We start from the raw sequence: 279,991 nt of genomic DNA, 5'->3' as shown, positions 1-279,991 counted from the left end.
GCCTTCAGAATATATTCAATTGACTTTAAGTGGCTGATTTTGCTCTTCATTTTGCTGAGTAGATTCTAGTCCCTTTGCTTTGCAGGTTGAATGATTATGTTCTTTTCGAGGTTTTGTAAGCTAGGAGTTCATGCTATCAGGAACTTGGAAAAATGTACGTATATATGACCTGACCTTCGTTTATGTGTTTTTCTCATTGAACTGAAAATATACCCTCTTAGGAAAGTTTCGTACTAATCCTGTACAACCAGTTGCACAGTTTCTAAAAATGTGCTTATTTCCCTTATAAGGAGACATTATCTTGCGTTTCCTTTTTTGAACCACATCTGATATCACTGAAGTTGTCTGCATATAGTTGTGATTGTGAATGTTCTATACACATGAAGATCTTATAGTTTGTCTATTGAGATGTATAACTCAAAATTGATGTTGCTTGTGAATTTGAACTTGAACCTCATTTGCTTTGACAAGGATCTGTCATTCCGTTGATTATTTTTGTTGCTTTGCAGCTCCTACTCTAACAGCAAGGACTTTATACTTCCCCAAGGCTCATAATCAGTATTTAGGATCCCTGGTTGGTACATTTTACATTTTACCTTTGCCATGAGCTTGTCTGCTTGAACTCCTCTTTTTGCCACTTACTGGAAATGTTTTAGTTAAGTCAGGTGGCTGGACAATTAGTGATACGAACAAGGACTGCCATAGTTTTATATTTAGTGTATCTTAGATCAGAGCATAAAACAGTAGTACTTAAAAGATAGAAACTCACTGTTCAACTCTAGAATATCTAGGACTGAATTAGAGAACAAAATTCGTCAAGATTTTTTTAAAGAGTTAAATGCAACAGAATTATGTTGTTGCCTTCAACTGAGAAAACTTGTCATGCTTCCTTAATTCCTTTCTTCAGCTGTATGGATTTCACTGTTTGACCTGTCCTCTTTCTATCTATGTATTCAGATAAACAAATTATTTTTCAGTACAGCAGCTCAAGCAAACTCAGAGCACAGAAATGAAGAAAAGGAAAAGTGAGTCTTTGGCACCTAATATCATTCCCCAATTTTTTCATTCCGACCAGTTGTTCCCTGAAGTCCTTGTCTTATTTTCCTTACATTAATTGGTACATTATTAGTTGAGCAGCCATTTGATGTTTGAAGGCTGTCTTAAATTTAATGCATTGCCTCCCATGCTCTTTCTTTCGAGTTTACAGAATAAATGTGATATTTTGCAACAAAGATGGAGAAGAGGTGCATATACAGGTCCCAGTTGGAATGTCAATGCTAGAAGCTGCACACGAGAACGGCATAGAGCTTGAAGGTAAAACTTGTTTTAAAGCTAAATCTCATTTTCATAAAGACACTAGTGAAGATTCCTCAAGATTTCAATTTATGATTTGTTCTAGCGATCCCATGAGCAAAATTGAGTGAACTAACTAATTCATGCGAATTCAATTCATTACAGGAGCATGTGAAGGGTCTCTTGCTTGTTCCACCTGTCATGTGATCATGATGGTGAGTAAATTATGAACCGATATTCGTCTTTCTTTATGACAGCAAACCCTCTTCATCACCTATGTTTCTTGGTGAAATACGTCATGCCGCTCACTCTCCCGGTCTATTTTTTCACTGGGAAGCAGACGTGGAACATTCAAATTAATCCAACTCTATTATTGTCATGTGTTTGGCAGGACGTGGACCAATATAACAAATTATCTGAGCCAACCGATGAGGAGAATGACATGTTAGATCTGGCATTTGGCCTATCCGAAACGTAAGTCTCTAGTCTTGCCTGATACTGTGACATTTTGTCTGTGTACCTATGTTATATCCAATTATATTTCCCACAGATCTCGTCTAGGTTGTCAAATTATCGCCAAACCCGAACTTGATGGACTTCGTTTAGCCATACCTGCAGCTACACGGAACTTTGCGGTCGATGGATTTAAGCCAAAACCTCAATAAATACATATTCTTGCGGATAGAAGATGAGAATAAGTCGCTTCCGTAGACTGGCAATGGCTGATGATCATCAAACTGTTTCAACATTCAATGTTTTGTCGCCTTTCTGTATGTTATATCGACGGAGAAGGCTGTGCTTCTGAGTAACTACGGGTGTAATCAGTGTTATGGTGAAGTTAACGGGATTTCTCATTTTTGTAGGAAAGTGCATAGTTTCTTACGATCTTTAGTTAAATGTAATATTCAAATTTATTTGTTTATTGCAATTTCAACAATGATTTACTAATCAGACAGCATAGAACGGAAAAAAGCTGCTAAATCTGTCTGCAACAAATGTATATGTTATTGAAGAATCAAGAGCTTAAAATAAATCCGAGTACAAAACATTGTTCAAACTGCTATACAAAGTTATAAACAGGTGCCACTAATACGATACAAAGAGAAGCACAAACTGAAATCCCATGAGCAAATCAGGTTTAGTAAACTACTGTACAACAAATGTGTGTGTGTGTGTGTGTAATAAGCCTATAAACAGGTGCTGCTAATATGACAATGTACAGAGAGTGGCTTCAGGATTGGTGCAGCCACTCTTGTATTGCAGAACGGAGAGTGTGGTTAGGCACCAGATCGGAGTTTGGAAGCTTTAGGTTAGTCATGGGAGATGTATCATGCCCACTCTCCAGCCATCCCTTTAACGCTTCAGATTCATACGTAAACCCATCGGCTGCAACCACAGGATCTTGCATGATTTCCTGCACTTAGCAATAGTGAAGTTAGGGCGAGAAATGCTAAGGTTTACACTCAGTTGTGGAGTTATGGTAGCGAAAGATCGGGTTGGTTTCAAGATTCTTGGAAAAATCTATGAGCAATGCTGTCTAAAAGCATATGTATATATATAAGCAATATATACAGACCTGAAAGATAGGACAGATGAAGTATGCAGGAATCTGGCTCTGCTCTTCAGAGTCAAGGATGGACGAAACCCCGCAGAATCTTTTCATTGGTTCGAGCACCCTCCACACCTCAGAATCAAGTTCTGGTCGAGAGCCACGGTTCTTGTCAGCACAGCTGAGGGCAAGGTGAGCTAACTGTTTTGCTTGCACGAATGGCCAGTCGCCAGCTGTTGGGTCGAGTAGATCTTTCAAGTTACCGTTATCTAATGCATATTGAACTTCCTTGGCGATCCCCAGTGCAGGTCTTCCTGTTAACAACCGCAATAATATAATTCCAAAGGAATACACGTCAGACTTTGAAGTGAGCTCTCCTGTTGCGAGGAATTCCGGATCCATGTACAGAAGTGTCCCCTTTGGTTCTGTCATCCAACATAGCGTCGTGTTTTCTGATAACTCTTCATGAGGGAGCTTGCGGCATATTCCGAAATCACTAAGCTTGGAAACAAAGTTGCCATCAAGCAGTACATTGGCAGGCTTCAGATCACCATGGACAATTCCCTCAGGGCGGCAAGAATGCAAAAAGATGAGAGAAGAGCATAGCTCTGCTGCTATACGGATTCTAGTTTTCCATGGCAATGGCGGTGTATTGTTTCTGCAAGTGAGGCGATCTTCAAGACTTCCATTGGATAGGTACTCATAAACGAGGGCCCAAGCTTCTGGGCAAGCTCCTACCAAGGTGATTATGTTTGGATGCCTCAGCTTACTCAGGATATTTACCTGAAACAAGAGGTGTCATGAGTCAATTTAAAATTGAAATTGTGTTCACCAAATATTAACTGCATTTGGGAGGTCGATGGTGTGCGATCAGGGCAGTGGCGTACGCATAACTAAGAACCAACCAACAAGACCTACAAATTAAGTGCAACAACTTATCGTATGAATGAGCAGAGATCTAACAACTTACCTCCTGCTGAAATTCGAAAGGTCCTTGCGAGCTATTTGGATGCAACATTTTTATAGCTACTTGAGTATGTCGAAGGTCCCCTCGATATATACTCCCATAACCGCCTTCACCGATCTTCAAGGTTTGGCTAAAGTGTGCTGTTGACTCTTCAATTTCGAAGAAAGAGAACTCAGAAAAGAACTGAGATACAGATGAACTTGATGCTTCCTCGGCTCGTCTTTTCCTCAGATCCTCCGCTGCCTTGAGGACACTATCTCTCTCAACCTGTAATTCATCTCTTTCCTTTTTGTACCTCTGCAAAAGTTCAACAGCAGCAAACATTTTTTGTTCCAGCTGCTCCACCATCTTATCGGAATCCACAATTTGATGCTCTAGGGAAAGCTTCTGTTCCTCAGCAACTCTGAGTGCTTCCGTGACCTCACGGAGTTGCCATATCATATTATCAGCTTCTTCTCTAGCTCTTGATAGTGCTTCTTCGATTTCTCTTCTGTGTCTTTGCTCCTCGGCATGCATCGCGTTAGATTCTTTGGCCTACAATATAAACTCAACATGTATTAGCTTCTCTCAAGTCATTACAGATGAAGGCTTTGCTTAAGATCAGCAATCCTGAAAATAGTTGGGAGGATATCATAGCGGCAAAACTAAAACTGCAATTTTTTTTTCTCAATTTTAACAGCTCAAGCAAACTAATAAAAAAGTATCTGCATATAAACACACGACAATCATAATAATATCTCCCATAAAAATTGGCTGGGGTGGAGAAACAGTGCAATTAAAATGTGAATAAGCAACATTACTTGTCTGTGTATGAAATTGATCCTTTTTTTTCTGAACAAGAATCCAGATGATAGGAAGTGGTGCTTAAGACTTACTCGGCGAAAAGCATCAATGGCATCTTTTTCAGCTTTCTTACGCTTGAGTGATTCCTCATAAGCTTCTTTCTGGGAACTTTGTGCTTCCTCCACAAATTGCTCAAGCCTAGTATAGAGTTCATCATCCATATTGCCATCCTGATCAAGTTCATAAACTAATCAGAAAAACATCCAAATAGCTTCTGCTGAGAAGTATTTGCAAGTTCACCACACTTTGGTGACCAGACAACCACAATTACCTTATTGCATACTATAATTGAGGATTATTATATATATTCATGAAAGAGCAATGAGAACTGTGTTTGATGTGTTATTGGGCATGTAGAGTTGCCAATGTTGCTTATATACGACAATTCTATTAAACTTCAGTGAAATACTTACTATAGCACTGGATGTCACTGAAGATGAACGATACTCCCCATGGTTGTGAATGCTTGACAGGTGGTTTACAATAGAATCGTTAATTATTTCACTAGACAAACAAGTAGAAAAGCGTGAACCTACTGAAGGAGTTCTCCTTGATTGGTTGTCCCAGTCAGAGTTACGTTCTTGATTCAAATTGCTATGAGGAGAACCTCTTCCAGGGCTGCTAAAGTGCATACCATTATTTTCAGACATGAACCTACGGTGATTAGGTGCTGAACTTTGAAGCTCCATTTGACCCCTTTCCCCTTCAGCAAGTGAGCGTGATCTCCAGGTCTGCACAGCTTCAGAATTCGAACTTGCTTGAACTGGTGGAGAGTCTACCTCTATGTTAATTCCATCTAATTTACTTTCCCTAGATAGAAATGAATCATAGAACTAGTCAGCAGATCGAAGAAAACTGACTGAGACTTGTCATGCTGCGAAGGAATCTTGAGTACAAAATCAGATAAAGAACTTGATTGTCAACCACAAAGGATCGGGTTGACACTCTCTATTTAGTTCAAAAGTCAACACATGGTTTCTATACTAGGAAACAGGAATTGCAGGAGCCTCAAATAATACAACATTATTTAAATACCTTGTATAAATGTGGTTTCCTTTGCATATGAACCAAATTTGGCAGAATGTAGGTGCTTCCAAGCGCACATGGATTGCTTTCTTAGACTTGGGCTCATTCATTTTTCTGAAAAGTATACATAATAAAGTTATACAATCACGACAAAAAATGAAAAACAAAGTCATGACAGAAGGTCAAGAAATTATGAAGCCAATGGAAGATGCATCACAAGCTGCCATCACCTTGCAAATGATGAGGCAGACTAGTAAATGGCAAATATTCACTAGCCATATGATTAGGAATTGATTAAGTAAGCTAGAAAATAATTAGGAAGATACATCAAAAGCTGCCATCTCCCCAGTATACTGTGTAGCATTGTAAAACTGATTCCGATTTTCTCGGCACCAAGTCCATTTGGCCAGTATAAACTATGCAGATACATCTCCAAGATTGTGAATTATTAGCCTTAATGACTAATGTGTACATGATCTACACTGTTCAATAAAATTCCTGATTTTTGTATTGTATAGAACAAACATGTCGCATTATACCTCGAATAAGATTTATCAGCTGCTGCTCCCATGGCAAGCCATTTTATCTCATGTTCGTATATGAGCTGGACTATGCCTTTCTCAATAGAGTCCATTTCTTTGCACAATTTCTCAGCTCTCACCTAAATAAGCAAAAGAAATCAGAACTAAGAAGAAGTGTGCGGATGGCATTATCTCCAGATGCATGTCAAATAAAAGACCAAATTTCAGTAAATAATACTCCATATCGATATAGTAAGAGCAAAAGGCAGCTATGTCTATCCTAGGTAATACTATGATACTGCATTCATAATCACATGCTAAATTCCACGCCAGTTGTTGTTTTAGTTATATTTTCAAGTTGCAAGGACAAAACTGGATTGCTAGAATGAAAGTTTCAGGAGAGAAAAACTTTAAGAAAGCAAAAGGACCAGTTCATACCCCTGATCGTTCACATACTCGGATATACTTGTCAATAATCTTAACCATATCTTGTCTTTCATTTTCATGATACGCGTTCACTTGATTTTCTTGCAACCTACTAATTGCAACCTTAGTACCCACTGCAAACCAATAAGCAATAAACATAAGTCAGCAATTCATACTTGTGACCTTTCTAAAACAAACAAAACCATATGCAAACATTCAAACTAAATTGTTGAGACGAGCCAAATGATTAGACCTCAACTGGCGTTTTTTCATCCAAATACAAACTACGATCATAAGTTCATAACAATGACATGAAGGCAGTATAATAATTAATAAGGTGATAAAATCTAACCACAATTAGATCTGTTTGATCATTAAGGAATTATAACGATGACATGATGATATTCAATGGAGTAAAAGTAGGCATAAAAAGCAGGAAAAAAAATCCAACAAAGAGATGGACATCGGTTTACTAGAAAAAAAAAATCAAGAACAACCCCAAACACCGAACCTATGTGAATTTCACCAACTACATACATAATAGATAATCATCATCCAATCAAAAATACCAAAACAACTATGAAAAGACCAATCTCTAAATCAAGAAAACGAGTACAGAATGCATCAAGAAAAAGAATTATCCCCTCAAAAAAAGGAATTTTGCAAGAAATGAGTACTAACACACTGGTATTTTCTGAGCAGGTTGATGAATATGAAGAACACAAATCTTCATCCCTCTAGAATTATGCAACGCCCACATCAGCGTCTTCTCACTCTCCTTCACATCTTTCCCCAAAGCCACATACATCATCTCCTCCCTAAGAGCAGGAGACGGTGTCGTTCTAGGCTCCAATTCTTGCACAATTTCCGGCTCACCCCTCATACTTCCTCTCAAACTCAAACGAGCCAAATCGATCTCCCGGTACCGAATTATGTTAACGGCCCCCGGAATTTCCATCACAGCCATCACAAAATCTCAAATGTTTCCATTGAAAAATAAACTATGCATTTAACATGGATGATGAAATGCCTGAATGGAAAGGGACTTTTAGCTTGCAGAAATGGCGGTTGTTGAAAGGGGTTACTTGTCCGGAATCATTGGCTGTATACTATAAAAACAGTTGAATAACTTGATGATGGCCGAATTTTAATAGTATGAGGTTTTATCTATAAACAAGTTGATGAAATTGTTTGGAAATTACGAAGGTTTTTGTCTTGGTGAAGACAGCAAGTCAAGCTGAATCCACCTTATTAATCTGTCTTCATAATTAATCAAAAATATTAATTGATTAAAGTTCGCGATCGTTTTATAATTTACATTAATTTATAATTTAATATTAATTCATAACTCTCTTTACAGAATAGACTTCAAAATAGTTATGAAAGTTTTAGTATTGAAATGACAGTATTTGTCATAATACGTGACGTATTAATGGTTTTCGATTTGTAATTTATGACATTCATAATTCATTGTGTAAACGATCACGCAAATTTAAATAAAAATTTATACTAATACATCATTAAGTATTTTGTAAGAATACTGTTTCGTATGTAGCATTTTGAAGTGGAAATATAAAATAGAAAAAAACTCATTTAATTCAATTGAAGTGGAGTACAATTTTTTTTAATATGCGATGTAAATGGACAGCAATACAATAATTAACACAATCGAATGATACTACATATACAAGAGAAGAAGGTTGCTTCTTACAATTCCTAAAACGGTTCGGCTATTCCATTTTCTTATAAATTTAACTCCACATATATCGGACTAAGCATAGATTCTAATTGGGAAACACATGTTTTACTCTTCTAACTCTTGATTAGCTAACCTATCGTAAGAGTTAATTCTTATCAATTCTAAAGTATTAATTACTAATGCTTTTTTTAATTAAGAATAAAGTGTTTAAAGTCAACAAAGAGCAGTAAGCAAGAAAGTTTATCAAAATAATAAAAAACCGACAATCAACGCACTGGAACTAAGAGAGCCACAGTAAGGTCACACGTATACCACACCTCAACACACAACCAATAACTCAACAAACAAGACGCTAGAAACCCAAGAATGACTAGCAAATAAGAGCACACACAACTGAAGACTTGACTAAAGATTATTAATGATGGGATGGGATCTCCTGCTATGGCAAAATGCACAGCGGGATGCTGTGCAGATCACACCTTCCATTAATTTAACATACTTGTACTATTATTTTTTTCCACTTTAGAGATGAAAGGTTTGGCCAATCCCTGTTGTGGGAGTGAAATTTAAGCACCATCTTTCACCCAAGACGCCATAAAAATAGTATTAATGATGCATAGAAACATGAAATCAATTACGGTTGACATTGGAGATGTTGGCTCATCACTTGAGGAATTGCAATTGCTATGAATCATTCTTTCGTGGGATGTGAAAAACTGCTCAAAAAATTGAGTTAAAACTTAAAATTGGGCTCAACTAATATAAGGAAACGTAAGAAAAGTTGGTGAAAAAAAATAGTGAATTTTGAGTCCTACATTTATATATTAGTTTTATAATAATATATGAATGAAAAAAAGTTAGTGAAATGTGAGATCTATTAGTATTTATTACATCTGAAAGTCATCAAGTGGGACAGAGCGAGTACATCACTTCAACGAATAGAATATAGGGCATTTGCCCCTCTTGCCAATATGCTAGATCTACCCATGAATAGGTTATAGGATGGTGTAACAAAGTAATCTGGTTGGATAGAAGTTTCTAGACAATTTTATACTCCCTTCATTCTATTGAAAAGTTGGTTGAAAAAGTTAGTGGAATGTCATTTCCATTTTTTATATTGATTTTATAATAAAATGTGAGTGAAGTGAGTTAGTGGAATGCGATACATACTTATCATTTATGGTAAAAATGAAGTGTGACAATTATTGTGGGACGAACCGAAATAAAAAAGAATGACAATTATTATGGGACGGAGGGAGTATGATTCAATCGGTCGTGTCGAGTGGAATACGGTGACAATTTTATTTTGCCCGTTTGGATCTCACCTGACTATGTGGAACTGTGGATTATTATGAAAATTTCACCTTGTTGTATGGATTTTTGTGATAATTTCACTCGATTGTCACTTCTCATCAAAAATTCTTTCTCTCTTTTTTTTTGCTTTATATTTCTCCTAGCTCTGTTTACACCTTAATTCTCAATACAAAACGAGAAAATATACTTTTAAGAGTTTAAAAATATAATAAAAATACTTGAAACTTATAGGAAAATGATAGAATATTTAATTCATACTACTAGTATTTTGTGTATATAAATGAGAGAGAGAAATACTTAATATTAATGAGATGCGTAGTATGCCAAGTTAGCTAGTACTACTTAATAGTTGGTATGCAAAGTGCCGCTAAACGATGCGATACTTATTTGTAATAAAAAAGATTTAGAGTGCGAACTTAATACTCATCTCACCGAATAATTGGAAAACAGAAATAAATAATTATTTATCTTATACATATGATTTATATTATGCTACAGTTCACTCATACTATTTCAGAAAAATATTTTAAAGTCAAATTATGTTTCTTCCTTTTCAAAGCAAACCCGCATTCTTGCGAGCGATTTTAATTTGAGACCTACAATAATTTTAGTAAGAAATCCAATAATCTCATTCCTTTTACAATCGATGAAGGATTTTATTTGCTCAATAATTGTGAAATTAGTAATTACGACTGTATTATAGTCCACGTATACGTATCCCGGAAACATACTACTACTACTACTTCGCATCTGTTAAAGCCTATATATTTACTTTTCCGGGTACCTTTCGATAAGAATTGCATACTACTACTACTACTTTTTATCTCATTTCTTTTTCTCTTTTTCAATATAAATAAAAATACTTTTAAAAATATAAATTAAAAACCAATTGCATGTTTGAATCAATATATTTCATTATAAGCCTCAGTCTAATGGATACATTTGCTATTGGTCACGATAGCTCATGTAAATTAAATGAGGAGAAAGATAAAATAGAAATTAGAATAAAATGGATATAGCAATGCTTCGTTTTAGGAGATCAGGAGATGGATCAAATATAGTGAACATCTAAAAAAAATGTACTACTAGCAAATAGAGTGGTACGAAAAGAAGAATATTCCATATATAGCTTTTTTTTAAAAAAAACTTAATGGACCTAAACTGCTTTGTTATTATTAGGATTCTGAAATAGTTATGTTTAATTATAGTAATAATTATTAGTTTTAGAAGAACAAAAAGAAAAAAAAATCAAATGCGATAATTTAGATCGATATATTTATTGGTAAAAAGATGGTGGCTACGGAATATTAAGTGTAAAGTCGGCAAAAAGAGCTATCTTTAATTTTTCGACAGAATAATAGCATGATCATTTTAAATTTTAAACTAAGAGGCTCGACGATTGGCAATCGTGGAAATGTAGTTACAAAAAATGAACTTTGAGCCAATTTTGATGTGTTTCAAATCTTTTAAAATATAAATAAGGAGTAAATTATAAATTCTGATTTTTCTCCTCCTTTTAACTGATGGCGGAAGTGATGAAAAAAGTTACTAAGTAACTAATTTACACGTACTAGTGAGGTGGTCGTGTTAAAGTTATTCTATGGTCAAATTTATAATACTCACTCCGTCTCCGATTAAGAGTCACACTTTAATCAGGCACGAGTTTTAAGAAATGTAAAGAAAAGTTGATTGAAAAAGTTAGTAGAATGTAGGACCCAAATTTTTATATTAGTTTTATAATAAAGTGGGTAATCGTACGTTTCCATTAACTAAATCATGTACTATTACTGGAACTTTTTGATGACGTCAAGAATCAAGAGAAATTTTTATCGATCGAATCGATTCGTTTTTTTTAATCTTTACGCGTTTCTGGAGATAGGATAAAATATTTAATTTGGTTTTCAATAGACAATTATGCAATAAAATAGGAAGTCACCTTCGCGTAGTATTATTTACTCCATTGGCTTAAAACTTACAAATGATAAGTGAGTTTTTGTGCAATTATGTAGTGGCAAATAAATGAAATAACATCTTTACAAAGTTGAATTAAGTTTCTTATGAAAACTGAAAACCATAATACTTAATTCATTAAGACCTGATAAATAGTACTCCATATTTCCATTTTGAATAAAATCCACATGTGTCGATGTAAGATGTCGTATTCTAACAAAAAGAGTTCGAACGTATGAGTCTATGAGTAATATTCTTGCTATTTAATGGTCGATAGCTCCCGTAATAAATTGATAAATTCAACCCAAATTTATATTAAAAAAAACATATGCACACTAGTAGTAGTACTCCATTATTTAATTGGTTAAAAGGTCAAAACCATCGGTGAATGTGTAAACAAATGAGTCGGTCCACTCAAAATAGAGGAATATTCCATTGTCCATAAAAGGTTCTCCTCTACTACATCGTCGTCTACAGCCTGCTTTAATTATTGAGAAAAACGCGTTTCTAGGCGACTTTGCCTTTAAAATAACGCAAATGTACACATTTTGTTATCAATTCTATTTATGGGAAAAACGCCGATGAAGTTGGCGTGTTTATAAGTAAAAACGCCAGTGATATTGGCGTGTCTATACGCAAACACGCCAACATAGTTGGCGTTTTACAATGGCACCGTATCTTGCTCGTATTTTTAACCAAAATACTTAAATTTGAACACGCCAATCTTGATGGCGTCTTTACGATATAAAACGCCAAGGTCATTGGCGTGTTTAACGTAAAAAACGCCAACCTGATCGGCGTTTTTTGGTTGAACCATATTTCTCAGATCTCCCCCAAAATCGCAGACCCTAATCACATTTCCTCCCTCCCCAAAACGCGAAAAACCTTCCCAAAGCTGAAAAACGCGAAAACGCTTGCTTTGGTCGGGTCAACCCGGTGGTGGATTGAAGCGTGTAGATTTCTATTTTGGATCATTTCTTCCAAATATTAGTACTCGCAATCGGTTAGTATAACTAATTTTTAACTCATTCTTCCAAACATTAGTCTACCAATATCAATATTTGATGGATTATTATGATAGTATATATTGTAGTGTAATTTATATAATTATTTGATGGATTGTTATAGTATTATAAATTGTATTGTAATTAATAGAAATATTTTGACCAATTGTTATGGTATTATATGTTGTAGTATATCTAATTTTTTACCCATATTTGATAGGATGTTATGATAGTATATATTGTAGTGTACTGTAAAGAAATATTTTTGACCAATATTTGTGTTTGACATTAATGCAGATAGTATGACGTGGTGTGTCCATTTATATTGGGGTGGAAATATAATTCCCGGAACAGTTATTTCATATGATCCTCCTTTTGCAAAAGGATTGATTATGTTGGATGAAAGTATTTCCTACGAAAAGCTTGTGGAAACAATTTGTGAAAGAATGGGGATAAACATATTTGAAAACAAACTTCAAATAGTATGGAAACGTCATATATTCTATGGATCTTCAATCACGTATATAGGTATTTTACTAGAAGAAGTATACATGCCACTAATGTTTAGTGAGAGTATGACTACAGGAGGTCAAATTGAATTGTATGTTGAGTATTCGTCAATTACTCAACAACATAGTCATCATCTCATGAGTAATGATGTTGGTACGTCTACGAGAGGCCGAGAACCATATGTCGCTGCAACACAAGATTTTGATGTTGGTACGTCAACGAGAGGCCAAGAACCATGCTTCGATACAACACAAGATTTTGATATTGGAGGCGTGCATTTAGGGGACAGTGACAACTGTAATGTGGTTGAGGACATAATTGGTCCTGATAAAGCCGACTTTCTTGTCTGCTTCTAGTTCATTTCTTTTAGATCAACTGCATCTGGAATAAAGCCAAGAAAATCCAAACAAACATCCTTCCAATAGTTGACATCCTTAGTGGGGATGTAACCCGTCAGAGGCTCACCGTCAGTTTTGAGGCCCCATAAGACCTCCACGTCTTCTAAGCTCACAGTCGCTTCACCGACTGGAAAGTGAAACGTGTGAGTCTCTGGCCTCCAACGTTCAATCAAAGCGGTGATAAGATGGTGGTCAATGTCTTTCGGTTGACCACACCTCAACATCCCGCCGAACCCCATCTCATCTATAACCGCCAAAACACGAGGATTTATGGGAACATCCCATATGATTCCTTCGTATCTTCTACACCGTACGTCTTCCGATGGCACTCCTGCCCATATGTTATTAGAGACGTGTTGTCTCTGCAGATATAATACGGAGGGGTCCTCAGGACCACATAAGAGCCGACGACGAGAAGTTGAAGAAGATGCCATAAATTACCTACACAACATTCATATTCCAAATTAAACAACAAACAAACCTAAACAAATTCAATAATTACAAACAATTTAATACAATATCACAAAATGGAACACCTATATCAAATAATTCACAATACACAACTTCAACATCATAACACAATTCACCTACACAAAAGTAACAGTTCAAATAAACAATATACATCAATTTTCCACCAATTCAACTTACCCAATTTTAGTTTAACCAACCTAACAATTTCAATTTCAATTTCAACCTAACAATATACACAAAATTAACATTTCAAACTAAAAAAAGACATTAACCAAAACCCACATAAACCAAATCAATTTGCCCAATTTTTAAGCTATAAAACCCTACGATTTTGGTTTATAATCAAATTTATACACAAATTCACTTAACCCAAACAATCCAACATAATAATCAACACTAACGTCATACAAATAATCCATATGCACAATATTTCAACTCAAATCGCAACACATTACAAACCCTAGCTAAGTATCCAACAATTACTCTAATAATGTAAAAGATAAGCATACTAACCGAATAAATTGGACGAATTTGGGGAAAATTAGCACCGATTGATGAATGGAGGGCGAAATCACAAAGACACGGAGGAATTTGCGAAGGATTTGGCCGCTGCTAGAGAAAATCGCGAAGTGGGTCTGTGGTGTTAATTTTTCGCGACAGGCTGCTGGTATATGCTTCTGAACAAAGACGCCAATGGTGTTGGCGTCTTTTAGTTAAAGACGCAAATGATGTTGGCGTCTTTTAGCACAGACACGCCACACGGATTGACGTCTTTTATTATATACACGCCATCTTGATTGGCGTGTTTAAATGTACTGTAATTGGAGTAAATACGGGTAAAATACTTGAACATTGTAAAACGCCATTCTAGTTGGCGTTTTTACTTAATAAAAACGCTTTCCTATTGGCGTTTTTCCTATATATGGAATAGATAACAAAATGGGTACATTTACGTGATTTTAAAGGCAAACTGCCCTATAAACCCGATTTCCTCTTAATTATTTGCTGGCTTTTCTTTGTGTAAATATTTTTGGTCAATCACCCGCTAACTTTGTTAGGAATTCTTATATTCATCTAATTAGCGCAGCGAAAATTGCATACAAGAATAACAGATTTAGATTCATAATCATATTGCAAGTTGAGGATGTAAAACATAACGGAACTAAATCTTACTTATTGTTTTCTTCTACGATTGTATCCTGCAAGTTGAATCCACTACTATCGAGGTCCACGTGCAATCCAATCCGATGCAGGAACTATCCCGGTACAATTGCTCCGTAGAAGAATGCTAGGAATTCTCTCTACAAAGCTTTACGTATTTTCTCTCTACTGTTACGCTATTATTCATACCCCACAATGAAGAATAAATAACAATTATATAGATGAAGAGTCACTAGGGTTCCATGATTGTTGGGCTTATGAACTAATATAATTGTAGCCCAACTATAATTACTTAATCCATATTAATCTAATTCTAGCTCATTTCCTTTCAATCTCTCACTTGTACTAGCATTATATATAATACGCAGTTCCAACTTTGTACCCTTGAGCGGATCAAAATACACAAATAGTGTGACCCTTTAGTGCCTCATTATAGACGACAATCTAATCGAATTCTGCACAACACTCCTCGACTGCGTTGGCAGTGTAGCTCGATATATGAAGGACGTTTACGTGAATTCGGTAAACAAACCTTTACACAAAGTTTATAGTAATATCCTTTCATTCCCGAACCACCCGATTGAGCCTAAGATTTGTCATGTGTCATCCAAATAGTTCAATCAATTTATCTCATCTTTATTAAATGACACATTCGATCATATTCAATTACTTTAATTGAATATATCTTTGCATTGGTCAATGACTTAATGGTCAAGTAATATAGAGAATTTGAGTGTTCTCTCGAAATTCTAATCGATGAATGAATCTTATTCTTGGCTCAACTGCCATTTCCATTTATCTTATGATATACCCAACACAAGTCCGTGTCTCAATCCTCCTTTGGGAGGCAAAGCGTTGGACAAGATCAAAGCACACCACTCAACAAACAATATGTGTAATGACCTCAGATCCAAGGACTATTACATACTTCATATACTAATAAACTGTAGACACTTAACAAAACAGTTTAATAGTAGGGTATACCAATACTCTCCAAAGTATACCATGTGTCCATCACGAGTATCTGATATCTCATATTTGTGAGAACAACTACATTCTCGAAGAATGTGATGCAAACCACATGCTAACCTATAACATATCATCAATATCTCATTCTTGATTATCATTGGTTAGGGCTATTTTAGAATTATACTATAACATTAATGTCTCACACCATTAACGACAGTCATAATTCATGGAAACAAATATTTAGAATAAAATCAAACATTTAAAACAATTATTCCAATAAGTGCACAAATCCCATAGAAAGCAAAATTTTCATATAATGTGATCAAGTAATATTGTCTCAACACAAAATGTTTCTAAGACATATAAAACTGTAACTCCCACTTATTCAAAGCCATCTACTAACATGCTTAACACCTAAGCTCTCAAAGTGCTTGTTGTGTTTTGCTATACATAACGGTTTGGTGAAAAGATCAGTCAAATTATCATCAGTGGGTACTCTTTCTAATTTTATGTCGTCTCTTTCAATTATTTCTCTAATCAGATGATATATTCTGGGAACATGCTTGTTCCTGTTCGTAGCTCTGGGTTCTTTTGCTTGTGCAACAACACCGGTGTTGTCACAGTACAAAGGTATTGCACTATTGGCACTCGGAATGACACCCAGTTCTTTAACAAACTCTAACAAAGCAACAACTTCTTTGGCAGCTTCAGATGCAGCAATATACTCGGCTTCGGTGGTGGAATCGGCAGTTGTACCTTGTTTGGAACTATTCCAACTCACTGCTCCACCATTGAGGACAAAAACATATCCAGACTGAGACTTATAGTCGTCATGGTCTGTTTGGAAACTAGCATCAGTGTACCCAGTAACTGATAACTCTGGTTGTCCACCATAGACTAAGAAATATTCTTTAGTTCTTCTAAGGTACTTAAGAAAAGTCTTAACAGTTTTCCAATGTTCTTCACCGGGATTTTGCTGAAATCTGCCTGTCATGCTAAGCGCATAGGCCACATCTGGCCTAGTAGAGATCATGGCATACATAATAGATCCTATAGCCGAAGCATACGTGATCCTTTTCATGTTGTCTCTTTCTTTGTCATTAGAAGGACAATCCTTCTTTGATAATACAATGTCATGTCCCATAGGAAGAAAACCTTTCTTAGAATTCTCCATTGAGAAGCGCCTTAACAACTTGTCTATGTAAGTGGATTGTGATAATCCTAACATCATATTTGGTCTATCTTGATAGATCTTAATTCCAAGGATATAGGAAGCATCACCTAGATCCTTCATCATAAAAGAACTAGACAACCACTCTTTCACGGATTGCACCATGGAACAATCGCTTCTCATAATCAGGATGTCATCGACATATATGATAAGGAAGACAACGTTACCATTCTCACGTTTACTATAAACACATGGGTCCTCTTTGCTTCTGAAAAGTCAACAAGTTCCCAGACTAAGTTGAAGTACATCGAGTCCATTTCAGATATCAAGGCTTCAAGCCACTTCTCTCGCTCGGTGTCTGACACCGCCTCGGTATAGGTCTTAGGCTCATCATCATCTAAATCAACTTCATCATCTTGGTTCTCAACCATTAGATTCAGTCTCTCAAGTGTACGACGAATCCTTCTAGGCCTATCGAGTTGGTTTTGCTCTGGTTCAGGCTGTTCATTCCGTATGTGAGAAGATTCAGGAATATCACTATGATTTTCTTGAGGTGGAGGTGATCCAGCTATTGCATTATCTTGTCTTTGATGCATCTCATTGTCTTGAGGTGGTCCTTCGAGAGTCTCTCTAAGGTCCTCTCTAAGAGTAATTTCCCCTCCCAATAGATCATCAAAAACTCCCACTGAGTTATTGTCCAATCCAGTGGATAATACCTCATCCTCATTGTTAACTTGTGGTTCTTGAATTTCTTCAAGATCTACTGTATTTTGACCTTGTTCCTTGCAGACATAACTGTCTTCAAGGAACGTCACATTCCTTGATGTTATCACCTTGTGATTTTCAGGGCAGTAGAAATCATATCCTTTAGTTTCTTTAGGATATCCTACAAAATAACATTTCTCACTTTTAGTTTCCAATTTATCAGTCATCATTTTCTTAACAAAAGCTGGACAACCCCAGGTCCGGATATGGTTAAGACTTGCTTTCTTGCCACACCATAACTCATATGGTGTTTTCTCGACTGATTTAGAAGGAACCCTATTTAGAATGTAAGTAGCCGTTAGTAAGGCATGACCCCATAAGAATAAAGGGAGACTGGCGAAGCTCATCATGGATCGAACCATATCTAATAATGTACGATTTCTTCTTTCAGATACTCCGTTCATTTGAGGTGTACTAGGAGGTGTCCAGTCTGACTAGATTCCATGTGATTTCAAGTAATCAAGAAATTCTCGGCTCAAGTATTCCCCTCCTCGATCTGATCGAAGAGTCTTGATACTTTTCCCAAGTTATTTCTCAACTTCACACTTAAACTCTTTAAATTTCTCGAATGCCTCAGATTTATGTTTCATAAGATACACATATCCATACCTTGATAAATCATCAGTAAAAGTTATGAAGTACGAATAACCACCTCTTGCTTGAGTTGAAAACGGTCCACACACATCTGTGTGAATCAACTCTAGCAAATCCTTGGCACGTACCCCTTTCCCAGAAAATAGTTTACTTGTCATTTTTCCTTTGAGACAGAAGTCACAAGCTCCATATGATTCTAAATCAAATGAAGTGAGATGGTCTAACTTTCTCAATCTTGCTATTCTTTTCTCATTAATATGACCAAGTCTACAATGCCAAAGATAAGTTGCATTATTCGTATTACATAGCTTAGGTCTTTTGTTTTGCACATTGAGAATATTTCTTTTGTAGTCAAGCATATATAATCCGTTTTCAAGAGTGGCAATTCCATAAAACAATCCATTAAAAGAAAACGAGCATCTGCTGTTTGCAAAATGGAAAGAAAAACTTTCAATGTCTAACATCGGAATGGAAATAATATTCTTTGAAATAACTGGAACAAAATAACAATTATGTAAATCTAGTCTATGTCCTGAGGGAAGATCAAATCTATAAGTTCCCACGCGTTCGGCAGCAACTCTTGCTCCATTTCCAACACGCAAATCAACTTCCCCATGTCTCACTTTCCTGCAGTCACTTAGACCATGCACATTATTACAAATGTGTGAGCCACAAGATGTATCTAATACCCAAGATTGTGAATTATTTATAGACATATTTATCTCAATGACAAACATACCTGAGCTCCCACTTTCTGCACCTTGTGCCTTGAATTTTGGGCAGTCTCTCTTCAAGTGTCCCTTCTCATAACAGAAAAGACACTCATCCTTTGATAATTTCGATTTCTTCTTGGCCCCTCCACTCTTAGGCTTTAGAACAACATCCTTAGATGCTTTCTTCTTTTGTTGCTGCTTATTCTTCCATTTCGAAGACTTCGCAGAAGAGCTCACCATGAGCACAGATTTTACCTTAGCAGTGGAAGACTCATAAGTCTTAAGCATATTGTGCAGCTCTGGCAGCCCAACCTTCGTGTTGTTCATGTTGAAATTCACAATGAAATTCTCAAAACTACTAGGAAGAGACTGCAAATTTAGATTTGTTGAGACATTTGCGGGGAGCACCGTTCCAATAGTTGCTAACCTCTCAATCAAACCAATCATTTTCAGCACATGCTAAGAAACCTTGCCTCCATCATGAAGCTTGCACTTGAAGAGATCGCGAAGTATCTCATACTCCATAGTTTGAGCTTGTGAAGCATACAAACTCTCCAAGTGCTTAAGCATTTCATATAGAAACATGTGTTCATGTTGTCTTTGCAGTTCTAAATTCATAGATGATAACATGACACACTGAGTATCAGATGCATTATCAATGTGTTTCTGATGAACTTCAACGTCAAACGTAGCAAACTCAAGAGATTCCTTATTGGGAATGACACTGATTGGTTTGTCCAGGACATACTCAACCTTGTCATGCCTTAGCACCAAGCGCAAACAACGGAGCCAATCCGTGAAATTTGACCCTGTCAACTTGTTTATTTCCATCAAACATATGTAAGCCAAGTTTGACATTTTATCTGAACAGAAAATAAATGAAAGCAAATCAGAAAAGCATATAAAGATCACATTTGTATCACTAATCAAACAATATTATTTCGAAAATAAAAGATACACAATATTATTATTTCTAAAATAATAACGATGAATCACAATCTATTAATCTAATTAATATATTAACTCTCTGATCTATATTAATTCCAAATTAATATAATATGTACAATTACCGTCAGTTCCAAACTAACAAGATGCATATTCATTCAAAATTAAATAAAATTTCACAGACAAATTAAATGAATCAAATAAGAGTAGTGCAGCTACTGCACAGTCATAGCACCAGCACATACATCCTCACGGTGGGCTTAAACCCGGGCCCGAATCGGGTATAACCGATCCAGTCCTGAGACCCGTTAGGGTTTGAGGCAGTAGCTTTTGCGCTGACTTCCTTTTCTCCTTCTCGTCAGTCACATCGTCTCCAGAAGCGGCTCTTCCAGGTCCGTTTTCCTGGCAATCGATCGTCATCTCCGAGATGTTGAGCAAAGTATAGCACGGTTGTGTGGAGATTAATGTTTTGGCTGGATTTACGCCGCAACGACGCTGAACTACTAGCATCCCCTCCAGTGCCAAGCACCGATCACCTCCGTTGTTCACAACTTGTTCAATAAGATTCATTCAACATGACGGTGATTTGTTCCCCGAACCAATCTTATCCTCAAAATTAATTTCAAAATTGATTGAAATCCAATTTCAATTTTCGAAATTCAATTGCAAATATGGTTGAAAAATATATTATTATCTTTTAGTTGAAATTCAATTTCAATTTTCCAAAACCTTCAAAACTTAATTACAGTTTACAACTCATATTCGATATTTTATTAAATTCCAAAATTAAGTTCAAGTATCGCGCAAGAGGTCATGGTTTTGGTTTGCAAAACATTCTTAGTACAGTTGTTGTGTTGGAATCCAAGTTCCAATTATCACACTAATTTTTGAAAGAATTTTGAAATCCAATTTTAGAATTTTGATTTCTAAAATCATCCACAAATTAATTAGTAAACGAAATCTATTATTGGGCTTATGGACTAATATAATTATAGTCTAACTATAATTACTTAATTCATATTAATCTAATTCTTCATATTAATCTAATTCTAGTCCATTTCCTATGAATGGTCGATAGCTCCCGTAATAAATTGATAGCTCCCGTAATAAATTGATAAATTCATCCCAAATTTATTAAAAAAAACATATGCACTATAGTAGTAGTACTCCATTATTTATTTGGTATTATTTATTTGGTTAAAAGGTCAAAACCATCGGTGAATGTGTAAACAAATGAGTCGGTCCACTCAAAATAGAGGAATATTCCATTGTCCATAAAAGGTTCTCCTCTACTAAATCGTCGTCGTCTACAGCCTGCTTTAATTATTTGCTGGCTTTTCTTTGTGTAAATATTTTTGGTCAGTCACCCGCTAACTCAAATAAATAATTCATCTGAAACCGAAAAATAAATAATTCATCACATTTTACTACTACTATACTTTAGAGACACGAACTTCTGTTGATCAGTATACACGAAATATAATCTCTTCCATTCATCTCAACAAAAATAATCTCTTTTTTGAATGATCTAAAATTTTACTCCCTTCATTCTATAGTAGTAGAAGCATTTTTTTTCATGTAATTTAAAGATAATTGTATTAAATGAGTTAAGTAAAGAAAGAATATAAGTAGGAAATGAAAAAAAAAATAAAGAAATCATCCTTTAAGAAAATAGTGTTTAGTCCTATATTTTCATTTTGATTTATCTATAAAATTGGTCCCCTTCTACTTTTCATAACATTAAAAATTATTATTTCTTCTCTCTCTATTATTTTTCTCTCTCCTAATTATTTCAATTCACTTACCATGATATATAATTTTCTACAATTTATAAAGGTTGCTTCAAGAAATTGGGATCTAAGATTGGTTCAAAAGTAATCACTACAATAATTATCTGAATTCATTGATTCTGATATGTACCAATAGACATACACGCCGATTTCGTTGTTTTTGGTACGCACTCCATTATGTTTTGTTTATTTTTTAAAAATTAATGTTGGAGTAACTGCGGCCTACATATACAAAGTTTTGTACACTCTATATACGAGTATGACACGACCTTGAAATTTAAATTCATTTACCAATAAAAAGTTAAAAATATGGACACACTAACACAAATGATTAACATTAATGATCTAGTACGTACTATTTCCAAACAAAACATTAGGCATTGATTGATTATTAGCAACAACAAAAAAATTTGTGAAAAAAGAAATTAGTACAAAAAAGTTAAAAAGTACTCCCACCGTCCTAATAAATATGCAACATTTGGTTTTCGGCACGAGATTTTTTGCAGTGTTGTTTTGTGAGCTAATGAAGAGAGAAGAAAAAGTAGAGATAGTGTTATTTCTATTTAAGGAAATGTTTCATTTTTTTAGGATAACTCAAAAAAAGAAAACGTTTAATTTCTAATTGGACAAATGGAGTACTGTCCTCAAATATTCATTGTAAATACACTATTAATTGCAAGAAGTAACCCAACTAAAAGCCCATATCAAAAACAATATATTGTGGGTCCAACTGCTTGGCCCATTTCACGCCCACTTCTCAATATATAAAATCCCAATATAACTTCTTTTCCCTCAATTACCCACTTCACTCCAACCCCTGCATTAGATACAACTATGTATCACACCTGTGCTAAGCACAAATTAATAGTATATTTTTAAAATATTAATTTTTAATTTTAAATTAATTAAACAAAATTAGAATCAATATTGACAATGAACAATATGAGTAACAATTTTAGTTATAAACAAATAACATAATATAATGTTTAAACATTAAATCATGGAGTAGGAAGATAAAAATCTATCACAACAAAGAATTAAACACAATGGATAATTACTCATCATTTTTAAAATTTCTTAATACACTACATTAATTTTAAAATTAAAATCAACCTCATCAATATAAACTAAAACCTTCAATTCTTCACAATTCGTCACTCTTCAACATAACTCATGGGTAAAATAACTCGTTTGTCATTTTTAAAGCCGTCCGCCTCACCTAAAACTACAATAAAATAAGGAGCAAAATCAATAATCAATATGTATAGTTACTTTCGCCTAACAATTTGTATAGTTTTCAATAAAATTTAAAACAAATTAAATTATACATTAAATTTACCAACATAATAATCCTTTCATATGACTCAACATAAATTAGCCAATTATAATTTCAACATAAATTTTTTAACATGGATCAACTATAAAGTAACACACATGGATCAATTATAATTAGCCAATATGGAAAGCTCTTTTTTTCAAAAGCCAAGTTTGTGAGAGACGCATAAGACTCATGCATGAGCATGATGCGCCTTTCATACAGACCCATGAGGCTCATGCGTCTTTCACTTGAATAGAATCGGGAGTCAGAAGCAATAGAAGAACAAGCAGATGAAAGACGCAAGCATGAGGCTCATGCATCTCTCATAAACTTGGATTTTTTAAAAAAGAGCTTCCCAGATCAGGAAGCCCAATGGTAGAATGCTCCCAAAGTAGTATTTCGCCTATAATTTGGCTGTCTGAAGCATTCTTTAGTAGTAGTTTAAAACATTTTATGATTTTTATCAAGTTTTCCTAGAGTAACAAGGCAGAATAACTCAATTAATATCTGAACTACTGTAATTTTGAATTTTAGGTAGATCTTTTCTAGGAAACAAAGTTAAAGCAATTGTTAGTTAGATAAGTAATGATGTATGTAACGGATAGAAAAATTCATCCTCGTCTGGTTAGAAAGGGTTTCTGAACTTCTTATAAAGTTATAAACAGGTCATTTAACGAAGAGCTCTAACACAGAGTTGGAACGATAGAAAATTCATTGAGCAGGGTTCAGGTTCAGGGTGACATCATGCAAGTAAACAAGGCACAAAAGAAGTAGCAGTAGAGAGTAAGTATACCAGATATCCTCTAGTTGATGTAGAAACAAAATTGCATATTCAATGTTTTATTCAGAGAAAAATCGATAAGTGCCTACTCCTCTAATGTCTAGAGCCTCCAACTCCAACTGATTGTCTAAGAGCTACCTTATCGTTAGTTAAGTAAATTGTCATAGCTTCAGTTTTTGGAATTCGATAAAGGATAAATAATGGGATTTACAAAGCCAGGTACCTTATTAACCATGAGGCAGAAATGATGAAACTCACTGGCGCGCGCTGATAATGGGATGTTTCAGAAGGCTCTCATACAAATCTGTGTTGCATGCTATTGACTTTTGAACATGTTAAATTGTGATTAAACACACAAGAAGCCATCAAAAGTGGCTTGGACATGGGCTTGTAATCTCTGTCTGATTTACCTATATATTTACGATATATGTAAAGCTTAGTTGGCATGAAGTTGCTAGTATTATCAGCCTGTCAAAGGAATACTTGATGGTCTATAATAAAGGAATACTGAAATGGTAAGAGGAAAACAAGAATGTTAGATGAGGAAATTGATGCTGGTTTTTCCTGCTTGTTGGAGGAAAAAGGAACAGGTAATTGTATTTCAGTGAATTCATCCAACTCTGGCTTTACTTTGCTGTTTTTAAGAGATTCTGTTTGCAGCATAATCTTGTCTATTCAGTACATTTATAAAATATTTGTATCAAGTCTAGAGAATGACAACTTTTCGATTGATTCCAAGTGTGGCTTCTTGTTTTTGTTAGAAACAGATTAATATTCAATAGAGGAAGTAAAAAGTGATACTGCACGAATCCTCAGCAAAGCCAGGAGGAGAAACAGAAAATATTGCAACACCATTATCATGAATTGAAGGTATTCCGTTGCTATTAGACAGTTTTCATTTTGAGCTCCTAAAATTATCCATTGCAAAAAGAAACTCTAATACTACTAACTCAATTACTAAAGTGATTTCCTCAACATGTCATTTTGTGGAGCCATTAACTGAAATTTGCGCCTCATTTTGTGCTAGTGTGGTTGTTTAGTGTTGAAGGAGCACAGATAATATCGTTAGAGTCCAAGATATTTCTGACATGTCATTTTGAGTTGGTTTGTATCAGGTTGACCTAATAATGACATGAACTCTGACAACCACACGAAATGATCCAAATCTGTTGATGAGGACATAAAACATAATCCAAATTCTAATTAATAAATTAAATTTTTTTTTAAAAGGAATAAATTTTTTTTATTAACAGGTTATATGTACCCAACCTAGGTCTATCGAGTCTTATTCGGTCGGCCCAACAAGGATTTTGTTGGAATAAGGAAATTAATTAATTGGAGAACAAGAAGGCAAGGGATGAAGATATGACAAGAATAAAGAAGGAAATCAATGAAGATTATGGAAAATCAAATAAAAAGTATATTAGTATAATTAGAATATATTTTCCATGTTTAGCTAGAATTAGAGTCTATATATAGTTGTGTAACCATGGAGAGGATAGAATTCAAGTCATTCACAATGTAGTCTTTAAAGTTCTCCCCGTCTTTTACTTTCCGCAATAATATTTTATTTTCCGCATTTTATTTTTCAACATGGTATCAGAGCAGGTTCGATCATAGGGATCGATCACTGTCTCTATAAAAAAAAATCCAAAAAACCCTAAACAAACCTTCATCATCGTCACTTTCCAAAAACCAGCCAAAACAAGCCAAAACCCTAGCCTTCTCCGATTCAACTCTCCCTTGCACTTACCCCAACCACTGTAAATGGTGGCACCAGCACCGTCTCAATCCGTCAAAGATGCTGTCAACTTATTTGGTGAAGGTGTTTTTTTCAGGCCAAGCCAAAGGTACAATCTGCAGAACGAGTTTTTGTAAAAGAGACGCAGCTTCACCTGGCCCAAAAGGAGTTAAATAAGCTGAAGGAACAGTTGAAAAATGCCGAGACTACTAAAGTTGATGCTCTTTCAGAGCTTGAAAAAGCCAAACAGACTGTTGAGGATTTGAGCCAGAAGTTAAGAGTCATTAATGAATCAAAAGATTCAGCAATTAAATCTACAGAAGCTGCTAAGCATCAGGCAAACCAACTTGCAGAAGCCAACAACAATGTTTTGGAAGGAGTAAATGGACATTCAAACGGTGATGTTGAAACTGACAAAGTGCAGTATTTGAATGCTGTTGCTGAACTTAATGCTGCTAAACAGGAAGTAAGGAAAATTCGTCTGGAATATGATGCGTCTTTAGAAGAAAAGGAGAAAGCGGCAAAGCAAGCTGTTGTAGCTGATACTGCTGCCAAAGCAAACATGGAGAGAGTTGGTAAACTGTCTGCGGAAAGCGCTAGTGTGCATGAGTCGATTCAGCAAGTAAAGTTGGCACACATGCAAGCAAAGGAAGATGAAACGAAGATCTGTGCCGACAAGGAGAAACAGAAGCAATTATATAAAGATAGAATTGAAGGTTCAGTGAAGAGACTGGTTGCTTTGAAAAAAGATGTAGACCCTGAAGTCGCAAGAAATTTGGAGTCCGAGTTGAATGGAACCTTGTCTGAAATCGAATCTTTACGAAAGGAGATGGAGAATACAAGGGTCTCTGATCTTGGTTCTGTCAAGGCTATCACTGTAGAGTTGATTGGTGCGAAGGAATCATTAGACAAAGCAGCCGAAGAATTATCCGGCCGAGGGGGAGAGGTTAGCCCCAACCGCATAATTATTCGAGATGATTGGAGTAGCGCCTATGCCAGAGAAGAGAAGATAGCTTCAGGCAGATATGGTTCGGAGAAGAAGAAGCAACCGAGAAAGGAGAAAATTGTCGAGGAGGTGGCAGCCGTGAGAGGCTGCGAACTCATGTTATGATGGATGAAGCGTTTGGCCGAGGGGGAGATATCAGCCACTGCCAAACGATTCAATCTCCGAATTAAGGAGAAAATTGTTGAGGACGAAGGCAGAGCAGCCAACGTCTGGGTGCCGAGGGGGAGAGAGATACTGTCGCCATACAGCCGCTGTGAAGAGTTGATGGGAATGGGATGGCGTCGAGAGGACGTTGAGAACCTGTTGCCAAAAGACGATGTTAAAGGAACTGCCACGGGAAAAGCCAAAGCCAACGGGAGAAGATCTAGAGATGGGGGATGCACAATGGCCGCGAAGCGTCGAAGAATCAGAAACCGGATTGAAGGAGTGACGGGAGAATTCTCACCGTCGGGAGAGAACAGACTTTGGATGGACGACCAAAGTATTGTCTGAGAAGAATTCTCACCACGGAGTTCGTCAATAACTCGGTGGAGGTGGCATGGTTTGAGAGTATGTCACCGGGGAAAAAACCCATGAAGAAACATAAAGGAGACTGATGGTTTCACGTCTTATTTTTTAGAGAAGTAAATTTGGGCCATGTGGTTATTAGGCTCAAGAAAGAAAAGAAATGAAAATAATGGACTCATAGTTTGAGTTTGGAATGGACCGAGAATGGTCTGAATTGGCTCCTAGACAAGAGCAAAAACTGTCTAGATTAGCTCCTCGACAAGAGTCAAAACTGTCTGATTTAGCTCCTCGACATGAGTCAAAACTGTCAGAACTAGCTCCTCGACAAGAGTCAAAACTGTCAGAATTAGCTCCTCGACAAGAGTCAAAACTGTTAGAATTAGCTCCTGGATACGAGCTAAAACTGTCTGATGGCTCCTTGATATGAGTTAAAACTGTCTAAGATGGCTCTTAGATACGAGATAAAACTATCTAAGTTGACTCCTTGATATGAGTTAAAACTATCTAAGATGGCTCCTAGATACGAGCAAAAACTATCTAAGATAGCTCCTAAATATGAGTAAAAACTGTTTAGACAAGCTCCTTGACACGAGTTAAAACTGCCAACAGAAAATTGAAGAGCTCCTTGACACGAGTTAAAATCGTCAACAGAAAATTGAAGAACTCATTGAAACGAGTCTAAACTTTCAATGATGAATTGAAGAAGCTCTATGATACGAGCATAAACTGTCAATGGAAATTAAAGAACTCTTAAATACGAGTATAAACTATATATCAAACTAAAGATCGTGCAAGTTAAGTGCCGAAAAAGTCGACACTCAACTTGAGGGGGAGTGTTGGAATAAGGAAATTAATTAATTGGAGAACAAGAAGGCAAGGGATGAAGATATGGCAAGAATAAAGAAGGAAATCAATGAAGATTATGGAAAATCAAATAAAAAGGATATTAGTATAATTAGAATATATTTTCCATGTTTAGCTAGAATTAGAGTCCATATATAGTTGTGTAACCATGGAGAGAATAGAATTCAAGTCATTCACAATGTAGTCTTTAAAGTTCTCCCCGTCTTTTACTTTCCGCAATAATATTTTATTTTCTGCATTTTATTTTTCAACAGATTTGAATATGAATACTTGACATTGACCCTAGTTTGATCTTTTCTTCAATGATAACAAATGCCCCCGGTGAACTCAAATCATTAATCGCGTACAAAAAGTTATTTGTCAAATCTTAGAGTAATGGCATAGTTTTCAATTCATCAAAGAATTGATTCTTTCAACTCTGATTTAATGATATCCCTTGCTAAGATAATAGAGCAAATGTGCCCTGAGAATTGAGAAACATTCTGTCACACACACACACACACACGTTGTGATTTTATTTTCTGGAAAAGCACAATTCTTTCCTATCTACGATACTAGTATTTGAATATAGGCAAGTCAAATGAATGTTGCAAATGCCACGTCCATGTTATAATTAGGCTAGATCGTGACCTTGGCCTCTTTTTTTGCAGCTTCTGCAATGTGCAGTAAATATGGGAACACATCTGACTTTGATACAAAGTCATTGTTACCTGGGATGTGGTAAATTAATAGTAGTAATTTATAGAGTATCATATTCATGGGTCTTATTGACACTGATAATTCTAGAACGCACTTGGTTTTCTCCCACTCCAATCGATCACAGCATGCATTTGTCCGACTTTATATTGAAGACTTATATATATATGTATACACACATTAATTTAGGTCTTTGAGTTCAATGATTAAGCTTAACCTATTCTGTAATACTATATTCCATCTCGGACTATACTAAATTATTATTCATTACAATCCCATTTTTGTATCATTCTAAAAGGAAGGAAAATCTTGTCTTAGAATTTTGATCAAATGATTCGTTTGCAAATACGCTCGGGGACCACATGTTTGTCATATCTATATATGCTTATTTCTTTCTTGTTACCAAATATTGTTCAAATAAAAGAATACAGGTTGACCCATTTATTATCATCAATTATTATTATTATTATTATTATTATTATTATTATTATTATTATTATTATTATTATTATTATTATTATTATATCATCATATAAGGTTGCAGACTAGTTTTTTAGGAACACCCTACCACATTGAAGTTATATAAGTATATGATAGGCCGCCCGATGCCTCGGGCGCGCCATCATCCGCCCACTGTGGGTGTGCGGACGATGCCCGATGCATCGTCCGCACCCTATAGATCGTCCGCAGACGATACGCCGATGATAGGGCATCGTCCGTCCCATCGTCCGCCCATTGTGGGCGACGCGGATGATGGCGCGGGCGATGCAACGCGTTGTCATTTTTTTTTCTTCGATTTTTTGTCTATTTAAACCTCGTTTATCATTCTATTTTTCATACGAACATTTCTCTCATCTCGTATTGTAATGAATTAATTTTAAATGAAATGAAGGTTTTTTTTCAATTTTTATAGTTATTTAAATATTCAAATAAAGAAAATGTTTAGGGCGGCTTATAGGGCGCTCCACTGCAGGTGGAAGAGTAGGAGGATAAAATGCTGTCGTAGCGGTGCATAGGACGGGCTTTAGGGCGTCCCTTAGGGCGCCCCATTGCTAATGCTCTTAAGCAAGCTTCTAGACTAATAGTGTCGGCCGAAGTAGGTTGATTTCCATTATTGCACCCGTATTTTTTATAGGATTAAATTACTATATTATGACGAGTCGTTTCTAATCTTCCAACTCATTATAGAATCCATTTGTTTGCTACCAAAAATATCGCTTTACACAGTCGATGTGGTTATGATCCTCCCTATGATTATCGGTTTTGATGCAACTACAATATTACTATATCTATTAATTATTTATTACATTTTCAAGGCAGAGAGTGTCCAATTATCCTCTTAACTTTCGCTTTCATATATTAGCCCCCACCAACTTAGTTTAGTCTTCCTTTTAATAATTACTTCTTCTCTTTTCTGGGCTTTGAATATAACGTTTAGTTAGAAAAAACAAGGTTGGTTTGGTCATAAGTGACAATTGTGGATAATTAACATTCATTTAAACCTCTACTTTTCTCTTTACAATTTAACTTTTGACATTTTTTCATGTTCTTTGTCGGTATGAAAAGACAATTGTCAATTCTTCCGCACAGCCGAAATCACTTTTCTAATTATTTTATATCTCAGGTTATGTATTTGTAACATGCTTAAAAAAACAAAATAACTAGTAGATTTCATGTGGTTCAATTCGTGAGTACCTAAATTCGCATTTTCTAGTGGTTTAAGGGTCTCGAGTCGTGAGGAATTATCTATAGATGTGTGTGACCTAATTTGATGATTCAAATTACATGTGACTAGTTTACTCTATAGTTTATAGTGATATGAATGTTTGATTCCATGTTATGCAAAAAATATTTGGCACTCTCAATTAATCATTTGATGTGCTTGAATTGACGTAACTGCCAACTCATCTAGTGTAGATATCTTGATTAAGTTGATAAAATATTAAAATTCATTGAGAGTTGGTAATTTCAATTCCCTAGCTAGTATGTATAAATGATTTTTTATTTTTTAGTTCTATAAGATTAAATTTGAAGGGCTAAAAACAATTTTTTTATGAAAATTGACTTTGAACTTTTCCAATCTATAGGTGCTGAAGATCCATGTATTCAACCTTTTGTTCCTTTCTTTCTGTTAGTTGATGATGGACCAACCTACCTATATCTACTATGAAATAGATAGGGGGTGTTTGGTTTATTTTATAAGCCTTAGGCATAAGACTAATTATCCAAAATGTATGATCTTTATAAGATGTGGCTCAAACTCTACAGTAATAAAATATATTTTTGGAGCAAGACACTAAACTCACAGAGAATCTATAACATATTGGTAGAACAAGATCGTGTTTTTAATATATCACCTCTGAATGACTCATTACCTGATTTTTTAAGAACTCGATATAAATTTGTGGGGAAGAGTTAAAAAGAAATCAATAGGGCCAAACACCTCCTATGCACAATCGATTCCTCCAAACTCAAGCTACAATAAATTATAATCAACGAATTGTCTGAAGGTTAGCTTATTGAATAAGTTGTTCGACCAATTAGACTTGTCAAAAGTAGTAAACATGTTGGACATGAAACATAGTAGTAACTCTTATTTTCCTCATTTTATTATCTTTTTTTTTATTATTATTTTGGGGTTGCTAGTAACTCGAAATAATATGTCAAACCAATATTGGATTGCATGTGTGTGGGGATAAATAAGTTGGTGGCGGTTATGATTAAATTTCAGACATTATGAGTGCAATTGCTTTGTTGTGGACTTGTGGGCATATAGTGAATTTCTATCTCTCCTTCTCCTTCCTATGGTTGTTATCCCTTCCAACTTTTATAATCTATCTTTTCCACTCTTCATTTACACTCAACAAAAAAAGGAAAAGGGGTAGATAGATTTTGGTTTCAATGAAGGCATTCCATCATCTCTTAGCTTTTTCCCTTTTTCTTTTACCCCCATATTTATTTTGGGTATTCATATTTTCATTTCCCCTTTTCTATTTAGGTATATGGCATATTCACATAAACAATTATAATTGTATACTACTAATATACTATTAGATGACGAAATTTTTATCTTAAAGTCTTCCGTAGTAAGGTCTCTAAATTTAAATTCATTTATCCATCCAAAAAAAATGACATGACTAAGTTACACATCAGTGCACATTAAAAATGATATTTTATGTTTAATTACCTTAGTTAATGTAATGTACACCACAATTAATGCCATATCATTGCTATAAATTTGCATATTGGGTTTGCACGTTTTTGTTAATGCGAAGAGAGGATCTCATGTGTGATGTTGCTCGCATAGATATCAATGCATACAAGTTTTAGTTAATGCAAAAAGAGGGTAGCCTTCTATGCGCGTTATCTCATGGTGTGCGCACAAATACAAATATTTATTATTAAAAATATTTAATAGTAGTATTTAATTACATTAAGTGTACTAGTCAACACCAACACTACAATACATAGCAAATTTTAGTATTACCACCACTACAACTAGCACCCATCGTAGTAGTATTAAATATTGCACCATAAATATTATTGCAACGCTGCAGTCTGTGACTAACTAAATGTCCACGTAATAGGACAACAATATTTTTTTAAAAAAAATATATACTTACAAAATTATAAAACTCGTGGAGTTGAATAGGAGAATTTACAGATGTATCCGTACAGAAAGAAAGACGTGGAATACAAATCATATTTCACGCGTTATAATCAAAGAAGCTGCATTTAATACTAATACTAGTATATGATAAGGTATTGTTATATGTTGAAAATTATACTATCCTCGTGGGAGAGGAGAGAATCCTTAAGATAGTGAAACAATCTTCAACAAACATTGTCCCCATCCCAACACAGCTTCATTTATTTCATCAAAGTGTCATAGTTTGTAGGGGTAGATGTCTCATTACTTCAATAAATTTCCATAATTTCTGGTTTGGTGGTTTGCAATACCAACCATATCACCCAACTTGCAAGACTAGTGTTTGTGTTGCAGTCATAAGATAAGATGTTAGAATTGACATTTATCAATCAAAAGGGCATGACCTTAATGCTTATCTACCATGTTATGTCCTTCAACACATTTTCATCATATAAATGAGCTAGATTAACTTATAGCATTATGGGAATTCTTGTATTCATCTGACTAGAGCAACGGAAATTGCATACAAGAATAACAGATCTAGATTCATAATCATATTGCAAGTTGAGGATGTAAAACACAACGGAACTAAATCTTACTTGTTTTGTTGTTTTCTTCTACGATTGAATCCTACAAGTTGAATCCACTACTATCGAGGTCCATGTGCAATCCAATCCGATGCAGGAACTATCCCGGTACAATTGCTCCGTAGAAGAATGCTAGGAATTCTCTCTACAAAACGTTAAGTATTTTCTCTCTAATGTTACTCTATTTGTCATGCCCCACAATAGAGAATAAATAACCATTAAATAGATGAAGAGTCACTAGGATTCCATGATTATTGGGCTTATAGGCTAATATAATTAGATAATCCATATTAATCTAATTTTAGACCATTTCATTTCATAACATTCATATCCAATTAATTTCACACCTACTAATTACTCAATACCAATATTTTCCACCAATTGTTTTTATGTGTGATCATTGCACAAAAAACTTTTACACCAGTATTAATAAACTTTGCAAGACATAGGTGCTTACTGCTAAATCAAACTAAATATCCACGTTTTATTGTCCATTACTTTGAACTACACATTCGACAAACATCTTACCAACCTAATGCATTATTAGTACTATAGATATCCCATACATTTATGCATGTGAGTGACAAATCGACATATTGTGTATTTGATTGTTTTATGTTGATTTTGTTATATTATTAATTTATACTATAAAACCAACGCTAGTGGGTTCAACTCTCCATATTAATTCTTCCTTCCAAATATTTATAATATATGTATAATAAACATAAAAATGCCAAAATTTAGAATTGATGGGCGTTGGAACATGTTTCTAAATCTATACTGCAAACTTATTTGTCCTTATTGTAAGTATTAATACTATCGAACTCCCACCAAAAAGAGTACGCATATCTTTGAATACTCCCCTCTGCCCTCACACCAAAAGAAAATACTACTTGTATTTCTTTGTATCTGACAAATAATTTTGTTTTTCTATTTATGCTCGTCTACTAAAATTAGTCTATATATATATTTATGAATTATGGTAAATTTCTTTCTAATAGGTTGAGTCATTTTATACTATAGTAATAAAATTTCAACTGTATTTTTATTTATTTCTCTTTCAATTATTAAAATCAATGTTGTTACAGTTTTTTTTGGATGACTATATCAAACATATATTCAGATATCATTATTTGTTTATTACCATAATTATGCAAACGATTATCCAAATAGGCAAGAAAAATTAGTATTAAAGGAAATAAATAACTATTGTTAATTATTTGACCAATTTGACTATTTTCTTCGTGCGAGTGATCCTTAATTCATCCTTGTATAGTATTAATAAATTTAATCAACAAGTAGCAATAATAATTAATTATGATCGATAAAGTATTTTAAAAGATCATATCGTAAATGTAATAAAATGTTTTATTAAATAACTGATTGCATGGCATTCAGTTATATACTGACCCGCTCCAAACATCATTGGTAACTCCAAAAAACTAGTAGAAAATTGTGCTATATTTCAGAGCAGTTTTATTGTTTTTATTTCGTGATTCGTTTTTCACGAGCTTACTGCAGAAATTCACTTGCTCTCTGGCCCTTCCTTTATTTTTTCTTGATGATTACATGCTGGAATTGTTCTGAGAGCATCTCCAGTGAGCGGACATCCCACTAGGACATCCCAAAAACACCTCTTGCCACGTCACTAGGACTTCCCATCCACTGCCACGTCACTAGGAATCCCCTGCACAATCCACCCTTCCCATCGCCCTTCCCACTAGGACATCCCGCAATAAAAAAAAATCATACATTTACAAATAAAACAATTTACATTTACGGAAATAAAATTTGACCGAGAATACGAACAGGAAAAATTAACAACTTCATCGGAAAAAACATACATGATTCGAAAAAAAAAATTACATACTAATAAAAAAAAACTTCATACATTATCACGTCAACCCCTCCGAGTCCAAACCTCTTCGATGATATCCTGCTGAAGTCGAACATGGGCATCTGTTTGCCGCATGTCGGCAAATGCACGCAGCCGCGCGACCTCTCCATGAGGTACCCCCATATTCACATTCGCGGTGGCCACGCCGTGACTTGGACCTGCACCCGTATCATCTTCGTTGGTCCACTGAGTCAGTTCCGCAGCTTTATTTTCGACAATCATGTTGTGCATTATGATACATGCGTACATGATATCGCCGATGTTGGGAATATACCACTGCCGTGCAGGACCCTTCACAACCGCCCACCGACTTTGGAGCACACCAAATGCCCGCTCCACATCCTTGCGCGCTGCTTCCTGACGGCTCGCAAAGTATGTCTTCTTTTGTCCGAGCGGATGCTTGATTGACTTCACAAAGACGGGCCAGTTTGGGTATATCCCATCCGCCAAATAGTACCCCATATTATGCTGGTTGCCGTTGGCGACGAAACTGATGGCGGGACCAACGCCATTGCACTGAGCGTTGAACAGGGGCGACGACTGGAGAACGTTGATGTCGTTGTTGGACCCGGCGACTCCAAAATAAGCATGCCGTATCCACAGCCGGTAGTCAGCTACAGCTTCAAGGATCATCGTGGGATGCTTGGCTTTGAAGCCGGTAGTGTACATCCCCTTCCAGGCGGCGGGGCAGTTCTTCCACTCCCAATGCATACAATCTATGCTGCCCAACATCCCAGGGAACCCGTGCACCGACCCATGCATATCTATCAGCATCTGGCAGTCTTCGGGGCTCGGACTCCGAAGATACCGCTCCCCGAATATCGCTCTCACGCCCGCGCAAAAATTCTGCAGACACTCGACGGCTGTCGACTCGCCAATGTGGAGGTACTCGTCAAACATGTCGGCCGCGCCTCCATACGCCAGTTGTCTGATTGCGACAGTGCACTTCTGCAAGGGCGTGAGTCCGGGTTTGCCAGCTGCATCCTCTCTGATCCTAAAATACAGGTATCTTCTCTCTAAAGCACCCACGATGTGCAGAAACAGCGGACGATGCATCCTAAAGCGTCGCCGGAATAAGGCTTCCCCAAAACGCGGTTGCGGAGCGAAGTAGTCCGCATACAACCGAATATGTGCAGCAATGTGGTCACGGGGTACTTGAGTTCGACGATGGATCGGTCGAGGTACCGCCGCCTGCTGCCGCCGCTGCGACCTCTGTTGTAGCAGCCTCTCTATCGCACCTTCAACAGAGACCTTCAACTCATTCTCGCTATCACTTTCACTAGACATTCTAGATATACTTGAAATTAGAGATGTAGAGAGAGAAACTTGTTAACACAAGTGGTGCGAATGAAATAAAATTCAACGAGCCGTATATATAGAGTTTAAAATAAAAAAAATTAAAAACGGGACGTCCGACCGGACATCCGACTGGACGCCACAATGGCGGACGTCCGCCCGCCCGTCGCGCCGACGTCCGAGGACACCCGACGTCCACACGGGACGTCCGTATCCGACCCAAACGCCACAATGGCGGACGTCCTGGTCGCCCGTCGCGACGTCCGCCATTGGAGATGCTCTGAGAATGTCTGAATATATTCGGTTGTTCTAAAATTAATACAAGTTTCAACAAGAGATATAATGTTATATTATATTTTTTGCATGTTCTAAATCTAATAAAAAAATAAAGAAACCATAAAAAATGTAGGTAAATGTTTTAGCGTAAGTAAGTTTATTCCTATAAAAATTATCACTGACCTTTATTTCTCTTCCTTTATTTGTCGAACAAATAATGAAATGTATTGATGATACCGTAACTTAATGATTATTACTACTAATTAATTCGCTATAAAAATAATAATATGAAGTAATTTCATTAAATTACTAAAATAATCAATTTATGTCTATAAATAAAACAACAGCTAAACAATTTATACCAAACAACATGCATTATGATGGAGGAGGGCCGACGACTTAATTATTAGTCATTTAGTTTTAATATTTTTTGTGATGGAGCTAAACAAATTTAATACTCTCAACATAAAAAATAAATGACTTAGTAACAATACTCTTTTTTAACATATTCACTAGTGGAAACAGATAAGTATTTCAGACTTCCGAAACTAACCCTGTGAATTTTTTAAGCTAACTTTCAAAATCCCAAGTTATTAATTATTTATATGTAAATGCTGCACCCTGCATCAATAGATCGATATATTTAAAAATACAGTAGGTGGGAAGTGTTATATTGCTAATCCAGTATTTAATTATTAATTATAATTAAATAATAGCTCTTAGATATTCAAATATAAGGTCTAGATCATCAGCACGGGAATATCAATACAATCAAAAAATGTTAATAAGGATATTAAGGTTAATTTATAACATATTAGTTATAACTAAATTTTAAAAAATATCCCATAACTTTAAAACGCATATAACTTTCTCAATTTAAATTAATTTTTCGCACAACATATATCAAATTAAAGATAATCTCATAAGGATTCTAACGAGATCTCACTTGCATATATTCCGATGTCAAAATTTGAAATTTTTTTCAAAAATTTGCAATTTTTTCGTACAGCAACAAATGTCAACATAGTATATAAACTATGTCAATATAATGCATGTAGAATGTCAATCTTAAGAGAACCCGCATCGCGTCTCGATGCGGGCTCTATCTCGTCTCGGAGAGACGAGACAGCGATGCGGACTCCCGTCTCGCCCCCAGCTCGTCCCTTGTCTCACCGCAGAGAGGCAGCGCGCGAGACAGCTCGCCACGCGCGTTGGCCACGTGGCGAACTCCGGTTTGTCCGTGACGCCCACCCGCCGACCCGCGAGTGGGCATCGTTTATTTCCGTTGAAAATGTTTTTTTTTTAATTCAGGAAAAATTCGAAAAATAAAAAAATCCCAAAAATATACTAGCCGTTTATAGCCGTTTTTTTACAAATTTTTTATTTTTTTTGTATTTTTTTAAGCCCCCAATCACTTCTATAAATATCAAATCATTCCCACAAATTAATCCACCATAAAAAAAACTCTCTATTCTCACTCAAACACTGTACATTCTTCATCTCAAAACATTATTCTTCTTCCAAATTTAATTCATTCACGGATCCATTTGAGCAAATGCGTCGAATAATGGAAGAATCGCTAGAAGAATATCGACGTAGGGAGGAAGAGGAAGTCGCGGCGCCTCAAAGGCGATCCCGGATTTACATCCATCGTAACCTGGCAAATCATTCCCACAAATTAATCCACCATAAAAAAAACTCTCTATTCTCACTCAAACACTGTACATTCTTCATCTCAAAACATTATTCTTCTTCCAAATTTAATTCATTCACGGATCCATTTGAGCAAATGCGTCGAATAATGGAAGAATCGCTAGAAGAATATCGACGTAGGGATGAGGAGGAAGTCGCGGCGCCTCAAAGGCGATCCCGGATTTACATCCATCGTAACCGGGAGGAGGAAGCCGCCGCAAGGTTGGTACGCGATTACTTCTGTGAGAACCCGGTATGGGGAGAGACCTACTTCCGTCGCTGTTTCCGCATGCGGAAACAACTATTTATGTATATCGCAAATACATTGGCAGCCCGGGAAGAGTACTTCCAAGAAGGGTTTGACACCGTTGGTCGTCCCAGTCACACGACGCTCCAGAAATGTACTGCACCAATCCGTCAGCTTGTTACTGGACAAACGAAGGATTTGTTCGACGAATACCTGCACATTGGGGAAAGCACTGGGAGACTGTATTTGATGAACTTCTGCAAAGGCGTCCGGGCAGCCTTCATTGACGAATTTCTCCAGAAGCCAAGCACCGCAGATTGTCAGTTTCTGCTCCGACTTCACGAACAAGTGCAAGGATTCCCCGGGATGCTTGGCAGCGTCGATTGCATGCATTGGCAATGGAAGAATTGTCCTGTGGCGTGGAGGGGGTCATACACGAGCGGCCACAAAGACACCCACCCCACCGTTATACTCGAGGCCTTTGCCAACTACCGGCTATGGATTTGGCATGCATATTTCGGGGTCCCGGGATCGAATAACGACGTCAACGTGCTCAACCAATCCGACATCTTCAGCGAAGTTTTGAATGGTAAAGCGCCGACCATCAACTTCATCGCTAACAACCGCTAGTATAAAATGGGGTACTATCTTGCCGACGGCATCTATCCGAAGTGGTCAACCTTCGTGAAGACGTTCAACAGGCCGATGAACGAAAAACAGGCTCTTTTTGCGCAGAAGCAAGAGGGTGCTCGCAAGGATGTGGAGAGAGCGTTCGAGGTTCTCCAAGCTCGATTCAACATTATCAAAGCCCCGGCTCGTACGTGGTTTATGGAGAATATGGTCGACATCATGTATACGTGCATAATCTTGTACAACATGATTGTCGCCGACGAAGGACCTGAGGCGGGAAATTGGTTCGACCCTGAAACCCCGGCAAGCTCTACCGCAAGTAGTCCGCCTCGCAGTGGAGTGTATCCGTCTTTGCAAGAGCGGATGTGTGTTCGGGCAAGGACACGTGATTCTACTGCCCACGCCCAACTCCAGGAGGATCTAATGGAGCACATTTGGGCAAATTTTGGCAACCGGTAGACGCACATGATCGTCATTAGACAACTTTTTCTTCTACTTCTTTGAGTTTTGAGATTTTGAATTTAGAGAGAGTGAGCGGAAGATTTTAAATTATGTATTTTTATTTTTTTTAGGATTTTAATTATGAGCTTTTTTATTTTTATAGAATTTTAAGTTGTAATTTTATTTTATTTAATGAAGTGTGTTTTTATTAATTGAATTTGTTGGAAATAAAAATAAAAAATGAAATTGAATGAATAGTTAAGGGATGAGATAGTTAAGAGATGGAGGGATGCAGGTGCTGTCTCTTAGTTAAAAGAGGGAAAAACGCATTTCTAGGCCAGTTGGCCTCAGAAATAACGGAAATGTACCCGTTTTGTTATCTGTTCCATATATGGGAAAAACGCCAACCGCATTGGCGTTTTTACAAGTAAAAACGCCAACAACAATGGCGGGTTTTAATTTAAAACGCCAACTACGTTGGCGTCTTTTAATTGCAACGTATTTTAGTCATATTTTTTATAAATACAGTATTGAGTATAAAACGCCATTCGCATTGGCATGTATAATATAAAACGCCTTTTTCGTTGGCGTGTTTATTCAAGTAAAAACGCCGGGTAGAATGTCGTTTTTGATAAAATACGCCAACGTGGTCGGCGTGTTTCAAAGAAAACGCCACTGTCATTGGCGGCTTTATACAGATCTGATATATCCCCTTCTCCTCCCCCAAATCGCGAAAAACACAGCCCACACACTCCCAAATCGCGAAAAACGCAGGCCACACACTCTTATCCAAGGTAGACTGCTCCACGCGAATTCGCCCTCCATCCATCTATCGGTGCTATTTTCCCCCAAATTTGTATATTATTTTCGGTTAGTATGCTTATCTTTTACATTATTTGAGTAATTGTTGGATAGTTAGCTAGGGTTTGTAATTGGTTGTGAATTGAGTTGAAATATTGTGCAGAATTATTATTGTGCAGAATTATTATTGTGTAGAATTATTATTGTGTAGAATTATTATTTAGCATATTTGGCTCACTCTACATAATGATGAATGTAAAAATAATACATATTTATTTGTGTTTTACAATATTGCAGATAGTATGACGTGGTGTGTCAATTTATATTGGGGTGGAAAGATAATTCTCGGAGCAGTTATTTCGTATGATCCTCCTTTTGCTAAATGATTCATTATGTTGGATGAAACAATTTCGTACGATGAGCTTGTGAAAAAAAATTGTGAAAGGATGGGGATAATCATATATGAAAACAACATTCAAATAATATGGAAACGTACAATATGCTTTGGAGCCGGAGTCACGTTTGTAGGTGTTCTACTAGACGAAGTATGCATGCAACTAATGTTTAGTGAGAGTATGGTTATTGGAGGTCTAATTGAATTATATGTTGAGTATTCGGCAATTACTCAACATCATAGTCATCTTGTCATAAGTTATGATGTTGGTATGTCTACGAGAGCCCAAGAACCATATTTTGCTGCAACACAAGATTTTGATGTTGGTACGTCTACGAGAGCCCAAGAACCATATTTTGCTGCAACATAAGATTTTGAAGCTGGAGGCATGCATTTAGGGGAAAGTGACAATTGTGATGCGGTTGAGGACGTAATAGGTCCTGATAAAGCCGACTTTCTTGATCCACAATCACCTTATTATTCTGAAGATTCCGACCCGGTTAGTACAGACTCAGATGATGATCCGTCGGATGATGAACAATTTGTTGCTTCAAGACCATCCATTCCACTTGGAGAAACAATAGTTGGAGAAACATCAGTTGGTGGAAGGGCAGAAGGAGGAAGAGTAGTTCCACAGTTCCCACAACGTGGAATCAACTATTTTCGCACCTTACCAGGTCCATATGATAGTTTTGATCACAAAAACTTTGAACGTGATGATCCCAGTGTGCATTATTGGAGTGAAAAAGATCCTAGCAATGTCGGTTTGCATACTAAATTTAGAACGAAGTTGGAATTGAAGGCAGCTGTGACTCATTGGCATTTGGAAAAAATTCGACAATATACAGTTGCTGAAAGTAAAGGAAAGAGATGGCATGCAGTTTGTAAGTGGCCACAAGGAAATCCGAAGGATACCTCATTACCGAAATGTTTGTGGGAGTGCCGAGCAACACTGAGAAAGCATGATGAACACTGGCAAATTAGAGTGTTTAGCACTGCTCATACTTGCATGGGGGATCGTAACTATAATGGGCACGCTAATTTTTCGTCGGGTATGATAGCGTTGAGTGTTCGACATCAGATAGAAAATGATCCTTGCTACAAGGTAAAAGCAATTGTGGCGGATATTGAAAATAGATTTCATGTCAAAGTTAGTTACAAGAAAGCATGGTATGCTCGGAGGACAGCGATTGAGCTTGTATACGGTGGATGGGAGTGGTCGTTCAAAGTGTTACCAGCTTATTTGAATGAATTGCAAAGACAAAATCCTAGCACAATTGTGGAATGGTTGCACGATGACATATTAAGCAATGGTATGAACAAGGTATTCAAGTACGTATTCTGGGCTTTTGGACCAGCTGTGAAGGCTTTTCAACTATGCAAACCAGTTTTAACGGTTGATGGAACTCATCTACGTGGACGATGTTGAGGTAAAATTCTTATTGCCGTTGGATTTGATGCTAATAAGAAATGTTTGCCTGTTGCATATGCCATTGTTGATGAGGAAACCAAAGAAAGTTGGAATTGGTTTATGGAACGCATTAGACTTCATGTAGCAAAACATGAAATATGTGTCATATCTGATAGGCATGTGGGAATCATAGATGCAATGAATTCTCCCATATGGAAAGAAGAACCCAATGTGGGTCATCACAGATTTTGCTTGGTACATGTTAGAAAGAATGTTTTGCAAAATCACAAAGGTATCATGGTCAAAAGACTAGTTTGGAAAATTGGTATTGCTACCAAGAAGCGCAAGTTTAAGATCAGACGTCGTTTACTTCGAAACGTCAACACCGAGGCTTTGCAGTACCTTGATGATGTGGAGTTAGAAAAATAGAATCTGGCGTATGACAAACACAAAAGATGGGGTGAGGTGACCACTAATATGGTGGAATCTTACAACAATGTGTTGAGAGGCGCAAGACAACTCCCAATTAAAGCTTGCATTGATATGATATTCTGGAGGACAATAGAATGGTTCAATGACCGGTCAATTGCATCAACACAGTGTGCCACACCACTTACCCCGTGGGCGCATGAAAAGGTGTGCAAAAATGATGCAAAAGGTCAATTACATAATGTGAGAGCACCCAACACAATTGCAGACCATTATGTGGTTCGAACAACGCGTCGAATTGGTGGAAATGGCGCTAATAAGTGGAAGGTAAAGTACTTGGAGTCGCACTGTAAATGTCAAAAGTGGCAGATGTGGAGACTTCCATGTTCACATGCAGCGGCAGTTGCGCGGTTTAGAAACGACAACATGCTGTCGCTTGTTGATCCCGTATACCGCACAAGTGTTTGGGTACACCAATATTCTATGATGTTCAATCCACCCAGACACCAAGATTATTGGGCCGTGCCTGAATGGACTTTGCAATGTTCACGAGCTCAGTTAATGCCTAAAAGTCGCGGTCGATACCGTACTACTAGGATTCCTAATCAGATGGATGTCCGTGAAGCTGACCAGCCACGAGCCTGACGCCGATGTAAACATTGTCGTCAACCAGGTCACGACAGGCACAACTGCCCGAATGCTCTTTCAAGGATGGATACTCAGTTGGTAAATGATGCCGCTGACGATTTTATGCCTCCACCTCCACCAAGATATGTAGTTCGAGGTCGTCATTCTGTCAGTCACACTGATGACGCCGATCACGATTTTATGCCTCCACCTCCACCAAGATCTGCAGTTCGAGGTCGTCATTCTGTCAGCCACACTGGTGGTACAAGCGAAGACATCGGTCTCAGTGATGTCCCAAATTCTCCACCTCGGACTTCTGTGCGAGACGATTTTTTCGGGGTTGATTTAGAGAATGTAGTTGTGCAAGACTTAAGCCAATGACATTTGCGTCGTGAAAAAACTGGCCAAAATTTCTTCTAACTTAGACACGCCAATGACATTTGCGTTTTTAACAAAACACGCCATCTGCATTGGCGTGTTACCTAATTCATAAAACACGCCAACGGGACTGGCGTTTTTGTTCAGAATGCGTCGTGAAAAAACTGGCCAAAATTTCTTCCAACTTAGACACGTCAATTACATTGGCGCTTTTCACAAAACACGCCATCTGCATTGGCGTTTTACCTAAGACGCCAATGGAAATGGCGTGTTTGTTCAGAATGTCGCTATTTCCTCTATCTCTTTATTTGCCAATTTTCATTTCAACTACTACGAAATAATAATTCATACATCCAAAGACTTGAGCATAAAGACTTAAAATCAATGAGTTCAAAGCAAATGAAAAAACACCAATATCAAATTACTAATATAAAGAGTTAAAATCAATGAGTTAAAACACTAATATCAAGAGAATGTATCCAATTACTAATGTAAAGAGTTCAAATTAGTTCACTCGTCACGACTTTTCCGCATAAACAAGCGCCGTATCCCCTTCCCAATCTTGGATGTAGATCTAGGGATCCTTGAGGGAAGAGTATCTTGAACAACAGCGTTCTCAAGATCCACCCCAAAAATATCATCCTGCACAGACGACCGCGGTGGAGAAGCGGGGACATCACTGAGGCCAATATCTTCTCCGGTCCCACCGGTGTGGCTGACAGAATGACGGCCTCGAAGTGCAGAGCTCGGTGGAGGTGGTTCCACAAAATCGTAATCGGAGTTGTGTACGAACTGAGATGACGACTCTCCGCATGCGGTTTTCTTCTTGGTTCGTCGTTTTGCCTTTTGCCTTACGGGTACGTCCACGTCTATTGCGGAGCACTGCGAAGGACGGTAGTCCATCAGCTGAGCCTCCCCGGATATCTGCAGTCCTTCTTCATCCATCCTCGAAATGGTTTCCATATCCGGACAGAAATGTCCTGTCGCAGCTCGGCCACTTAGAAAGTGGCGTATATTGTGAAGCGTCTCCACCTACAATTTTTCAAAGTTAAGTACATATCATAATGTGAATTTAAATAAGTAATCAGGGTTTAGTTAAGTATAAATAATGTACCGTAAAGTTATGAGACGATGTCGTTTCGTGGAATCCCTCTTCAGCATGCACGCCGGGTTTGGTTAAATACACCACAGTGATCTGGCGAAACCAATTCATATATTCTTCCGTTGCAACAGGCTCAGTACTGTCCTCCAGATCAGTCCATATCGTAAAGTGCATGTTGTCCCACTCCTGTATATAATTGTCGTGCCATTGAACCCAATTCCGACCAGATTTTCCACGGCGATCTTGTTTCAAAAAATTAGAACCGTGGAACCGGGGGAGATCCGGGATATACGGTTGGACAATCCCGAATTGGCGCAACACTCGGTGTGGCAGGTGTGGCTCAGCCAGATTCCAACAAATAAGCGTTGTTATCGACATCCATATAGGACGACCGGCAACTTTCGGTGGAGATAAGGCCTCCAAATAAACTACATGTGATACAAAATTTTCAAAATAATTTCAATAAAAACAAAAAACAAAAAACAATTTATAAGTATATGAAGTACCTGATTAGGATGCATCATGGAGAACTGATCTCGGAAATTTTCAATACAATGTCCGGGTGCTTTTACATATGATGCCGGACCATTCCATCTAAAAAATTTAAATTATGAGCGAAGAACACGAAGATTGATGAACATTAAGCTTAAAAAATAAATTAGTGAACAACTTACGCGCTTGCACATGGTAGATAGTCTGTATGCACGGGATCTAGCATCCTCGGTCTAATATTTGGGATTCTCTCCCAAGCCCAAAGCTGTAATAGAGTTAAGGCTCTCCCTACATCCGTCCTCTTAGCAACGGCCGCTTCACATAAATTGTGGTACAAGCAAGCAATCGTCGCACCACCCCAGCTATATGTAGAACACCGTTCTATATCCAAGAAAAAGTGTAGATAGAAGAACGAAATTTTATTTCCGGAGCCGTTGGATCATCAGACCACCAAGTAATAGCAGACAATAGATACGAGCCCGCTGAGCATATATGTTGTGTTCGTAGTCACCAGACAGCTCAATCCTCAATTGACGCGATAAGCTTGTCTGCTTAAAAGCCATTTCCTTCAACTCGGATGCGTCCGGTATGAATCCTAGAAAATCCAAACACTTGTCCTTCCAATATCCCGCTTCCGTCGGGGGGATGTAATCTGTCAGAGCCTCTCCATCAACTTTGAAGCCCCATAAGACCTCCACCTCTTCTAGTGTCACAGTCGCTTCACCGACTGGAAAGTGAAACGTGTGAGTCTCTGGCCTCCAACGTTCAATCAAAGCTGTGATAAGATGGTGGTCAATGTCTTTTGGTTTACCACACCTTAATATACCCCCAAACCCCATCTGGTCCACTATTGCCAAGACATATTGATGGATGGGAACATCCCAAATTATTCCTTCATATCGTCGGCAGCGTACATATTCGGATGGAACTCCTGCCCATATGTTGTTAGAGACGTGTTGTCTCTGAAAATATAATACAGATGGATCCGCAGGACCACATGCAAGCCGACGACGAGAGGTTGAAGATGATGCCATAATTTACCTACACAACATTCATAATCCAAATTCAACAATAACCAACCATAAACCATTTCAATAATTAGATACAATTTAATCCAATATCACAAAATTGAACACCAACATCAAATAATTCACCTACACAACATTGCACATTCAAAATCATAATCCAATTCACCTATACAAAATTAACAATTTAAATTAACAATTCGTCCAACCTAACAATTTCAATTTGCCCAATTTCAATTTTGCCTAACCTAACAATTTCAATTTGACAAACCTAACAATATAAACAAATTTAACAATTCAAACTAATCAACATACATCAACCAAAACCCACATAGACCAAAACAATTTGCCCAATTTTTTAGCTATAACAACCCTAGGGTTTAGGTTTATAATCAAATTTATACTCAAATTCACTTAAACCCAAACAATCCAACATAATAATCAACAATAATGTCATTCAACCAATCCAAAATGCATAATATTTCTACTCAATTCACAACCCATTACAAACCCTAGCTAACTATCCACCACTTACTCTAATAATGTAAAAGGTAAGCATACTAACCGAAGAAAATAGATGAATTTGGGGAAGAATAGCACCGATTGATGAATGTAGGCCGAAATCACGGAGAGGAGGGCGATTTCGCGGAGAGAAGGCGCGCAGCTTGGAGAAATCGCGAAGTGTGTGTATTGTGAGATTTTCACAATTTGGGGGAGGCACGGCTGGTATATCAGCCTGTGAAAACACGCCACTCAGGTTGGCGTTTTTCTCGACTAGGTAATCACGCTACTCAGGTTGGCGTTTTTTACAAAAACAAGTAAACACGACACTCAGGTTGGCGTTTTTTGCGACTTACTAAACACGCCAACCAAGTTGGCATTTTTCAACGTACTTGCAATTTGAGAGAATACGGCCAAAATATGACACAATTATAAAATGCCATCTACGTTGGCGTCTTTACATGTAAACACGCCATTAACATTGGCGTTTTTACTTAAAGACACGCCAATTTCATTGGCGTTTTTCTCATATGTGGAATAGATAATAAAATGGGTACATTTACGCAATCTTTATTGTAAACTGCCCCAGAAACCTGATTTTCTCGTTAAAAGATGGGGTGAAAAGTACAGTGGAGCCCATGAATAGTGAAGAGATGGGACGGTTAAGAGACATGGATGCAGATGGCCTAAAACAATGTGTTGACGTAACCAATGTGTTAACATTCTCAAAGCATTGTGTTGATATTTTCAAAACACTATATTGACATTTTCATCTAAAACCCTAATTTGGTAGTTTTTTTAACTTTTTAAATTTAATTAATAAAATAAAATTATACGTGGCAAATTTTAGACCACTAGATTTCTAAAATCCTATGGTCTTAAATTAGTTGTAGTTAACAAAAACTAGAGAATGAGTTAGCAATTGATCACTCCTCCGTAGTAGTAATATTTATTCTTATAAGTATTATTCCAATTGGTGTTTTATTTGCTTTCGTAAGAGCATCCAAAATAAGAATAGCCTAGCCATAGCCTAGCCACAAACTCCTCCTGCCACATCATCAGCACTAAAAATCCTGCTGCCACATCATCAAAACAAGCCAATAGTCCAGCAATAGCCTAGCAATAGCCTAACCACATTATATCAGCAATGCAGTCGACATGCCACAAATGCGTTGGACCCCTAACTGCCGCCTATCGAGACTGGAGCACACCAAATGCACGCTCCACGTCCTTGCGCGCCGACTCCTGTCGTGCCGCAAAGTAGGCCTTCCTCTCATCTGATGCGCATCGGATCGTCTTCACAAAGACGGGCCACCTAGGGTATATCTCATCCGCCAAGTAGTAGCACATATCATGCCGGTTGCCGTTGGCGACAAAACTGATGGCCGGACCGACGTCCTGGCACTGCTCGTTGAAAAGGGGCGACGAGTTGAGGACGTTGAGGTCGTTGTTCGAACTGGCTACCCCAAAATATGCATGCCAAATCCACAGCCGGTAATCAGCTACGGCCTCGAGGATCATCGTGGGATTCTTTCCCTTGTAGCCGGTCGTGTAGAACCCCTTCCAGAAAACGGGACAGTTCTTCCACTCCCAATGCATACAATCTATGCTGCCTAACATTCCCGGGAACCCATGCTTCTCCCCGTGCATCTGCATCAGATCCTGGTAGTCTTCGGGGGTAGGGCTTCGAAGGTACTGATCACTGAATATTTCAATCACGCCCTGACAGAAAAACTTCATACATTCCAGGACAGTCGTCTCACCGATATGGAGGTACTCGTCCCACATGTCTGCCGCGCCTCCGTAGGCCAACTGCCGGATTGCCGCAGTGCACTTTTGAATAGGTGTGTGGCTGGGTCTGCCAGCCGCATCGTGCCTGAAGCGGAAATACAGATATCGATGCTCCAAAGCGTTAACAATAAGCATAAACAGAGCCCTACTCATCCTAAAACGTCGCCTGAAAAGGTTGGCGTTGAACCGCGGCTCCTCTGCGAAGTAGTCTTCATATAGGTGCTGATGTGCAACTACGTGATCACGATCAATCACTTCTCGGCGGTGGACAACTGGGCGAGGTCGAGGTAACGCCGGCTGCAAGGCTCTTTGCATCCATTAGTTTATCTCGCGGGTCGTATAGGCCTCCAACGCTTCGGCCATTCGACGTTCGTACTCCTCAGCATCCCCCCACTACCACCCGCGTTACTCATTTCGCGTTGTTGCACTTGAGAGAAAACTCGTTAAAACAAGTGGTGCGAATGAAAATGAAGTGCAAAGCGCATATAGATAGTGTTTCGAAAATTAAAAAATAAAAAATAAAAAATCCGATGGGCGATGCGCTCGGCGATCCGGAGCCTGCAATGGCGCGGAGCGGATCGCCCAGGGCGCAAACATCGCCTAGCGCTAGGCGATTTTTTTTCGGAAACCGGCTCGGTGGTTACAGTGGTTCGCCGAGCGCCGGGGCTCGGCTAGGCAGTGTGCTAGGCGCCATTGTGGATGTTCTAAAACTTTTGTTTCGTATACACTACTATTACATGAATAGTATACACTGTACTCCATAAGATTTGAAAGGCAGAGGTTGTCTATATACTATGTCAATATTATAAAGTTTCGTATACACTACTATTACATGAATAGTATACACTGTACTCCATAAGATTTGAAAGGCAGAGGTTGTCTATATACTATGTCAATATTATGCTATATAAATAAGATGATTTTATTGTTATAATTTCTACACGAATGCAAGACCCAATTGCCTAATGAAATACTTACCAACGAGCACTGACAACCCAAATACTAGTACATTTTAGAAACGTGTGATTCGGAGCCTTGAGTGAATAATTTTAATTTTGAACCAACTAGGTTTGTATATTAATTTTGCACTTTTTCCAGCAATTTCTGAAGTAATATAGTACGAATTAATATCCCCAAAACAACCAACAAAATCCAATTGAAATAAATATCCCCACGCCACTCCCACGGTAAAAAAAATGCTTTCATGAATCACTACAATAAAAGGAGAGAGAAAAATTAGTGCTCGTGTACAAAACCATGGGCTCTAATTAGGGAGGCCTAGGAGGTTAGATAGGGAGAAATAATAAGGTCATCTGCAACGCTGTCTCTTATCCGTCCCTTAACCGTCTCTTAAATTACTATTATTGGGCCTCACCGTACTTTATACTCCATCTCTTAACTAAATGACAGAACCTGCAACCCTCCATCTCTTATCCGTCTCTTAACCATCTCTTAAATTACTATTCATTCATTTTCATTTTTTTATTTTTATTTCCAACAAATTCAATTAATAAAAAACACACTTCATTAAATAAAATAAAATTACAACATAAAATAAAAATACAACTTAAAATTAAAAAAAACACATAATTAAAATCCTAAAAAAATAAAAATTACATAATTTAAAATACAATTTTATAGAAAATAAAAAAAACTACTCCGCCGGTGAATCATCCCCCGAAGGCGGTGCAGATGCACTAAAGCTACCTGGAGGCGGAATACCAAGTTGTCTTGCCATAAACTCAATTCCGGCAAAATAGGCTTGGTATTAGGTGCTGGATACCGCGTCCATCCTGGAGGTCTCGAGTTCGAACCCTGGGTGGCGTAATTTGTCTTTCCTCCTTGTTATAGGAGTTGATTTGTAATTTCCTCCTTCATATATATGATATAAATATATGAAGTTAATTTTAAAAAAAAAAATAGGCTTGGTATTGGGGAGGCGTCATGCGGGAAGTGTCCGCCATTGTGGCGGTCATGTACATGGACATTAGGGAGTTTGAGGGTGCCCCCGAGCCCGAGCCCGAGCCCGCCTAGCTTGATTCGGCTAGGCCCCTCCTCCCTCTAGCCGCCTTTGCCGCATTTCTCCCTTGCGGCCGACGGCGCCCACGGGAGGACCCCCCGGCATCATCTGTCGTGCCCTCAACCTCCTGCAAGGCAAACTCTTGTGCGGCGCTGCCCGAACCGCCCTCACTAGACGAGTATTGGCCACCCGCCGTGTGCTTCGTGCACTTCGAGGTCAAGCTCGAGCTGGACCGGACACCGCCACCCACCTTTCCTCGTCTTTGACGACCTCCCAAACATCGACATGTTTGAATTGTTTGGCGGTGTTGTCGAAGTAGACTCGCAAAGCCGACCTCAGAATGTCGGCTCCCGTGGCTCCGCTTTGGTAATGAGCCGCTTCACTCTTGTAGATGACGCATAATTTTTTGACCTCTTTGTCGACTCGGTCAAAGTGAGCGCGGAGCATCTTAAATGTGCTGCTGCGGGACCCCTTCGGCTTAATCTCGTGGTAGGCCTCGATGACCTTTTCCCAGAAGCACTTCCGGGATTGTTGATTCCCGACGATGGGATCGTACGAGACGCTGATCCAGGCGTTGTACACAGCCAGCGTTTCCTTGGGGCTGTACGGATGCCGGCCTAGATCCTCCTCCTCCTCCGCTTCCGCCTCCGCCCTAGAGCTTCCACCGCCTCGGCCTCCTTCCGGAGTGGGTTCAACCGCATAATCCTCCCGAATCTGTGATAATCCCTGCGAATACCTCGGGGCGGAGGGACGGGCGTATGCATCCACATCAAAATGGGGTGGTTGGTACCCCCCGGCGTCGACGGACCGGAACCACCACCCAGAACATTGTACATGCCCCCAGTCGCCAAACGCGTTGATGTCAAACCCGCCGGAGCCGCCACCGCCAGAGTATTCGTCGCTGGACATTTTGTGATGAGAGGTTAGATGAAAATTAGAGAGGATATGAAGATGATTTGGGAAGAATAGATGTGTATATGTGTGTGAAATGAGGATGAATTAAAAGTATTTATAGAGTAAAAAAATAAAGAAAAAAGGTTGAAAAAATGGTAATATTACCGTTTTTTTATTTTTTATTTTATTTTTATTTTATTTTTAAATTTGAATTTATAAAAAATGATTTATTACGTCAGCGTGACGATGCCCACTCGCGGGCCGGCGAGTGGGCGTCACGCATGGCGCCGGAGCGCGCCACGTCGCGCGGGGGCGTGGCGAGACGGCTCGCCGTCCGTCTCGGCGGGACGGGACGCTCGGCGGGCTGGGGACGAGACGGGACACTACAACGCGTCTCGCCGCCGTCTCGTCCCGGTGTGACGGGTTACGAGCCACCCACGTGACGCGTTGCGGGTGGCCTAACAATTTATTTAACAGTTTTACTATTTACAATAGTATATATAGTGTGGTCCTACACACAGCATATAATACTATGACAAATGAGTCATTCACTCTACAGCAAACAAGAAGACAACTAGAACGCTTGGTATCCTCTCAATTTCAACGCAAGCTTCCAAATTTCATACATGACTAAAATCTTCATATCCTCCAAAATTGCAATCTTAAACTACAACATAAAAACATTCAACAGTTATTTGTGTTTTTCTGTGCTTCAGAGATGGACTGCACCTATTTTCGTACACGTTGAAATATATTAAATGCATATACATGAGATCCAATGCAAAGTAAACCAAACGAAATCGTAAAATATGGAGTAAACTATATTGACGATGCTGAGATTTGTGGGTGATTGTAAGGAAAAATAAATGTTGTAGTGCAATTAATTAAAGGATTGTGAATAAATGCAAAATAATTGTTAGAGTTTACTGATTTGAGAAATTTAAGTAAAAATATATTGATGGAAATTCCATTGAAACGTAATTATTGTTGCATTTCCCATTGGAAGAATATGGCTTTTTTGGTTTTTATCCACAGTCAAGCATATTTATGGGAAACTATATATCATTATGCTTGTTTAAAGTAGTCAAATTCAAGATATAACTAATAAAGTATCATAATTTTCACTATTATTATTAGAATTTTCCATGATCATTATAAAATTAAAAATAAAACATAAATGATTTTCTTAAAACACGAAATAAATGATTTAGTAAAGTAATTACAGATGTGAAAATAGCATTTGGAATTTAATATAAATACTCCTTAACTAGGAATGGCAAAATCACCATATTTTGTTTATAAAAGATCAGAGCATTGAATTCTCACTCTCTCCCTCCTTTTTTTACATCGCCATCAGCATAATTGTCTCTCTCCTCTCTCCCTTTCAAACACACAAACGCAGGCACGCACCATTATTTACACTTTCCAACCTTTCCCATATTTCTTTTCCTTTCTTTATATCTGTGTTTACAGTCTTTAATTGCTGCCCCACACATAAGTTTTTGGTTCCAATTTCTTAACATGTGGGTGGGTGAATTTTCCCTGTGGCTCTCCCTTTTTGGTCGGTGTGGAATTTGATACTCTTCCGCCCCAGCAATCAACCCCTTCAGTTTCTCCTTCACCCTCCAACTTTTCTCTGTGGAATATTTGTAAATACCTGTCAAAGATAGGATTTTTGTTTCTGGGCTTTTGTAATTGTAAAAAAAAAGATTTTTTGTGGGGTTTTGATATCTTTTAATCGAATAATTCGATCTCCGTTGGTGTTTTCCATCTGGGGCTAATCCAGAGTTTTGTGTGAAAATAAATATTTTTCCAGACTTTGATTATGGTGTAGAAAACTGAGGCTGTTTGATCAGGGAAATCGAATATCGTTATAAAGGCAAAATCTTTACTTGATTGAGTGAGCAGTCGTGTGAAATTGTCATCATCTAACCTCGAAGGCAAGGTTAGATGAGTTTGCAATTTTTGTTTGTGGATCAGCAGCATTCCAGGAAATAATTGTTTCGTTCAAGGGAAGACCACATTGCCATTATCATAACCAACTTTTATTTTTCCAAGCTTGCTGATAGAGAGAGAAGATATCAGGGAAAGAGAGAGGGGAAAAAAGGCTACAGTGATTTGGGGTTTTTGTCTTAAATCAGACAACAGGGGTTTGGTAGATTCTACTGAGACTACATTGGGGTGGGCTGCTTGTTTCAGGTAATAATAATTCCTATACTTATTTGTTAACTATCCATTCTTTCCTTAATTTGCTTGTTCTACTTTTTCCATCAAAACATCTTGATTTAGATGCTGAGAATTTGTTCTTGAACATCTCTCTCTCTCTCTCATTCCCCCTTATCTAAATAATCAGTATGCTTGAACTGCATTTCGGAGATTGCATGTCTCTCTCATTCTTCGAAGTTGTATTATATGGTAAATCTTGATTAACCTATGACTGAATCATTAATGAGGCATGGTGGCTTATTATGCAAATGGATTATTGGATCCAATTACTATTGAAAGCCTTCTCATTTTAACTTTATGTTTCAACTATTTATGAATCCTTTTTGAATACTTTGAGGGCTTAGTTATAATCAGTCTAGTTTCGATCTCTACTAAGGGTATTGTGTATTCAGGAATTTGTAGGTGCTTGATCTTATTCTTGAGCAGTGAAGCATTTTTTCGGTTTTGCTTTCGACTAATAAATTGATTTCCTATTGGCTTAACTTGCAGTTAGAGGAGGATAAGTAGTGAATGTGAAGTACTGAGAGCTAGAGGGAATTCATTATGGCAAAGAAATCACAGAAGCGCCTTTTGAGACATGAAAGAGGCCAAGCAGGTTGCATATCGGGTTTAATTAGCATATTTCACTTCCGCCATGGGCGATCCACCAAACGTTTGCTTTCAGATAGAAGCCGTGTGAACAAGCAAGTAGTTGGTAAGAGCTTTCATAGAATTGTTCTTACATGCCAGCTTGATGTTTCATAGACTATTTTTGGGATTTAAGGTCATTTTAACTTCTTAATGGGTTTGTAGGTGGTGATTATTTGGCAAACCATCCCGTTATACTTGATCCGACTGAAAAATGCGAAAGCATCAAGGTATGTGGTTCTGTTTGATGTCTGACTTGTAATTTGAATGTTTGTTTTTCTTAATCATAACAATATTCTGTAATGAAACAGGTCGCTGAAGAAGGTAATATGCCTATGCTTGATGCTGCTAAAACGAGCGTGAAGGAACTCATGGAAGAAGAGATGTGTAATGAGTCCGGAAACCTTAAAGATTCTGCTATGGGTTTGGAACATTGTAACTCAAATAACGGAAATCATCTCAAAAAACGTCAAATGAAAAGAAGCAGAAGCCGCATCAAGTCTAGCGATCTGGATGTCACTGAGCTGGGCACCTCTGAACACCTGACGCCCGAGAATGGTTACCAGGTTCAAGAGCAAAGGTCCTTAGATTATCTCGATCTGGAAATGATAATGGAAGAGTTGGCACAGATCAACCAGAGAAATGCAAATGGCTCAAAGAATGACCTTTGTGGTGATCATGATATACCGTCAGGTCAGACTGTTAACGTCATTGAAGAAAAGTTGGTTGCAGCTGTAATAGTGCTTGCAGAGCAGCGGCTGGACTGCGGTAAGCATTTTGGGGAAGACGGGAATAGTTGTTGCTCGAAAGAGTTCATGGATGCTTTGAAAACATTGAGTGTAAATAAGGGCTTGCTGTTGAAGCAACTAAAGGATCCAAACTCGAAACTGGTTAAACATGTGCAGAATTTAGAGGATGCTCGATTAAGCAGAGATGCAATAACCAATTTGCTGCCAGCACCCAGTTTGTCCCAGGATAAAGCGGGAAAATTAAAGTGTGATGAATCCAGCAGCCATAAACACCGAAATTTCTTCCGGAAACGGACCAAGTCGCTGGAGAGCTACCCTGTGATAGGGGATAAAGATGTTCAGAATCATAATAAAATTGTCATACTGAAACCCGGGCAAGCAGGGGCACATAGCCCTCAAATTGATGCCAGAGTTAGCAGCCTTCGTTTGCAGTCTCCTGACATGGACAATAAGGTTCAGAACGATAGAAATACATCTCAGTTCTCTTTTGCTGAAATAAAAAGGAAACTCAGGCATGCAATAGGGAAGGAACGACAAGGAGTCACTCCTGATAGAGTTAATGTCAAACTGAGTACTAAGCTACAAAATAACAATAATGGTGACAAAAGCAGTACAGGAGAAAATCTTTTCTGGAGTTCTCCGAATAGGAACCATTTCTATACTGAAAGATTTTTGACATCTTCTCCTAGCTTGAAGAAGGGTGAACCAGTTAGAAATTTGAAGGATGGGAGTTCAGTGGCCACAAACGAAACCAGCCAATATTCAAGACTAGGGGGATCTAACATCTATGTAGAGGCTAAAAAGCATCTCTCTGAGATGCTGAATAATGGAGGTGAAACCCCGGAGTCGGTAACCCGGCAGTTGCCAAAGTCCCTTGGTAGAATCCTCTCTCTTCCTGAGTATAATAATGGTACCCCTTGCTGTAGCCCTAGAAAATACGGTGATGATATCTTCGTAACGACCCAGCTCAGATTGTCTCCTCGTGCCATGGGTAGGAGTGATTTGAGTGGTCTTTGGCAAGAAAACCTTAACAATCATCTGAGTCCGAGAAAGCAACATTTGGATAGTCAGCCAGTCAGCTCTAGTAGCAACTGCAAAGACAAGATACAGTCTCTGGATACGAGTGATAAGATCACACTCAGTGATGATCAAGAACATTCCATTGAAATTCAATCTGTCAATGAAATTACTTTAGATCATGAAGGTAATAAATCTCATCTATTTTGTGAAACGTACTTTTGAAGGTGTTTAACTATTTGATCACACTAAAGGAATTGTTCTTTTTTTAGTAACAGCTCAAAGCTTGCCTGGAGTAGTTGCAGACATTGAGGAAATGGCTGAATCAAAACATGAGGAAGAGGAAAAGATCATTACTAATTCATCTGAATCATCTAATGATTTGATTGGTGGAGATATTGACAATGAAGATGCTAGAGAAGTAGACAACACACAAGTTCCTTGTCAGTTATCAGCAGACTGTTCTCCATGCTCCAATTTGGTGAGTCTTCACTATTTCGTTCGTTTTAACTCGGAATATGAGGGTCGAGTCCTGAATCCATGTTGCTGTTCTTTTCTGGTGTTCCCTAACTCAGAATATCTTATCATGTTTTCTTTTGTTTTGATGTTACCCAGCCTTTTTGTGGCGAAGATCAATCCCCGTCATCACCAGAGTCCCCTCCAAGCGGTTCAGTAAGTGCTGAAAATGATGATTCTGACTGCGCAATGTACAAATTGGAGCGACCCAGTCCGATATCTGTTCTTGAGCCATTATTCACAGATGATGACATCAGCCCTGCAAGCACCACATCTCAACCAGGTTAGATTGTGGATAAATAACCGAAACAGCCTTATGTTTAAACTTGTGTCTTTATCTCTCATACTGAAATATAACCTTCTGTTATATTTAGTTGTCAGAGAAATCCAGCCACGTCATATCCATTTTGAAGAACAATCTTTTGCTAGTGACCAAGGAGTTTGTGCAAAAATTTCTCTCGAGGATGAGGAATCTGCGTTTGAGTATGTGGAAGCTGTGCTACTGGGCTCTGGTTTAAACTGGGATGAATTTCTCTTGAGATGGATTTCTATGCATGAGATCCTTGACTCGTCATTATTTGATGAAGTCGAATTATTCTCTAGCCGACCCCAACATGATCAGAAACTCCTTTTCGACTGCGCCAATGCAGCTTTAGGTGAGGTGTGTGAGAAATACTTTGGATGCTTTTCAGGGATATCCAATGTCAAAATGAATAACCAAGTGGCCCCAAGAGGGATGGACCTGATCCATGAGATATGGCAACTTGTCGAATGGCATCTGCTTCAGCTTCCACAGCCTCACTCTCTCGAACAGCTTGTCAAAGCAGACTTGGTGAGATCCAGAAAATGGATGGTCCTCCAATCGGATGTCGAGTTTATTGTTTCAGAGATGGGGGAGACCATTTTCACAGAACTGGTGGAGGAAACGGTACTGATCTTTTTGGATGACACATTGGAGTGTGAGTTTGCATTGCTCCAAAATGAATCCGATGCCATTGAGGCCACCAACTTGTAGAGTGAGGAGAATCGTGGACTAAATCTGTTTCAAGCTGATATCTTGTATACCTGGAAGACGATGGGCGTCTCCCAACCGGTCACATAATCCTCAGGAATCATGACGAAGGTCTGAAACATCTAGCTTCGACATAAACCAATAAAGCTCACAGATGGCTAGGATTTCTTAGTACAGTAGAGTCTTGTGTCATTTTTTTCGTGTTAGGAATCACAAAGAATGGACAGTTTCACCACACGAAGGTGTCCAGAGGTACTTGTAGGAAGACATTTAGCTTCGTTTGATGCCATAAGCCCGTTTTTGTTGCAGGTTCAGCGGGGTCTAACCTCATAATAGAAAAATCATGGTTTGTGCTGTATGATCCTAGAATAATACAGTAAGGCTTCTGCGCATTTGGTGCGTGCAGAAAATCCTCCACATGTTTGTAGTTTTGGGTTGCACATAGGTGTTTGGTTTGTAAAGAAACATGGTTGTGTTTACTCCTCTTCTGATGTCACTCTGTACTGTGACTTGTGCAATAGATGTCTTCGTTTTATGCCATCACGTAGTACTATATTTTTATTTTTAGATTTTGAAATTAGTTTATAATCTATCAACCGAATTAGTATTACCAAAGTCTCAGTTTGAGCAAAAATATAGCCAACTAATTTCTTATGTCAGCACCCAAAAATAACTAGTCAACCCCACACCCATCTTACACATAATGTTTGCACTTCATACCCCCATAAAAACGCATATATTTGTTTAAGACACCCCATAATATTATCTAGCAACTTTGATCACATTTTACAACTTATTTTAAGTAATTTTAACATTAAAACTGATTCACAATTTAATTTTATTAGTACGGAAAATAAAATTTTGTAATTTAAAACGTAAGCACTATTTTACTATCAAACTTAATACTTATCTGAATATTGTAAGCAAAATATTTACTCAATACTTGCTACCAGTGATAATGGTAGATAATTGTATATAATGTGCTCACCATCATAATAACTATTTGCTTCAAATCACAAATTCTTTTACTATAAAACAATGACTAATTATATTATTATACAAATACGTAAGATTGCATATGTCATATTCTAGTATTTAAGATCCAAAATACAAAATATATACAGTTAAATTCTCTTAAATCTTGTCCCACATTAACTTGATGATCATCATAATTTTTCTATATAAGTGTGAATAACCCCCTCTTATAAGGCGGGGTGAGTGACCCATTTCTAATATGACTTAAATCTTGACCTGTAAAAATTGTTTTTCATTGGTTAGTTTTAGTTTTAGTTTTAGATTCAACTATCAAACTGCTCTATACCGGTAGAATCAGCCAAACAAAGCCAAATGATTAAAAAAGTTCAAATCACTAAATGTCACATCGAGTGCCAATCTTTAATTGCTCATAGTTCCTGACTCTTTGGAGAAATTTTCCTAATTTAAACACATTTGCAAATAATTAATACATTTGGGTAGTATAGTTTTAGATAGCGAAATGGAGGGAGTGATCAATTGCTAACTAATTAGCAATCACAACTTCAGATCAACTCTTAGCTATTAGATTATGAGATCTAGTGGTTGAAATAATACCACATGTATTATATTTTAAATTAAAAAAATTATTAAATAAAACTTAAGGGTATTAATGTCAATTCTCTCTCATCAAAATCATCTTAAAACTTTAAATTTACGTAACTCTCTCGATTTAAATTATTTTTTCGCAGAAAATATATCAAATTAAAGATAATTTTATAAGGATTCCAACGAAACTTCAATTGCATATGTTTCGACGATGTTCGGGGGATGAAATTTGATAAATTATGTTTCAATTTTCGTACACGTTGATAAACAGATTTTATCAATAAATGCAAAAAAATCTCAATATATCAATAAAGTTGTGTTGATATTTTATTGTACTTGTGTTGATATTCTCATGTCATATTGTTGATATTTGTAATACACTATTTTGATATAAAAAAACACCCACAAAAATTATCATATGATAACATAATGACGATATTACCCTTTTGTTGATATTTTGTCTAATATTTATTGATATTTTTTTATTCAGGCCATCCACAATGGGGCGGACGATAGCATCGGGCGCGCTATCGTCCGCCACTGTGGCACCGCGGACGACGGACGATGCGTCGTCCTAGCTCGACGCTTAGTCCGCGGACGAAGCGCGGACGATAGGGCATCGTCCGCCCACTGTGGGCGAAGCGAATGATGGCGCGGACGATGCAACGCGTTTTAGTTTTTTTTTTTTTTATTTTTAAAATTTGAAAATTTTGTTATATATATACCCCGGCTTCACTTTCATTTGTAACTTTTTGATTAACTTTTAAATTCTCAAATTACGCTATAAATGGGATTCCGGTGGATACTCAAGTCCTAGTAGCCCGATGTTTGGAGATGGTGCGCGATGGCCGGGTACACAACCTAGCGAATATCGGTCGTTCGATGCCAACACGCAGTACGATCCGGACTTCAGTACGGATTCGTACGGTCTCTCCGACATGGAGCCGTCTCCAACTCGCCCTGCCGCCGCCGCCGCCCCCGCCCCCGCTCCCGCCAGAAAGAAGCGGACCAAGCACCGGGGCACAAGTTGCCACCTCCGACAACTTGTGAAGAGTACGCTCCAGGCCGTACGAACTAACAGCCGGATGAAACCCTCATCTTGGCGAAGTGTTGGGTGGATATATCGGAGGACCCGATATTCGCGAACAACCAGAAGCAGTTCGCGTACTGGGAGTGCATCGCCGAGCGCTACAATGAGGCGAAGTCGCCGAGCGCGTACAAGCGCCAACGGGAACAGCTCCGCAAGCACTGGGATCAGGTGAAGAAGCATGTCAACCTGTTCGCGGCGGAGTACGAGAGCTTGAGCGACGTGCGCGATAGAGTGCTGTTGTCGTACCAGTCCATGTACGGTGACTTCAAGCATTTCAACATCTGGGCTCTCTTGAGGGACAAACAGAAGTTCCAAGGCGGGATTATGCACACTGGTACGACGAAGAGGACGAAGACCACTGACACTGGTGGTTACACGACCAGCGAAAGCGAAACTCGTCCGGTGGACCTCAACCAGACGTGCATGGATGAAGTGAGTTCCGGCACACCGATGTCCTCCCGGCGGTGTCCCATAGGCGTCAAGGCTGCGAAGAACAAGGGGAAGGCGAAGGCGGCATCCTCCTCGGCCGCCGCCCCCCATCGCCAATCCCGACCCCGGCGACGATCCAGGCGACACTTGCCTAAGCGGATTTGGCAACGACCTCGATGGCGCGGACTAGGGGTGGGTCGATACGATATATCGTATCGAAAACGTTGTATCGTATATCGTATCGAAAATATCGATATGAAAGAATTTCATATCGTTATCGTATCGAAAGTTTCGATATATCGAACTTTCGATATGGAGGATATCTATATCGTTATCGTATCGATATTTTGATATATCGTACTGAAATTCGATATATCGAAAATATCGATATATATCGTATATTCGATATAAACGATATATCGTACAAAAATTCGATATATCGAAAATATCGATATATATCGTATATACGATATATATCGTATATTCGATATAAAACGATATATCAAAAATATCGATATATATCGTATATTCGATATAAAACGATATATCGCGATATAAGGAAATTCATATCGTTATCGTATCGAAAACTTACGATACGGTATCGTTTCGTATCGAAAATTACGATATATCGAAAATCCGATAATTTTTCGATATTTTTCAATACGATACGAGCGATATATCATTTTTTCGATATTTTTCCCCAGCCCTAGCGCGGACGTTGTTGGATACACACAACGCCCTTATGAAGTGTACGGATCCTGCCCAAGCCGAGTGCCTCCAGAGGTTGAGCGATGAGTTGAGCCGGAAGTTGGGGCTTTTGTAGGATAGTCATTTTTTTTTTCTAACTCGTGTAACTTTTTTTTAAATCAATGAATTTTTTGCCGTTCTTTTAGTTAATCGTTGTGTTTTTTTAATAAGTTTGCATTTATACATTTGAAAACATTTAAATTAAATAACAAAATAATAGTAAAATGCTTAGGGTGCCAACTGCCGGTGGAAGGGCAGGAGGATAAAATGCTGACGTGCCGGTGCATAGGGGGAGGGCGCCCCATTGATTTTTGGATCAAATGGTCCATATTTAGTCTGAATTTGGGATTGAGGTGATAACTTAGTAGAAGACGACCGGTGAAATGGATATTGATGTTTGCTGTGGTTGAAAAGGTGACTGCTTATTTACTTCCGTTTTCTTGTCTAAAAAAGTACTCCAAGTGCAAATTTAGCACTAAAATTTCTATTTCTGTATCTTGCAAAGCAACCTATAGATACATCAATACGTACACATAAATAAAACAACACGTAATCTAGAATTCCTCCGATTTTGATTCCCCCAACACGATTTCAAATCCCTAATCTGGTAGTAAACCTCCTGTTATCGATACTCGAAATCTCTCATCTTCCCCTCCATTTCTGCAATTTCTCTCTCTACACTTCCTGATTTAAGTTATATGTGAAAAACCCTATCTTTTGCTATTTGCTCCTTTGAACCCTAGTTTAACTCCTCAACTCCCAATTTTTGGCAGAAGATACTCGCGGGATTTGGGGATTCGGTTAGTGTTAGGATTTCTTACTTTGTTTTTTATCAGGTATGCTTTGATCCTGATCTCGTTCAGTTTTGGGAACGTCATATAAATGTTCTTTTGTAACTATGTGCTTCTTGGTTCGTTGCATCATTGGCTATTGGGCAGCTCATTTCGAGTGATTTGCTAGTTTAGATGAGTGTTGATTCAGTATAAATATCTGGTGTATGAGTTGCTGGGGCGATTGAGTTTGATATGTTGAAGCTGCTGACGCCAACTTCTTCAATTGTTGGTATTGCAGTGATTATTAAGGTTTGAGTAATTAAACAAGGGATTGATTAATTATTGGCATTTTGTTTTGGGAGGGATGGGATCATGGAGGTTAAATCAAGATTGAAGAATGAGTGATGTAATGCATAAAGTTGGGTTAATTTGTTTAAGAGCAATTGTTTTAATTCATCCTTGTATCATTATTCACGAGTTGGAAAATATGATTTATTTCTTTTATTACACTAGCAAAACTCCAAGCGTTTGATGTTATCAATCTTTGTGCTGCTTTATATTTTCTTACAATTTATCAATGCTACTACTCTTATGTCAAAATTAGTGGTGAAACGAGCCATATTCATTGCGTTGCTATACTTTTTGATGGTCTAGGATCTGTCACACTCTTTTGGGTACAATTTTCATGTTTTGTCACACTACGTACTAAACTGGTTTTCTACACACAAATGTGTTTTTAATGAATAATTTACATTTTAATTGTCGTGTAAGATAGAACTTTTCTTATTTCCTTGATCTATTATGTCTTGTAGAATTAAACTCGCTATTTTACATGGATTATGGCAGTCCCTGAATAAATTGCTCCGGTAGATTGGCAAGCATACATTTCCTTTTGCTATTCAATGCTGGTGGCAGCATGCAGATGATTGTTGGAAGAGATGCAAAGGTATCATACTGGCAGCTGCACTAGTGCGCTAAATAACAATGCAATTTCCGGGATACAGTCGAGGGATGCATCCCGTGCTGATCCATCAACTTTGCCTTCTAACTTCTCACTAAATTCAAGGTAGTTATCCACTTGCATGTAGCATGCTAAAAATTCTATCGTAATAATACTGGGCAAAAGCAGGTCAATTTTCTGTCACTAAAAATATTTCTGATGTTCTCATGGATAATCTTTTCCCCTTAAGAAGTAGGTTTCTTTTGTGATCTATTAACATTATTCTTGTTTGTACACATCAGATTTAGTAAGTTTTGTTTTCCTTCAAATGGTTCCTATTATGCAGGAGTTTGCTCCATGCTCATGAATTGTGAAAGATAAATCCTTGATCTGATTTAACATTATTCTAGTCCTAGATCAAATATTCTGATGAAACTGTATCTGACATGGAGAACTGGATTGAAATGAAAACTTTCCAAACTAAAACACAACGGTATAAATTGTTTTACTTGGTATGTAAGAACAGTTATGGTTTTTTGGAAATGAATTAATGCCAGGGTACTGCGTTGATGAAATATTAGTAGTTAAAACATCCGATTTCATAAGGTTTTCATTCTTGCATAATAACATCAGTAAATATGGAAGGGTTTATGTTGGCATTTTTCTCAGTTTGGGACTTTGGGTGCTATACTACTGAGATGAGATGGTCATTTTTGCATATTAACATCAGTTCATATGGAAGGGTTTAAGTTGCCATTTTTCTCAGTTTGGGACTTTTTGGGTGCAATACTACTGATTGAGATGGGCTTTATGGTATCATACATGTACTATGCAATGCTGCCCCCTTTCTTGTTGTAGCATTTATTTACTTAATTCTGGTTGGAAATGGTATTCTGGTTCTCGGATAATATTGTTTCTCTTCTCACCCTTTAGATATTGTTTCTTTTAATTGATATGTCGAGGCTGCTAGCTATTTCACCCTTTAGCATACTGTTTATATTGGTCTTTTTAGTTATTGTACATAAGCTATGCAATTAAATCTTAACTTGAGAGTCCAATCACTTCCACCAAAATGCAGTATGTGTATCTCTTTTATCAAACCATTGAAGCATTTAATTCCTAACTGGTCTATTTACCTTGTTCTCTCTCCCAGACGTTCTGCACAACCAAATCAATATAAATTGAGGTGTGATAAGGAATCACTAAACTCCAGGTAATTTCAGTATCTCCTCTTTATTTTTTAATATTTGGCGGACTACATTCTTAATTTGGTGGGCCTTAGAGGTCCTCAGGGCAAGAGGTTATTGTTATTTTCCACTCTCCTCCATTCCTTACAGACTATAGTGTCAGAAACTTAGAGCCATCTAAATAATGTCTTGATATCCCAGATTGGTCCTGAATTCCATTTTACAAATTATTATCACCCTTTCCTCAACCCAGCTGTACTTTATGGTTACAGAGTTGGGCCACCTGATTTTCACCCACAGACTCCTAATTGCCCTGAAGAGACACTTACGAGGGAGTATGTGCAATCTGGTTACAGAGAGACTGTTGAAGGACTTGAGGTAGTCTTTACATATCTTTCTGTACCTGGCATATGACTCTCTTATCATACCTCTTATGCATTTGTTGCTTACACATAATATGACCAACTTGAACTCAGGAATCCAGAGAGATCCTCTTATCTCAGGTTCAGTTTTTCAACAATCCAACTATTGCCAAGTGCAAAGAGGTATGCAGCAAAATTTGACCATGAACCTTCTCCTCGTTTTTCCTAAGAAAATAGAGAATTTCTCATGCTTGCTTTTTGGTATGAATGAAGCTTATAAGTTAAATCGAAATTCACTTGCAGGCAATCCGAAAATGCCATAGAGCAATTAATGAGTCTCGTGCCCAAAAGCGAAAGGTGCTGTATTCTTCTTTGCTCATCTTAGATAGTGAAAAAATAACACTATCCGTTTACTTGTAAATAGATCAATTTCTCCGTCTTCTGTTACTGCAGACAAGAATTAGTTATGGTTATGTGTTCTGGATGCCGATGACAAGCTTTGAAAATAACAAATATCCTCTATTTACAGGCAGGTCAAGTTTATGGAGTGCCACTTTCTAGTACTCTACTGACCAAGCCTGGCATATTCCCTGAGCAAAGACCATGTGGAGAAGACTTCAGGAGGAAGTGGATTGAGGCATGTCTTTTTAGTTTCATGCAAATTTCATGAAGTTGATATTTGACTTCTAAAGCTCATACATGATATAATGAATTGCCTTCAAGATCTAAGTCGTGCATATTTTCATAAAAGATGCACCTTATTTGGTTTGTGAATTGTGTCAGGATTGATTTCTGTACTAGGTTGTTATATGCCCCCCCCCCAACTTCATTTATATAACATTCTTTCAGTTGTTGAATTGGACTACAAAATGCATTACCATAGGTTGGATAATTGCTGCACAACCATAATCACAAATTATGCTGAATGTCCCATTTCGGGCTTGCCTTTTCATTGTATTCAACTAGGCGATCCATGTATTATGATGAATAATCCTAAAAGTGAGCGCCAAGATGTTCAACATTATAAGTTTGACAAGTGAAGACTTTGCTTATGTTTGGTTCCTTATAGCTTCTATAAAGTTGTTCATGCAGTTGTATTAGTGTAACTATTATGATGCACTATGAGGGAAATGTCGCAACTCACAATGAATGTGGAAAATTTTCTTGATGGCATTTGATGTTCATTAGTGTAATGATATTCTTGTGATAGTGGTAAAAGCAACCAGGATGCTGATTTTTTTTGAGCTTCTCTCCAGGGTTTATCACAACCACATAAAAGATTGCGGTCATTGGCTGACCATGTTCCCCCTGGCTATCGGAGGAAGTCTCCATTTGAAGTTCTTATTAGAAATAATGTTCCATTGTTGAGAGCAACATGGTTTGTCAAAGTAACTTATCTTAATCAGGTATGGATATCCAGCTAAGAGAAGAAGCGGATTAATCATTTTTAAAGAAAAACTGATTTTCTGTCCTCAGGTTTGGGATTAGTGATCTTATTTTTTCTCACAGGTTCGTACGGCCTCTTCTAATACATCTTCTGGGTATCATGAAAAAACTCAAATTTCATGTTCGGAACAATGGACGAAAGATATTATAGAGTACTTGCAGTGTCTATTGGATGAATTTCTTACAAGAAACAATACTCATTCAGCATTGTATGTGCGGGATCGGTCTTCACAAATGATCTTCGCTGGTTCAGTGCAACAAAAGGGTGATTCATATTCATCTGTTGTAGATGGTGAGGAACCTTCCCTGTATAATAAGTGGTGGTATGTGGTTAGAATTATTCATTGGCACCATGCTGAAGGACTAGTCATTCCTTCTCTCATTATTGATTGGGTTCTTAATCAGTTCCAGGTACTGATATTCTTTCATCTACCTCTTTATTTTCTGGATGCAAGAGATTAGCTATCTACAATTTGTTCTGATGATTGTGTTATCCTTTAATGTTCCAACCCATGAAATCATGGCACCACAGGAAAAAGAATTGCTCAGTGTTACCCAGTTGCTATTGCCCATTATATATGGTGTCATAGAAACAGTTGTTTCATCTCAGACTTATGTGCGTACACTAGTGAGGATTGCTGTTCGGTTCATACAAGAGCCTTCTCCTGGTGGTTCTGATCTTGTTGATAATTCTCGACGTGCATATACTACTGCTGCTGTTGTTGAGATGCTTCGGTATTTGGTACTAGCTGTGCCTGATACTTTTGTGGCTTTGGACTGTTTTCCCTTGCCAGCATGTGTAACAAGTCATGTAGTAAATGATGGAAGTTTCTTATCTAAAATGGCTGAGGATGCTAAGAAAGTGAAGGGTGGTCAAATTGAAGTATCCGGTGTACTTAGGGATAAAAACCATGATGTTCAAGCTGACTCCTTTTCATTTCAAAGTGTTGTTTCATCGATTAAAAAACGTTCAGATACTCTTTCAAGAGCAGCCAAACCCAATCATCCTGGTCACAATGTAGCAAAAGCCTTGCAGGTGTTGGACCAAGCTCTCATGCATGGGGATGTAGGAGTTTCTTGCAATTTGCTCTTTGAAAATACATGGGATGAGATTTATACTGAGCATTGGAGTGCTGAAGTGTGTCCCTGTTTACTTACATCACTTAAGCATATTGGTAAGGTGACACCATCATTACTTTGCTCCATTTTCCTAATTTGTGAATGGGCTACTTGTGAATTTAGGGATTTTCGTGCTGCACCTCCCCAAGGTCTTAAGTTTACTGGTAGAAGAGATTTCTCTCATATATTTATAGCAATACGACTTCTAAAACTGAAGATGGAAACCTGGTACAGTTCAAAGCCGAGAAACAAAGATCTTTTAGATATTTTTGAGAGTCCAAGCCTTTTGCATGATGTTATTGTATGTTGGATCGATCAACATGAGGTGCATAACAGGGAAGGTTTTACAAGAGTGCAACTTCTAGTAAGAGAGTTGATGCGATCTGGCATTTTTAATCCTTTGGCATATAGCAGACAGCTGATTGTAAGTGGAATCATGGATGGCATTGGACATATGGTTAACCTGGAAAAGCGTAAGAGGCATTACAAACTCTTGAAGCAGTTGCCTGCTCCCTACATTCGTGATACTCTGGAGGAAGCCCAGCTTGTTGAACCACCAATTCTTTTGGAAGCAATGAATGTTTACTCTAATGAACGCCGTTTGCTACTTGATGGGTTGCTAGGAGCCAGTAAATTTACTCCTGGTGCAAGAAATGCGACAAAGAAAAAGTATTTCCACATGTCTGAAAATGGAAATGGCTCCCTATCTTCTTTTGATCATTGGTATTTTCAGGCAACTTCCAAATCATTAACAGATGCCGACTTGGATTTCAAGCTTGAGGACTTAAAAGCTTCAATTTCGTCACTGTTGCAATTTCCCAATCCTTCTTCATCTGCTGATACTGGAGTTGATGAATCTCAAGTGAGCACCAAGAGACCTGGCGGGGTCTATAATAGAACTGATGGCACTGAAGAAACATCTGGCTGCGATGAATGCAGAAGAACGAAGAGACAAAAATTAAGTGAAGAAATGAGCTCAATCCTGCAGTCAAATCCAGCTGACGATGAAGAAATATGGTGGATAAAAAAGGGGGTCCAATATATGGAATCATATAAAGCAGAACCACCTCCTAAGCCTACCAAGCAGACCTCGAGGAGCAGGCAGAAATCTGTCCGGAAAACTCAAAGTCTTGCACAATTAGATGCTGCTCGAATTGAAGGTAGTCAGGGAGCATCCACGAGCCATGTATGTGAAAGTAAGATAGGGTGCCCGCACCACAGAAGTGTTTCTGATGACATCATAAAATCAGTAGATGTGGCCAGAAAACCGTCCTCTGGAGATATTGTTTCAATTGGAAAGCTTCTGAAGCCGATGCGGTTTGTAGAGAAGAGGAAGCTGATTGTATGGATGATAGCTGCGGTTAAGCACCTAATTGAAGAGGCTGAAAGGACTTTGCCTAAGGTTGGTCAATATGGCAGGACACTTCCTGCTAATGATGGTCGAAGCTCCACATGCTGGAGGCTTGGTGAAGATGAACTGTCAGCAATTATATATTTAATGGATGTTTGTCATGAATACACCTCAGCAACGAGGTTTCTTCTTTGGTTGTTGCCAAAAATTCCTAATAATCCTGGTACTACTTTCTCCAGCAGGAGTATCATGATGCTTCCTAGAAATGCAGATAACGATGTCTATAACATTGGGGAAGCATTTCTTCTGTCATTCATTCGTAGGTATGCTCTTCAATTCAATCTTCAGTGTTTTGTCATATCATTTGTGGATATTGTTTGGGGGCTCAATTGTCCCTCACTAGAATCTCATCGATTATTCTTGCAATGGCTGCACTTAACCGTGGTGTATATTAAAAAAATAATATGCTTGCTTCTGAAAAGCATGTTTTTGTACTCCCCTGAGGAAGGCACTGCATATATATAATTATATACTCCATATTGCTCTCATAAAATTACTGCATTCTGTTGATCCTTAATATTTTCTCACTCATCTTATTTTTTTCTGTTTCAGTTATGAACACATAATTGTTGCAGCTGACCTTATTCCTGAGACTCTGTCTGCCACAATGCATCGTGCTGCCACATTTTTGGCATCTAAAGGTAGGGTGGTTTCTGCGTCACCTGCCTTAGTTTATGCCCGCCAAATTCTGAAGAAGTACAGCAATGTAACCAGTGTCATTGAATGGGAAAAGAACTTCAAATCCACATGTGATAAGCGACATAGTTCTGAAATAGACTCGGCAAAGTCCTCAGAAGGGGACTCTGGCTTTACCCTTGGTGTTCCAAATGGAGTGGAAGATCTTGATGATTATTTCCGTCAAAAGATAACAGGTGCAGCACGGGTTTCTAGAGTGGGTTTGAGCATGAAAGAAATAGTTAACAAGCATGTGGATGAAGCTTTTCAGTACTTCTACAACAAAGATAGAAAGCCTTATGGTGCTGGAACAAATAAAATCCCAAGTTTGGAGAAGTGGGAAGATGGCTATCCTTTAGCTCAAAAAATTGTGCAGGGATTAATTGACTGCATGAGGCAAACTGGTGGGGCTGCACAGGAAGGAGATCCTTCACTGGTTTCTTCTGCAATTGCTGCTATTGTTAATAATGTTGGACAAGTAATTGGCAGAATTCCTGATTTATCTGCCAGCAGTAATAACTCAAGTGTCCCTTCCTCTTCTGGATCCCTAAATTTTGCAAGGTGCATTTTACGTGTTCATATCACCTGTCTATGTATATTAAAGGAAGCACTTGGAGAACGTCAGAGCCGAGTCTTTGAGGTCGCTCTTGCAACAGAAGCTTCTTCCGCACTCATGCAAACTTATGCACCTGGAAAGGCACCTCGCAGCCAGTTTCAAATGTCTCCTGAATCCCTCGACTTCAATGCAAATTTACCTAATGATCACTCCAGTAAAGCAGCTCTTGGGAGAGCAGCTAGAACAACAGCTGTTTCTGCACTAGTAGTTGGGGCAATTCTTCAGGGAGTTGCTAGCCTGGATAGAATGGTTACCCTATTTAGGATTAAAGAGGGCCTGGATCTAATGCAGTTTGCAAGGAGTCTGAAAAATAACATGAATGGAAATGCACGATCCTTGGGAGTTTTGAAGATTGACAGCATGATCGAAGTTTCAGTGATCTGGTTCAGGGTTCTTGTAGGGAACTGCAGAACAGTATGTGATGGACTTATTGTGGAACTCTTGGGTGAAGCTTCAGTTGTAACTCTCTCGAGAATGCAGCGAATGCTGTCTCTGGACTTGATTTTTCCACCAGCCTATTCTATATTTGCCTTTGTAATATGGAAGCCTATGCTTGATGCTAGTGTTGGAGCACGAGAAGATTCACATCAGTTGTCTCAATCACTGACTGCAGCTATAGGTGATGCCATAAAGCACTTGCCCTTCCGTGAGATATGTTTCCGCAAAGCTCATAGCTTATATGATCTCATAGCCGCAGATACTCTTGATTCAGAATTTGTATCAATGCTGCAATCTATTGGTACAGAAAGCAAATTAAAAGCTGCTACCTTGGCCCCTCTCCGTTCTAGGCTTTTTCTAGATGCACTCATAGATTGCAAAATGCCAGAACCTGTAATGAGATTGGATGTGGGAAATTGGATCTCTGGTCAAGGTGAAATAAAAAAACAATGTGCAGAAAATGTGAAAAAGCTTATGTGTAGGCTTGTAAATGTTTTGGATACCCTGCAACCTGCCAAGTTTCATTGGCAGTGGATTGAGCTTAGGCTCCTCCTAAATGAACAGGCTGTTAACGAAAAGATTATGGAAAATGAGATCTCCTTGACTGATGCAATACGATCTCTCTCACCCCATCCCGATAAAAATACTGCTTCGGAGAATGAGAGTAACTTTGTCCAAATTATCCTAACCAGATTACTTGTCAGGCCCGATGCTGCTCCCTTATTCTCTGAAGCTGTTCATCTATTGGGGAAGTCGCTCGAGGATTCAATGCTGTCGCAAGCAAAATGGTTGCTCAGAGGTGCAGAAGTCCTGTATGGCAAGAAAACAATTGGGCAGAAAGTTATGAATATTGCTGCCGACATCAAAGAACTGTCTGTTAAGCCTCAATACTGGAAGCCATGGGGATGGTTGCATGCTGATACCAAATCAGTGAGTAGTAAAGGTGAGAGATTGAAATCCGAAGCTGGTGCCCTTGAGGAAGGCGAGGTTGTTGATGAAGGGGCTGATGTTAACCATTCTGCAAAAGGGCATGGCCTCTCGGTCGTTGAAGGGATGGTTGTGAATCAGCAGCATCTGACAGAGAGGGCTCTGATTGAATTGATCCTTCCTTGTGTGGATCAAGGCTCTGATGACTTACGTAATAGTTTTGCAAGTGAAATGATCAAGCAGATGAGCAACATTGAACAACAAATAAATACAGTTACTCGTGGAGGTGGCAAGTTTGCAGCAACCTCCTCCCCTGCGATTGGAAGTCCTGCCAATAAAAGTAGCAGCCGCAAGAGTGCGAAAAGTGGCAGTCCTGGGATACCAAGACAATCTACTGTATCGGCTGACACTGTTCCACCATCTCCTGCAGCACTGCAAGCCTCCATGACTTTGCGTTTGCAGTTCCTGCTGAGATTACTCCCTATTATTTGCGGAGATAGGTAAATTTTTTTTAATTTTCTGATTGCATCATGTTCTTTTCTGGTTTTAACCTCAAACTGTCAATATCAAATGTCATGAATGTGTGGTTTACCCTTAAAGTCGTTGACTTATAGTGTTTGGTTCAACATCTATGTCATGAATGAACTTTTCATTTTTTTTTGAATGAATGAACTTTTCAGTCATTCTACTTACTCTGTATTACTGTATTTGACACGAACAACCATTTTTGTTTGGTTTGTGTATTGTATGCTGGCTTTCATTCTAGCATGATAGTTTATTAGTAGTAGTATTTACAGGTGTATGTGGATATTTGAATATCCTATTCTTATGAATAATAAGGCACATTTTACTTATTTTGGCTACAATAATATGTACTAACATGTCACTTTTGCAGGGAGCCTTCAAGCCGTAATATGAGATATGTTCTTGCTTCAGTGATTTTACGTCTTCTCGGAAGCAGGGTCGTGCACGAAGATAGCTCCCTCTATGTAAATACTGCACTGACTTCTTCCAATAGGGATGCAGGATCTCTTATGGAGAAATATACATCTACGACATTTCTGTGTGGTGAAAGCCTTTTTGATTGTTTGTTGCTCGTGCTGCATATGCTGCTGAGCAGTTACCAGCCAAGCTGGTTGAAACTGAATTCCGAATCCAAGCTAACTGAGTCCAGCAAGGACTATGCTACTTTTGATCGGGAAGTTGCAGAAAGCCTGCAGGTTTGTTTGACATTTGCACACTCCATATTTCTTTCGAAATCCATATTATCATCGTTTGGAGGGGGGGAATGTGTATAGCAGTTCAATTTCTTTTCTTCCTCATGTCAAGATCTTGCCGTTAATATGCAGAATGACTTGGATCGCATGGAACTACCCAAGACAATCCGGTGGCGTATTCAAAGTGCGTTGCCGTTTCTAACACCACCTGCTCGATCTTCACTCTTGTGCCAGCCTCCGTCTGTACCACATACTGCCCTTGCCTGTCTCCAAACTAGCAACCTGGTGACAGTATTAAACCCCTGCAACTCAAACCTACCTCAGAGGAATACGGGGCGCACCAACATAAAAACAAAGTCACAGATGTCGCAAGCGGACCTTGACACGGAGATCGACCCGTGGACCCTTCTGGAAGATGGCGCCGGGGCGGGGCAGCCCTCGCCCAGCTCTGCAGGCATCAGCAACAGCGAGCATGCTAATTTCAAGGCTTCCTTCTTGCTAAAGGGAGCCGTTAGGGTTAGGCGGACGGACCTCACGTACATTGGTGCAGTAGATGAGGACAGCTGATGCGAAGCACGGCCTAGACTTTGTTGTTTTGAATTTTTTTTCATGTAGGTTGTGTCCTGGATGGTCTAATCTCGCGTATCTCCAGTTGTTAATACCTCCGAGGAGACGGAAGGGGGGCGAGGAGACTGCTCCGGAGACTCATTCTTTACAGGTGCCTTGGTGGCCGGGTCGGTTCAAAGACGAAAGTTTCTACCCGGCTTCCTCTGGTACGCACGGGCGATCTGGGACCCTGCTCACCTCTAACACCTTTTGATTGTTCCAAAGTTCTGGATGGTGCATTTCCATAGTTGTATATATAGATACAATATATTTTACCCTTTTTTCTTTGTCGCCTGGAGCTGAGTTGAATGTAAGAGAAATGAGGGTTGTAGCTTCTTTGATGCTCAGCGATATTTTGTTACAAATATTATGGTCTTCGATTATCATTATGTAGCGATTTTTGTCCACCATGTAATCCCCCTACGCGTGCCTCTGCTTGTTTTTCCCTTCAATAATTTATACCATGATACTTCTAAACCTTTCGTAATTTATCAAATATTTTGACATTATCGAAAAGAAAATGCCCAAATTTTGAACACTGCATACTCCTCCGTCAACTTCTAACATAGAGTCTACAACACCATTTTATCTACGAAAACAAGAATCAAAATCTATTTCCAGGCAAGCATACGGAAAATTTCCAACAAATTCAATTGTTCAGAAACACAATTTTGTTACGGTAAGAAAGAAAATGTTGCAAAACACAAAAACCGGTTAGGACATCCAGTCAGCGACGGACGAACACCCCACCCATGCTCTTCTTATTCTACAGAGTAACATCCGATACAACAACAAAGACGTGACACAGCTGCGCGTTTCTTCACTTTATTAAGTGAAGAAACCACCATCTGTCCACTAGAGGTCATCGATCCAGTCACCATATATCTTGCTAATCTTATCCGGGCCTTTCCATTTCTGATTAGGTCTCTGTCCACTTCTCTGTATCGTGTTGGACAGTCTCTGGGGCCGGATTCCCATATGATAGCCTTCGGCATGAGGAAGAGCTGCAACAAAACTATCAGCCGGTGTTCTCACCGGTTGTTTGGCATCGGGAGTTGACAGATTTTTAGCTTCCAAGTCAGTTGGCCCGCCACTGTAGTTGTGTAGTTCTGTTTTTTGCAAGAATTTGGAGCTTATCAGAGAAAAAAACATTGTGAAGCAAGAAATAAAAGTAAACAGCACAAGCATGAAACCATTAATCACACCGTTATCAAGATTTTTGCGAAACGAACACTTTGGCATTCATAATCGAGATTTTTATTTGGGATGGTACAGAAAACTTTAACGGTCTTTTATATGGTTAAAACAGCAAGCTTGACTAAACAAAGGAATGTGTAATGATATCCTTTTCCCTTTTGACGCTATAGCTTCTAAATGCAACAGAGATAAAATGCATTCAAAAGTTGCAACATAACGAAGCGCTATACCTGCAGCACCATGAGCAAAGTGGCATTTGCTTCCAAAAGGGCAGTATCCAGTAAGCTCCCATTTGTTACAAATCCTCGTTTTCCAATTCGAAGGCTTCAAGGTTGGTCCACTCGCACTGCCACCGCCATGGCCATTGGTGTTGCAGTTTCCATTGCCACTGCCCGGGCCCAAGCTTATAGCCACACTTTCTCGGGCCTTAGACTGCTCATCATGAAGGAAAGTGCAGTTCTCCCCATAAGGGCATCCTTCCTCAGTGTAGAACTTCTTGCAGTGCCTTCCTTTATAAGACCTCTGCGTCTCATCACTGACCCCAACAATCGGGATCTGAAACTCCTCCCTCGGCTCAGATGATGACGCTCGTTCCTCCTCATGTGCGGCCACAATTTCTTGCCAATTATCAGGTGGTTTTCTGAGCTCCTCAACACTGTGCGCGAAATTACAATTGGTGACATACGGACAAGTCCCAGCCCGGAATTTGCAACACAGTTTAGTTTTGTAAAACATCTTTCCAATGGCCTTCGAGCGGTTAGAAGCTGCCCCGTCTCCTGTATTGGAACCCCTTGATCTCTTACTCGGTGGCTCACTTCCTGCACGAGCCCCATCGTAGCTCGAGTTTGAATTGGTGTCAAAAGAGGCCTCTCCATTCCACATCCCATATTCATCCTCCGTGGCCCAAACTGCTTGATCGGATTCCCAACTCTCATTGACAGGATTCCGAGAGCTCCCAGATAGAACATCAACCACATCGCCACTAGATACTCGACTCTCACGACGATAAGCCATTTCCAAGAAGATCAACAAACAAATATATCCCCAAATGAATGAATTAACTCACATCAACAAATGCTATATCTAAACCCTAACCTTTCTTGGAACCAAACAACAGAATTATAGCTAATCAAAGTGAAAACACTCAAGAAACCCTAGTCTTGCATTTCTTTACACAAAATTAGATAATAAAAAAAAATACAAACTTTAGCTAGAAATTGCAGGAAATCTGTTAAAACTACTCTACTTTGCTCAACTCTATATCAAGATAAAAGTGTAACTATGAAGATTTCTACCAAAATTGAAAGTGGTGTCGAGATCTTGGATGCGGAAGGCTGAAGCTACTAATTTGAAGAAGTAGTAGTAGTTGTGTAGAATGTAGATCGTGAGTTTTTTGAGGTAAGTTTATTTATTAAGTGAGTGAGTAGTTGTGGCGAAGTTAAAGATTTGATCAGACAGTTGGACGAACTAATCAGGCAAGTTTGATGAAACTGCACGCAATTCCCCTCTCATAAATTCTGATACGAAAGTAAATAGAAATGATTTATTATCTAGCCTTATTATTTATTACTTACTACTCCCTCCGTCCCCCAATTTGAGTCACTCTTTGACTCAGCACGAGTTTTAAGGAAAAGTTTAAATGTGTGGTGTAATAAATGGAGTTAGCTAGTGAAATGTGGGGTCCCTTTGACTTTTGGTGTAATGAAGGGTAATTTTGATGTCCAAAAATGGTAAGTGGGAAGAGTGACTCTTATTGGGGGACGGCCCAAAATGGAAAAGAGTGACTCAAATTGGGGGACGGAGGGAGTATTTGTTTGCATCTATAGTGCAACAATCCGCGTCAAATTTACGATTTGGAGATAGAAATGATTTATCTAAACTTATAAAATTTAAGTTTTATTCCGCCTCTCTCTTGTCTGGACTTGAAGATAGAAATGATTTATCTAAACTTATCTGCTACCATAATCCGCGTAAACTTTATGATTTATATCGCTTCTCTCTTATTTGGAATTGTTTGACTCCTATTCGTCCGCAAATAGGAGTTCCGTTTTTCCATTTTAGTATATCCGTGAATAAGAGTCTCGGTTCACTTTTACCATAAATAGTAATAGGGTCCCACTTTCCACTAGCTCATTCAACTCACATTTTATTTAAAACTAATATATACAAGTAGGACCCATATTCCACTAACTTTTTTCCACCCACTTTTCTTAACATATCTTAAAACCTGTGCCGCATATAAACGAGACTCTTAATGGCGGATGGAGGGAGTAGTACAGTAGTCAATCCATGTAGAATTTACTATTCATTCCTTCTTTATCTCTCTCTTATTTATACTAATTTGGTCACAAGTACAGTGTGATAATATATTCCTCCGTCCCAAGATAAGTGAGTCATATTCCTTTTAGAGATGTCCCACTATAAGTGAGTCATTTCCTTTTTAGCAAAAAAATCCCCTATCTTACTTTATTCTCACTTACTTTATTCTCTCTTTACTTTTCTACTTTTATTTCACTTATACTCCCTCCGTCCCAATTAAGTTGAGTCATATTTCTCTTTGGGATGTCACAACTAAGTTGAGTCATTTCATTTTTTAACAAAAAACAAAACATCCAATCACTTGACTTTATTCCACCATCTACTTTACTCTCTCTTTATCTTTCCTACTTCATTATTCTCTCATATTTTTCAACACAATTTCTTAATCTCCGTATGTAAAAGTTTTGTCTCAACTTAGTTGAGACGGATGGAGTACTTTACTCTCTCTACTTTAACTATAACTATTTAAATGTCAAAATCCTTAAATCTCGTGCCCAAAAGAAGTGTTTCGCTTATCTTGGAACAGATGGAGTATAAAGTTTACAATCTATCTCCTCTTTCTATCTCTTATTTGGACTTGATTGACTAAAGTATGGTGCAACTACCCAAATAATTTACAATCCACCCCTCTCCCTCTCCCTCTCCCTCTCCCTCTCCCTCTCCCAACACATTGCATCAAACAAGAGTACAAAATAGTACTACTAGCGTATCACAAGGGCCTAATAACAAACTACACTCTTGTAATGCCTAAAGTGGATAAAAAATGATGAAAATAGTCATGCTTCTTGGTTAGCAGCCACAATTCAAAAAGCATGATCTTCGAACATATCAACAACGACATTTCGACACCTTGCTTTGTGACGAAGTCGGTGACACAAAGCGCATTTTTATTATTCGTCTTACATATGCTTCTTCACATGTTGGGTTGGGCTTGTTAAGATATATTCTCTCTATCTGCGAATAGAAGTCCCGGTTCACTTTTACCATAAATGGTAATATGGTCTCACTATCCACTAACTCATTCTACTCATATTTTATTTAAAACTAATATATATACATGTGAGACTCATATTCCACTAAATATTTCTTAAAATCCATGCTGCCAAGAAATAAGACTCCTAATGGCGGACGGAGCGATAGTAATAATCTACATATGCTCTGACCAACTACTATAGATGTAAGACCCCTACTGCCCAATACTTTCTAATATGCAAAGATAAAATAAAGTACATACAAAGTTTTTTTGGTATATACTTGATGAGCTTAGAGTAAGTGAATGTAATTGGAGTTGCTGGATTTGAAGTCGCGACTTCCAATCACATAAAATAAAGTTGTTTGTTTATGAATTGAGGGCCAAATCAAATCACGATTTTAATCGAACCAATAGGTTCTGGGCTGGAACCCGAATTGAATACACACAATTCAACTATAATTGTGTTATCGGGTTGCCTGATCTGATTAGGGTTTAATGTTCATAACTTCTTTGAACTAAAATCAGTAGTTAAAAAAATAGGTGATTTAGGCGGAAAACCAATTGTTATTCAAACTTTTGGACTTTTTTTCCAATATTTGAAATTAAAATTCAAATCCCTCCATTTTTAGTTAAAAATAGGTGTTCTTCTTGCGATTATTACTGCTATTTACTTAATTTACTAGGTATCTAATATAAATGAATATGCCTTATTCTAGTGGTACTCCAGTTATTATGACAAATGAATTGCATGTGATCAAGTTGAAAGTGGAAGAGTAAAAGAAAACAAAGAGGACCAAGTCGTCAAAGCTTTTGTAGGTGACATTTCCCAAATGATATAACATCTTGAGAAGTTAATTCTATGATTTTTTATGTTACATTAATTGTTGATCTATAATTTTATCTAATATTCATTTGTGAATTTGTTTGTAGGCTCAGGAAGAAAATTTTAGGCCAAAAAACAAGTACAACTTCAATGTTACTAAATACATAAAAATGATTTATCTAAAGTTATTTGGCTGCATTTATAGTGCGACGATCGGCGTTAAATTTACGATTTATTCCGTCTCTTTTTTATCTGGAATTGGAGATAAAAATGATTTATCTGAACTTATCTGGTTATATTTGTAGTACAATAATTCGCGTAAAAATTTACGATTTATTCCGTCTCTTTTTTATCTAGAATTGGAGATAAAAATGATTTATCTAAACTTATCTGATTTATCGAAACGTGGCATTATGAATTGAAAAATTAATTTAACAAGTGTTCATTGTCTCCATTTTTGTGAAATATGAAAAATTAAGAAATTTAAATGTTATGAGAAATTGGCATAAACTAATACTTACTCATAATATTAATTGAAAAATAAAAACAAGAATAAAGTGATTTTTTTCACTAATTTAAGATTTTAAAACAAAAAAATTAGATTTTGTATTTATATTTCTTTCCTGGGATACAGGTATAAATCCCCAATATCACGGTTAAGAATCCTGAGAGCTGAGTTACAAGTGATGTTTCATCAACAATATCAATAGCTAATCTGAGTAGTATTTCCTAATTGTCTTTGTTCTTGTTCATGAGATACCTACTCTTATAAGAAGAGAAAAGCCTCCACCACTTGAGTTTCCAAATGCTTGTGATCACAGAGCATATCGATCCTACATCATTTCCCTTCTTCACGCATTGATTCCCTTCCACGTTCACTGCGACCTGGCAGAGTCGACAGAGAACAGATAGATATTCAGCATCATTTGGTGATAAATGTTATGCATAAATACAGTGATACAGAAACTCACATCCGGTATGAACTTCATTCCAACGGTCATCTCGCCTTTGTAAGTGTCGTCTTCAAGCACCACATTAAAGGGGGCAGGGAGGATTTCTGCCAGCCCTCTGTAGTTCCCCTCCACAATAATTCCTTTGATGAAGATTCTGCAAACAAGAATACTTATGACATTTATCTAACTAACTAGGCGAAACATCATAGAAAACTAGCATACGAGAAACTGAAACTTGCATGGTTTCACCAACAAAGTCGTCATCACTTAAACGCTCCTCTTTCACAATCCTGAGTTTCAGATGGCTCAGAGTCTCCAGCTCGGATTCTGGAAGCTCGAACACAAGCTTTTCATTCCAGTAGAATTTACCCAGATTTCCTGCAAAAGTCAAATGGTGTTAATAACACAATAGATTTATGAAGAGGGAGAAGTCCATCTCTATGAAAACCTGATGATGTCTTGCTTGTGAATACTTGACTACCACATTCAACAATAACATGGTAACCGGGGTGTCCTGTCAACATACCATATCCAACAACGTTAATAGAGAGGGATAAAGAGAGGATTTGTCGAACTGTGTGATGTTAAGGAGATTGTAGTACCAAGAATATGGGCGCGATCTATGCCTTTGGCACTAACAAGAAGCACTTCAAGAATTGCACCTTTCATTTGATCAAGAAATGCCTGGCTCTTCTCATTATTCATAGAAGCAAAAGAAGAGCTTATCTAAATGTAGTTTCAATACCTGTTGCATTGAGAGGTTACAAGAAGCTAAACACTGCATGAATTGTCTATTAAATGCCAGCAGTAATTACGTAAACTTCAGTTTAATAAACTCCATTATTATGGTCAGTTACGAATATCAACATGAACCAAAGAATAAAGCACAGATATATATATATATATATATATATATATTAGTAATACGAGGATAACATATAATCAACTCGAATCTAGATCGGACAGCACTGAACAATAACAACGAACAATCTCAAAACCAATGTGAAAAGATGTATCGAAGCAGTACACCTAAGCTTTAAAATCTACAAATGCAGAGACTGCTAGCAGTTATAACCCAGCATTGGCCATTGAGTTCTGACCTGATAAAAATCAAAATAATTCCAACAGATCATGGAGTCTTAGTTGATTTTCCAATGCAGCCTCTCAAAACATAATTTAAGTTCAAACGAAACTTATTAAATCATTCAAGGCTACCATCTTATGCTATGGAATCGAGACCAGCCCGAACTCAAATATGAACACCATTTCCATTATTCTACTTGAAATCATAGCTATGACTATTCATTCTCGTCTTTCTTATCTTGTTCTAGAGCTATTTATGAACTAAAAAATTGTTTCTTTTTTACTTTACAACAAAGTGTATTTAAAAAACAAAGAAATTTTCATCTGTCATCAGGTTAGGAGAACATACAATCTGTATGACCACAGTATCTGTATAAGATTTAGTTCATAGCACTATAACCCACAACTTTCTTCAGCGATTTGGTGTCCATCATATTTCTCAACTTCTCGACTTCCTTCCATCTACCCTGGTCTGCGTACAAATTCGAGAGAATGACATAGTAGCTAGAATTATTTGGGTCCAAACTGATCAGTTTCTTGGCAACATCTTCCAAAATTTCGTTAGGTCCATGAGAGTTTCTGCATCCAGCAAGAAGAGATCCCCATATCCGTTTATCGGGTTCCATTGGCATATTATTTACAAATTCAAGAGCCTCCTCAATACTTCCTTGACGACTAAGCATATCCACCATGCAAGCATAATGTGCAAGATTGGGCTTGATACCGTACATGGCTTCCATCCCATTGAACCAGTTCCAACCTTCATACTCCAACCCACAGTGACTGCAGGCAGAGAGAACTGATACGAAAACAACATCATTAGGCGCTATTCCATTACATAGCATATTTGAGAAACACTCAAGAACCAGCTCTCCACAGCCATTAACCGTGTAGCCATTTATCATTGAACTCCAACATATAAAATCTTTGGTGGTATTTTCATCAAAAATAGCCTCAGCGTTCCCTATTTCCCCAAATTTGCAATACAAATCAATCAATGCAGATGTCAAATATGCATTGGCTGAATATCCATATTTTATTATCTGTGCATGCATCATTTTGCCCATCTCCAGAGCTTCAAGTGAGCTACAAGCCAGCAATAAACTAACGTAAGTGAAATCATTAGGATTCTGGTCGGCCAATTGCATTTGTTTTAGTATGTCAAATGCCATATAAGGCTGTACACTTTGAGCATAAACTGAAGCCATACTGCTCCAAGCAATAACATCTTTCCACTTAAGATGATCAAACACGTTTCTGGCTGACTCAATATCGCCAAATTTAGCATAGAGTTGAAGAAGTTCAGTCACCAAAGGAACATTTGAAGTAAATCCCATTTTTAATACAAGACTATGAAATCCATGCCTGCAATAATTCTCGTCCAATTGTTTATATGCTCCAAATACTTCTTGGATGATACGTTCATCCACATTTTGAACACAACAAGCAAGCATTTCCAGAAAAATCTTCAAGGCTTTCCGCGGCCTCTCATTTTCAACGCAACCCCTTATTATGATCCTCCAAGAAACGACATCCTTGTTCTGCATATGCTCAAAAACATCTATCGCTGCCTCCAAATGCCTGCATTTGGAGTACATATCCAAAATCGAATTGAGAAGAATGGTATGATTGTCAAATGACCTTTTGATGGAATAACCATGAATTTCTCTCCCTAGCCATAATGCACCTAACTCGGCACAGGCAGGGAGTACACTCGAAAACGTAACATCATTTGGTTCCACACCTGTTAAAACCATTTCCTTTAATAACTTAAAGGATTCCAAATACTCCCCATTGCTCACAGCTGCAGAAACCATTGCACTGCACAAAACCAAATCCCTTTTAGGTGTCTGATCAAATATTTTCCATGCACTCGGCATATCCCAAGAAGAGTAGACGCCAACAAGAGCAGTAGCAACAGCTACCTGCGACTCAATCAACCCCATTTTCATAGAGTAAGCATGAATCCCAGACGTCAAATCTTTTGATCCAAGTGATCCAGCAGCCTTTAAGACACTTAATACCGTCACAAAATTCAGCCTTTTCTCATTGAATAGCATCAATTTGAACACTTCTACAGCCTCCCGGGACCGATTTTCCCGAACTAAACTCGAGATTCTCAATGTCCATGATTTTATGATATCGTTTTGTTCGAAATAGTCGAATGCGTCTACCAAATTGGGGCGCTGTCTGTATGCAGGTTTGTGGGCGTTGTAGTTTGTTGAGCTCTGACGAGGTGGGCGTCTTTTAGTGATTTTATCGAACACTTGGTGGGCGCTTCGTGGTCGGACCACATTAGACATATGTCCTCAGAAAAAAATACAAAGGTTGTATATCTTCTTCTCCGTGAAGCGAGAGAGACGTAGAGAAAGAGATCAACGAAGATAGGGTGGCGGTGCAGCGCAGCGGCTTCAAGATTATTGTGGCGGGTAAGAAAAGCTTGAATTTGCACATCATGTAGTAGTAGTCATCCTTTTTTTACCCATTAGGTCGAACGACGTCGTTTTAGTTACGGAATTATTAATATCGTGTTTACACCAATGTAAGGCCCAGTATCATATTCAAACTGTGTTGTAAGGCCCATTAGTTGTAGGTATAGATTTTTTTAAAAAAAATCTATTTTTGACTTTTGTTTAATCATAGTCATGTTGATCTGAACCTATTTTGAGATGGATTCACTCTCTTCTTGCATGAACTTATTATTTCTCTTGCAGACTTGGCTGACTTCTTACTTTTATATTTCACTCATTTAAAAGAATAGTCAACATTGAATATACAATTTACAGCTCTAATTTATTTTGTTTTTGTAATTGCAACTTATACACACCTCACACTCTGAGTTGCCTAGTTAGTATTTGTAGTTTTAATTTTTTTTTTCATTTGCAGTGAATGAAACTAGTATATTGGTGTGTTCATCACTTTTGTATCTATTTCATTACTAGTTTAGATCTACAAAGTCAGATCTACATTATTTTGTTCCATAATCAATTATGTCACTTAGACTTGTATTTCAGTAACCTCATGAATTCCTTAGTCAGAACATCCAAGATTCCAATGTCTGTCAAAGAAACTATATAGTATATATATGTATGCTTTGATAAACTTTTAGTTAGAATAGAGAAAAAAAGATGCAACACAATTGAATCAGTTGGAAACACATATTTGCAATAGAGGATATGAATCACTGTATATGAGCGTGACTATAGAATTATGATCCAATGTTAATCATCAGCTAAAACTCAAAATCACGTCCGGGCTGCTCATCTGACTAAACGAAGCAAAGTAATCAAACATAGCAAGTCTGCAATCAAAAACCAAAACAGGAGGTATTAGTTATACAATTGTATATTTTGATAACAAAAAAAAATGAAAATTATTAGGATGTGTAGTTACCTAAATGCACGAAACATTGCCTTGTTGTAGGGATCCAGCGAGAATGCAAGGCCTGCCATGAGGAATTTCTTCGCAAACACAATCATTAAACGTTAGATTATGAATTGATGCCGCTGATGTAGATATCGAGTTTGCTGTACCTTGAATATCTGATTAGCTGCAGCAGCTATGTCCCCTGCGTGGTGATGGCGAGGGACGGGGAAGTCTGGCTTGAGTCTAATGCATTCCTGAGCATCTAACAGAGCAAATATGAGTTCATTCGTGCGTGCTAGCAACAGGCTTCGCTTTGATATCCATGTGGGGTTAGCTGGATCAAGAAGGCTAGCCTACACATTACATATAGTATTACTTACCACACATGGCCAAGCACGAGATGATCGGAAGAAGAAATGTTTACCACTCTATATATTAAGGTTGCATGTCTGTATTGCTTATTGCTCGCCTCATCCATCCCTTGAGCTTCTAGTTCAGTCAACTCCATTGTCCTTTTCAGCTCTATCTGAGAGATATGTGATGGGATAGAGAAAAGGAAGGTCGTAAATACAACTGGAGATCAAAGTGCTGCTGAGTTTAACACAATGAAAGAGTAGTTTCAGACCATTGTTTTAAATTCTTCAGAATGAAAGGACTCAATTATGCCATCAACAGTCCAATTTGGATAAATTTCAAGCCGTTTAGTCACTGGAAACAAAATTTCTACAGCTGCACGATTATGCACCATGGCAGCATCCTCAATAGGTTTATAGAAATCCTGAAAATTGGCAATATCAATACAGTAAGTGTCCTGTAGATAACATCAGGATGTTTGCAACAAGAGACGGGCCGATGATATCACAAGTGGAACTGTAGAAGATGAAGAATAGCACAGTAAAGAAAGGGAAACTTTGAAATTAACTCTTGGACTTGAATTCGGATCTGCTTTAGCTTTAAGCAAACACTCGAGAAATTTTGTGTCGCCTTCTTTTGCAGCAGCTGCCAAAGGACTTAAACTGAAATACGAATTTGGGTCTGCATTAGCCTGCAAAGAGAAAGTACTTAACCAGGGAAATACGAATTTGGGTCTGCATATAGTTGAGGAACAGAGCTAACGAAGCATGAGAGATTTCCATTTTTGAGTAAATCATCTAATACGAAAACAGGGAATAATTTATCACAAACGGTAGGTTGGATGATTGAAGTACATAAAAACACCAGACATCAATCTCTAACAGAAAATTAGAAGAGAAAGTTATTCCCATTTTACCGAACATACCGCAAGCAACAATTTCAGGCATTCAAATGAGCGAGACTTGACTGCACATGTAAGAGGAGTGTCCACAGCCGCACAATAAACATCTGGCTGCAAAATGGAAAGCAGCAAAGGAATTAATCTCACAAGATTATATCATAAGTTAATTCAAGAAATATATTCCAATATGTTATTACAGTAAGTCAAAAGATAATATCAGTATGATTGGCCAAATTTGACGAGCTAAACAAATCAAACTCTTATCCACACTCAAAAACTTATTAAGAAAGTTAACCCCAAGTGAAATAAGTTAAAAGTTACTACAAGAAACAAAAACTGATGTCCTAATAACAAAACAAACAATGATTTCAACAAGACTATCATTAGAAAACAGTGCAACCGAAGGTTGTGCTTGCCCACATGTGCGCCATGAGACAAGAGATACTTGACAGCCTGAACATTTCCACGAGAAACAGCAATTTGTAAAGGTGATCCTCCTGCAGAAGCTGCTGGTTTTACACTACCAACTTTTAACAATTCCATAACCTCCATATTATCTGAAACAAAACCAATCAATTAGCGCATATCACACTATTACTAGAGTCTATCACAGCATTACAACCTACAAAACCACTGACCTTTTAGAACTGCATAGTGCACCGGAGTGAATCCCTCAACATCTGAAAGACTAACGTCAGCACCCTGATTGATGAGAAACTTCACAATTTTGACATGTTCCCCTTTGACAGCTTCTGACAGAGGACTAGACCCTGAATCAGTTTATGGTGTTAGGATACTATACTATCCGCAGATCAAACACTTGAAGAATAATATCGAATTAATAAAAGCATTAGGCACTCCCAATTTGTTCAAAATAAACACATGAAGAAGCGCGAGAGAGAGAGAACCCTTGTAAGTCGAGGCATCAATATAAACTTGGACGGTCTTTATCAAGAACTTGCAAATCTCAAAATGTCCAATTTCAACAGCGTAATGCAAGGCATTCCGGCCAGTGGCGAAGTCACTATATTCATCACATATTTTTTGGTACTCAATGATATCATCAACCTTGTTTCTAATTACTGCAAAAAATAAAAGCATCAGAATCAGACATACAAAAAAATCAAGAAAAGGTGAAGATACGACAAGAAAAAAGACTTCACAATCACCCCTGAGTTGGTTAAGGTCTCCACTAGCCGCAGCCTCGATAATCGCTGCACCTGCCATTTTTACCAACTGCAAAATGAGTTCTTCAAGCCCCGCCACACACACACACACATGGATGCTGGATGCAACTGTGTGTGCGTGATTCAAGAAAAGAGTTTTCTAATTAACTTACCAATTTCAGAAATAGAACCCATGGCGATCAAGTTCTTATTAGAAAAACATGATCGCTAATCTAACCACTCCACCTTATTTATAGAGTGCCAAAAAAAATGTGCAAGGAATTGTTGCCTTTCGAGATTTTATAGTTTGCATTAGTATTATCTTTCAAGAAATTTGCTTCTCATTTTCTTGGATCATGAGACCTATTCATTTTGCAACCTGTACTTATATATGAGCAAAAATCATTTCTAATAAAAAGAATAACAAAATTTCACCATTATAAAAAACACTCTTAAAAAGGTAAAAAATATCACAAAATCGAGAGCCTTAATTTTCAAAACCTGTCTCCGAAGTAAGAGGACAAACCACATTAACTTTATCTTACGATCTCCTTTCTACTTTTGAGTTGGATTATATTTTACTTTGGGGAGCCGCGGCGGTGGACACCCTAAGAAAACTGTTAACGGAAGAGGAGAAGTGAGAGGGGGGGCTGTGCAGAGAATAGTTATAGGAAGCAACTTTACTTGAGCTACGACGGGGAGGAAGACACTAGTCAATAGGAATAAATTGGTCAATAGACTAGAATGAAAGTCCATTTTCAATTCTATTACAATTTAATTTAAAATATTTATATTTTGATTTTTATTCTGAATAAATGAAAATAATCCGAAAATGGTTCTTTTTGGACGGCACTGCACTGTTACGAAACTGATGGTCAACTCTAAATAACTAATTTTATACCTAATTACGATAATAATCTATAATTGATTAAAAATAAAATTTATTTAGATCCTAAATATATGATATTTTATGAATTTAGTCCAAAATTTATTAAAAAAAATAAGAAATTAGGATTTATGTGCCACCTTCTTCTTCGCCCGGCTGTCTCTGATGATATTCTTAAGATTTTCAGCAACTTCGACGGTAGGTTGTGTGATAAGCTCTTCGACGATAGAATCAAGCAGACGCTCAAGTCCCTCGACCGTAGCGTCTCCCGCCACATCTCCCTCGATGAGTCGATTGGTCTAATTCGATTGACGTCTCCTCCTTCCTCCACCTCGTTCACCAATTGATCGTCGTCGCCCACGATTGGACACCCTTGGCCGCCCACAAGCGCGTCGCCATCTGCGTCACCCGTGCTGAGGATTTGCTACGGCAAACGATGCTGCACTTGGAGGACGAGTTTAGAGCCCCCGATTCCTCCGTCGATGACCCCTCCATCGACAAGGAAGAAGACTAGGATGCATCCATCCATGTCGCAGTAAAATGCTCATCTTTTTAGGACCAAAAATGGTCATATGTTATGGACCAAATTCGTAAAATACTCATATGCTTAGGATCAAAAATGGAATTTAGTCTTTTGATCAATTATGGGTTAGTACTTTCTTTGTTTTTAAGATTACTATTTTTCCAGTTTTATAGAAAAATCAAATAAACAGTGAAATTTAAAAATTAAAGAATTTGATTACTTTTTCATACAGAATCCTGGTTAACAAACATGATCTTATTGTTAAGATATCATAATTCCACACTCCAAAATTTATTCTAGATCTGCTACTACGATGCGATCATCCATCATGCTATTGAAAAACGTGATTAACTCGTCGCTAGAGAAGTTAGATTGCTATAACAATTGAGGTTAGTAGAAAGACGATCATGGCGTAGCTGATACGGTGTTTAAGGTTTCCGGAGTAATCTGTGAATCCTTGGTCCAGTAGCTCGCGCAAAGAGCGACACATGTCAAAGTGTGTGCTCTGATGCCACTGCATGTGATTTTAACAAGAACTACAAATACTTAGTACTCCCTCCGTCCCAAGGAAGATGACCCCTTCCTTGGGCAGCATGAAATATTACACAGCTTTATTTTGTGCGATAAATGGAGAGAGTAAAATAAGAGAGATGTAATAAAGTAGAGATAAATGTTTCTATTTTTAGTAATTATGGGTCATCATGATTGAGACAAATAAAAAAAGAAAGTGTGTCATCTTCCGTGGACATAGAGAGTACTAAATTAAAAACAAAACACATCTAGATTAAACATGATAAAAATATACTGTACATTTTAGATCAAATAACTTAAGATAGCTTAGTTATCTATTCTGACAAACGGCCCTGAAGCGCGTGGTTACTGTGTCGTTCTAAATGATTTGTGTTAATACTTAGGTCCAGAGAATTCGCTAGAGCATAAGGTCTAGGAGATTGTGAACTTTCAGAATGTAGTCGTTGTCACAACAACCTCGCCTCAAAACCTCAACCCTCTACACTATTGGTTAGTATAGGGAAGTCGGGATCGAATCCACGAGGATGGAAGGGTCGGAATGCACCGAGAGAACTTTTGGAAGGGTTTGGCTGCTGCCACGCAACATGAGGGTCGAGTTTTTAACTACTAGGCATGGGAAATAAAATTTAGTCTATTTTAACTACCAGATCTGGAGAATTGAAAGTACGTAAAACATAAATGCATGCATGATTCGTATCTGAAAGTAACTTGAGAGCATTCACAAACTTCCTGGGTCAAATAAAAGAGTTTCCTAAATTAACCAAACACAAGGTAGACAAAAGTAAACAGCAAAACAGATTACTCTAATTAGCTACTGACAAAAGCTGCAATTAACAAACTAAAGTAACACGACTACAACTACCGAACGATTTCATCTTCTCGAACAAGCAAGCACGAAATGAACAAAACAAAGCATGAAAAACAGAGCATACTTCAGATCGAACGATGAACATTTCAATTAAACTAACAGCTATCAGATCTAAACTACAATGCTAAGTAAGAAGGCAGTAATAGGGTTTTCCATGCAGATCCGAACACACGTATTCCAGATTCAAACGATTAACAGAAATCTAAGCTAGATTTACCAGAATCATCATCAAACAAACTAGATCCACCGTTTCCAACATCATTTCAACTCCGATTCAATATCAATTCAGAAAACCAACTCCGATCAACAAATCAATTGCGAAAAGTATCCAACTCAGTAAATAGAGCAGTAAACATTTAGATCAAACGAAAATAGAAATCGGAACTAGATTAAGCAAAAGCTAAAATGAATCACAAAGTAATCGCCGAATTTTCGGCAAGGAAATCGGCGAGACAAAAGTACGTGCAAAAAAAGTAAAATTGTTTCTTCACTCCTTCTCTGAGTGGTGTTACACTTCCAGCTGAACAAAATAAAACCACCAACTAACTACCCCAGATCTTCATTGAACCAAGTGCGTGAGTGAGTGAGTGAAAAGCGAGCCGAAAATACCAAGGAAATTCTCTAACTAAAAGCTCCCAAAAAAAGTCTCCCAAAAAAAGTCTCTAAAAAAAAGTCTCTCATTCCTTTCGTAGGTTTCCTGGTATTTATAGGCGAGGCTCAAATCCCTAGGGCAACCGTATTCCTGATTTGACGATTGTGCCCTTGCGGATCTCACTCTTTTTTTTCTTCACTTTTCTCCTTTATTCCCTCTGTCCTGGTAATTGTCTTTCATTCCTGGGTCTGACAGATTTTTCACGCACCTGGACTTATAAATGCATGTTAGCACCGTAAAATCATAGAATTTATATATAGAATAGGTGCATGAAACGAGCCTTATCAAACTGCTCACACTTAAACCATACTTGTCCTCAAGTATGAAAGACAAGAAAAATGAAATAAGGCAAGTTTCAATGCATCCTCCCCTATTAACCATCCTAAAAAAAACGAGAACTCCTAGACCTAGACACAGAAAAAAGGAAACGCACAAAAAACATAAGAAAAGAAAAACGCAGAAGCACATAAACTGGTATTTTTTTCTAGCTGCCATCCCCACAAGTTTAAGGTCAGTCCAAGCATTTACAGCTTCAGATTCTTCCCCCTCCCTTCTTCTATCTAGTCTAGCTGTCAGTTTGTCAAGATAGCCTAATTTTTTTTTACATCTGTTAGGTTCACACGATCACTCATTCCTTACCAGGGACGTAATGATCATTCGCTCTTTAATCTGCCTTACCATTGATGCCTTAAGATTGATGCCACAGAATAGTTCCTTAAGGTCTTTCACTGGGTTGTAATGGGGCTAGGGGTTTACAGTGTTTATTGGTGAGAATCCTAAGGATCTAAGTTCAACAGTATAAGTAAAACATAATGCAGACACGTGAACTTTAGGGACAAAACTTAGCAACAACTCCCGTATATGATTTTATCCTTCCTTCCTTATAGAGATGCTCCTTGGCTTTCTACCCTTATTTCTCTTACTTCTCTAGGCCACAATTTTTTTCTTGCCCGTTTTATTTTTTTTTCTCTTGGGTCAGGTAGAACTGTCCTGCCCATTTTTCTAACTTCTTTTTGTTTTCTTGGGCCTGGTAACATGTATATCATTTTTTTTCTGCCCATATCGTAACTATTTTTTCTCGGGTCAAGTTACAACTTTCCTTGCCCGTTTATTATTTCTAACATATTTTTTTCTTTCCTCCTTTGTTTCTCAATCTGTCTTATACCCCTACCATCGAGCTACTCCATCCCTGCCCCTTTGTTCACGTGGCATAAAGTCTAAAGGTTCCAACGAATGGATTCATTTTCGTACATGCCCAAAGAGTTCACTAAGGGGTGCCTTTTCAGTGAGGCAGGTTCAGCAGGTTCGAAAGAATAAAGCTCAAAATGGTTATGCCTATTGCCTCTAGTCCTTACTATCTATGTCATTTCTCCTCTAGCATCAATGGCAACCTATCTCTCCTTTTTTTGTGTTTAGTAGAAAGTGTTCTACTATAGGCTTATAACTCACTTTTAAGAGGGCTTCACAATAAGCTTAAATTCAGGCATTTTCTATCGTCCTTACTTCTTCCAACTGACTTAGATTTATTAAGGAAGAAATATTCACAAATCAACATGTATTTCCTCTTCAATTACTCTCCCTAAGGGGCTTTCGCTATTTATTATATCAGTTATGCAAACACAGAACCTAAAAAAAACTAGCAACTCTTAGACCTAACAGAATATGTACAAAACACTAACTGCACTAACTGCTCCCCCCTCCCACTTCATTTATGCTTGTCCCCAAGCAATCCTCATGAAGTGGAAAGCAGGGCAGTTAATGGTGACACAAACAGAAAATAGGGCACAAACATCTCACACTTAGACCAAGCATTGGGCTAAGTGTAAGAAGGCAAAAACAAAACAAAACATGTACAAAACAAATCTTCTCACACTTAGGCCAAGCAATGGGCTAAGTGTGAGAAGATGCGCAAGAAAACACAGAAAAACAAGAAAAACAAAATATACTAGGCATATAAATTTCTCACACTAAGGCCAAGCCATGGCCTAAGTGGAAGAGAGCATAAAAAAAACAAACAACCTAGCATGCAAACTAAAAAACGAAAGCTGAAAAAGACTAAAACTAAAAACAGAAACTAAAAAAATATTACTTGGTTACTTGGGCGGGTCTGATTAATTCTGTCCCTGGCCCTTGCGGGGACCAGGTTTCTGGGGTGCTCCTCTTGGTAGTGTTGGTGTGGCTGCATCCTTCCTGGCCTTGGGCTGGCTTGGCCTCGGGATCTCCTGTCTCGCTAGCATATTGGTGGTGGTTGTGGTGTCTTCTTCTTTCTGACGTTTGGTAGATGTGCTGGCTGATTCACTGGTAGTGGATGGGGCGGGCTCCTTTCTTTTTTTCACGGGCATAGTCACTGGGGCAACCAGGTTGGATTTCTGGGGAGTAGTTCCAATGGAGAGGTCGTGTGGGGGTCGAGCTATTTTCTGGCCCACGAAATTGACCATCTTCATCATTAAGGACAGGGATTCGGTCATTTTAGTCGTATGCATCCTTAGCGGCTCCTTCATCCCCAGGACTATGGAGGTCAACGAAGATATCTCAGTCTTGATATCCCAAATGTCGGCCCGGAGTCACTCCATCTCCTTCTTCCATGCCAGTGTGGCTGCTTCTGGTATTGAGCTCCCTTCCGCTTTACCCGCCGTCTCAGTCTGGCCAACGTCATAGAAATAGACCTCACCGTCTTTTGTGTACAATAGCCCCTTGTTGAAAAAGAAATCCAAATTGAATTGTTCTGGGGGATCGCACATTTCCAGAGAAGGCACCGACTTCGCGATCATTATCGTGATATTACGCTGCAGATAGGCTCCTAGTAGATGGCAAGTATAGAGGTGGCGTGACGTGTGCATCGTCATCAGGTGGCACGCTTGGGCTAACTAGTAGCCGAGGTGGACCTTCACACCTTTCAACATACACCAGGTAAAGTATAGTTCAGGTGTTGTCAAGGTGGAGCTGACCTGCCCCATCAGATTGTACCCGACGAATATCTGGGCAAAGCGAATGAGATGGTTTGTGATGTGGACTCCCCGTGATATGCTAGTCTTGAAACACCCCCGCGTTTGTGCGTGATGAGCTCCCACGCCTGCTGCGTGTCAAATCCTGGGGGACCAATTTGTCTATCATCCCAACCCCCTCTGATGTCCTCCTCCATGGTTAGCAGCCCCATTCTTAAGGACCACTCTTTAATGCTCATCGTGGTATCGACATTAAACAAGCGGAACGAAATTGAATCAGTTTCTGCGTCCGTGGTAGACTTAAATTTGAATGATGTGAAGAATTCCTTAGCAAGGGCTACTGGCACCTCCACAGTGTTATGGCTCAGCAGCCATTCAAACCCGATTGCATTGATGTAGGAAAGGAATTCTTCCTCTGATTCTATCTCTTGAAGGGATTCAGGGTGATAGCTCTTCCCTGACTTGGCTTGCTTGCCCTTCGTTCCACGTTCAGCATACGTCCTGACCTTCTTAGGATCACTGAAATGGGCCATCTCTCCTAGAAGCTTTTTCGTGACTACCACCTCTTCTGGTGAATAAATGGGCTCCTCAGCATCGCCTTCCTCTGAGGCTCTATCTTCGCCCCATGCAACCTCTTCAGCTTCGTGAGCAAAAGGCACCTTGATGGGTTTGGTTGTATGTTCGCTCGCCTTGGGATCAGATCTCAACTTGCGCGGCCCCGTGGCAACCATCACTTCTTCCACCTGTTTCTGTGTACGTGTTTCTTTCTTTCCTACCGGAGTATCTTTACTCTCCGGTTCTGCAACTTCCTCTTCACTTCCTTCTTCTTCGGCGTCTGCCTGTTCCTCCATTTCCTCTTCACCCTCTTCTTCAGCTTCTACGTTTCCTTCATCACTCTCCATCATACCTTCATCCTCCGCAGAACCAGCCCTTTCTTGCCTTAGTTCGCCGGCAATATCCGGGATCTCTTCATTGTGAACATCCTGCTCCCTATCTTCCTCCTGGCTGCCTGCCTCGTCGGTAAAGGTTGAATCTGGCGCTAAGAGTGGTACCGTCGCCTGAGTATCGGAAGAAGGAAACTCTTTAACCGGTATTATGGCCATCTGCGGTTGAGCGGTCTCTAGATCCCCTGCTGTGGGCTTGGTATGGGGTTCAGACGCGCCGCTTGCGGGCGGATGTACGGTGGTTGCCTGAGTTGATGTAGCGGTTGCCTCTCCCATTCTGCAAACCTTTGCCAGGCGGGCATAGATTGCACTAGCCTGCGCTCCCCGACCAAATTTCTGCAAGAATTCGGTCACGATCCGTTCTTGGTCGGCTTCAGCTGCTAGTGTGCCGGGCGTGAAGGGTGGGTCCAAAGGCATCTCCAGCTTTCTCTTGGTGGGTGCAGTTGGGGGATCGGTGAGTATGGGTTGAGATGTGTACTGTCACTCAGCAACCGGCTTAACCGGTGGCTTAGCCGCTGCTCTTCCTCCTACAGCTTTCCCTTTCTTGGTGTTTTGGCTGTTCCGGGTGTCCATAGTGTCTGAATTTTGCGGCTGGTGACGGTAACGCTGGAAACTGACATACAAAAAATTAGGAATTTTGAGATTAGGGTTTCTAGAATACGAAAAGTGTTGGTGAGGGAGATAAGCGTGAGAGGGAAGTTTTAAAAGAGATAGTGGGAAATAATAAAGGAGTCCAAATAAAACAAAAGAGAGTAGAGAGACGGTTGCGTGTGACGTGAGTGACCGTGCCGTCTCTGCAAAAGGATTTGAAAATCATAAATAAAATTTCTCCTTTTTTGAAATTTGAATTTCAAATTTTGAAAATTCCCCCCAATTTGTCAAGAATTCTTCCCTTAAGCTTAACAAACGCGTAACTGCTGTCCTCTTCATCACACAACTTAAAAACAACATTAAACAAAAGAATGAAATATCGAACTCCCAGGTCAAGGAAATAAGATAGAAAAACATTTCAAAGTTCAACTGACCTTCCAAGGGTTGTTCGGTATTTCGAAAATATTTTTGGATTAAAAGATTTTTCTCTTTATTGGGGTTTTCTTGAAAGACTCAAAAAAGGAAATATTCACAACATTTACAAAAGACACATTTAAGTATTCTTGGGAATATGGGTTTGTCTTGGGTCATTTCTTTGACCCAAGAATTCCTGAAGAATACTTAACCTTTCAACCATCTAAGCGATAGTGGGGAGCATGCGCAATGGAACTTCTTCCACCACACATAGCTCCGAACTATCCCTAAACCTGTTCACTCTATGACCATTAACAAGAAAAGGGATAGAGTTAGGAGTACATCCCTGAATTTCCACTGCTCCGTTAGCTCTAAGGCTCACGATGGTGTAAGGTCCGGTCCACTTCGAGTTTAGCTTTCCGGCATGAGCTTCAACCTTGACTGGAAAATGAGTACTTACTGTCCAACCTGCAGTTCCTTCGTCCGGAGATTTTTATCGTTCCACAACTTGGTTTTTTCTTTGTACCACATTGCGACATCATAAGACTCGAGTCTCAGCTCCTCCAGCTCTTGCAGTTGCAGTTTCTTTCCTCTTCGCAGAACTCAGGCTTCATGTTCATTTCTCTGACTGCCCAATAAGCCTTATGCTCTATGCCAACAGGAAGGTGGTACATCTTGCCCAACACAAGTCTATATGGTGACATACCAATGGGGGTCTTGTACGCAGTACGATAGGCACAAAGCGCATCATCTAGCCTTCTGCTCCAATCCTTTCGCGACGGGTTTACGGTCTTTTCCAAAATCCCCTTGATCTCTCTGTTGGAGATTTCTGCTTGACCGTTGCTCTGTGGATGATACGGAGTGGAGAGTCTGTGGTGTACTCCGTATTTCCTCATAAGCGCTTCCATCGTCCGATTGCAGAAATGCTTTCCTTGATCAGAAATGACAGCCCTTGGCACCCCATATCTACTGAAAATATTTGCCTTAAGGAACTTAGTGACCTCCTTCGCCTCACATGTGGCAGTTGCCTTGGCCTCTATCCACTTCGATACGTAATCTACTGCAACCAAAATGTAAGAGTTACCATAGGAGGATGGGAATGGACCCATGAAGTCCATCCCCCAGACATCAAAAACCTCGCAGACGATCACTGGGATCTGAGGCATCTCATCTCGGGTGGAAATTCCCCCGGTCTGCTGACACCGATTACAATTCTGGCAGTAGTCGTAAGCGTCCTTGTTCAATGTCGGCCAATAGAATCCACTGTCTAAAACCTTCCGAGCAGTCTTCCTCGGACCAAAATGCCCACCGCACGCCAATGCATGGCAGTGGTCTAGTACGTCTCTCTACTTCCATTCCGGGATGCATCTCCTTATTATTTGGTCGGACCCCATTCTCCATAGATACGGATCATCCCAGAAATAATACTTGGCCTCACTTCTGATTTTCATCCTCTGGGCCCGGGAAATATTTGGAGTTCTGGGCAGTTCCCCCGTGACTAAGTAGTTTGCTAGGTCAGCGAACCATGGTTCTACATTCAGCGGGTACTTCCCTTTGTCAGAAACTCCAGCTCCAATCGCGGCCATTACCTTATCCCAACAAATGAGGCTTGAGGTTTCCCCTGTGAAGTATAGATGTTCCTCTGGGAACGCATCTGGTATAGCCTCTTCAGTTTCTCCTTGGAAAATTCTGCTAAGATGATCAGCTACCTTGTTCTCAGTGCCTTTCTTGTCCTTAACTTCCCAATCAAACTCTTGGAATAACAACACCCATCGGATAAACCATGGCTTAGACTCTTTCTTTGCCAGTAGATACTTTAGCGTTGCATGATCGGTAAACACGATTACCTTCGAACCCAACAAGTATGGTCGAAATTTCTCAAAGGAATACACGACAGCTAGCATCTCTTTTTCCGTAGTGTCATAGTTCTTCTGGGCTTGATTCAAGGTCTTGGATGCATAGAAAATCACATAGTTCTTCCCCTCAATTCTTTGACCTAGGACTGCTCCAACAGCAAAATCACTGGCATCACACATTATATCGAAAGGATAATTCCAGTCTGGAGATCTGATAATAGGGGCTGATATAAGCCTTTCTTTCAGAAGTTGGAAGGCCCCTTGACATGCCTTGTCAAAGCTGAAGTCTACGTCGTTCTGCAGGAGGCGGGTAAGTGGTTGTGCAATTTTTGCAAAGTCTTTGATGAACCTCCGGTAGAATCCAGCATGACCCAAAAATCCCCTTATTTCCTTCTGATTCATAGGGTACGGAAGTTTTGAGATCACATCCACCTTTGCCTAATCCACCTGAATCCCCTTTTCCAAGACCACGTGTCCCAGAACAATGCCCTCCTGTACTATGAAGTGGCACTTTTCGAAATTCAGCACCAGATTTTTCTCTCTGCATCTCTGTAATACTAGATCCAAATTGGCCAGGCAAGCTTCGAAAGAATTCCCGAAGACCGTGAAGTCATCCAAAAAAATCTCGATACACTCCTCCAACAGGTCTGAGAAAATACTCATCATACACCTCTGAAAAGTGCCTGGCGCATTGCACAATCCGAAGGGCATCCTCCTATATGCGTACGTCCCAAACGGGCATGTGAAGGTTGTCTTTTCCTGATCTTCCGGATCAACGTAAATTCAGAAGTATCCACTGTATCCGTCCAGAAAATAGAAAAACTTTTTGCCTGCCAATCTTTCCAACATTTGATCTATGAATGGTAACGGAAAATGGTCTTTCCGTGTAGCCTCATTTAGTTTCCGGTAGTCTATGCACATCCGCCACCCGGTCACTAATCTCGTGGGCACCAACTCATTCTGCTCATTTGTAACCACTTGATGCCTGACTTCTTAGGCACCATATGGACCGGGCTTACCCACTTGCTGTCTGGAATGGAATATATGATACCCAGCGACAGTAGCTTGAGTACTTCTTTAAGAACCTCCCTCTCTCATATTCGGATTCAGCTTCCTCTACGGGTCTCTGTGAGGTTTGGCTCCATCCTCCTGGCGAATATGGTGCATACAGAGATCCAGACTGATTCCCACCAAGTCGGATAGAGTCCATCCTATGGCTATCTTATTCTTTCTGAGCACTTCCAGTAGTTCTTTTTCCTGCTTCCGAGTCAGGTTGCTGTTGACGATTACCGGGAACATCTCGTTTTCTTCCAAATAAGCATATCTTAGTCCTGGGGGTAATGTCTTCAGTTCCTTCTTTGTCGCACTTGTCTCCTGGGGTAATGGGTTCCTCTTTGGCTCATTGGCAATTAATCCTTCAGGTGCTGGTAAATGTTCCTGGTTAGCGACACAAACTAATTCCTTAGACCTGGCAAATTCAGGGCTTTTGCAAAACTCCAGAATTTCTTCTGCTAACTCTTCATCCGTCATTCCCCGTGTGTTGACTGCATCACACCAGCTGGCCACTTCTTTATCAATGGAGTGACTCAGCTCTGAATTTCCCACCTGTTCCTGCATCAACTCGGTCTCAAGAAATTCTTAGACCGGGGGGGTTAATCACATCCACAACATGCATATTTTCTATATCCAAAGGCTTTTTCATAGCCTCATCAATGTTAAAGGTAAACTTCTTCCCATGGTAATCTAGACAAATGGTTCCATCAAACACATCAATGATTGTCTTGGCGGTGCGTAGAAATGGTCTTCCTAAAAGCACTTCGCTAGACTCAGCAGACTGGTGCTCACTCATCTTAATAACATGGAAATCAGCAGGATACAGAAAATCATGCTTCTTAACTATCACGTTTTCTAAAACACCTTCAGGACTGATGCATGACCTATCAGCTAATTGAATCACCACCTTCGTATCAACCATTCTGACTCCCTCCAGTTTCTTATAAAGTGAAAGAGGTAAAACATTTATTGAAGCACCTAGGGGACACAAATGGCATGCTCAACATTAATGTTTCCAATTGAGATGGGGAGAGTGAACATACCTGGGTCAGTATGCTTAGAAGGCATTCTCCTCTTCTGAATCACTGCCGACACAATTTCTCCAATCACAATGAACTCCTTGATAAACTCCTTGATAAACTTGCTGAAGATGGGCAGCTTTAAAGCTTGGAGGAATGGCAGATTAATTTCCAGCTTCTCGAAAATTTCCATGAAGTCCGCTGGATCCTCATTTTTCTTCCTAGGTTCACCTCTATGGGGAAAAGGTTTCACTTTCCTTTCATTGCTAACGTTTCCCTTGGAAGATTCTCCCATTTCTCTCCTAATTTCTTCCACCTCCGCTTCAATTCCTGGACCTGGGAAATGTTGATCAGCTGCTCAGGGTATTGCTTCCTCTCTGTTTGCATTCTGGTCATCATCCCCTGTTCCGGTTTCCCCTGTTCCGGTTTCCCCTGTTCCGGTTTCCTCTGTTGCGGTTTCCTTTTCCAGTGGAGTCGGAGTGGACTTCCCATCTTTTTTCACACTTGGACCATCATACTCTCGCCTCGATCTCAGGGTTATCTGGCTGATGTTCACCCTTTCTGGTGGTTTAACCGAGGCAGGAATTCTTCCTTCGTTCCCACGCATCTCGCTCAAAGATGTCGCAATCTGAGAGAGTTGTTTCGTTAACATGTCCATGGCTGCCTTCTGCTCAGTCTGCGCATCCTGAAGCTTATGCACCACATCATAGTTGGGCTGCATGTTGTTTTGAATGTGCTGTTGCGAGTTCACCAGATCGCTCACTAATTCATCAATGCTTTTCGGTTGTCTGGAACTCTGCTGGCTGGTGTTTGGCTCTTGAGGGTGGTTTGAGCCTTGTCCCTGATTTGGCCGGAAGTTCCCTGGACCTCCTGTGTTGTGATATTGATTCTGCCCCTGTTGACCTTGCTGGTTGGGCTGAGAATTCTGAGTGTTGCCTTGATAATTCCTCTGGTGTGTTGGCACATACGAACTTGCTGGATTGTTCTGATTCTTGTTTGCCCAGTTGGGATGGTCGTTTTGCTGCCGATTTCCCCAATTGTTTACCTCCTGATTTCTGTTCACCCAATTCGGTTGTCGCTCCTGAAGGTTTAAATAGTTGTTTCTCTATTGTTGGGGTGGCAGGTTCGGATCATTGTCATACCATCTGAAGTTTGGGTGATCCCTCCAGGGAGCATCCCTTTGCCTTCCTGGGTTCCAACTTCCATTAGGATTCCAACTCCCCATGGCGTTTGCTTGAGCTTGGCTATCGCCCTCGTTCTGCTGACCATAGCATTGGTACACTTCCTCTGGACCTGGCAGCTGTTTAACCTTCTCCCCTGGTTCTGGGGAATTGTTCTTCCCTAAGGCAATCAGAATTGCTTTCTCCAGCTTATCTATCTTTGCATCTATTCGGTCTTCACCTTGCACGTTCACCGCCTCTACACTCTCCCTCTTAAAAATGGTGCGAGGAGAGTCGTAAGCCTTCTTAGCATCGATTAGCCTGCCCAAAATCTCTCGGGCCTCACTTACTCGTTTCTTGGTAAAATTTCCCCCGCTCGAAGAGTTTAATAAATCCTTGGACTCCGGATTTGCCCTTTCATAGAAGATGTTGTATACCTCTGCTTCGCACATTTGGTTGTTAGGGCATGAATCGAGCAATCCCTTGAATCGTGACCAATACTGACTCAACGCCTCATCATAATCTTGTCGGCATGCCAGAATCTCCTTCTTGATGGCATTCGTTTTGTTCGATGGAAAGAAATAATCCAAGAACAATAGCCTGAAATCCGCCCATGAGCTTATAGAATTTGCCGGCAGCCTCAGTAGCCATGTGTTCGCCTCTCTCTTCAGTGCGAAAGGTAGAGCACGTAACCTATAATCTTCCTCGGTCGAGTTAGCTGGCCTCTTCTAAATGCTGCATAGCTTGCAAAACTCGTGTAGAAACTCGTAGGGACATTCTATCTTACGTCCATAGAAGTGTGGCATGACCGCCAGTACATTGTTCTTGATGTCTATTAATCTCTGAGCTTGGGTGATCACTATTGCTTGTGCCGGCTCGCCGTTCAAATGAGCATTCAACGAGCCGATCTCTGGATCGTTGTCTGGTTCAGCCGCCATTCTGACGGTTCCTTCGTCTGAGTCTACAGTTGACTCAACTTCCTCCTTAACGGGTGAGACTAGATCGTCGTCACTTTCCAAACTCAGCTGGATTGGATCTCCTGTTGTCAACCCAGATCGGGTAGTAACAGGGGAGACTGTCTTCTTAATCTGCCAACTAGCTTGAGCGTCTCTCCAACCAAATGAGTTATTCCAGTGTCCAGACCTTGAGCCTCGGCTCATAAACTGAAAAGAAAAATGAAAAGCAACAAATAAAAACTATGTACGCCAAAAATCTCTAGATGCAAACATAAACAACGCCATCCATCCCCGGCAACGGCGCCATTCGAAGCACGCGGTTACTGTGTCGTTCTAAATGATTTGTGTTAATTCTTAGGTCCAGAGGATTCGCTAGAGCACAGGGTCTAGGAGATCGTGAACTTTCAGAATGTAGTCGTTGTCACAACAACCTCGCCTCAAAACCTCAACCCTCTACACTATTGGTTAGTATAGGGAAGTCGGGATCGAATCCACGATGATGGAAGGGTCGGAATGCATCAAGAGAACTTTTGGAGGGGTTTGGCTGCTGCCACGCAACATGAGGGTCGAGTTTTTAACTACTAGGCCTGGGAAATTTAGTCTGGAGAATTTAGTCTACTAGGCCTGGGAAATTTAGTCTATTTTAACTACCAGATCTGGAGAATTGAAAGTACGTAAAACATAAATGCATGCATGATTCGTATCCGAACGTAACTTGAGAGCATTCACAAACTTCCTGGGTCAAATAAAAGAGTTTCTTAAATTAACCAAACACAAGGTAGACAAAAGTAAACAGCAAAACAGATTACTCTAATTAGCTACTGACAAAAGCTGCAATTAACAAACTAAAGTAACACGACTACAATTACCGAACGATTTCATCTTCTCGAACAAGCAAGCACGAAATGAACAAAACAGAGCATGAAAAACAGAGCATACTTCAGATCGAACGATAAACACTTCAATTAAACTAACAACTATCAGATCTAAACTACTGGGCTAAGTAAACAAGCAATAACATGGTTTTCCATTCAGATCCGAACACACGTATTCCAGATTCAAACGATTAACAGAAATTTAAGCTAGATCTACCAGAATCATCACCAAACAAACTAGATCCACCGTTTTCAACATCATTTCAACTCCGATTCAATATCAATTCAGAAAACTAACTCCGATCAACACCGATTTCAACTCCGATCAACAAATCAATTGCGAAAAGCATCCAACTCAGTAAACAGAGCAGTAAACATTAAGATCAAACGAAAACAGAAATCGAAACTAGATTAAGCAAAAGCTGAAACGAATCACAAAGTAATCACCGAATTTTCGGCAAGGAAATCGGTGAGACAAAAGTACGTGCGAAAAAAGTAAAATTGTTTCTTCACTCCTTCTCGGAGTGGTGTTACACTTCCAGCTGAACAAAACAAAACCACAAACTAACTACCCCAGATCTTCATTGAACCAAGTGCGCGAGTGAGTGAGTGAAAAGCGACCCGAAAATACCAACGAAATTCTCTAACTAAAAGCTCCCAAAAAAAATCTCTCAAAAAAAAAGTCTATCCTTCCTTTCGTAGGTTTCCTGGTATTTATAGGCGACGCTCAAATCCCTAGGGCAACCGTATTCCTGATTTGACGATTGTGCCCTTGCGGATCTCACTCTTTTTTTTCTTCACTCTTCTCCTTTATTCCCTCTGCCCTGGTAATTGTCTTTCATTCCTGGGTCTGGCAGATTTTTCACGCACCTGAACTTATAAATGCATGTTAGCACCGTAAAATCATAGAATTTATATATAAAATAGATGCATGAAACGAGCCTTATCAGGACCTTATAATGTCTTGCTCGTCGATGTATCTGCACATGTTCACACCATTTGTTCTACTTTCATTTCTTTTTTATGATTTAACAAAATATGGCATTTTCTATATATTTAGGAAGATATCAAAATTGATTGACAACAACCTATTGTTAGTATCTTATCACAGAGAATATTAGTATTAAAACAATCTCCCATGCTCAAGTGTCCAGATGATGATAGAATAATGACATGGTTTTAAAATTTATGCAGTAATGAAGAAAAAATGAAGCTGGTGGATCACATGCCTAATTTTTTTTTTGTTTGACATTACTAATTAACCCAAGATTTTGGTTTCAGAGACCCAGTTTTGTGTATGACCCATGCCATATCTCTATAATGGCTGCCCAGCTGTCACTTTCCCTTATTCAGAAATAGTACTAGTTCCAAATTTCTTGAATATACTTGTGTTGCAAGGTGGTATAAAAAAGTCAAGTCATTACTGTGATTATCTGATTGAGACCTTGTATATGTATTCTCTTTGGACATTAATCATGACACATAACTTTACATTTCATTTTCTCATTATCATAAACCAACTTCCTACTGGAAAAAAAAAGAGCAACCGCCACCATTTTTCTTTTGTCTAAATAAGATGATCTATGAATCAGAAAACCCCCTAGAGCTTCCAGTTCTAGACGTTTCTGAGGCGTTGGATTCATCAGCCCTGAGGTCTCTAGGTGCTGCCTGCAGAGAATGGGGCTTCTTCCAGATCATCAACCATGGAATCTCCAAAGATCTCTTCACCAAAATCTACTCTCTCTCCAGCAAGATCTTCTCTCTCCCATCCGAATCCAAGCTCAAACTCGGCCTCAAAACCTACACCCCTCTCTTCATCGCCTCCCCCTTCTTCGAAAGCCTCAGAGTCTCCGGCCCCGATTTCGCAGCTTCCGCTAAAAACTCCACAGATGCCCTTGGCCACCATGACAATGACTTCAGGTATATACATATATATATATATATATATATATACACATCTCTCTCTGTCTTAGTTTTAATGCAACAAGATTACCCTATTCCTGTCCAGTGAGATCATGCAGGAGTATGGGAGTAGAGTGACAGAGCTCTCAAAGACAATCCTCAGGCTAATCCTGACCACACTTGGAAAGGAATTTGATTCCAAATATTACGAGTCCGAATTCCAGCAATGCCACGGATACATGAGGATAAACAACTACTCGTCCCCTCGCAGCTCAAAGGAGGAGGCAGAGGGCTTAGGCATGCACACGGACATGAGCTGTGTGACGATCGTGTACCAGGACGAGATAGGGGGGCTGCAGGTGAGGTCGAGGGAGGGGCGGTGGATGAGCATCGCCCCTCGGGAGGGGACCCTCGTGGTCAACGTGGGGGACATGCTGCAGGCCTGGAGCAACGACAGGCTTCGCTCGTCCGAGCACAGGGTGGTCCTCGGGAGGGGGAAGCCTTCCGGGACACGTTTCTCGCTGGCTTTCTTCTGGTGCTTCGAGGATCACAAGGTGGTCGAAGCACCAGACGACGTCGTTGGGGAACACGAAGCCAGGATGTATAAGCCCTTTGTATGCTCGGAATACCTGACCTTCAGGGAGAACACAGAGAGGGGCAAGTTTGACAAGGTTGGCTTTACTGTCAAGGATTTTGCAGCTCTTCCTCAAAATAACATCGCTTGACTTTTTTTTTTCATCCTGTTTTGCTAATTTGTTTGTGAATGTGTATAATTTGTGAGAGAATTTGAGGTGGTTGAAACAGTTGGAATTCCAACTTCCAAGTTGGAACATTTGGTATTAATTTATGTAAGGTGTAATAATAAGGTATTTTGTTGAGTATGTGCAGCCTTGTCTTTTGTGGAAGAGTCAACTTGTATGTTTTTTGGCCGATCACAAGGAGTTTTTTTTTTTTTTTTTATATAAAAATCAATTCAATCTAAGATTTAGGTATTCCAGCTATGGGATTAGAGTGGTTGGGGGCATTTTATATGATTTAGGAAGTGTTTAGCGTTGGTCATGTTCAAACTCAGACTTTTATTCCAGGAGAATTGTTAAAGGGTTGTTTTCAATTTATTATTTTATGTTTATTGGTAGGGTGTTGTTGATATTGAGTGTATATTATGCCACAATCGAATTATTGTTATTATTATTAAATGTATTTTACTCGAATTTGGGTGCGACCCTTCCCAACCCATATATTATACACCAATCAAGTGATTATTAAATGTTTTGTAATTGTATTTAGTGTGGAACTGTGGATTGTTTGATATTTTAATTAAAATTCATTATTCACAAAACTAAATAGTAGTATTAGAGAATTCATGCATGACTAAGCTACAAATGTGATCATGAGTGGTTGTTTAAGCACCAGTTAACATTTTTTATAGAAGTGGATTTTATCTCTAGAATGTATGATCTAAAATGCACTTAAAACAGAAAGTGAGTCTAAAAATAGTGGGAAAAAGCTGAAAAATATTGTGAATTGTTATCTCAATTGCAGACATATACCACATTAAATATTAAGCCTTAATCAAATCGTCTTCGTAGCCAACCATGATAAAGTTACTTTAATTATTATGTCTAATATTTTTTACTTTTAAAACATCCTGGAAAGATATAATCTCCTACGGATTTGCTTTCGAATCCTTGCCTAAGTTGGTAAAATTAGAATAATCATTCATCTATCAACTTTTGACCTTCATCGATAATCTTTATTTAAGGGAATATATATGTTTATGCATATAATAATACTACAATACTCTTATGTAATGATAGTACTAATAACAATAATAATTAGTGTTTTTATTGTTATTGAAGTAGGATAGAGTCCAAGAAAAAACAAGTACATGTATACAGATGGTATGCATCAGAGTTAAAATGCCATAATTTTATGCATTGAATAAGTCCCATTTATAATTTCATTAATACAAGCATAGGAAACACACGGTAAATATCGTACACACTTAGTGTGCATCCATCTATAATCTACGTTATAATAAAACTGTTGCAATGAACATATATGTACATGAACAATAATAAATTGGTTCTAGCTTTGTAAGTGGGTAAAGTGAAATGATCCGTTCGACCAATAATAACATTAATTATTACTCTGCCGCACAATTTATTTAATATATTTACGTTAAGTACTACTACATGTCTTCAATATCCGATTTTAAAATTGTGATTAAGATTGCAATATACTATCTGCTTAAATTATGCTCATAAGCTATTTAATGCTACATCTTGAGGTTAAACATAATTTAAGCATAATAAGTAGGATTTAACCTTGACTTGAATCATTTCTTTTTCGAACTTGTTCGAAAAAATGATAATAAATAGTTAAACTGGAGAGAAAGTAAAGTAAAAGAATAATGTAAAAAATAGTCTTCTCATTCATATTCTCTCTCTTATTTTAATTTTTCTCCAATTTAACTATTTATTAGTATTATTTTACTAAAACGAGAGTAAAAAAAAGAGACTCAAGTGACATGGGACAGAGGGAATAGTTTATACTATTACAAATGTATAATATCGCATATATCACAATTCACACGCAATATACATATGCATACTGACGTTTTTATTCCATAATATTAAGATATACCATAACTTCTTTAGTTTTAATGGATAATTTTATCCTTTTCATATTAAAAAAAAGTATAAATGATTAATCAATTATCACTAATGAATTCGATTAGATTAAAATTGTAAGAATAGTACTGATTCATAGTAGTTCTTATTATAAGAATGATTCTTGGATGATCACAATCTTATATATATATATATATATAATCTTTATTAAGATTGCGGGCTTTTTCCTTAAATGTCATTTTCTAATGAAAAGCTACTTTCTTTGATTGAAATTAGAAACTGGCCTACAAATAATGACCCTTTTTATATTTCAAAAAAGAGTAATGACCCTCTTTATACACTAGATTCACAATCATATCTGCAAAGATTTCATCTTTATCTATTGTTTATGCTGTATAGTCACGCGCACGCATGTATATATGACAAATACTTATGTGCTATTGTCTAGTGTTTAGTATAGGCTTACAATTTATATTTATTTATGATTAGAATTTGATAAAGCCCCAGTCAAGGTTAAACCTTACTTATTATTTGGCTGTCACATTTGGGATTTTGAGGGAAACTACAGTACTAATACTTTTTTAAGTTCTTAACTTCGATAACTGTTTCCGGCAATGAAGTGGGCATTCATATTATACTCTTGTTTGTTGAAGTTGAGTTCCTATATTTTTTTATGCTTAAATTGGTTGAATATGTGTAAATTTTGGGTACTCAGTACTTAGGCCCTCTGCAACGCTGTCTCTTATCCGTCCCTTAACCGTCTCTTAAATTACTATTCTTGGGCCCCACTGTACTTTTTCACTCAATCTCTTAACTAAGGGATGGAACCTGCAACCCTCCATCTCTTATCCGTCCCTTAACCGTCTCTTAAATTACTATTCATTCAATTTCATTTTTTATTTTTATTTCCAACAAATTCAATTAATAAAAACACACTTCATTAAATAAAATAAAATTACCACATAAAATTCGTAAAATCCTAAAAAAAATTAAAAATACATAATTTAATAATTTCCTCCGTCAAATTTTGCCCAAATGTGCTCCATTAGATCATCTTGGAGTTGCGTGGGCAGTAGAGTCACGTGTCCTTGCCCGAATAGACAACCGTTCTTGTATAGACGGATGCACTCTACAGCGAGGCGGACTACTTGCGGTAGAGCTTCCGGGAGCTTCAGGGTCGAACCAATTTCCCGCATCTGGTCCTTTGTCTTGGACAATCATGTTGTGCAAGATTATTCACGTATACATGATGTCGACCATACTCTCCATGAACCACATACGAGCCGTGGCTTTGATTATGTTGAAGCGCGCTTGGAGAACCCCGAACGCCCTCTGTACATCCTTGCAAGCAGCCTCCTGCTTCTGCGCAAAAAGAGCCTGCTTTGCATTGTTCCAACCTCTGCACATCTTCACGAAGGTTGGCCACTTCGGGTAGATGTCGTCGGCAAGATAGTACCCCATTTTATACCGCCGGTTGTTAGCGATGAAGTTGATGGCCGGCGCTTTACCATCCAAAACTTCGGCGAAGAGGTCGGATTGGTGGAGCACGTTTATGTCGTTGTTCGATCATGCGGAAACGTCGACAGAAGTAGGTATCTCCCCAAACCGGGTTATCGCTGAAGTAGTCGCAGACTAACCTTGCGGCAGCTTCCTCCCGGTTACGATGGATGTAAGTCCGGGAGCGTCTTTGGGGCGGTGCGGCTTCCTCCGCCTCCCGGCGTCGATCTTCTTCAAGTGATTCTTCCATTATTCGACGCATTTGCTCATATGGATCCATTAGATCGATTAACTTTGGGGGAAGAATAAAAGAGTTAATTTGAGGTGAAAATTGGAGTTGAAAGAAAGATGATTTGAGAAGAATAGATGTATGTTTGTGTGTGAAATGAGGATGAAATAGGAGTATTTATAGAGTAAAAAATAAAAAATAAAAAAAGGAAAACGGTCGAAAAACGGTAATATTACCGTTTTTTGAATTTTTAAATTTTTTTTATTAAATTCAAATTTAAAAAAAATGATTTATTGCGCCAGCGTGACGAAACCCACTCGCGGGGCGACGAGTGGGCGTCACGCATGGTGCCGGAGTGCGCCACGTCGCGCGCACGCGTGGTGAGACGTTTCGCGGGCCATCTTGGAGAGACGGGTGTCTCGGCGGGCTGGGGACGCGACGGGACGTCTCGTCACGGAGGAATGGGCTTCGAGCCACCCGCGTAACTCGTTGCGGGTGGCCTTAGATTGGTGATTGCTAAACAATTTTTTTTTCTCCTAGAAATATTGAATTCACTTGCGAAAGAGGTACTAAATTTTAATAGTAGATAAAACAAATAGTACTCAATACATATACCCACGTACAAAAATATTAATAAAAAGTATATATATAGAATCAATAAGAGAACACTAAACCAAATGAGTGTGGTAGAATGACATGAGACTTGTTCATTCTTAATCAAATGATCATGAGATCGATCCATGCATTTGTGTATGGAGTAACCTTAAATTCCTAGGTCAGTTGTCTCACCAATTGAGGTGTCTACAAATCAACGTGAGAAATAGTCATTGGGATTGCCGATGAATACTCATGGTAATTAACAAAAAATAAAAATAAGAGAACCTAAAGCGAAGAAACTTTAATATGCCTTTTTTCCCTTAATAAAATTATTATTTTACAAAATTAGTACCCAAAAAATGAGTTTGCACCTTTTTAATACTCAACATTTATAAAATCACATTTTCAGTTAAAAACCAAGAAAAATTCCAAAATCTGTCTTGCTTTTGCCATCTTGGCTTTGAATGTAAGAGCGTGTTTGATAGACGTGAATACCAGGATAACTGACTATTTTCTGGTCTACACCCACGTTTGATAGCATTGTTATTCGTACTTTGTTGCCCTTGAAGGCCAGACCCAAGAAACTATATGCGAAGAATACAGAAACCTTTTCCGCTTTTTCTTCAGCGTTTATTTTCTGCATTGGAGTATGTGTCAGGAAATTGATCGTCATTGTCTAAATTAACCTTCCTAAAATTCAAAATTTTAGGGCACCCTCCAAAATTTGAGAGGAGAGCGGCGATTTTTTTTCACATTTGAATATCACCCCCTCCCGTCGACGAAACTCGGTGTGCCCAATCTTTGAATCAACTGACTCCTCTTCATCTGCCCTTCCACAATCATCATTCGGTGAGTGTCATCTTCACCATCTCTTTTTCTGCGCATTTGGGCGATTAGGTCGTGAAGTTTGGGCTTAGTTTTTTTTGTGTAATTTATGAGTAATTTCTGTGTAATTGTCAGTTTTCTTCAACCTTCTTGGTCCGGGTGGACTTGTATTTTTGTTGATGCCGAAAATCTGCCAATCTCACAGAAATTGCGATTTCATAATTTGCTCTGTAACATAATACCCACTCCTGTGTTCGCAGAAATTGCGATTTCATAATTTGTTGTGTAACGATTACACGCAGAAATTGCGATTTCATGATTTGGTTGGTGTTGTGTGTTGGTGTGAATTTCTGTCTAATTTCTGAGGTCAAATTTCAACAGGAGATTACAATAGGTTCTGGAACAATGGCCAATGGGGGTTTGTCCAATGAAGCTCTCGTTTTGTTGATTTTAGACATTATTCGAGTACATCGATTAAGGATTACTTGCTGCCTTCTAGCATATGGGCTACTAGAAGATGGAGACGAAGATTTGGCTGGTCGAAGGGTTAGGCGTAGGTTTTCTCATACAGAACGCATTCCCAAACAGGTGGATCGCCTCACGCTACTTTTGGGGCTAAATGAACAGGAATGTATTGATAGTCTTCGAATGGATAGGAATTGCTTTGGCCGACTATGTATACTGCTACGTGAACTGGGTGGCTTAGTAGATGGAAAATACATTATGGTTGAAGAACAAGTTGCGATGTTTTTGTCAGTACTTGCCCATCACAAGAAAAATCGCGTGGTTCGATTTGAATTTTGGCGTTCCGCGCAAACTATATCACATTATGTTCATGTTGTGCTCAAAGCTGTGATTATGTTGCATGAACTATTTTTGGTGAAGCCGGTACCAGTCGATGAGCACTGCCAGAACGCGAGGTGGAAGTGGTTTCCGGTGAGATATTCATTCAGACATTGTTATCCACATATTTTACTGTACAATTTGATTTTGTGCGCTCTATAAGAATTGCATATCTTGTTTGATCTTGTGTATGTGGTTGCTGAGATGTTGTAGGGTTGCTTAGGAGCATTGGACGGGACATATATCAACGTATTAGTTGATAGCGAAGATAAACCACGCTTCCGGAGTAGGAAGGGCCAGATTGCAACAAATACAATGACTGTTTGTACTCGGGACATGCATTTTGTTTACGTTCTAGCCGGTTGGGAGGGATCTGCCGGAGACGCTAGGGTGTTACGTGACGCAGTGACACGTGAACATGGTTTAAAAGTACCTAGAGGTGAGTCAATTGTTTAGGGCATCTTCATGGTTTATCATTGACTGAATTCGGTTTTTTGTAATCGAATTGTTTGCTTTAGGCCAATATTATTTATGCGACAATGGCTATGCAAATAGTGAAGGATTCCTTACCCCGTTCAAGGGCGTCCGCTACCACCTCAAAGAATGGGGCCCTCATGCGATGATGCCTCAGAATCCACGAGAAATGTACAACATGCATCACACTAAAGCGAGAAATGTGATAGAGCGTGCGTTTTCCATTGTGAAGATGAGATGGGGTATATTGCGCAGCGCGTCGTACTACCCAATCAACACACAAGTGGAGCTGATCCTATCTTGCTTTCTTCTTCACAACTTTATATGAGGCCAGATGACAGTGGATCCAATAAAGCTAGAGTTAGATGGTCATCACATCGGCATGGGTTTACAAGAGGAGGTGCTAGAGGAAAATGTTTACGTCGACACAGTAGAGGCAACGCCGGCGTGGAATAATAAACGCAATCAACTAGCCAAAGCTATGTAGCTTCACGAAGGTACTAAAGTGCAATGTTTCATCTATGCATGCATACTTGTCTTAAGTCATCGTTGGTTTTCAACATGAACATTTTGCTTCATTTCAGGTTGAAGCCAAGCTCCTTGTGATAAAACAGCTACTACAAATGGATTTCAATGTCGAAGCTAATGAAGACGATGTATTTGAATTTATGTTCGAGTTGTAATTGAATTCAGATTATGCAATTGTTGTGGTTTGGTGTTCGTTTATCGAATTCTCTGATATTGCAGCGTATCGTAAGTATAACAATGTGCTGTGACAATTTAGATTTTTGTTCAGTGAACATTAAATTTTTAGATTGATTACTTAGTTTTAACTAAACTATTACTTTGATTAGTTGTCATAATTTTGCCAATGGCCTGAACTAAACTATCACATTGGTGTTATGTAGAGAGTGGTATAAATTTCATAATAATAGATCATCAAAATCTCCATAAACATACATGCCATAAACCACATAATTAGTTTGTTGAGCTTATGCAGATGGAGATAGCCTAGGCCAAGGCGTCGCTTCAGCGGTGGCTTGGCCGGTGCAGCCTTCTTGATTTGGTTATAGTGTTCTTTTTTTTACAAAGAATGAAGGAATTGAAGAAATAAGATGATGGAAAAAGATGCGGAAGAGGGGAGAGGACAGAGGGGAGATAAATTATAGCCTTGGGAATAAAGTTCACATTTTTTCGTTTTATGGGATTAGAAAAATAGGAAAATTTAAATTTTGACATTGTTTATCAATATCTTTGAGGCAACAATAAATTTTTGTTTTATTTAAGCATCAAATTTTCAATTGCTCTACTTTTTGTGGACGGAGGGAGTATTAATCAACTTATTTATTAATTTTTTGTGTATAAGTATTACTACTAATCTTAAAATATACCTCACATTCAACTCTTATTTTATTGTAAATTAAAACTTCAATAAAATGAAGAAAATTCCATCTAACTTTTTCCTTTACAATTTTAATATTCGAAATGAGCCAACGTGAGATAAGTGATACCAAATTTAGTTTAGGGGATTTTAAATTAATACTTCGATAAAGATCAGACTCCATTAGAGTTTACAGTTTCATTTATTGCATGTAGTTAAGGGGATTGTCACTTACAATTGGCATGATACACACACCATTGAAATATCAGACTGTGGAATGTACCATACACGTAAATATTTATGGAGAAAAGCCACACGAAGATACAATTCGAGCATGGGTGAATCCTATAGTAGCTGTGGATGAAGTGATTTATCAGCCAAGATGTAACACCATATCCACATCATTTCAATCGCACAAGATCTCCATTGTAATTATTCAATTTCACATTAATGACTTATTTAATATCTATTTCATGTGTTGAAAATATAGTAGGTGTCAATGCATTTGTCTATATAATGAATGCATCCAAGTAATAACGTCCAACAAGTGATAACTCATTTCAAAAGCAAGAGGCAATGGCTCTAAATATTCCACCACAAAACACCTTTCTCTACAAATCCAATTGGACTCATGCACTCAATGAAAACTTACTCGAAAGCATCATTCGCTTGAAGCATGACCATGACATGGCCGGTACTGTCGTTCCCAAGCTCTTCTTCGACATTGCTGCTGCCGATATGGCCTACGATCTCAGGGTGACCATGCCGTGGGAAGCTCTATACGACCGACTGCAGTTCTTAGAGAGTCGATATTTGTCGTTCAAGGCTTTGGTGAAGGAGGATTGTGTAAGGTGGGACGAGCCAAACAACATCGTTGTGGCCACAGATGACACTTAGACGACTATTCTAAAGGTAACGCTAACAATCAATTCCCCCCGATCCATTTCTTGTGTTCATATGGAAGTTCTAATATTTATCTTTTGTATGTAGAAAAACCAACTAGCTGGAGCCTACTATCGCCAAGCCGAGCCAGCCTACTACCAATTATACAACATGTTTAGGCCGAAGGATGAGATGCAAGTACAGGAGAACGAAGTCATAGTCATCTCAGACACCACTGTCCCATTTTGCAACCAATCCCGATGGTCCAGAGGTCGTGGCTGAGACCTCGGATACAGTCCTTTCACCTGTTTGGCCCAATGAGCTGAAATCACGTCGTAAACTTTTCGATGATGATCAAAGCAATGGAGCTCGCGAGTCATCCAATGGAAGGCAGACTATGCCGCCACCGCCGCGCCCACTGAAAATTCAATGCCGCCCTCCGATGCCAAATGCATCCCCATGTGGCAGTTCTTGTGCCTCCTCAAGCCTAGGTGGTTGGTGGAAGAACATGAATAATTGACGTCTATCTGGAGTACCCTTGTCGTCACATGAATTAGTAGTATCCCTAGTAGCGCTTCATCGTTACCAAAGATGGAGATAATTTCCTTTTGTATCGTATCAACTTGATTGTATTAAGAACATGATGAGTGGGATATAGATGCACTTGGCATGCAATCTCATGTTATAATATTAAAAATTATGTTGGTTTAATATATTGTCACCCACTACCTCCTCCATTTTATATTCCTTTTGTACTACAAACAAATATCTTTCAATATGCAACTCGTGAGTTTTTAATGAAGTTGGTTGAGCAAACCAACCCCAATTCAACGAATGACAACACTGGGAAGCCTAATAAATATACATACATACCCAATCCGACTGAGGCTATAAATTGAAGCGAATAGAACGAGTTGTGCTCTTAGCTACCATTTTTCGAAGATTTTAGCCAAACCTCTATACTTTTCCTCCATTTCCATCGCAATCCTTTTTACAAGGCGCCATATTTCTGCATACTTTATTTCCTTGTGGATAGCATAAATTGTTTGGTATTTGATCATAGTCGCATGTGAAATGTGATTATCACTATAATATTTGTTTAATTTCTTAGCTTATTCATATGTTTTGCAGAAACTCCCCAACCGAATTGTTGCCGAACTGGAACAGCCTCTTCTTGCGAATTGTAGAATCGAAAATGAATTTGGTTGTGTAGCACCGGTAGTGTCTGAAACGCGTGGGGATGTCCATCAATTCGCACGGGGCTGGTTCCAATGTGCAAGAAACAATGCTCTACGGCATGGGGACTTGCTAATATTCAAGTACGAGGGGAATGGATTGTTTACAATGCGACGATATTGGGCTGGAACTCGGTTCCCTCCGTTACTCCACGCAGGTGAGTAATTTTCTACAAATTATTAGTTGTGTTATATGACTCAACATAGAGAATGCTGATGTCGTTCATCCTAACCGTGCAGAGGCAATGGAGTTTGAACCATCCGATGAAGAGAATGATGGAAATTCCGCTAGAGCGCGTGCGTCGGCAGCATTAACGACGAGGTCTTACAATTACATTTATTAGTCATCTATAACTCATCGTTTGTTGTTAATGTAGCGAGTGTATTGATAAGACTCATTTCATGCATCGGTTTAAGGGTAAAATGTACGCTGCTTGATCGGTTTATCGCGCAAAACAAGTGTTAAATGTGCAGGAATGCCGCTTGACCAAGGCAGCAAGGCCGAACTGATCAAGCAAGTACAAAAGGCGATAAAAGGCCAAGAATCGGGGGAGTTGATCAAGGGGGTGATCAAGCAGTTAGGCGGGGACCGCTGCTTCTAGAAGAAGAACACGTGAGGAAATGAGCTGTATATGGCGCACCATTCTGTTATCAAGGACGACGTTCTAGAAGGGGACACGTGCTAGCTTATGAGACGCAAGGACGGAGCTGAGTCACGAATCTGTTACTCAAAAGCGTCGTCATTCTAGAAGAAGGGCATGTAGCAATCAATGAGTCGCTCATTCTCAGCATGAGTGAATATTCCCTGTCAAGATCGTTATCCAGCTGGAGGCCGAATCGAACTTATAAATAGAGGGTGTGCCATCACAAGAAAGGATCAGATCTTTTACTTTCCGTCTAGTTTAGCTTAGTTTAGTTCTCTAGCTTAGTCCAGTTCTCTAGAATAGCTTAGCTTAGATAAAGTAATGCGTAGTTAGAAATGGGAATTAAAGAAGCGCTGCAGAATACTTGTTATCTGTCGGCGTATTCCTAAATTACCCGCCGAGATTCTTCTCGGTTTTACATGCTTTCTTATTTTCCGAAGTATTAGCTTAGTTTCAATTTCACGTTGTACTGCTCTCAGTTTAGTTTAATCAAAGTTATTAAGTTTTCACCTGCAATTCACTTGACCCAGTAGTTAACTTTACCTTGATCAAGTTAGCAAGTTTAATTCTGCCTAGAGTAAAAATAGTAGTTAAAAACTCCGAAGTTAAAGCGTGGCAGCAGCCAACCCCCTGTTCACTACACACACTCTCGACACACCAACTTCTCTGTGGGACCGACCCCGAACTTGCCGCTTTACTGTTAAAGTAGTGCAAAATTGGGAGTTTACAAATTACATTGGTAGGAAATGAGCGAGAGTGAGTTTGAATCGATCAAGTGGCAACGATATTTGCTAACTGATCTAATCGGTTCAGTTATTTTCAATATAACTTGGTCCGAATTCGCGCACCCTCTCGAGGCCTTCCATGTATGTTATGTAATGTTATGAGATTGAGTAGTATGTGATCAGTGGCGGACACACGTTGAAGTGATGAGGGGCTTAAATAAATTTCTATTGCTAAAATTTGCAAAGGAAAAAAAGAATGTTATCTTCAGCCCTTCTTGAGGTAATATCTTTGGTGTCTAAATTATTATAGGTTTAATGGATGGTGGGGCTTGAAAATAAAATTACAGTTAAAAACTACCTACAACAATGGCTGTGAATAGACTTGGAAAGAAGGAAGAAGGCGAATTAATTAACAGTCGTCAAACCCTTTAACTTAAATACTTAAAATACTGTTATTAAGAAAGTCAATATGTAATTCCTGACTAAGTGGAACGTTTAAGGCTTTGCAAATATCATAAAAAATGTCATTACACTTTTTAAAATGCTTTGTTATTGATACACATTTTTGTAAAATATTGACATAGAAAAGGATTTTGTCTAATGCAAAAGTAGATAGTGAAAACATAATACAGAAGCGTCGGATTGAAAAAAATTCGAACCCTTCTCCGGTTCTCCCCCAAATTTTAGACGAGAATATATATACTCTCTTCGTTCATACCCTAAACCCTAAGTATGTCTCATATTTGATCGATACAGATTTTAAGAAATGGTTTGACTTTAAGTTATAAAGTGGGTTGAAAAATTAATGGAAGGAGGGTCTACTTTTATGTATTGGTTTTATAATAAAATGTGAGTGGAATAAGTTAGTGTAATGTAAGGTCCACTTACAAATATAGTAAAAGTAAAATAGGACATTCATTGGCGGTGATGTAAATCAAATAATGTTAATTTTTCTCCAAGGTTTCTCCTATGTTGTATCCAAAGCGATGGAGTCTGATTCAAACTATTCATTGCCTATCAAGACAATGTCCAAATTATTTTATCTTACCACCGTTATCTTCGTCTTTGAAATAGCTTCGTATGGGTACCTTGTACACCTCAATCGGATCTCGGATGAAGAAGTTATGGCCATTTGATGACGGCCGCGTGGAGCAGTCCGAGCCCGGCGAAAACTGCCGAATTTTTGTTATGGTTTTCATTGAGGCATTGAGGCAGATTCCAGACAAAAGAAGAGAGAGGAAAAGAGAGGAAGAGAGGAGGAAGAAGAGAAAGAAGAAATTCCGGCCAACATTCCGACGAACCATCTCCAAATCTCAATTCCACTCAACGAGAGCATGCTTCCTATGGTTTTCATTGTGATATTTACCATGTTTTAGATTCTATCACTTTACATGCATCTATCGTTAATTTTAACAACTTGTGTGTTATTAAGTACAACTTGTGAATTGAATTTAAGACTCGGAAATTTTACATCAATATGCATTTCCATAACACAGGCCCCAAATATCATGCACATTACCAAAAAACAAATAAGGGGTCTTTACCTACTATGACCGAGAGTTTGCCCCAAAATATACAAGCACAATAGTGCATCAAAACTAATCGTCTGCATAATAGAGTTTGGCGACATTAATATATAAAAGCACCGAAAGATGTAGAACACGTCTACACGGTGCGCAAAACACAGATGTGTTGCATTCAATAGTGGTCATGCTTCTCCAGCACACGCATCACGTATGTAAGACGCGATGTCCCCGGAAGACGCATGAACAACTCAACACGCTCCACCTTATCGATAATGATCTCGGAGGCATCAATTTGCTGCACAAGCGTCAGATCCGGTATACCACTCAATATGTCGATAACTTCCTTACGTGCTTCGCTAAGATCGAACTCAAACCCAATCCGATTGGTCAGTTTGTCAAGCCGGTCATTGGTATCATCTTGCATCCGCCCAAGCATCTCAATCAAACCCACAGGAGGGCTAGAGGCCTTCCTTTTTGATCCAGATTTTTTGGTTTGTAGTGAATCACCTATGCTCTGGCCGGTGCTTTCATACAGGTTGGCCACGGGGCTCTGCTGAGGGCTCGGCTTGGCTGCTGAATATTCACCAGCTTCAACAGGGGATCCCAGCCGGACATCTTGTTGAGAGGATTGTGTTCGCCCTGCATAATTGGCATGTGCATCGAATGTGTCTTTTGCAACGGTCCCAACAACACGATCTTTTCCAAACAGCACCTTCCAATCATCCCATAGAGGCCATGACCTGTGTCGCATACCGCGTGCGTTGGCATCACGCTGTACAGAAAAAGCATAAAACAACCAATCATGTAGTTATATTCTCATGTAAAAAAAGCAATTACCAACAATACAAAACACAGATTCAATAGCAATTCATGAACTATACAGAGTTTGACATGTCCAACCTTAACAATCTGCTCCCATTCGTCATCGTCACAATCAATTTTGAAATCTCCATTCATGTTGAAACCCACACCACTTTGTCCAAGTATCGCACTCAGAGACGAGTAGCTCTTCTTCCACTGGCTAATCTTCGAATTGATATGAGGAGCAACCCTCAAGCCGCATCTTGGGAACTCCCGATTCAGAGCCTCTTCAATCCGCTGCAGATATCCCCCGCGAAACCCATTGTCACTTTTCCAACCATGTGTGACAAGATCCTTCAGAATAGACACAAGTATTTCCTCTTCGCGAGCTGTCCAACTTCTTCTTGTGCGATCAACCCGGGGCCTTGGACCACGCCCTAGGCCACTGCTGCCTGAGTATGAGAATGTGTATTAATTACTACAAATCCGTTGAACACATAAAATGAATGTATTTACCATAAAATACTTCCAACGATGTTAAGTTTACTGACCTTGCGAACCTATGTTCGTCTCGACGGAGTTCATTGGGTGGTAGTTGTCGGTCATGGTTCAAGCTACTGAAAATATTACCACATAGACAAACGTTTTTTGAAGCCTATATGTAAAATAACAATGAGGTTAAAAAGCAGCAAACTAATTGCACATCGAAGCTGATAATCCCAGAAAACAACAATATTGGCCCCAATATGAATTTAAATATGGAAACACAGGCAAAAAGTTAATTTCGAAAACTTTTTGTTGTCGATGCTGCTTACAGCAGATTCGTATAAATGTGGACCAACACATAGCTTTAACATCAGAACCAAACGATTAAACTATTGAGTAATCATGGTAGACCATAAGGCCGGAAATACGCTTCGATCTATGCCAAAAACAGATACTAATTGAAAACATAATCAAACCCGCTACGAATAAAAAACAGTCAATTACTATATAGATTCTCAACTATGAGCAGGGGGCTCATAGATAATAGTTATTGCTGGGGCGGGAAAAGGTGGGCGGTAGAGCAAATGTTTTTAGATGAGCTGATAAATACATCTTCCAATTTAGGGTTTCAGCAGGGACACGGGCTGTAAATAAAATTCAAATCGAGGGTAAAAATGTCGTAACTTGAATGAATCTGTAGAAGTATGGTCTGCGTATCAAATGGCTGAAAAAAAAGGGCTATAACATCACCTATTAAACATAAGACATTGGGAATATTATTTGCATTTTCTTGGTCAAAGTCTGCATCTTTTGTATGCGGGCCACGAATACGGTAAGCCTATCTAACACTCACTATCAAACTGAGGTTCAACCATAAGCCCAATAAAGTGCATTCGACTAAGCCCACTATTACAGTTTCCGGCAAAATTAAATATAAGCCCACAGTAAGAACCATGTTTGGATTATTATTATTATTATTATTATTATTATTATTATTATTATTATTATTATTATTATTATTATTATTATTGTTTTTATTGTTATTATTATTATTATTATTATTTTGAATTAAATATTAAAATAATCAAATAGATTCTTTCCAAGTTGAGAAATTATGTATGCACATAAGAGATAAGACTCATAATTTGTTCGAGTTGAGTTATCATAAGTACCATAACGACCCAAAATGTTGATGTCCAACCAACGCTAATATTTTCTCCGGTCTTATATCGTCCCTTGAAAGTTTAAAAAAAAAATATTTTAAATGAGTGAATAAAGTAGAAAAGAAAAAAGTAGAGAGATGAAGAGAGAGTAAAGTACTCTTTTTCCAAAAAAAAAGAAATGACTCAGCTATAGTGAGACAATCCTAAAAGGAATACGACTCAGTTACAGAGGGACAAATGGAGTACATAAAAACAACTACTATCATACTAGTACAAGTTATTATTTGTGTGGAACGTTCCAAAACAGAAATGACTTAATCATAATGGAAATTAAAGGGTCGGTCACAGAAATAATTCAAATGAATATGAGCAAGGGTTCGATTTTCAATATGTTATTTAAAAATATATTTTTAAGTGATTTAGATTATTAATAAAGGACTTTTAATACTCTTTCCGTCCTATTAAATATGCAACATTTGCTTTTCGGCACAAGATTTTATGTAGTATTGTTTTGTGAGTTAATGAAGAGAGAGTAAAGTAAGGGAAAAGAAAAAGTAGAGAGAATATTGTTTCCATTTTTAGAAACGTTTCATTTTTAAGGCCATCCACAATAGGAATAGCCCAGCAATAGCCCAGCCATAGCCCAGCCACTGCCACATCATCAGCACTAAAAATCCTCCTGCCACATCATAAATAGTCCAGCCATAGCCTAGCCACATCATAAATAGCCCAGCCACATCAATAGCCATATCACTAATAACAATTATATAAAATGACATAATTAACAATCACACAATATACGAAATTTAATTTACGAGACATATACGGGAAAAGTTTAATAATACTATTAAAATTTAAAAAAGTACAATAATTTAAAAAAAGTACATTAATTTAAAAATGAAAATGACGAGCAAAGCGCGTATATATAGTGTTTCGGAAAAAAAAAATTAATTTTCGCGCTAGGCGGTGCGCTGGGCGATCCGGGAGCTGCAATAGCGCCGAAAGGACCGCCCAGCCGACCGCCCAGCGCCACGCCACCGCCCAGCGCTGCGCGGTTTCTCTCTCCAGTCAGCGGCTGGGCGGCTACAATAGACCGCCCAGCGAACCGCCCAGCGCCGGCGCTCGGCTGGGCGGTCGCTGGGCGGTTATTGTGGATGGTCTAATGGGACAAACCAAAAAGGAAAACGTTTCATTTCTAATGCGACAGTGTGAACATTTACTAAAATATAGATAAATTTTAAAATTTTATTTTAAAAAAAAGTAAAAGATTAACCTGAATCTTGATTGTTTGAATTTAAAATGGCGAGTCTTTAATTCCTGTTGGACCTGAAAATACTGATTTCTAAAATGAATCTTGATTGTTTGAATTTCTTTGAAGTAACAGGGGTCCTCGGATCCCTCAAAGCTCCTTCCATTTCACGGATTCCGTTATATATATATGTCACTCGCTAATGCAAAATCTTAGTTCACGAGGAATAAACTACAGACACATATAACTACTCTTTAAGAATGGCGATTAATCTTTCACTCACCTCTACGCTACTCCGCGTAGCGAATTCTGCTCCGTCGCCTCTCTCCCCGATTGTAATTCGCGGTGGCCCGAAAGTAGTTCAACCCTGTTCCGGAAAATTGAGAAGCGGTACTCTGAAATCTGCCCTTCGCTGTCGTGCAATAGTCGGACAAGCTGCGGAGGAAATCAAGGAAGATGATGACGTTTCGCTTCATGATCCGCCGTCTGCTTCTCCGAAGAACGAGCAGGTTAATTTCTTTTGTTTCAGCTAGAGAATTCTGACGGAGGAGATGAAAATTTAAATTCAATTTTTTTACTGAGTTGGATTATATTTTATTAGCATTTTTGGTGAGAAGATAGGCCGATTTGCTGAGACTTACAATGCACTGATTTTTTCCGATCGCCTTTTTCGAAATTTAAATTGCAGTGGTATTTAGTTTCAACTACCTATGTTTTTATGAATAGAATTGTGTAATAAATCAGTTAATGGAGCTTATCTTAAATTAACTCTGATAAGCAAATTTGGAATATGGGACATATGCTGTCACAACTTGCATTCGACTTTGTTTATAATTTCAATTAGCTTTCGTCCACCTATCTTATGTGAATTGTATTGTACAACTTCTATCAGAAATCAGTTCTTGAAATATACTCCTAGTATTTTGCTGTCTGCTTTTAGTTTTGCTCATCTTTGATGTTAGTACCTATTACCATCGTTGTTCCACAGGTTCAGGAGCGAGACTATACTGGCACGCCTTATGTTCCTATCTTCGTGATGCTTCCTGTGAGTTGCAAATCACCTCTTATATGTTACACCACTTTCATTAATTAGCTTTTGCTTAAATGTATGCAATGGCTTCATCTTTTCATTTTTTTGTTAAATTTTCTTTAATATTGAACTCAAGTAGTAACATTGATTCATTTCTGAAATAGTTGGGACTCATCAATATGGAGTGTGAGTTGGTTGATCCTGATAACTTGATAAACCAACTGAGAATCCTTAAATCGAGTAATGTTGATGGTGTTATGGTTGATTGCTGGTGGGGCATAGTTGAAGCACATAACCCTCAGAAGTATAACTGGTCCGGCTATAGGAAGCTGTTTCAGATTGTACGAGATCTCGATCTCAAGCTGCAAGTGAGTGATTTATATAGCATAGTGGCATTCTTTTAGGTTGATTTGGTTTTTACTGAGCATTTGTTCACATAGGTGGTTATGTCTTTTCATGAATGTGGAGGCAATGTTGGCGATGATGTTCATATTCCGCTTCCAAAATGGATCATGGAAATTGGTAGTAAAAATCCCGATATTTTCTTCACGGATAGAGAGGGAAGACGCAACCATGAATGCCTCACTTGGGGAATTGACAAACAACGGGTTTTGGAAGGTAGAAATGCTCTTGAGGTAAGAAATTCATTTAGCAGCTCAACCCTATTGACATATTTGTATGCTCACTGTGACATTTGGCTTAATTTTGCAATATGTTAGTCCATTATGCTAATTCCTTTTTCTAGTGGAACGATGTTCTCTCATAGTTAAATTTGTTCATAAGTTCACAAGCCACTGATATTTTTCTTACTCTCGCACTTGTGGATTAGCTGTCTGAATTTGAAATTAATATGTATACTTATTTTATGGAATTATTAACTTGTAAATGATGACAATTTGTAGGTTTATTTTGATTATATGAGAAGCTTCCGAGTAGAGTTCAATGAGTTCTTTGAGGATGGATTTATCTCTGAAATTGAAATAGGGCTTGGAGCATGTGGGGAGCTGCGGTATCCATCTTACCCGGCGAACCATGGCTGGGAATATCCTGGTATTGGTGAATTTCAGGTAGTTTTTGGTTGCACTGTCTTGAATAGCATATCAGGATTGTTAGTGTAGTTGATCGTTAGATTTAGCATATTACTATAATGCAGTTAGTGAAATGGACTTTTCTTTTTTCTTCTAGTGCTATGATAAATACTTGATGGAGAGTTTAGTAAAGGCAGCAGAGGCAAGGGGACACTTGATTTGGGGTAGAGCACCTAATAACGCAGGTTCCTATAACTCTAAACCACAAGATACTCGATTCTTTTGTGATGGAGGTGAATACAATAGTCTCTATGGTCGGTTCTTTCTAAAATGGTATTCTGGAGTCTTGGTTGACCATGCTGATCGAGTTTTGGCCATGGCAAATATTGCCTTTGAAGAGACGCCTATTGCAGTGAAGGTCAGTGAACTATTTTTTTTATGATCTCTGATATGAACATCACCATTAATCTCTGCTGTTTTTGTTGGTTATCAGCTCTCAGGCATCCACTGGTGGTACAAAACTGCCAGTCATGCTGCAGAGTTAACTGCGGGTTTCTACAATCCTGCCAATCGCGATGGTTATGCTACTATAGCATCGGTACTGAAAAAGCACGAGGCTACTCTTAATTTTACATGTGTTGAGCTAAGAACATTGGATCAACACGAAGACTTTCCAGAGGCATTAGCAGATCCAGAAGGACTGGTGTGGCAGGTTAGCAACAGAAGTTGAATTCTGGTCTGTGCAGCTGTGTACATGTCTGTGTTCGAGAACAAGGTCTGAAATGAATTATGTATAAACATTTTAGGTGCTAAATGCTGCTTGGGATGCCGACATACCAGTTGCAAGTGAAAATGCTCTTCCATGCTACGACAAAGAAGGCTACAACAAAATACTTGACATTGCAAAACCTTTTGGGGACTTAGATGGAAGACATTTATCTGCATTTACCTACCTTAGGCTAACCCCACAGTTGATGGAGGAACAAAATTTCATGGAGTTCGAGAGATTTGTCAAAAGATTGCATGGTAATTAAGTCCCTCTACGTATGATGTTTGCTGTGAGTATGCGAACGACATTTTTTCACACATCCAAATCTCCCATCCCCGTATTTTGTGATATTTGCAGGGGAATTTGTTGAAAACGTGCAACCTAATCATGAAGAGGAGACGGAAGAGGAAGTAACTGTAGATTAGTAAGTCACTCGATTCACAATCAAAACGAATAAAGATGATCATATCAAAATATCAGAGCTGTTGAAAGCCAGGAGCAGAAAGCAAGGAAAATGGTTGTAGCTGATATTTTATTCAATCTCTTGGATGTAGTAGGCTGGTGATATTATAACTGTTGTGCAATCTCTTGAGGTAGTCCGAGTAGGCTAGAGATGCCCACGGTTCGAAAACCGGCGGTTCCGGTTCGGAACCGCCGGTTCCGGTTTTGGCGGAAGCGGAACCGGAACCGGACCGTGAGGCTATTTCACGGTTCCGGTTCCGGTTCGAAAACCGGGCGGTTCCGGTTCCGGTTCGGAACCGCCGGTTTTCCGGCGGTTTTGGCGGTTCCGGTTTTTGAACCGGCGGTTTCGCCGGTTCAATTATTTTTTTATTTTTTTTTTTTAAATTTGAAATTTGGCTTTATACAACAAATCGGAACAAGACAATGCATAATTCAAGCACAAATAAGACGAATAAGGAGAAAATGAAATAAATTTTATTGATTTTGAGTTGTAACGGACAACGATACATTACAATTTACAATACATAAGTATACAATACAACAACATACAACAATGTAATATAATTTACAAGTGTCGTCGGGCGTCGGCTCGTCGCCTCGTCGGACTCGGAAGGTAAATTTAAAAAAAAATGAAATGGGGGGGAAAAAGGAAAAATTGAAAAGGGCTTGAGATCAACTTAAACTTTCAAAGTTAAACTTTTCAAATTTAAGTTGAGTTGCCTACGTATCCACAATTTTATTGAGGAATCAAAGCCCACGTAGTTCTCTTACCTTGGGATCAACCCTTTTTTCTTGCAAAATGTTGCCCATTTTCTAAGCAAACACATATCAACACGCTATATACACATTGCTGCATTTCTAATAGGGGCAATTTGATCTTCCAAAGCAATCAATGCATCTCGAACACACATAGTCAGAATATTATTCAAGCATCTAGCATGGAAAAAATTAGTACTAATAGATAGTTTGTTCTGATTTTTTCCATGCTAGATGCTTGAATAATGTTCTGACTATGTGTGTTCGAGATGCATTGATTGCTTTGGAAGATCAAATTGCCCCTATTAGAAATGCAGCAATGTGTATATAGCGTGCTGATATGTGTTTGCTTAGAAAATGGGCAACATTTTGCAAGAAAAAAAGGTTGATTCCAAGGTAAGATTTCATAGATCATTCAGGATGCGGCTAAGTTGTACTTGAAGATCATTAAAATATATTCCGCATTTGATATTTATCAAATGGGGAATATATTTTAATGATCTTCAAGTACAACATAGCCGCATCCTGAATGATCTATGAAATAGGGGGAAAAAAAAATTGAAAAGGGCTTGAGCTCAACTTAAACTTTCGAAGTTAAACTTTTCAAATTTAAGTTGAGGTGCCTACGTATCCACAATTTTATTGAGGAATCAAAGCCCACGTAGTTCTCTTACCTTGCTTACCTTTTTGGTCGGCAGTGCTCGCCGTTCACCGCCCCCGTCGACTCATTGCTAATGTTGAGTGCTATCGCTTCTGACCTCGTCATCGCCATCGGAAGAAAATTCTTCACCATCACTCTCTACACGGAAGTCGAAATCCGGCTCTTGTGCTCTCATGTCCGCCTTTGCCCAATCGTCAAGTAACATAGTGGCTTCCATGTTCTTGGCGGAGAGATTGCTCCTTTTGTCGTCTAGGACACAACCGCCGACACTAAAAGCTTGTTCAACGGCGACGGTGGAAGCGGGAACGGCGAATATCTCCTTAGCCATGATGGAGAGTATCGGAAACTCTTTGTCATGTGTTCCCCACCAATTAAGGACGTCAATTTGTTGAGTAGGAGGACCTGCATCTTGAAAAATAGAGCGCGATTCCAAATATATATCTAATTCACTAGTCGCTCTAGTCCTATTGGTTGTAGTACCGTATAGATCTTGCAATTGTGATACTACGTCGGGATCGATCATGACATTGGAAAAATCCCCTCCACCAAAATCAAATGTAGAAGGACTAGGAGGAGCACGTACCTGGTGAGCGGTGTTATACCGCATTTCATATTCCGCGTAGAGAGAACGAAGTGCACTATCTAACCTATGTTTGATTTCATCAACATCCGGAATACTTAGTTCGAAGCATTCTCCTCTTGTCAAGCCCATTTCGCGGAGTTGAGAAAAATCCAAAGCGTGCAAACAACCATAGTACATGTCTAAAATTTTATAAACACCATGCAACTTCCACTTTGGATCCAAGCATTTTGCAATCAAAAACACATTTGGAATACGTGAAAAATATTTTAACCATTTTTCAACCATGTAAAACAAAATAGCCTTCAACTCAACGAATTGAGTATTTTTCACACAAGTTTTAAAACCAATTGCCACATACATGCAATGCTCCAAAACGCGCACAGAAGTAGGATAATAAACACCGGATAACTCAACAGTGGCATTTTTGAAAGCGCGGAATAATCGAAATAAATCCATGCTGTGGTCCCAACAAGCGGGTATCAAAATCAAATCAGAAGGAACATGAGGACAACTTCTAAAAAAATCACATAAATACTCAATGTGGTTCAAAGTCGACTCCAACATATCATATGTCGAGTTCCACCGAGTTGAAACATCCAAACGAAAGTTGGTGTACCTGCATTGCTTACCATGACAATATCTCTTCCAAGCTCTACCAATAGGAGCTTTGTTATGAATCAACTTCACAGCAGTTCTAATAGGATCAACATACTTTTGCCACAAATCGATGGCATCTTGAACACACAAATTCAAAATATGGGCAATACATCGCACATGGAAATATTTACCATCAATAACAGGAGAACATGCACTGATTAAATCATCTATGCTAGCAGTGTTAGCGCTAGCATTGTCAAAACCAATAGAAAAAATTTTATTGATCAATTGAAATTCATTCAAAACTTGAATGATCAATTGAGCAATTGCTTGTACAGTGTGTGGTGCGGGAAATTCCCGAAATGCAATCAAACGTTTGTTTAAAGTCCAACTGTGATCAACGAAATGCACCGTGATGCCCATATACGAATTTTTACAAAAACAATCAGTCCACACATCAGAACAAATAGAAACTTTATGCCCTAAGTTAATAATAAACGTACCTAATTGCGCCTTCTTTTCCATGCATTGTCGAACAACGGCTCGCGTCATTGAAGTTCGACTCAATTTTCTTGCAGCGGCATTATATACTTGCCGCATACTCGACTCAAAAGCATCGTTATCAAAAGCATTGAATGGAAAATGTTTCATAACGGCAAATCTAGACATCACATTAAGAGCATTTTTGTGATCATATTTCAAAAGAGTATTGCTACACATACCTGATGTTTGGGATGAACCCGTCGTCCCACTTCCGACTCCATGTTGAAAGTTGAGTTGAGTTTGGGTTGGAGCGATACCAAACTCGACCGGATGCGCTTTCTCCAGGTGACGGGTAAATGTACCGTACCCTCCACCCTTTCGGAATGTGTATACGTTTTCGCAATAGTTGCAATACACATTATAAGTGTTTGGATCGTTACTATCTTGTACCCTCTTGAAATGTTTCACGAAGATGTTTGAGGTTAAAGACCTTTCAGCTGGTCTAGGAGGTTGAGGAGGTTGTCCACGTCCACGACCACGACCACGCCGACTCCTTGGTGGTGGTGGGGGTGGCATTTCTTGAACCTCTTCTACCTCCTCCCCCTCCTCCTCGTCGTCATCATCATCATCATCATCGTCTTCATCAACATTCACGGGGGTTGGACTTTGTTGGGAATAGGCACCGCGACCGGGAGCACCACTACCGGTACCAACATAAGCATCGCCTTGGTATTGAGAGCGAGAGAGAGCAATAGCATGTGCCACATCTTGCTCTTCTCGAGCCTACAAAATAATATTTGTATTGTAAATACAAAATAAAATTATGAACAATAATGAAATGTAATTCAAAATTAATGAAATTAGTAGATAATAAATATTAACCTGCCACTCATCCATGTTCATTTGAGAAATTTCATCAATAACGGATCTCCGAGATGGCCTCTTGGCCTTTCCCTTTCCCTTATCAACACGACCTTCTCGGGATGAAGACATATTGGAATGGTATGTAGAAATGTAGAAATATGGAATAATATATTTTTTTTTGTTTTAGTAATTGAGAAAGAAAGACAACTTATAGAACTACGGGAACAAGTATAACTGTATAAGTGTATAACAATGCGTAATAAGAGTAGCAATTGCGTAATTAAATGGAAGCACAATAGCACAAATGAGAAATTGGAGACAAAGAGAGAGAATTGAGAGATTGAAGAGAGAAACTCTTATTAACACAAGAGTGGGGTGAATGTAAATGGGGATAGAGGGGGGTATTTATAGAAAAAAATGAGGGGGAAAATGGAAGAATTCGAATTTGAAATTTAAAAAAAAAAAAAAAAATTTGAATTTTCACAAAACCGGCGGTTTTGGCGGAAAACCGCCGGAACCGGCGGAACCGCCGGTTTCCGGGCCAAAACCGCCGGTTTCCGAAATAAAACCGCCGGTTCGGTCAACGAACCGTCTGCAAAAGCTGCTCCATTGTCGCCTCGTGCTCCGCGCCGCCTCGAAAGCCACTAAACCGGCGGTTAACCGCCGGTTTTTTCCGGTTAACCGCCGGTTAACCGCCGAAAAACCGGCGGTTTCGACCGTTTTTGAAGATCACCACCGGCCCCCATCCCCCTGCCTCGATTTAAGCGCCGGAACCGGCGGTTCCACGGTTAACCGCCGGTTCCGAACCGTCCCGAACCGCCGGTTCGGTGACGGTTCCGGTTCGAAATATCTTGAACCTGAACCGGACCGCGAACCGAATTGCGCCGGTTCCGGTTCGGGAATATTGCGCCGGTTCCGGTTCCGGTTCCGGAACCGCCGGTTCCGGTTCGGCGGTTAACCGCCGGAACCGGAACCGGTGGGCATGTCTAGAGTAGGCTAGTGATATTGTAACTGTTGTTAGTATAGTAAATTAAGCAGTATATATATCATTACTAGCTATAGGATTGTATTTTCTTATGTATGTATGTAAACGTGTGAATGATAATTTTACATTATTTATATTTTAAAGGAATTTTTAAATTTATGGCATTTTTAAATTTTAAATCAGATTCACCCCTAATCTCAATTTTGTCTAATCTGATATTCTTAGTTTCAAAAAATAAATAAAAATGTATAGGGGTGTGATAATAGGGGTGTCATCTGTTGCTAACTTGCTAACTCATCAACGTTGTGTATTAAAAATCTCAACACGATGATAATGAAATGTCAACATAAACTTAAGTTGACATTGTGTTGACATTAATATTTAAAATGTCAACATAGTTTATTAAAAATATCAATACAAATATGTGTTGACATTTTTATGTGATCGTGTTGACATTTTTAATACAATACGTTGATGAGTTAGCAAGCTAGCAATTTAAGAAAAGTTAGCATTATAACGCACCCTTTTACTATCATTTATTAATTTCTTATTTGTGTTCCACTACTAATTGTCTTGACTTAATTTTGTGTGGTACTTGAGTTTAATTTTGCATTTATTATTTAGAATTAAACAACTTAGAGCTTATAGCATTTGAATAAATTATACTCCCTCCGTATTAAAAAAAATAGAAACATTTGGAACGACACGAGTTTTAATGAACAATTGGTAAAGTAAGAGAAAGGAAAAGAAAAATGAATAAAGTAAGAGAAAGGAAGAGAAAAAAGTAGTGAAAGTAAAGTTAGTGGATTGTGGAATACACGTCCTAAAATAGAAATATTTTAAATTTTCTATTTTTAAGGAACGACCCAAAATAAAAATAGTTGTTATTTTAAAAAAACAGAGGGAGTATACTTATAAGAAAGGTGTGTTTTGGTGCATACATGCAAGAGTATAAATTATCGGTGAAAATGACTTTGGGGCCGACATAGTTATAAATTAAAATAACTCAGAATTAATTCATTTGAATAAATCCAATTCTATTGATTTTAGTATTAGTAAAAACTTATTATGAGAAACAAATAAGGATATTATAGCATAGAAACATAAAAGAATCATTTTCGTTTTTATTCGTTTTGGTCGCCGGAAAACTCAGGAGATAATCCCTTGCACGAACTACGTGCGTTATTACACAGATACATGAAAATTACCCACTGAATACCAATCACTTTGATCAAAGAATGAATCATCATTCGATTTTTCTCACTAGCATTTTCTGCAACAAATTTACCAACTGAATCCAAAAGCTATGAAGAATCACTGGGAATGCTCGAATTCTGACCTTCCTCCATGTCTCTGAACGTTCCGTAAGAAGGTGAGTGTGCTCGGGGAATATCGAGAGCAACGGCCCTCTCCAAGGCAGCCCTGTACTCGTCCCTATGTTCTTTGGCAAGCGACACCTGCCGCTCCATCCTCTGCGCTGCTGGAATGCTCATCACACGCTCCTTTTCCATCATACACTGCACTAAGAGAAGTCAAAATCATTGGATCAGAGAAGCAATCACTATGTTCTTCGCCTTAATTGCGTCAAAAAACCACAACACAACCTTTACCAGAATTTGCAATTGCCACCTACTTTTACAACGTTGCGTTTATAGCGTCACTAGTTACATTTGCAACAATTTAACACTAGTGTGGAAATTAAAAATGACAAAACTTACGTCGAGCGCATTTTCTGATTCCTGTAGAATCCAAATGATAGCATGATCTGATGTTATGTTGCAGGAGAGAACCATGTGCTCAAATCGCCCATCCACAGGCACTGCTGTTCTTACGAGGGGTGAGATTCTTTTACATCTGCTCGTAGGATGAAGAAATCATGAAACTCAATTACAATATTTCCGTTATGTCACCTAGGGCATGCTGCTTTAGCCGTATATTATGAATTATGATATGTACGTGCATATTTCTAGTTGCACGAACAAGTTTTGAGGAAGATATGTATCAAAGGGTGGAAAAAGCATCTGCTTTCGTGTTGTTTTACATGGGTATAGAGTTCATTTTTCTTGGTCTTCCAATTCCTTGAATACAAATTTTAAAGAAAAAAAAGTATTTTATGCATGTTCGGACAAACCTGAAGGGTTTTCTCACAATTATGTGATAGAGACGACCGGGTGCGTACAGTCTCCTCGGGTCCTGCAGCATCTTCTCCTCGACTGTGCACGTATCTTTTAAACACGTTATGCACAACAAGCACGGGAAACTACCAAAGAGAACATCAGATTGTGGGATTAATAGAAATCCTACTTTTTGTGCAATCTGAAATTACCTTATTATGTAGCAGAAATTAAAACCAAGATCACATATGGATAAGTTATTCTCTTATGGGGCGTCTACCATATAGATTACATTGACAATACACGCAGTAGTTAAAACCAAGTTCACATATGGATAAGTTATTCTCCTATGGGGCGTCTACCATATAGATTACATCGACAATACAATACACGTGATTGAGTATTTAAACGATAGATGATCAGACAAGCTAAGCTCAAAATATCCAATCTGTCAAAAGTATGCAGTGAGCACCCTCTTCGAGAAGCCTAATGACAGTTTTTTTATAATCAAACTCCAATACCAGTAGTTTCCAATAAAGAAATACGAATGAAGTTAACTGCAAAACGCGACACAAACCTTAGAGCAGTTTGGAGTCAAATCAGAACTTCAAATTTTTGCATAATCAAGTATGAACACTTAACTATTGCAAATTAGTACACAAAGCCATCAAACCCTAACAGTGCTGCATCGGATTGAAGCCGCCGACTGCTGGGTGGAAGCCATGACCAGATTCCATGACCTCCAACTTTTACCAAGACCAATTTCAGTCTCTAGCATTTTTCGAGATAAAAATACAAAGGAGCTGTTCGGTTTGCAAAATTGTATATCGGGATTAAATATGCAGTGTGTTTGGTTCATGAGATTGAATCCCACAACTCAATCCTAGATGGATAATCATGGGATAATTTGTTATAGCCAACACCCTCTAACTAAAATAATCACACAACTCAATCCTAGATTATATATTGGTACTATTTTGTCTAGGAAACCGAACACCACCTAAATGTATTCTAGCATCCTATATTTCTTTTTACCTGAAATCACCTAATGCAGTTTTTACAATTAACCCTTCTGAATATGATGATGCTAGAAAATTCAATAAATCATCTTGGCTATGGGTGACATACATAAGAATTGGTTGTTTCCTCTATTGCATTAACCGGCGAACGAAGAAGAAACCTAAAGGAGGAAATTTAAGATAAAAGTAGTGTCAAAAAGATTTTTCAGACATTTACAATTTAAACAACGTCTGTGATTAATAGAAATTCTACTTTTGTGGAATTTGAAATTACGTTATTATGTAGCAGTAATTAAAACCAAGATCAAGTGTGGATAAGTTATTCTCCTATGAGGCATCTACCATATAGATTATATCGACAACACAAGTGATTGAGTATTTAAAGGATAGATGATCAAACAAGCTAAAAATTATCCAATCCGTCAAAAGTATGCAGTGAGCACCCTCTTCGAGGAGCCTAATGATTTTTTTTTTATCAAACTCCAATATAGTTTCCAATATTGAATATGAATGAAATTAACTGCAAAACCTGACACAAACCTTACAGCAGTTTGGAGTTCAAATTAGAACTTTTAAGTTTTTTACATCTTCAAGCATGAACTTTTAACTATTGCAAATTGGTACACAAAGACAGTGCGTGTCATCAAACCCTACCACTGCTGCTACTGCATCGGATTGAGGCTACCGACAGCATGACCTCCAATTTATATCTCAGACCAGTTTAATGGTGTTGCGGTGTTTGAGCTAAATTTGCAAACCCTTATGTATTCTAGTCCCTTATATTCCTAGTTACCTGAAAATACTTATAGAGTCTGTATGCAAAATTGCAAATACTAACATAATGCAGTTTTTACGATGAAACCTTTTGAATATGAGGATGCTACAGGATTCAATAAATCATCTTGACCATGGTTGACAATCGACATGCATAAGAATTGGTTGTTTCCTCTATTGCATTAAAACGTCGAACAAAGAAGGAACCAGAAGGAGGAATTTTAAGAAAAAAGAGTAAAAGTTATGGTTTTGTGATTTAAGAAGTTAGTACTAAAGATATTGTCTAGCAAATCAATTCAATTAAATATCACCACCTCATACAGTAAAACTCATCTTGAGAAAGATAAACAAAATCAGAAAGATAAACCAATGCTAAAATCAGGCAAGAACTGATCTTTTACCAAAAAAGTGACTTGTATACATGTTCCAGCGCAACTGTTGTCCGTGGAAGGAAATCATCCTGAACAAGAAAGGTGATATTGGATTTATTATTATATAAAAATGTGCAGGCAGAGTATGCTTAGAAACTTGAGGAGTATATAAGCCATATTTTGGCCATTCATATCATCTTGGTGGAGTAAGGGGATGAGTAATCCTAAATAATCTCTTATAGTATAAAAAGAATGCACTCAAAATAAACTTACAAGTCATCCCATTCCGTAATCTTTTATTTTGTGGGCAAGCAGAAATTTAACGAGGCACCTAAAAGGCCTCCGGCTATAGTTCATCTAAACTCAATCAGTTATATATAACCATGTGCTCATGTTGATTAACACATTATCATTGTGACTTTAATGAAGCAATGCAACAAAATTAAATCACAGGTATGTAACATTCGTTACCTGCAGCACAACTGCATTTATGACATCTGCGTATCTAACCGCTAAGTTCAGAGAGATACACCTTGCAGGAGCAATAGCAAAGCACCTAATCCTCTTCCTCTCAATATACCCCAATTTATCCCTACTCTTAACTGCCAGCATTGTCAGCAACGTCACGACCCCTGCTCCCAGCGAATGCCCAGCAAACGTCAAACTATAATTCGGATACTTCTTAACTAGCTCCCTCAAAACCTCACACTCCTCCTCCAAAACATACTGAGCCGCCTTCAACAGCCCGTTGTGCACATACCCCCCATCAAATGTCGTCTGCCCCAGCTTGTTATCCAGTAACATAAGAATATCACTCTCCTTCCCCATATTAAGACCCCTGATCGCCAAAACTATATCCTCGTTGTCATGATCGAGGTAGATCATATAGGGCGACACTTTCCCCTCAGTGTCCGCGTAGTCTTTCTTCTTCAACATCCAGTCGGGGTTCATCCCATACCCTCCATGGGGGGCCCACATGGGGTTCCTGAGATCATCCTCATAGACAGATAGAATGTACTTACAAAGCCGAGGGACAGGCTCGAATTCGCTGGCCGTTGCCAGCCCCCAATTCTCACTTTCCTTGCCAGCAGTGTAGAGGAATTTCTTCCACACCCAACGAATGCAGGCTAAACAGGACACACATTCAACTAGAGGCACACAGCAGGCAACAGACATTGATGCCTATGATTCCAATCACACCAACACAAATTTCTTCACATCGAAAAATTAAGAAAATTGCATAGGATGAACAAATGGAGTGTATTATCCCTTTGGGAAGGGAGATAGCATCTGTAAGACAAAATCCAAAAAGGGGCAATATTCTAATCTGTTTACTATACTAAACAACACTGCAAGAAAATGGAAATAAGCAAACAGTAAGGATCAAAACCCAACTCTAACAAATCAACATTCAAGAAGCACAACGGTTGGAAAAAAGTAGACAACGTCCAAACTCAACCAAAGCTACTTGAAATAGTAAAATTTTAATTTTCAGATCAAGTTGCTACCAAAAATATTCAGCAACAAAGGGTAGATACAAGCAATTACGCTTTGGAAAAAACTAGAACTTTATGGTAAAGAGCAAGTCTTTTAGCATTCTCAAAACAAAATCAAGCAAACTAGCTGGGTAAAAATCTAATAGAAAAAAAAAACTAACTTCCGCAAAAGCAATAGTTAATTTTGAGACGGCCACATAATAACAAAAAACAAAAAAGATAAAATGGCCAAGGATAAAAATCTTTGAAAGACGTACCATACCTGCTACCTCCAAGCTTTTAAGTCAATGCCATAGTTGAACCATGGGACTCTTTCGAGTATTTTTATTTTTATTTTTATTTTTATTTTTATTTTTATTTTTATTTTTATTTTTATTTTTATTTTTATTTTTATTTTTATTTTTCTTTTTGTTTCTCGAATCTGCTTCTTAGTTATGCGTTGTGCCTTCTAAAAGATTCCTGTTTATATAAGTATATGTTTTTATTTCTATTTTTTTCGAAATGTATAAGAAGCACGCAGCCCACGTGCTTAAGCGAGGTGCAATAATTTCGAACCACCTACATATTCATTCATTACATTACATTTAAAATTTTAAAAGTGTATTTTGAGAGGTGTAATAATTGTTTTTTTTTAGTTTCGAGATGTAAAATTATTGCATATATCGAACTCCGTTTGACAATGTTAAGGCCATCCACACAGTGACGGAACCAGAAAATTTAGTAAGTCGGGACTGAAATTTTAAAAAATAATAGTATTAAAATATTTTTAAAAAAAATTATTTAATTTTGCATATAACTGTTTTCGTAGTCCTAGGTCAGTATTTATATTTTCCGCATTAGATTCAACACTTGCAATATTCACTCTTTCCAAGTTCAAAATCGGATTCGGAAATGAAATATTATTATAATTAGTTGAAGCATTTGCACTTGAATCATTCCTTATTTTTTTGAAAAAATACCGATGCACAACTACTACTAATAACAACAAGGTTTCTTAGATAATATATTCACATATTAATAAATTTATTAACTACTACTTGCACAATTCAAATAATTTATACTATAATTCTAAGCACAATAAAAACAATTTTATACTAATTCTAATTCCAATTCTACCAAGCCCAAGTGCATCATTAGTTTATTATAGGCCTAAAAGAAAAGCAGCCCAGCAATTAAATAAATGGCCCAAGATTAATAAGCCCAACCCTTATGTTCTCCAACCTAGTTCCATTTTCAATTTCACAGATGCAGCGGGAGTATGGATGGTTGTGAAAGAATTCATGGATTTAAGACAAGCCTTGGTTATAGCCATGTTAAAGTATGAACATAAATACTAGGAAATAATAGAAGAGTTTCTGATATGAGAAGATACGGATGATTTAATATTTTACAGAAGATGATCAATTACATTACATGAATACACATATATACTATGCTAAACAAGAACGCGTTCCATGACTATTCTAACTGCTGCCACAATCTTCATCCATAACTATTTTAACTGTTCACGATCTTCATCCATTACTTTTCTAACTGCCAACTCATTTGCTGCATTGCACATCTGATCTTCCAACTCCTTCAAGACAGCAAGTCGTCCAACACTTCCCCTCAATTCGAGAGAAGACAGAGGACAAACTCCGAGTTTGTTCCTCAGCTTCGAGAAGAATTGGTAACTGAGAGGTTTTGTAAAAATATCAGCTATTTGATCATAAGTCGGAACAAGACGAAGATCTCTCTGTACCATATCCAATTCCTTTCTTTGCACCATATCGCGAACAAAATGAATATAGATCTCTATATGTTTGGTCCTGGCGTGCAATATCGGATTAGAAGCCAATGCTATGGTCAGTGGCGGATCCAGGATTAAAAAACGGAGGGGGCGGAATAAAATAATGAAATATTAAATAATAAAATATTAAATATTACCAGTTGATGACTCGTCATGTCCCCTAAAAGGCAAACCTTGAATCAAAAGAAAACGAACTACATCAACAGTTGCAGTCAATCGAATTCGATATTCCTTTTCTTTTGTTGTCATACCTCTACTTACAACATAAGTCACACTTTGCCTTTGATTGACAAAATTTTCATATTCTATCCTTGCTTTGTTGTGTGCACTACTTTTATCCCCAACATGTGCCTTGAATTTTTCTAGTGCTTTTTTCCAATTAGAAAAACCACAACTAGTGAAGGCTTCATCTCCCGGTGCCACATAACCACGCTTGAAAAGAAAACAGTAAAAGCAATATGCGGCATGTTTCGATTCACTATATTCTAGCCAATCATAATCTTTGTACCAAGCATCTCTAAAACTCCTATTATCTTTTCCTTGACGCGTTTTTTGAAAAATATTACCCTTTGGTTGACAAGGGCCTTTTGCTACATATTCTCTACGAATACGATCCCGGATATTCACACCATATTCTGCAATTGGTTTTCGCAAACCAGGATCAGCCTTGATTTCACTTTCATTTATATCATCATTCTCCATCAAATTTTCTTCAGCAATATGTGCTTCTAGTTCTGGACAAGAATCCAAAAATCTTGGTCTTTTTCCAAAATATTTCTCCATACCTAATGAAACAAAAAAGGTATAATTATAAAATATTATAATAAAGTAACTATCATTTACTCACTTTATACTATCCATGGGACCACACTTTGTCATTAGCATTTACCACATGCCACATGGAACCCACTCAATGTTTTATATATACACCACTAATCTTCTAAGCTACTTTTTTTTCCTATTCCAAAAGGAAAATATTTAATCTTTCCTCAATGGCTAAATGCCTAAATCTACAAATTAAAAGACATGAATTTGAATTTTAAAACACAACACACCTTCGAATTATACCTGATAACCTGAACTTGAGCTTTAATTATCAAAGTATCAGCATCAATAAACCCATCCAGCACCTACACCTTTGATAGAAGCTTTAAATATCAAAGTATCAGCATCAATAATCTTCAAGTTTTGATCAAATGCGTCAATTTCAAGGTTTTGGTGGTAGAGATATAAATTATAATAGCCTTACCCGTCGAGATCCACCGAGAGGAAGAGAGGCTAGGGTTTTGGATTGGGGATTTGTTTTGTGAAGATGAATTTGAGAGAGAAAAGGAGAGGCCGACGGATGGTCATGGGATTGGGAGGCTATTTTCTAATTGGACCCTCCTCCTCATTTGATTGAAGTTGGGCCAGTTAATTAATCTGGGCACTCTTTTAAAATGCTAAATGGGCTTTTAGTAGTGTTAACATAACACTCAGTGGGACTTTTAGTAGTCCAAGTAAGTATTCCAAAGTACTTAATTAAAAAGGTAGATACGATTGGGCTTTTAGTTCTTTTTTAATTGGGCTTGAGTTGAGTTTTAAAATTTTATTTCAATTGAGCTTGGGAGATAATGGTTATTTTTTTTCGGTCAACGGAGCAACGTCGGAGACAACGGAGGGGGCGGATATGGAAAATATACATCCGAGATAAGGGAAAATTAGTCGCGTGGAGGGGGCGACCGCCCCCTCCTGCCCCCCCTGGATCCGCCACTGGCTATGGTACTCAAATTGTCAACCCATACAACTGGTACTCCAGAACATTGAACACCTAGCTCAGTGAGAAGGGACTTCACCCACGTCACATCCGAAGCAGTGTGGGCTAGACTTCGATACTCAGCTTCCGTACTAGAACGACAAACTACCGACTGTTTCTTTGAACACCAAGATATCAAATTCGAACCATAGTATACTCCATAACCTGAAATCAAGATCACCTGCCCAATCCGAGTCGGAGAAGACAATCAGAGTGTTATTAGTTCGCTTGATGTGGAGACCATAATCTAGGGTACCAGCAAGATACCTAAGAATCCTCTTCATTGCCTTCCAATGTGAATCAAGAGGGCACGACATGAATTGACTGACTTTATTAACACAAAAGCTGATCTTTGGTCTAGTTATGGTAGCATATTGTAGTGCTCCCACGGCACTATAATACATCTTTCCATCAACTGTTGGATTTCCTTCGGTCTTGCATAGCTTAGAGTTAGAGAGCATGGGAGTGAGATACCCTTAGCTCCCTGCATCTGGAGTTTCTCAAGAAGTTCCTTCAAATAATTAGTTTGAGAGAGGTGAAGACCATCCACTGTCTTAGTCACAGAGGTGCAACTGATAAAGGTGTGAGGGCAGGAGGCTGGGGAGATGAAGAGGTATGATGTGAAGGATAAGAATGAGAGAGATGAGGGAATAAGGTTTCATCGAAGATAATATCTCAGGTGATGAGAACCTTACCACTAGGTAGTAGAGACTTGTAGCCCTTGTGTGCATCACTATAACCCAGAAAAGTAGCTGCCTCAGAGCGGTATTGGCGTTTATGCTTATTGTAGGGACGAATATGAGGATAACAAAGACAACCGAAGACCCTTAGCTCATAGTAGTTTGGCTTGCAGTTATGAAGCTTTTCAAATGGAGAGATGTTGTGAAGGACTTTGGATGGGATTCTGTTGATGAGAAAAGCTGCAATCAGAAAGGCATCATCCCAATGCCGTTGTGGAAGACCAGACTGAGCGAGCAATGCCAAACCCATCTCAATAATATGACGGTGCTTTCTTTCGGCTAGCCCGTTTTGCTGTGGAGTGTAAGGGCATGATACACGGTGGATAATCCCAGAAGATTGAAGAAATGAACTGAGACCTTGATATTCTCCTCCCCAATCAGATTGAAGGATCTTTATTTTGTGATTGAACTGATTTTCCACATACGCTTTGAAGTTTTGAAAAATGACCCCAACTTCAGCCTTAGATTTCAGTAAATAAAGCCAAGTAAAACGAGTGAAGTGATCAACAAGTGTCACATAATAAGAATATCCATTCTTTGATATAATTGGCGATGGTCCCCACAAGTCACTATGTATAAGATGTAAAGGAACAGTATAAGAGGAAGTGGAAGAGGGGTAAGAGAGTCTATGGCTTTTTGCGATGCAACAAGAATGACACAACACACTTTTTCTCATTGAATCAAAAGGGATGTTACAGTGGGTGAGAGCTTTCTCAGTCATGTCAAAAGCAGAATGACCTAGCCTCTTGTGCCATAAATCTATGCTAAAAGTATTAGAACTAGAAGAGGAAAAAGAAACAGGCAGAACATGCTCTAAAGAAGCTGGAGAAGCCGAAGGTGAGCTACTGCTGCTTGGAGAACTTGGAGGAATTTGAGGAGACTTTGGAACTGACTGATGAGGTGTGTGGAGGAGGAAATGGTAGAGACCACGATCAAGGGTTCCCTTGAGGATGATGGACATGGTGATTTGATCCTTCACATAACAGAAATCAGGATGAAACTCAAAGAAAACATTATTATCCTTTGTAAACTGAGACACACTAAGCAAATTCTTTTTTATTTGAGGAACATGTAAGAGATTATTAAGTAGCAGAGTTCTTGAGTGTGTAGAGGGTGAGGATTTGACAAAGGAGTGACCAGCATGAGAAATCTTAACACCATAACCATCACCAAGTTTCAAACCTGTACTTCCAAAATATTCTGAGCATGAGTTCAAGTTTGAGAGATCACTCGAGACATGATTGGTAGCACTCGAGTCCCGGTACCAAGCTGTGGAGTGAGAGCCTTGATAGTTGCATTCAGATGGCGTAGAGCAGCTGGAAGGACGAGAGTGAGATGAGGCGACGAAGCTGGGATTTCCACGAGCAAGCGCCATGTGAGCAGATGGATCGGAGTGGAATCCAGTCTGCTGAATATGTGGTTGGTATCCACGTGCTTGTTGAGTTGAATGGGCAGCTCTTTGAGAAGGTTGGGAAGCATAACCTTGTTCAAACCGATGCCAGCAACGATCAGCCGAGTGTCCGGGCTTTTGGCAGACTTGACACACCAACCGATTTCCAGTGCGGCCTCCTCGACCGCCACGACTGCCTCTGTTTCCTTCCCCTCTGGAGGGATTATAGGAGTTCCTGTTGTGTTGGTTTCCATCCCTTCGTGGAGCACCAGAATGCATAAGATGAGACGGTGGTTGAGAACCATCGAAGCTAGCAGACTCAAACCTTAACTCAAAACTGTGTAAGAGAGCACTCACATCTTGAATAGTCCATCCATCAGATCTGGAAGTTATGGTCACCATGACTGGATCGTACTCTGCACCAAGCCCGACTAAAATGTGCAGGATCTGATCTTCTTCAAGGATGCGACAACCAGCAGATCCAAGTAAATCACAACATGTTTTAACTTTGTTAAGGTAGTTCCTCATACATAAATTTTCTTTCTTCAATGTCTGTAGTTGCAGCTTGTACTCCATTACTTTGGCTTTTGATTGGCTGGTGAAACTGGTCTCCAAAGCTCTCCAAATATCTCGACTAGTATCGAGACCGACCACAGAGATCATAATGCTTTCAGACAATGATCCTTCTGCGAGCAGCTGGTCCTGGCGATGCCAAGATAGGTATTCTGGATTTTCCTTCTTGACGCTTGTTTGAGCGGATGTGACAACTTTGGGAGGAATATCATAATCACCAGTTAGAAAATGTTCGAGACCATACCCTCTCACAGTAGTGAGGACATGTTGTCTCCAGATAAGAAAGTAGGATTCAGATAGCTTGAGTGAAATAAGATGATTATGCGGAAGAATGGGTGTAGAGGAATTTGAAGAGGAGAGTGAGGATGCATTTATGGAAAATCCAGAGTTCTCAGATTCAGCCATGACTTAGGGAGAAGAAATAAGAAAAACAAGAAAACAAGGCTAGGATCAGAACCTTGCGCTCTGATACCATGAAAGAATTCATGGATTTAAGACAAGCCTTGGTTACAACCATGTTAAAGTATGAACATAAATACTAGGAAATTATAGAAGAGTTTCTGATATGAGAAGATACGGATGATTTAATATTTTACAGAAGATGATCAATTACATTACATGAATACACATATATACTATGCTAAACAAGAACGTGTTCCATGACTATTCTAACTGCTGCCACAATCTTCATCCATAACTATTTTAATTGTTCACGATCTTCATCCATTACTTTTCTTACTGCCAACTTATTTGCGGCATTGCACGTCTGATCTTCCAACTCCTTTAAGACAGCAAGTCGTCCAACAGGTTGGAGTGCAAGGCTCGCTCTGGGGCGGAGACCGGTTGGAGAACAGCCGTATAAAGGGAGGGTCGGAGTCCGGTGCCGCCCAAGCCCCTGTGGCGCGGGGGCTTGGCCCTACGTGGTTCGGTCGCTGCATCCACATTCCTGTCTCAATATCGCCTCATCCCTTAACTATTCATGGGGTCCACTGTACTTTTTACCACATCTTTTAACTAAGACACAACACCTGCAACCCTCCATCTCTTAACCATTTCATCCCTTATCTATTCATTCAATTTCATTTTTTATTTTTATTTCCAACAAATTCAATTAATATTTCATTGAAATATTAAATTAATACTAATAATTTATAAAATCATTAAAAACCATGAAAATTACAACTTCCGAAAATATGAAAATACATAATTGAAATCCTAATATTACAATTTATTGAAATCCGCATAATCATGGAAAGTGATGTGGGTGCCTTTGTGGCCGCTCGTGTATGATCCCCTCCACGCCACAGGGCAATTCTTCCATTGTCAATGCATGCAATCGACACTGCCAAGCATCACGGGGAATCTGTGCACTGCTTCGTGAAGTTGGAGTAGAAACTGACAATCTGCGGTGTTTGGCTTCCGGAGATATTCGTCGGTGAAGGATACTCGGACGCCTTTGCAGAAGTTCATCAAACACAGTCTCCCAGTGTTGTCCCCAATGTGCAGGTACTCGTCGAACAAAATCCGCCATTTGTCCAGTAGCAAGCTGACGGATTGCTGCAGTACATTTCTGGAGTGTCGTGAGACTGGGACGGCCAATAGCGCCGAACCCTTCTTGGAAGTACTCTTCCCGGGCTGCTAATGTATTTGCAATATGCAGAAATAGCTCCCGCCGCATGCGGAAACGGCGACGGGCGTAGATATCTCCCCATACCGAGTTCTCACAGAAGTAATCTCGTACCAACCTTGCGGCGGCTTCCTCCTGGTCATGATGGATGTATTTCCGGGGTCGCTTTTGACGCGCCGCGGCTTCCTCCTCCTCCCTACGTCGATCTGCTTCTAGCGATTCTTCCATCATTCGACGCATTTGCTCAAATGGATCCATGAATGGATTAAATTTGGGAGAAGAATAATGTTTTGAGATGAAGAATGTAGAGTGTTTGAGTGAGAATAGAGAGTTTTTTTATGGTGGATAATTTGTGGGAATGATTTGATATTTATAGAAGTGATTGATGGCTTAAAAAAATTTAAAAAAATTAAAATATTGAAAAAATCGACTATAAACGGCTAGTATTTTGGGGGAAATTTTTTTTTTCTCGATTTTTTCGAAATTTAAAAAAAACATTTTTTCAACGGATATAAACGACGTCCACTCGCGGGCCGACGAGTGGGCGTCACGGCCGCACGGGAGCTCGCCACGTGGCCAACGCGCGTGGCGTGCTGGCTCGCCAGCCTCCTCTCGGCACCGGGCTACGCGTCGCGACGGATGTTTGCAGCGCTGGCTCGATGCTGGCTCGTCTCGGCGAGACGAGATCGAGCTAGCAACGAGCCAGCGTTGCGGATGCTCTAACGAACTTGTGGAATTCTGAACTTATATTTACTATTTTCTCATTATTTAAATCTAATTAGCTAATAGACATAATAAATAGATGAATAATTTCTAATTAAATTAATAATTGAACTAGTAATAATAAGATAGTACAACAGAAAATTTAATTCATATTTTTAAAAATTATTAAAATTTATTACTAGGAATATAACAATAATAATAATAATAATAATAATTAAATATAAATATTATAGTAATTATTGTTAAAATAATTAAGTATGTTTATAATAATTATTATTGTATTATTTGTACTAGTATTCTAATAAGATAGTATTAAAAGTTAAATATGAAAGAATCTTAAAGTAACGAAAAATACCTGAGAAAATAGACACAAGAATGCTAGAAAATTGTACAAATTTCCTTATTTTCAATATTTTTTTATCACTTTTCTTGTCAGGTAAAATAATTAAACAAATACTTCTTCCTCCGTCCGTGAATAGGAGTCATGTTTTTCTATTTTAATCCTTCCTCGAATAAGAGTCTCGGTTCATATTTACTATAAATGGTAATAGGGCTCCACATTCCACTAACTTATTACATTTCATTTAAAACTAATATATATAAATGAGGCACTTATTCTACTATTTTTTTTATTCATTTTTTTAACCTTTCTTAAAATTTATAATTTATGCAGGAAAAAATGGGACTCCGTAGCGAACGAAGAGAGTAATACACATACTTAAATTAGGAATCTATGTTAATTTTTCAGATTAGAATCCCGACAAACAAATTAGATTTTTCTTGATTAATTTTTTAGATCAAATCTTGACAAACAAACAAACTCTTCGTGTATTTTATTTCATAGTATGGTTTAAAGTGGTCGACAGAACAATTACGACACACGAAAACAATATCAAATAGATGGACAAATTAAATTGTACTCGCAAGCTAGCAATTCTTAATCACATTAATAAATCCCTCCTCTTATTCCATCTTTCAACATTCTCTTTTTTCTCGAATAAGAGGAGTAATATTTTTATAAGGTGGTGCAATTTCACTCCATGCCATATTCCTCTTTTCTAATCCAATAAATGTTAGTATTAATTCATTAAAGTAGGGATATCAGTGTAGTCCGTAACCCATGGATTGGCCCGAATAGCCCGCTAAATTCACAGGGTTAGGGTCGGAAATTTCTAGCCCGGTAAAATTAAAATCCGATAAGCCTGCACCCGATTAACCTGCAACCCGTTAGGGCCAGACCCGAAAACCCGATAAAATTTCTATTATTCTATATTTTTACTCCTAATTCGACTCTTCATTGACAAATTTAATGATATAGATAACTAAAAAAATAACATTCAATTTTATATTAAATATATAAATTATATATTGAATTTTTATTAATATTATAATTGTTAAATAAATTAAACTCACCAAAAAAAGATTTTCTAAAACATGCATTAAAATTTCACGAAATATCTCAATTATTAGTATTTCATCATGTTTATGATTGAGTTTAAGCATATAGCTCAAATTTATTATAATTAAATATTTTATATTTTATAAATAAAACTAATTTTCATCATGATTTATTGGATTGTTCGCATCTTAATCTTATCGGTAGAAACCCGATTAACCCGCTGGGCTAGCCCGAAACCCGAGCTTTTAGGGTTAGGGTTGAACTTTTACAATCCGAAAGAAATCACAACCCGGTTAGCCCGTACCCGATTGACCTGCAACCCGAGTAGTGTTGGCCCAAAACCCGATGAGCTGGCCCAATTGACATCCCCAGATTAAAGTACTACTCCATGTTTTATGTTAGGGTAAGTAACTAATAAAAATCCAATAAATGTTAGTAGTACTAATTCATTAAAGTACTACTCCATGTTTTATGTTAGGGTAAGTAACTACTCCCTCCGTTCCACAATAAGAGTCACATTTAGTGTGAGCATGAGTTTAAGTAATGTAAATAATAGTGAATAGGAAAAGTCAGTGAAATATGATGTCCACTTTTTCATATTGGTTTTACAATAGAATGTAAGGGAAGTGAGTTAGTGGAATGCGGGACCTACTTACCATTTATGATAAAATTGAAATGTGACTCTTATTGTGGGACAGATGGAGTAATAAAAACCGTAACTTTGGCCAAATTTTGATATTTTCCATGAACATTAAAATTGGTCTATAAAACCCGATGAGCTGGCTTGAAACCCGAGCTTTTAGGGTTAGGGTTGAACTTTTACAACCCGAAAGAAATCACAACCCGGTTAGCCCATACCCGATTGACCTGCAACCCGAGTAGCGTTGGCCCAAAACCCGATGAGCTGGCCCAATTGACATCCCCAGATTAAAGTACTACTCCATGTTTTATGTTAGGCTAAGTAACTAATAAAAATCCAATAAATGTTACTAGTAATAATTCATTAAAGTACTACTCCATGTTTTATGTTAGGGTAAGTAACTACTCCCTCCGTTCCACAATAAGAGTCACATTTAGTGTGAGCATGAGTTTAAGAAATGTAAATAATAGTGAATAGGAAAAGTCAGTGAAATATGAGGTCCACTTTTTTTATATTGGTTTTACAATAGAATGTAAGGGAAGTGAGTTAGTGGAATGCGTGACCTACTTACCATTTATAATAAAAGTGAAATGTGACTTTTATTGTGGGACAGATGGAGTAATAAAAACCGTAACTTTGGCCAAATTTTGATATTTTCCATGAACTTTAAAATTGGTCCATAATATCAAAAACTTTACATTTTATTTGTTATTTCTGTCGCGGGTCAATCACCATATCCGACTAACTTGCGTGCATTTTTTTATCCTACTTGGCACTACTAAATCAAAGTGGTTTTTTACGTGACTTTTTATCCTACTTACCACGAACTTAAAAGTAGTCTAAAATATTATAATTATTTCACGGTTGCACACATAGAACAAATAAACAAATACACCCCTCAAGAGTCGAAGAGTAGAATAATAAAAATTGGGACTGAAATTGGAATTTATAAAACTTTTTAACTGAAAATATAATTTTATAAATATTGAGTACTAAAAAGATTGTCTAACTTAGTTTGAATTTGAACATAGAACAAAGGAAGTACTATTAACTATTACGAGAAACCAATCTCTGAAAGTTATATTGATGCGCTTAAATTATTGGTGATACACTAAATGGGGTAGTTAATGTTTTATTTTATTTTGGAGGATAGTTATGAAGAGTGGGTGATAAGATATGGTTGAAAGCGTCACTTTGATGTCGTCATTGATTAATATGTTTTCGAATTTTATTTTACGTGTTGTTACGTGGGTTTCAGGCATATTACGACTTTCATATAATGATTCATGTGGGCATTTTTGCAACCTGCAGATCTTCTGGTGGCTCTAATACTACTATAGGATCAGACCCACAAGATCACTTTGATATTTTCTGCTTGAAGATGCTAAAATGTCGTCGAATATGATCCCTCAAGTCGGATATGGAATAACATGAATGTTGGTGTGGTCCGCCAGTTGTGATAGATGGTAGGAGTATCTTATAAGTAGGGATGTCAATGTAACCCGAACCCGCGGGCCGGCCCGAATAACCCGATAAAAATACAGGGTTAGGGTTGTAATTTCGCAGCCCGAATTTAAAATCGGGCCATTCGGGCTGACCCATTCGGGTTGTCGGGTTAGGCGGGCTGACCCGTTCGGGTTACGGGTTGGCCCGTCGGGTTGAAGGCTTCTGCACAGCGAGCAGTTTTTGTAACGGTCATAACTTTCTCTACAAAGCTCCGATTGAGGCGTGCAATATATCCATGCGAAGCTCTTTCGAAGACGAAGAGAATGATATGTATTAGAGGTTTATCAGACTTCAAAAAAATCATAATTCTTAAAACAAAGATAAATTATTATTTGACTTATTTACCGCTAGAATAAATTAAATTTGACCAATCATAATTCAAGAAAACTTAGAGTTACTCTAATTAGCTAACATCTTGATAATTCACTCTTTAACAATTCAAAATATTTTTGTTACATCTACGATGCACCTCTCACGTTATGAAAAATTTATTTAATTTTCTACGAATTGATTTATGTTTGAATTTTGAAACAAAGTGTTGATTTATGTTTTAAATACATAAACATAAACATAAACATACTATTTATAGATATTTTGTAAATAATTATGTAATGAATAAGTTATTTAAATAACTTAATCTTTTTTAAAAATATTAAAGAAAATTAAAAATATGTATTTCATTGTTGAATGACTAATTAAAAATATGTATATAATTAAAGAAAATTTAAAATACGTATTATTTTTTGAAAATATTAAAAGAATTAAAAATACACATTGGCCCGAATAACCCGGTGGGTTAGCCCGAAACCCGAAGGGTTAGGGTTAGGGTCGAACTTTTATAACCCGAAAAAATCATAACCCGAATAGCCCGTACCCGAATGGCCCGACAACCCGAACGGGTTGGCCCGAACCCGAACGGGTTGGCCCGATTGACATCCCTACTTATAAGCCTATCAATTTTTAATTAGGATTATTGGTTCCTATTATCATAAAATATTTCAAAAATTTATTTTTTCTCTCCAACTTTGAACTTTAATATAATACGACGAACTTAAACGGTTGTAGAATTTTTTTCCATCGACAACAAAGTTCGACTACATTAAAATGATGAGATTGATAACCATATATATATGGATTCTAAGGACTTTGCAATCACACTACTATCATTTTTAAATTATACTTATTATATAATAAATAACACTAAAATGTGTTAAATGGTGCAGAAAACATAGTTGAAAGGAGAGAAAGATAGAGAACGGTTGTGTAGAATATGATGATTATTTCATTGTATAAAGGACCTTTTAAATAGGGTGTAGGAAGTAATGTACATGGTAAGATCCTTAATTACAAAATATTCTTGGAGTAATTGAAAATGTCGTCAAATATGATCCTTCAAGTCGGTCAAAATTGACTATATTAAATGAAATGGATAGCCATATCATTTTTCAGTGATATTATATCACATAGGTTATCGATAACCATATCTTATGTGATATAATAATAAATGAAATATAGTCGTATTTTGTCATCGGTTAAAAATTCGACAACTATCTAAGTTTTGTAATATTATATGCTAAATTTCAAGTTTGTGTAAAAAAATAATTTTTTTTAAAAATTTCGTGATATTAGAGGTCAATATTACGTTGTAATGTTGATAGACAATAGTGGAATACAAATTATATTTCTCTTATCTCTCCCGTTGCCTCTTCTATTTAATTTATTTTTTTCTTTATCACTTTTACATTATAGAAGAAGGTGTGCAAAAATTTTTATCTCGCAAGAAAACATAAAGATAAATAATAAAAAGATTCAGAAAACAAAACAGAAAATATAGAGATTGGAGAATGGAGAGAGCATATGCTCCATGAATATTCAAAATTCCATTGTTTCTTTGATTCTTTTTACGGTGAAAGCCTTTTCTTTGTGTTGGAAGGAAAGATTACCGAGAATCAAGAGGCCGATTTCCTACAATCAAAATCAATGGAGAATTAGTAATTGATTCTTGCTTTGTATAGAAGATTAGGATAGGGTAATGAACTTACCTTAAGTTGTATTATTTAGCCTATAAAGAGGCGTATAAATGTGTACTCCAATCAATGAGAAAGAGTGAAACAATATTCCCTAAACCTGTTTTAACATGGCATCCGAGCCAGAACTAAACTAGGGCTCAGATTTTTCGATCATCACAGCCCCATCCTATACCAATCTCGGCCAAATCAACAAAGAAACCAGTGAACAAACCAATTCAAATCAGTAACCAAAAATGCCAGACGATGAGAAACCAACATAATCAAAATCATCAAGCAGTAAAATACGAGCGAGTAAGAACGTTACGGTCGCGTTCAAACTCAACGGAGGGAATTACCCGTTGTGGTCGCGGCTGATGAATGTCGCGATAGGGAGTAGGGGAGGCTACTCCCACATAACCGGAAAACCGGCTCCACCACTGCCAGGAAGCAAGGATTATGACGATTGGGAAGAGACGGATTTAATCGTCTTTTCTTGGATTGTGGATAGTATCGAACATGATATTATTGCAGATTTCGTCCACCATCAATTGGCCAAGGCGATATGGGATAGCCTAGCCACCACATACGAGAGTGAGGCCGACCTCTACCTCGTGTATGACCTAGAAGACAAAGCAAATACCATTAAACATGGGAATATGGACCTGGAAACATACTACCGAAAAATTCACGGAATGTGGATCAATATCGACCGATGCCAGAAGTAACCGGTCGACTGCTGCGAGAAGGGAGTAAACCAATTCAGAGTCTACACCAACACCAAGAGGCTACTCCGATTCCTAGCGGGACTGAATGAAGAACACGAAGGAGTCCGGCGAGATATCCTCAAATAAGTGACGCCACCACCGCTGGAAACCGCCTATGGGTGGGTTAAAAAGGAGGCGGCCCGACGGCGACTAGGGCCACCGGAATCCCCAAACACAATCACCCATAGTCACGACGGAGGGGACTCACAAGGAATCGGACATGGACTGGCGGCGCAAGGACAACGACAGGGATATCGAAATGTAGCCCCACGTCAAACCACCACCGCTCACCGCCCGGGGAACAAACCGGCAGACAAATCCAAACTTTGGTGTTCCCACTGTGGGATGCAAAAACACACCCAAGAAACGTGCTTTCAATTGCACGGGTATCCCGAATGGTGGGAGGAGCGGCAGACGGCGAAAGTGCGAATGGCGGTTGGAATTTCCGTCGGAAATGAGGCGGCGAAGATACCGACTGGAAATTGGGACATGGCGACCAGTCGGGGGAAGCAGAAGGAGGAATCGGAGGCCCCCAGCGGAGGTGGGAACGGTGGTGGAGTGATCGGTGCCGGCAATTTCGCGGGAAAGACGGGGAGTCGGAATGGGTTAGGGGTTAAAAACCCTAACCCTAAATTTCCTTATATACCTCCAATTTCTGAGTATTTACAAAATGACCCCCCAAACTTGTTGAAATTAGGTCGACGACCCCATATATTGCATAACAACCACCTAACTTGTGATAAATTACACGATAAACCCCAGTTTTTGAATTATTGTGAAAAACCCCCTGATTGTTTGAAAAATGTGAAATTTAGCCCCATCCCATTTAAGAATAAATTTGAGCCTTTGGACCATATTTCCGCTGCATTTACCGTAAAGAGGGATAATGGGGGTGAAAAAAAGGGTTGGATATTTGATTGTGGAGCCACCGACACTATGACTCCAAATAAAGATGATTTTGTAGTTTTAGTGATATTACTAAGACTTATATACAAACCGCGAGTGGGGAATTAATTACCGTGGCTGGGGCGGGCACTATTGAAATTTCCCCAACCCTAAGATTGTCGAACTGTCTTTATGTTCCTACTTTGTCCCAGAGATTGATGTCTATAAGCCATGTAACAAAAGAGTTGAATTGCACCCTGCTAATGCACCCCGACTTCTGTATTTTGCAGGATATTCGGACGAGGAAGATACTTGGGCGTGGCACTGAGAGCCAATGACTCTATTATGTAGACGAGATAGCTCACCAAGGCAGTGTGATGCTGGCTCACAGGACCACGAAACGAGAGATTTGGCTTTGGCACCAACGACTGGGACACCCTTCCCTTTGTTATTTTAGTTTACTTTTTCCTAAACTCTCTATTCCAAAAGATTTTTCATGTGAGAATTGCGTTTTGGCCAAGAGCCACAGACAATCATTTAAGTCTACGAATACCCGTATGAATTCTATTTTTTCCCTTGTTCATGCTGATGTGGGGGGGGGGGCCTACACCTATTATTGGGGGAAATGGTTTGAAATATTTTGTGATTTTTGTGGATGATTGCACTAGGATGACATGGATATACTTTATGAAACAAAAGTCTGAAATAATTGACAAATTCATTATTTTCTTTAACCTTATCCAAACCTAGTTCCAAACCACTATAAAGACCCTTCGATCCGACAATGGGAGAGAATTTGTAAACCAAAGAAAGACAAACTTCTTTACCGAAAAAGACCTGATCCATCAAACCTCGTGCCCTTATACACCAGAACAAAATGGGGTAGCAGAAAGGAAAAACAGAACCATCCTCGAAATCACCTGAGCCTTGATGTTTGACTCTAAAGTCCCTACCCATTTCTGGCCCGAAGCTGTTGCTACCTCCATCTACCTCGTAAACAGACTTCCCACTAAAATCCTAAGCAAAAAAACTCCTCTCGATACACTCTCCAAACTCACCAAAATACCTAAACACCTTAACCTCCAACCCGGAGTCTTCGGATGTATCGTCTATGTCCATGTCCCAAAACATGAAAGAACAAAATTGTCACCCTGTGCTACCAAGTGTGTCTTTGTGGGTTACGGGATTAACCAAAAGGGGTATAGATGGTATGACCCAACTACAAAACGGGTAGTAACCACAATAAATTGTAATTTTTTGGAAAACGAGTTCTATTACCACACCCACCTTAGTAGTCAGGGAGAGAGTGAGTCACACAACACAGTTAACTACCTAAGTTGGTTTGTGCCTGGGTCAAATCTCTCCAACGAGGACCCAACAGAAAAGGTTAGCACTGTCGCCGAGCAGGTCTCAATCACGATAGAGCCTTCTCAACCGCGTCCTAGTATCTCTCCTCAGCCGATATCCGAGGCATCTGAGGTAATTCCCGACTCACCTCAAGAAAGTCTCCATTCTACTGATCCTTCTGATGCAGAAACTATAGACACGGCCCTGGATGAGAGCACAGGTCGATATATACTTCCACCACGAAGCACTCGTGGAATACCACTGAAGAGATTCTCACCCGAAAAGATCGGGAGAAAAGCCAGTACGCTGTGGCAAACTTTGTGAAAGGGAACCTAACCAAGACGGCTAGAGCATTTGAAGCAACTCTCTACGAGGAAGAAGAAATTCCTTATACAGCCGAGGAAGCAATGAAAGTCAAACATTGGAGAGAAGCGATGTTTGTAGAGATGGATGCTTTATTGAAGAATAAGATTTGGGAAGTTAGCGAACTACCAAAAGGGGCTGCTACCGTCGGTTGTAGATGGGTGTTTACAATCAAAAGGAGACCCGGTGGATGTAATGACCGATACAAGGTGAGATTAGTGGCAAAAGGGTATACTCAGACTTACGACATCGATTATGCAGAAACATTCTCACCAGTGGCTAAGATCAACACAGTGAGAGTGTTATTTTCGATAGCAGCTAAACGTGATTGGCCCCTACATCAGTTCGACGTGACAAATGCCTTCCTGCATGGAGAACTGACTAAACCCGTATATATGGTTCCTCCGTATGGGTTCACTAGAGACTTTCAGAATGGAGACGTCTGCAAGCTCAAAAAGACGATGTATGGCCTCAAACAATCCCCTAGAGCATGGTTTGGGAGGTTTACTGAGGTAATGAAGAAATACGACTACCGCCAGAGCAATTCAGACCACACCATGTTCCTCAAGAAGAGGGATGGTAAGATTACATGTCTCATTATTTATGTTGTTGATATGATTATCACCGGTGAAGATGAAGATGAAATAGATCAGCTGAAGAAGAATCTGTCCAAGGAATTTGAAATGAAGGATCTTGGCCACTTGAAGTATTTCTTGGGAATAGAAGTGCTTAGATCAAAGCAGGGGATCTTTATCAATCAGAGGAAATACGTACATGATATTCTAGCAGAAACGGGGATGATAGACTGCAAGCCAGCAGATACTCCGATTGTCCAGAATCACGGTCTGCAAATTCGTGAAGGAGCCAAACTCGCTGACCGAGGGAGATATCAACGATTGATCGGGAAACTCATCTATCTATCCCACACCAGGCCAGATCTCGCTTATTTCGTTGGAGTCGTAAGTCAGTTTATGCATGTACCATAAGAAGAGCACTGGGAGACAGTGTTGAGAATAGTACGGTACTTGAAGGGTACACCAGGCCATGGAGTACTGTTTAAGAAACACGGGCATCTAGAAATACATGGTTATACGGATGCAGATTGGGCAGGGAACCCAAATGACAGAAAGTCAACCACGAGGTACTTTACCTTTGTTGGAGGTAACTTGGTGATATGGAGAAGTAAGAAGCAAAAGGTGGTAGCCTTATCGAGTGCTGAAGCAGAATTTCGAGGTATTAAGAGTGGACTGACAGAAATATTATGGCTTAGAAGGCTCATGACCGAACTTGATCTCAAATCAACCCAGCCGTGCCGGTTATTGTGTGATAATAAAGCTGCCATTAGTATCTCGGAAAATCCAGTGCAACATGACAGAACCAAACATGTGGAGGTAGGCCGACACTTCATAAAGGACACAATTAATGCAAAGGTGGTAGTATTGCCTTATGTTAAGTCAGAGGATCAACTGGCGGATATCTTGACAAATGCAGTAAGTTCGCACTCTTTTCAAGGTGTATTGGACAAGTTAAGTATTGGTGACCCCATCACTTAACTTGAAGGGGAGTGTTGGAAGGAAAGATTACCGAGAATCAAGAGGCCGATTTCCTACAATCAAAATCAATGGAGAATTAATAATTGATTCTTGCCTTATATAGAAGATTAGGTTAGGGTAATGAACTTACCGTAGTTGTATTATTGAGTCTATAAAGAGGCGTGTAAATGTTTACTTCAATCAATAAGAAAGAGTGAAACAATATTCCCTAAACCTGTTGTAACACTTTGTTTAGCCTAATTTTTACGTAAAGCTATTTCGCTTGAATTTCCATATGCGTAAACTCATACCATTAATTTTAAAAACATGAAATTTAGGGTTTTACAGTACCTCAAAAAATAACTCAAATTATGAAAGTTGAACACGATCATCGTCGTGGAAAGGGACAACATGGAAACTCAACTTAGTAGGATAATTTCGAATAAGCATGTACGGAAAAAAAGTTTGTTGAACCTTCGTTGAGAATACGAAGGTGTGTGAAGAAGTAAATGCAAATGTTGTGTTCAAAAATCATCTGTGTTTGATAAATATCCTCGAGGTTTCATGCATGAAAAATGTTACTATTCTTCATGAATTATTCATGGCAGAGATAGCAATTAGCAAAAACTCCAATCGCAGCAACCCTTGGGGAAAAAGAAGAGGGAAAATCGGGTTTATGGGGGTGTTTACACTAAAGATTACGTAAATGTACCCATTTTGTTATCTATTCCATAAATGGGAAAAACGCCAACCACATTGGCGTGTGTTTAAGTAAAAACGCCAATAGTAATGGCGTGTTTTAAGGTAAAAACGCCAACGAAGTTGGCGTTTTCTACTTGTGTCGTATTTTGGGCGTATTCTCTCCGATTGCAATTACGATAAAACACGCCAACTTGGTTGGCGTGTATAAATAAAAAACGCCTTTGTAATTGGCGTGTTATCGTTGTTGAAACGACGAACATATTGGCGTTTTCCTAAAAGACGCCAACATGATTGGCGTATTTACTAAATCATTAGAAACGCCAACCTGAGTGGCGTGTTTACTCAGGGTCATATAGCAGGCGTTCCTCCCCCAAATCGCGAAAATCTCACCATACACACCCTTCGCGATTTCTCCAGCGGCGCGCATCCTCTCCGCGATTTCGGCCTACATTCATCAATCGGTGCTATTCTCCCCCAAATTCATCTATTTTATTCGGTTAGTATGCTTACCTTTTACATTATTAGAGTAATTGGTGGATAGCTAGGGTTTGTAATGGGTTGTGAATTGAGTAGAAATATTATGCATTTTAGATTGGTTGAATGATATTATTGTTGATTATTATGTTGGATTGTTTGGGTTTAAGTTAATTTGTGTATAAATTTGATTATAAACCTAAACCCTAGGGTTGTTATAGCTAAAAAATTGGGCAAATTGTTTTGGTTTATGTGGGTTTTGGTTGATGTATGTTGATTAGTTTAGATTGTTAAATTTGTTTATATTGTTAGGTTTGTCAAATTGAAATTGGACAAATTGAAAATGTTAGGTTAGGCAAAATTGAAATTGGTAGGTTGGGCGAATTGTTAATTGAAATTGTTAATTTTGTGTAGGTGAATTGGTTTATGATTTTGAATGTGCAATGTTGTGTAAGTGAATTATTTGATGTTGGTGTTCAATTTTATGATATTGGATTAAATTGTATCTAATTATTGAAATGGTTTATGGTTGGTTATTGTTGAATTTGGATTATGAATTTGGATTAAATGTTATGGTTGGTTATTGTTGAATTTGGATTATGTAGGTAAATTATGGCATCATCTTCAACCTCTCGTCGTCGGCTTGCATGTGGTCCTGCGGATCCATCTGTATTATATTTTCAGAGACAACACGTCTCTAACAATATATGGGCAGGAGTTCAATCCGAATATGTACGTTGCCGACGATATGAAGGAATAATTTGGGATGTTCCCATCAATCAATATGTCTTGGCAATAGTGGACCAGATGGGGTTTGGGGGTATATTAAGGTGTGGTAAACCAAAAGACATTGACCACCATCTTATCACAGCTCTGATTGAACGTTGGAGGCCAGAGACTCACACGTTTCACTTTCCAGTCGGTGAAGCGACTGTGACACTGGAAGACGTCGAGGTCTTATGGGGCCTGAAAGTTGATGGAGAGGCTCTGACAGCTTACATCCCCCCGACGGAAGCGGGACATTGGATGGACAGGTGTTTGGATTTTCTAGGATTCATACCGGACGCATCTGAGTTGAAGGAAATGGCTTTTAAGCAGACGAGCTTATCGCGCCAATTGAGGATTGAGCTGTCTGGTGACCACGAACAGTACATATATACTCAGCGGGCTCGTATATATTGTCTGCTATTACTTGGTGGTCTGATGATCCCCAACGCCTCCGGAAATAAAATTCCGTTCTTCTACCTACACTTTTTCATGGATATAGAACGGTGTTCTACATATAGCTGGGGTGGGGCGACGCTTGCTTGCTTGTACCACAATTTGTGTGAAGTGTCCGTTGCTAAGAGGACGGATGTAGGGGGAGCCTTAACTCTATTACAACTTTGGGCTTGGGAGAGAATCCCAAATATTAGACCTAGGATGCTAGATCCCGTGCATACAGACTATCTACCATGCGCAAGCGCGTAAGTTGTTCATTTATTCATTTTTGAAACTTAATGTTCATCAATTTTTGTGTTCTTCGCTCATAATTTAAATTTTTTAGATAGAACGGCCCGGCGTCATATGTAAAAGCACCCGGACATTGTATTGAAAATTTCCGAGATCAGTTCTCCATGATGCATCCTAATCAGGTACTTCATATATTTATAAAATGTTTTTGGTTTTTTGATTTTTGTTTTTATGGAAATTATTTTGAAAAATTTGTATCACATGTAGTTTATTTGGATGCCTTATCTCCACCGGGAGTTGCCGGAAAGTTGTGATGCCGGTCGTCCTATATGGATGTCGATAACAACGCTTATTTGTTGGAATCTGGCTGAGCCACACCTGCCACACCGAGTGTTGCGCCAATTCGGGATTGTCCAACCGTATATCCCGGATCTCCCCCGGTTCCACGGTTCTGATTTTTTGAAACAAGATCGTCGTGGAAAAGCTGGTCGGAATTGGGTTCAATGGCACGCCAATTATATACAGGAGTGGGACAACAGGCACTTTACGATATGGACTGATCTGGAGGACAGTACTGAGCCTGTTGCAACGGAAGAATATATGAATTGGTTTCGCCAGATCACTGTGGTGTATTTAACCAAACCCGGCGTGCATGCTGAAGAGGGATTCCACGAAACGGCATCTTCTCATAACTTTACGGTACATTATTTATACTTAACTAAACCCTGATTACTTATTCAAATTCATATTATGATATGTACTTAACTTTGAAAAATTGTAGGTGGAGACGCTTCACAAAATACGCCACTTTCTAAGTGGCCGAGCTGCGACAGGACATTTCTGTCCGGATATGGAAACCATTTCGAGGATGGTTGAAGAAGGACTGCAGATATCCGGGGAGCCTCAGCTGATGGACTACCCTCCTTCGCAGCGCTCTGCAATGGACGTGGACGTACCCATAAGGCAAAAGGCAAAACGACGAACCAAGCAGAAAACCGTCCGCGGAGAGTCGTCATCTCAGTTCGTACACAACTCCGATGACGATTTTGAGGACCCACCTCCACCGAGCTCTGCACTTCGAGGCCGTCATTCTATTAGCCATACCGGTGGTACCGGAGAAGATATTGGCCTCAGTGATGTCCCCGCTTCTCCACCGCGGTCGTCTGTGCAGGAGGATCTTGAGAACGCTGTTGTTGAAGATACTCCTCCCTCAAGGATCCCTAGATCTACATCCAATATTGGGAAGGGGATACGACGTCTGTTTATGCGGAAACATCGTGACGATTGAACTAATTTGAACTCTTGATATTAGTGTAATTTGATATTGATGTTTTTTCATTTGATTTGAACTCATTGATTTTAAGTCTTTATGATTAAGTCTTTGGATGTCTGAATTATTATTTCCTAGTAGAAATGAAAATGAAAACAGGCAAACAAAGAGATATTGGCGTTTTTGTGAATGTAAGTCTTTGTGAAAAACGCCAATGCTATTGGCGTTTATAAGTTAGAAGAAATTTTGCTAGTTTTTTTCACGACGGTTCTGAACAAACACGCCAGTCCAGTTGGCGTGTTCATTAAAAACGCCAACAGGAATGGCGTTTTTAAGTTAGTTTATATTTTGCCCGTTTTTTCTATAACGAATGCGGACATTCTGAACAAACACGCCATTCCCGTTGGCGTTTTTAATTAAGACGCCATTCCCGTTGGCGTGTTATTTAAAAACGCCAAGCAAACGACGTTTGTGAACGACGTCTGATCTTAAACTTACGCTTCTTGGTAGCAATACCAATTTTCCAAACAAGTCTTTTGACCATGATACCTTTGTGATTCTGCAAAACATTCTTTCTAACATGTACCAAGCAAAATCTGTGATGACCCACATTGGGTTCTTCTTTCCATATGGGAGAATTCATTGCATCTATGATTCCCACATGCCTATCAGATATGACACATATTTCATGCTTTGCTACATGAAGTCTAATGCGTTCCATAAACCAATTCCAACTTTCTTTGGTTTCCTCATCAACAATGGCATATGCAACAGGCAAACATTTCTTATTAGCATCAAATCCAACGGCAATAAGAATTTTACCTCGATATCGTCCACGTAGATGAGTTCCATCAACCGTTAAAACTGGTTTGCATAGTTGAAAAGCCTCCACAGCTGGTCCAAAAGCCCAGAATACGTACTTGAATACCTTGTTTATACCATTGCTTAATATGTCATCGTGCATCCATTCCACAATTGTGCCAGGATTTTGTCTTTGCACTTCATTCAAATAAGCTGGTAAAACTTTGAACGACCACTCCCATCCACCGTATACAAGCTCAATCGCTGTCCTCCGAGCATACCATGCTTTCTTGTAACTAACTTTGACATGAAATCTATTTTCAATATCCGCCACAATTGCTTTTACCTTGTAGCAAGGATCGTTTTCTATCTGATGGCGAACACTCAACGCTATCATACCCGACGAAATATTAGCGTGGCCATTATAGTTACGATCCCCCATGCAAGTATGAGCAGTGCTGAACACTCTAATTTGCCAGTGTTCATCATGCTTCCTCAGTGTTGCTCGGCACTCCCACAAACATTTAGGTAATGACGTATCTTTCGGATTTCCTTGTGGCCACTTACAAACTGCATGCCATCTCTTTCCTTTACTTTCAACAACTGTATATTGTCGGATTTTTTCCAAATGCCAATGAGTCACAGCTGCCTTCAATTCCAACTTCGTTCTAAATTTAGTATGCAAACCGACATTGGTAGGATCTTTTTCACTCCAATAATGCACACTGGGATCATCACGCTCAAAGTTTTTGGGATCAAAACTATCATATGGACCTGGTAAGGTGCGAAAGTAGTTGATTCCAGGCTGTGGGAACTGTGGAACTACTCTTCCTCCAACTGCCCTTCCACCAACTGATGTTTCTCCAACTGCTGTTTCTCCAAGTGGAATGGATGGTCTTGAAGCAACAAATTGTTCATCATCCGATGGATCACCATCTGAGTCTGTACTAACCGTGTCGGAATCTTCAGAATAATAAGGTGATTGTGGATCAAGAAAGTCGGCTTTATCAGGACCTATTATGTCCTCAACCACATCACAATTGTCACGTTCCCCTAAATACACGCCTCCAGCTTCAAAATCTTGTGTTGCAGCTAAATATGGTTCTTGGGCTCTTGTAGACGTACCAACATCAAAATCTTGTGTTGCAGCAAAATATGGTTCTTGGGCTCTCGTAGACGTACCAACATCAAAATCTTGTGTTGCAGCAAAATATGGTTCTTGGGCTCTCGTAGATGTACCAGCATCATAACTTATGACATGATGACTATGATGTTGAGTAATTGCCGAATACTCAACATATAATTCAATTACACCTCTAATAACCATACTCTCACTAAACATTAGTTGCATGCATACTTCTTCTAGTTGAACACCTATAAACGTGACTCCGGATCCAAAGCATATAGTACGTTTCCATATTATTTGAATATTGTTTTCATATATGCTTATCCCCATCCTTTCACAAATTTTTTCCACAAGCTCATCGTACGAAATTGTTTCATCCAACATAATGAATCCTTTAGCAAAAGGAGGATCATACGAAATAACTGCTCCGGGAATTATCTTTCCACCCCAATTAAATTGACACACCACGTCATACTATCTGCAATAATGTAAAACACAAATAAATATGTATTATTTTTACATTCATCATTATGTAGAGTCAGCCAAACACTTGACAAAATAATTCTATTAAATACACTACAATATATATTATCATAACAATCCATTAAATATTGGTAACAAAATTAGGTCACAACAATCCATCAAAATATTTCTATTAAAATATATACTATCATAATAATCCATCAAAATATTAGTGTGCCCATAACAATTGGTCAAACTATTATATTAATTACACTACAATATATATTATCACAACAATCAATCAAATATTGGAAGACTAATGTTTAGAAGAATGAGTCTAAAATTTGATATACTAACCGATTAGAAGGACTAATGTTTGGAAGAATTAGCCAAATTCAAAATATCCACGCTTAAATCCACCACCGGGTCGACCCGAGAGAAAGGTTTTTCTGCCTTGGGAAGGGTTTTCACGTTTTGGGGAGGGAAAGTGTTTAGGGTCGCGATGTTGGGGGAGATCTGATAAGTATATGGTTCAACAGAAACACGCCGACCGGAATGGCGTTTTTAAGTTTAACACGCCATCCTTATTGGCGTTTCTATAGTAAATACGCCAACTTCAATGGCGTTTTAATAAGTAAACACGCCAACTATATTGGCGTTTTATCCTAAAACACGCCAATTAAGTTGGCGTTTTTAAATGGCTGTATTTTGTGAAAATACACCTAAAATATGACGCGATAATAAAACGCCAATGGTGTTGGCGTATTTATAAATAGTAACGCCAATGTGGTTGGCGTTTTTCCCATTTATGGAATAGATAACAAAATGGGTACATTTACGTAATCTTTAGTGTGAACTCCCCCATAAACCCGATTTTCCCAAAAGAAGATAGGAATTTTCCTCCAATTAGTCGTCGTTTTCCCCATTTTCACAAAACAGTCAACGACGATGAATCCAAAGTTTCCTGATTTGTTTTACAGTTGGAATTCATTGCAGCCAAAAGCAATCACGAACTTGTCCCTTGGATAAGCCGATCTCTGACTGCGACTCTTTGGACTGTACCTGCGCGCTACAGTCAGTCATGATCAACTCTATTAAGCAATGCTTCGCATCTTTCAAGTTGTTCCACCAACTGTTTGTGGAATTGTCTCTTTGACTCTGTTTCTCTCGCACATATGGAAAACCATAGTCTTGAATCATCTCTTACTAAGGTAATACACTTTGCAATATGTATATTGTGATATCAGAATGGATAAATAGATGAAAATCTTCAAGAAAGAGGCATATCAAACCATAGTTTGTATTTGTATTAGTATATGAATATCCTTGTAAGGTATCACTTGGCAATATTTCGAGATTTCTATTTTGGGGAAAAATAAACTGAAGGTTTTGTTTTCTTCAATCATTTTTGCCCCAGCAACTGATGCCATCTCAAAGGAACGAGTGGAGGGGTCCATATCGCCTTCTCTTTTGTTCGAGTAAGGGTGATAAAGCCGGTGTGATGGAGGAGCTTGCGAAAGGTGTAAGTGCCAATCTGGCTGACTATGACAGGAGAACAGCTCTTCATTTGGCATCGTGCGAGGGTTGCACAGAAGTAGTTGTTCTCCTTCTTGAGAAAGGAGCTGACATCAACTCCTTGGATCGCTGGGGTCGAACTGTGAGTGCAAACCTCACATTCCTACAGTAAAGTTTCATATCCAGTAAATTGCATTATACTAGTATAATGTTGCAATACTTTCTATTATGTTATCAATCCCGTCTTTATGTTAAATCATTGTTTTATTTGTTTTCAAAAAATTCAACTGTAAAAAATTATAGGAATACTAAACGAATCAAGTATTGGAATACCTTGCAGCCACTCTCTGATGCTCGTAGATCTGGCCATCCTGATATTTGCGAAATTCTCGAGGCCAATGGGGGAAATGATCCGGTATATTTCTTCAGTAGCTCCTTGTCAGGATCTGGTTCTAATAATAAAATAAAAATTGACCTTTACCTGATTGTACTACTGAGATTTTCCAGCAGCTCTTTGTCAACATAGTGAGCTATGATTTTAATAGCCCCTCCCATGTCATGGGGTGAAAGTCTACTTTGTCATTGTTGTTAATCAACTCTGCTAAAATTTGCACAGAAGAATAACTGTTTCACTCTGGTTAAACAGTAGAAAGGGTCTCACTTCAACTTGCTTGTTACAGAATTTGGTCGATTCTCAAAGTCCATGTTTGGAAATTGATTCAGCTGAGGTCGACTGGGATGGAAAGACTCTCATTGGTGAAGTAATTTCTCTTACCTGATCACCGATTCAACCTCCTGAGGATCCATTCAAATTTATCATAAGTTTATTGTATTTTTTTCTCCCCTTTCTCCACCCAAAAGTTACCCCCTAGCAGGATTGAAGTTTTCACCACATACTTGGCTATCTAGTTTCCTTTTAAAATGACCTGTTAAGTGTTGTGTGTGCTCTCAATTAACGCCAGGGCGCTTATGGTGAAGTTTACTTAGTCAAGTGGCGTGGTACAGAAGTTGCTGCAAAAACAATCCGCTCTTCCATTGCTTCAAATAAAACAGTGAAGTGAGTTCTTGTGATATTTGTCCAAATTTTTTGGATCAATATGTGTAATATAATAGAGATGTTTCTTTAAGAATGAAGTGGACTGTGGACGGTGTTGAATGTTATGATTCACTCATAAATATGAGATGTGGGCAACTTTTATATATCCTTGATTATATCTTTTAAATTTTGTCTGCTCTTTGCTCCAGGGACAACTTTCTAAAGGAATTCACGTTGTGGGCAAAACTGCGTCACCCTAACATAGTGCAGTTTCTTGGTGTTTTGAAGCAACCTGAAGGTCGCCTAGTGTTCCTCACCGAGTACCTACGAAATGTAAGTCCTTCTCAGTACTCGCGACAGTTCTTGGACGTGTGTTCCTTAATGCTTACGTAAGTGGAAATTTTAGGGAAGTCTATACGATATACTGAGAAGGAAAGGAAAACTCGACTCACTAACTGCAGTGGCATATGCTTTGGATATAGCAAGGTACACATTACCGACCCAAACTACATCGCAAAATTATACTAGTACATATTGGCCATGTCCATTTAGGGTTGGGTTGATTTCCGTTTCTTGTATTTTTTTCAGAGGTATGAATTATCTGCATCAACATAAGCCACACGCCATAATCCACCGAGATTTAACACCGAGGTACAACTAGATTCAATTTGGCTTTCGCAATGGCTTTCCTTCAACTTGCAGCAGACATGATTTTCGAGTTACATCACTTCTTGCAGAAACGTTTTGCAGAATGAGGCGGGGCGTCTTAAAGTCACAGATTTTGGATTGAGCAAAATTGCACACGGAAGAGATTTTGGCTACAAAATGACTGGCGGAACTGGATCATGTACCATCTTTTTACTTGAGCAAAGAGATTAGTAGATTCAACCAATTTGCAAAAAATTGTTATAAAATGCTTGTGATATTTTATCAGACCGCTACATGGCTCCAGAAGTATTCCGCAGGGAGGCGTATGGTAAAAGTGTCGATGTTTTCTCCTATGCTCTAATAGTCCATGAGGTAATTTGACTTCATATCATAATATAACTAAATTTTCATTGCATTTCTCAATCTAGAACCAAAAAATTTATCAACCCGATAACATTTGTCTATAGATGTTCCAAGGAGGGCCATCAAACAGGGAAGAAGAACCTGAAAAATTGGCAGATAAACGCGCATATGAAGACGAACGCCCATATCTACCTTCCGTTGTCTATCCTGAGCCAATTAAAGGGTGAGTTGATTCATAAACACAGAGCATAAAATTATTAGAGTCCCAAGCCTGAAACGGAAAGTGTAAGTGAACCCCTATTAGAAAATGTTGCTCATAACCGCAGGCTCCTACAAGATTGTTGGCACAAGAATCCAGAGCAACGACCCAGTTTCGAAGAAATCATCATGCAGCTGGAGATCATCCAAGAGGACATGCAACAGAAGGCCATAGGTAACTGCTGTAGCTGTGGTGTCTTGTAAAAGGGAGGCCTCTACAATGTGCATATTTCATGCTGTGTTATTTCAGAAACACCATTTCTGCTGGTGTTGAATTTGTTCTTAAGACTGGGATATCAATGCCTTCACTCTCTGTAATTATTCATATATATACACTTAAAAGTTGATAGTGTAGAGGAAAACCAGAAGTGTTTTAGAAGCTTTTTAGTGGCTAAGTGCACTCTGTGACAATTCTGTTTCCTTGTAATAAGCTGAAAACTGTGGCAGACTTCATTTAGCTTACTTATAACTTTGATGTTAGGGTTGCATGGAATCTACAATTTATTTTTATATATTTAGTACTCCTTCCAATCTAACTAAATGTGAAGCTTCACATTTGTTTTTCGACATGAGATTTTATGTTGTGTTATTTGTGAGTTAAGTGGAGAGGGAATAAGGTTTGTTTCAAATTTAGGAAATGTGTGATTGTAAATGGGATAAAGTATAAAAGAGACATGTAGTTGAGCATGTCATATAGTCTGGGTGGTGTAGTCGGTTATCACGCTAGTCTCACACACTAGAGGTCCCCGGTTCGAACCCGGGCTCAGACATTTAGCAAAATCTATTTTTTTAGCAAATGCACAACAAAGTGTATCCATTTTCCCTAAACACAAATTTCACTTTTTTTCCAACTTGACTGTCCAATTTTACAGACATAATTATCGAGAGAGGGCATTATACTATTACTGGCTTTGGGCTACCAAAGAATTATCTTCGGTTGACAGAACTAATTTGTTTTGCTTAAAACTAAATAAATCATTGATGAGTTTATTTGACATACGAATCTCACATAAAAATTTATAAATTAAAAAGAGGAACCTTTTATTTGTGAATAATTATGTACTGGTCGAATTTGGGATTAAATATATTTTAGAGGGTTAATGTGAAGTTTCGGCAAAATTCCCAATTTTATCTCGGTAGGGAGGGACGTCTACTGAGTGAGAGAAACAGGGAGCTTCAATGGAGGAAGCCAAACCCGTGCCTCAGAGCAGAAAGAGACATCTTCAACATGAGATTCAGGATTCTCCCTACTACAAGATGCGAGGGCTTCTCAAAGACCTTCGCCCCCATTTCATTGAGGTGCGATTTTTCCGGCGAATTTCTCTTTTGTTTTTACGTCAGTTAAAAGAATTCTGTTGCGATTTTTTTACCCGTCCTCTAGCTTTCTTGCGCCTTCTCTATTATTGCAGAATCTTTTGTCTATAACCCAATTATTAAAGGGGGAATTAGCATAATAGCTTCACTAATTAGTTCCTGCGTAGCTCGATATACTATGATTCCTTTTTAAGTTTCAATTTTCCGCGTTTATTAATTCATTGAGCTAGGATTTGTTGCTTAGAGTAAATTCTCAGTATTGAATTTTGTTTTGGTGTTTATTTTCTCAGCATTATGCCTATTAATTAATTGACTATTAAATGTATTTTCTGCGAAATACCAGAAAGGGCGTTTTAGTTGAATTGAAGTTCTCAATTTTCATGCAAAGTTAAAAAAATTATGTCTTTGGAGAGTTGGAGCTTTATCTTCTTGAATGAGTAGACAAGTGATATTACATTAATCAAAGGGATCACTGAACTCTGAAGAACACTACCAGAATGTAGGAACTCCATTTTATTTTCATTTTCCTTTTCCAGATAAATATACAATAGTGTTTGTTGTCTGCAATGCCTCGGTGCTTTGGGAACAGGCTGATCAGTAAAACTAATTTTTCGGCAAGTATGTTTTTTCTTTTGGCATGGCTTCTTTTGCTGAAGTTTCGTAAGCTTTTGAAGAGGTGCATGTTTGAGAGTTTTATCTTTATGCGTGAGCATTACAGCAATTCGTATGAATAAACTCGGTTATATGGTAATGTGCTCTCTAATCTCTAGGTATGAGTATGCCACCAAATTGTTGGTTCATTAAATTTTATTGGAGTTTGAAAATTCTGAAGTTGCTGTCAATAGGGCGATTATTCCATTCAGCCATTTTCTCTGGTCAATATTACTGCAGTAGTTCCAACTTCCAAGTGATATGGTAACTGCTTGTTATATGAGAAAAAAAGCTTTGAAGTCAAAGTTCTGATGATCACAACTTAATAGAAAATATGCTGGCTATGCTTTGCAGCATTTCAAATTAAGAAATAAGAAGTGCACATTAAGTTTGTTGCTAATTAAGCTATTTAACTCCATTACTAGTGATATCTCTAAATGTTCTTGTAGAGTGTGAGTTAATTAAGTGCATTGTCTGATAATTTTGTGATGCTTGCAATCTTGCAGGTGCTCAAGACCCCTGACTTTCGAAATTGCAAAGCAGCCGATGATATCCGTCAAGGTATGGTTTGTCTTCCACAGATTCTCTATGGTTCTCTTTTCAGTGGGTGGACTGATTGACAACACTTATCATCTTGATTGGCTTTTATTTAACCAAGTTGACCCCTTCCATTTTTTGGCATCCTTGCATTGATTTATTCAACTTGCACATGAAAGAGTTTTTTTTCCTTCAGGTCAGGACCACGATCTTACTTCCTAATCATTTTAAAGTTCAGTTATCTTAATACTTGTTAGAGCGTATTTCTGTAATATCACAAAATTCATTTTTCTAGCATAACTTCTGCCTCTATATGCCTTATTCCAGTCTAGTGCTAACGCTTTTTTTATTTTCTTCATTAAGCTTGCCCAAAACATGCTACATTGCTAAAGAGACCTCATCTATCTTTGTATTCATGCAATGACAAAAAATGCAGATTTTTATTCTGTTCTACAGTGGATCTCATGATCATCTGAAATATGCTCTTCAGGGATGAAGCTTCTGATGGAACTATACCAAGAAATGACAGAAAACTCTGCTAAGCTGAAAAAATGTAGCAACGGTGACGTTGGTGATGCCAAGAAAGCAGAGGAGCATCAACAAGATGCTGACAATCCTTTGGTGGACGATGTTACATCTGTCTCGCCTCCAGATAGTCAGGTACAAGGAACGTACATTGTTGGGGGTTCTGCTTTCGGGTGGAACTTCATAACATACAATAGCAGCAAAGCCGTCTACTACGGTCTAACAAAGGAGGCTTTTCGAGTTCTAAATCCCCTAGTCTAACTGAATGAGGAACTCCCCCCTGTCTCTTGTCTGCTAGAACAAATGGATTTGGATGTAGATGTGGAACATGTGTTAAAGTTTAGGATGATGTACCAGTTTGTCAGACGCACTATTTACCAGATCTGCTATACATTCAGAATGTAGAGAGCGTGAGAGAATTGTTGGACCAAATTTGTGTTGATGTATTTTGCGTTATTATATGCATTTCTTGTGGCAGTTGTACTTCATGAGTTAATTAGTGGTAATACTTGAAAAATACTCCCCATTTTTCATATAAGTATGAGTTTTTTAGCTGTATTTGTAAAAGCGTGAGTTTTGAATACCATTTAAGTGGAAAAGACAAAGCTACCTAAGGTTTTAAGTTAAATGGGAAATGACTCTTTTTGGTTTGTCATCAACTGATCTCTTGTTAGCATCTTATCACAATCTATCACATGATTTTGATGATACAAACAAGGATACCAGTAACCTTTTTATCTTACAAATGAGAGAGAATGATTCAAAAGCCAGATAGAGAAGGTTAAGTTTTAACAACAGCTCGACAGAAATCGCAGTTAGAAATCACATTTCTTTTTAAGGTTTACAGTAATTTTTTTATTCACCGATAAAGCAGCTATGGAATGTTCTTTTTAGTGTGATTTTTCAAGAAAGTTTACGATACTTTTATGATATCCTTATGTGTACATTTAATCAAGTTGGTTGAAGTCTTTAAGTTCAAATTTAGTTGAAGTTGATTGGAGTTTTTAAAATATCATCGTCGAAATTAAACGCAGTGCTTTTGTACTGTTAGATGTTTGTTTTTTCGATAAATTTTGTAATATTGTAAAGAATATTGAATGTTAGTATTAAAAGTTGTTTTTCTTATCACGCGAAACCAGAACTTGTGTTTTCTACCGAAATGATATAGAATACTCACATTTTTATGAATGGAAATGATATTAGTAGGTTTAATATTGAAAGATATGAGTACAAAAATATGGATCTATTACTAGAATATAAATTACAAAATTTAAATTAGATCTACATCAACCGCTCAGCTATACTTTGTTTTTCTATCATAAATTCCTTATTAAACGAAAACTAGTTTCTAGTTTTTGAATTAATACATATGTTAGACTTTTACAGCAAAGGGTCCATAGGTCAGTGGTAGAGCAATTGACTGCAGATCAATAGGGCAAATATATTTAAAATTCTTGTTATTACATTTTTTGTGTAGCTCGTTTGGATTATTCCTGTTAAGCAAACAAATAATTTTACATAAGAAAGATACTTCTTATAATACGTAACTGATAATTGCATTTGAGCTGAAAATTTGACAGACTGCAAAATGCTACACAAATAAGTCTCGTTCCAATAACGTATTGAAGAACAAAAATACTCAAATATAGAATCGTGTTATGTTTTCCACAGCAGCCGAGCCAGACCGTACATATTCTAATTAATTAATACAAAAATAACTGAATTTTATGAATTTTATTAAAACTACATAATTTTAAAATATTCGATTAATACTACAGAATAGCAGAACACAAAATAGGTGATTTGTGGAGTAGTTTTTAACAACTTATTAGAACATTAGCCGAAAATTGAACTAAAAAGTGTTAACTAATAATAATCGTACTCCATAATATAAATAAAGATGAAAAATCAAACTAAAAAACAAAAAAATAGAAGTAGGAGGGCAAAAGTTATACATAAACTTAAATACAAAAAACTATAGATCGAAAATGAAGCTGATAAAAACATGAAGCCGAATTTTACAACATAGATCAAGCCTACAAAGAAGATGGGGCATGAAAGTGTAACAAGCTTGAGTCTAAAAATCTATGTAGAAAACACGATCAGAAGCGTCGCATGTCTCTGGGTGGCTTGAAGTGCAGGGGATGAGTTTCTGGGGTTGCCGTCTCATCTTCTTTCCACATTTTGATTGTTTTGTCTGCCTCGCAAGTGATGAGCCTCGACCCGGTCAGATCGTACATGATGGAATAGATACCAGCTTCGCTCTCCAGCGACCCTGAAATAATATCCGGGTTAGGTTTGATGCTTCTCAAGCAGATTTAATAGATAAATAAATATGTTTTCTTTATAAATGCATACCAGGTTGAACAATTGTTTGTGCTTGTTGAAAATTGTGACCACTTGTCCAGTCCCAGAACCATAGACTCCCATTATCCCCTAAAAGATGAATCAAAATTGTAGAAAACGGGAAAGGTGGAATGAGCTGTGCACAAAAAGAAAGCCCTTTGAGAAGGGGAGAAGACATATTTTCATGTTTGCTGTAACTCACCAGCTGTGGCCAGTACACCTTCCTCGTTGACTGCTGCGGCATTAATAATGGTTTTCTGTTGGGAGCTGCATGAAGAAAACATGTAATTAGGTAATCAACTATGAATTTGGAATACATTACATTCACGTGAATCGTAATGCCACACGATCTTATACTTTTGGAGGGGGAGAGAGTTTCAATTGAAGAAAATTATCATCTATATGCAACCATATATGCTCCAAGCATGAAATGACTTGGATGGTATTGGTCTGGATACATAAAATCATTCATTCTCTTAGATCACTTAAGTATATTCGATCTAATAAGCACCTTGTATCGGAATTGAAAAATTATATGGATCGGATCTTTAGTATTCTCTAATATAGTATTTGTGACTACTATTTAGAAAGAATACCATCCCCCCCTTTTTACGAAGAAACTTACAGCATGTTGTGCATGAATTCTCCTCTTGGAAGTCTAAACTTCTTGATATTCTCAGCGGATGCAGATACAAAAGCATCCCTGGAAAAGGAAATGTGAACTTAGGCCATATGGAAAAAAGGTACTACAAGTTAACTCCCATATATAAATATGCTTACTCTGTAGGATGTGGAGCCATAGCTCGTACAGATTTCTTATGGTGTGTCAGGGTTGACATTGTTTTACCTGAGATAACAAGGACCTTGACTTTAGAAAAGAGATGAAATAATTATAGTATCAAATTGCACAAGTACTTTAGAAAACAATACCAGTTCTAAGATCCCACAACTTTATTGTTGAATCATGGGAACCTGTAATGACTTGTGGATCCTGCAAGAACAAGTCTTGCCATGAGTTATAACTGAAAGAGTAATTGTTAGCTTACGCCTTACAGCAGATACTTTTGATAGTAATGCTACTTTCCAAGGTACAAAATAAGCACTTGCCGTAGGTCTCGTGAATACTGAGCAAACAGTATTATCATGCCCAGGAAGTGTACGAATTTGTGCTTTGCTGCGAATATCCCATACCTAAAACCATCACAGAAACTAGATTATTACATAGTCAGGGAAAAGAGGTACCAGGAGAGTGTAAAATGTAATACATACCCGACATACAGAATCTCGACCTCCCGTAAGCAAAATGTCAATAGTAGGATGAAGCGCCAAACAATAAACACCACTAAGGTGACCGTGATAAGAACGGATAACCTAAAAATAAAAAGTGAGCAGCATTATAAATATCCAATAGATGTACTCAGCTGAAGAAGCTGTTAAGATTGCACGACCTACCTTATTTTGCTCTAGGTCCCAACATTTTACTAATTTATCATCACCGGCAGAAAACATATATGTATGCTTGTTGCTAACAGCCAAACCTGCGAGAAAATTTTGTTCTTATATTCATATCACCAACTGATTAAAAAATTGAATAGCACAAAAAGAAAATGAAAAACTAAACTACCTCGTACTTGGTCAATGTGACCAGTAAGTGTTAGTTTCAATCGGCCACTTGCTAGGTCCCATATCTTGCCACAACAGAAGGAAGAAAATATAATGAACAGAAAGAATACAGTAGAAAGGAATTGACGACATGACTTGCACACATATCAACAAAAAAAGAAAAGAAAAAGAAACACTTGAACATGGGACCAAATTGTGTTGAATTTTCTGGATGATGACATATTAGCTTATGACAAATATAACCAGGTACAAATAGGAAGACGGGTAAAAGGCATTCACAAATCATATGAACCTGAGTATGAGCATGCACGAGGTCACTTTCCTTCGAAGTGAGATAGTATCTATGTATCTGTATGACTTAACTGAATATAGAGGTAATATTGTTTATGGTATTCCTGCTCTTTTATGTGACTGGTTTTATGGGAACATAAACAGATCATGAATGTCAAATCTTCAATCACTAACAAATACTTCGCCCATTCAATTCAGATGCAACAGCAAAATGCCCAGCAAATAGAACTAGACAGTTGATTTTCCAACAAGAACAACCATATAATGGCATCAGCTATCCATGGATGTGGGGCCAGATTCAAAAAAAAATGTGGGGCCAGATTCATTCAAAATATTACTAACTCTCAAGTGCTAAATGATACTATGAAAAAGAGCTTCAATATATCTCTTACTATTTGTTAGGCTCTGTATTATGCAAGCATTATCTTATCCAATTACAACTTCAAGAGCGGAAAAAAAAGGAAATTGTTCGCACCAAGTCTTTAGAGTGTAACCAGGTCCATAAATATTCACATCACTTAACTTAATATATATCATCTCCATTCAGTTTAAAATTTCTCAGGGGGCAGAGGTGAACGGTTTAAAAAAAAACAAGATGTAAATCTAACCTTGATCGTCCGATCAGCAGATCCTGTGCAAAACCAAGTGTTACTTGGGTCAATGGCAACAGACCGCACCCATCCCAAATGGCCACTGATTACCTAGAGAGATCAAAGCTTGTTTAAGACATGTTGAAAGATCAAAAGGAATCGCTACCAGTGTATCAGTGAGACATGGAAGTAGAATCTCACTCTATAATTCTTCCAAGGTGCATGCCAAACAGGACGAGGCCATCTGCTTGGAATCCTTTCCATGATGGCAGAAGTTGACATGTTCCTGTTCATCCAACAGAACAAAATATTAATCGCAGGGATGGTGGTGCCTACTGCCTTCCCAAATGTGACAAAGGTGAAGCTTAACGCTTCTTCATTTAAAAATAATGACATATTATAGTATCATTATTCAGCTCAAGCAAAGTTCTTGTAGCTAGCTAGTGATCCTTCCAAAATGCACAATTTGAATGTTGAGATGTTAAGCATGTGTGTTCAATACTTCAATATATAATAAATCTGTATATTTAACACTATAGAAAAAAATAAAAAATACAAATAGAAGACCTTTCAGATGAGATATGGGATGAAGCTATAGCTGAGCTCCTTCCTTGACCACCAACATCCGCTCTGCACCAAACATTCACAATTTCAATAGCTTTATGTTACAGAAAGATGGTACTTTAATATGGTGCTTTGAGAAATACACCATAATATTTTTTTTAATCATAAATCTCTGCACTAGTAACTAGTAAGTGATGAAGGTATATAGACAAAAGTAATATTCAGTAGGAAAAGAAGTCCTAAAAGTTACATACGAGCCCCTAGGTTGCCCTGTTGAACTAGACATCAGATCCTTCGGTGGCCCTCCCGTCTGGGCATCATTTGATTGTTGAGGACCTGCAGAAATGTTGACAGGTCAATACCAGGTATAGACCAAAACAAAGACGGGACATGGGAAGTAATAATGGAAGTGTTAATGTGAAAAGGCCTGTGTAACTGTTGCGGGTCTTAACAGATAAAATATGACATGTCGCTAACCTTTTGGCTTATCTATATCGAGTAGAAAGATAGTGATGGTAATTGTATTTCATTGAAATTCCCTATTCAATAATTTTGTGTGATCATTTTAGACAGATGAAAATAAAAGATGCCCATCAACAAACTAACAGCTATAAGGTTTGAAAATTGGCAAAGGTTGCAATACCTGGAAGTGCAAGGGCATTGGAGGGAGTAGGTTCTTGCTGTGCTTGACTCTTTGCAGCATTAGCAACATGTTCAGACGACGAGGTCTTCACTCTTACATACTCGGAATTCAGCTACAGCACAAAACACTATAAAAATGAGAATCGAATCTCTCTAAAGTACCAGTATGTTGTATTTATGCACAGCGAGAGGGAGATATCTGTAGACGTTTCGGAAAATAATGTTCAGCAGTCTCTACAGGGCCAGAACTCGTATAGCCACATTACAGTTGAGCCACAAAACGGAACTCATCCAATTCTTGACATCTACACCATTACAAACAAGTTCCCAACAAAAAGCACTTCTTTTCCTTTCAAATTACAATATTTGGTAGGCTTTTGCCTCCAAAGCAATATTTAGCATCAAGAAAGGGCTTGATGTTGCGTGCTGAGCTATAAGAGAGGAATGGGTGCACGCAACAATTTGACGTGGGAGAATAAGTTGAGATCCGGATAGAATAAAGAATGTGTAGCATCCGACGTGGCGTGTACAAATAGGGTGAGGGAACGGCGTTAAACGGTAGTGACGGAAAAGGGAATGAGTTAACGTAACAGAAGAGGAGCTGTCATCTATTTAGGGAAAGAGGACCACTATATTTTACTCATGCAATGTGTGTGATTGTTCACAAGGGCTAAGGATCCAGGATCCTCAGCATTATCTTTCATTTTGTGCCTAGTGTAACAGAGAGTTCTTATTGTTCTTCGTTATTTCATTATCAATAGAAAATCGATTCCCTTGGGTGTCATTTTGGTGTGTTTCTGTGGAAATATGTTATCTGTTTTGTGATAAAAAGGGGAGTTGCTGCGTTTCGGTTGGAGTTGGTAGCTGAGGCGTAACAAGTGGTATCCAGAGCCATTGTTCCTCGGAAATGAAGGCGGCTGAGGTAGATCGAAGGGTGATGGAGTCGGAGCAACGCACCGGAGCAATTTTGGGTGAGTTGACGCAGAAGCAGGCGCGAACGGAGGAGAAGCTTGAGGAGATAATGGCTGCTCACGGTACTCACGCGTCAGAATCAATGTTATTAAATATTGGCCATGGCGCCGCCGTGGCACCATTGCATGGCGGGTTTCAAGAACAACGCCGTACTGATACGCTGCCATGGAACTTTTTTATGGCGACTGCCATTTGCCGCCACGAATGAGGCGCCATGGCAGATATGGCGTCATTTTTGGTTGGGCAGCCCCAAATTCTCGGCCCAATTAGCAAATAAGATGGCCTAAATTTGTTTTACCCTCAAACCCGGCCCAAACCCGACCCAATTAGTAAAAAAATTGGGTTTTTGTTCTTAGAATCAGAATCCCTCCCAAAAAACACTAGCTGAGCCTTCTCTCCCAAAGAACCCTAGCTTCGCCGGTCACCCCCCCCCCCCTCGCCTGTCAGCGACTCAGCGCTGCCCCCCCTTCCAATCAGCGCCTTCCCCCCCCCCCCCCGCGCCGCCCCAGTCGCCGGTCGCCGCCCACCAGTTTCTGAAGGTAATTTCTTTCCATTCATAACTTTAAATTAAAGCATAATTTATTTCAAATTCAAACAACATTGCAGAATATTTAGGGCAGCGAGTTAATACAATTGCTTCTTTTCTTTGAAATACAGTTAAAGCAACTTTCTTAATGTCTCATGGAGAAGAAGCCACATCAATGACAGCGAGTGGAGCATGTTCTAATACTGTTTCTGCCACTAGAACATATCCGGGGTGGAGCATTCAAGTGGACAAGGGATCCACTAATAAGTTACAATGCATTTTTTGTGACAAACAAATGAATGGTGGCATTACTAGGGGCAAAGAACACTTGATGGGGAAGAAGGGAAAGGTTGCTGCATGCCCGAAGAGTCCGAAAAGTGTTCGTGAAGAACTTTGGAAATATTTTAGCGACAAAAGAAGGGAAAGGTTGCTGCATGCCTATCACTTATACTAGGTCTAGTTCTAAGAAAAGAAAAGAAACTTCTACCTCATCAAGTTCTAGGAAAGCCTCAAGAACCACATCCATATCTAGAAAAGGGAAGGGCCAAATAGGGAAAGGGAAAGGCAAAGGCAGTTTGGAGACAGTGGTTGAAGAAAGACAAAGACAGCTTGTGGATGAAGAAGTTGGGGATGAAGAAAAAGGATCTACTTCTTTGGAGCCTGAGGACCCGGAGGACGATGATGTTGATGAGGATGAGGATGGCTATATTGGGGAGGATAATGATGTTGGGGATTGAGGATGATTTTAATTTAGATTTTATATGTATTATGATGATGACTTTATATTTTAATGGTTGAACTAAGACTTATTATTATAGGCATAATATATAGTTACTAATATTTTATTAATTAATTTATTGACCGCCATATCCCGCCATAGCGCTACGCCATATCCTTGTGGCGTTTTTTTGGCTTACCGCCGTAAGCCGCCATCCATAACATTGGTCAGAATCAGGATCTCAAACTGAAGGATGAAGTGGGGATTGGTGACCCGGGAGGAAGGCCGGAACCAGAGGGTGTGCTGATCGGTGACCCGGGAGGAGGAAGACCGGAGCCGGATGGTACAAAAGGGGATTGAGCCGGATGGTACAAAAGGGGATTGAGCTTGTTCCTATCGGGTTTGCGAGATGAGTTACAAATGCCCGTCCGGATGTTCACCCAAGCAGATTGGATAGGGCCTACTCACTGGCCAAATTGCAAGACTTAACGGTAAAGGCGATGGCGGGGTCATCTAAAGGGGGACACGAGGTCGGGCAGTTAACGGGCGGATCCTATTCCTACTCCAAGCCATTGACGGTCACTGCATCTTCTCTGAAATCAACTGGGAGCTTCCTTCCGAACAAGGAGTAGTGTTTTTGGTGCAGGGAGAAAGCGGGCGAAGGGCGAGTGTTTTTGGTGCAGGGAGAAATTTGTGCCAGGGCATAAATGCAGCAAAAGAGGGGTCTTTTGGCTCACTATGGAGGAAGGAGAGGGTAGCAATCTGGAGTTGGAAGAGTGTCACGAAGAGAAGGGTGCTGATGCGGTACCTTATGGGGCAGCGAGGAAGGAGCAGGTGACCTCCAGCTCTCGCTCCATGCCTTATGGGGTACCTTAGGCCCCAATGTGATGCGGTTGAAGGGGTATAGCGCACAACGTAGGCTGCGGGTGCTGATCGACACCGGGAGCACCCACAATTTCCTCACAACAGCCGTTGCAGTGAAGGTGCAGGAGTCTCTGGAGGAGGTTACCCCAAAGGCGGTGGAGGTGGCTAACGGCCAGATTTTACAATGCACTCACAAGTGCCCGGACTTTAAGTGGGTAATGCAGGGGATGAGCTTTGCCTCTGAGATTTATATTTTACAGTTGGAGTCCTACGATCTCATTCTCGGAGTGCAATGGCTGTCGACCTTGGGGGATATCAACTGGAATTTTAGCAGTTTGAGTATGGTTTTCATGGTGGATGGTGTGGAGTATAGGCTACATGGAGAGGAGGGAATGGAGCCTGGAAACCAACTCCACTACATGCAGTTTTGTGACGATGCCGGGCTGCAGAGCAATGATCAAGAGCTGAGTCAGATCATGGCCATAACCAAGGGTCTACCATGGGCTTGTCATAGCCTTACGCAAGAGGAATTGTGGCATGAGCTTGCGGCCTTACTCGAGGCATTCGCCGATATCTTTGAAGAGCCCAGAGGGCTGCCCCCACCCCGAGCTCATGATCACCGGATTGTCTTAAAAGAGGGAGTGGAACCTGTAAACATCCGACCTTACAAAGACGCCGCACATCAAAAAGATGCCATCAAGCTGATGGTACGGGAGATGCTAGACGCGGGCGTGATACAAGACAGCCACAACTCCTTCGCGAGTCCTATCGTGTTAGTCAAGAAGAAGGACTCCACGTGGCGCCTATGTGTGGACTATAGAGCGCTCAACGCCGTGACTGTCAAGGACAAGTACCCGATTCCCGCTATAGAGGAGTTGTTGGATGAATTGGGATCGGCTTGTTAGTTCTCAAAAATCGATTTGAGGTTGAGGTATTGGCAAGTTCGTATGGCTCCCGAGGATGTACCAAAGACGGCATTCAAGTCACATATGGGGCACTACGAATTCCTTGTTATGCCGTTTGGGCTAACAAATGCTCCCGTGACGTTAAAATATGATGAATACGGTATTCGAGGCTTATTTGCAAAAATTTGTGTTGGTATTTTTTGATGACATTCTTGTGTTTAGTGGCAGTAAGGAGGACCATGTATTGCACTTGGAGAAGGTGTTAAGTCTGATGCGGGAACATTGTCTCCTCGCTAAGAGATCCAAGTGCTCTTTCGGAGGCAAGTCTGTCGAGTACCTGGGGCATGTTATCTCCGCTGAGGGAGTGGCGACTGAAGGGGGTAAAGTCGAGGCTGTACGGAATTGGCCGAGGCCTAAATCCATCAAACAAGTGTGCAGCTTCTTGGGGCTGACGGGGTATTACAAAAGGTTTGTGCATGGGTATGGTGTCATCGCGAGGCCCTTAGTGGAGGTCACCAAGGGGGCAGTGTTCGTGTGGTCAGAGGAGGCGCAACAGGCTATTGAAAGGCTCAAGATCGCCATGACTACGGCCCCGGTATTAGCTTTGCCGGATTTTTTTAAGGATTTTGTCGTTGAGACGGATGCGTCAGGTGTAGGAATCGGCGTTGTACTTATGCAAGAGGGGCACCCGACAGTGTTATCAATCTCGTATGGCGGCTTATGGCGGTTCGCCTAAAAACCGCCACAGGGATATGGCGTATTAGTATGGCGGATATGGCGGTCAATAATTAAATAAATAAAATAATACTATTATTTATACATAATTCAAAATTGGAAAATAACAAAAATATAACATCTAAAACTCTTAAAACAATTAATAAAGCATAAAATACAACTCTAACATCCATGTTTCTTGCATAATGCCTCATTCCTAAATGCAGTACACAAGCAATGTTGTCAAATGGCGAATATGGCGGTGCTATGGCAGCACCATGTTGCTTTGGCATTTCCACCACAGAACGCCATGCCATAGCGTCATGGCGCCGCCATATCCGCTATTTGATAACATTGGCACCCGATCGCTTTCATTAGCAAGGCGTTATCCGTGAAGCACCGCGCCCTGTCGGTATATGAAAAGGAGCTGTAGGCGATCCTACTCGCGGTGAAGAAATGGTGTCATTATTCACAATGCCGCAAATTTGTTATTGTCACTAATCATCAGAGCCTACGTTATATGTTGGAACAAAAGCTCACTACTCCAACCCAACAAGCGTGGATGACGAAGCTCACGCAAGTCGACTGCGAGATAAGATATCGGAAGGGGTCGGACAACACAGCTGCAGATGCTCTATCCCAAGTCCCTGCCCCCATGATTTATGCCTTGGCATCCTTTGTTGTGCCGCCAAAGTTGGTGGGGCGGATTAAGGCTTCTTGGGCAGAGGATCCCTATCTGCAGAAAATAATCAAGGAAAAGGAAGAGGATCCGACTTCTCATGTGATGTTCAGCTGGGTAAATGGAGAATTACGGCGTAAAGGAAAGCTGGTGGTGGGAAGTGATCTTGTCCTGCGAGCTCAAACCTTGAATCTATTCCATGCTTCGGCACTAGGATGACATTCAGGGGCATTGGCAACCTATAAGAGGGCATCTGCGGTGGTTTATTGGCCTAAGCTAAGCAAGGAAGTTCGCGAGTTTGTCTGAGTTTGTGTGGTGTGCCAGCGGTACAAGGCAGGAAATACACCCCCTCTGGCCTTCTGCAACCTTTACCACTTCCGGCTGCCATATTTACAGATCTGACGATGGATTTCGTGGAAGCATTGCCAACCTCTCTCGGTAAGAATGCGATATTGGTGGTATTTGATCGTTTAAGTAAGTACGCCCACTTCTTGGCCCTCGCCCACCCATCTCGGCTAAGCAAGTTGCTGAAATTTTCATGAATGGAGTCTTCAAATTGCATGGTATGCCCGGTCGTATCGTGAGTGATAGGGGTGCGACGTTTATGGAGTCCTTTTGGAAGGAATTTTTCATGCTTCTCGGGGTGGATCTCTTACACTCGACGGCATATCACCCGAAAACGGATGATCAATCTGAGGTTGTTAATCGGTGCTTACAAAGTTACTTGCGTTGCTCGGTTAGGGGAAAAGCCACACACTTGGGCGCAATGGCTGGGGTTGGCGGAGTATTGGTATAATACCTCCTTCCATTCGACCATCAAGATGACTCCATTCGAAGCCCTCTATGGGTACGAGCCACCGTTGCACGTCCCTTATCTGCACGGTGACTCGAACATTGAGGCCGTGGATATAGCTCTTCGTGATAGGGAAGAAACGATTGCCTTGTTGAAGGCAAATCTGGAGCGGGCTGCAGTGAGAATGCAAAACCAAGCTAACAAGAACATAGTTGATCGTGAGTACGCCATTGGTGAATGGGTTTGGCTGAAGTTACAGAAATACCGACAGAAATCAATTCGGGGTAAACATCACAAGTTCGAGCCGAAGTACTTTGGTCCATATCAAATCATGGATCGGATTGGGCAGGTGGCCTACAGGTTGAATCTACCGGCTACAGCAGCCATACACAATGTGTTCCACGTGTCGTTTCTCCGACCTGCGTCGGCTCCGACTGGTCCCATTCCCTAAACCATAAACCTCCCAGCGATCTCACACATTCAGAGCGTTGTGCCTCAAGCGATTCTTGATCGAAAAATGTTGAAGCAACACAACGAAGCATCAACCCAGTGGCTCATTCATTGGAAGGAATGGTCACCGGTAGAAACTTCATGGGAGTTTGGCGATGTGATTAAAGAGAGGTTTCCTTGGTTCCTTGAGGACAAGGAACTTTAAGGGGGGAGTATTGTTGTGTGCTGAGCTATAAGAGAGGAATGGGTGCACGCAACAATTTGACGTGGGAGAATAAGTTGAGATCCGGATAGAATAAAGCATGTGTAGCATCCGACGTGGCGTGTACAAATGGGGTGAGGGAACGGCGTTAAATGGCAGTGACGGAAAAGGGAATGAGTTATCGTAACAGAAGAGGAGCTCTTTCATCTATATAGGGAAAGAGGACCACTCCATTTTATTCATGCAATGTGTGTGATTGTTCACAAGGGCTGAGGATCCAGGATCCTCAGCATTATCTTTCATTTTGTGCCTAGTGTAACAGACAGTTCTTGTTGTTCTTCGTTATTTCATTATCAATAGAAAATCGATTCCCTTGGGTGTCATTTTGGTGTGTTTATGTGGAAATCTGTTCTCTGTTTTGTGATAAACAGGGGAGTTGCTGCGTTTCGGCTGGAGTTGGTAGCTGAGGCGTAACACTTGATCACCAGAATAGAAGCGAAATCCAAGTAATTGGTAACGGGGGAGAGAGGTTTGTAGGGTCGTAAAGCCAGGTACACTTCGCCTACACTCTCAATAGAAAATGTACAACCCCTAACTTTTCGAAAGACACATTTGATACACAGCTAAACATGGATTATCAGCACTGGAAAAAACATGGGTTATTGAGCACTCACCTTATGACTTATTCGAATCTTGGCGCTGCAGACAGAGAAAAGAAAAACTAGTTATTTATTCAAATTAGGGATACATTGCCGAATTATCTAATGAAACTCCAAAAATATTATTCAAAAGGCAATAATCGATGAAGTGTAATTTGAGATTCCCACAAACCTTTCGGCATCGGGTGGCGGAATTTGACCGTGGGTAGGAGAGAATAGATCGAGCGAACGCTTTAGGGATTTCAAGCTTAGCTTCTTCAGCGACTGCGGCTCTGTGGGCAGCTCGGTTTCCATCACTTCTCCCGCCGCTCGGCTCTGGGAGTCAGAATGACTGCAAAGTCTGATCAACGGCGGCCACCCGATCACTAATCGGTAAACCAATGCGTCGGCGCCACGACGGAGCACGACGGAGTAAGGGCTTCGGGGAACTGCAGCGGAGTTGGGGTTTAATTTATATGTATTTAATTTTAAAAATAATTACTAGTAGTAGGAGTACTTATTTATAAATTTTTGGTGAATTAGATTTTTATATAAATTTGGTTGGAACATAACGGGTTTAGAATTTAACTAATTTTTCTTGTACTTTATTTATTTTTAATTTTTTCCTTATATAGGACTATTTTAAAATTAATTATTGAGAATTGGTTTGTCTAGAAATTTGAAATTTGATGTTATTCATTTTTTTATATTAAACATAAGATTTACTAAATAAATTTTCATATAAATAGACCCAAATTTTTTTTTGGCCTATAAGAAATAGTCCATATATATTTATAGAAATATTTTCTCATATTTTATAGTTTTAACTTATAAGAAATATAGTTTCCTTGGGCTATAAGAAATAGTCCATATATATTTACAGATATTAAAAATTAAATAATCTCAATAAAATTATAAAATAAATAAAAAATAGTAATTATTTTTATAATTTTTGGAATACATAAAAAAATTAATATTTTTATTTAAATATTTTGAAGTGAATAAAATTTGACTTATTAAATATTTTTAACAACAGTTACGTAGCTTCTTTGATTAAATATAATAAGTAAAAGTCCATGAAATAACAAAACTATTTTGATTTAACGTAGTAGTGAGAAAGTGAAAGTAAAATTTTTAAAAATAACTATTTTACCATAAGATGGGATACATTTGTTAAATATTTCGTCGTGAGAAGTGGAGTAGGAGGAGTGGAGTAGGAGATCCTCTCCCCTGTACCTCCAAATTGAGAATTTGAAGTCCTAGGTTATGTAATCGTATCCCACTGGGTGCCCGGATTGGAGTCAGATCACAGAGAGAATGTCGAAGAAGAACGATTTAGTTCGGAGAAAAAGGCTGCATGATTTCGATCTTAAAAGTAATGCTTTTATATTACGTTTAACTACTAGTTTACTTGTTTATTTAGTAATTCCGCTAAAATCAATTCTCTTTGTTGATTATCAATTTCTCACGTTGCTTTCAATTGATGCTGGAAACAGGAGAAAAAGAAGCGAAGGAAAAGAGGGAAAAGAAGCTGAATCCCAAGAAAAATAAGATGAAAGTATGAATTTATTCTTCAATACAAAAGCTCACTTCTTTTCTTCGAATTATTGTCAATTTCTCTTTTCTGTCGAATACAATATGTGACTATTTGATTATCTGCATATTACTCTTTCAGCTGTTTTTCATGGTTTAGCATGCTAGATTAGCCATATATCTTCTCGGTTTGGAGATTATTTCCTGAAGAAATTGATTCGTGCGGTGCTTAGGTTGATGGTAGCAGCAGTAGGAAGAAGGGTGGGAGTGGATTTCAAGTAGGAAAGAAAAAGTTGAACACGAGGATGACACCATTGGCCAAAGCTAAAGCTTCCCAAGCGATGGAGGTTGACAAGTAAGGTTACTGTGGGAATTGAATTAAATGCAGCAGAAAATAGGAAATTTGTCGAATCTCCAAGTAGCTTAGTAACTTGGAATGTTTGCACACTTCCTTCATCTATTATTGATGCTTTTTGTGTTCATTAATTTTGGTTTGACCCTCTTATGTGGGAACTTTGTGTAGATATTCATGGTGTCCCATAGTTGAGGGAACTCTAAAGAAGGGATTATGACTTGTAGTTGACTCTGAGAATCTGGTTGAAAGTGCAGGAATAGTGTGCCCTTATGTTTATGTCTTACGGCAGTTCGTTGTGGTCAAGACAATCCCATCTCACATGCTTGACTTTGTTATTCTATTACTATTGCCTGATGTTGTGTCCTATTGTAATGAACCATCAGTCTATGAGTTGAGTTTGCACTACGTTGATCCCTTCTCTCAACTATATTCTCAACCCCCCCCCCCACTTTTCCTTGTATAGGACTAAATTGAATCTCTCTTGGAGTATCGTGGCTGAGAGCAATATATTAGGACTATTGTATTTCTTAGCAATATAGATGATGCTTAGGTCTAGCTGTAATCCCTCTGAAGTACAATCTATGCTGCCTTGTTATCACCACCATTTCTGATGGTTAGCATGTTTATGGTTGAATGCCACTCGTTCAATCTTAGCATGGAAGAAGCCTGAGATATGTAATTGTCAAACCGTCATCATTGGACTAGGTAGTTTTTAAGGGAACTTCATCCCATCATAGGATAGCACTTTTAAAATCCTAATTTTCCTCTACTTTGTGGGTGCCTAACGAGTGAGGTACAAATATTATAACTAAAGTATGTCCTGGATTCAACAAGCATTTATTCATTTCAACTGTTATAGCTTCATTTCATTTTCTGCACTTGTTTAGCCTTAAAAGGGGGTGTTGTTTCATGCTGGTAGAATTTGTGTGTGATAGAGAGTGAGAGGGACAAGATGACACTCTCATTTATGGCCATTATCGTTACTTACCTGCAAATGCTTCACATATGCCCATTTTAATAGGAGTACAATAATTCGTGAATCTAACTAAACAAGTTGGGACTCTAGTGCAATAATTCATTAATTATTCTTGCATTTATCTAAACAAGAGTAGTTGTGTGGGGAGAGCGTTATCATATCCGGTTAGATGGGACCTGACCTGGCCCGCTCGAACCCAGGTCCCCAATGAGATCGTTTCAAACGTCTCACCTGTCATCTTCTATTTTCCCAATATGTAAGGGTGAGCGTGTATATTGTTGAGAATGCGTTCAACATAAAGCAAATCAGGCAAACTATTGATTTAATTTTATTAATTGGATTTTTTCTATTTAGATTTTTACTATTTTGATGCATAATTTTGTGTGCAGGTCCGACTTTGAAAAGGTTGATGAATTAAACCGTTGTTAAGATTGAATTTTTGTGTTTAAATTATAAAATGTCTAAAAGTTTGTATATGCATTTTGAGGTAAATTCCCCTTAGTTTTATTTCATTTTTATTAGAAAGACTTTGATTATGAGAAATTACTGCGGGGGTTAATTCGCTCTACTTCTAGTTTTCACAAATGACAACAAAAAGGAAATAAATAAATTATTAAACGTCAATTATCTTAATTGTGCTGCAAAATTAGGCCGAAATTTCCGAATAAATATAAATACAAACATCTCTCTATCTTGAAATGGAAGACGATTAAAGTCTACGGCCCACGCAAGCGAGTGGGCTTAAAGGTGTTAGTGATTGAATTGAAGTGTGACAATCACATTCACATTGGCATGACGATATTAAGATGAGAATTATGGACCAAGCACTCTCTTTTGTCTCGTTTCTCTCTCTACTCCAATCCTCTTTCCAACCATCTTCGCAATCTCAACTATGTTTCATTTTTTATTACACCAATACAAAGATGAAGTAATAAAAAAACAAACACAATTTACATTTGAAGGGAAAACACGTAGAAAAGCTATCGAAAGTCGGCGTGAAGTGTTGAAAATAATTCTCTGAATTTGTACCGATATCATTATTACCATATGGAAATTATTACACAAGATTTGATTCGTGTAAATAGGTTTCAAATAGATATTTACAAAAAATAAATAGGTATATCTGACATGGAATTCATATATGTATTGCGGCAAAATATCTATTGGCGTTCTCAACCGGCATTTAGTCAGAAAAAAAAGCAGCAGTGCATATCTTAAGATAAGAACGCTTTCAAAGTTATGGTGAGTTCATCCATGCTTATTTTCTTCTTACTTTCACTGTTTATCTCTGCCAACCCTTTTCCATTTTTCAAGACTATGGCTTCCTTTTGCATTCATTCCTCAAGTTTCAATCTTTCCAAACCATTGTGCATGTTTAGTATGTTTGCAAAGCAATGACGTTTTTGTCTGCAAAAGGGCTTCTGTTTCTTGAAGTTCTGCTTAAAGATAGTTTGTGAATTGATAAGAATATGAGGATATATTGTTTTCAGTTTTAGTTTGTATGTACCTTCAACTATAAGCATATTTCACTGTCTGTTTTTGGTTTGGTAGGATGTGAAATTTTCTTGAATTTTTCCCCTTCATTTTCTTGATTCAAGACCTTGTAGTAATGAGTTCCTCTTATGAATGAAGCTTTTTTTCATTTTCTCTGCTCATTTATTATGTTTCTTGAATTATTTAAGTCCATTATGTAAGTAGATTTTTTCGATGTTTAGCACTTTTGTTTGTTAACTTGTCTGCCCTTTTCATCTTCTTTGTCTATCTCTCATTATTATCAAAGGTTTTAATTGATGTGTTTGTGATTATCTTTTGAGATTCTCTGTCTTGATTAAGTGTTACTGTACTATAAAATTGGAAGGAGTGGGAGTTCAGTTTCTATATTTGATATGATTCTTAAAACTTTTTATGTTTGGTGTTGTTGTAGTTGTATCAGGAGTAGAATCCCCAAAGTAAATGCATGGATCAAAGGGATGCTATGACATTAGCAGGCTCGGGTTCGTATTACATGCAGGCCGAGTCTGTCACGGGGCTGCAGAGCTCACCTAGCTTGAGTCCAATGTCCAATGCTGCCGTGCACTTCCAATCCAACACCGGTGGCAGCATGAATGTCTCGTCTTTACCTTTAGATACGTCATCAGCAATGTCTGCTCATGGAGTTAGTGTAGGCCCACATGCTATGCAGCAACAAGGTGAACCCGTACGCAGGAAACGTGGAAGGCCACGCAAGTATGGCCATGATGGTGTAGTTTCACTAGGACTGTCACCCTCTATTTCTAATCCTACACCAATGACAAGAGCAACTCAAAAGTGGAGAGGGAGACCACCGGGGGTTGGACGTAAGCAACAGCTCTCTCCTCTAGGTAGGTTTTTCCCATCCTTTTTTTAGGGTATTGCACTGGATTACTTATTACTTTCAGCAATATAGCTAATTTATTTCAATCTTACAAACTATTGGTTTTTTTATTTGTCACGAATGAATCTGTCCCTTGTATTTGTTGCACTATGCTTTTACTAGTATGGTTTTTACATAAATTCTTTTGGACTCCACATATTTCTGACACTTGGCTATCGAATCACTTGAGATCGCTACTATCTCGAGCTTGATGCCTTCTTCTAGTGTGTGTTAAGTCAGTCTGGGTAGAATTTTTTCTTGATGAATGTAATGATGTTGTTTGACAAACCCTCTAGATATCATATCGACCTTTTAAGTGTTTCTGTATTTTACGATACCAATTCGGTTCACAAGATTTAAATGGAATATTTACTATTTGGCTGATTTTTCGAAGAACTAATTACCTTTTTCAGGTGGATCTGCTTTCAGTGGAGCTGGAACAATGACTCCACATATCATCAACGTTGCAGTTGGAGAAGTAAGTATGATTCTTTGCAATTTATGTCAAGAAATTATAGGTTTTTGCACTTGTCTTTATCATCCAGCCATGACACTCCAACTGCATCTAGGTGTTATATTTGGAGAAAATATTTTTTTTTATCGTTACTGGTTAGTAAGATGTCTTTGCCTTTTCAACTTAAACAAAATGGTGATTCATAGCTATTCTGTTGCAGGATATCAAAAGAAAGGTAATATCTCTTCTACAGGGACGTAGAGGCATAGTTATCTTGTCGGGTGTTGGTTCCATCTCTGCGGCAAATATCAAGATTTCAAATTCTAGTGGAAGTGTCACGTACGAGGTGAGGTGTAAACTGAGCCGTAGGAAATTATATGGGGGAAGAATGTCTGATATCTTCATTAAAGGCTTGATAATACATATAGATTTGCCATTCTTTCTGTAGCTTGTATTCGAGGAATAGGTTCTTTGTCTGAAAGGAACCGTGCTTTTCATCCATCTGTAGGGGCATTTTGATATGGTAAATCTATCAGGCTCTTACATCAACGACATTGATGGTCCTCACGGTCCGACTGGTGGTCTTAATGTCACGTTTGCTGGTCCTGATGGCCGTCTCATAGGCGGCCCAGTCGAGGGACTCCTCATTGCTGGCAGCCCTGTTCAGGTGCCCTTAAAATGCTCTCTCGTGTTCAATTCAAACAACAAACAGTTGATAAGTTGTTGAAGATATGCTCTCTTTCTCCCCTTTTTTGTTCATTTTCTATTTTGTTTAATTGGTGATGAACTGATCCAGGTGATTGCTGGAAGCATGGTTGCTTTCACTTCTAAGCCCAAAAACAAGACGCCCGAAAATCTGGAACCTTCTGGAGACCCTCATCGTAGCACACTTGGAAGCTCGATAAATCCAGCCAATGTTAGTCAGAATCTCAACCAGATGCACGCATGGGCGAATTCAAGATGATGGATGTATATGAAACCGTTGTGTTGACATTAACTGAAGCCGGAATGAAAAGAGCAGTCTGTCCTAAAATGTACATCCCTCCATTAAAAGATTTTTCTTGTACCTGCTGTATGAACAACAATAGTTGTAATTCATCTTGAGAATACAGCTCAAGAAACATTTGTATACTCGATTTTTACTATCAAATTGGGAGCCTTTTCTGAATCTTGATGAGTGTATGTATGCATTTTATCTGTTACACGAGATCCTCTAGTCTCGATGTTTCTGCAGTGACATCACAGAAGGGAATGCAGAGTAAGTGCATTAATACATTTCTACACTCATATGCATATATCACATTTATTACAGAAATATGTGTGAGGATCAGAGTCAGACCAAGTGACATTAAGCTTATGAGGCTTCAATATTTTTTTTAAAGAGTAAGTATGTGTTGTTATCATTTCCCTTCTCCACAGCATTCAGAGTCGTTGGACTTGTGGCATTTGTCTTTTGGTAGCTTCTTCCTGTTGATCTTGCCACCTAATTTGGAGGGTTTGGTCTCAATTTTCGGGATGAATGACACGACGAGAGCAGAGAAGACGATGAAGAGGAAGAACAAGAGAGACTGATTCATTTTTCTCACTAGTAAGCCTCATGATTTGAGCTATTTTTCATGAAATTTTAAGTGAATGCAGACATTTTATAGAGATTGGAGGATACTATTTATAGTATGATTTATGATGCCAAGCTGAAATTTTTTTGTTTGTGAAAAAAAAGAAGCATATATTTCATCACCCATGCCATGATAATAAAACTGTGACTGTAGTAAAACAAGGAATAACATATACTTACATAGAGATCTTAACTTGGTTTGATACATAGAGATGGTCATATTCTTACATAATTTTAACAAATCATCAAGAATCAAATGATGTTACTAAGCATCAGACCATGTGATATCCAAGCCGCCCCATTTGCTTTGAGGAACCCCCAAGGCTTTCCAGACAGCCTTTGAGGCATCGACGATGTTGTTAGGACACGGAGGCTGATAGTCGTGATCTTCGTCACATCCCATGGTGGAATCACACTCATCCACCACCATTGCTGTCACACTCCTGCCATTGCCACTTATAGTTACGTTGTTTAGGCATCTGCTCCCTCCGCTGTACCATCCAGTTGATAGCGCAACGACTGGAGTGTCATCAGAGTGGTACTGATTGTCACACTCTGATGGGCCGCCTCCGTCTCCACCCTTGTTGAAGCTGTTGATGGTGAGAACGGCTTTTGTGCTTCCAGAGACGGGGGGAGAGCATTTGTAAGTGGTGTAGAGCTTCCCTTGTTTACAGCAATCGGAGTCGTTTTCCTGGTTGCATTGCCCCGGAGGTGGTTTCTTTCCTCTGATTTTGCCACTCGGGTTGCAAGATTGAAGTCTGCCCTCCAACGCCTGAGCAGCGAGGACGATTAGCAAAGCAAAGAAGGCTACTTTCTTGAGGTTCATCATCTTGTACTAAATTGCTGTATGTTTGATGCTGAAATGGGGCCATGTGATCTGTTTATATAAGCAATTTTGAAGTAAAAATTCCAAAAAAAGTGCTCAAGGCATTCAACTTCCAACCAAAGTGCTGAAATGATGTGACATACTTAGAGTCATCATTTGTTACATTCTAGAGTTCAGAACTATTTGCACATAGCTTACATTATCAGTCAAAGTATATGCTGCTGTAGAAAATCAATATTTTCATCATCACGCCACAGACTGATAATTTGGCCTAACTTATGAAAGTTTAAGCTTGGTTTTAAAAAAACTTGGCATTAAACTGTTGAAATAAGACAAATGTCCAAGATCCAACAAAGATTCCTTTTTTTGATATAAAATAAAGAAACCAACGTTAATAGTACTTGATTTTATCATTGTAAGTAATAGAGTATCATTATTGTAATGATAAGATAGATAAACAGGAGTTTGTAGAAACTTGTCTGAACATAGGTTTTTATTGGCAGCTGGAGATCCAATCAAGGCCTTTTCCTATATGCAAAAGACAGAATATCACCATCTAAAAAGATCAAATTTATTTCAGTTTTGACAACAGCAATGGCTTCTTCCTTGTGATAAAACTCTATATAAACTCATGTATTTTACATCCAATATCAAGAAACTCTGATAAACACAGCTAAAACTAGTGCCTTGATGAGGAACTGGAGCTTGGGAGCACTTTTTCTTGCACTAATATTCTCCCCTCACTGGTTAGAAGCTCGGCATCAAACCTGCAGGCCGAGTGGCAAAGTGAAGGGAAAGAAGCCGCCTCCAGATTACTGCAACGAAGAGGAGGACATCTGCTGCATAAAGGGGAAATACTACACTACTTACAAGTGTTCTCCACCAGTGTCTGCAGCCACAAAGGCATATCTCTACATCACCGGTTTTGAGAAAGGCGGAGATGGATACAAGCCGTCAAAATGCGAGCACAAGTACTACTCAGACGACACACCAGTTGTATCTCTGCCTACCGGATGGTACAGTGGAGGGAGAAGGTGCCTGAACAACATCACAATAAGTGGTAATGGGCGGAGCGTGGAGGCTATGGTGGTTGACGAGTGTGATTCCTCAAAGGGATGTGATGCAGACAGCGACTATCTCCCTCCCTGCTCCAACAACGTTATTGGCGCGTCTTCTGCTGTCTGGAGAGCGTTGAAGGTGCCCGTGCAGGACTGGGGTGAACTCGACATCACCTTGTTGCATGCATGATCATTCATGCGTAAGATGCATGCAACACAAGATGACGAGCTACAAAATGAAGCCGTGGGGAAATTACCGTTGGGAGTTAGGAGTTAGTTGCTGTGTAACTAACTCAAGCCAGCTGGCAATCATCACGTGACATACACATGCTTACACTGACGTGGAGTTGACGTGGATATATGAAGTTTAGCGAGGGAGAAATAAGTATAAATAAGAGTGAAGCTAGCTCATTTGTGTTGTTGAGAATTGTGTGTGTGTTGTTCATGTTAGCTATAGATCGTGGATCTACAACTCCTATTGGTTCCTATCCGATTTCCTTGCGTTGTAAGTGTGACATTCTTCGATCAATATAATTCCTATTCGTTCTTCTTAGCTCGAGTTGGTGATATTGCGTGTGTATGAGAAGTTACGGTCAAAGATAGGGCGATCACGACGAAAGATCGTAACAAGTGGTATCATCCAGAGTCATCGATCTTCAATTAGCGGAATTGTAACTCGAGGTGTTGAGATGGAGAAGAAATTGATGGAGCTGATGGATCATAAATTGAGTGAGCTGCGTGAGCAAGTTATGCAGCAAGTTACGCAAGAACAAGGATCCAAAATTCTCGAGTTATCGCAATCGATTGCTGCGATCAACTTGCAAAATCAGAGAACGACAGATGCGATGGAGAGCGGTGAAGGAAGCAGCGAAGTGCGAACTGATTGGGGACGATCTACTCGATATGAGTTCCCTAAATTCGATGGTGACGGATTCGAAGGCTGGACGATGAGAGCAGAATATTTCTTTCAAGTAGCCAGGGTACCGGAGGACGAGAGAGTACGAGTAGCTGCAATTCACTTGGAAGGCAAGGCTCTCCAATGGCATCGTGGATTTCTGAGTCTACATGGTGAAGAAGCATATGTAGATTGGGGATATTATCTCTCATGCTTGGCAGCTCGTTTTGGAGCTCAAGCCTATGAAGATCCACTTGCGGATCTGAGAAATCTCAAACAAAAAAGGTACGCTCCAATCATACATGGATATTTTTGATGAATTATACCCAAGAGCTGGTATTAGGGAGGATCAAGCACTTAGTTTTTTCTTATCTGGACTTATTGATGAATTACAAATGCCAGTAAGAATGTTTAGACCTAAGAGCTTGACTGAGGCTTACTCATTAGCTAAATTGCAAGACCTAACTGTGAAGGCTTTGGGAATTAAGCCTAAGGTGATGCAGAATAATGTGTATACTAATAGCAGCTATTACTCGAGCAGTAAGCCTCTGGCAGTCACTACTAATAGTAAACCTGTGATGAATAATAACAATTGGAGTGGAGGTCATAAGGAGCCTAATCGTTTTGGTGGTGTTAGAACTAGCACTAATCTATCACCCAAAGAATTGGATGAAAAAAGAGCTAGAAAGGAGTGTTTCTGGTGCACTGAAAAATTCACTCCTAATCATCAATGTTCTAAGAGGAGATCTTATGTTATACAACTGATTGAGTTGGGAGAGACAACAGAAAGTGAGGAACAAGTAGATTTGGCAGATGAAACAGGGGATGGTGAAGAACCGGATCTCCAGCTATCTTTACATGCTGTTTGGGGTAAGAATGGACCTCAAGTGATGAGGATTAGGGGAATATGTCAGAAAAAGGCCTTAAAGATCTTAATTGACACTGGTAGTACTCATAATTTCTTAAGCTCCAGAATAGCTAAGAAGATTAAGTGTGAACTCACTGTAGTATGCTCTAAGGCTGTAGAGGTTGCTAATGGACAACTATTGCAATGCAATCAGAAATGTGGTAACCTTGAGTGGGAAATGCAGGGAGCAACCTTTCAGGCTGAGGTCTATCTTATTCACTTAGAAACTTATGATTTGATATTGGGTGGTGCTTGGTTGTCTACCTTGGGTGAGATTACATGGGATTTCAACAAGCTGAATATGCAATTCAAATTGTCTGGTGTGGATGTGAAGTTGCAAGGGGAGCTATGGTCACCAAAATCTGATCAATTACATTGTTTACATATCTGCAACCTGCAAGAAATAGATGAAAATGAAAGAAAAATCAGCCAGCTGATGCCTTCAATAGAAGAGGAAATTTCCTTATGTTATGAGGTCAGTACAGAGGAAATATGGCTAGAACTTAAAATGATATTGGATGAGAATGAAGCTATATTTGCAGAGCCAAGTTCATTACCACCACCAAGGGAGCAAGATCATAAAATCATTTTGAAAGAGGGGTCTGATGCTGTCAACATAAGGCCCTATAAATATGCTGCCAAACAGAAAGATATCATTGAAACTATGATTGATGAGATGCTGAAATCCGGGGTTATAAGGCATAGTGAGAGTTCCTTTGCTAGCCCTATTGTTTTAGTCAAGAAGAAAGACTCATCATGGCGCATGTGTGTGGATTATAGAGCTTTAAATGCTATCACGGTTAAAGATAAATATCCTATACCGGTTATTGAAGAGCTTTTGGATGAGCTGGGTGGGGCTACTTGGTTTTCTAAAATTGATCTAAGGTCTGGTTATTGGCAAGTTCGAATGAGGCTGGAAGACATCCACAAAACCGCCTTCAAAACTCATTCCGGCCACTATGAATTTTTAGTGATGCCATTTGGATTAACAAATGCTCCAGCCACCTTTCAAAACTTGATGAATTCTGTCTTCAGAGAGCATTTGAGGAAATTTATTTTGGTTTTCTTTGATGACATCTTGACCTATAGCAAAAGTAAGGAAGACCATGAGTTTCACTTGACGACTGTGATGAACTTAATGAAGCAGCACAGCTTTTTAGCTAAGAAGTCTAAATGTAACTTTGGGTGTAGAAAGGTGGAATACTTGGGACATGTCATTTCTGCGGATGGTGTTGCTACGGATGAAGCCAAGATAGCAGCGGTTAAGAATTGGCCAAAACCGAAAACGATTAAACATGTTAGAAGCTTCTTGGGTCTAACCGGGTATTATAGGCGTTTTGTTTACAATTATGGAGTCATTGCTAAACCATTGATAGAGGTGACAAAAGGTGCTGCATTTAGTTGGCCCGAGGAAGCACAAGCGGCTTTTGAGAAATTAAAAAGTGCTATGATATCTGCACCTGTTCTAGCTTTACCCGATTTCTCCAAGGAGTTTGTAGTTGAAACAGACGCATCTGGAGTAGGTATTGGTGCTGTACTAATGCAGGAGAAACACCCTATAGCTTTTATCAGCAAAGCTTTAACTCCTAAACATCAAGCTCTGTCTGTGTATGAAAAGGAACTACTGGCTATTTTGATGGCAGTGAAAAAATGGTATCACTACCTGCAGTGTAGGAAGTTTATAATCCTAACTGATCATCAGAGCCTCAAATATTTGGTTGAGCAGAAGTTGACAACTCCAACTCAACAAGCTTGGATGACAAAACTTATGCAATTCGATTATGAGATAAGGTACAAGAGGGGATGTGATAATGCAGTGGCTGATGCATTATCTAGGGTGCCAGAGTCTATGATATTTGCTCTGACTTCTCTTATAATTCCCTTGGAATTAATTGAGCAGGTTAAGGAATCTTGGAAAGCAGATCAACAAATTCAATTAATTTTGAATGCAAAACAGACTGATACTACTTCTCACCCTAAATTCAGCTGGAAAAATGGTGAGTTAAGGAGAAATGGCAGACTTGTAGTTGGAAATGATGTGTTCTTGAAGGCCAAAATTCTAGCTATATTCCATGAGTCTGCAACAGCTGGCCACTCGGGTGTGTTGGGAACTTACAAGAGGATCTCTGCCTTGTGTTATTGGCCTAAAATGATGAAGGATGTTAAAGAATTTGTGAGGATGTGTGTGACTTGTCAAAGATATAAACCAAGCACTACTTCCCCTGCTGGATTACTTCAACCCCTGCCTATGCCTGCTGCAATTTTTACTGATATCACTATGGATTTCATAGAGGCTTTACCTACTTCACATGGGAAAGACACTATATTTGTGGTGGTAGACCGGTTGAGTAAGTATGCTCATTTCATGGCTTTGTCCCATCCATTTACAGCCAAGAGAGTAGCAGAAATATTCATGGATTTTGTTTTCAAATTACATGGCATGCTTGCTAAAATTGTAAGTGATCAAGGTACTGTGTTTGTGGGAGCTTTCTGGAAGGAGTTTATGGCTTTATTGGGTGTGGATCTGCTATATTCTACAGCCTATCACCCTGAGACCGATGGACAATCTGAGGTTGTTAATAGATGTTTGCAATGCTATTTGAGATGTTCTATGGGAGAGAAACCACATTATTGGGTTCAATGGCTGGGACTAGCCGAATATTGGTACAACACGACTTATCACTCTAGCATTCGGATGACCCCCTTTGAAGCATTATATGGTTTTCCACCCCCTTTACATGTACCATACTTACCTGGAGATTCAGAGATTGAAGCTGTTGACATTGCTATGAGAGACAGAGAGGAGATGATTGTCATATTAAAGAGAAATATTGAGAAAGCTGCTGCAAGAATGAAGAAACAAGCTGATCTTCATCGTTTTGACGGAGAGTTTCAGATTGGTGATTGGGTTTGGCTTAAGCTTCAAGACTATAGACAGAAATCTATTCGAGGCAAACACCACAAGTTCGAAGCTAAGTTTTTTGGACCATATCAGATCGTGGACAGAATGGGGAAGGTAGCTTATAAGCTGAATTTACCCTCATCGGCTACTATACATGATGTCTTTCATGTTTCTTTACTGAAGCCCGCTGCACCTCCTCTCGGGCCTATTTCGGATCTACCAACTATATCTCATATCAATGATGCTATACCGCAAGCTATTTTGGATAGAAAAATGGTGAAGCGACACAATCAAGCGGTTACAAAATGGCTGATCCATTGGAAAGATAGATCCCCTGGCGATGCTTCTTGGGAATTCGCTGACGTAATTAAAGAGCGTTTTCCTTGGTTCCTTGAGGACAAGGAACCTTAAGTGGGGGGTATTGTTGCATGCATGATCATTCATGCGTAAAATGCATGCAACACAAGATGACGAGCTACAAAATGAAGCCGTGGGGAAATTACCGTTGGGAGTTAGGAGTTAGTTGCTGTGTAACTAACTCAAGCCAGCTGGCAATCATCACGTGACATACACATGCTTACGCTGACGTGGAGTTGACGTGGATATATGAAGTTTAGCGCGGGAGAAATAAGTATAAATAAGAGTGAAGCTAGTTCATTTGTGTTGTTGAGAATTGTGTGTGTGTTGTTCATGTTAGCTGTAGATCGTGGATCTACAGCTCCTATTGGTTCCTATCCGATTTCCTTGGTTGTAAGTGTGACATTCTTCGATCAATATAATTCCTATTCGTTCTTCTTAGCTCGAGTTGGTGATATTGCGTGTGTATGAGAAGTTACGGTCAAAGATAGGGCGATCACGACGAAAGATCGTAACACACCTGGTTGGATTCCCAATGAGGACTTTGCTATCATTTCTTTTTTTGTTGCATTCTCAATGTATGGTTTGATGTTTTTCATAATTCTAAGTAAGAATAATTTTAATGAGGGATATTGGTACCTAAAATTTTAAAATATCACAAATTTTTTATTACATTTTATTTGTTACTCTCTCCGTCCCCAGAGAATAAGCACTTGGGTTTGGTACGAGTTTTAATGCAAAATTGGTAAAATAAGAGAGAAGTAGAGGGAAAGTAATTAAAGTATTGTTAGTGGGAAATGAGTTCCGCCTCATTAGAGATAAAAGAGTTTTCAAATTTAGAAAGTGCATATTCTTGTGGGACGGACTAAAAATGAAAGAGTGCATATTCTTGTAGTACGGATTGAGTATTTTTTTTATAGGTCAATCACCATATTCATCTAATGTGTGTGGCTTTTTTATTGTACTAACACAACTACATAGTTTTTTATCGTATATGTTACGAACTTAAAAAGTGGTCTAAACTATCATATTGCCCATGCAGAATAAGTTTTTGTCAAAATATCTTATTTGAGTCCGTTTGAGAAATAATAAAACATTCCCTCCGTTTCAAGGAAGATGACCCCTTCGTTGGGAACTACATGATTTTATGCAGTTCTATTTTATGTGTTAGATAGAAAAAATAAAGTAAGAGAAAGTAAATAAAATAGGCATAAAAGTGTTTTAATAATAAGTCATTTTGACGAGACAAATTAAAGAAAAAAATGAGTCAAATATTAGGATTTGGCCAAAGTTTATAGTTTTAATTTAAGGACCACTATTCAAGAGAATCCAATGCTTAAAAATCGCAGCAAACAGTAAAAGGATCAAAGACTTGAGATTGAATACATCCATAGTCTTCTCTTCCACAACAAAGTCAAGATGGCTGCTGAAATCCACGTTGTGTTGTTCCCAATGGTGGCCCCCGGCCACATGAATCCCATCATCGACATCGCCAAACTCCTCGCCCGCCGCGGCCTCATCGTCTCCTTCATCACCACCCCAGCTAACGCCGCCCGGATCAGTTTCACCATCTCACCCGCTCTGCAAATCCATCTCATCCAAATCCCTTTCCCCGCCGCCGAAGCCGGACTACCCGACGCCTGCGAGAATATGGACTCTCTCCCATCGCTGGAGACGAGCTACAAGTTCATAATCGCATTCGACATGATGCAAAACGACGTCGTGCGCGCCTTTGAGCAGCTGCAGCCGCCCCCGAGCTGCCTCATCTCCGACATGGGCCTGCCCTGGACCGCCCAGCTCGCCGAGCAGTTCAACATCCCCAGAATAGTGTTCCACGGCACCAGCTGCACATCCCTCCTCGTTTCGCATCACAAAAAGGCCGTTCACGCTGAGGCCCCCGACGTTGAAGATGCAAAATCAACCGTGATGAAGAAAGTGTGGGAACAAGTGAGGGCGGCGGAGAAGACTTCCTACGGCGTAGTGGTGAACAGCTTCGAGGGGTTGGAGGCGGAGAGCGTGAAGGAATACAGCGAGGCGAAAGGCGGGAGAGTGTGGTGCATCGGCCCTGTTTCCTTGTGCAATGTGGAGACCTCGGACATGGAAAAGAGGGGGAACATCTCGGCCGTTGATGTGCGCGACTGCATGCAATGGCTCGATCTGCACGAGCCGGGATCCGTGATCTACGCGGCTCTAGGCTCGTTAGCGCGCCCGACGCCTGAGCAGATGATGGAGCTGGCACTCGCTCTCGAAGAGACGAATAGGCCTTTCATTTGGGGATTAGGAGGAGCTTCGTCTCCTGCATTGGAGGGATTGTTTGTGGAGAGCGGATTCGCGCAGAGGACTAGAGACAGGGGCTTGCTGATTCGTGGTTGGGCGCCCCAGCTCATGATCCTATCACACCCCGCGGTTGGGGGATTCTTGACGCACTGTGGATGGAACTCGACGCTAGAAGGGATAGCGGCGGGGGTGCCGCTTGCGACATGGCCATTTGTGGGGGATCAGTTTACAAATGAGAAATTGGTGGTGGAAATACTTGGAATTGGAGTGAGTGTGGGAAATAAAGTTCGTGTTATGTGGGGAGAGGAGGAGAAGGCTGGGGTGTTCGTGGCAAAGGATGCTATCAAGAGAGCTTTGGTGGTGTTGATGGAGGAAGGTGCAGAAATGAGAACAAGGGCAGGAGAGCTCAGGGACAAGGCCAAAATGGCAGTTGCACAAGGAGGTTCTTCTTATTTAGGACTCACTTTGCTTATTGAAGAAATTAAGGCTAGATTTTAATGTTGTACCCTCTCTTTCAATTCCAGTTTGTATTTGCTGATTTGCAAGTGTAAGAGAAAATCGATTACTCAATTTTCATATACTAGTAACAGTTATCTGATAATTATTTACGTTGACTTGTTTTAACCACCACGACTCTTTATAGTGCAAAATTCGATTTGAAGTAAGTTTATTCGTTTGCTCTTTCTTTTCGCCTAGTAGAACACAATACAAAGTTTAAGATGTATGTTGAATTAAACCAAACAAAAGATTACAGATCAAAATACGAGAGAGAGAGAGAGAGTATTCATGCATCATTCATTTATAACTTAAAAGTGCAAGCATATATTGTTTACATATAGTGTGCCAATTCTGAAAACCATATTGGTTCATCTGTCAAAACCATGTCTCCTTTACCTCACATTTTTCGCAGGTAAAGAAACAAGTAACCACATTCAAGTCCCCATTCCGTTTATCAAAAATATCATAGTAAATCAAAGGGCCACAAACAACTAAACAAACACGAAAACCCAGTGTTAACTCAAGAGAATATACTGACCGTCGGCTTAAAGGGAGCAGGGGATCTTCAGACACGCTTTTTGCATATGATACGGCCAATACTTTCACAGTGACAAACATATCAGTATAACATATTGAAAATGATAACACATAGTATGACATCAAACAGCTTTCTCACTTTGGCATGACCATCCACCATATTAGTAACCATGAACTATTTCTGCTAGTTGCTAGCAAATTGTCTCACTGGACTTTTGCCTTGAGCAAACGGCGAAAAAACGAATATAAAGCAAAAAATATACTATTTCTGCTACCATTGCTGCTAAGCTTTGCTCAAAGTGACTGTTGTAGCAGATAAAATGGACAAGTAACTAATAGAGAAGCAGACAATCAAATTCCAAAGATACGGATAGTAAGATCTGCATCTTTGTTTTCAAAAACCACTCATAAAGATGTCAAGAGAAGTAGCACAAGATTAGATATAATGTATATAATTTATATAATACTAGAAACAAGGCTGTTTATGTTCATAGTCTTACAATAATCTACGTGATTATGCACTTAATTAGACCAAATCTTACTCCTAAAAATTAGTTAGCCAAAATTAAAAAGACAATCATCATATACCTTCTTACTGCTAAAGTTGACTGATTTTCCATACATCATATACAAAAAAGAACTAATATACTGATCTCTGATCAATCAGAAAATTCGGTCATTGGTTCAGTGATTTGGTAAAGCATTCCACATCTTTCTGAGTAAACCAGTTCTCTTTCATCTATACATCACAGATTATTGGGTTCAGTGATTTGGTAAAGCGCTCCACATCTTCGTGAGTAAACCAGTTCTCTTTCATCTATACATCGCAGATTAGAAAGTAATCCTGCATGAGACCTTGAATCCAAAGAGCTGCTTTAAAAAAATGATAGGATGATGAAATAATAGGAATACTTACAAAGTGTGTGCAGCCTGTCGAGAAGCTAACATTACCATAGGCACTCTTTAGGAATTTATATATGTAGTAGAGCACAAAAATTCCACACTCCTCGCTGTTTTTCTGTTGTGGCACCTGGAATCATGCACTCATTCGAGTGAGTCTACATACTGAATAATGAATATTAGGTATGTGGTAGATGAGTAATGTGACCTTAGGACTTAAAAGCGGGAGTTTCCTAATTAGTTCCTTATTCTCCGGCCGTTCTTCTGTTTTAAATATGTCAAAGACGAATCTGTAGAGAAAAGGGAGATGAAAAAAGCATGAGTACATATCCTAGAAAAAAACTTCACTTTGACCAAAAGAATAATTTACTTTCTGATTCCAGATTCTAGCTACTTCGAATGTGCATTTTGCCTCTGAATTTTCACCAAAGTGGCAGAAAATCAAAAGAAACCAATGACCCCTGCACAATACAACGCCAGTAAGTGAGCCACAGTGATATGAGTATATGCAACAGCATAACCTTTAACTGAACGATAATAAAGTCATAATTATAGTGGTTTCATCACAACAAGTAACAACGCAACACATACAACTGAACAATTGGAACAAATACATATTTTTTCGAGAATATATCCTTTCTTTTGATCCAACTCAACACTTTTGAATTGTGAGGCCCTTTAGCATGCAAGGAAAACCACAAAGAGTCAAGATAAGTAAACTCATTGTTCTCCTCTTCTGAGAGCTTTCTCCACATATTCCTACGCCATCCAAAGCAACAGGTAAAGATAATAAATATATACTCCATACAAAAATATAACAATCATACAAAAATATGACAATCATACTCTATGTAGATTTCAAACATTTGAGAGCCTAACTTTCCAGTCTCCTGACCCTTGGTGGTGCTTCCACACAGCCTCCTCGATACTCTACCATTACAAACAGATGTGTACACAATGACACAATCACTTTCCTCTATTTCTCCCTTCGGTTTGTTTGTCACATCCCTAGATCTTCTGCTTGCCTTGCCAGCACTTCCAACCAATTTCCCTAATCAAACATTAAGCCTACAATATTTTTCAAATATCCAAAGCAAGAAGCATATAAGAAAACCAGATTGTGCAACATACCAGCATTTAGCACGGCTTCGTCATTTCCGTGGTTCAGTGTTCTTTACAGTGGAGTCATTTATGACAAGTCAAAATTCAAAAGAAAACATTCTGAAAACCGGAACTGAGAATAGGTTTGAGGTCTAAAGTCTGTCCACTACATTTTCTCTAAAATCTAATTAATAACTTAATTAATTTAAAATTAAAATTTATAAAATATTATTTCACTTGAAACAAAAATTGATTAAATTAAAAGGAAATTTACTTAAAATAAATTGACTTAATTATAATTAACTTAATTAATTATTATTCTAAATTAAAATATCAAAACTAACTTTTACTTTCATGAAAATAACATTTACGAGACTTTAATAAAAATAAAAATAACATTTACGGGACCATACTTCTTTTCTACCATCCCCAAAAATAACCAATATTACATGTTAATTTTGGGTGAAAGTCTTGTAATTTATTAAAGTATATGGTAGTTTTTAGTATATTTTAATTTAAAACAATAATTAATTAAGTTAATTAGGTTAATTAGATTAAAATTAAGTCAATTTTCTATTTTAAGTAAAAAAATATTTTATAAATTTTAATACTAAATTAATTAAGTTAATTAGATTTTAATTATATATTTTATAATTTTTAATATTAAATTAATTGAGTTAATTAGATTTTAATTAAGTCATTAATTTGGTCAAACACGTTTGACAGTTAACTTTAACAGAAAAAGTTTAGTTTGGACCAAATCATATTATGTGGGACCAAAATGTCACAAACTTAATGTATAAGATCAAAAAGTTTTTTAGGGTAAATATAGGGGATCAAAAATGGATTTTAGTCTTTTAAAAATCATTATTAGAAAGGCTCGCGAGATATGGACAGGCCCACAAAAACTTAATTGCTCATCTTTGGAGTGTTAATCGAGTCTATTTTGTGCAATTATTTTAGTCGAATCTACATTTTGGTGTAAAACCCGAAAGAAATACTGTAGTAGAAGTTACAGACTGAATGCATAAAATAACATGAAAACAAATTGTGGGTTAAAAATATAATGAAGTACGATTGAGGGAGTAATGTGCAAGTTGCCCAATTTTTTATGTATGATGATATTTTTGTAAGGGTGATGCTAAATGGCCATATTATGGCCAGCCATAATCTTAAAATATTATTAAACTTTTGTGCAATTAATGCTTAATAGTTGAAATTGATGCATCTAGAGAGTAACAATTTTTTAAAGACTAGTCTATCCTCAAATATTAAATACTTTATGTAGTAGAATATGGAGTATTTATTTACTTATGTAGTAGTAGAATATGGAGTATTTAACAATACACTTTAGTTACGTAATTTAATTATTTTTATCAATTTTAACTATTCTAATCTTTAATTATTATAAAATTATTTAGTAATCAACATGCACTTATTTGTAATCAAACACGTACATATTTTGATTATACAAAATGAGGTAACAAAAATTATTCAGATTATTAATAGTATGTACTGAATAATTAAATTTGAATCATAATAAATATATTCCTGATATTTTTAATTCTATTATTAGTGAGTATTTATGTTTAAATTCACTTGTTTAATAAAATAATTTAATTATACTATATATTATTTACTCTATATGGCAGCCGAAATATTTACTCTATATACTTTATTAGTGATTATTTACTTTATATACTTTATTTTAATATATTTAGCTATTAATATATCTTTATTATTTAAAAATCTTTTGTCCCGCGCATAGCACGGGTGGTAAAACTAGTACTACATATAAATACAACAGTGTATTGATATAAAATCAATTCAAATAGTTATACTATAGATTATTTTAGTGTTAATTTATAGTGAAATTGATACTATAATAATAATAATAATTTGTCAAAATAATTCAAATATAATTATTTACTATATTTTAAAATTTATAATTAATTTTAAATATAATATATATACATTTAACCTTGGTGTTACTATATCACAGACTACTCACTAATAAGAAAATGTAATTCCACATAGTCATCACAACCTACTCACTAATTTCTCCCTCTTTATTCCTAAATATGCTATACTATAATAAAAATAAAAACAAAGTAGTAAAAAAAGTTGAGTAACAAATTACTCTAAAAAAGAATGGAATAAATAAATTAAAAAGAAACTACAATTAAAGACTAAGGATAGTATTGTCAACTGAATTAAGCATTAAATGAAACAATTAAATTATTAATATCCAAATATACCTATATTTACTGAAATGCCATTTATAGCCCGTCACGTTATGGCCACATAGCTTTACCCGTTTTGTAAGCCCATTTGGGGTTGGAAATTAAAAGAAGTGGCCAAACTTCTCTTTATAGACCGTGGTCAAACTGAATGCTGCAGGTACATGATAATACCAAGGTTATCATAGTATAAATAAAAAATTAATATTTTAATATTCTAATTTATTATTAAAATATTTGTTGTGTGATACAGTAATCCTCAGCAGGGGATCCAAACCCATACCAAGGTGAGGAGAGATTCATATGAACTTAATTTCATACAATTTCATTTGGCGAGATTATCCGGACTTTGGATAGGCTAATCCCAACAATCAAAACCAAAATCATCCACAACAACAGCAAAATCTTGGAAGAAATCACCTTATATAGAAAATAGTGGAAGGATTATTCACCTCCCAATAATTCATGCGAGTAAATAAGGATGCAAAGGACAAATGGTCAAGCTTGAGCAACTTATTACACGCCAAATATCGCATTAGTTATGGTTATGAATGAAATGAGTGCAAAGAAATGACCAAGAGCAACATCCACCCCTATGGTAAAGTTCAAATTCCACATGTTATATTCATTTCGACTTTGATTTCGATATTGGTTTGGCTTCTGATTTTGACACCTTGCCAAATTAAATTAGTCCTTCAGGCAGAGATATTATTTCATAATTAATTGACCACTACTTATATAATCTAACCATCTTATGCGAAACATATTTCCTATATTTTTCCCCTTAGACTATACCTTTTTATGTAAAATATAACTCATTAATTCGTGTGTTCATTGGAGTTTAGGTTGCGAAAAGCCGGATGAAATGTGTAAAGCATGAAGAGTCTAGAACAATCACCCGGTCGGGTGATTCTCCTCCAGCAAAACACCCGGCCGGGTGAAATCCGCGAGCATCCAGATTCTTCGCCCGGTCGGGCGATGTGCTCCTCTATTTTTCGCTCGGTCGGGCGATTTTCGTAATGCGCAGTGACTCCAGATTCTCCGCCCGGTCGGGCGATTTTGTGTTTCTATTTCGCCCGGTCGGGCGTTTGGCCCTCCAACTGCAAATGGGCAGTTTTCTTGTCAGTTTTGTTGTGGTGGTTTGGGGAATTAAAAGGAAAAGTCAGACGGAAGAAGGGGGAGGAAATTGGAGAGGAAGAAAGAAGGAAGAAAGGAGGATTCCACATCCAATCTTCATCACCTCGGAGAAGGACTATCGCCGGCCATCGAAGAACACCATTAACTCTACGGTTTTTCTTCTTTAGCGTGCGTGGCTAGTTTTTCTCCATTGCTCCTAACGCTAGGAGGAAGAATTTATTGTAGAGATTATATATTTAATCATTTGCTTTGGTTTTCGTCTATGGTTCGGATTTTATATATGCTATGTTTTGATGCATCAAATGTAGTATATTATGTGCCTGTTTCTAATGTCTCTTTAACTTGGAAATTGGATGAAAACTTAGATGGAAAACTTGTTAATTTTATCTTGTTCAGAGATAAATGTACAAGTGAATATTGATGTAAAAAAGTCTTCAACGTTGAATTAATACTTACTATGCATCTGTAGGAGTTTAGTTTGATGAGAAGATGTTTATGTGTTAAGTGTTCAACTAACCATAATACTTGTTGGCTTTGAGAAGTTAGTCTAGTATTTACCGCGCTTCCGCAGGAATATTAGTCTAATGAGTATGTACTTTTGGCTATGTGTTCAGCTAGCACTAGTACTATAATTCTTTAAGTATGTTCAGTACTTTTAGAGTGTAAAATTGATCATCGTTCACAATAGCTTATGAATGTGAATATAGAATCAATACAATAGTGATTCATCCGAATGTTGTTAGGAGCAATGTTCTTTTTCTCTTGAGTTTTCCTATTTTCATTCTTTAGTTTTAAAATTGTTTATTAATCTTGTCATTCTCAAATTAGATATCACACGCCTCCCTGTGGTTCGACACTCTTTTACTACAACTACATCTGTACTCTTGCAGAAAGGTTGTAATTTTAGAGCTAATTTATTAAGCTTGTGTGTCATTAGTTCATTGATATAAAAGCTCGAAAAATACACATCAAGATTGGATGTGGAATCCTCCTTTCTTCCTTCTTTCTTCCTCTCCAATTTCGTCCTAATTATTGATTAATCAAGCAATGAATTAAACCTTCCATAAATTTGATTAACAATGTTCATAACTTTTTAGCTTATTAAATCGCTAATTAATTAAGTAATTTTACATATATTTTCATTAATTAGTTAATGATTTCGTACAATTAAACATTAAAACACAAGAAAGTGTATGAGTTCATTACAAAGGCAAATATATTATTTCACATTCAATTTATAAAACAATCTAGTCCATCACACACTTAATTTATTTTATTCTTATTTTTATTTTACTAATCGAACAATACTACTAACAATCTAGTCCATCACACACTTAATTTATTTTATTTTTATTCTTATTTTACTGATCAAACAATACTACTGATTAATCTTATCTTAATCCTTATCATTTATTTTAAGTTAAATTGCCTATAAAGTCACAAACTTTGGGGAAAGTTTGGTTTTTCCAATAATCTATTAAAGTTGCGCTTAAAGTCACGAACTTTATCGGATCATGCAAATTTCCCAAACTACCCGACCTGCCGACATATTTCAGTTAAAACCTTATCCCGCGTGGCATGTCGGAGGCGTTACTTGGCAAAATTTCTCAACTCAGGTAATATAACCTCTTTTTGGTTGATTTCGAAAGCGCAGCCCCAATTCAATCGACGGAAAACGTAATCGACAAGAGTGAAATCGTCGACAAACGATTTAGGGATGAGATCGGCGATATGTAAAGAAGATTCAATTAAAAAAAATAACACGATGTCGTTTTGTGCCCAGTCAGAAATTTTGCCAAGTCAAGCCTCCGACATGCCACGTGGGATAAGTTTTTAACGGAAATATGTCGTCAGGTCGGGTATATTGGGAAATTTGCACGATCGGATAAAGTTTGTGACTTTAGGCGCAACTTTTATAGTTTTTGGGAAAAACCAAACTTTCTCCAAAGTTTATGACTTTTTAGGCAATTTGCCTTTTATTTATCTTAAAGTCCATATTGACTTCATTATTTTGCCATATACCACTGAAAGTCAAGAAATTACTTTATCAGGTTTACGTGACCAATATAGATTTTGTTGGAGCTTAGAGGAATTAAATCTGGTTATCTTTTACTTAGAAAAGTGTGAAACTAATCCACCAAATGAAAACGCGAGCAAGAAGTAGATCTAAGTACGAAATGACAACGAATATACGTGGTTCGGCCAAAATCAGCCTACGTCCACGGGAGAACTCGAGTGACTTGTATTAATATGGAAACAAGGATTACAAGCTATCATTCAACTAGAATCTACAATGAGGACAAGCTCTTCTCACATAGATCTCTCAAGAAACTCAACTTTAAGATCTACTCACCGAGAAAACAACTAACACCATGATGAAAGAGCTGAGACTACTCCTTTGATCACAAAGAAACCTGATCAATCTCTAATACAGATTGAAACCACTGCTCGAACCCTTACTCAGTGTTTACTCTTTGCTTTTCTCTCGTATCAAGATGATTCTGTTATATCTCGCAGCATGCGTGAAGTGATCAGCTTATATACCCAACTTCTAACCGAATCCAGGGTAGGATCCCATGCATGCGAGCCCTCACGTACACCCTCACCCCTAACTGCTTCATACGCGCTTAGTTGGTGATATTTGATGTTACGAGACGCATGCAGATAACAAATCTCCACCTCGTTTCCAACATCAATAGCACACTGTCCTCATTCTCTAAGCTCTCTGACTTTCATCTTCTAAAAACGCTCACCAACTCCAAGCAATACACAAACTTGGACGTTGGTACTACCTTAGTCAAGGCATCAACCGGGTTGTGCTCAGTAGCAATCTTCTTGACCTCTATCATCCTCTATCTTACCTCATCTCGGATGAAATGTAGTGGCACATCGATGTGCTTGCTCCTATCATGAAAAGTCTGGTGTTTAGACAAACATATTGCGCTGCTACTATCACAATTCACCACTACCTTCCTCTGCTTCAATCCCAAGTCATCTAGGATTCCCTTGAGCCAAAAGCTCTCATTCACTGCATCTGTTAAGGAAATATATTCAGCTTCAGTTGTGGACAATGCCACTACTGATTGCATTGCAAGTTAGATTTCCAAGTTACAGCTGCCCCAAACAATGTAAATACATATCCAGTCTGTGACTTTCTGTTATCACGATTTGAAGCAAAATCTTAATCACAAAATCCTTCCAAACTATCCTTGATGCAATCAGCATTTTCCTTATAAATGATTCCATAATATGCAGTTCCTCAAAGATACCTCAACATCCACTTTAGTGCTTGCCAATGCATCTTTCCTGGATTGCTCATGTATCTGCTAGTAACACTTACTCGATGAGCTAGGTCAGGTCTTGTGCAGATCATGAGATACATAACACTCCTAATGATATTAGCATAAGGGATTTTATTCATCTGCTCTTCTTCTTCTTCCTTGCTTTTAGGACATTGAGCAGCTGACAGCAGAAACTGTTGTCCAATTGGTGTAGAGACAACTCTGGACTCATTCATTTGAAATTTCTTGAATAGCTTATCAATGTAATGCTGCTGACTTAACCATAACATCCTTCTCTTTCGGTCTCTGATGATGTCAATGCCCATAATTCTTTTAGCTTCTCCCAACATATAAGAGTAGGAATGCTACTGGCTTTCCATCCTTCTTCTTCATGTATACACAACTGTCATATTGTGAACTCTCAAAACCAATTTTCTTTATATGCTCATCAAACTGTATATTCCATTGCCTACTAGACTGTTTCAGTCCATAGATGCTTCTCTTCAGCAAGCACACATTTCCTTCATATTCAGGCTTTATAAAACCCTCAGGCTGCTCCATGTAAATGTTCTCTTCCAACTCTCCATGCAAAAAGGCTATTTTGACATCCATCTGATGCAATTCTCAATCATTTTGAGCAACTAATGCCATGAGGATTCTGATGGAACTATGCTTCACTACTGGGGAAAATATTTCATTGAAATCAATTCCCTCTCTCTGATTGTATCCCTTTGCCACTAGCCTGGCTTTATATCTGATTCTATTCCCCTCTGATGCTTCAATCTTCTTCTTAAAGATTCACTTGCAACCAATCAATTTCTGCATCATCTTTCTTGTAACCAGAATCCACGTTTTATTCTTCAACAGGGAGTCTATCTCATCTTGCATAGCCTTAATCCACTTCTTCTGCTACACAGAAAGCGTAGTACACCAAACTCGAGTTGCTATATCTGGCAGGTTTTCTGATAACTTCTCTTCTTTTTCTATCCCTTGCCAGTTGATAATTAGTCAGATCTTCTTCAGTCTGATCACCTTGATCAGCATTGTCAAGGTCTTCATTGGATTCAGGGACTGCGTGCTCAGAATCTGAGGAACTCTCTTCTTCTATAATCTGATTTTGGTCAGGTTGTTGCTGCAGCTTCACCTCCACTGGTACACTGATTTTATCTGATATTTCTGCCTTCTCTAGATCCTTATATGGCATCTCTTGCTCCCTGAATACCACATCTCTGCTAATCACAATCTTTTGATTACCAGGTTCCATAGACCAGAGCCTATATCCCTTGACATCCCTCTGATAGCCAAGCATGACACACTTCAATGTCCTTGGTTGTAGCTTGCCTTGTTTGATGGGTGAATATGTTCTACAGCCAAAAGGTCTTAGCATATTGTAATCACCATGCTTGCCATATAATCTAAAGTCTGGTGTTTGGTGGTTGATTGAAGCTATAGGACACTTATTCATTAAAACCACAGCTGTAGCAGCTGCTTCCCCCCAGAACCTTGATGGCATTGTAGATGAAATAAGCATGCATCTCACCCTCTCTAGAAGGGTTCTATTGGCTCTTTCAGCAACTCCATTTTGTTGGGGGTTGTTAGGAACCGTCCTGTGCCTTTTGATCCCTTCAAGTTTGCAAAAATCATTAAACTCATGAGAAATAAATTCCAATCCATTATCTGTTCTGAGGCATTTGAGTGTCAGCCCTTTTCTCCACCTCAACTTCTTTACACCAATTTCTAAATCTGTTGAAGGCATCTGACTTCTCTTTCATAACATACAACCATATCTTCCTGGAATAATCATCAATGATTGACAAGAAGTACCTGCATCCTCCTATAGATGCAACTTGTGAAGGCCCTCATATGTCACTGTGAGCATAATCCAAAACTGATGAGGATGAATGCTTTCTAGTAGGATATACCAGCTTCTTGCTTTTGCCAAGTATGCAGACTTCACAATCTCTAGAATTCATCATGGAGTCTGCTTTGATGACCCCATCCTTTATCAGTCGATTCACTCCATCTTTTGACACATGACCCAACCTTAGGTGCCAAGAATCTGGACTTTGATGCTCAGTAATATTCGTTTCATTTGTAATCACAACTGCTTCCAAGTAGTATAGGCTGTGTATTCGTTTTGCTTCCATAACCACCTGTGAACCCTTCATCACTTTCATGATTCCATCAGCAGAAAGGAAAGAGCGACCCCTTCTTTCCAGAGCTCCCAAAGAGATCAAGTTGCATTTGATTTCTGGTATGAATCTGACTTCAGAGAGGATCTTGAGTGATCCATCTTTCATTCTGAGTCTGATATCTCCAACTCCTTTGATTGTGCATTTATGATCATTCCCCAGAAATACAGAACCAGAGGTCTTCTTGAGATTATCAAACCACTCAAGCTTTGGAAACATGTGGAAGCTGCATCCACTGTCCATTATCCAGGACTCAGAGATTTCCACCTCAGCTACATTCAGAACTTGTGCATTCTCAATATCTTGAGCTATATCAGCATTGCCAGTGCCTGCAGCTTCTTCCTCCCTCTTTCTCTTGAATGCATAGCAATTCTTCTTTATGTGGCCCGACTTCTTGCAATAGTGGCAGGATCTAGTTTCTTTGTCCTCCTTTTTTATCAAATTTGTCTTTCTTTTGCCACTTTTTCTTGCGTGCCTTCTTGTCTGCTGATTTCACATTGAGAACTTCCCCAGCCTGATCCAGAGACTTGTTGACAGAGACTCTTTGAAACTCTTTGGCCTTCAAGGCTGTCAGCACCTCTTCATATGTGAGTGAGGTGTTTCTCCCATATAAGAGGGCATCCTTGCGTTGATAAAAGCTTTTTGGCAGAGCATTCAAGAGCATTATAGTCTTGTCTTCATCCTTTATTTCTCCATCCACACACTCAAGATCATCCACTGCTTTCACAAATTCATCCATCTGCTCCATAATCCCCTTCCCTTCAAGAAACTTGATTGAATATAACCTTTGCTTCAAGAATAACCAGTTGGCTAGGGACTTTGTCATGTATATGGACTCCAGCTTGTTCCACACGGCCAAAGGTGTCTTTTCTTTGCACACCCACGCAACACTCGATCTCCAAGGCTGAGCATCAGAGCGATGTGAGCTTTATCCATTGAATCAATCTTCTTGATTACTTCCTTGTCTTCAAGATCGGCCGATTTATCTGGTTGCTCGAACTTCATAGCCTCCCAGAGACCTTGTTGTACTAACATCGCCTTCATCTTTACTTTCCACAATCCAAATCATTCTTTCCCGTGAATTTCTTGAACTCAAACTGATTTCCAGCCATTGTAAACGTCGCACCTTCAACCTCTTCCCACAGACGGTGCCAATTTGTGAAACTAATCCACCAAATGAAAACGCGAGCAAGAAGTAGATCTAAGTACAAAATGACAACGGATATACGTGGTTCGGCCAAAATCAGTACGTCCACGGGAGAACTCGAGTGACTTGTATTAGTATGGAAACAAGGATTACAAGCTATCATTCAACTAGAATCTACAACGAGAACAAGCTCTTCTCACATATCTCTCAAGAAACTCGACTTTAAGATCTACTCACCGAGAAAACAACTAACACCACGATGAAAGAGTTGAGACTACTCCTTTGATCACAAAGAAACCTGATCAATCTCTGATATAGATTGAAACCACTGCTCGAACCCTTACTCAGTGTTTACTCACTGCTTTTCTCTCGTATCAAGATGATTCTGTTATATCTCGCAGCATGCGTGAAGTGATCAGCTTATATACCCAACTTCTAACCGAATCCCAGGGTAGGATCCCATGCATGCGAGCCCTCACGTACACCCTCACCCCTAACTGCTTCATACGCGCTTAGTTGGTGATATTTGATGTTGCGAGACGCATGCAGCTAACAAAAAGCATATACTTTCTCAATCCTATTAATTAAGAAATATTTATTTTTCGGTATAGGATTTTATATAGTCTGTTTTGTGAATCAAGTGAAAAGATAATAAAGTACAAAAGAAGAAAAGTAGAGACGTTTTACATTTTAAGAAATGTTTCATTCTTAATGGAACAGAAAAAGCATAGATAGTTCATTCATGATTAAAAAATTATTGAAAAGAGATTTAATTCAAGAGAAATTAGTAATTTATTTTTGGCACCTTTATAAAAAAAATCCCATAAAAACCAACTAATTTATCGTCCTTGATTACAAATAAGCTCACACATGCGATTACTAAATTGTTTTATTAAAAAGTCATCCAATATTTTTTAAATTAAAAAAATAAATTTTGAGGCTGTTAGAAAATAAAATATAATAAAATAAAATTGTTGGATGTGATAGATGATGATCCTAAAAAAAGGCAAATGTGATATGTGCCTTTAATTTTCCTAAAAACACACCTAAAAAATCTCCCCTCCTTTTGCATATTTCGTCAACTTCTTTTACCGAAAAACAAGGATCGGTTTGCATTATCTATTCATCTCTCTTTTCCCATTTGATCACTTCCATCTCCATTTTTCATATTTTGAAGTCCCTTTCTCTCATTAGATAGAGACAAAACATGGTATGTTTCTATCTTGCAACTAATTCTTGAATTTGTTCATGTTCATCTTCACTTTCTATTCTTATTTGCCTTAATAGATCTTGAATCTTGACATGATACATCATGTAACCTATCAAATTAATAAGTTCTTATCACATTTTGTAATTGTGATTGTATTCTATCATTATGTTCCCATGTCATGATCATTTGATTGATAAAAAAAGTATCACCAAAAGTTGCAAAATTCAGACATGGAAAATCCATATGCATGAAATGAATCCATGAAACTTGCATCATGAAAAACAGGCCTGATCTGCCATTTTTCTGATCAAGATTTGAATATTTTATGTTAGAGATGAAACTGTCACACCTTGTTTTGTTTCCTGTATTTCCTCAATCTCCATTGCAGGCGAACTCAGCCTCCGGAGTAGCAGTGCACGACGAATGCAAACTGACATTCTTGGAGCTAAAAGCCAGAAGAACCCACAGATATCTGACCTTCAAGCTTGATGATGGCCTCCAACAAGTGGTGGTAGACAAGATCGGGGGGCAGGGCGAAAGCTACGAGGATTTCTGCAAGAGCTTGCCTGATGACGACTGTCGCTATGCTGTCTTCGACTATGACTTCACAACAAATGAAAACTGCCACAAGAGCAAGATCTTCTTCTTTGCATGGTAAAGATGTGTTTGTTTTCTTCTTTTTCTTTTTAGTACTACTACTTTGCTTTTGTATTATGAAAAATGGATTCTTTTTTTCTTCAAATATTGTAGGTCACCAGATGTTGCAAAGGTGAGGACTAAGATGTTGTATGCAAGCTCCAAAGATAGGTTCAAGAGAGAGTTAGATGGTATTCAGGTTGAGTTGCAAGTAACTGATCCTAGTGAGATGAGCTGGGATATCCTCAAGGCACGTGCTTATTGAATGCGTTGCACCATCCAACTAGTGCCTCGCGTCTTATTATCAGCTTCTCTATAAAATGTCCAACTTCTTGGGCGGCTCTTTCGACTACATCTGAATGGGGCTTAATTATTTAGTAGTAGTATTATTATAAGAGGGATAAAACCATAAAACCATCTGTGTATTTTTCTTTTTCAGATTTGTTTATGTTTGTTATGTTTTTTCTTTACAATAGTGTTATCGTTATAGATGTATTAGCTGCATCTTTTCTGTGGCTACCTCTTTTTATCTGATATAAAGAGTAGTAGTACTTTTCTAGACTGAGTTTTACTTTCCATAGCCAGATTATAATATGCTTGTGTGGAAACTAAAAACAGCAAACAAAGTGAAATTTTCAATATAAGATTTTATGAAACTTAGCTTGATTTTTTTCGAACTTGAGATCACATTTCAGCAGAATGTTCATTCGTTGCCTTCTTCGTCTAAAGGATCTGAGGCTTTGTAACTGAGAAGTTTTGATTTTTCAGTTCCTTCAAAAACATATTATGAAAACCGTAACAACATCTTTCGCGAAAGAGTTGGACATGAAACAAATTATGTATTGAGATTGTACACTTGATAGTATAACATATCAAAACTTGGCAAATCATTTCTGTTGCATTTTACAGAGAAAAGGAGTCTGATTTTTTTTTCTAAAGGTAGCCTAAAACTCCTTTCAAATAGTCCTATCTCAGAATATTCTACTTCAGTTACCATCGGTTTCATGTCTTTCCCACAAAACAACCTGGTTTGTTAGATTCGCTTTCCTCTCAAGGAAAACGCTAACATCTTCTGGCTCAAACGAAGGAGGCAGATTGCAGGGAGGTGAATCCGACATGCTTTTCACCATAGAATGTATTCTGTATCGCTTCTTCTGTCCTCTAACGGAACACACCAGCGCTTCTGAGCATGTCTCCTCGGCCACTTCAGGGACAGTCGGCTTGTACTTCAAGAGCTTGGCATACTCGTTTAGGAGGTGGAAAGAGTAATCATACACATAATCCATCACAAGATTTTCTAGAACAAAGTTGCTTCCGGCTCTTCCAATCTCCTGAGCCTGATACAACAACAAACATCAAGTTACAAACACATCTGTGTATATTCAGTCCAAAACTTTCACATGTTCTCAATCACCTTGTCTGTGTAATTGTTGCCCCACTCAACTGCAAATTTGATTGACTCACACTTGTTGTTAGTGTTGATAGGCCAGTAATGGATCGATGGCAGCAGACTTCTTGTGAAGAAGTCGTAGAAATGTGGTTTTATGATCAAAGCCATGGAATCACAAGCTAGGATATACTTCTGGCTGACAGACCAGCTAACTCCTTCAACATAAATCTTGTATCTTCCTTACATTAATCCCAAATTTACATCAGAAAAAAAGGATCCAAAAACATGGAAAAATGATCTTAAAACTGCCATAGCTTTATATACTACTATCCAAGTTGTGATCCATATACCTGTAAGTACACTGATTTGCCACATCAGAACTCTTGAAACCTTGCTTCTTCTCTTCATTCCAATCCTACAATTATCAAGCATAACTTAAACCACCCTAAAAAGTCTTCGCCTAAAAGGGATATTGCAGAAAGGTACAGCTTTTTTTCTTTACCATTCCAAAGATCCTAGCTTTCCAATCATCTTGATCGGAGGCATTACATTTCGCCAAGTCGCGACGTGCAATTCCCACCCTCGTGTTCCCTTTCCAGTAAGCGTAAGGCTCTCTGTCCTTCCACTTGATTCTTGCGTTGCCTTTGTGAATCTCCTGCTTCAGCACTTCCCATGGCTTGATATTCAGCTCTGGCCTGCAAAGTCCAGAGATGGAATAAATCACCTTTTGTTATTATTGAAGCTAAATTAGAGGAAACATAAAAAAATGAAGAAACAAAAAAACAATTACCAACCCCAGAAGGACCAATCAGGGAAAACAATGTCATAACTAGATTCATCTCCAGAGTAGTGGAACAATGGTGGAGGCATGGAAGCTTCTAGACCTCCATAGTCGCGTTTCTTGATCACTGGCCTGTCCCCACACTCTAGCATTAGGTCCAAATCTGGCAGCCTGCCCGGGTAGAGCCTAAGAAGCTGCAAAATCCCCCATATGGTCACAATATCTCTGGTTTGGAAGACTTTCTTGTACCTCAACATATATAGTCTGCCATTCACTACAATGATCCTAATATGCGCGACTTTCTTAGCCTCTTCGACCATCTTTTTTGAGATCCCGGTTTCCTTCCAAGGCCTTAGATCTTCATGGATCCACTTGAAGTAGTCTGGACATGCCAAAGCTGATGAGCTCTCTACATTATCATTTTTTACAGGTGATGGAATGTTTGAGCAATTTAGAGAGCAATCAAATTCTTCTGAATATATATAGGATGAATCTTGGAAACCGAATTTCTTCTGCAGTGATCCTGTGATGATTGACTGGGAAAGGGCCAAAACCTAAGTGTGGCTAATGATGATGAACAAATTACAAAAATACACATGAAAAAAACAACTCACGATGTCAAGCCATTGAGTGATCAAGCCAATGACGATGAGGATTGCAAGGAAGAATACAGCAGTGGATTGAGACCTCCTAGGCTGTTGTTGCCTGTCTATCATATTCTTGATTATCCAGACACCAAAAGTTTGTTTAGATCAGTATTTGATCTTTAACAACATCAGACACAACAAAAGTTTGTTTAGATCAATATTTGATCTTTAACAACATCATATTAGATGTGTTTGTGTGCAACAACTGGTTTAGTAGAGTCTTTGACTTGTTCCACACCTTAAACACACATAGTGTGAGAATAATTGAATAATTAACCAGAAGTGGCTGTCGTTAGTGTTTATACCAATTCTAATCAAATTAGTGGCTGTGGTTTGGTGTGTTAATTATAAGTCCTAATTTAAGAAACAAGTGAAACTTTGCTGATTCAATTTTTTTCAAGTGGTTTGTTATTTATTCTATTCTGTATTTGTTCAATTCAAATACACCACATGTTTCACGCATGATATTTATTTGATATGGACTTGGAAATATAATTAGGATTCAAACTCGTGTCCTCTTCATCTCTGTTGATTCATTTTCATCAACATCAATGTCTGAATCATGGCACCCTCATTTACAAAACCCTAAAAATTATGCTCTTATTCAACATAACTTTAAAAGAGAATAAGACAATAAAAAAAGACTGCAACTTCTACCTTAAAACAGTATGTAACAAAGTTATAAAAGTAACTGAAAACAGTTTGCTTATAATCGCTGCTTCTTCCTCTTCTGTCTGCCCCAATACTGATTCTCCCACGCCTCCACTTGTTTAGTCCTCTTGATCTTCCCTTCATTGAAGGCTAGGATTTCTTGAGGATTGTAAGGTGGTTGCATCGTGCACGGATCGGACTCACTAGGCCCCTTCTCCAAGGATTCCTCCATGAACTTCCGCCAGATCCCTCGAGCAGCGCAGGCCACTGACTCCGGGCACAGCTCAACTGCGCCAGCAGGAACAGAGGGCTTGTACTTCATCAGCTTCCCGTACTCGTTGAGAAGATGGAACATATAGTCGTAGACGTACTCCATCTTTAGATCCTCGTGGATGAAGCGGCTCCCGGCTTCTCCAATGGATTTGGCCTAAAAATCAAGATTTTGGACTCGTTTAGCTAGGACACTCATTGAGGTTTGTACAAGAAGGAAAGGGGTTTACCATTTTCGTACGGTTGTTTCCCCATTCGACTGCGAATTTGAGAGACCTGCATTTGTCATCATCCCTCACGGGCCAGTAGTGGTGCTGAGGAACCATGCCTCTTATGAAGAAATCATGCCAACGCAGCGTATTGAGCAAGACGGGGGAGTCGCAGGCGAAGATGTACTTCTCGCTCACCGACCATGCCCACCCTTCTATGTAGATTTTGTACCTAAATTTGAACAACTTTTTTCTTTTGAGGGTTTTGCATAGCAATCGAATCTTGTTAGAGATAAGTAGATACTACAATTTGTCACCTGTGAGTGCATTGGTTTCCAAGATTGGATTGCTTGTATCCTTGCTGGGACTCTGCAATCCAGTTCTGAAATGCAAGCAAGCAACAATAAGAACAATAGTAGTTGAGGTTGAGGGATGGTGATATCAGATGATTGGGTGTAGAGAGGAGATTGCATGCCTGAACATAAAGACGAGCGTTCCAGTCAGTTTGAGGAGTGGCATTGCACCTCATAAGGTCAGCCCTCCATGGGCAGACATCGGGGTTTCCCTTCCAATAAGCATACGGCTCTCTGTCCTCCCATTTTGCCTTCTTGTTTCCTTCTTTTATATCCTTTAACACACTTCTCCATGGCTTAATGTTCGTCTCCGCCCTACACCAACCATTCCTTATGATTAAAGAAAAGAAATCACATTGAATTGGATTGAGAAACAAACATTACCATCCCCAAAACGACCAGTCGGGGAAGACGATATCCAAGCTGCGCCAATCCGAACAGTAGCGGAACAACGGGGGCGGGGCAGAGTCCGGCAGCCCGAAGCGCTCGGCCTCCACGACGGGGCGATCATCGCAGTCGAACATTAGCTCCAGGTCCGGCAATCTCCCCGGATAGGTCCGGGCGAGCTGCGCAATCCCCCACACCGTGAAGAGAGCCCGTGTCTGAATGGACTGCCGGAAATTTTCCACGTAGACTTTCCCGTCGAGGATGGTAAGGTGGAAATGCGCCGTCTCCCGCGCTTTCTCCACCATCTCTTTCGTGACTCCGGTCTGTCTCCAGTGGCGGAGGTCCTCGTGGATCCATCGGAAATAGTCCGGGCAGGTCGGCGGCGGATTTGCAGACGGTTGGCGTCTTACCGGGTAGTATCTCGGGCAGGACTTGGTATAGTTCCACGCCGCGCAGTTCAGTCCATCTATGCTACTTTCGCGCGAGCTCCTTATGTAAGAATAACTTACATAGTTTCCCTTCAAGATTTTGCTTATTCAAATCAATAACATCACTAATTTTTTTTCTTTTTTTAAAATGTTTTCTCACATTAATATAAATAAAAATATATTTTCTCTTCACTTAATACACACCCAAGTGTGACATCCATTATGAGATGGAGGGAATATATTTTTTGCACCAAGAATTGATATATTGTTGCTATTCAGATGGTGGAATATGAAGTATATCGGTTTTCAGTTATACCAACATAAAACAGAAATGCGGAGAAGCTTTCAAAATTTATGCCTAAATAAACCGCAGAAAATCTCTTGCACGCCTTATATTTAGGAAACCGTAATAAGTTACATTGAAAGATTATGAGGAGTAACTAGTATAACTATTAATTAATGTTACACTATTTCATGTTAGTCTCGGTACACGTACAAGATCCTCCAATTAATATTTCTTGATATCCAAATTAAATGTTTTAATGAAGGGCTGCCGGTTGATTTACCCTAGTTGAATGGAATCGACCAATTTAATCTATCCCACTAACTTTTTATAGTAAAAAATCTAAAATAGCAAATCCTTTTTTCAATATCGATGTTGTTCACTCAATTTAAGTCCACTGATTCTCTGTGCCTAATTAAATTTAGTATGCGAAGAAAACATTCATGAGCCAATCAGACAGAGTTTGATTGTTCCATTGAGATACATTGTTTTTTCCAGATTTTGTATGAACATAATGAGTCTCAGAAAGAGAGAACAAAATGTATTCAGAAAAAAGTAAATCATTTAACAATCATGATATCAGGTTCTTATTTCGCAATGCAATAATCTTATGAGGAAAACCAAAAATGATAAATTAAACACAACATACGCATTGATGAGAAGTTTGAAGGAAAGGAGACTTACGAGGTCGACCTGGCCAGTGAAGACGAGAACAGCAACAATGAGGAGGAAGAAGACGAAGAATGGGAGAAGTGAATATGATGAACAGAGTGCCTTGTTGAAGGATGCCCAGGAGGGCGACCTCAGAGAATATCTCTTGAAAGCAGGCCTTAGCCAATATATACTCATCAACTTCTCTTCATGCCCTTTCATGTTTACCCTCAATGATTAGTGCTTAATTAAAACTCATCACTCAAGATTCTACAATAGTGTGTGTGAGGAGAGAGAGAGAGAGAGAGAGAGAGAGAGAGAGAGAGAGAATTTGAAAGAGGTTTCTGCTCTAAATTCTAAAACAGAGGAAGGAATGTGAATAATTCTTTGCGGTCATTTTACAAAAAACAAGACTGATTTGTAGAATTATGTATGGGTAGACAAATGAAAATGGAATAGTAATGAGAAGTAAATGTATCTTCCCTTTAGAAGGTTATTCATTGGTTGCTGGTGGACGTCAATTGACTCTCCTAAAATCATGCCTTGTAGATAGGCCGCCGAAGGAAAAATCGGTTATTTGTTAGATGTGAAGGATCTAAAAACACTATTTTATAAATAGGGAAAACTCGAAAAGCACCACTAAATTGAGCAACCTAACTAGGTGTTTATCGTGAAGGATCATACATTTCTTGGCAGCATGGACAGCATGAAAATGCAATTATGTGGAAGTGAAAAAGCGTGATACTGAGAATTAAACATGTGACTAAGCCCACAATTCCTTCACCTCAAAACACATGCAAACTCATGCTATAGAAAACAATCAAGAAGAATGGATTACCTGGAAATGTGACACTAACACATGATGGCCATTTCCACACTCATTTTCCATCAACAAACTGCTGAACAGAGAGAAATTATAAAAAAATTAGTACGATTCAAGTTTAATTGTAGATATATATGATGCATGCATGCGTAGTATATTATTAGAGAAATGATAGTTTAGTTGAAGCAATCTGGTCATGCAAAACCAGACAACTAGTATTAAGGTAAGGGACAGCCGCACAAACATATATTAGTAGGAACATAGAGCATGCTCAAATCAGAAGCAGCTAGAAAGCCATAAATTCTCAGCATAAACTCCAAATATAATTTGAGTTGAAACACAGCATGTCAGAAAAGCTATTTGCACATAAGAATGCCGATCCTTGTCAAATATGAATTTCATTTATTGGCGAAACGAAGCACGCAAGTAAGGAAATCGTTTTCCTTGACCGTAGTATACTGCATAGCCACTTTAGTTTCACAATAAGTTTGACTAAAGCACGATTTGCTGCAGGGAATTTACAGAGAAAAGGATAATAGGGTGCAGTTATAAAATGTGTAAATAGAACATTATAAACAATATTGTCATTTACACCCTGTTTCTTGTTATAACGCCTCTAGCAAGGGGACTCAAAGCTTTGGGGTTTAACCGGCCAGTTTCTAAAATGTGGGCTAGCTTTTAGGGTCTTTGATGCTGCCCTATATTCCTCGCACAACAGAGAAAGCATGTGCTTCCTCAGACTCTTTAAACTCGAGAAGATGCATACGTTTTGAATATATCATAGGAATCAACTTCTAGATTATAATTCATACAGTATATCATTAGATCTTCTTGGAAACTACATCCACAGTTACACAAACTATGTGGTTGGAACCATATAACATGATGCACTTGGTTGTCTAGTATGGGAACTATACAGAAACATGCTAAAGAACTGATAAAACATTTATGTACTGCACGGTGAGTAGGAATATGGAGCATGCTCGAATCAGAAGCAGCTAATGTATTACCATACTTGCCAACTTTCAGGCTTTAATTTTATGAGTAAAACTCATATAAGGGATTTGCTAATTAACTTCTAGCTCATAATAACCAATTAGTTAGAGATTAAACCAAGGGGGAAAATTCTTCATTCTTTTTACAGGTTCAGCTAGTGATTACCTACATGCTCTTTGGATTAACATTTAGGAGGTCACATTACCTAGAAGAGATCGCCTGGCGATTAATTCAGCATGCGAATCGTTCATGACATCACCGCCTCAACTCCACCGCGATCTCCCCATACACTTTGTCCCCGTGCCCAATGCCACCACTCGTAATTCTTCATACAAACGGAAACACCAGTCACTTATAACAAATAACTAACGGAAAATATCCAGAGTCGTTATCACCAAATTAAATTGGGAAATCATGAATTTAATGCGTAAAAATATGAATCCACTAACCTTGAGGAAGATTGGAGAGGAGAGAGGCGGCTAAAACGGTGACCTCGCGGCCTTGAGGCTTCCCTTTCTTGGCGAGAAAATTGTACATCGACGTCACTGCTTCTGAAACGTTGTCTGCCCATGGCTTCTTCTCCGATTCCGGGGACGACGTCATTGTCGGCGGTGAGGCTCGAAAGTGAATGAATTTCTGAGCGGGAACATAAATTTTGTACGGCGTAATTTCAGTTGTGCTTAACCGCTAAACAAAGGCCGGCTGTAAATGGGTTATAAAATTGATCCAATTATGTTGTAGACCCAATTACTGAAGTACGCCCAATTAGGGGGTAAATGCACCGTATTACTTCTGTTTCAAATCACTACAAAAAGTTTCCAGTTTACATACAATGTTAATACAAATCCTAACGACAGTTTAACTCTGTTAATTATTTACTTATGTAGCGTCTGACTCATCAACTCCATGCCAAAAGAATTACCATTTTTGGAGAACTATCAGGAAGCAATGCAAGTGATTTATGGCAAACTTGGACGATTGAGTGAGTTGGGCGAGAAAAGCCTACTACTTCCAACTTCTCTCTATGTAAACCATCTCTCTCTCTCTCAAAATTGAATGTTCCTGTGTTGGTTAAATTTATAGCACAGGTTTTGTGTTGCTTAAACTTTTAGCAAATATTTCTTATCGCCTTTTAATATTAGTATCTCTTTTTTCTGCTTTTGGATTGAAAATCAGAATATTCATAATCTAAAAGGTCTTGTTGACAAAGATTAAGCCCAAAAAAAAATGGAAGTGGGCTAGCAGGCCAACAATGGCAAAAACAAACAATTCGTGCCAAATTTTTTTATCGAAGAAGCAAAATGGCAATTTTCCTACTGTATCTTTGTTCCATCCTTCTACTCACATTGTGCATTTTAAAGAGTCAAATGCCAAATAATTAACGGAGCTAAAACTGTGGTTACAGTTTGTATTTAAATCATAACTTGAGTGAAACTTTTTGTAGTAATTATGTAAATCAGAAACTTTTTGTACTAGTTTGAAACATATATTTTGTATGAATAGTGTATTTATCCCCCCAATTAGAATTGAAACATATTTTAGTACTCTCCTTTCACACCACCTATAACACAATAATTCAATTTTTTTTTCCTTATGTTAGTTTCTTTCTGTTTTTTTATGTTATATTTCTGTTTTTATATTTTTATTATTAGTGTTAGTATTTTCTTTCATAATGATAACCCCTCCGTTTATAAAAATAGCTTCATGTTTTTATTTTGTTCGTTTACCAAAATTATAAAGTTCTTCGTAACAAAACACAAGTATATTAAATATATAGGTCTCACTTTTATTCAAAACTTGATTCATTTTTTTTCTCTTTAACAATAATTGTTTGTAGGAGTAGTTTTTATAAGTAAGAGATATAATTTGAAACTTCAAAAACCTTTGAACAGAAAAGAAAACAGTACGCCCGGCCCGGCCCGGCCCGGACCGGCTCTTTAATTTCGGCGTAATAGTTGGATCATCGGAATCACACATGAGATACTGATATAGTTAGGCCCCACTCAATCATCTTTAATTAACAAATTTGATAGAGAAATTAAAATAACGTGGAAAAGAATAGTGTGTATCGATAAAATTAAGAGGGCCCCTACCGACAATAATTAATTCAATACGACCAAGAATTGCTGGCAGCAGAAAATCATTTACGAATATTTTCCAAAATTTGTGTATTCTCAATTCTCATATTAATAACGAGCATCGGATCCTATATTTATAACTAATTTATTTTATTTGTCTCATTAATAATTTTTTTTTAATTTTCATAGTCCCAAATAAATTAGACCCATTGTCCTAGAGGGAACATGCTCTTATACTTTTTGGTTAAAGCATTTCTTTAAATTTTTTTCTTATACTTTTCATTTATTTAATTGAATTCTAAGTAAGTAAGTTATCACTTAGTTTAAACATGCTCTTCTTAATTTCAGCGTTCAATTTTTTTTAGATGTTTAGTATTTTCTTTATGAGCAAATAAACATAATTTAAAGGTGTCCGACATCAACCACTCTGCCACTTGGGTCGGCAATTGTTATAGTACAAATTTCTTTGTTTGAGCGACATTTTTTTAAAGAAGATCAACAATGGTTCTCCATCTACCCTTGTGATGATTCGAACCATCAACGTATTAATTGGAGAGGAAGCATCTTACCAACTGAGGTACGCTTGGTTTGAGTGGCAATTATTATCAAATCAGAGAATGAACCAATAAATATTTTTACTGAACCTCTTCTGGTTCTCTAGGAATTATACGACAAACCACTGAAACGTGGCCCAGCGGACCGCCGAGGCTTGTATGTCACTCGATTAATCCATTATCAAAAGTAGTGTTGTTTATGCCCACACCCCGATCAACACTCTAAGGGGGTATCCTCCCTCTGATTGGATTTAGTATGAACGACGATTCCTTCTAGGCCAATTGAATTAATTTTACTCTGGTTCGGGTGATTCGAGCGGTTTAATACAATTATAATGTTTGATTATATTTTGTTTATATCAAATTAAGGAATTCTTATCACACCCATAAAAATAATTGCCGACGCCCTGAAACTAAAAGGTAAAAAAAAGTTCAACCAAAAAATCTTAATAGTACGTTGCTCAGTGGCTGTAGTGAGATGGGAAATTGGACTTATAGAGTATGTTTTTATCAAATTAACGTATTCATATCACAACCATAAAGATAATTGCCGACGTTCTAAAAACTAGATGAGAGTTCAACCAAAAAAATCTCAATTATTGGTACGTGGCTGAGTGATGGGAATTTGGACTTTAGTGAAAAACAATTAATTCGTCAAAAATCAAAATATCGTGTCACGCACTTGAGTTGAAAGCTCAAGTCATGGGATTCTATTATTCATCAACATGTCACGTTCGACAATAAATAATACTCCAAACTTCTTTCGATCTCCAATTTTTTAAAGCATCAATGATCATAAATATTGACCCAATTTTTATTGTAAAAAAAAACAATATGAATATATATATTTGAAAGAAAACATATAGTCGAATGACTCGAATGGCAAGGAGTATTGCATATTGCACATGACCGCGTAGGGGTCCTTTTGAAGAATCAAGTGAAAATTATAAACCAATGTACATATTTTGTTATGGTTTTTTTATTAATTACTCTTATTGTATTCAGGTTATTCTTATGAGTTAAACGCAAACAACTTCAAAAACATTGCTATATCGATTTTGAATTAATTTTCGTTACAACACTCACAAAATTTTCAACATTTTGTCTGTAAAATAATCTAACTGTGATGGCCCATATGTGACAAATTTTACTAGGAAATAAGAAAGATTAAACATAAACACGATGTTACGCTTATATTTTGTATTCACTGTATTGTTTTTTTGGTTGAGTTAGTGAATTTCATATTAATTCGCTAAAAATAATATTCCATTCGTCCCATAGAAATAAACCAGTTGATATGGACACGAGTTTTAATGCATAATTGATAAGTAAGAGAAAAGAGAAAAAGTAGTTGAAATTGTGTAATGAATAACAGGTCTATAAATAATAAAGTAAAAGAGAATAAGAAAAATGATACCATAAATGGATATAGACTATTTGTATGAGACGGAAAGAAAAAAAATATAATCTATTTCTATGGGATGATGGGAGTAAATACAGAGTATAAAAAAGAAACAAAGGAATTAAGTCATTATATTAAAAAAAACCTCACCTAAGATGGTAGAAGGATCTATTCTCTGGGGTCGTCCTAAACTGCAAGATGGCAGTGCCATTTGTTTAAATTTTGATACATTGAAAGTAACAGTAGTTAACGACGATGTTGCGTGTTTTCTATCATATCGTATTAATTTATTTTAATTCGATCACCCCAAAGAGTATTGTTCTTTTTATAGTTACATATGGCTATACAATTTGACTCGATTTAAATAATACTACCCCCATAAGTATACATTTAGTGTTAGCACGAGGTTTAAGAAATGTAAAGAAAAGTGGGTTGAATAAGTTAGTTGATTATGAGTCTCACTTGTGTATATTATTTTTATAATAAAATATGAGTACAATTGGTTGGTGGAATGTGAGGTCTACTTATCATTTGTGGTAAAAGTGAAATGCGACTCTTATTATGGGACGAACTGAAATGACAAAATGTGACACTTATTGTTGGAAAATTATTAATAACATATAGACTACATTTGTTTTTCTTTTTCTTTTTTTAAATATAAGAAGAATGGAATAAGATCAATAACATAACTTAATTAATTTCACAGCATTGAAACACAACTTAGTTAATACTCCTTCCGTCCCAATTTAGGAGTGCAATTTAGTTAGAACATGAGTTTTAAGAAATTGTTGGAGTGTGTAATAATTGAAGTGAGATAGTGAAAAGTGAGACTATTTTGACTTTTTTTAATGTTTAAGATTTTGTTTTGTTTTATTTTTATGAAAGTAACGACATTTGGTTGTAAATTTCATCAACAATGAGGTTAAATTTTATGTCCAAATATAGTAAATTCTAAATGAGACTCTTAAATTGGGATGGATGGAAATAGCAAAACACTACTCTTATGCTGGGACGGAGGGAGTAGTAAAAAACAGAAGATGCTTATTTTATAATTATAGAAGTGTTTATCCCCAAAGATCATGATACTGTTCTAAACGCTGACCTTCATCCGCACCCTATATCCAGCCGATCGTAACTGTTTCAACGGTCCAGAAAAAGCGTTTTCCTACTACCATGAGCCGCATTGCAGAGTATCGCAGCTCTTAGCATACGCAGTTTGCATTGTCGTTTTAAATCCCTCACAGAATTCTCTTCATCGCCAACCGTTTCTACTTGTTTCTCTGTTAGTGGAGAAGAATGGCTGCAGCGGCGGAGGAAGTTGTTCCAAAGAAAGCTGAAGCGGAGGAGGCACCACCAGCTGTGGCCGTGACGGAGAAGTCCAACGAGCAGCATGATCCTGCTGTCCCGCCACCTCTCGACGACTCCAAAGCTCTTGCAAGTAAATCCTTTCTTCAATTCTCTCTCCCTCTTTCTCACTTAAGCTACAACTCGTCTATTCAAGACGCTGTTGTGAACAAGTCACTATCCCTGCATTTGTTTCAAGATTTTTGTTAAAGAACATGCTAAAGATTGAATTTTGGTTGCTGGGAATTCATCACTTTTTGCTGTAATTGAGCTGAACTCTTTCACAGTAGCTATATTATTATAGGCTAGCTACATCGAATAAATTGATCACTTCTTAGAATAAATTCATCAACATTTTTAAAAAATCTGCGGTGATCTTTCCAATGTGTATGAATGTATGATCCTTGTGGGTTTTTTTTTAACTGCTAGAATTAAGTTGTTGAAGGTTTTCTATGCTAATGTTGATGAAATGTTTATCTTTATAGAGTAGGAGACACATATTATGTGGTGATGATTAATTGGTTGCTTCTCCTTGTATATCAAGATTGAACAATACACAGTCATGGCTCATAAAAAACATTCGATGATGTCAAAACAAGATGTCATTAATTAGCTCTGTAAGTTCTGATTGAAATTGAATTGTGCGACTGTTTTTGTGTGCTGCAGAGATCCCAGAACCCGTAGCCAAGAGCAGCTCGAAAGGGTCCCTCGATAGAGGTAAGTTACTAGCTCGAATTGATAGTTCTTTAGAAGGGTAATTTGGTTTAGATGCAGTAAAACCTGTGTTTAGTCATTGAATTTGGATTAAAACTTGTATTTAGTCTTAGAATTTGGATTTTGCTCTGTGTACTAGTAGCAGGAGTTGATTATATCAGAAAATGAAAATGAAATGAGGATAAGCAGATATGGGTTGTAGTGAATGGGATTGAAATGATGGGAGGGAATTACTTAGTGAAGAAGTTGGACTGTCTGAATTTTGTAGATGTTGCTCTTGCAAAGCTCGAAGATGAGAAGAGGTTGTCATATATCAAGGCATGGGAAGAAAGTGAAAAAACCAAAGTCGAAAACAAGTAGGGCTTATCTACATCTCTTCTCGTTTCTCTTCTTCCAACATGTTCTTGTATGAATCTGGTTCATCCTTACCATGCTTTTCGCCTCAATGATGACACGTTGAAGTTCATAGAAATTTCTCATTATAATTGAGAGTGGTAGTAATTCTATCTTATGATGAGGCAGGGCACAGAAGAAGCTCTCGGACGTTGCATCGTGGGAGAACACGAAGAAGGCCGCCCTTGAGAGTGAGCTGAAGAGCATTGAGGTAATACCCACATTCTTAAACTGATGAAGCTTCATTATGATTACAAGTTATTTACAAAACCGGGCAATGAGACTAACCACATATACTTGTCAAAGGAAAAAATTGAGAAGAAGAGGGGAGAGTACGCGGAGAAGATCAGGAACAAGGTGGGACTAGTACACAAGCAAGCAGAGGAGAAGAAGGCCATGGTTGAATCCAAACGCGGAGAGGAACTGCTCAAAACTGAGGAGACAGCTGAAAAACTCCGTGCAACGAAGCAAGCCCCACCAAAGGCCTGCAGATGCCTCGGAGGCTAAAACACTAGTGAATCTATCATCTATCTCCAACAACAAAATGGTTGAATATTGAAGCTTAGTTTTTTTATTTTTCTTATGTATAGATAGTTTCTTCTGTTGTGTGATTCTACTACTATGTTATGTCATATATTTGTATTGTAAACAAGAAAACAATGGTCTTGAATAAATCCACTGCAAATTGTTCGACTTTTCTTGCATTCTCCTATTACATCTGGTGTCTCACTATCACATGTATTGCAACACAAAATGTTAAAAAGTTGATGCAGGATATGAAAGTGGGAATAGCTAAGATTTGTGCAACTTCTTCCATTGCAAAGCTACCAAAGTTTGCAGCTCAAAAACACACATAAACAGAGCTTCCAATTTTGTAACTAGACGAAGCCATGTTGAGGGGAGGAATGGAACAAGCTATCAGTATTAAAATCTGGATACAAGTTGTAGCAATCAGCATCTCCCAAGAAGCTCATATCATTGTTGCTTGGAAAATCCAGCAGCAGCTGCAGTGTAGATTCAGAGGAGTCTTCTACATCAGATTTGATCCTCTTGTAATCCCTCGAACCGCTGTGTTTACTGCTTGGATCCTCCACCAACGGGCGTGCAACCTTGAGCTCGACTTCAGTGGTCGTGCCTGATATCGAGCAGCACTTGTTCGAAGCAGAGGAGGATGGGCTCGAGGATTGGTTCTTGATCTTGAACTTCCGGAAGGTCTCCCCAACCTCAGAGTTCCAGAGGCGGAGGAAGTGGTCACCTCCCCCGTGCGACTCCCTGGAGAGCCGGGCCTCGGCTTCGACCCTGGCCCCCTCCCACTGGGCCATGTGGCGCGTGGAAGGCAAGCCTCCCCCGTCAAACGACGGGGAGGGCTCGTGGGTCTGAGGGTCAATTCCCATGAGCATTAGCCGCTTCTTGAGATGCGTGTTCCATAGGTTCTTGATCTCGTTGTCTGTTCTGCCGGGGAGCTGGGAGGCGATGGCGGCCCATCTGCAGGCGGAGACATTTAGCAACAAGATCAAGGATTGAGATTTGGTGAGATTGAGGTAAACCTGTTGCCGAGAATAGCGTGGAGCTGGATGACGAGCTTCTCATCTTCGGGGGTGAAGGGCCCCCGTTTTATGTCTGGACGAAGGTAGTTCGTCCAGCGCAGCCGACAGCTCTTCCCGCAACGCAGAAGACCTGTGCAATAATTTAGAGTTAAGTTGTGTTGAACTTGAATGAGATCTCAAGTCATTCAGTAGTTGAAAAGAAGAGGAAATAAACCTGCAAGCTTGGGGAGGGATCTCCAGCTGCCATGACCATGCTTGTCAATGTACTCCACCAATTTGTCATCTTCCTCAGGAGTCCAAGGCCCCTTCTTCAGCCCCTTCTTCTCACAGCATGGTGCTCTCCCCATCACCACACTCTAAAACAAAGCAAATGCACACAAACACAAGTGTCTCTCTCTCTCTTAATGAAACAGAAAAGAAGGTGAGTGAAGTTTGAGAGATGAGAGCGCCGGAAACGGCATTGAATGCTTGGACTTAGGGTGGTATCATAGAAATGCAGCAGCAGATAGATACACATACACTATATCTGGAGAGACTTCTCTTCTTGTTAATCTATAAATGGTGCAAGATTGTTCAACAACATGGACGAGGATATTGAATGATTGATTTCATTGGAATAAAGCAATTCTTTTTATTTATTGCTCTGTCTTGACCTCCATCCATTTATTTCTGACACCATTACTATTTCATACACATTATTATATATATGTGCATAGACTTAGACACAGACTTCACACACACACACACACACACACACACACAGAAATATGGATATATATGTGGCGGATCAATCAAGTCAGTAGCATAACATGAGTAACACTAATTACTTACAAACAACTGAGATGGTGTATGCATGATCACACTTATTTATATTTAATCTTTGAATGCCCACAACAATAAATGGAGAAACAATGATTTAGGTGTGCTACTATAACAAGGAAAAAGTTAAAAGGAAATGATACTATTAGACTTTTGGCGTTGAATGTTTGGTATATATAGTAAAATAAGTGGAAAGAAGAAAAGTGGAAATTGAACTTTGAAGATTTGTGGCAACAGTTGCTACTGTTTTTCCAGTGTGTGTGTGTGTGTGTAGAGAGCATGCCATGAGGTGAGGAGTAAATGCAAGATAACACAGGAAATGGGATGAGAGAGAGAGCAGTGAAGAGCAAAGCATTTAATAGGGTTTTCTTCAATGGTGAAAGGACATACTTTGCATTCAATGAAAAATCTCATTCTCTCTCTCATTCCACCAAGCACATGACTGCACATTTTGAAGAGAGAGTAAGCATTGATGGGTGGGACAGAGATTCATGCAGGAGGACAGGGGTTACAAGCTGTGGGAAAAATATCAATTAAGAGGGATCCATATTTTCTTGTGAAACCTCATAAATTATCTTGTCTGACTTAGAGGCTCAATTTCAAGTTTGAAACTTTGAAAGTCTATTGCAATTACTGATTTTGCGACATCTGCTTGTTTTAGACTGGATGGAGAAAGGAAGAAGAAAAATACACATTGAAGAAAATGGAGATATATTGTTGAAAGAATAAAGATTTAGACAAGATTGTCGTGTCTTGGAATATGCGAGGTCGATTCTATTCACGCACATGCATGTTTTCTGCCATGTATATTGGAAACCCTTACTCTATCCTATTCCGTGCAAATACTGCCTCCGCTCAAAATCATGAAAACACAAATTTCTATTTTTCCATAAAATTAAATGATCCTTGAATTAATTGCTAACTATTGTTTTTTTATTTCGAATACATTAAATTTTCTTGAAACAAATTAAGGGGAAATGGTTCTGTTTATGTGGAACTTAACAGAGTATTCAGCATATGGAGTTACTATATACTAGTATTAACGATACGTTTCTTATAATCAAACTAATTTTCAATCCAGAATGCAGAACTTTCAACACAAAGACATAACTTTAAATACAACATGTTAATTTAAATATCAACACAAAGACATAAGTATATCAACAGTCTTGTGTTGATATATCTTATATTTTCGTGTTGATAATTTAGACATACAAAATTGAAAAAGTTCTCTGTTTCGAGCATTTGATCACATCCATATTAACGATAAAGCATAAATGAGTGAACTACAAATTTAGGACTTATACTCTATCTCATGTATATTTGTTCTACTTTCAAATACTATCATTTTCGGCCCGTATACTATACTTAATGCACGTTTCAAGGTCATCTTTTCTCATTATTTTTGGACTAAACCACCCTCAAATAGGTAAAGGCAATATTTGTACATTGAATCATTTAAGAACCTTAAGACGATATTCAATACAAATTGAATTTATCTCAACTAATTCCAATTGGCGTACCTTTGAATGTTTGATATTAAGTAATGATGCTTAAGCCGTCTATCTAGTCCCTAGTCCTTGTGGATACGATAATTTCACTTGCCACCAACTAGTTGGCCCGTACATTTGCGGTAGTTTCTTAGGCCATCCGCAATGGGCGGACGATGGCACGCCCGATGGCGCGCATCGTCCGCGCCATCGATCGTCCGCGCCCATTGCGGATACGGACGATAGGTCGCGGACGATCGTCGCGGCCGATACTAAGGGCGCGGAGGATGGCGCGCCCGATGCCTATCGTCCGCGCCATCGTCCTCCCCATTGTGGCGTACACGGACGATGGCCGCGGACGATAGGCATCGTCCGCGCCATCGTCCTCCCCATTGTGGCGTACACGGACGATAGGTCGCGGACGATGGCACGCGGTTTGGTTTTCTATTTAAAGAGCGTTTGTCATTCATTTGTGCATACCTCTACATATTCTCTCTCACAAATCCAACCAATATGAATCCCGGCGACGACACCAATAGTTCTAGTTCCTCTGATGAGTCCAGTAATAGCATAGATATAGCATTAAATGCAGTCGTTGAAACGGCGATGACGCATTGCTATGCGTTGATGCAGCGCCAGGCGGCAGCGGCAGCGGCCTCTGAGCAAGTCCATAGACCTATTCGACATAGGTCGTATATCCGACGCGACCACGCGGAAGCTCACACACGTCTGGTTGAAGACTACTTTGCCGATCAACCGCGATGGGGCCCGGCTGTTTTTCGGCGCCGATTTAGAATGTCGCGGTACCTGTTTCTCAGCATTGTTCGGACATTGTCTTCACGTGATGAATTCTTCACGTTTCGGGAGGACGGCATCGGCAAACCCGGCCTTACACCATTGCAAAAGTGCACGGTTGCACTCCGTCAGTTGGCCTATGGCACCACGGCGGACCTTTTCGACGAGTACCTCCACTGCGGGGATTCTACAGGCCGCGATTGTCTGAAGCGCTTTTGCCGGGGGATAGTAGAGGCTTATGGCGACACATATTTGCGCAAGCCGACTGCCACTGATTGCCAGGGTCTGATGCAGATGCACGAGACGGCGCACGGGTTTCCTGGGATGCTCGGGAGCATCGACTGTATGCACTGGCAGTGGAAGAATTGTCCGACGGCGTGGAGAGGCCAGTTCACAAGTGGATACAAGGGCAGCCACCCGACGATGGTCCTCGAAGCCGTCGCTGACCATCGGCTATGGATCTGGCATGCTTACTTCGGCGTAGCCGGGTCGAACAACGACATTAACGTCCTCAACTCGTCCACCCTCTTCACCGATCAATGTAATGGCAACGGCCCGGCCATCGAGTTCACTGCCAACAGACGCCAATACCATATGGGGTACTACTTGGCCGATGGCATCTATCCACGGTGGCCTGTTTTTGTGAAGACGGTTAGCTGCCCAATTGGTGAGAAGAGGGTTTTATTTGCGCAAAAGCAAGAGTCGGCGAGGAAGGATGTCGAGCGGACATTCGGCGTGCTCCAATCACGGTGGGCAATTGTGAAAGGGCCGGCTCGTTTCTGGTTCAAGGATGTCATCGCCGATGTCATATATGCGTGCATAATCATGCACAACATGATAGTCGAGAATGAAGGCGGAAGCATCACCGATTGGAATGAAGATGATCGTGCATCTAGTTTGGCCGGCGCGTCGACCGAGCCACCCGATAGAGGGTTACCGTTAGGCTTCAACGAGGTTCTATCTAGACAGGCCTCAATGCGCAACCAACAGGATCATGCGCAGCTCATGAACGACATGATCGAAGAAGTGTGGGCTCGCAACCGCCGTTGTTGAGTTCGCGTTTTTTTAATTCGCATTGTAATGTATTAATTTTTATTCAATGAAATGAAGTTTTTGAAATTCGTATTTTAATGTATTAATTTTGTTAAATTCGTATGAGTTTTGTAATAAATATTAAAAAAATGATGATGTGGCGCGCCATAGGGCGCGCCTTAGGGCGCGTCTTAGGGCGCCCCACTGCAGGTGAGGAGGTAGGAGGATAAAACTGCTGACGTGGCGCGCCATAGGGCGCGCCTTAGGGCGCGCCTTAGGGCGCCCCATTGCTAATGCCCTTAGTAAAAGTAGTTTGAGTCACTAGTTTAACATATTTTAAAGATGAATTAATTATCAATCGAATATAACACGACTCTCATCTTCTCATATATGTAGTATGTATACGTCAGCTTTTTGAACCATTTTTTTTCGTTATTGGTTTTTTGTTTATATTCTTTATTATGATTATTTTTTCTATAATAAAGGTCCAATATGTATATTTTATATTTAACTATCTCATTTAGTTACAAGTCATTTGAATAATTAAATTTTTAATTTTTAGTTACTAGTCATTTTAGTAATTTTATTTTTATAAATATATTTAATATTTTTATAATTAAGAACTACTCCTATTTTTGTTCAAAACTTGAAAATTCATATACTTCCCCTAAATCATACTCAATCCGTCTCACTTTAGCAGTCTCATTTGAGTTCAGCACGTATTTTAAGAAAGATAAAAGAAAGTTGATGAAAAAGATAGTGAAATGTCGATCCTACTTTTATATATTAGTTTTATAATAAAATATGAGTGAAAAAAAGTTATTAGAATATAAAGCCTATTACCATTCATGTAATATTTCAATCGGGAAAAAAGTTATTCATATGTGAGGCTTATTATCATTTATGAAATATTTCAATAGACGGCCAAATCGATTGGGGCCTGAAAAACTGATGATTGAGCAAAGCTCGCTGACCTGAGCTAAAATTGCGCAGCCGTTGACGTGGCGAGACCTAATTCGGTAACCCGGTTCCTCTCCCACCACATACACATCAATCCGTCTCCAGTGCTGAGCTCGAACGCAAGCGTCAGATTTTGGTCGTAACATCGAATTTGAGTAATTTCAATCACAATATTGTTTACCAACTTGTATTTGTTTCAATTATTTTCAAATTCCAGAATTTGGTGATCTTCCCCTCCCCCAATTAGCTTTTGATCTTTTCTCCTTCTCTTCTGTCAATATTTGATTCGAAAATGTGAGATTTTTCTTTCACTGTTATGAATTTGAAAATCATTGTTGGTGAAGTGCATCAAGTTGATCAATGTATTAGTTTCTTTATTCGAATTTGACTACTTATTTCCAAATTGCGTCTCATTGCCTGTTGAACAGTGCTGCATGCTCTACATAATCCACAAGTTGCTGAAATAATTAGTACGTTTCTAGGAATGGTTTTATTTTGTTTACTCACCTCTTCGCCATGACATCATTGAACCTGGAATTTCAGTGTTCAGTCACCTTATTTCCTAGATTTGCAAGCTCTGTTTTATTGTACTATATTTTTATATATGTACATTACATATTTTAGGACATGTATATGATTTATATAATGCTTATTTTCACAGATGAAACATTTGAGTTATGCGGATTTGTTTAGTGATTCTTTAAGCATTAGAAATATGAATTACTAGTATACTTCATATTCTTATTTAGAAATTAATGTAGTACTATGTTTTTTTTAAATTTCTCTATGTCAGTGAGTGTTTTCTAAATCCTTTTGAGTGGCAGAGAAATAACTCAGCAAGGATAGCTTAAACATGGTAAGATGTTTCTGGTTGACGAACAGTATGATATTTTGCGTACCTCTCTTTGTTTAAATTCTCATGACTACTGCAGATTGGTTTTGATGTTATGCTTGATGATTTTCAGTCAGCTCTCTTCAATTTCCATTCGTTCCTGACAGTAGTATTGCTGGGCATATGTGTCTGCACAGTGCACATATTTGAAGATGCAGTTTCCTGCGCTTCTTGAACATAGAACTGGGTAAGTTTCTTATGTCAGACTTTAGTTTTCGACTTTGGTTGTCGAAAAAATGGTTTGCTGCTTCTCAATAACTCGGTTTAGTTAGCTGTTCTTATTAATTCATCCGGCTTCACATAATGTCAACTTGTCACCAGTAATGATAGCCCAACCGCAGCAACAAGGTTTCTTTTCAAAAGATCTGTCAAACATTTCAGATCAGGCTCGAAATTTTGATTTGATTGTTGCTCTGTGACTGCTCCTTGGTGCTTATTTCCATTACTAAGAAAGAGTTCTTTTTGGTTTTGGTGTTCTAGATTAGACTCCAGATAAATGCTTGTTACCTCTACAGCCAAATGGCTGAGTCTAAATATTTCGATTGTATTGTTTTGAATATGGTCCTCCATCTTTCGGACCTGTATGTGATCACTTTTTACAAGTGTTTATTTGGACTGGTTATGCCATGATCTCCATAAACATGAGTCTAATTCCATTCTGATATTTTTTTCGTTATGGCAGGTTTCGAGGGGTTTTCTGGAAAGCTGCTACAATAGGTAGAATCTAATAAATAACTTGTAATGCTAATTGAGTTATAGGACTTGTAATGCTAATTGGGTTATAGGAGTTGGGTTGGTTATTTGGGGTGGAATAAGATATTTTGAAAAGCATTTATCATCTCTGCGAATATATCTTCTGGAACAAGTCTTCCCAATATGAAAAGCACGGGGATTCAACACGTTTTAAATCACAAAAGCCCACCACTTTTTTTCATAAAAACCCAAGACCATGGATCTTTTGAGAATATTGCTTTATGAGGACATATCTCATGTGAAGTGTGAAACTAATAAGATAATCGATCAATTTATAAAATATTAGGATCTTGTGGTTCCCTGTTCTATCATACTCTGTTGAACTAGAAATTCCAACTACTGGTCTATCCTATCTGTCATAACTTGAGATTTTAGTGATGCCTGTCAAATTTACTTGTGCTCCAACTATGTGACCATGACCTGCTTACAGGTGGCCGTGGGGAGCTTTGCAATGGGGGTTTCAATAATTTTCTTCTAAACAGACTCTCTGTCTGTTAGACGTAAGCTCCAATAACATTATTACTGATTCTATCATGTAGCTGAGTGATTTGATATTCACTTTTGAGCCAATGGTTATTGATGGTGGTTTTTCTACTACTACTATGAGTTGGATCATGGCCGCTTATTTGTATGATAACTGTATGAAGATGTTCGTACTTTTTCTTGTGTTTCTTTTAAAACCCTACTTTTCTAAGGTGTAGATGCTTTATTGGAAGTCCACTTAGAAAAAAGTATCCAGTATGATGCACATTGTTTTGGGGGGAACATAACCGTGCTAGTTCAATGCTACAGTGTGAGTAGAGAGAGTTTCAGTGGTCGCTGTTTTGTTGCAAGGATTTAATTGTCTGCCATTAGCTTATACATTGGTTTGCAGAGGAAATAACCTAATAGTCTAAAAAGTCTCTACAGTTCTGATAGTCACGGCTATAACAGAGATGCTGATGCATAGTTTTCTTAACCTATAGAGAAATTGGGCAGTTCCTTTCATCACCTTCACGAATCACGCTATGAAAGTATGAATAGAAATCAAGAGGTCCACTCCCTCCCCATGCTGCTAACTTAAGATTCACTACTTGGGCACAAAATGGTTCCACCAAGGACTAAAAGTTTAGTTACTGAGATTATAAATATATAAAGGATAAAACTTCTTCTGTTATGCCTTGCATCCTTGTCATCCAGCTTCTATAAATTCATACTGAAAATTGTTAACAATTGGCATTTTTTATATACATTGGCTTGGTGTTTTCACATCTTGCCTAAGTTAAATTGTTAAGCATCAGCCTAATCTTCATCCTCCAAAAACTCATAGGGCTTGCTGCCTAACGGTTCTTCTCATATAAATGGAGGACAAGAAAGTGTACTAGTATTCGTATAATAGTACCCTGTGTTATGAGAACACGTACAGTCATATCATTTTCTGGGTAGGAAGTGCTCGTTTTTTCTTGAACGAGCCCCCGGGCAAGGGTGGACACCGTACAAGTTGATATATTTGGTTTGGTTCTAACTATCTCCTTTACATTTTCTATAAAAGAATGAAGACTTTATATTTGCAAGTACACAAGGCTCAATACTCAATAGCAAATGTAAAATCACCAGCTGTTTTAAAAGATTCATTTAACTGATATCACTGCAATAGGTAGTTTGGACGGACAGGCACACAATTAACAACATAAATAGTGATCTTATGCTTGAACCTTCTGAATACTAGGATCCTCTCCTCTCCCCAGTGGACAACTGCAAGGACTATCTTCTTCATAGGCTTTTTCCCATTTTTTCTTAGTGCAACTTTTGCAGGTTCTTCTTTGCTGCGTTCAATTGCTGCTTCAGCGCTTTCTTCGACTTCAGATTCTGTACCCCAGTGAAGTGGATAACTCCTCAGGAACACCCTTCTTGTGTTGTAGTCTTCGTCCCTGAAACTTTTTGCTCTCAGTCCATCTTCCTCCATGCTGTTGATATCTTATTTTTACTTGCTCCTAGTACCAACCTCCGAGACACTCTGTTTTATAGGTGCCTCGACAATGCGTGAGTGAGTATGTGCTGTATTAAGCTTACAAAATGCGTATAACAATCCCTTTTGAGTTCCTATTGTGTTAACTAGTTTTTATTTGTATACTGCATTTGTCGTTTATCGATTTCAGGTGTGAATACTTTAGAAGTATTTGCTTTGTGGCAGCGCATGACAGGCAAAGATGGTGCATTCTATGCTGCTGCACTTCCTAGGTGATTTATTTATCTTTGATGAGAGCCATTTCATGATTGTGCTTTTTTGGAATCTTTGGGTCTGTCCAATTTATTGATCTTGTTAGCTGTAAGTATTTTTTTTTATTATTATTTTCAAGGATATACCTCCTTTTCCTCTTTTTTAGTGGGGTTTTGTTGTTATCTGGGATATATAATAAACCCTTGTGGCATTTTTCCTTCGTTATTGTCTTTCCTTACTGTTTTTTCTTACTTAGAAGTGTGCATGACGTAGAAGATGTTTGAGGAATTTGGAACTGTCACACTTGATTGGCCGGAATTCTATTTTGGAAGCTTTCTACCATTGGCCATTAATTCGGATATGAGAAGCTCTTTCGGATATGAGAAGCTCTTTTTTAAAGTCCAAGTTTGTGAGAGACATATGAACCTCATGTATGTCTCATATGAAAATGTACGAGTCTTATGCGTCTTTTCATCTACTTCTTCTTCTATTGGACTCAATTCAAGTGAAAGCTACATGAATCTCATAAAACTCTATGAATGACGCATGAGGCTGATGCATTTTTCACATGTGTTTCATTAAAGTGAAAGACGCATGAAGCCATCTACTTCTTCTATTGGACTTAATTCAAGTGAAAGCCACATGAATCTCATAAATTTTTGTGAATGACGCATGAGGCTGATGAGTTTTTCACGTGTTTCATTAAAGTGAAAGACGCATGAGCTTCATGCGTCTCTCACAAACTTGGCGTTTAAAAAATAGCTTCCCAAATTTGGAAGCTCAAAATGATAGATCTCTCCTAAATTAAAATTTTGCCAGTGTTAAAGATTAACTCAATTATCCAACTCGTAGAAAAGGGGGGAAAACTCAATTATTATAAGATTTTAAAGCAAGGGCCGAACTAGAATATACTTTGATTTTATAAATAGACATATTATGTATGTGGCAGGATCATTTGGAAATCCAAGATGTAAGAAGATGTCTCTCTCAACGTGGCCTGCCCAACTTTACATGGTTGGTTACATTGATATTAGTGTCGTCAATGGCAAGCTGATTTGTCTTTGGACAACCTCTTCTTATAAGCAGATTATGAAATCTTGTTAAGTAGTAGTACAATTTTTTAATCAACGTTTCAAATACTATGTTCTAATTAAAGAACAAAGTATACGTTTCTTTATAGAGCGATGGACTGGGCTCGAATCAATTGAAACTTTATTATGTACTGTAGTAATTTCTTATACTACTACGCTACAGTCTACATATGTATGACTGCTTTATGCTACGGAGTATGGACCAAAGAAAGAATGATAAGAAAATATATTTTGCGATCATCGAGGTAAGTAGGGTTTATATTTTACTACAAGCCTATTTCTAAGACCGGTTGAGGAGGGTCGACCGTCACCTCATTATGCATTTTAAAAAAAATGATTGTAAGGATCTGTCTCTCTCCTTGAGCAAGGTCGATTTGGAGGCAACCTCCAACCGCTTGGTTGATCAACTTTTTTAATGATTCAACCAATGAGATTGTCTCAAATAACACATTCTCATTGGTTGATAATTTTCTTTTTTAAAATTTATATATTTCAAATATATTAGTATATAAAAAATTATAAAAGTTATACCAAAATTCATAATTTTTCGTCCTTTACGAATAGAGACTACATTTGCTTTAGTTTTGCACAAAAAAATCATCTTTTCTTCTTATATAATCCTTCTTTGGTAAAATAAAAAATCTCATATTTTCTCCTCTATAAATATTGTAATTTATGTTTTGTATTTGTTTGTTGTTATAATTTTTAGTTTGTCATTATTGTTTTTTTTTAAAATTATTATTGTGTAGTAATAAATATTTCATGTATAAAAATATTATAAAAAAACATATATATAATGGTGTGGTTGGGTGGTCATTGATAAAGCATCAAAAAAGAGTATGGTTGGGTTGAATGAATATTGATGATGTGGAAGATAACGTGGAAGATATAAAATTTAATTAAATATTAAAAAACTAGATGGTTGGGTTGGGTTGGGTTAGATGGTTGCTAATAAACATGGTTTAATTGCAAATTAAACCGATAACTATTTTACAAGCCTAGTAAACTTTTTAGTAGCAATGCATTTAGATTAACGGAAATGCTTCGTTAAGTTGTTATGAATCAACTGAAGATGATGGAAAAAAATAAATTATTTGATGCTCGAAACAGGCACATCCTCGTCTTTTTTTTCGTATGTGTGTACATATATCAAGCAACCCATGTTATTGGGGCTATATATAGCATTAATCTCGCATGTTTAATTCTACCAAATTGAAGTAACATAAGATTTTCTATAATGAAACATACAGAGATGTAATTTAATGATAAACAATTTCCTCATTCATTTTTCAAAGAAAATAAGAGTCCTATAATATGCATAAAAAAACACTGATCGTTGTTAACATAACTACCACGATCAAATAATAAAGAGAAAAAACTAATCTTCCCTCCAAAAAAATGTAGACCCTTATTCACATCAGTGTAATGGAACAAGCGAAAAAAACATGACCCTATTTACCTCCAATTTAGTCGGATTTTCCATCAAATTTTTATGGCAGCATTGATGATCCTCCATTGTTTCAAAAGACTGGGATATACTTATATCCAATCACGTGTCAGTTTAATAATAGGATTAAATCATTGCCATTTTGGAGCATGAAAAAATTGTGGCAAATTTGCTGACACAAACAGAAGAAGACGCAAATCGTGTATATTTATAAGTCAGACAAATAATTGGATTTCCTTTTTCGATTAGATCATTCTTGAAGAAAAAAGTGAGTGGAGGAAAATGGCATCATCGTTCACAGGAACTCTGGATAAATGCAGTGCTTGCGACAAGACTGTTTATTTCGTGGATTTGTTGTCTGCCGATGGACAAACTTATCACAAATCCTGCTTCAAATGCAGCCACTGCAAAGGCACTCTTGTGGTATTTGAACATATATAGTTTATTTCATGTTATGTTAATATTTTAACGCAATTAATCTTTTATATATGGGCAGATGAGTAACTACTCTTCCATGGATGGAGTTCTCTACTGCAAGACACATTTTGAACAGCTTTTTAAGGAGTCTGGAAATTTCAGCAAGAATTTCCAATCCGGTGATCATTCAATTCTATATATATAATGGATTTTGGTGGATATTTTTTTGTGGTGGTCATTGATAGTAATTCCTTTTTTTTTTTTTTATGTTTGTAATGAATGGGTATACAGGAAAGCATGATAGCAAGGATCTTGTAAGTACTTCAAATGTTTGATTTTCTTATGCACTTATCAAATCTATCAGAAAAAATAAGATTAAAATAAAAATCATAGTTCTAATTTCAATATTTGACATGTAGACAAGGGCACCAAGCAAAATGTCTAGTATGTTCTGTGGGACCCAAGAGAAATGCCCTGCATGCGGCAAAACTGTGTATCCACTCGAGAAGGTGATGTTCCATTTATTTCCCCTCTTTGGAAACCCTAATTTTATTTGATGGAAATGCAGATAGGGCTGGAGGGAGAGTCGTTCCACAAATCGTGCTTCAAGTGCGCGCACGGCGGGTGCGCTCTCACGCACTCGTCGTACGCTGCTCTGGACGGAATCCTCTACTGCAAGCACCACTTCCACCAGCTCTTCATGGAGAAGGGAAACTACCAGCACGTTATCGAGGCTGGTAGGAAGAGCTCCGCCGAGAATGACGAAGAGCACCGTGCTGCCGCCGCTGCTGCTGCCGAAAACGTGGAGGGAGGGGACGCTGCTGCGGAAGATGACGACGAGCCCAAGCCGGATCCGGACAACGAGGAGGGGGGAGGGGACGATGAGTCTAAGGAGAAGCCAGAAGAAGACTAGTCCTATAATGACACTCGTTTCATCACGCTCTTTTTGTTTGTTTTTTTTTTTGGTTAATTAATTATACACCAAGATTTGCCCATTGTTTCTCGACATTTGGGTTTTCTAGTTATGTTGTTTGTGTATTGTAATTCGAATTTTCCAATTTTTTACAGGAATATAATTATATATAGTAGTAATATGTTTTATTCATTAATGTCCGATGAAGTTGGGTCTGCTTAACCTTACTAGTAGTATTATACTCGAAGCCCTAATAAATGTATTGGGCCATTTTATTGTAGGCTCACTATTATTTATTATAAATCACATATGGATTACATTTTTTTTGAGAAATAATCACAATATAAAGGCGTTATACGTTTATAAGTTGCATATGGATGGATCCCACAATATTAAGATATCTCCTAATTAAGTATGAAAACTAAAAAATTGTTAATTCTTATCACCATCCTGTGTTGTGCTTGATTTTGTTTCAATTTTTTTAAATCTCCATTTTTGCAGATCTGTCAAATTTTTGTTCAAATTGATTGTAGTAGTTAGCTAGGGTTGATTGTGTTTACTGTCTCGATATTGAGGGTTCGAGGGTTTTGTTAGCTAGGATTTGATTGCCACATGCTTTCTGAGTCCAGTAATTTTTACTTACTCCCAGAATCAGCTGAGTTGCGCCACGCAGATAGAAAATAGATCATTTGGATCTTTGTGGATCCATTTGTGGTTGTGATCAGCCGCCACTTTCCCAATCAAATTGAACATTATTTATTTATTACTAGTTAAATAGTTAAGCCATATATGAGTTGGTTAACCATCGAAGCACACCCTTCACCATAATTGTATATTTCATGTGACATTTTGAAGAAGAAGTCAGTCTACAGCCCTTGATACTCATTCCCCATCTCCCTACTAGAAGCTGCAAAATTACAAAAGCCATCTTCCCAAACCAATATCCTAATCCAAAAAAATTCATTACCACTAATGCATCATTTAGATGTTACTGCATCAGTTTATAGATTGCTAATGAACCCTTTGCAAAGTTGATTGGTTTGGCTGATAATGTCGATTTGGAGGGATCTTGATTACAACCATCGCGTAGTTTACTGATCTAGATATCCTAGCCTCATAAAGCATGCAATAATCAAAAACCAAAAACTTTTTTCACATGGCATGCTGATACGGAGAAACCCGTATCAATGATAATTGGCGAGAATTCGCCGGATATTGAAGGTCCGTTCGCGGGATCCTCCCGTCGAGCAACCGATGAACAAAGACGGAAAAGTAAATTGTAGAAAAATAAAAGACGGAACGATAAAGATAATTATATTTCTTTCATGATTCCTTCAAATGATAACAAAGACTCATATTTATAATACTCCTATGAATAACCTAATTTGGTGAACAAGATAATAAGGATACAGAAAAGATATGGTAATATAATAATAGAGATATGTGAGATATTTTGGAAGATATAATCGTATCACATGCTCTATATAATATACTTGACAGCAATTTTACATTTCATGTTTTGAGTGTTTAAGTGGCAGAAGATAGAAAGAGATAATCTAAAGCCTTTTGTTAGTCCTATGATCATTTAGTTGTCACCCCAGTTTACACTTTCCTAAATATCTATCGTCCGTTTTTGCTAAAGCTTTCTTTTGGTTTTATAGAGGTGAGTGCAGCAATTACCAGCAAAGCTAATAAAAGGTTTGGTTCTACATTATTCAAGTATTATTGTCATCCCTTTGCTATTTCTAGAGGATATTTTTTGTAGCACTGTTGTCAAACTTTATTTTGAAATGGTTAAAGAACAGTAGCTACTGCTCTGTTATTGTCATCACTTTGCTGCTTTTTTTCTTTCCAAAAAATGTGTTTAAGTTTACATCACTAGATTATATCTAAACTGAATCTTATTGGTGTGGTGGTTTATTTGGGAGTCTTTAATGGTGATTTATTTGCATATATCATTTGTGAATTTTGAACAATAAGATAAGAGTCTCTAGTTATAACTTAATTTGTAACAGCTCGTTCTTCCTACTTACATATAATGATTCAGTTTTTCACTCTTTATCACACAACACATTTATATAGATGGAGTGAAGCCTCATTTTTTAGTTGCAATGGCTGTTCAGTTTGATATATTACTTTACTTATAACTTTTTATTACCTTTTAGCTTTAGTATATGGATATCCATATGTCTGGGTGGGATGAAGAAAGTGACGATGAGAGTTATTTCAGTAAGATCATCAAGGTGATGATCTTGAAGAGGAAGAGAGTCAACCACATATGGCGGGTGATTATCATAATGGGATGGAAGAGACTCAACACTCGGATCGAATTACAATTTTTCAAGTTACAAATGAGTGGACTAGATTTAGGGATAGTCTAGCCGAAGCTATGTTTCTCCATTATCAAAATAGGCGTAGCTTTTAGGATAGTCTCATCCCCATATTACATTGATTTTAGATGTCTTACTGGAATTTTTTTTATCAACGGAATATAAGAATATTTTTTCTATTTATTCAACTTATATAATATATTAAGTGAATGTGATCATTGTCAAAAGATAATTATTTTAAAATGATGATAACTAATTACAAATCAATGTCGATTATTTGAGATGCTAAATAAAGTAGTATTTAAAATTATAATCTACCATTCTATCAATTCCTTAATTATACCGAACAAAGGATTTGAAATTCAATTGCAATTCTATATCAATTCTTTAATTATGCCAAACAATGGATTTGGAATTGAATTACAATTCAATTCCATCCAATTCAATTCCACAGAATTCTAATTCCAATTCAATTCCAATTTCAATTCCGTGTACCAAATGGAGCCTAACATTAATTCCATTATTTTTTCTCTTCCTCTATCTTTTATTACCAATTTTTATTCTCCTCTCTCTTATTTTACTAATTTTTCTCTTATTTTCTGTTACTTTATCAATTATGCATTTAAATTCATGTCATTTCAAAGGTTTTTATTTTAAAATACAAAGGTAGTCCTATAAATATTATACTCGGCCACTTTCTAGTGAAAAAATAATTGGAACCAAGTGAACCAACCTATAAAAATGTTGAAATCATGAAAAAATAATTGGAACCAAGTGAACCAACCTATAAAAATGTTGAAATCATGAAAAAATAATTGGAACCAAGTGAACCAACCTATAAAAATGTTGAAATCATGAAAAAATAATTGGAACCAAGTGAACCAACCTATAAAAATGTTGAAATCATCACCATTCACCACCGTCTACCAAGTGATATGTTATATATCATCACCGCCTACCAAATATTGATCTCAAGCAATACAATAATTAGTTGGTTCTAATAAGAGCGAGCGGTATGGAGTCTATATGCAAATTAATATCATCTCATTCGTATGTAATTTACATACTACTATTCTATTATAGTATCCAAAACACTAGTATTATTGGACTTCGTGCGTGCATTCATTACTTGTATGGTTGAATGAATTAAATAATTTACCACTACCACTACCACTACCACTACCACTACCACTACCAGCAACCCTACCCTTTGTGTAAATAACTGGGAATGTAATTAGGAACGTTTAATTTCTGTTTTAATTTGAATATAACTTCCTGAATGAATAAATTATTTAAGAAAAATGAGAAATGGAACAATTCTGCCACCCTGGAATATACTTTTTAACAAGACACCACACAGTTGGTATTTTGGAATTACTCGAGAATCCCCTCCGTTCACACAATCTCTCGCTTTCATAAAAATTGACTACAATACTTTCGTATCAAATAGACATTGGAAATGTTTCTCTCTCAAGCCCAAATGTATAAAATCTGGCTACAATATAGTGCGTGCAGACTTCACTAAAAAATACGAAGTGGAGTATAAAATTAAATCTCTTTTTCGTTATTTGTTTGGAGAAGGAAATGTATCATTAATGAATTCCAGTTGATCTGTTGCCCCAAAAGAAACATCAGAAGTCAAAACTTCAAGAGTGTAATTTATATAGAGAATGAGTAGATTTGGAAGTACAAGTTGTATATCATAATTTGTGGTTGTTGAGATATGTTTCATTTCATCGATAAAATGCAAGAGTCTTTAATATTCAAGAAAATGTTGAATATCACGGCCTCCACGCCCAATATTTCTTTATTTATCCGCCTATTGTAATATTTCTATTTTAAACTTGTTATTTCCAATTTTCCACTTTTATTTTTCAATAAAGCAAACAAGGCGGACGGCAAATATATCTACCGTCAAACTGCCGTTATCACTTCCGTCACTTTCTCTGCCTGCCTTAATATTTCCGCCTCCATTTTTCGCCATTTCCACGCACCAGTTTTCGCTCTCCTCCGCTCTCCACTGGTTACCTTCTCACTACTCTTTCTCTCTCTCTCGGTTACGTGTTTAGGACTCTGCCTTGTCAATTGTGGATTGTATGGAGATTGATGATTATGCTTTTTAATTAAATTAGCTCGGGAAAACGTACCTTTGATTTGATTGTTCATGCTTAATTTTTCGAGATTTTTTTTGTTTCGATGCAAGTTCTGTGATGATGTGAGGTCGATGAGAGATAAATGAGCTGTGCGGACCGTACGACTGTGTTTGACTGGATTGTAGTTATGATAATCAGCTAAATGAGTAGCATTTTGCATAATATTGTCGGGTGTTTCCAACATATTTAGAAAATGATCTGGTATTGATGCGTCGTATTTGAATTACACATAGAATGAACATGAAATGCTGTTTAGAAGGAATGCTTATGTTTCATTCTGTTGCGTAGGATTTGCACCTTTTTTTCAGATTGATCTGAAGCTATATTAGTTTCCAGAATTGTATAATAGAATTTGTTGATGAGTATTTGTTATTCCTGAAACAGGAGTGATGGATGCAGCATGTGGTTTGTCTCGGTCAAATGTGCTTTATGGAGGTGAAATCACTTGTTGCAGGGCACAGGAAACATTGAATTTGGGGACTAGTTTGAAGTATAAGCGTATATGCCATAACTTTTTTGGGGATTCAAGACTTTATTCGGGAACAAATTCACCAAAGAAGTTGAAGAAGAACTGCTCGCGCTATGTTATTTCGGCCAGTGGTCGAACTCTCAATGACGGCAGTTTCTGGCAGTGGCATAACAGTTCTAGTGGTTCTGCCTTATACAACTCTAGAAATCTTAATAGTATTTCAAAACGTGTGATTCTGTCACGATGTCAGGGAAGTGAATCAGTAGCTTATCTAAACGGAAATGGCAGAGATGCGGAGGTCATTAAGACTGGCGAGGAAGTGGCCGGCCTTGAATCTATTGTGTCTGGGGACATTGGTGAGGAAGAAGGAGACGAGGCTCCTAGTTTGGATGAACTAAAGGAAGCATTGTTGAAGGCACTGAAAGATTTAGACGTTGCACGATTAAGCAGTACAATGTTTGAGGAGAAAGCTCAGACATTGTCAGAAACTGCCATAGCACTTAAGGATGAAGCTAAAAATGCATGGGATGATGTCAATAGGGCCCTTGGTGACATTGAAGATGTCATAAATGAAGAGACTATTGTCAAAGAAGAAGTTCAGAAAGCAACATTGGCTCTTTCTTCAGCGGAGGCAAGACTCAATGTGGCTATTGACTCATTGAAGATTGCAAATGAAAGGAATGGATTTTCAAATGCTTCTAAAGAAAGTGATCCTGAGGACGATATTGAAAAGGATGATTCAAGTGATGATGAAGTACTCTTGGCTTCTCAGGAGGATGTAAAAAAATGTCAAGATCATCTAGAGAAATGTGAGGATGAGCTCAGAAGGGTGCAAAGCAGAAAAGAAGAATTACAAAAGGAAGTAGACCGCTTGAATGTAGCCGCTGAGCAAGCACAGATTAAGGCTTCTAAAGCAGAAGAAGATGTGGCAAACATTATGCTTTTAGCGGAGCAAGCTGTAGCTAACGAACTTGAGGCTGCGCAACATGCTGATGATGCTGAGGTTGCATTGCAGAGGGCAGAAAAAAAACTTGCCCTGTCTAGCATTGAGAATACGGACTCTACTGTAGAGGGAATCAACAATTTAGAAGTATCTCAAGGAAGTAGTGCAGATGGTGTTGTTGAGGTTGCAGAGTTGCATGGACAATCGGAGGAGTCAAGTTTGTCATATGAGAGTGACAAAGAGAATGGAAAGTTGACCGTGGAAGTCCTCAAGGACAGTGAAACAGATAAAGAGAAGTTAAAATCTATTCAAAGTAAGGTACAGGAGATGCAGAAAGAATCCACAAAGGAGAGTTCTCCTTTAAGTGCTCCAAAAGCATTACTGAAGAAATCATCCCGATTCTTTTCTGCATCTTTTTTTTCTTCTACGGCAGATGAGGAAGAGTTCACGCCAGGTTCCATTTTCCATGGCCTTGTGGAGTCTGCAAAGAAGCAATTGCCTAAGCTGGTTTTTGGATCATTACTTTTAGGAGCAGGGTAACGTTAACATTATACTTGACATTTCTAGTACCTTCTACCTCCGAAAAACAACTTGAATGGATGCTTTGAATTCATGTTGAATTTTAAAATATTTCACCCAATATGCAAGATTTGCTTATTCAGCTTTCCATGTGTAAGAGAAGATGCTAATATTTTCAATGCTGCTGAAATTGATTGCAGAGCTATCATTTATGTCAATCGAGGTGAAAGGATTAAACAGTTGTATCAACAGTCGGACATCATCACCACTGGGGTTGATGAAGTATCAACTACTGCAAAGCCTCTGGTCCGAGAAATAAAGAAACTTCCAACTAAACTGAAGAAATTACTGGAGATGATTCCCCATCAAGAGGCATAACTCCAGTTCATACTACTTGGTCTAATTTGATACGGGCACATGTCAGTTTTCAACTAACCGGTCCTGTCATTTTTTCCTTTTCTTTGATTTACCAGATAAACGAGGAAGAAGCTTCCCTCTTTGACATGTTGTGGCTACTGCTTGCAAGTGTCATATTTGTGCCTCTTTTCCAGAAAATCCCTGGAGGTATGAGTAACAAGTGTTTCTTCTAACAGCACTTCCAGATTTCTTTGAAAAGTGAGCGGATCTTAGCAGCATTGAAGTACTTCTGACCTACTTGTAATCAATTGATTCCATCTTATGCAAAACTTTGTTTTATTACAACGTGTGGTTTCCTTGATAGTATCTTTTCTCTCTATTTGGGTTGCTCATATTGATTGGTAGCATATAATTCAGCCAGATCTTGTAGTAGTTTTGATTTTATTTACATTGTTCTCTAAATAACCTACATATTTCTTTCAGAAAGATTTTATTTTGATTTTGTGTCATATTAGCAGTTACTGATTTATACTCTTCTCTGCTGGAAAATATAGGTAGTCCCGTTCTTGGATACTTGGCTGCTGGGATCTTAATTGGACCTTATGGTCTCTCTATTATTCGCAATGTACATGCAACTAAGGCCATTGCTGAGTTTGGGGTTGTCTTCTTGCTATTTAATATTGGCCTTGAGGTAGAGCTTTGTCTAATTTGGTCTGTGTTTGACAATTCACCTTCTAGCTATATGCTCATTTTGTTACATTCAAACTATTATTTTGTGACAGCTCTCTGTTGAAAGACTAAGCTCAATGAAGAAATACGTGTTTGGATTGGGCTCAGCTCAGGTGATCAAACTGCATAATCCTATTTTATTTTTTATTTAAAGCATTGTCATGAGCATGGATGAAGCCTATTATCTTTATACATGTTTCTGATTTTTGGTGAAATTTAGGTGCTGGTGACTGCTGTAGTTGTTGGCCTAATTGCTCATCATACCGCTGGTCTGGCTGGTCCTGCTGCAATTGTCATCGGGAATGGCCTTGCATTATCCTCAACTGCTGTTGTCCTTCAGGTGAACAATTTCAACAGTTAGTCAGAGACTTTGGGGTTTTTATATAAATCTTTCTCTTACTTCTGCATTCAAGATTTACTTTCGCAGTTTGCTTAATTTTCCTTGTTCTTCTTTAAGTTCATAATCTCTGTGTGGTGTCTGTAGGTATTGCAAGAGCGCGGTGAGAGCACATCACGCCATGGACGAGCTACATTCTCTGTGTTACTTTTCCAGGTATCTGACTATCTGTGCTCACATTATTTGATAATATTCTATTCCATCCCCCCATCCGCCTTCCTTCCAGGGATGTCAGTTTTGGGGTCATCTTTATTACTTTTAACTATATGCATTCCTTTTTCAAAATATCTGTGTTTGTTACAGGATTTGGCAGTGGTGGTTTTGCTCATACTGATACCTCTTGTTTCACCTAGTTCGTCTAAAGGAGGGGTAATGATCTTGTATTTATTTTTTACTCAACTGACTGAAGGAAAATTCCTTGTGACATGATAACCTATCTCTTACCCTCTATATTTTCATATTCAGCCATATGATGCTAATTGAAATGGATTGTACCATGATAAATTGCTATGTGGATCTCTGAATACTTCCATAATTACCAAGCACAAAGTTTCTGCAACTTTGGTTGGCACTGTTTTATTCACCACTATCTCAATGGTTTTCCAGATTGGTTTTCAAGCAATTGCTGAAGCTCTTGGATTGGCTGCTGTGAAGGCAGTTGTTGCCATCTCGGCCATTATTGCAGGTGGACGCTTGGTAAGAATTCAACTCTTCCATTCATTTATCCAGTCATCGACATTCTTTCCTTTCTGTGGAGCTAACAAGAGTTTGTTGACTATTATTATCTCTGTTTAAAAGTAGCACACTCATGAATGAAGTAAATGCATTTTTGCAGTTGCTCTGTCCATTAAAAATTGTTTGGTGTTTTCTGCCTTTCGCAGCTGCTTCGCCCAATTTATAAGCAAATTGCTGAGAACAAAAATGCAGAAATATTTTCTGCATGTACTCTGCTTGTTATCTTAGGCACTAGTCTCCTGACTGCGAGGGTACGTAAATTCTTTTTATGGTGGTTATTTCTTGTTTTCATGTGCCTGGTAGTAGTTCTTTTGTGTTGTCACAATAATGCTGATATTTCTCATTCTTGATCTTAAAACAGGCTGGCCTTTCCATGGCTTTAGGGGCATTTTTGGCTGGATTGCTTCTAGCCGAAACTGAATTCTCCTTGCAGGTCGAATCTGATATTGCTCCCTACCGCGGGCTTCTATTGGGACTTTTCTTCATGACGGTATGGTCATATATGAGTGGTGTTGTAAACTTGTAGTTATTGGATTGAAATTTTAAGCCTTTGCCATTTTCCCCATGAGCCTTATATAAGATGATTCAAGATTGATACTTGGGCTGTGTATTCCTTGGCTTTACAATTCTCCATTCTTTTTAACTGCATCTTTCCAGCACATGATTTTGTTGATTACTTTGTTCCTTCATAATGCTATGGTTGTTCGGGATCAGATTGATTGCCAACTTTCTAGTGAGTTTTTTTTTTGAACTTTTTCTCTATGGTGTTTCACATGAAACATGTTATTATTCGCAGGTTGGAATGTCCATTGATCCGAAACTTCTAGCTTCAAATTTCCCAGTTATTACAGGAACACTAGCCCTTCTAATTGCTGGCAAGACCATCTTGGTTGCCCTTGTTGGAAAACTTTTTGGTGTTTCAATTATATCAGCAATAAGAGTTGGACTTCTACTTGCACCGGGTGGAGAATTTGCTTTTGTAGCTTTTGGTGAAGCTGTTAACCAGGTATAACTAACAAGTTATACCTGTTTGCACCATTGGACTGCTTGCCCTTGTTTGTTGCATGCCTTAAGTTCCTGGAAGCTATTGTGCATATAACGGTTCTAGATTTCTTACAAACAAAAAGGACTGTCGACAGTTAATTCAGATGTGTAATGCTCGTGGTTTGAAAATGATGTTGCATTTCATGCAAGCTCAAGAACCAAAACTAAGTTGCTACTTTATGACTTAAAAGATACTCCATTTGAGGATATAACTTTCTCCAGTTTCACAGAAAATGTATCCCCTTTATTTCACTGTCTATGACAGATGAGATTTTGTTGCCCACTGCCCTTATAATTTTGTTGACATGCATTTCTAATTTAAGGTGCTTATTGTTCACGTGTATGAGGTTCAAGTGATTGTTTCAAGCTATTATATTGCTCAAGATAATTAAATAGTGCAATTTTGAAGTACTATTCATGAATTTTCTTCTTTGCAGGGAATAATGTCCTCACAGATGTCGTCACTACTTTTTCTTGTGGTTGGAATTTCAATGGCATTGACTCCTTGGTTAGCTGCTGGAGGCCAATTGATAGCATCCCGCTTTGAGCTGCATGATGTTCGAAATCTATTGCCTGATGAGAGTGAGGTTAGCTGGAAAAAAGATTTGATGTAACTAAATAATGTGTTTTCATGACCACAATATGCACTGTTTTCTCATCTTAGTTTCTAGTTCTCTGCTAAATAGTATTTGACCCTCAAGCTGATCCATTAAGATTAAAAACAAGTTCTGTTACTCTCACCTATCGTATTTCCTTCTGTTTCTTCTGACCTCCGTTTCTAATATTAAAGTTGTGATCCAATTGTCTTCGTACTTGGATTTTTGGTTGGTACTTACCAATGAAAGGCTGATTTTTCTTATCAGGGGGTTCTGAAATTGTAATTTGGTGAAATAAACCAGCTTTTGTGTGACCATGTTCATCTTTTAGTCAGTTCATGTTCCTAAGGTATCTTCTATGAAAGGTTATAATATTGTTTCCTTGTGTTCTTCAGACGGATGATTTGCAAGATCATATAATCATATGTGGTTTTGGACGTGTTGGCCAGGTAACTATACAGTCTTGGGTCATGTTCCGTAAAGTCCACTAACACCACTCTGGTTATGTCAACGTTAACGTAGTCACTATATCTAAAACTTATTTATCTGATTTCCATTTTAAATTTTACAGATTATTGCCCAGCTTCTCTCTGAACGATTAATTCCATTTGTTGCGCTTGATGTCAGGAGGTACGACTACTTCCTACATTTGGCATACTGTCATCATTTGGAAGACGTGACTTTTAGGAAATTTATGCCTTATAAGGCCATATTTGATATGCATACTGTGTAAAGCACCTAAAGTTCTGTTGTGATTGATGTATAAAAGAAGACTGGCCGGCCAGATCTCTGGAAAGAGCAGTGAGCTTGAATAGGCTGGCATTCTGTTCAACCAGTAACATGCTGATCTTTAATATTCATAATTTCAGTGATAGAGTTGCTGTTGGGCGTGCACTTGACCTTCCAGTATACTTTGGTGATGCTGGTAGTCGAGAGGTAAAAAAATCATCAAGACCTGCATACGGTTTATTAAGAATCAAAGGCATTTGGTAGTTGGTACCCATAGTTTTTTTAACTGTCCAAGATCCGCTTATGGCTATCTAAACTTAAAAGTCATTTGGTACCTAATCTTTTTTAACCTGGTACTCAGGTCCTCCACAAAGTGGGTGCTGAAAGAGCCTGTGCAGCAGCAATAACTTTGGATAGTCCTGGAGCTAATTACAGAACTGTTTGGGCTTTAAGCAAGTACTTTCCTAATGTCAAAACATTTGTCCGCGCTCATGATGTTGATCACGGCCTAAATCTAGAAAAAGCTGGTGCAACGGCGGTATGTTTCTACTGTTGCTTTTCCTAAATTTTATTGAGGTTTCTTCATAATAAAAGTAGCCCATGCTCTGAGTTATCGATAATATGGTTTATCATTCTTGTTACCAATTTGTATGGAAATTGTAACAGGTTGTCCCTGAGACTTTGGAGCCGAGTTTGCAGTTAGCTGCGGCTGTTCTTGCACAAGTAAGTAGAATGGCGCTATATGGTTACCCATGTTAAATGTTTGTAACATTTAACAGATAATTGCTTACCTCAATAATGTGGGTTTTAAAGTAAAATTTGTTGAACTAAAATTTTCTGACTGAAAGTCTGCTGATTATTTTTCATATCCCACCCTAGTGAATTCTATACCTGCTCAACTAAGAGCAGAAGCTATAGTGGGTGCTGAAAGATATTCTTGTGCATGGCAAGCTGAATACAACTTGCATTCAGTAAATTTTCACATTAGTTTTCGGTTAGATAGAGGTGGATAAAAGTTCCCCCCAGATGGCTAGGAGGAAAGTTGTTATTACCATGTAATAATGATCCCACATAGCTGCATAAACATCTATTGGAATCAATCAAGCTTCTAACCGATTGCTTTGTACATTTTCATCAGCTATTTAACTGTATTCGTGCAAATGCTGTGTATTGTTTCAGGCTAAATTGCCTATGTCAGAGATAGTAACCACAATCAATGAGTTCAGATCACGCCACCTCTCAGAGCTTACAGAGGTATGCAAATTCTAAACAGAAATGTAAATTTTACACATCTCGTCACTTAGATCTTGTAAACATGGCACAACCCTTCTCCCCATGCAGCTCTCAGAAACCAGTGGAAGCTCTCTTGGGTACGGATTTTCTCAGACAATGAGCAAACCTAAACTCCAGGCAGATGCTCCAGATGAAAACCAACTGGCCGAAGGATCACTGGCGATATGATAAATTAGGTACGTTAAATAGGAAGAAAGAGTAGAAAGAAGGGGTTTTTGTTCTCCCATAGAAAACGAAGAAAGAGGCACGAACGACTGTATAGCATTTTTACCCCTTTGGCAAAAGTTTGTATAGAAATACAGCAGCTGATCTAGATGCTGCTGCATCAAACTTAGAAGACTCATGGAAGAATGATGGATTTTCATTCTTGCTGCTTCATAAAATTTTGGTGTCTTTTGCCCAATATTTCGGCGCCTAATGCAAAAACCACCTAATTTTGGTTGAGAGGCTATCGTTTTGCTATGTTTCGTTTATGGTGTTTTCAGTGTCGCATGTCATGAGACAGGTGCAGTGATAGTATCATATTTATAGGTGGTCCATGTTTATTATAATACTCCCTTCGTCAACAAAAAATAGTTGTAGTTTCATTTGTAAAAAATAATACAAATAAGTTTTAATGAGAAATTAGTGAACAAAAAATAGTTGTAGTTTCATTTGTAAAAGATAATACAAATAAGTTTTAATGAGAAATTAGTGAAGTAAGCAAGAGGGGAAAAGTAATAAAGTAGGAGAGGGGGTAAAGTATGAGATTATTTTGTATCGACACTCAAAATAGTTCAAGTTTAATCACTTTTCAGTCAATCTCGCAACTTCTAAAAATAGTGGATTGTATGATGGTAGTATTTGATAATTTTTTCAATTCTCTCAACCAAAAAAATCTAGCGTCCTGCATCTTTATTTTTTGATGCATGGCATTATGTCTTTGACGATTATTGTTGTTTTATAAGTCCATTTTTTTTGGGTATTTTTGAAAAATTGCCCAAAAGAGTATTCATAAAAAAATGAAAACATGTAGTCTCCCTTTATTCTATTCTAAGGTAGATGCTATATTTTCCTTTGTAATAGTTTGTACCACAAAAAATGTTAAATTTTCTCTCTCCATTTAACTTATACAAACAATATTTTCTAAAATCTTGTGTAATTATTCAAATGGGTTATTTAACTGGGACAGAGAGAGTATTGGCTATGAGATAATTAATTATTTTCTTAAGTTATGCTAGTGATTTTTTTTTACTATCTGTCCTTATATATTGGTTCGATAGTACTAAAAGTGGATTGAATAATGTTCTTTAGGACATCCTAGTACTAGCTAAATAGACAATGTTAAACAACAAAGACGTTGAATCGCAATTCAATTAGTATGACTATTCCTCTCTAACCAAAGACGCTGAAGCGCAATTAAACTATTAAGACGATTTCCTCTCTAACCAATAAGCTAGAGGTTCAAATCGGGATTAAAAAAACGACTGGGGATTATATAGTTTAAGGTACTTTTATTGAGTAATCTCGTAAATGAAATTTAGATTCGATTAAAAAAATGGACTTTGGTATAATCTCGTGAAATGTAATTACCATGTTTAGATAAAAACAAAAATTAGAGCTATAATACTCCTAGTGTAATTAAATCAATATTTTGTGCGGAAAGTGAACTTCACATGAAACGGCGTCGTCTGCAAAATCTTCTTTGTTTCCACCTGATTGCAAGTGGTAAAAATATCAGAAAAAAAAAGGAAACCATGAACACCCTCATTAGTAACCCTGACCTGATCCAACCTCAATCAACTTTTTAATAAAATATTCATTTCTCACTATCCACATATACAAGGTAATTACATATTTCATACAAAATGTTTTACCTTTGTTTCAATTTAGTTCAAAAAGTATTAAGTTTACATATTTCATAGAAAAAGTTACATTAGTGTTTTAAATTAATACATTCCGTTAAATATTTTAAACACCGTTAGTTATTTTATAATTTGTCTAATTTATCATCATAATAAAAGAATAATTAGAGATTTAATACAATTAATCACTCGAAAAAAATAACAATCAATATACTCTATTTTTATTGTATTCTTTATAGAACACAATATAAAATAAGTCCGTATTTCATAATTACAAAATGGCTAATTTGAGCTTCAAATAGTCAATAAGTAAATATTTAGTTTTTTCAAAAATATTCAATATCTTTTTAGTTGTATTCTCCATTGTTACATGAGAAAGCTTAGACAATAAAATGCAATTCGCAAATTTGATGGTGAAGAGTGGTGATTTTTTTTTCTATGTGTTTTTTCATTTTTGTGAGTAATAAAAATAATTGTGTTTGAAATAATTAATGAAAATTTTTAATTTTAAACTTTTTGTACAAATTTGAAACATTGATGAAACTTTTTGTATATATAATGTAATTGGAAGTAACGGTGTTAGTAGGGACTTAACGGAATGTATTTTCTTGTAACACTAAGTAAATTTTTTGTATGAAATATGTAAACTTAATATTTTTTGTACTAAATTGAAATAAAGGTAAAACATTTTGTATTAAACATGTAATTAGCCCACATATACATTCCCCTGTTTGTGTTCAGACCTCTAGCTGACTTTGATTTTACTAGTATATTTATAATTTTGTATATATACATCGAGAATAAGTCGCAATGATAGTGAATTTAGTTACTCATTCAGTTATGTGATAAAACTCAAACAAGTGAAGCAATGTCTTTTGTAATAACTCAAGGATGATTGATCTTTGTGAGATTGAGCTTGGTATGCCATTGGTAAATGAGCTGAGCTCAGTACCAAGCTTTGTTTTTCTTGAATTCTTAAGAGGCTTAATATCTGAATCTATTTAGACCTTTTCATTGTAGTCTAATATCACTGACAGCAACGTGTTATAGATTATTGTTAGATGTACTCCCTGAATCAGGGTTTAAATACAAGTAACTTGGAAGTTTTTAGCACCAATTCGTAAGTTGGGCTCAAACTGTGTATATTCCTTTATATTTGGGGGCTGTTGTGACAGTGATTGGTGACAGATCTTCACTTATGGCAGTTGTTCTTCTGAATACATTCTTATTTCACATGTGATGTTATACAACTGCATTGATCACTGAGTCGTCTGCTAAGGTGATTGATGGAAAAGCAACTGCCAAAGAGATCACTGAGTCGTCTGTTGTCATCGATGTTGGAATCAATCCTGTTGAGGTATGCCTTCTACTCTTGGAAATCCCCTTCCTTGTTGCCACCTAGTTATACGATTTTGGCTAAACTCGTGCTTTTTGCACAACAGGGCATGAGCTGCAGCCGTGGATATCGGCTTGTTGGAGACGTATGCTATGAGGAGGCTAACAAGATTGCTTCAGCCATCACTCCGGTTCCTGGAGGAGTTGGGCCCATGACCATAGCAATGCTTCTCTCCAACACTCTCACCGCAGCTAAGCGAGCCTACAATTTGGAATGATATTCTCAGTCGGTGCGTAGTTTTGGCTAATAAGTAGCAAAATATTGGGTTGAAATTTGAGAATGAGAAAATGGTTTTCCTGTATTCACTTGTTGGCTTGGAAACTAGCCTCCTTTTAGTATCTCCCCTTATATTGTAGAGTATAAATGATTGTGAGTAACATATTCTGATTCTGGGTTAGTTGCTAACTTACGTTTCTTGTTGATGTAAAAAAAAATTATTACTCCAAAACAATCAAGGGTTAATTAGTACTCCTAGTTAATTTATGATTCATAATATAATAATCTTCTCTCATAATTCAATTAAAATCCTAAATATAGAATTTTGACTATAGTATTATTTTCTTTATTCTAGTTCTGATTCATTAATTCCCGGTTTTAACTTGTGAATTTGCTAGTTAGACTTCATTATTTTTCAATAAAAATTTCAATAATTTGATCAAATTTATCTAAAGAGACATCTGATTTATTTCATAAAATTAAAAATAAAAACGGAGGAATGGCTCCAATTACATTTTGTTGATCCTTACTATAATTCTAAATTAACATAAATTAATTTATTAATAAAAAATAAATAAATTAAAAGGGAATGCACCCCCGACCCCGAGTCCAAGACTACCTGGCAAAGTCGAGAAAAAACATTAATCATCCAAAGCTGGGAACCACTGTATTTGATCAGAATCAAGATGAACTCTTGCCACAAACTGATCAACTCCATTTTGATTTTGCAGTCTTGAACTTCTTAGAATGGATACCTAGTAAGAAGCACAGCATCATCACCATCATCATCCATAAATAAACAAGATAAGTAGTATTATATCACCAACACAGAATACAATATCTATTTGAGAAGGAAAAATATGTGTCGATACCTTGGGCCGCTCCATCGAGCTCCCAAAATAACCTACTCCGAAAGACGAAGCAGTAAACGCAGCTGCTATCTCGACGGCTTTAAGTTCTGGGCGAGCACCATGGCCCTGATGCAACGACCCAATAATCAGCCCAAGTGTCTACATAATTTCTTGATATGTTCAAGTATTTTATCTCACCAGAGGAGAAGTATCGGCTTGAACAAGTAAAACTCCAGCACTCTTCTCACTCATGCATTTGCCACTTTCAAGAACAGATCTCAATACTTTCGAGCAGGCATTGGCCGGACCAGCCTGAGACCTGCAACAGGTTCTTGTTCATGTGATCAATTTGAGCTACACTGCAAGCTTCAACTCTCTACATACAGTTCAAAGTTTAGGTGAAATAACCTATGGAAGGACGTACAATGATGAAGATAGGCAGGATTCACGAGCAGCCAATCCTTTCATTAGGTACTCTCCGGCACCACTAACACAACAACCGACAATAAAAGGAGCCCCAGAAGGGCCTTTTGAGGATGCCCAACAACCAGCACCGTACATTGCTGCTAGTCCAACACGGCCTCTGACCTGTGAAGTAGTTCCAAGACGCAAACGCATTTAATTATTATTATTATTATTATTATTATTATTATTATTATTTTTATTTTTACTATTATTGTTATTATTATTATTATTATTATTATTCTTATCATTATCATTATCATTATCATTATCATTATCATTATCATTATCATTATCATTATCATCTCAGCCTGATCAGGAGTCAATTCACAGGGAAAACATGATTATGGTAAGCTCAATTGAGTTAGAAAGTATGATAAAATGAAAATAAATCTTATAGAATAAGGAGAATTTTAATGCCATCTTCAGTCATGTTTCTCACTGGATAAGAGTATAACTAAACTGGCACACAGAAGCAATGCCACATCATGAAATTAATCGAAAAGCTCAATATGTGTGATCAGGAATAAATTATTTTTGGATCCAAGTGTAATGCAAACAGAAAATTTATTTAGCAACATACACATTTTAGACATCAAGAGTTCACCTTAAGGGCAATGCCACCACTTGAGGCTCCAGAAGCAATATGTCCCTCAGAATCGACACAAATTACTCCAACCGTGTCTGATATAGCATCCTCTTCTAGTGTACTTAATGAATGAGACTGAGTCCCACTTCCCTTTACCTCTGAAAGATCATGTGATTGGGCATCTACATATGAAACATCAATAATACAAATCAGTGCCAAAAGTGAATAGTTCCAAAATTTACAACAAAGTTGCCTTCCCAAAACACAAATATGTTACTGTTAATAAGCAATGGAAGAATATTCTGGACCCAATCATCTTTTTAAGGAAAAATCATGTTGTAGGGTTGCATAAAGGCTGTCATATTGATAGAGAACTCTTGTAAATGAAAGAAATATATATACTCCTTGAAGTATATAGAAGTAAATTAAAAATAAAACATTTGATACAGCAAGGTATCAACTATCAAGAACTATGAAAGATACCTCTAGCTTTGGCATCATCAAGCATTTCCCTATATCTTTTCCATTGAGTTCGAGCCCTTTCAGTTACCAACCACTGCATCATGAAATGCATAAGCTATGGAAAATGAAAAATACAAATACAGCTCATGCTGTAGGTTTCAGAAGCAAAGGTGGCAGGCAGAAGTATTAGAAGCCACCATATTTAGAGTTTAGACAGAGAAGAAAGAAGTAAAAGCTACCTCATCAGCCTCCACTATACTTCTATCAGAAACCATACCCTTGGACTTCAACCACATATGTGCCCCTTCACCGACCAAGAACCTGAGCAGATAATCTTTCTAATTAACAGATGATTTTCCAATAGACCCCCAATCACGAAGCATGATCCAGTGGCAGGGCATGAAAACACAATACTCTACAGAGGCCAACCAGTTCTCACAAAGATAAGGATGCATTTGAATACATACTGTATAACTTCTAGGATAACAATATTGTTGAAGCACAAAAAGGAGGAGGATAACCGTACATAGGACTAATTCGACCCAGAAGTGATGAACCTGAAATCTGTTCTTTGGTTAGCAACACAGCAATCTGGATGGGATTTCTAACACCTGTTGACCATTAACTTAAGAAGAATGAAATTAGTCCGTAATTATAACCCCACCAGTTTTGTAGGAGAAAAAGTTCAATAATTTGCAAACTACCTGGGGTTGCTCCAACAGCACCAAAAGCTCCAGAGTCACCATCCATTACACTGGCATCACATTCTACGTGACCGTCCTCAGTCAAGTTTGATCCCCTCCCAGCATTCGTGCAAGGATCATCCTACATATGAAAACATAGTTCCTCGTAAATCCAAAATCAAGGGGCTCACATCACATTCAGAGAGGAAATTTAACATGATTTAACATGAAGGCGCCTAATGCTGCTAATAGAATATGGTTACATGCTATTACATCCATCACATTTCAATTTGCCCATCCAAGACTTGTTCTAAATGTCTAATTTTCCCCATAACCGATCTCCCATTCGATTCCCCAAAAGCGAGACAAAAGTGTTACAGCATTTACACCAAAGAGATATAGCAAAATACCTCCAAAACTTGAATTGCAGCTCCAACAGCATCAATACATACACCAGAACCCTACATTAAACAAGAATAATTCAGATACTGAACTGGAAATATATAGAATTAACTTTAACTTCAACTTCAAATTGAGAAAGTTTTAACTTTATCTTCAACCACCAAATCAACGCCATCCAACTCAAAATTCTAATCTTCCCAAGTATCGCTCACAAAATCCAATCTTTTCGATTCTCGGTAGAGGAAATAGCCAATTAATTTTGTAATAATCGCGATTCTTTTCATTGAATTTGGAAAAGCAAGTGAAGAATATAGGCTACTGAATCACGGAAAAGAAGAAAAGAGAGAAGAAGAAAGACCTTCCGGAGAAGCGAAGCGGCCGCCAGACAGGCGCGTTTCATGGCGGAGCGGAGGGCCTTTTCGTTCGACGGCGCGTGAAAACCCGCGCCAACGTGCACCGCGACGAAGAATCGATCACCTGCTTCGCGCTCCATTGATATGATTTCAAGAATTTTCCCAAATTACACGATGCAGCTCTTTACTCAAACAGTCAAACTACTCCATATTACTCGTGATTTTTCAAGAAGGTACCACTACCCTAATAGTCACTGCTATTACAGTAGTGGTACCCTTCTTGAAAAATCACTACTGTGATAGTCCAAATTTAACTACACAAGTTTTAAGTAATTTAAAAAAAGTTGAATCGAAAAAATGAATGGAGTATGAATACTTTTTTGGATTGTCACATTGCATAAAAATAAAACAATTTCTACAATTAAAACAACATTATCTTTATTTTTTTTCTCTTTGTTAGTATTTTATTGTCACTCTTTTAACTCGCAAAACAAAATTGTATAAAAACATAAATATTTCATATTTAAATATTAATTAATTTTATAGTGGAACGTGAGTGTAATGATGTTACTTGAGTGGGTATTTTTAAAATTTTGTTAACTGTCCAAAATGAAAAATATGGAAAATATTTCATGGATGGAGTGGGTATTTTTTAAAATTTTGTTAAACTGTTTTTTTTTCACTAGCTTGTAATTTTTTTTCAAATGAATATAAATTTAACGACCATCCACGATGGACTCAAACATGAGTTCTTTAGCCTCAAACATTACCACACGCTAACAGTGTCATACTGGTACATTATACTATTAAATTGATTACTTGATGTGGTTTTTATCTACCAAAGCAATTAAAAAGAGACTGAACTACAAAAATGATCTCTAAATTTTGTTGTTGGCATCTTTACCGTCCCTAAACTTTAAAAATATCTTGAGTGATTCATGAATTTTTTATTTTATTTTATTTATTTATTAATTTTTTTTAATCATTTTTCACTTTTCTGAAATAATTTCGAGCTTAAATGTGTCCTAGGCCATGTAGGATATTAGTGTTACTTTTATAATTATTAATTATCAATTTTGTGAAGATTAACTAGGCGTTAATTAGAGTTTTAACTGGGGATTTATTATTTTGAAATTCAGATTTATCAATCGTTAATTCTGATTGTGAAATATTTTGAAATGTTTTACAGTATGATGATATGTGATCCAATTGACCTTGAATAATGACTCTAACTGCATTTGATTGGGTCCGACCACACGTATAAAAGTATAAAACAGTAATCATAATATTAACATGTGCATATGCAATCTTTTTTTTAGAGAAAGACATGCAACCTTTATTACTATATGAAATCAAGTCAGTTTCACATGCACAGACAAACGCTAAATCATCAAATCATATGAATGAGCAATGTTTTTCATGAACAAAATCATCAAATCACACAAACAAACACACAGTCATTTTCACTCTTTACAACTTATCCATCACAACAAAAGCATCAAAACCTGCTCACAAACAAACACAAAATCCATAAAAAAAAAAAACAAGACCAAATCATGAACAGTGTGATTGCAAGGCTTCCACACACGCACACTAACTATCCATCAAGCAGAATACAGAGCATCCTCGTAAAAGAAGGCGCCCGAAGGCCCTCCACGAGGCAGCAGCGCCACCCTGACCACATTCTGAGCAGCCTCCTCGGCGCTGAGTGGGCCAAGATTGCAAGTAATATTTGTTCTAGCAAATCCGGGGCAGAGGCAGTTGACGCGGATATCTGTGTGTTTTTTAGCCAACACTTTTGTGTATGCAATCAAAGCCGCTTTAGAGACTTTATAGGCTGTAACATGAGTTGGCCACTTGTTCTCTTCCAATCTCCCCTCTTTGAAATCGTTGAGGAATTCTCGCACCACCCCTTCTATGCTCTCTTCCGTAAGGCATGCCTCGTTGCTCAAGACAGTTTTAGCGCGCTCATTCTGCAAGAGCTGAAGGCGCTAACAGAGATTAGCAGAGTTAGAGAATTTGAGTTTTGATGTATATAATATAGTATACCTTTAGGTGGCCTAATAAGGAGGAGACATTGGCAATAGTTGGCGAATCAGAGAGTCGAAGGAGAGGAATGAAGGCTTCTGTTACTCTCTTTGCACCGTAGAAGTTTGTTTGTATGCACTCTTCTGCGGCCTCGTATGTCTGGATAAGAATTGCCCCTGCCTTGAGCTGCAGTGGCTCTGCCTACCCAAACGACGTTATGAGTTACTAGTATTTATGTTCACCATAATAGTATTGCACAAAAAGAGTGAAAAAAGAATATAGTACTACCTCTCCATTTGCATTAGCAAGGACTGAAGCAACATCTGCTTCTATAATTTGTTGAATAATTGAAGCATCTCCCTCCAGTCCTATTCCTCCGATGCCTGCATTGTTCACCAGAATGTCAAGCTTCCCGTACGTTGTTGTGAGGAATTGGACAGCAGCAGCTATGCTTGCAGCATCGACAACATTGAGTTGATGAAAAACCACATAATCAGAAAGGCCAGAGTCCTTGAGGCTTTCCACTGCTTCATGGCCTCTCTTCTCATCCCTTGCACCTAAAATTACCACAATTCCTTTCGAAGCTAACTGCCTACATATCTCCAACCCGATCCCTTTGTTCCCTCCCGTAACTAATGCATACCGGCCACCTGCCTCCGCCATTGATACTAACCGTAATTTCCCTTGAGATTAGATGACACCAGATTTTCTCTTTGTTTTTTCACAATATATAGTGCTCATCCAACCCGGCAAAGTCAAGCTTAGGATTCTCATTCCAAATCAGTACCGCCAATTTTTGCATTCTATATACATTATATTATTCTAAGATTGTATCATTGGAAGAAAGCGACAGCCGACCACATTTAATATTTATATTATACACATACCTACACTTTCCTTGTTGGAAACATGGTATAATGGGATGTAAAGGCGCTTATGAGAGTATATTAATGGAAAGTCTGTTTTTTTTTCTAAATTATAAACAGATAGAGTTTGATAGAGTAGAACATTCTAACAAAATTAATAAACTATAATTTTCACTTCATACGGCTACACCATTCACATCCATACTTTTAATTTTTAATATCCAATCAGATTAATTATATATGAATCTTGTGAAAATTAATAAGCGTCCAGTGATATGAAATGAGGATAACAAAGAAGTGAATACTCCTACAAACACAATTATTAATTGTTAGTACATGAAAAAGCTAGTTGGATTTGTTTCTTAGAAAGACAAGGCATCCGACCGATGGAAGAAGGAACCCGAGGGGCCTCCATGGGGAAGCAATGCCATCTTGACCGGAGCTTCAGCAGCTTCGACTTCACTTAGAGGGCCAGAATTGAAGGTTATATCTGTTCTAGCAAAACCAGGACACACAGCATTGATGCAGATATTGGGGTATTTTTTAGCTGCAAGCCAAGTATACGCGTTGAGAGCTGCTTTCGACACTTTGTAGGCTGCAAGGTGAGGAGGCCACTGCTTCTCTTCCAGTTTACCCTCTTTTAAGTCTTTGAGGAATTGTTGCGCAACTTCATCTACTCTCTCTTCTGTTAGCCTCTCTTTGCTGCTCAACACTCCTTTCGCCCATTCGTTAGGCTGAAGCTGGAGATATATGTACATGATCAATCAGATACACACACAATTTAAAGAAGTGCTTATCTTCCAAAATAAAGATTAGTACCACTAAACAGCCTAGAGTGGAGGTGACATTGACAATTCTTGGTGAATGAGAGAGTTGCAGCAGAGGAATGAGGGCTTCTGTTACTCTTTTTGCACCGTAGTAGTTTGTCTCAATGCATTCTTCCGCCCTCTTCAGTGTCTCGATAAGCTTTCCACTTGCTTTCGCGTGAAATGGCTCAGCCTGCAAGCCAAGTATACGCGTTAAGAAACAGATATATGAATAAGAAGGAGAATCTTCAATGGAAAGAAACCTGTCCGCCAGCAAGGAATGAGGCGCCGTCTGCCTCAATATACTCTTGAAGCACTGAAACATCTCCATCCACCTCTGCACCGCGAATTCCTGCATTATTCACCTGCTCACACAAATGCAATCATCACATACAATATAAATATTGAAATCAAGAATGATCACAATTGATTTACCAAAATGTCGAGCCTTCCGAATCTTGACTGGATGAACTCAAAAACAGCGTCAACGCTAGCAGGATCAACGACGTCTAGTTGATGAAAAACCACATTATCCAATTCCTTAAGCTTCTCTCGAGCTTCAATACCTCTCTTTTCATCTCTTGCTGCTAAAACCACCACCACTCCTTTACATGCTAACTGCCTGCAGATTTCGAACCCGATTCCTTTGTTTGCTCCTGTAACCAATGCGTACCTGCACCAATAATTAAATTGTAAATATAATTCATTTAATTTCATTCAACTAAACCTTAACTACCTTTGTGTTGCATCCGCCATTGTTTTTAACTTTTGTTTTCTGTCTTAAACCAGACTAGTAATAACAAGTTTCTTGTTTCAAACAACTTGTGCTACCTTTATAACTGTAAGGTTTGTCAATTGTCATGACATTTCGACCTTGACAAAGTATGCCCCACAAAATTAAGTTGACAACAACAATGATTTTTCCTATGGCAGTTTCTTGGTTCACACTTTTATATCACATGCAAATGAAACAAAATCCTTAATGCTCCAAACAGACGGTTTCAATACTTGGTCATCAACATAATCTTAATAAAATATTTTCCAACAAAATTGTCCATATTAAATATGGACACTGTCATTTTTTTTTAACTATGTCAACTTAATTTCCGTCGAACTAAATATTGTGCCATTCTTTTGATTCTACTTTATTCTTGAGATAAAGATGTAAAAGCTTTGCAGAATATATTCTTTTGCTTTAATTAGCATATGTCTGAAAAGGAAGGGGATGGATGAGGCGAGCCTCTGCATTAATGCATAATATTACAGTCAAAAGATATGGCGAGCACTACTCTTGTTGCGATTCTTTCCTGACATAAGATTTTTTAAAATGAGTAGAATATTTGTTGGTTTTGATATGTTACTTCCATTTACCCAAAGGCTGGAGGTGTATATAATAATAAAATAAAGACGTAGTAGTATATAGTTGCAGAGGGTTATGGTTGGTGTAAGGGTGGTGCAAAACATGGCAATGACCAATGAGAGATAATAACAACATTTATTCCTCAAAAGATGAGATTTCCTTCTCAACAAAGAATAAGCCGGAAGGGCCATCATGGGGCAGCAATGCAGCCATCACTGGACATTCTGCTCCTTGTTCCACTGTCCGCTTCCCCGTGCTGTAGTTGAGGTCAGTTTTAACATATCCCGGGCACACGCTGTTAATCCGGATATCAGGCTTCATCTTGGCAAGAAGCCTTGTGTAGGCGTTCATGGCTGCTTTCGAGACTGTGTAAGCAGCAATTAGCTGAGGCCATTCTTTAGCTTCTAAACACCCCTCTTTCATGTCTCCCAGAAACTCATTCACCACCTCGTCGATTTTATCTTCTGTCAGATTCTCCACGTCCTTGAGCACCCCTTTGGCCCATTCGTTGCCTACGTACTGAATCAAGAAAGACCAATCCCAAGCAACAAACATGACAGGACCATAATTGGAAAAGGAAAAAAAAGAAGCTGCCAAGTTACCTTAAGCTTGCCAGATGCAGATGAGACATTGACAATTGTTGGTGAAGCAGAGAGATGGAGTAAGGGAAGCAGTGCTTCAGTAGTGAGTTTAGCGCCATAATAGTTTGTTTGCAGACATGCTAATGCTAACTCGTAGTTCTCACTCAACAACTCTTTCCAATTTATTTGATCACTCTGTTTTCACAAACAAAAACAAACATGGCCTAAACACAAGTTCCAATTCCACATTGAATCAAACCGGACTTACACCACCACCAGCCGCAGACGAGGCTCGGAAAGCATCGTCGTCGAGCAGGGTTCCACCGATCCCAGCATTGTTAATCTGCACACCCAAGGTAAGGAGACACAACAAACAGATAATTGATTTGTTAAAAAAGAAAGTGAAAATAATGAGTTGGGTACCAAGATATCAAGCTTGCCGAAACGGGAGTGAATGAATTGAGCGAAAGAAGCGATGCTTGGTTGGTCGGTAACATCAAGCTGATGAAAGATGACAAAATTAGAAAGGCCAAACCCTTTGAGTTTTTCAACAGCTTCGAGGCCTCTCTTCTCGTCTCTGGCTGTCACCACTACCGTCACGCCTTGTGACGCCAACTGCCTACAAATCTCGAATCCTATCCCTTTGTTTGATCCTGTGACCACGGCATACCTGCATCACAAAGAAATTCAGATGAATGAAGGAAGCAGTATCCTCTAAGTGAGTGAGGCAAGATACACTGAGTAGTTAATTACTTGGTTTTTGTCTCCGCCATGGATGAGATGAGATGAGATGAGATGAGAGCTCAGGCTGCCCCCAATGTTGTAACGTTGGCTTTATTTTATTCCTCAAATATGGGGAATGCGATTATTGCTATTTTTGTGGTTGAAAATACTGTGCACCAATTGGTTTTGGACTTATATATCAAATCTTTGGTGAGGGCAGCCCATTGCTTGACTGGCTCGTCACTTACCTGGTGTCCCCGATGACCGTCACGTAGCAACTTCACGCGGATTGTGAGCACCAGCCGTTGGATCTAGGGCTGTGCTTCTTTTGTGAGTTAAGTAAGGGACGCCATTTCCTTTCTCAGTCATTCTATTCACTACTCTTTCTCTAGTGCGATGAACTCTCCCTTCTCTCTACGCACTCTCTCTTTCTCCGAGGCGGTTATCGCCGGTGATTCACTCTAATCTTCTTCCCTCTCCGATGAATTTCTGTTATAGTGAGATCGTTCTCTCGGTGTTAGGTTACTGCTTCGGTTTCCTCTGAGATTTAGGGTTAGATCTGGTGTTGTTGTCAGAACTGGTTATGATTGGAGCGATCTTGTGTTGTGACGATGAGACCTGTGAGTTTGGTGAATATCCACGTGTTGAGTAGGCTGACGTTTGCGGTAGTTGGTGAAACTGAGGTTTATGACCACTGAGTTCGACAGTGCTTCTCTTATGACTGTTAGTTGAAGCTGTGGGGAGGTCCTTGGCCCGGGGTAGTTGCTGTTGCGACCTGAGCCATATCCTGATGCTCTTGACCTTGTCTCTTCTTGTACAGTTTTCATATAGATCCTACGGGATCATTGTTTAGTGTTACTAACTTTTCTACTTAGAATAGTTGTAATTCTGTAATTAGTGAATCCATGGTGGCCTGATCCCTACAGTGGTATCAGAGCCACATGGGGATCACTGTGGAACACCGGGTCACTAAATAAGGAGGTGAGCTCGTCAGAGTAAAGCTCAAACCTCTGGTATAGGTTCTGAGGTAAAACGGATACACCTTAACGAAGTGTATCCGCTCTGGAAAATTGGTGAAACCTCTCATTTACTGTTTTCTTAGCACTAGGTTTGGGTTTTGCTGCGGTAGTACATTGGCCGCGGTTTAGGTTTTCTGTACTCTTGTTTTCTCACATGCACTTGGTGCTTACTGCTTTCTTGCTTCTGCTTCTTGCTTTCTGCTTGCTCTTCTTCCAAAGTGTGCATTCCAGAAACGTTTTCTTGTGTCTCAGGGTGAATTACCTATCCACCATGTGCCTTAACCGCCTTGAGTGACCCCTGCACCCCCTGTCGTAGGGTGATTGCGAACTGGGAAATCCTCCTGTCGGGGTACACGTGACAGGTAGGGAGGAACTCCTTCTGATTGGTTTACAGAGTCTGGAATCACTTTGGTGCCGTACATGTGTGTGTGTGTGTCTGTTGTAGTTGCATCTAGAGTTGTCCATGGTTCCGGAACTGGCGGTTACGGTTCGGAACCGTCGGTTCCGGTTTTGGAAATTGTTGAACCGGAACCGAACCGCGAGGGTGTTTCGTGGTTACGGTTCCGGTTCCAAAACCGGCGGTTACGGTTACGGTTCAGAACCGCCGGTTTTCCGGCAGTTTTTTACAATTTTTCACTATTCCGAACCGCCGGTTTCCGACGGTTTTTGGCGGTTTCGGCACAGTTTCACGGTTTTTCGGCGGTTTTTTGCGGTTTCGGTCTTGAACCGCTCGGAACCAGCGGTTCCGGCACGGTTTTGGTTCTGAAATTTTGGAACCTGAACCGAACCACGGTTCCAAAAGTGACGGTTTCAGTTGGATTTAAATCTCACGGTTCGGCGGTTAAACGCCCAACCGAAAACCTTGGGCATCTCTAGTTGCATCTATGAGTTTGTGCATGAAAAATCCCTGCATATTTGTTCTAAGTGGACTCTTTGACTATGTTGTGTGTAAGTCCACTATCTGTGTAAGCAGGGTTACTTGTTGTGCCTTGTGTGTGTTAAAATCTTTTAAAAAATGACTCAGCCAGTACGCATTATCCCTTTTAATGGGAAAAAATAATTTTGTGATTTGGAAACAGAAAATCAAGTGTGTTGATCCAGCAGATGGTTTTCAAAACTGTAGAAGGGACTATCCCTGATACTGAGTTTCGCTGAGAAAGTGGCTGAAATGAATGAATTAGCTAGGTCTACTATAATTCTCAACCTTTCTGATTCTGTGATCAGGAAGGTTGGGTCCATTGAATCTGCCTCTGAAATGTGGACTAAGCTGGATACTTCGTTTACTGAAACCTCTGTGTCATCCAGGGTGTATTTTCTTGAAAAACTCTTTAAATTCATACTTGATCTTTCAAAAGACATAGATGATAATATTGACAGATTTCAAAAACTTGTCTAATGCATTAAAAGGTCTGGGGACAAAACTATTGATGAGTATACTAGCATAGCCCTCATGAATGCAATCCCTGATACTTATAGTGATGTAAAGACAACTATTAAGTATGGAAAGGACAATGCCCCTCTTGACCTTATAATTAGTTCTTTAAAATCAAATGGAATGGAAATTAAATAAAACTCTAACTCTAAATCTTCTCAACATAAGGCTCTTAATGTTAGAGGAAGGTCCAAATCCAGAGGGGATGGCAAACATTCTAATGAGAATGGTAAACAGCAAGGTAGAGACAGATCTAGATCTAAAAGTAAAGATTTAAGCTAGAATGACGTGTTTTAATTGTGGAGAAGTGTGTCATTATAAAAATGAATGTACAAGGCCAAAGAAAGGTAAGAACCACAATAATAACAACCAACTGGAGTCAGTTGCTAATCTAGCTAAGGATGATGATTTCGATGGTGTTTGTTTCATGAACCATGACCTGTTTTCTGTAAATTCTGCCTCTGAGTGCTTCTTTTACCAAGTATGACTGGCTAATTGATTCATGATGCACCTTTCACATTTCTCATTTCAAAGATGCTTTTACTTCTCTCAAACCTGTAGACAATGCTTTTGTGTCAATGGTCAAAGACAAGAAGTGTAAAATTCTTGGCATTGGTACTGTGCTTTTGAAGTTTGAGAATGGTTTCCTGTTGACTTTGAACAATATGAGATGTATGCATGACCTAAGCTATAACTTGTTTTCCTACTCTTGTCTTGAATCTGAGGGTTTTGAGGGTGATAAGTCGTATTCTAGGCCTTGGTTACGGGTCAGTATGATGTGCTTAATTGATTATATTTGCAAAACAGTTGTTTAAAGTGTGCAGGTTAAGCATTCTAGCCAGTAGGGAAGTTTCGGAATGTTCAGGTGAAGGAGGCGCCAGCATGATCTCATACTGATCAGTATTCGTGCTAAAACGGCTTGAGATGGAGAAGACGGATAGCTGGGACGGATTACCCACAATTAAGGGCAAGGAAGTCAAATTGCAACGAGGATTTACCCTAAAATCAATGGTAGCCTCCCTATAAAAGGAAGCCAAATTGGAGAGAGAGAGACACATTCACTCATTCACCACCATCTTTAGGTAGAAAGTTCTCTCGGTAGTTTCAGTCTTTCAGCCGTGTCCCGCTTCTTGCCTCGCCGTAGCCATGATCACTTGACGTTCAGATGTTCCCAGAATTCCAGTCATCGTCCATTCCAGCCAGCAAGATCGTAGTTTAGAGTCTCATCGCCCGGAGTGGCAAAACACTTTTACATTGCTTTCGTAGTTTTAAATTTCTCGCTTTCCTTACGTTGGATCTTGTTTGCCTTTGGATATTTTCTGCTTTTGAAGTACTTTGTTGAAGATCCGAACGTGTTTATGCTATGAAGTTGATTTCCGTTTCGTTTATTGTGGTGTTTCTTTATTCCCTTGCCTAGTTAGCTTAAATCTAAAGTTTCTCGGTGTTTAAAGTGCTGAATCTCTCAATTCCGTTTACGTAACAAATTTCTTTAGGATAGATAAACAAGTACTGTTTGATCGGAAAGTAGATCGTTGCATGCAAAGTTTAGTTTTAATTTCTGAATCGTTCTTTCATGTTGACCAGTATGCAGAAGTCCAGTTTCAGTGTTTGATTTCAGATTTGATTTCTTAGTTTTGGATCTGTGTTTGTGAGTTGTTAATCTGAGTTTTCCGTGTTGAATCTGGAATTGTTATCTGAATTTTGGAAGTGTTTGTTGAAGAAGATGATGTCTATTTCAATTGGAGGGGACCACTTACTTTTCGAGATGCTTTTGCTTTTGTCCTTCACTTTTAGTTAAGCCCTGTCAGCCTAGTCATCAAATTTCCACTACACTCTGAATATTCTGTTTAGCCCAAAATAGAAACCCGTACCTTCCAAATATTTTCTGTTACAAAATTGTCTCCCCATTCCACGTACACAGTTACATTCCAAATGTTTTCCTTACCTTCTGACCAGTAGAACACCTCCTTTAAGTTCCAGCCTAGGTAGAAACTCAACCCAAGCGTGGTAGCTAACCAAATCTTCCAATTGTCACCGCGGTAGTTTAAGAACGCACCATCTCTGTGGGATTCGACCCTTACCATCACTATACTGATCAGTAGAAGTGGGTTGAGGAATCTTTGAAACCAAGGTCTAGGTTAGTTAGGATCTCTATCCTGATCAGTAGGATATATCCTTGCTTGAACGACACCTACGCACCTAGGTCCTTTCAAATGGCGCCGTTGCCGGGGATGGATAGAGTTATTTGCAATTACTGTGAGTGATACTTCGGTGTATATATTGTGCATAACCTTTCTTTTTTTTTTCTTTTCAGTTTATGAGAAGCAGTTCGGCTCCTGACCAGTGGAGGCCGAAGATACTTCAGCGAGGATCGATACTCGTAACCACTCGATCCGGGTTGTCGACGGCTTTATCTGACTTAGGTTCGAGTAGCGACGAAGAGCAATACAACATAGAAGGACCAATACCAGAGGAGATACCACTGTTGGAAGGCATTCCAGTTCAGATGGCCGCCAACGGAGATGAGGATCCAGAGATCGGTACCCTTAACGCGCATACCGAGGGAGAACCATCGCAAGCCATAGTCGTCACTCCAGGGCAAACCGCCTGCGATGTGAAGCCTCATGTGATCGCGATTCTGCCTACATACTGTGGGAAGAGCTATGAAGGGCCGTATGAGTTTCTGCATGAGTTTTGTAAAATTTGTAGGGCGCAGAGGAGACCAGCATGAGCGAATGAGGATGATTATAGGTTGAAGGCCTTGCCATTTGTGCTCAAGGGGGAAGCCAACACCTGGTTCATGCGCCTGCCCCCCAACTCCATTGAGACTTGGGCCGATTTCAAGTCAGCATTCCTAGGCGAGTTTTTCCCGTCATCAAAGACAAGCGCGCTGAAAAGGGAAATAACTAATGTGAAGCAAGGGTATGATGAACCCTTGAGCGATTATTGGGCAAGATACATGGGTCTTTTGGAATCATGTCCCAACCATCGCATGGCGGACATTGAAGTGCATCATACTTTCTACGAAGGTATGAACGCGGTAACCAAGGATCTAGCAAATTCATCGTCAGGAGGAAGCTTCACACAATTACGGGTCAGCGAAGCGAAGAGAGTCCTAAGGAAGCTACTGAATGCAAAGAAAGAGTATGACCATTCAAGGGAAGGATACAACCGAGAGCGGGCTGCTGTTGTCTCGTCTGCTGATCAGGAAAATAAACTGGAGCAGAGAATGGACTTGAAGATGGATGAGCTGAAGAAGTCACTTCTGAGTGCGATCGAGAAAAGCACCCCACCACCTCCCCCAGCTGGGAATTACAAAGGTGCAGAACAGGGAAATCAAGGACCGAACTATGAACAGCCTAGTGACTACGTGAATATGGAACAGGTCAATGCTGCGGGGTACTTCAATTCCAGTGGGCATTGGATTCAGGGTAGACAACGGGATGCACCATGGAGGGATCATCCAAACTTTCGATGGGGAGACGGGGGCCAAAATCAGAACCAAGGACAGAACCAGTATAACCCCAATCCAAACCAAAACCCTAACCGTGGACTAGCAAACCCGGACTACCAGCCCAACTGGTCAGGAAGAAACCAACAAACCCAAAATCAAAGCCCACAAAGCCAAAACCCGAGTCCTGTTTATGTACCACCCCACTAGAGAAACTTCCACAGTTTCCAAAATCAGCCAAATCATGCACCCCAACACCATCAGAACCAAAATCAGTTTCAAGCCCAGCACCAGAATCAATATCCTCAAGATCAGTACGTCCCTCCTGCCCAGTATAACCAATACCCGCCTAATCAAGGCCAGCAAAACTTCCAGAACTATCAACACCAAGGGCCGAATCATTTCCAAAATCCGAACAGGGCAAGGAGGTCCGTTGAGGACATGATGGGTGAAATGCTAGCGTCACAACAGAGCATCAAAGGAGACTTGCAATCCCATAACGAGGTCGTGCAGGGGATGCAAAATGCCCAGAAAGAACATAAGGCGAACATGGATATGATGAATAGGCAGTTAGCCCAACTGGCCAGTTCGGTGGGTGATTTGAAGGGAAATGCGGGGAAACTACCATCTACAGTCCAAATACCCGAAAAGGCAAATGTGAGTAAGGTTACGTTGAGGTCAGGAACTACTTATGACGGGCCTCAACCCAAACGACCTAGTGGAGGATCTAACGGAACGAAGATAGGAGGCGATACCGTTTCAGCGGAAGAACTAGGGAAGCCTATGCCTCAGATGCAGGATCCATTCTTCTTGGATGCTACACCAATTGTAGGAGATAAACCCGAAACCCTACTGACCAGGAAGGAACCTCATCGAGAGGAAGAGCCCAGAATGGAAGCCCAGACTCAGGAACTACCCCGGAAAGACTCCAAGAAGGTTGCTAAGGGACAAGTAGATGAGAAAAAAGGGGAGAAACCATTCCCATTCCGATTTGTTACAAAGAGGAAGAAAGAGAACCCGGTTGACTATTTGTCGATTTTTGGGAAGTTGGATGTCACCATACCATTTCTCCAAGCCGTGAAACTACCCCCTCTTGGGAAATTCATAAAAGACTTCATAGCCAGGAGAGCCCAGAAAGATGGCAAGATTATGGTGGAAGGGATAGCGTCAGCAATAGTGCAAGAGACGTTACCACCCAAGAGAGCCGACCCAGGTATGTTTACCTTACCAATAACTGTTGGAGATGTGAAGGTCGAACATGCAATGTGTGATTTGGGGGCGTCTATAAATGTCATGCCATTGTCTATCTATAACCGGTTGAAGGGAGTGATGTTGTCAAGTACTAGAGTATTGATCCAACTGGCTGATAGGTCATGCATAAGTCCGGAGGGAGTTTTAGAGGATGTATTAGTTAGAGTGCATGATTTTACATACCCTGCTGATTTTTATGTGATCAAAATGAGTGAGCATGAAGCGAGGGAGTCTAGTGGAGTCTTGTTAGGAAGACCATTTTTGAGAACGGCCAAGACGATCGTGGATATGGCTGAGGGGACTATTTGCATTGATTTTCATGGGGAGAAGTTTACCTTTGATATAAATGATGCCATGAAGAAACCTATTGATTCTGAAAATCTATGCTATGTTGATGTGATTGACCCTTTAGTCCAAGATTTTCTTGAGACCGAACTATTGCAGGAGAAACTCCAGGCTTTAGATGTTTATGAACAGGCTGACGTAGAAGCTGCTGCATGGTGTGATCTGATCAGTAGCCAGGGGTTGACCGATGAAGAAATTGAAGGAGCAATCAAGGATTTTTGTCAAAAGTCGGAGTTCATAGGAGCCGCAGGGGCTCAGCTACCAGTCAGTATAGAAGAACCATCAGAAGGAGATTTAGAAAAAGGGGAAGAGTCCGAGAAAAACCCCCTAACCGAAGACACACTTCCACCCCAAGTTGAGCTGAAGAAGTTACCCTCGAATTTGAAGTATGCCTTCCTCGGAGGTGAGGACTCCTATCCAGTGATCATCAGCAGCAGCCTTACGAAGGAACAAGAAGCTAGGCTACTGACCGTGCTGAGCAAGAACAAGAAGGCGATTGGATGGAGTCTTACAGATTTAGTTGGAATTAGCCCCGACGTCTGCATGCACCATATTAGGCTGGAAGAGGGAGCAAAGGCACATCGAGATGCCCAAAGGAAAGTAAACCCTAACATGCGAGAGGAAATATTTAAGGAAATCTTGAAGTTGTTGTCGCTAGGGATTATCTATTCAGTGCCAGACAGTGAGTGGGTCAGCCCGATCCACATGGTTCCAAAGAAGTCGGGAATCCAAGTCGTCCAAAATGAGAGGAATGAGCTGATTCCAACGAGGCTAGTCACGGGTTGGCGAATGTGCATCGATTACCGCAAGCTGAACAATGCAACAAGGAAGGATCACTTCCCTCTGCCTTTTATCGACCAGATGTTGGAGCGACTCGCTGGGAAGAAGTACTTTTGCTTCTTGGATGGGTACAGCGGATATTTCCAAATCTACGTGGATCCTGAAGACCAGGATAAGACCACCTTCACTTGCCCATTCAGAACTTATGCATACCGGCGCATGCCTTTCTGCCTATGCAACGCTCCAGGTACGTTTCAACGTTGCATGATGAGCATATTTTCTGATTTGATTGAGGATTGCATAGAGATATTCATGGATGACTTTACGGTCTACGGAGACTCGTTCGATTCTTGCCTTCATCATTTGGATATAGTTCTTGAGAGATGTCAAGCGAAGAGTTTGGTTTTGAACTTTGAGAAGTGCCATTTTATGGTCACCGAAGGGATTGTTCTGGGACACGTGGTCTCGGAAAGGGGAATCCAGGTGGATCGAGCAAAGGTGGACGTTATATCTAAATTACCGTTCCCTACTGATCAAAAGGGGATTAGGGGTTTTCTGGGGCATGCCGGATTTTATCGACGATTTATTAAGGATTTCTCCAAAATCGCCCAACCCCTTACCAGACTACTTCAAAATGACGTGGAGTTCGTTTTTGATGAGCAATGCAAGGCTGCTTTCAATCTTCTCAAGGAAAAGCTGATATCCGCACCTATCATACGGGCTCCTAACTGGGACCATCCTTTCGAAGTAATGTGCGACGCCAGCGACTTTGCGGTAGGGGCCGTGCTGGGTCAGAAGATCGATGGGAAGAGGTACGTAATTTTTTATGCGTCCAAGACTTTGAATCAAGCCCAGCGGAATTACGATACCACTGAAAAGGAGATGCTGGCAGTGGTGTATTCTTTCGAGAAGTTCCGGCCATATTTGTTGGGATCCAAGGTCATAGTATATACTGACCATGCAGCCATTAAGTATCTGGTTGCCAAGAAGGAATCCAAACCACGCTTGATCCGATGGGTACTCTTGTTACAAGAATTTGATTGGGAGGTGGAAGATAAGAGAGGAGTCGAGAACAAGGTGGCAGACCATTTGAGCAGAATAATGCAAAATGGAAACAGTGACGAAGTGCATGATAAGTTTCCAGAGGAACATTTATGTGAGGTGATTTTTGCACCCAGGAAAATTGATTGGGAAGAAGTGTACAAACTTACTGGTCAGAATGATACAGCAAAAGGAAAGGAGAAGGTAGGGCAGGAGCCATGGTATGCGGACCTGGCCAACTACCTAGTAACTGGAGAACTTCCAGAAGCACCAAGTGTTACCAAGGCACAAGAATGAAGATCAAGAGTGAAGCAAAATACTACTTTTGGGACGACCCCTACCTATGGAGGGTAGGATCCGATCAAGTGATAAGAAGGTGCATTCCTGACTGGGAGCAGCGGGATGTTCTAACCCACTGCCATTCGTTAGCATGCGGAGGACATTTCGGATTCAAGAAGACGGCAAGGAAGATTATGGATAGCGGCTTTTATTGGCCAACACTCAACAAAGATGCGTACGAGTTCTGCAGAAGTTGCGAGCGTTGCCAACTGACCGGTGGAATATCTGCCCGGGACGAAATGCCGCAGGTACCCATAATAGTTTGCGAGCTATTCGACATATGGGGAATGGATTTCATGGGGCCTTTTCCTTCGTCCTATGGCAATCTGTATATCCTAGTCGCGGTAGATTACGTCTCCAAATGGGTAGAAGCCAAGGCCACAAGTACGTGTGAAGCAAAGGAGGTGGCCAAGTTCTTAAAGAGTCATATTTTCAGCCGGTTCGGAGTTCCAAGGGCGATCATATCAGATCAAGGTACACACTTCTGTAATCGCACAATTGAAGCCTTAATAAAGAAATACGGTGAGCACCATAGACTTTCCAGCCCGTACCATCCGCAAGCCAATGGTCAAGCGGAGATCTCTAACCGTGAGATAAGAAGATTTTGGAGAAGACTGTGAACACTTCGAGGAAAGACTGGAGTGTGAGGTTAGAGGATGCTCTCTGGGCGTATCGAACAGCCTACAAAACCCCCATAGGCATGTCCCCTTACCGGATCGTTTTTGGGAAGATGTGCCATTTACCGGTTGGGATCGAGCATCGAGCATACTGGGCAGTACAGAAGTGAATATGGATGCTACAGCCTGCGAAGAGGAAAGGAAGCTGCAGCTGCAGGAGCTTGAGGAACTTAGATTGGAGTCATTCGACTCAGCCATGTGGTACAAGGAGCGAACCAAACTGTGGCATGATCGAAATCTGAGAACTAAGGAGCTCCACGTTGGCCAGAAAGTACTACTCTTCCAGTCAAGATTGAAGCTTATGCCAGGGAAACTCAAGTCCAAATGGACAGGACCTTACATCATAACTGCACTCAGATCCAATGGAGCAGTAGAAATTTCAGGGAGTTTTCCTAACTCGGAACCTTTCATAGTAAATGGACATAGGTTGAAAATATTCAGGGAGAATAGCGAAGTGGGTGTAGTGGATGAAATTCCACTGCAAACACTTACATCGGTTTCATACTGATCAGTAAGATAGGAATTTGGAATTCCACATGGCTAGTTCCATTTTGATAATTTTCTGCGTATACTGGCCAAGTAGGATTCCAAATTACCCAAGAAAGGTGTAAATATTGTAAATACGTAATTAGTCTTTGCATGTCAGATAATTTCTAAGAAATCCAAAAATATTTCGGGCCTTAAATTTAATTTGGAGTACACATTGACCAAGAGACTACCTATTTGGTGCTATTTCAATTCTAATTTAAGAGCCCATTTGAATTATTTCCCTTATTAGGCAAGTAATGGTAGGTTTCGAGAAAAGACGAAATTTTGAATTAAGACTTATGCAGCTTTTGCAGGGTGGCAAAGCGGCTGGAGTTGGCGTGGAGCAGAGAGAGTAAGACGCGATAGCCAATCAGGGGCCAGCATTCCTAACCGCCTTCCGTCAAGCGTCGCGACCGGCAACTCCCTATAGCCGGTTGTAACCACCTGCAACTGCTATCTCTCGCCTAAATTAAACGACCGTCCCAAACTTTATCCCTCACAAACCCTCATTTTCAAATTCCCTTTTTCAAGAGATATTATCCCATACTCTCTCAAGAAAGCGTAAATCACAAACCCTCATTTTCTTCCATTTTCCTCCCAGATATCAAGACCAAATTCCACTCTTTACAAGCCCTAATTTTCAGCTATGGGGAAGAAAGCATTTGCTACCAAAATCAAACCGCCCTCAAAGAAAACCAGTGAGGAAGGAAACCTTGAAATACCACCACCACTAAACCCACAACGTCCCGCGCCAACACAACAAGCCCCGCCGATGGTCTCTCTGGATGCAATGGCGTAGTTTCTCCGATTTACAGGATCCGAATAGGAATTGGGCAGCGGAGTTAGAGTATTTTAACCAAGGTAGAGGGCAAGGGAGCGGAGCCGGAGCAACTCATGCGGCAACCATGCCAGTAACCACTACGCAACCCTTGACCCCTATTTCATCTACATTGCCGATTCCGTCGATGATTCCCCAAGAAAGCAACCCCCAACTGAAGCCGAAATGACAGAGACGGAAGGATTTTTCCGACGACCAGGAAGCCGAACTTGAGGATCTCGAGGCCATTGCGGCTATTATGCCTATGATGAAGAAGAAAGAGGCGGAAAGGCTGAGAAGGGAGCAACAAGACCAGGAAGGGGGAGAAGGAATTGAGGAGACGCCAGAAGTGGAAGCGGTCGCCAAGAAGTAATTAGGGAGGGAGATCGACCTAAATAAGTCGGCCCAAAAGCGCGGCCTCATGACGGAAACGGAGTTTGAATCAATAGTGGAAGAGGTGAATCGCAGGGAAGATACTGCTCTAATGGCTGAGGGTCTAGACCTCGCATCGAGGGCAGTAGGAGAGGATGAACAAGCTTTACAGAACCCATACCGAAGGATAAGGCAATCCCAGTCAGTAGGGGAAGAGGAGAGGGAAGAACAGAGTGAAGAGAAAGGGCCAGAGCCAGTTGATACCCAAGTGGAAGCAGGGGATGATCGAATGCAAGTAGATGAGGAGAGACCAACCGTAGACACTCAAGTACCGGAAGCTGTGGCGCCTCCCGTCTTAAAACCCCACCCAGTGAAGCGGCAATTGGTTCTGAAGACGCGGGTATCTCAGCGATGCCTGGGCAAAAGAGCAGCCAGCAAGGCCAAGACAAGCACGGCTGAGAACCCAGTAGAGATCGAGAGCGAGGAAGAACAAGCCACTCCAACGAAGGCAGGGGGTGAACCTGCACAGCCTACTGCTCAGGAGGAAGAAGCACAATATCAGCGAGCCAGAAAGAGGAAAGGGAAGGCTCCAATCCAGAAGAAAGCAGTAACAAAGAGGTCCAGGGCAGCAAACACAGGAATTGTGATTACCGAAGCTTCTCAGAGGATCCCATCGAGCCGGCAAGAGCAGAGTGATAGTGAGTATGAGATTAGTGAGGAGTCTGAATCCGATAGCGATACGACCATGGAAGATGAGGAGTACAAGGAGCAGCAACTCCCTAACGATCATCGGGAACTATTGCATCCACCTGCAGAACCACTCCGATATAAGCGTTGGACGGTGGGAGCTCACAGATGACGTGGTGGAGGGGATGCAATTTTTTGACTCCAAGGAGGCTCCAATCCATCTATCGCACCAAGAACGCAAAAGGCAAAGAAGGTTAAGTGTGGAAAGGTATTCATCTCCCCTCGTTAGATGAATTGAAGGTTCGGGAATCGTTTCTCGCCCTTTTCCACGAATTGGGTTTTGAATGGCTGTTAAGGAATGAGAATTTGAATGTTCCGGTCGATTTGGCCAAAGAATTTTTCGCGACCTTTTCGATTCAAGGTCACAACGGATTTGGATGTAGAGTGCATCAGTTTTAGAGTATTTGGAGGAGAGATTAGGATAATTTGATTGAATGGACTGTTCGGCTAGGGATATGCAGTTGGAGGAGGCCATATGGCCCGAGTGGAGAGATAGGGAGCGGGGGATTCCCGAGGCATGTGGACTTTGAGCCCCAGGTAGCTTGGGAAGAGCTTACTCACCCCGGGGCAGGACAGTTTCAGTCCACTATCTCCCGATCTATCCATCTCAACGATCCTAATCTACGCCTGGT

General features: G+C 38.6%; 32 protein-coding genes, 1 long non-coding RNA gene and 1 other non-coding gene across 72 annotated transcripts in view; 18 read left to right on the top strand and 16 right to left on the bottom strand.

Moving 5' to 3' along the window:
- LOC121795224 (2Fe-2S ferredoxin-like) overlaps window positions 1-2,215 on the top strand; it is a 2,655-nt gene extending 440 nt beyond the window's left edge. Inside the window, exons 2-8 of one of the 2 annotated variants that reach the window (XM_042193710.1) lie at window positions 86-154; window positions 510-574; window positions 958-1,025; window positions 1,208-1,314; window positions 1,459-1,508; window positions 1,685-1,767; window positions 1,844-2,215. In XM_042193710.1, the coding sequence (XP_042049644.1) occupies window positions 91-154; window positions 510-574; window positions 958-1,025; window positions 1,208-1,314; window positions 1,459-1,508; window positions 1,685-1,767; window positions 1,844-1,958 (552 nt within the window). In that variant the 5' untranslated portion in view covers window positions 86-90 and the 3' untranslated portion in view covers window positions 1,959-2,215. Of the gene's footprint in view, window positions 1-69; window positions 155-509; window positions 575-957; window positions 1,026-1,207; window positions 1,315-1,458; window positions 1,509-1,684; window positions 1,768-1,843 lie in introns of both variants that reach the window. The other variant, XM_042193711.1, reaches the window with a different exon arrangement.
- Window positions 2,216-2,280: 65 nt separating this feature from the next.
- LOC121795221 (U-box domain-containing protein 33-like) lies at window positions 2,281-7,858 on the bottom strand. Its single transcript, XM_042193704.1, has 9 exons — window positions 7,307-7,858; window positions 6,638-6,759; window positions 6,218-6,339; window positions 5,688-5,792; window positions 5,066-5,462; window positions 4,685-4,822; window positions 3,813-4,343; window positions 2,870-3,625; window positions 2,281-2,707 (listed from the first exon to the last, which is right to left on the bottom strand). Exons 1-9 carry the CDS (start codon window positions 7,590-7,592, stop codon window positions 2,525-2,527), a joined length of 2,640 nt encoding a protein of 879 aa, XP_042049638.1. The 5' UTR covers window positions 7,593-7,858; the 3' UTR covers window positions 2,281-2,524.
- A 16,859-nt stretch (window positions 7,859-24,717) lies between these two features.
- LOC121796649 (WEB family protein At5g55860-like) lies at window positions 24,718-27,030 on the top strand. Its single transcript, XM_042195456.1, has 2 exons — window positions 24,718-24,768; window positions 26,017-27,030. Exons 1-2 carry the CDS (start codon window positions 24,718-24,720, stop codon window positions 27,028-27,030), a joined length of 1,065 nt encoding a protein of 354 aa, XP_042051390.1.
- Window positions 27,031-52,907: 25,877 nt separating this feature from the next.
- LOC121795219 lies at window positions 52,908-58,259 on the top strand. Of its 2 annotated transcripts, none has more exons than XM_042193703.1 (7): window positions 52,908-53,771; window positions 54,288-54,492; window positions 54,591-54,655; window positions 54,737-56,378; window positions 56,470-56,672; window positions 56,807-56,990; window positions 57,082-58,259. In XM_042193703.1, the coding sequence occupies exons 2-7, from the start codon at window positions 54,342-54,344 to the stop codon at window positions 57,720-57,722; spliced, it is 2,886 nt and encodes a 961-aa protein (XP_042049637.1). In that variant the 5' UTR covers window positions 52,908-53,771; window positions 54,288-54,341; the 3' UTR covers window positions 57,723-58,259. The 2 variants fall into 2 exon arrangements, with proteins under 2 accessions (XP_042049637.1, XP_042049636.1); XM_042193702.1 differs by having other exon boundaries at window positions 56,464-56,672.
- Window positions 58,260-62,065: 3,806 nt separating this feature from the next.
- LOC121795217 (mediator of RNA polymerase II transcription subunit 12-like) lies at window positions 62,066-73,698 on the top strand. 3 transcript variants are annotated; one of them, XM_042193699.1, is made up of 14 exons: window positions 62,066-62,173; window positions 62,340-62,402; window positions 63,152-63,405; window positions 64,433-64,492; window positions 64,739-64,844; window positions 64,943-65,011; window positions 65,132-65,185; window positions 65,358-65,465; window positions 66,085-66,234; window positions 66,338-66,685; window positions 66,807-69,067; window positions 69,357-71,960; window positions 72,356-72,680; window positions 72,810-73,698. In XM_042193699.1, the coding sequence occupies exons 3-14, from the start codon at window positions 63,278-63,280 to the stop codon at window positions 73,242-73,244; spliced, it is 6,648 nt and encodes a 2,215-aa protein (XP_042049633.1). In that variant the 5' UTR covers window positions 62,066-62,173; window positions 62,340-62,402; window positions 63,152-63,277; the 3' UTR covers window positions 73,245-73,698. The 3 variants fall into 3 exon arrangements, with proteins under 3 accessions (XP_042049633.1, XP_042049631.1, XP_042049632.1); XM_042193697.1 differs by having other exon boundaries at window positions 62,067-62,173; window positions 63,186-63,405; XM_042193698.1 differs by having other exon boundaries at window positions 62,097-62,173; window positions 62,343-62,402; window positions 63,186-63,405.
- Window positions 73,699-73,866: 168 nt separating this feature from the next.
- Window positions 73,867-75,981, bottom strand: LOC121795218 (zinc finger CCCH domain-containing protein 56-like). Its single transcript, XM_042193701.1, has 2 exons — window positions 74,711-75,981; window positions 73,867-74,392 (listed from the first exon to the last, which is right to left on the bottom strand). Exons 1-2 carry the CDS (start codon window positions 75,492-75,494, stop codon window positions 74,139-74,141), a joined length of 1,038 nt encoding a protein of 345 aa, XP_042049635.1. The 5' UTR covers window positions 75,495-75,981; the 3' UTR covers window positions 73,867-74,138.
- Window positions 75,982-79,169: 3,188 nt separating this feature from the next.
- Window positions 79,170-83,103, bottom strand: LOC121795216 (putative pentatricopeptide repeat-containing protein At3g01580). Of its 2 annotated transcripts, XM_042193696.1 has the most exons (6): window positions 80,981-81,115; window positions 80,151-80,293; window positions 79,997-80,062; window positions 79,788-79,926; window positions 79,567-79,702; window positions 79,170-79,480 (listed from the first exon to the last, which is right to left on the bottom strand). In XM_042193696.1, exons 2-6 carry the CDS (start codon window positions 80,251-80,253, stop codon window positions 79,325-79,327), a joined length of 600 nt encoding a protein of 199 aa, XP_042049630.1. In that variant the 5' UTR covers window positions 80,254-80,293; window positions 80,981-81,115; the 3' UTR covers window positions 79,170-79,324. The 2 variants fall into 2 exon arrangements, with proteins under 2 accessions (XP_042049630.1, XP_042049629.1); XM_042193695.1 differs by lacking the exons at window positions 79,170-79,480; window positions 79,567-79,702; window positions 79,788-79,926; window positions 79,997-80,062 and having other exon boundaries at window positions 80,155-80,293; window positions 80,981-83,103.
- Window positions 83,104-83,770: 667 nt separating this feature from the next.
- LOC121795213 (ankyrin-3-like) lies at window positions 83,771-87,246 on the bottom strand. 2 transcript variants are annotated; one of them, XM_042193692.1, is made up of 13 exons: window positions 86,920-87,246; window positions 86,592-86,797; window positions 86,422-86,472; window positions 86,161-86,334; window positions 85,891-86,022; window positions 85,673-85,809; window positions 85,277-85,363; window positions 84,920-85,042; window positions 84,623-84,775; window positions 84,422-84,523; window positions 84,165-84,350; window positions 84,025-84,092; window positions 83,771-83,932 (listed from the first exon to the last, which is right to left on the bottom strand). In XM_042193692.1, the coding sequence occupies exons 2-13, from the start codon at window positions 86,611-86,613 to the stop codon at window positions 83,860-83,862; spliced, it is 1,308 nt and encodes a 435-aa protein (XP_042049626.1). In that variant the 5' UTR covers window positions 86,614-86,797; window positions 86,920-87,246; the 3' UTR covers window positions 83,771-83,859. The 2 variants fall into 2 exon arrangements, with proteins under 2 accessions (XP_042049626.1, XP_042049624.1); XM_042193690.1 differs by having other exon boundaries at window positions 86,592-87,246.
- Window positions 87,247-103,173: 15,927 nt separating this feature from the next.
- LOC121793986 (gibberellin 20-oxidase-like protein) lies at window positions 103,174-104,474 on the top strand. The gene is made up of 2 exons (XM_042192001.1): window positions 103,174-103,611; window positions 103,700-104,474. The coding sequence occupies exons 1-2, from the start codon at window positions 103,268-103,270 to the stop codon at window positions 104,316-104,318; spliced, it is 963 nt and encodes a 320-aa protein (XP_042047935.1). The 5' UTR covers window positions 103,174-103,267; the 3' UTR covers window positions 104,319-104,474.
- Window positions 104,475-120,911: 16,437 nt separating this feature from the next.
- LOC121797265 (beta-amylase 2, chloroplastic-like) lies at window positions 120,912-124,194 on the top strand. The gene is made up of 9 exons (XM_042196025.1): window positions 120,912-121,292; window positions 121,772-121,828; window positions 121,978-122,181; window positions 122,254-122,448; window positions 122,716-122,880; window positions 122,999-123,259; window positions 123,335-123,553; window positions 123,648-123,867; window positions 123,968-124,194. The coding sequence occupies exons 1-9, from the start codon at window positions 121,044-121,046 to the stop codon at window positions 124,033-124,035; spliced, it is 1,638 nt and encodes a 545-aa protein (XP_042051959.1). The 5' UTR covers window positions 120,912-121,043; the 3' UTR covers window positions 124,036-124,194.
- A 5,911-nt stretch (window positions 124,195-130,105) lies between these two features.
- Window positions 130,106-135,136, bottom strand: LOC121795212. 3 transcript variants are annotated; one of them, XM_042193688.1, is made up of 6 exons: window positions 135,038-135,136; window positions 133,751-134,569; window positions 133,310-133,368; window positions 131,133-131,261; window positions 130,720-130,855; window positions 130,106-130,518 (listed from the first exon to the last, which is right to left on the bottom strand). In XM_042193688.1, exons 2-6 carry the CDS (start codon window positions 134,453-134,455, stop codon window positions 130,306-130,308), a joined length of 1,242 nt encoding a protein of 413 aa, XP_042049622.1. In that variant the 5' UTR covers window positions 134,456-134,569; window positions 135,038-135,136; the 3' UTR covers window positions 130,106-130,305. The 3 variants fall into 3 exon arrangements, with proteins under 3 accessions (XP_042049622.1, XP_042049621.1, XP_042049623.1); XM_042193687.1 differs by having other exon boundaries at window positions 135,033-135,073; XM_042193689.1 differs by lacking the exon at window positions 135,038-135,136 and having other exon boundaries at window positions 130,376-130,523; window positions 133,751-135,025.
- A 1,020-nt stretch (window positions 135,137-136,156) lies between these two features.
- LOC121794021 (zinc finger MYM-type protein 1-like) lies at window positions 136,157-137,958 on the bottom strand. Of its 5 annotated transcripts, none has more exons than XM_042192032.1 (4): window positions 137,814-137,958; window positions 137,620-137,712; window positions 136,702-137,349; window positions 136,157-136,583 (listed from the first exon to the last, which is right to left on the bottom strand). In XM_042192032.1, the coding sequence occupies exons 3-4, from the start codon at window positions 137,345-137,347 to the stop codon at window positions 136,570-136,572; spliced, it is 660 nt and encodes a 219-aa protein (XP_042047966.1). In that variant the 5' UTR covers window positions 137,348-137,349; window positions 137,620-137,712; window positions 137,814-137,958; the 3' UTR covers window positions 136,157-136,569. The 5 variants fall into 5 exon arrangements, with proteins under 5 accessions (XP_042047966.1, XP_042047965.1, XP_042047968.1 ...); XM_042192031.1 differs by having other exon boundaries at window positions 137,633-137,712; XM_042192034.1 differs by having other exon boundaries at window positions 137,620-137,700.
- A 23,092-nt stretch (window positions 137,959-161,050) lies between these two features.
- Window positions 161,051-164,500, top strand: LOC121797331 (integrin-linked protein kinase 1-like). 2 transcript variants are annotated; one of them, XM_042196087.1, is made up of 12 exons: window positions 161,051-161,355; window positions 161,562-161,801; window positions 162,000-162,074; window positions 162,340-162,420; window positions 162,622-162,716; window positions 162,905-163,028; window positions 163,102-163,181; window positions 163,284-163,346; window positions 163,433-163,542; window positions 163,630-163,715; window positions 163,811-163,929; window positions 164,011-164,152. In XM_042196087.1, exons 1-12 carry the CDS (start codon window positions 161,320-161,322, stop codon window positions 164,024-164,026), a joined length of 1,125 nt encoding a protein of 374 aa, XP_042052021.1. In that variant the 5' UTR covers window positions 161,051-161,319; the 3' UTR covers window positions 164,027-164,152. The 2 variants fall into 2 exon arrangements, with proteins under 2 accessions (XP_042052021.1, XP_042052020.1); XM_042196086.1 differs by having other exon boundaries at window positions 161,052-161,355; window positions 164,033-164,500.
- A 160-nt stretch (window positions 164,501-164,660) lies between these two features.
- TRNAV-CAC lies at window positions 164,661-164,734 on the top strand. The gene has a single exon. It is a non-coding gene; the product is annotated as a tRNA-Val (tRNA).
- A 309-nt stretch (window positions 164,735-165,043) lies between these two features.
- LOC121797413 lies at window positions 165,044-167,479 on the top strand. The gene is made up of 3 exons (XM_042196168.1): window positions 165,044-165,263; window positions 166,436-166,490; window positions 166,957-167,479. Exons 1-3 carry the CDS (start codon window positions 165,144-165,146, stop codon window positions 167,250-167,252), a joined length of 471 nt encoding a protein of 156 aa, XP_042052102.1. The 5' UTR covers window positions 165,044-165,143; the 3' UTR covers window positions 167,253-167,479.
- A 1,403-nt stretch (window positions 167,480-168,882) lies between these two features.
- LOC121795210 (protein pleiotropic regulatory locus 1-like) lies at window positions 168,883-181,005 on the bottom strand. The gene is made up of 17 exons (XM_042193685.1): window positions 180,702-181,005; window positions 180,545-180,569; window positions 173,049-173,160; window positions 172,660-172,741; window positions 172,409-172,471; window positions 172,043-172,127; window positions 171,860-171,952; window positions 170,962-171,025; window positions 170,790-170,875; window positions 170,607-170,708; window positions 170,445-170,528; window positions 170,268-170,328; window positions 170,118-170,184; window positions 169,963-170,040; window positions 169,540-169,604; window positions 169,350-169,427; window positions 168,883-169,266 (listed from the first exon to the last, which is right to left on the bottom strand). The coding sequence occupies exons 1-17, from the start codon at window positions 180,821-180,823 to the stop codon at window positions 169,094-169,096; spliced, it is 1,440 nt and encodes a 479-aa protein (XP_042049619.1). The 5' UTR covers window positions 180,824-181,005; the 3' UTR covers window positions 168,883-169,093.
- Window positions 181,006-181,708: 703 nt separating this feature from the next.
- Window positions 181,709-182,820, top strand: LOC121795209. 2 transcript variants are annotated; one of them, XM_042193683.1, is made up of 4 exons: window positions 181,709-181,883; window positions 182,005-182,066; window positions 182,275-182,396; window positions 182,651-182,820. In XM_042193683.1, the coding sequence occupies exons 1-4, from the start codon at window positions 181,826-181,828 to the stop codon at window positions 182,721-182,723; spliced, it is 315 nt and encodes a 104-aa protein (XP_042049617.1). In that variant the 5' UTR covers window positions 181,709-181,825; the 3' UTR covers window positions 182,724-182,820. The 2 variants fall into 2 exon arrangements, with proteins under 2 accessions (XP_042049617.1, XP_042049618.1); XM_042193684.1 differs by having other exon boundaries at window positions 182,565-182,704.
- A 1,582-nt stretch (window positions 182,821-184,402) lies between these two features.
- On the top strand, window positions 184,403-187,386 carry LOC121795208 (AT-hook motif nuclear-localized protein 11-like). Of its 2 annotated transcripts, none has more exons than XM_042193680.1 (6): window positions 184,403-184,614; window positions 185,297-185,732; window positions 186,178-186,242; window positions 186,439-186,564; window positions 186,727-186,885; window positions 187,015-187,386. In XM_042193680.1, exons 2-6 carry the CDS (start codon window positions 185,330-185,332, stop codon window positions 187,180-187,182), a joined length of 921 nt encoding a protein of 306 aa, XP_042049614.1. In that variant the 5' UTR covers window positions 184,403-184,614; window positions 185,297-185,329; the 3' UTR covers window positions 187,183-187,386. The 2 variants fall into 2 exon arrangements, with proteins under 2 accessions (XP_042049614.1, XP_042049615.1); XM_042193681.1 differs by lacking the exon at window positions 184,403-184,614 and adding an exon at window positions 184,623-184,871.
- A 635-nt stretch (window positions 187,387-188,021) lies between these two features.
- LOC121794490 (kiwellin-1-like) lies at window positions 188,022-188,662 on the bottom strand. Its single transcript, XM_042192671.1, has one exon. It carries the CDS (start codon window positions 188,660-188,662, stop codon window positions 188,099-188,101), a length of 564 nt encoding a protein of 187 aa, XP_042048605.1. The 3' UTR covers window positions 188,022-188,098.
- A 687-nt stretch (window positions 188,663-189,349) lies between these two features.
- On the top strand, window positions 189,350-189,907 carry LOC121795256 (kiwellin-1-like). The gene has a single exon (XM_042193754.1). It carries the CDS (start codon window positions 189,350-189,352, stop codon window positions 189,905-189,907), a length of 558 nt encoding a protein of 185 aa, XP_042049688.1.
- Window positions 189,908-196,109: 6,202 nt separating this feature from the next.
- On the top strand, window positions 196,110-197,633 carry LOC121797263 (UDP-glycosyltransferase 73C2-like). The gene has a single exon (XM_042196023.1). It carries the CDS (start codon window positions 196,198-196,200, stop codon window positions 197,551-197,553), a length of 1,356 nt encoding a protein of 451 aa, XP_042051957.1. The 5' UTR covers window positions 196,110-196,197; the 3' UTR covers window positions 197,554-197,633.
- Window positions 197,634-198,526: 893 nt separating this feature from the next.
- On the bottom strand, window positions 198,527-200,198 carry LOC121796648 (probable ubiquitin-like-specific protease 2A). The gene is made up of 7 exons (XM_042195455.1): window positions 200,122-200,198; window positions 199,837-200,041; window positions 199,582-199,749; window positions 199,361-199,451; window positions 199,199-199,321; window positions 199,007-199,120; window positions 198,527-198,907 (listed from the first exon to the last, which is right to left on the bottom strand). The coding sequence occupies exons 2-7, from the start codon at window positions 199,854-199,856 to the stop codon at window positions 198,830-198,832; spliced, it is 594 nt and encodes a 197-aa protein (XP_042051389.1). The 5' UTR covers window positions 199,857-200,041; window positions 200,122-200,198; the 3' UTR covers window positions 198,527-198,829.
- A 10,972-nt stretch (window positions 200,199-211,170) lies between these two features.
- Window positions 211,171-212,493, top strand: LOC121793742 (actin-depolymerizing factor 6-like). Its single transcript, XM_042191777.1, has 3 exons — window positions 211,171-211,298; window positions 211,687-211,952; window positions 212,049-212,493. The coding sequence occupies exons 1-3, from the start codon at window positions 211,296-211,298 to the stop codon at window positions 212,197-212,199; spliced, it is 420 nt and encodes a 139-aa protein (XP_042047711.1). The 5' UTR covers window positions 211,171-211,295; the 3' UTR covers window positions 212,200-212,493.
- Window positions 212,494-212,795: 302 nt separating this feature from the next.
- On the bottom strand, window positions 212,796-214,970 carry LOC121794114 (protein O-glucosyltransferase 1-like). The gene is made up of 6 exons (XM_042192138.1): window positions 214,720-214,970; window positions 214,115-214,641; window positions 213,827-214,019; window positions 213,675-213,739; window positions 213,349-213,559; window positions 212,796-213,271 (listed from the first exon to the last, which is right to left on the bottom strand). Exons 1-6 carry the CDS (start codon window positions 214,819-214,821, stop codon window positions 212,921-212,923), a joined length of 1,449 nt encoding a protein of 482 aa, XP_042048072.1. The 5' UTR covers window positions 214,822-214,970; the 3' UTR covers window positions 212,796-212,920.
- Window positions 214,971-215,386: 416 nt separating this feature from the next.
- Window positions 215,387-220,875, bottom strand: LOC121795205 (protein O-glucosyltransferase 1-like). 7 transcript variants are annotated; one of them, XM_042193671.1, is made up of 10 exons: window positions 220,726-220,875; window positions 220,253-220,505; window positions 220,009-220,128; window positions 218,823-218,880; window positions 218,018-218,526; window positions 216,620-217,140; window positions 216,358-216,550; window positions 216,200-216,264; window positions 215,904-216,114; window positions 215,387-215,830 (listed from the first exon to the last, which is right to left on the bottom strand). In XM_042193671.1, the coding sequence occupies exons 5-10, from the start codon at window positions 218,204-218,206 to the stop codon at window positions 215,459-215,461; spliced, it is 1,551 nt and encodes a 516-aa protein (XP_042049605.1). In that variant the 5' UTR covers window positions 218,207-218,526; window positions 218,823-218,880; window positions 220,009-220,128; window positions 220,253-220,505; window positions 220,726-220,875; the 3' UTR covers window positions 215,387-215,458. The 7 variants fall into 7 exon arrangements, with proteins under 7 accessions (XP_042049605.1, XP_042049606.1, XP_042049610.1 ...); XM_042193672.1 differs by having other exon boundaries at window positions 220,253-220,439; XM_042193676.1 differs by having other exon boundaries at window positions 218,018-218,199; window positions 218,823-218,883; window positions 220,253-220,875.
- Window positions 220,876-224,972: 4,097 nt separating this feature from the next.
- Window positions 224,973-226,981, top strand: LOC121795207 (uncharacterized protein At3g61260-like). Its single transcript, XM_042193679.1, has 5 exons — window positions 224,973-225,275; window positions 225,848-225,898; window positions 226,164-226,251; window positions 226,418-226,499; window positions 226,595-226,981. The coding sequence occupies exons 1-5, from the start codon at window positions 225,134-225,136 to the stop codon at window positions 226,793-226,795; spliced, it is 564 nt and encodes a 187-aa protein (XP_042049613.1). The 5' UTR covers window positions 224,973-225,133; the 3' UTR covers window positions 226,796-226,981.
- Window positions 226,982-227,086: 105 nt separating this feature from the next.
- On the bottom strand, window positions 227,087-229,131 carry LOC121795206 (transcription factor MYB17-like). The gene is made up of 3 exons (XM_042193678.1): window positions 228,050-229,131; window positions 227,836-227,965; window positions 227,087-227,773 (listed from the first exon to the last, which is right to left on the bottom strand). Exons 1-3 carry the CDS (start codon window positions 228,180-228,182, stop codon window positions 227,167-227,169), a joined length of 870 nt encoding a protein of 289 aa, XP_042049612.1. The 5' UTR covers window positions 228,183-229,131; the 3' UTR covers window positions 227,087-227,166.
- Window positions 229,132-232,894: 3,763 nt separating this feature from the next.
- LOC121795203 lies at window positions 232,895-237,962 on the top strand. Of its 16 annotated transcripts, none has more exons than XR_006049427.1 (7): window positions 232,895-233,787; window positions 233,897-234,010; window positions 234,506-234,540; window positions 235,007-235,076; window positions 236,371-236,606; window positions 236,715-236,796; window positions 237,726-237,962. It is a non-coding gene; the product is annotated as an uncharacterized LOC121795203 (long non-coding RNA). The 16 variants fall into 16 exon arrangements; XR_006049425.1 differs by lacking the exon at window positions 237,726-237,962 and adding an exon at window positions 237,036-237,307 and having other exon boundaries at window positions 236,371-236,602; XR_006049424.1 differs by lacking the exon at window positions 237,726-237,962 and adding an exon at window positions 237,033-237,307 and having other exon boundaries at window positions 236,371-236,602.
- A 1,550-nt stretch (window positions 237,963-239,512) lies between these two features.
- LOC121793897 (LIM domain-containing protein PLIM2b-like) lies at window positions 239,513-240,789 on the top strand. Its single transcript, XM_042191918.1, has 5 exons — window positions 239,513-239,737; window positions 239,811-239,910; window positions 240,023-240,045; window positions 240,151-240,240; window positions 240,300-240,789. The coding sequence occupies exons 1-5, from the start codon at window positions 239,597-239,599 to the stop codon at window positions 240,642-240,644; spliced, it is 699 nt and encodes a 232-aa protein (XP_042047852.1). The 5' UTR covers window positions 239,513-239,596; the 3' UTR covers window positions 240,645-240,789.
- A 4,054-nt stretch (window positions 240,790-244,843) lies between these two features.
- On the top strand, window positions 244,844-253,382 carry LOC121795202 (K(+) efflux antiporter 2, chloroplastic-like). Its single transcript, XM_042193669.1, has 21 exons — window positions 244,844-244,997; window positions 245,512-247,075; window positions 247,259-247,430; window positions 247,532-247,622; window positions 247,970-248,106; window positions 248,198-248,257; window positions 248,365-248,484; window positions 248,629-248,697; window positions 248,845-248,910; window positions 249,148-249,237; window positions 249,423-249,527; window positions 249,638-249,766; window positions 250,073-250,282; window positions 250,758-250,907; window positions 251,312-251,365; window positions 251,488-251,546; window positions 251,786-251,852; window positions 252,007-252,183; window positions 252,312-252,368; window positions 252,825-252,899; window positions 252,987-253,382. The coding sequence occupies exons 2-21, from the start codon at window positions 245,517-245,519 to the stop codon at window positions 253,104-253,106; spliced, it is 3,567 nt and encodes a 1,188-aa protein (XP_042049603.1). The 5' UTR covers window positions 244,844-244,997; window positions 245,512-245,516; the 3' UTR covers window positions 253,107-253,382.
- A 2,388-nt stretch (window positions 253,383-255,770) lies between these two features.
- On the bottom strand, window positions 255,771-260,421 carry LOC121797197 (putative threonine aspartase). Of its 2 annotated transcripts, XM_042195943.1 has the most exons (12): window positions 260,202-260,421; window positions 259,852-259,902; window positions 259,463-259,583; window positions 259,285-259,369; window positions 258,998-259,079; window positions 258,780-258,852; window positions 258,315-258,478; window positions 257,670-257,833; window positions 257,444-257,564; window positions 257,267-257,371; window positions 257,014-257,149; window positions 255,771-256,379 (listed from the first exon to the last, which is right to left on the bottom strand). In XM_042195943.1, the coding sequence occupies exons 1-11, from the start codon at window positions 260,334-260,336 to the stop codon at window positions 257,036-257,038; spliced, it is 1,215 nt and encodes a 404-aa protein (XP_042051877.1). In that variant the 5' UTR covers window positions 260,337-260,421; the 3' UTR covers window positions 255,771-256,379; window positions 257,014-257,035. The 2 variants fall into 2 exon arrangements, with proteins under 2 accessions (XP_042051877.1, XP_042051876.1); XM_042195942.1 differs by lacking the exon at window positions 255,771-256,379 and having other exon boundaries at window positions 256,839-257,149.
- A 1,153-nt stretch (window positions 260,422-261,574) lies between these two features.
- On the bottom strand, window positions 261,575-262,891 carry LOC121794705 ((-)-isopiperitenone reductase-like). Its single transcript, XM_042192989.1, has 3 exons — window positions 262,513-262,891; window positions 262,246-262,425; window positions 261,575-262,178 (listed from the first exon to the last, which is right to left on the bottom strand). Exons 1-3 carry the CDS (start codon window positions 262,885-262,887, stop codon window positions 261,801-261,803), a joined length of 933 nt encoding a protein of 310 aa, XP_042048923.1. The 5' UTR covers window positions 262,888-262,891; the 3' UTR covers window positions 261,575-261,800.
- A 480-nt stretch (window positions 262,892-263,371) lies between these two features.
- Window positions 263,372-265,125, bottom strand: LOC121795199 ((-)-isopiperitenone reductase-like). 2 transcript variants are annotated; one of them, XM_042193665.1, is made up of 5 exons: window positions 264,633-265,125; window positions 264,332-264,569; window positions 264,160-264,261; window positions 263,910-264,089; window positions 263,372-263,830 (listed from the first exon to the last, which is right to left on the bottom strand). In XM_042193665.1, the coding sequence occupies exons 1-5, from the start codon at window positions 264,650-264,652 to the stop codon at window positions 263,453-263,455; spliced, it is 918 nt and encodes a 305-aa protein (XP_042049599.1). In that variant the 5' UTR covers window positions 264,653-265,125; the 3' UTR covers window positions 263,372-263,452. The 2 variants fall into 2 exon arrangements, with proteins under 2 accessions (XP_042049599.1, XP_042049598.1); XM_042193664.1 differs by having other exon boundaries at window positions 264,332-264,690.
- A 137-nt stretch (window positions 265,126-265,262) lies between these two features.
- LOC121795200 ((+)-neomenthol dehydrogenase-like) lies at window positions 265,263-266,734 on the bottom strand. The gene is made up of 5 exons (XM_042193666.1): window positions 266,591-266,734; window positions 266,261-266,507; window positions 266,106-266,180; window positions 265,859-266,032; window positions 265,263-265,775 (listed from the first exon to the last, which is right to left on the bottom strand). The coding sequence occupies exons 1-5, from the start codon at window positions 266,608-266,610 to the stop codon at window positions 265,392-265,394; spliced, it is 900 nt and encodes a 299-aa protein (XP_042049600.1). The 5' UTR covers window positions 266,611-266,734; the 3' UTR covers window positions 265,263-265,391.
- Window positions 266,735-279,991: the final 13,257 nt, after the last annotated feature.

The sequence above is a fragment of the Salvia splendens genome, chromosome 3 (assembly GCF_004379255.2).
Source record: "Salvia splendens isolate huo1 chromosome 3, SspV2, whole genome shotgun sequence".
Classification (NCBI taxonomy): domain Eukaryota; kingdom Viridiplantae; phylum Streptophyta; class Magnoliopsida; order Lamiales; family Lamiaceae; genus Salvia; species Salvia splendens.
Note: the sequence above shows the minus strand (reverse complement) of the source record. Positions and strands in the feature narration are given on the sequence as shown.

Bases quoted from the DNA above. Each gene is read 5' to 3' on its own strand.
- LOC121795221 (XM_042193704.1), bottom strand. From the start codon at position 7,592: ATGGCTGTGATGGAAATTCCGGGGGCCGTTAACATAATTCGGTACCGG. The intron at 5,793-6,217 runs GTATAATGCGAC...TATACTTTTCAG, and splicing joins GCTGATAAATCTTATTCGAG to AAAAATGAATGAGCCCAAGT. The intron at 4,823-5,065 runs GTAAGTATTTCA...GAACTTGATCAG, and splicing joins CAGTGACATCCAGTGCTATA to GATGGCAATATGGATGATGA.
- LOC121796649 (XM_042195456.1), top strand. From the start codon at position 24,718: ATGAGGAAATTGATGCTGGTTTTTCCTGCTTGTTGGAGGAAAAAGGAA. The intron at 24,769-26,016 runs GTAATTGTATTT...TGTTTTTTTCAG, and splicing joins GTTGGAGGAAAAAGGAACAG to GCCAAGCCAAAGGTACAATC.
- LOC121795219 (XM_042193702.1), top strand. From the start codon at position 54,342: ATGGCAAAGAAATCACAGAAGCGCCTTTTGAGACATGAAAGAGGCCAA. The intron at 54,493-54,590 runs GTAAGAGCTTTC...ATGGGTTTGTAG, and splicing joins TGTGAACAAGCAAGTAGTTG to GTGGTGATTATTTGGCAAAC. The intron at 56,991-57,081 runs GTTAGATTGTGG...TGTTATATTTAG, and splicing joins AAGCACCACATCTCAACCAG to TTGTCAGAGAAATCCAGCCA.
- LOC121795217 (XM_042193699.1), top strand. From the start codon at position 63,278: ATGCAAAGGTATCATACTGGCAGCTGCACTAGTGCGCTAAATAACAAT. The intron at 64,845-64,942 runs GTAGTCTTTACA...ACTTGAACTCAG, and splicing joins AGACTGTTGAAGGACTTGAG to GAATCCAGAGAGATCCTCTT. The intron at 66,235-66,337 runs GTATGGATATCC...TTTTTCTCACAG, and splicing joins AAGTAACTTATCTTAATCAG to GTTCGTACGGCCTCTTCTAA.
- LOC121795218 (XM_042193701.1), bottom strand. From the start codon at position 75,494: ATGGCTTATCGTCGTGAGAGTCGAGTATCTAGTGGCGATGTGGTTGAT. The intron at 74,393-74,710 runs GTATAGCGCTTC...TGCAAAAAACAG, and splicing joins CTTTGCTCATGGTGCTGCAG to AACTACACAACTACAGTGGC.
- LOC121795216 (XM_042193695.1), bottom strand. From the start codon at position 82,934: ATGTCTAATGTGGTCCGACCACGAAGCGCCCACCAAGTGTTCGATAAA.
- LOC121795213 (XM_042193690.1), bottom strand. From the start codon at position 86,613: ATGGGTTCTATTTCTGAAATTG. The intron at 86,473-86,591 runs GTAAGTTAATTA...TAAAAATGGCAG, and splicing joins GGGTTCTATTTCTGAAATTG to GTGCAGCGATTATCGAGGCT. The intron at 85,810-85,890 runs GTCAGTGGTTTT...GTTTTGTTTCAG, and splicing joins GCACTATGCAGTTCTAAAAG to ATAATATGGAGGTTATGGAA.
- LOC121793986 (XM_042192001.1), top strand. From the start codon at position 103,268: ATGATCTATGAATCAGAAAACCCCCTAGAGCTTCCAGTTCTAGACGTT. The intron at 103,612-103,699 runs GTATATACATAT...ATTCCTGTCCAG, and splicing joins CACCATGACAATGACTTCAG to TGAGATCATGCAGGAGTATG.
- LOC121797265 (XM_042196025.1), top strand. From the start codon at position 121,044: ATGGCGATTAATCTTTCACTCACCTCTACGCTACTCCGCGTAGCGAAT. The intron at 121,829-121,977 runs GTGAGTTGCAAA...TTTCTGAAATAG, and splicing joins CTATCTTCGTGATGCTTCCT to TTGGGACTCATCAATATGGA. The intron at 122,449-122,715 runs GTAAGAAATTCA...GACAATTTGTAG, and splicing joins AAGGTAGAAATGCTCTTGAG to GTTTATTTTGATTATATGAG.
- LOC121795212 (XM_042193688.1), bottom strand. From the start codon at position 134,455: ATGTCTGTTGCCTGCTGTGTGCCTCTAGTTGAATGTGTGTCCTGTTTA. The intron at 130,856-131,132 runs GTTTGTCCGAAC...TCCTACGAGCAG, and splicing joins ATTGTGAGAAAACCCTTCAG to ATGTAAAAGAATCTCACCCC. The intron at 130,519-130,719 runs GTAAGTTTTGTC...CTCTTAGTGCAG, and splicing joins AATCAGAAAATGCGCTCGAC to TGTATGATGGAAAAGGAGCG.
- LOC121794021 (XM_042192032.1), bottom strand. From the start codon at position 137,347: ATGGAGAAATATTTTGGAAAAAGACCAAGATTTTTGGATTCTTGTCCA.
- LOC121797331 (XM_042196086.1), top strand. From the start codon at position 161,320: ATGGAAAACCATAGTCTTGAATCATCTCTTACTAAG. The intron at 161,356-161,561 runs GTAATACACTTT...TTTTTGCCCCAG, and splicing joins TTGAATCATCTCTTACTAAG to CAACTGATGCCATCTCAAAG. The intron at 163,543-163,629 runs GTACCATCTTTT...ATATTTTATCAG, and splicing joins GACTGGCGGAACTGGATCAT to ACCGCTACATGGCTCCAGAA.
- LOC121797413 (XM_042196168.1), top strand. From the start codon at position 165,144: ATGGAGGAAGCCAAACCCGTGCCTCAGAGCAGAAAGAGACATCTTCAA. The intron at 165,264-166,435 runs GTGCGATTTTTC...GCAATCTTGCAG, and splicing joins TTCGCCCCCATTTCATTGAG to GTGCTCAAGACCCCTGACTT. The intron at 166,491-166,956 runs GTATGGTTTGTC...TATGCTCTTCAG, and splicing joins AGCCGATGATATCCGTCAAG to GGATGAAGCTTCTGATGGAA.
- LOC121795210 (XM_042193685.1), bottom strand. From the start codon at position 180,823: ATGGAAACCGAGCTGCCCACAGAGCCGCAGTCGCTGAAGAAGCTAAGC. The intron at 170,529-170,606 runs GTATGTATTACA...TGATGGTTTTAG, and splicing joins GTCGAGATTCTGTATGTCGG to GTATGGGATATTCGCAGCAA. The intron at 169,428-169,539 runs GTGAGTTACAGC...TTCATCTTTTAG, and splicing joins AGGTGTACTGGCCACAGCTG to GGGATAATGGGAGTCTATGG.
- LOC121795209 (XM_042193683.1), top strand. From the start codon at position 181,826: ATGTCGAAGAAGAACGATTTAGTTCGGAGAAAAAGGCTGCATGATTTC. The intron at 181,884-182,004 runs GTAATGCTTTTA...TGCTGGAAACAG, and splicing joins GCATGATTTCGATCTTAAAA to GAGAAAAAGAAGCGAAGGAA. The intron at 182,067-182,274 runs GTATGAATTTAT...TGCGGTGCTTAG, and splicing joins CCAAGAAAAATAAGATGAAA to GTTGATGGTAGCAGCAGTAG.
- LOC121795208 (XM_042193680.1), top strand. From the start codon at position 185,330: ATGGATCAAAGGGATGCTATGACATTAGCAGGCTCGGGTTCGTATTAC. The intron at 185,733-186,177 runs GTAGGTTTTTCC...TACCTTTTTCAG, and splicing joins GCAACAGCTCTCTCCTCTAG to GTGGATCTGCTTTCAGTGGA. The intron at 186,886-187,014 runs GTGCCCTTAAAA...GAACTGATCCAG, and splicing joins TTGCTGGCAGCCCTGTTCAG to GTGATTGCTGGAAGCATGGT.
- LOC121794490 (XM_042192671.1), bottom strand. From the start codon at position 188,662: ATGATGAACCTCAAGAAAGTAGCCTTCTTTGCTTTGCTAATCGTCCTC.
- LOC121795256 (XM_042193754.1), top strand. From the start codon at position 189,350: ATGAGGAACTGGAGCTTGGGAGCACTTTTTCTTGCACTAATATTCTCC.
- LOC121797263 (XM_042196023.1), top strand. From the start codon at position 196,198: ATGGCTGCTGAAATCCACGTTGTGTTGTTCCCAATGGTGGCCCCCGGC.
- LOC121796648 (XM_042195455.1), bottom strand. From the start codon at position 199,856: ATGTTTGAAATCTACATAGA. The intron at 199,322-199,360 runs GTAAATTATTCT...GTTTTTTTCTAG, and splicing joins CTAGAATCTGGAATCAGAAA to GATATGTACTCATGCTTTTT. The intron at 199,121-199,198 runs GTCACATTACTC...GCATGATTCCAG, and splicing joins TCCCGCTTTTAAGTCCTAAG to GTGCCACAACAGAAAAACAG.
- LOC121793742 (XM_042191777.1), top strand. The intron at 211,953-212,048 runs GTAAAGATGTGT...CAAATATTGTAG, and splicing joins AAGATCTTCTTCTTTGCATG to GTCACCAGATGTTGCAAAGG.
- LOC121794114 (XM_042192138.1), bottom strand. From the start codon at position 214,821: ATGATAGACAGGCAACAACAGCCTAGGAGGTCTCAATCCACTGCTGTA. The intron at 214,642-214,719 runs GTGAGTTGTTTT...GCCCTTTCCCAG, and splicing joins TCACTCAATGGCTTGACATC to TCAATCATCACAGGATCACT. The intron at 213,740-213,826 runs GTAAAGAAAAAA...TGATAATTGTAG, and splicing joins AAGCTAGGATCTTTGGAATG to GATTGGAATGAAGAGAAGAA.
- LOC121795205 (XM_042193670.1), bottom strand. From the start codon at position 218,206: ATGAAAGGGCATGAAGAGAAGTTGATGAGTATATATTGGCTAAGGCCT. The intron at 217,141-218,017 runs GTAAGTCTCCTT...AAAATCTTGAAG, and splicing joins TCACTGGCCAGGTCGACCTC to GGAAACTATGTAAGTTATTC. The intron at 215,831-215,903 runs GTAAACCCCTTT...CTTGATTTTTAG, and splicing joins GAAACAACCGTACGAAAATG to GCCAAATCCATTGGAGAAGC.
- LOC121795207 (XM_042193679.1), top strand. From the start codon at position 225,134: ATGGCTGCAGCGGCGGAGGAAGTTGTTCCAAAGAAAGCTGAAGCGGAG. The intron at 225,276-225,847 runs GTAAATCCTTTC...TGTGTGCTGCAG, and splicing joins CGACTCCAAAGCTCTTGCAA to AGATCCCAGAACCCGTAGCC. The intron at 225,899-226,163 runs GTAAGTTACTAG...TGAATTTTGTAG, and splicing joins GAAAGGGTCCCTCGATAGAG to ATGTTGCTCTTGCAAAGCTC.
- LOC121795206 (XM_042193678.1), bottom strand. From the start codon at position 228,182: ATGGGGAGAGCACCATGCTGTGAGAAGAAGGGGCTGAAGAAGGGGCCT. The intron at 227,966-228,049 runs GTTTATTTCCTC...ATTATTGCACAG, and splicing joins ATCCCTCCCCAAGCTTGCAG to GTCTTCTGCGTTGCGGGAAG. The intron at 227,774-227,835 runs GTTTACCTCAAT...CTCCGCCTGCAG, and splicing joins CACGCTATTCTCGGCAACAG to ATGGGCCGCCATCGCCTCCC.
- LOC121793897 (XM_042191918.1), top strand. From the start codon at position 239,597: ATGGCATCATCGTTCACAGGAACTCTGGATAAATGCAGTGCTTGCGAC. The intron at 240,046-240,150 runs GTAAGTACTTCA...TTTGACATGTAG, and splicing joins AGCATGATAGCAAGGATCTT to ACAAGGGCACCAAGCAAAAT. The intron at 240,241-240,299 runs GTGATGTTCCAT...ATGGAAATGCAG, and splicing joins CTGTGTATCCACTCGAGAAG to ATAGGGCTGGAGGGAGAGTC.
- LOC121795202 (XM_042193669.1), top strand. From the start codon at position 245,517: ATGGATGCAGCATGTGGTTTGTCTCGGTCAAATGTGCTTTATGGAGGT. The intron at 251,547-251,785 runs GTACGACTACTT...TCATAATTTCAG, and splicing joins GTTGCGCTTGATGTCAGGAG to TGATAGAGTTGCTGTTGGGC. The intron at 252,369-252,824 runs GTAAGTAGAATG...GTATTGTTTCAG, and splicing joins CTGCGGCTGTTCTTGCACAA to GCTAAATTGCCTATGTCAGA.
- LOC121797197 (XM_042195943.1), bottom strand. From the start codon at position 260,336: ATGGAGCGCGAAGCAGGTGATCGATTCTTCGTCGCGGTGCACGTTGGC. The intron at 259,903-260,201 runs GTCTTTCTTCTT...TGTTTAATGTAG, and splicing joins CCGCTTCGCTTCTCCGGAAG to GGTTCTGGTGTATGTATTGA. The intron at 257,565-257,669 runs GTACGTCCTTCC...AACCTGTTGCAG, and splicing joins TCCTGCCTATCTTCATCATT to GTCTCAGGCTGGTCCGGCCA.
- LOC121794705 (XM_042192989.1), bottom strand. From the start codon at position 262,887: ATGGCGGAGGCAGGTGGCCGGTATGCATTAGTTACGGGAGGGAACAAA. The intron at 262,426-262,512 runs GTAGTACTATAT...TCGTTTGGGTAG, and splicing joins TTGCTAATGCAAATGGAGAG to GCAGAGCCACTGCAGCTCAA. The intron at 262,179-262,245 runs GTATACTATATT...TAGCGCCTTCAG, and splicing joins CCTTATTAGGCCACCTAAAG to CTCTTGCAGAATGAGCGCGC.
- LOC121795199 (XM_042193664.1), bottom strand. From the start codon at position 264,613: ATGAAATTAAATGAATTATATTTACAATTTAATTATTGGTGCAGGTAC. The intron at 264,262-264,331 runs GTAAATCAATTG...TTGTGTGAGCAG, and splicing joins TCGGAAGGCTCGACATTTTG to GTGAATAATGCAGGAATTCG. The intron at 264,090-264,159 runs GTTTCTTTCCAT...CTTGGCTTGCAG, and splicing joins CATTCCTTGCTGGCGGACAG to GCTGAGCCATTTCACGCGAA.
- LOC121795200 (XM_042193666.1), bottom strand. From the start codon at position 266,610: ATGGCGGAGACAAAAACCAA. The intron at 266,508-266,590 runs GTAATTAACTAC...TTTGTGATGCAG, and splicing joins ATGGCGGAGACAAAAACCAA to GTATGCCGTGGTCACAGGAT. The intron at 265,776-265,858 runs GTAACTTGGCAG...TTCTTGATTCAG, and splicing joins CTGCATCTGGCAAGCTTAAG to TACGTAGGCAACGAATGGGC.